We start from the raw sequence: 288,358 nt of genomic DNA, 5'->3' as shown, positions 1-288,358 counted from the left end.
CATTTCATGTTCTTTAATTTTTCGAGACATGCCTTGCCAATCTTTTATACCATTAGCCCAAGCTTGCTGATTGGATGACAGTTTTCTATCTCCAAAGAGCCAACAAAGTTTGCAGTATGCACTGCCCATTTTTAAAGCGTAACCATTACAAATTAATGGGGTAACCCAATAAACGTCACAAGACCTGGGTACAATGCAGTAATGAAACAAGTGGTCTGTGACTGTTTTAGAGAAGAATAAATTATAATGTATCATGTGTGTGTAGCTTAAATAAGTCAAACACTGGTAAAAAATACCTAAATTAATGCAACAACATACCCTGCTGTCTAAGATAGCATTGTTCCAAACGTACAGTCAATATAAAACACAAAAGCGCCAAAGAATTGTTTAAGTTCAGTATATTTAATTTCATATACTTGAAACAAATCAAAATTAATTTGACAAAAGGAAGGTACAAAGGTTGCTCAAAGGAGGGGAGAAGAATGGGTGTGCTCGTGATGGGTAGGGAAAAGTGAATAGTCACAAATATTCAGAGTTTATACATTTTTACGGCTTTTGCAATGGACTGGTAAAGAGACCAGTACAGAAAGGCCTGTCCCAAACAAATAATTTATAAAAAAAAATATATATATTTTTGTAAATGCATAAATGCAACATCAAGTGAAGGGGATGGGATGTGATACAGGCCGTTAGTGGGTGGGGTGCGTCGACGTTTCGTCTTGGCTTGTGCATAAAGGGTGACTTCAACCTCCGCTGCGAGTCTTCTTCAGAACGAAGGGGGGCGGGGGGCAACCTAGAGGTGAAAAGATCAACTGTGCGTTACTAGGCGCCTACTAATGGTCTCGAGAAAGAATTAAGTGACGATATAGTACTGACCGAATCCTGGTGCCACACAGGCATCTCAGGTACAACCTTGGAGTACCTAATGGCTCTGTCAGGGTTTTCTGTGGAAAACCAAATCTAAAATTAGTATGCATATATATCTGCAATGTGGCGCAAGGTATGTGGTTACTCTAATTATGCACTCACACAAAAGTAGTGAGCTGAAATCCACTCATGAGGGCCCACCTTGTGAAGTCCTCACCGGTATTTAAAACCGTAAATTAATTATGACATGGTCATCAGACAACTTAATTAATCTGTCAAGACCTGCAAGTTAAGGGGATAGAACAAAAATTAAAAAAGGTTAAAAGCTGCCAAAGTAAAGCGTGCCATAACCACAGTCCTGGAGTCTTATCTCCAGTCCTATTTACCTTGTAATAGTACTTTGTGGAAAAGCACCTGTTTTTATTATCTCTTGGGAAGGGTCCTTTAGGCTTGCATGGGCCACTTCTAATGACAAACCTTCACAACTCTGTATCATTCCAAGGTTTATCTTGAAAGTTCCCTCTATCACTCAGGTACAAATCCTTGCAAAACTGACTATTGCTTGATTCCAGTTCTTCTAAATGTAATTTCACATCCTCACTCATAATCACCTCACTTTCTTCTTCATAGTTTTGCGATACTGGGGAAACAAGTTGCACATTTATAGTTTCTTCACTATATTGAGCCGCTGGTAGCAGTGGTGACACATCTGGTGTGCTTACAATTTCTGCACTTCCTTCACTCTGTAATAGCAGACTCAGAGATTCATTTGGTGATGGTGTATTCTAAGGTTCTGAGCTTCCTTCAGTCACTGGTAGGGGTGTAGGCCTAGCTGGTGTACTTGCAATTCCTCCCACTCCTGTAATCGATGGAGGCACTGCTGACACAACTTTTTTACTTTTGCATTTTACATTTACTGTAGTTATTGTTGCCTGCAGTGCTGGCACAATTGGTGTTTCAATGCTAAAAGGTACATCTATTGATTGATCAGAGCACCGTCATCTTTGGTCATGTGGTGGGACCGATTGTGATTAAAACAATGCTGTTCTGTCTCCTTTTGATGATGCAGCTGCATCGCTTTTTGGTAATGATGCATGAGATGATGATGCACCATGATCAGCTGGACACCTAAACATAGAGTCAATTTTGATGAATTTGCCTTTAAACTGCTCTTGTTTTGATTTAATTTGCCTCTTTTGAGCACTGTTTAAATACTTTCGTGGCTGTTTACTCATTTCATTGAGTAAAATGTTATTGTAGAAAGTCAATGTGGTGGTAGAGTGCACAACTATGAAGGTACCAGTAAGAATATTTTTGTGCACACCACAAAGATTGTAATTGTGGGTTTTGTTCTACCACTACCGCCTAGAAGGAAGGAAAATACAAAGCATTATTATTAAACACTACAGTCGCTTAAACATATTATACCAACTATTAATGAAGGTACTCAAGGGAAAGATACTTGAAGGAAATAGCAGGAGGGATGGAATTAAGGAGCTAATCACTCAACAGTTGGAGGAGGACGATAAGAGTAAAGAATGCAGGAGTTGAAGGTATAGATGCAAGAAGGCTTGAACTAAATGGACAGCTGCAAGGAGGCAGGAGCCAAAGGGAGAGAGCCAAGAAGACAGGAGATGAGGGGATGGAGCTGTCTTGAATGTATTGTATTGTTACATTTATAGAGGGCTTACTACCCCTATGTGGAGCACTGAAGTGCTTGCGCTTGCCTAAATGAGTAGCAAGCTGCACTATGTGTAGGGTGTGTAGTTGGAAGGGTGTTGTATTTGTTTTGATGGTATGTGGGAAGGGTTTCCATGTTGTGTATGAGGACCACTGACTAGGGTGCGTGCAGCTTATTGGGCAATGGGATGCAACGCTTAGCAATCAGATAGATTAAGAGGTGTGAGAGATATGCACACTATTTTGGTTTTCATCTCTCTGCAGATCCATTTCTGGTATTTCCTTTGTTTGTAATACCACTTTGGTTGTTACTGCATCAAGTCCTCCATTCTGAGATACTGTGTCTACTGTTGAACGTTAATGGTCCTGAGCAGGCGGGCGCGTGGCTAGCTGCCTAAGATGGCGGTTGTGTTCTGGTGGATCTCCGGAGCCTTGGGGGGATTCAATTCTCCTGTACCGCTGCTCAAGGTCTCCCAACTACCGAGGTTATGAGCGCCTGTCCACTACAGCTCTCTGCATACTTAGAGCTCTTGCCGGACCCTTAAGACCGTGGTCCCACACAGTACGGAGGACGGGCCTGGTCGACGCTGTGATCGGGCGCTGACCTGGCGCTCCAGTGAAACGTAATCGGGCCAGCGTGCTGCGAGGTGTCATCCATTACATGCACGGAAGCCTCGGGAAAGGTGTGGTGGTGCGCCGGACCCTCGTTGCTGCTTCGATGTCCGTCGACCGGATCGGATCACGGAGGAGAGCGCCCTAGCCTCTGGGCTCCGGTGAGGCGAGGGCGGACTGGCGCGCTGTGCGGCAATACACGTGCGGTGCCCGGAGGCTGCCGCGCAATGCTGGGCTCGCGCCGCCATTGAGTTCAAGGCTGCGGTGCGGGCTGCATGTGGAGTGCCTGCAGGATCCCGCTGAGAGAAGACGAGGTGAGCACTGCGGCCGTGCGATGTCATGAACGGCCCGCAGTTGACTTGGTGCATCACCCTCCCCCCTGCCTCCAAGACTCGGGCGCGACTGTAACCCCAGCCGCCCTGGGATCCTGTGCAGCCTGAGTGGTGGGAGCAGGGAATCATCGGCGGTGAGGCGCGATTGGGACTCGTTGGTGCTCTCCTTCCCCTGCGGCTGTGGACCTTCCCCCCCCACCCTTAAGAACAACGCTCCGTCCAGGACTTTCTCCGGGCATTCAGCGGCCAATTTGACTCGCATTGGGCCCCACGCGTGTGCGACAGAGACACAGGCTCCACTTTACTGACGCTGTGCCTCACCATCAACGGGAGCGGCCCGGGTGGACTACAATATACTGTCAGGTGCAGCTCGCTGGCTCGCGGATACATAGCTGGCTGGCGCTGGTCGGCATGAAGCACATGCTTCCGCCTCCATAGTACCGAGGACAGTAGCTGGACCATGAGTTCCCTGGGGCCTGCACTGGTTTGCTGTGCTTTTTCCTTCAAGGTGAGATCCCCTGTGCAGGGCCCGATATTGGCTGTTCAGCAAGCAGGCGCTGCTACTGGTGTTTCTGTGTGACCTCCTCTGCCACCTGGTCCCGCTCCAGCGGTGTGAGCCCGGCCTGGACACACTTTTCCGGTTTCTAGGGGGGACAACTGGGCGAGCTCACGCATGTAGCCCCTAAAGCATATCTCACCAGCCCGCACGGCTACCTTTCTATAGTGGGTTCACAGAGGCACCTGGACTTTGCGAGAAGGAGTAGGCCTGTTGCCCCCTCCATCCTTCTAATCATTTACCCCAAGCAACTGGAGACCACTACTTTCCACAGCGGTCAGCACGCTGCATGGGCAGAGTTCGAGGGAAAACAATGGATGTCCACCAAGGTGCAGGTGTCCCCTCCACCACACTGGAGGGCTCCAGTCGGCCTCCTTCGCCAGGGAATGCATCTTCTGAACTTATCGCCAGTGCGCCTGACAAGTTGGATTTAATTTTGAAAGAAATCCGGGACTCCAGGGCGGCCGTCGAACTGCAAATCGGCACGCTTACCACGGGACTCACATTACTCAGGGCGGACCATGCGAAACTGGCCGATACCGTTAAGGAGCACGACCAAGCCCTCAAAGGCATGGATCCCCGAGTGACAGCAAACACCACAACCCTACAACATCTGCAGCAGCAAGTGACGGGCCTGCTGGATCAGGTGGAAGATGCAGAGGGCAGGAATAGATGCAATAACCTCCGCGTCATTGGCCTGCCGGAACGTAGTGAAGGCACAAAGGCAGCAGAATTTATGGAAGCCTGGTTCAGGGACCATATAGCACCAGAGAATCTGTCTCCTTACTTCTGTGTCGAACAAGCCCACCAAATACCAACTGGAGAACCCAAACCGGGCACACCACCTCGACCTCTGATAGTAAAAATTCTGAATTATAGGGACCGAGATCTCCTTCTACAAAAAGCAAGAGAAAAAGCGCTGATCCAGTATGAAAACCATCGCATCTCTCTTTACCCTGACTATACCATCATGGTCCAAAGACAGAGGTCGTCCTATCAAGCCGTGAAGAAGAAACTCCAAAAAGCACAGCTTAAATACGCCCTTCTATACCCAGCTAGACTGAAAGTCATATATGACAAGAAAACTCGCTTCTTCGAAAGCCCGGCGGACGCAGAGGAATGGCTTGAGGTCATGTGCATTGGGACAAACCAGGGCAGTCAATCAGTCTTCTCCTAGCAGGGATCCGGCAAACCGCAGAGACTGAGTCACCCCCGGACCCAGAAGACCACTCAGCCTAGGGGCGGCGCTGGACCATCACGTGAGCAACAGCGACTCGATCATGAGGGGACCCTTGCTGTTGCCGGGTCATTCCGAGAGGACTCCACACGGACTCAGAGGACAGCACCCTCAACTCGGACTCTGAACACAGTATTACTCTGTTTCTCATGATCACACCCCGAACAGCAGACAACCTCATTGATACTTGAAGCGGGATTTTGACACACGACGAGCATGACACAGCACAGGACCCCCTGTGACTTGAACTCTTGTGCAGAGGAGGTGATCCTCGACTCCCAGAGACCTTTATATCCTTTTCTATACATTGTCTACAAATACCATTGTTATGTTTTAACCCGTATGATTCTGTCTTGAGTTTAGATTGTCTGTAAAGGATGTGGTGGCGGACTGCTCCTATGTCTCTGCCAATTCTCTTTTTTTTTTTAACAATTTTTTTTATTTGTTTTCCAGATTTTTACATTACATCAGCCCCCCACCCCCCCCCTCTCCCTCCCCCGGAGAACAGGTATCTGGCATGTTTATTAACAAAAAACTTATTTATACATAAAAGACATGAAAAACATATCATATTTACAGTATATGACACATAAATATTAAATTTCCACAATCAAACTTCTTGTGTCCAAGCAATCAAAGGCGCCCAGATCTTCATACCCCTGTTCCTCTTATCCCTCCCTTTACTCTTATAAATGGCAACCTCTAGACTGCAAGTCGCCAGTAGCCGAGCTCTCCATTAAAAAAATGAAGGGGGTATTGGATCTATCCATGCTGAGGCGACGCACATCCTGAAGATGGCAATACCAACAAAGATCAGCCCCTGTATTTCACGAGATCGAGTGTTATTGGAGATGCCCAACAGCACTTCTACATTCGCAATGTTAACCTTACTGTGTAAAATACTTGAGAGAAAGTCGGAGATTTCAGATAGGACTTTGGCTAAAATGGGGCACGAGGCAAACATATGAGTTATATCTGCTGCTGGAAGAGCACACCGCGGACACGAAGTTCCATTCCCCATCCCCCATTTTGCCATTGTTTCAGGAGTGTAATAAAGTGAAAAAAACGTTTTAAAGAATTGTGCCTGAAGTTTCATAGACATTAGATGAGTGAGTGACATTTCATAGGCGTCACAGGAGATTTGAGAGGTTACTCCCAACCTGGTCTGCCATGCCAAATGTTTATGCATATCGTCGGGTAATAAAGCGTTTAGCCCTGCATATATCTCCCCAATTCTCGGAGTTTTAACTAATCTCAATTTGTCTATAATATTGCAAGGCTGAAATTTAATGCGGCCGCCCATTTTCCTTGATAAGAAGTCCCTCACCTGAAGAAATTTAAAGAAATCCCGATTTGTCAAGTAAAACTCTATTTTTAGTTCATCAAATGATTTTATTCCGCTACTAGAAAAAAAACACCCAAGTCGTTTAACCCCTAATTCAACCCATCTCTGTATATATATATCATGGAATATTTCTGGGAGATCCGCATTCTGAAATACGGGGTGTAGTATGAATATCGCCTAAACCAACTCGTTTTTTTGTGCTGCTCCATACTTTAAAAATGCTAGAGATAGTCTTAAATTTTATTTTTTGAAATAATCATCATTCATATGGCGCCACAGGCAGCCAATGCTGCCGTCACCCAGAATAAGTTCTTGCGGGCTGGGTGTATTGTGACCCATTGAATTCTCCATTAAGAGACTATTGCTATACTTTAGTACTGTAGCCCAGTAATATAATTTAAAATTCGGTAATGACCATCCCCCGCGTTCTCTAGGTAGAGTGATCCATCTACGTGCTCTACGTGATTTATTGTATCCCCAAACAAAATGTGAAGACATAGTGTCAATGTTTTTAAAAATTAATGGGGAAAATTCTAGGCAAATAGTTCGAAAAAATATAAAAATTTAGGAAAGAATAGCATTTTGACCGCATTGGTTCTTCCGCCAATAGTTAGATGTAAATTGTGCAGCCGAAATAGTTCTTTCTTGGTCTGGATTAATAGGGGCTGAATATTATCATCAACAATGTTTTCGATTTTAGCACTAATGCTTACCCCTAAATATATTGCTTTATCAACAATCCTCATATCGTTCATGTAAATTTTGTTATTTACAACTATCTGGGTTTCACTAGAGTTCAATTTGTAGCCGGAAATTCTACCAAAATCCCGTGCTTCTTTCTCTATATGTTTCATCGCTTCAATAGGATCACCTGTAACAATAGCAATGTCGTCTGCATAGCCCAGACATTTTGTTTCTAGATCTCGTATTTTAATAGGAGGGATTAAGGTATTAGTTTTTAGTCTTTGTATAAATACATCAATATAGATGGCAAACAGAAGGGGCGAACAAGGACATCCCTGTCTTGTACCCCTATAGATGGTAAAGCTGTCAGACAAGATCCCATTGATCAAAACACGGGCGGTGGGGTTTATGTAGAGTTGTTTTATTGCCTGTATATATTTTTCTCCGATCCCACAATTTGCAATGGCTGCCCACAGGTATTTCCAGGAGACCCTGTCGAAAGCTTTTTCTGCGTCCAACAGTATAAGCGACATAGGGTCTCCTGTCACTCCTGTGTAATCAAAAAGGGAGATAACTCTTTGTATGTGATCAGTTGTAGATCTCCCAGGAATGAAACCGTGTTGTTGTTCCGAAACAATTTTATGGATAATTGGTGCCAGTCGGGCTGCTAGGATTTTAGAATAGATTTTTGAGTCCCCATTGATCAAAGTGATCGGGCGATAAGAGCCCGTTTCTTTGACATCTTTGTTTTTCTTCGGGAACACAACTATTTTAGCGGATGACCAAGACTTCGGTGGATTCCCTCCCTGGAAGATATGTTGAAAAAGTAATGTTAAGATAATCCTTAATTGTGGAGCAAATTTAGTATAGCATTCAGTAGGAATTCCATCCATACCCGATGCTTTTCCCTTGGTTAAGCCCTTTATTGCCATTAATATTTCCTCCAAAGAAATTGGACTATCTCAAAATTCCCAGTCATCGGATCTCAAGCATTCGGGGGTTGACAGATCCAGATATGTTTTAGGGTCACCGCTATCATCATCTTCGTGGTATAGTTTCCTATAAAACTTCTGAAAAGCCATTCTTATTTCAGCGGGTTCAGATCTTAGACCCAGATCTGGAAATCTAATTTCTTTAATTAATGCAGATGAGATTTCTTTTCGAGTTCTAACAGCTAGTTGGTGCCCCACTGTCTCTGCCAATTCTCACTGTAATGCTGGGTTCCCGGCTGTAGATTACTCAGGAATACTTGAGCGGAACCACTGTCTCTGACTTGATTAGTTATACTCCCCCCTCTGGGTTCCGTAGAGCCGCCAGGACTGTAGCCTCAGTATGGACATGCATGTGACCGATGGCGGCGACCCCCCTCAGAGCGTATGCACCATTATTTGTTATATAATAGTTGCAGCTAGTTGTTGGGCCCAGCGTAGTTCGGGCGCGGAGCCATGTTTTGTTAATGTTATAGGGAAAGGGAACTCCTGGTCGATGTCAGCCTACCAGCTCCACCTAAATTGGAGCTCCATGCAGTCTAATGTGTTATGCCTAGAATCATTGCCACATTAGAGTCCTACAATCTACTAACGTGGAAGGTACGGGGGATGGGGGCTATACAGAAGAGGCACCGTATCCACTCCTATCTCCTTAGGCGCAAAGCACATATAGTTTTCCTGCAGGAGTCCCACTTAACGGAGTCAGAAGCACAGAAAATGTGCAAGAAGTGGCGAGGACAGGTCTACTCTACTAATTACTCTGCTTTTGCTAGAGGGACAACCAAATGGGTACGCCACGGGGTCCCATTTGTCGAACTAGAGCGCCGTGTAGATGATCAAGGGCGATACATTCTACTGAAGGGCACGCTTGATGGCACACTGGTGATTCTGGGCAGTATATACGCCCCTAACTTTGATCGGGACCACTTTCTCCATAGATTGGGTGCAGCACTAGCGGAGTGGGATGGTATCCCCTGGGTGTTTGGGGGGGGGATTGGAATGCAGTCTTGGACATGAATAAGGATAGCTCCCATCCCCCACTACACGGTACAAATGCCCGTAAACTAGGCGAAATATTTAATAACTGGTCGACTGGTTGGGTACTTTCAGATGTATGGAGATGTCTACACCCTACTCATAAGGAATATTTGTTTTACTCACCCGTACATAGCCTCCATACCAGAATTGATAAATTCCTCTGCTCCAATTCTGTTGTCACTTAGGTCTGCCATTCCACATATCTAGCGAAAACCCTCTCTGACCACAACCCCCTAGAGATTACACTCGCCTGGGGTAATGTGCCAACCCCAGGACCCACCTGGAAATTACACCCACAGTTACTAGAGGATGCTCCATTTCGAGCAGGACTTTCCACCACCATTACTAATTATCTAGCCGAAAATTGGAACATAGCCTCCTCCACCCTTAGAGAGTGGGACACGCTAAAGGTAGTGGTAAGGGGGTTGTCGATAGGACAGATAGTGGGAGCCCGACAGGAGACACATCAAAGCTTGCTCAGACTTGAACAACAAATATCTACACTAGAATAGGAGGCAGTGTCGGACCCAGACAAACAGGAGGCAATACATAATACGATTGATTATAGGGCTTATATGCAGCGTAAACACTCTGAGGCTGATAGAACTGGGACACTGCTTGTCCGCCTGGTGCGAGACAAGTCTGACCCACCGCTCATAACCCAAATCCGCGCGCCAGATGGGAGTATGGCCATACCCAACGAGAGATAAATGAAGCCTTTTTTGCACATCTTAGCACTTTCTATGCTACACCCTCGCTAAATATGAGCTCTTCCATCGCGAACTTTTTGCAGGATCTTACAATTACTGTACTCTCAGATGCAGTGCAAAAGAAAATTGATGGCCCTATCACCCAACAGGAAATTTGTGCTGCAATTAAAGGCCTGTATCGTAATAAGGCGCCTGGGCTCGACGGGCTACCTATCGAGTTCTATCATAATTATGCAGATGCTCTGGTCCTCACACTAGAGGCAGTATATAGGGCTGCCTTGGACGCCGGCCATCTACCACAATCCACCATGCAAGCATTGGTCACCTCGTTGCCAAAACCGGGACGAGATAGCCTTGATCTGTCCAATTATAGGCCCCTCTCATTGTTGGCGACCGAATATAAAATCCTGAGTAAGGTCCTTGCTAACTGCATACAACCCTACCTCACTACTCTCATACATAGTGATCAATGTGGGTTTCTGCCGAATAGTAGCACGTCCCTCAACACGAGACGATTACATTACATCATGAAGGCCACCCCGTGCACTTATCAGACTGCAGGGTGCTTGGCATTAGACCTTCGACAGGCCTTTAACTCCCTATCATGGGACTACATGTTTGCGGCACTATAACGATTCGGGCTTCCGAACACATACCTTAAATGGGTACGCCTACTGTATACTTCCCGCACTGCCCGAGCCCGTACGGGACGCTACAACTCAAACCAATATACCATACATTGAGGTATGCGGCAGGGATGTCCGCTATCTCCCCTATTATTTGTTCTCGCGCTAGAGCCTCTGGCGGTGGCACTCAGGCGGTCGGCAGACCGCTTGGGAATCCCCATAGATGGCACGACCCATCTTACTTCGATATATGCGGATGACATCCTATTCTATTTCCGTGATCTGACTGTCAATAATGCGCCCCTTCCCGCTATTTTTGCCACCTTTGAAGAGGTGTCGGGCCTTGCTATAAACCAGAGAAAATCTCTGGCCTATTTTTTCCTGGACATACCATACCCTGACGATCTACGATTTGGCATGTGCCCCTTGCCAGTAGCCCCCACCACGTTCAAATACTTAGGCATCCAAGTATATAGAACACGTCGGATCAACTCGACGGCAATTTAGGGAAGGCCATAACTGCCCTTAGAGCTAGTGTGGCTTTCTGGACCTCCCTGCCCCTATCGGTGATGGGACGTATCGCCATTTCGAAAATAGTGATGCTCCCTCGCCTGTTGTATTATTTTGTGAACTTACCTATTGTGGTCCCACAGTCTATTTTTAATACCCTGAATGCTATACTAGTGGAACTCATTTGGGGGGCAGGCCGGCGAAGAGTGAGCCTGCAGAAACTCCAATTGGAGTCTAATGTTGGAGGCCTGGGAGTCCCCGACTTCAGAGTATATTACTACGCAAGTCAGCTCCAATGGCTGTCTTATTGGACGGCTGGGAGAAATTTGCAAGAAATTGGCTACGCACCTAGAGACCTAGACCGAGGCACAATGCACTCCCTACTTCTGCCTAACATCAAAATCCCTGCGGACAGCCCTCCTGTGCTACGGACGGCACTGCAGTGCTGGAAGAAGGCGTTATTATATACTTCTAAAGTGACCCCATATTCGACAAACATCCCCCTGCCGGGTATCCCCACACCGCAGGGCAGGCTTACGAAGACCAGGATTCATGCCTGGATAGAGATGGGAGTAGAGGATGTCGGGGCTTTCTTTGGAGAGTGCAATCTACTTGACCACGACTGCTTTTTACAGGTTACAGGGGCATCACCACGTTTATATTTATTACTCACTACGGTATCCCATTACATCAGGAATACATGGGCCCCGCAACGTAGAGAACCTCCACAGCATCACTTGGTTCACCTCCTATATTATATGGGGAATGGGGGACACCTAGTTAGATGGATATATACGGGTATACGTGAACACGCCGCAATCCCACTCACATCCCTTAGAACAAAATGGTCTAAGGATACTAATACAGAAATCACGGATAAGGCGGGGAAGTGCATCCTTGAACACCCTAAAAGAGTATACCGTAACGCCAGACTAAAATTTACACAGGCAATGGTTCTCCATAGGTCATACCTCACCCCACAGAGGATCCACTGCATGTTCCCTGAGGCACACCACTGCTGCCCCCTTTGTAAAGGGGACAAGGCAGACTTCCTTCATATGCTATGGTCCTGACCTTGCCTCCAGGGCTACCGGAGAGGTGTCCGTCAGTCCCTAGGTGAGGTCACACATCTATCTGTCTCAGATGGTGCCCTGGATTGCCCTCTGGGCCTTCGTAAACGTACAAGTCCGCAGAAAGTACAACTAAGATTCTTAGATTTGGCCCTCATTCTGGCAATACAAGCCATTACCATGAAGTGGAAATCCCCCAGGTGCCCGACATTATCCAACTGGCAAGACGATATGATACAATGGGGGAAGGATGAAGGCATAGCCCTTTGGAGGGAGGAAGAGCAAGGGTTACGGAAACACCCCGTCTCTATGGCATGGGATATTATGTTACATGACTTCGAACTACTTGATTTATTACCCCCAATGTGTAACCCTACACCATGACTCACGCTGCGGCTTTGTGATCGCCTGCCTCGAATCTCCCAAACCCTGAGCTACCTACAACACTACATGGGTAATGTAGGTCCCCTAGCGATACTCTATAGCTCCCTTAGGCTACTATTAGAATTAGCATCCCCAGACCAGGAGTACGAGTTGGGTGGGATAGGGAGGGTGGGGGCATAGATGGGTTTGTTTGGTTAACTGGAAATATCTATATGCTCTAAGTTCATGATATTTATGCGACATTCCTTCACGATTATCATAAATCTTAGCTACTATTCGATAGTACATGAAGTTCATTTTCTGTCATGATATTGGAATACTGGACGGTGGATTCATGCACTATTACTGTTGAAACTGTATAAAAAACAAATGACCTTCTGTAATAATCTTTGCATTGGATGTGATGTCAAGGTCCTCAATAAAGTATGTTACAAAAAAAAATGGTCCTGAGCAGACATAGATTAAAGGGTAGGGAATAGTAGAGATATCTGCTGCAATGACCTTCGTTAAAAGCATCCCACATTTGATTGTCATTGCGAGGTGTTAAGAAGCGGTCGCTGGTCGTAGCATGTAGCTAGTTGGATCAGATCAGAATAGTCTCTGTGCTGCATAACACGTCTGCAGCAGGTGCAGCTGACTGCCCGTGAGTTTACTCAAGGTGAGGATGAATGATGAGTGTGTGAACGCTTTACTGCACGAGATGAGTGAGTTCAAGATGAGTCCATGAGTGATACCTTGAGGAGGTATATATATTTGTGGTGCAAATTCCCATTTACAACTTTGGGGCATATCAGCAAAGCGAGGCGATAAAATTATCGCCGCTTTAGCGTACGTTTTCGGACGAAAAGCTGTGATAATTTTATCGCCCTATAAGCATGGACACGCTAACGAGTGAATCCACGCCTTAGCGCCTGTTTACTGAACGCCCAGCTTTGCATCTCTAATGAGATGCAAAGTGGGCGTTCCTTCCCGAAATAACTGGAGAAATGTCACTAACCGCCATTTTTCCAATTATCAAGGGAATCGCTAAGAAGCATAGCGATAAGAAAAGTAGCACTAACCATGGTTATCGCTACTTTCCTTACGCCTGCTTTAATTCTGATTTAGCCATGTAATCCAATGGGAGGTGGATTACATGACTAAGACCACCCTGCCCTATCAGCAAGGTATCGCTGGTCACAGTGCGATTATTGCTGGATTTCCAGCGATAATCACACTGTTTTCCAGCTAACGCTTGCATTTCTATCTCTGTGGAGATAAACGTTGCTGATAGCACGCTATCTCCGCGATAGAAAGCAGCGATAGCCAGCGATAATTATCCTAGCGCTAAGTGCGCTTAGTGATAATTATCGCCGGCCCTTGCTGATATGCCCCCTAGTTAGTAAATAGGGATTTATGCCAAATACATGGCTGGATGCTTGTAATGCTTGAAATGGAAATATAAAAGTGTAAGTACTCTATGTGACTGGCACTTCACTGTTAAAAGTAGAGCACCAGTGCTGAGAAGTGCAGTCACTCTCCCATTAAAAGTAGTTCACCAGTGCTGAGAAATGCAGGTACTCTCCCATTAAAAGTAGTGTACCAGTGCTGAGAAGTGCAGGTACTCTCACACAGCCGCGGTCGGTAGTAGGAGTAACTGCAGGGCGGTGACGTGGGGAGGGTGAGGGGCAGGGTGGGGGGTAGTAAACTATGGATTATGGAGGTTTACAGGTAAGTTAACATATCAATTAATAAAACGAATTTCGTTGCGTGCACTGCATCCCCAAATGCGATGCAGTGCACGCAACAAAATTCGTTTTATTAATTTATATGTTAACTTACCTGTAAACCTCCGTAATCCATAGTTTACTACCCCCCACCCTGCCCCTCCCCCTCCCCACATCACCGCCCTGCAGTTACTCCTACTACCGACCGCGGCTGCTCTCACATTAAAAGTAGTGCACCAGTGCTGAGAAGTGCAGGTACTCTCCCTTTCAAATTTCTCAAGTGCAGACACTCAGTACCAGACAGCACCTGTCCATTTAAAGCACTGGTCGCATGGGATGACACATGAACTGCCATAGTGCACCCCCTTGATGTGAAGTCGTGCAAATCCTGTCTCCTAAAGAAATTTCTGGGTTTACAAACTGTAGAAAACAGATGAAGATGGCTCAGGCTTTTTAACAGAGAATAATTTCCCAAACTCTCTCCCTCTTTATTGCCTTGCAGGCAGGAGGAGTCAGGAGACACTTCGATGGAATTAGAAACTCTTTAACATCTCATCGAAAGTTAACATATGATAATGGGAAGTGGAGCAGAGAAGCACACAGTGTGATTCATGCTGGCCCTCTCAATCTCGAGAAGCAGTAGCTATTAGGAGGGTACCATGACAGGGGCAGCTCTGAAAACCCCAAATTACTGACATCTCCCAGCAGCTCTACGGAACTGAATGTCATCATTAATGCCAACTGCTGAGAAAAATGCCTGGAGTGCATTTGAAATTTAAGGAAGCCAGGCAGTGTTGTGTTCCTTCATTATCACCCACTTGACCTCAGGAATCCGGGACACTGCAGGGCTAACATTATTTATATTCTTAAACTCCCTGCAGGAGTGCACAAGTTCATGCAACACATTTTTCACAAGTTTTCTGGTAATGGAAATTACCACCTCCCATGCGATAAATACGTTTAAAAAAAATACACGCATTTGATTATAATTTAGGCTTTGCTACACTGCTCATCTTGTTATACCATTCTTGATGACATGAAGCGAGAATATTTGCTGTTTTGAAATTAGACAGTCTACCAAATAGTTAGTGCAATCAATACTGTGTGGTACTTCTGACTGCTACTAATTTCTCCAACATGTTAGAGTAGTTTAGTACACATTAAAATAAATGCCAGACTGCCCACTCCCCATGTCACACACCCACAAACCACAAGCTCGCATTTGAAAAAGATTTTGTGTGTTCAATCGACTCTGCATTCTGTGAATTTCAGGCAATTCAGAATTTGTGAACCTTTATTTACACAGAGCTGTGTGGATTACGTACATCTTTAGATGTAGTGTTTGTTTCTGCATCATGATGCTCTTTCACAAAGGTAATTTTTGACATTGAGGGAATGTGATGTGAGCACACTTGTAATACAAAGAGAAATTATGTACAGTGCCTGTAGCATTTCATATAACCTCAGAAACACTTATGCAGTGTTTAAACATTCTGTACCTTTGCTACAATCATAGCATCAGCCCTTAATGGATACAACAATCTCCCATCGAGTAATGGCAACTCAATAAGGGCAGCAGTCGTGACCTGGGAAAAGTAAAGGAGGACCTGGCAAGAAGCGAGCCCAAGGATACGGATCAATAAACATGATACGATGGCGGAAGAACCGCCACCGCCAGCCATGCGGGGCCGGTCCTTCCGCCATCGGAGCCCGATTTTCCCACCACCGAATTAGGATGGCAATGGGAATGCCAATCTGTCCACGGCTGACGAAAAGGCCACCCGCCACCGGTCCGTCAGAAGAAATCAGTCTGATTGCTTGGCGGACAGATAAGGGGGCATGAAATGATGGCGGTGCCTAGCAGGCACTGCCCGCCAGATTACAATGCTGGCGTCAGCCAGCCTTTCCATGGCGCTGGAACTGCCATGGAAAGGCTGGTGGAGGCTGGATTCGGGGGCTTGTTGCTCTGTGTTGGGGGAGGTGTTGCTGCACTGGGGGGGGTACCCATGGTACCCCTCTGCATTTCCTTGCACTGCGTGGCAGGCACCGCATGTTACACATTATGAGAAGATGACACAAAATATACAAAATATAGTTACTGCATCGCAAAAGCATGTAGAGGACAGGTAGAGTAGAGACATATATTATTTGTTCAAATAATATAGATGTGATTTTAATAATGAACATATATCATATTTATTAACATGTTAGAAATATGTAGAATGGTAAATGATGACGTTATGGAGTGTATCGTTTATCAAATTGGAATTCATATATGAGTGTGAAATTAATAAGACTACATTGAAACAATATGAAATAACTTATGAAAGTGACTTTTTATGTAATAACGTGTACTCTGAAAATGGCAAAAGAAAAGTATGTGTTGCACAATTATAATTAACTGTGCCTTCATGAAATTTCTCTAGAATGTATTTCACACACACACACACACACACACACACACACACACACACACACACACACACATATATATATATAAATATATATATGTGTGTGTGATTTAGATTATAGACAAAATTGTTTAGACAAAATATTAGCTATATGTACATGTGGGTATTTTCAAAAGTGTTATGAGTACCCTATACTTACATGTATTATTTTCAACCATATTGAAATGATTATTAATGCATCAATTATATATTTGAATATATATGCGTTAATTTTCTTTCAATGTATGATTCACAATTAATATGATATTGCCGTATATTAGCTTAAATTCATGTAGGCCTCATTCTTACAGTGAAATCATAGACTGGTATAACCAAAGTGTATGGGAACATTCCACAGTATTGCCAGTAGTATTGAATTAATAATTGTTTCCTTTGACGTCTCCTGTACTGTGCAGGACATTTGCTACAATCATTACTACAATTTAGAACAGCTGCCTGGGAAAGTGTCCTTTTGAACTTGCTATGCTTTTTCCTCAATGTGCCGTTGTTCAATGTGTCGCATGATCGCATAACACGTTGCGTAATCGATACACCTGTTTTTCCAGATTTTGTGTTTTCTTTACTGTCGCATCACATTCATCCCATACAAATTAACCAATGGACATAGTGGTCTGGGAAATATGAAGTGATGCCAGGAGGTGTTACCCCAGACCTGACTGAGTATAATTGCCTATCCTAAGGGAAACTGAAAAGGCTGGGTCTTCATCTTCATTTACGTCGTCCTTCTGAGGCTTCGTCTGCTTTTTTCCTTTTCCTTTTATAGATAGAAGCAAGAGAGGAGAATTTCCATTTGTGCTGTTGTAACATTCACTGTTACAGTGGTAGACAGGTCTCTGTCTTATTTGACTAAACCGGCTACTTGGAACTATGCCAAACTTTCCTGAATAAGCCTTTGTGAAAAGCTTATCTGGCTACCTCTCTATATTGATGCACACACTGTATGTGCCTGGGGGTCTTCCTCGGCTGAAGGAGACTGCACTTCTCTTATCTCCTTACCTTTCCTGAATCTCGAGCTTTGGTATTTCATTACATCAATTCAATTTGAATTCTAATCTGAATGCTAAATTTATTAAATGTAAATCGTTTCCATTTTAACTGAACTGATAAACCAAATTAACTACCTTGATCTGACTCTGCTATTGTGATGTATTTTCCATTTGTGAATGTACATTTATACTGTGTTGCCCTATGCCTAAACAGAAATGCAAGAATTAAGTTTCTGATCATCAAATTCTGATGCAATTATTCTTTATAGCTACAACGGAACTCCTGGTTTATATGATCCTTACCCGCCTACGTTTCTTTAGGAAATTTGGGTTTGCAGTGATCGTATTTTATATCTACAGAATTTGTCTGAGATTTATCTATAGGAGTTTAATTTCGAGTTTGTAGACACAGTTATCCTATTCCTGGTCCTCAGTGGGGTAACTGTCAATTCCCCGAATATCCAACCCCTCTCAGTACAGAGCAAGATCCATTTGAGGACCAAATGTTTGGAAAGTAAGAAAGGGCCCTGTAAATGCTACAGCACTGGCTAAAAAGACAAGACTTTGGTGCCGATTACGATCCTGGAAAAAATGTCCCCGTACGACTCGTATCCGGTCTTTTTACCGTACGAATCGTACAAGTGCCGTACAAACTGCCAAGTACGATTCGCATGGGAAAAAGTCCATACGAATCGCATTGGGAATTATTCCCCACACGTCCTCGGGTCGGAAAATGTGTCCGACACATCCTCGGACGATTTACCGTACAAATGTGAAAAGTGAAGTCCGACCGCGCAAGTACGATCCATCCCGTGCGTCCGATGTTATAACCGTATGGAAAAAACACTGTCCGCACCGAACTCCCATAGCAACCATGGAGACATGTGCCCGCATACGCGCCCAACACTCCCCCCAGCCCTCCTATGTACGAGTCGAATCCCCACCCGTGTATGTACACCCGTGTATGTACACCCGTGTATGTTCGAGACGTACCCCCACCCGTGTATGTACACCCCCGTACCCTCACACGCGTACGTATGGAGTGTACCCCCACCCCAACAGTGTATGTACGACCCGTACCCCCACCCCAACCGTGTAGGTACGACCCGTACCCTCACCCGCGTATGCATGGAGCGTACCCCCACCCCAACCGTGTATGTACGACCCGTACCCTCACCTGCGTATGTATGGAGCGTACCCCCACCCCAACAGTGTATGTACGACCCATACCCTCACCCGCGTATGTATGGAGCGTACCCCCACCCCAACAGTGTATGTACGACCCGTACCCCCACCCCAACCGTGTATGTACGACCCGTACCCCCACCCCAACCGTGTATGTACGACCCGTACCCTCACCCGCGTATGCATGGAGCGTACCCCCACCCCAACCGTGTATGTACGACCCGTACCCTCACCCGCGTATGCATGGAGCGTACCCCCACCCCAACCGTGTATGTACGACCCGTACCCTCACCCGCGTATGCATGGAGCGTACCCCCACCCCAACCGTGTATGTACAACCCGTACCCCCACCCCAACCGTGTATGTGCGACCCGTACCCTCACCCGCGTATGCATGGAGCATACCCCCACCCCAACCGTGTATGTACGACCCGTACCCTCACCCGCGTATGTATGGAGCGTACCCCCACCCCAACAGTGTATGTATGACCCGTACCCCCACCCCAACCGTGTATGTACGACCCGTACCCTCACCCGCGTATGCATGGAGTGTACCCCCACCCCAACAGTGTATGTATGAGCCGTACCCTCACCCGCATATGCATGGAGCGTACCCCCACCCCAACCGTGTATGTACGACCCGTACCCTCACTCGCGTACGTATGGAGCGTACCCCCACCCCAACAGTGTATGTACGACCCGTACCCCCACCCCAACCGTGTATGTACGACCCGTACCCTCACCCCAACCGTGTATGTACGACCCGTACCCTCACCCGCGTATGTATGGAGCGTACCCCCACCCCAACCGTGTATGTACGGACCGTACCCCCACCCCAACCGTGTATGTACGACCCGTACCCTCACCCGCGTATGTATGGAGCGTAACCCCACCCCAACCGTGTATGTACGGACTGTACCCCAACCCCAACCGTGTATGTACGACCCGTACCCTCACCCGCATACGTATGGAGCATACCCCCACCCCAACATTCTAAGTACGGGGCGCACCCCAGGCCCCAACACCAGCACCTTCACCCAACATCGCGCATGTACGAGTCGTACCAAGCCACACACAAGGACAGCACTGTACAACAAAATTCCCGAAGTACACACCGTACACACGCTAAAAATGCACGTACACAACCAGGACAAAGCAAAACAACACAAGAATACACTATTCGAATAGCACAAAGCCACAAAACATGTCCAACAAGCACAAATACAACACATTCACTGACCTGCAACTGCCAAAATCCCAAACAGAGGCCCAAAACACAACCACTCCTTATAACACACCCACCCAAAGTTCAAACACAGCCACACCCACCAATGGACCAATAAAAAGGGCCCACAGACACAAACCATGAGCCTGTGCAACAGACTCACTGCTGCCAGACCCCACAGACGACCTACAGCACCATACTTGAACCTTTACTACACCTTACACTTGCACACCTTCACACACACACCTTCACAAACACCCCCTCATCACATTCACACACACACCTGCACAACCACACCCACACACCCACAACCATCCACACCCACACCCCCCACAACCATCCACACCCACACCCCTCACCATGCCCACTAACAAGAATCCAAAGTTCAGTAGCCGAGAGTTGGAGGTCCTTGTCGACGAAATCCTCAGAGTCGAGCCACACCTCTTTGGAACATTGGTCAGACAGACCAGCATTTCCGAAAAAACAGCCATGTGGCAGAGGATTGTCGATTCTGTGAATGCTGTTGCGTCCACCAGAAGGACCAGGCATGAATGCCAAGCCAGGTGGTACGATCTGCGGAGGAGGGTCCGAGCCAAAATGACCGACGACCACAACCAGGCCAACATCACTGGAGGAGGCCCGCCCCGCAGACCCGTACAATACCATCCCTGGGAGGAGAGGGTGAAGGCCATACTGCCGGTGGTGGCAGTGGACGGATTAGAAGGACTCCGAGACCCGGGTGAGTACACAAAAAACTCACCTCACATGGGGGGAACGTCATCCACAACCAAACTCACAATCAGGAACGCAACCACCCCAAGCTATCGCATGACTCAACCACACTCCATGAACACGCACATGCCACTGGCGCCACCATGCCCCATGCACCCAGCTGGACAATGCAAAGTCACAGGCCACAGAAAACACCAACACAAGACACGGTAAGCCGGATGGCGGGAGTGTGTGCCCCAAAAATCACATAGTGCAACTCAGAAGCAGACAACAATGCCCTCTGCTCATATGGCCTAGGTCACAGCCAGACAAACAGTGTGTCCCCACACAGGAAAGACTTGCCAGCAAATGGCGGACGCCTTGCATTAAGACATGGGGGTGAAGGCACGTTTTTGCACATGACAGCAGCTAATGAACAGCCAACACTGTGAAAGAGTGGCAGCACACACCACCACAGCAGCAGCGCAGACACAGACACTACACCCAATGGGTGCCTGGAGATCAGAAACAAACTCACATCAACAAGCCAAGGGCCGTTCAAAGATCTGCAAAAAGTGTGTGCCTAGGAAGCTGGGCTGAGGTGACAGAGGGTGACACACAGAGGGAGGGAGAGGGGGAGAGAGAGGGAGGGAGACACAGGGAGACGGACAGAGGGAGGAGGCTGACACAGGGAGGGAGGGAGAGGGGGACAGAGAGGGAGTGAGAAAGGGACACACAGGGAGACCAATTCAGCCTTGGGGGGTGTGGGAATGTCTGCTCGTCAGCAGGTGGACTGCGTGCATGTAGACAAGGGTGGCCAGTGCCTGAATCCCCCTCTCTTCTCCATGGCAAAAAACTGTGCCATGTCTCAACCTGTGCACGAGCACAACGCCAGCTACCTGCATTATATAAGTGTGTGGAACAACTCCATGTGCCCACGTACAGTGCAACACGGAACGCGCAAATGCATGGCTTGCCACACCTGCTCACTCCACTGCTGACTGCAGTCACAATTGACGCAGCAAGTAAGACTGTGCCACACATAGGTAAAGTCTCAAAAGCTGTGGCCAAGGGACATACCCATGCACAAGTGCACTGTGAGTGGAATGCAAGACATATCCAAATTCCCAGAGGAAATGTGCCAACTTAGAAACGAATAAAACATGGATGTTGCATGGAACAAAATTAACATTGTCTCTCTCACACACAGGTCAACGTCGTGGATCACCCCCCAACACTGGGGGGGAAGACTCACAGGACCCGGCTCGGCGGGATGACGGACCCACCGGCAGTGACGACTCTCACCACTCTGTGGACGACCCCGACCAACCTGGCCCCTCTGGTGTCCAACCACCTGCAGCACCTGCGTCAGGTACAACTGGGCCAACCACCCCCCCACTCCTGCCACATCCCAGGAGACACCCAGGATCCCTGCCCCACCACCACAATGCAGCCAGGCTGACCAGGAGGGGCACGGTGTACCGGGCACCCGGGAGGAGGCAGGCGACAACGCCAATGCCACCCCTCAGGGGTCCCGGAGACCCGATGTGCCCACAAGGGCAGGCCAGGTGCAAGTGGGCAGGGGTGGTGGGAGTGGAGGACGGCGGAGGCGCGACCCTGACCAGTTGGCTGCGGAACCGGTATATTCCCATGTCAGAAACATCCTGGAAACATACCGGCAGGACACCACGGGCATGGCCCAGGTTGTGTCCATCCTCGAGGAGATCAAGACCCAGCAGGCCCTGCAACATGCGGAGCAACATGCCTGTCTACTGCGACACCAAGGGCGGATGGAGGACAGACAGGCTGAGCTCATGACGGTGTTCACGGGAATTCACCGTACACTCCGTCGGATGGCCGACAACATGGGCAACCCTCCCTGTGCCACCAGGCGTAGAACATCACCACCCACAGGGAGGGATCAGGAGGAGGAGGAGACATCCGACAGAGCATCCCAAACATCGTCACGGCCTGCTTCTGAGGGTTCCCGCAGGAGGGCGGGTCGTTCACGGAAAAGACCGTGAGGGTTGGCGCAACATCACCATCTCCCAGGACACCTGGCCTGGCACCTGGCCCACTGGACCAACAGCAGCACATCAGCAAAAGACATTCTCTGCCACATGGACTTGCTGGTCACTGTCTGACCAATGTTGACAAAGACTGTGGCATGGACTCTGAGGACTTCCAATGGCAAGGACACCAACTCCCCTAGTGAACTTTGGATTCCACACACCCGGAAAGCCCCTCATGTCATACCCCCCCCCACGTACCCCAACAAAAATAAAAAGTTACACGACAAAGAGATGATGCCTACATTTCGCATTATTACCTTACATGTGTCTTGTAAAGTCTAACCATGCCTGAGTTCTCATATGACTTCAACCATCCACACCCTGGGGCCTGAGTCTGGCACAGGACACACATGGGTCACAATGTATTAGGCAACACAGACATGGAGCACCATACACACCCGTGATGGGCCCAACCAGCTGAGGGGGTGGCCGCACAACCGTGCCGACAGACATATTGAGTACAGCGACAGCCATGCGCAGAGGTCAGGGATCATGTGGAGTGTCCTGGGGGGCACCCAGGTATGTGTGGACAGGTGGCAGAACCATGTCACAATACCCACACAGTCATGGACATCATGCACAATACACAGTCTAATCCCACACAAACAGCTAGCATCTTGCTACTCGACACATAGACACATAGCCACTATCACGGAAAACCATGCCAGACATGCCGTATGCACTGTGGCAACACACCAGCATTGACTGAGAATAGGCAGCTTGAAGGCATAGGGACACCTTTATTATTCATGTATTCGGGAATGCAGAGGCAACTCGGAGTACACATACACAGGTCATGTGGAGTAACATGTGGGTCCAACACTGGAACCCCCCTTCTGCAGCACAAATGCGTGATAGCCATGGAACTGGCACACAAGTGTCGGCTAACAGCTAAACACCCCCTGCAGCTCACGGAGAGGCTGCCATACACCATTGATCCTCTGATGTGGAAGTCCCACACCATGTCAAGCCAATGCAAACCGTATGTGTCCGAGGGCAGTGTTACACACATTGATGCCATCATCACAATCTACTATCCCATCACAGATGACTGTCAACAAGTCTGACCATCTATTCAGGTGTACCCAGCTACATGTCATGTGTCCCATGGTGATGCGACATGTCTGCAGAGGAACCAAACATCGACAGGGGCAGTGTGCACACATCGTAAACAACTGCCACACCCAATACACCCCTGATGCATCCCTTACCCTAAGGAGACTTCCAAACTTGTCCGTGCGTTTAACGCTGAGTCAGCACACGATGACGTGTCCATGAGGAATAGCAGTGCCACAACAATGCAACCAGCAGACGGCATGCGCAAGTACCTGGGGATGAGAGACACACAAGAAGTCAGCCACAAAAAGCACAGCCACTTGCATGTGCATGTACTCGACACATGTAAGGATGACAACATGCTAGGTCACAATTATGACTGGGGAAATACACTCATCACTGGCACCATCACTCCAGTGACACATCCACACACACCTCTGACTCACGTGGCATACATGCAGATGGACACACACATTGCAACACATGCCACACGGGGACCAATGCATGCACACTCAGACACTGGTACTCACCACTAAGCAAAGAAGTCGCGTATGAGCCGACTCCGAAAGTCCTCTTGTGGAACCACATCCTCCACATCACTAGCCCCATTGCCAAGCCCTTCGTCCTCCACGGGTGGATGGTCCTGATCATCTTGATCCAGGATGAGTGGCACAGCTTTCTCAACTGCCATGTTGTGCAGCATGCAGCAGAGAATGAAGATTTTGCAGACCTTCGCCGGGGCATACGGGAGGGCGCCGCCGGTCTTATGGAGGCATCTGAATCGGCTCTTCAGGAGGCCAAATGTCCTCTCTATCACTCGCCTTGTCCGGCCATGGGCGGTGTTGTAGCGGAGCTGGGCCGGCGTGCTGGGGTTGCGGAGAGGTGTGATCAGCCATGGCATGTTGGGATAGCCAGCGTCCCCTACATGGAAACCACATGGACATAAGTAGGACAGGAGAAGCGGTCGTGCTGGCAGTCTACGCAAAATACACTACAGACAGAGTGTACCCACCAACAACACATGCTCGTTCGTTGCGCAGCTGCGTCATCATTTCAGGCACCCTGCTACGCCTCATGATGTAGGCATCGTGTGCTGATCCTGGAAAACGAGCACAGACATGTGAAATCACCATGTTGGACAGACACACCACAAGGGCATTGATGGAGTGGTAGTGTTTGCGATTCCTGTACGCTACCTCCTGTGCCTGTGGTGGTACCAAAGCCACATGTGTCCCATCTATGGACCCAATGACATGGGGCATCCCTCCCAGGGCATAGAATCCACGCTTGACCCCAGTCAACAGTTCAGGAGTTGGGAAATGGATGAACTCATCCAGGTGAAGCAACATGGCCTCTAAGAAATCATGCAGCACACGGCTGAACATGCTCTGGGACATGCCACCAACATAAGCTATGGTATATTGAAAGGTACCCGTGGCAAGAAAATGTAGGGCTGCCATTACCTTCAGCTTGGGTGTCAGTGCCGTAGGATACCTGTGCAGCGGTTGCAGGTGTGGTGCCAGCCTTGTCGTCAACTCCTCAATCAACGGTTGGGGGAAGCGGTAGCAGCGTATACAGTCATTCTCCCGCATGTCATCCAAGTCCGGAATTGGTCGGGGAAGAGGTGGCGCTCTGCAGTAATTTGGAAGTGACAAGGAAGAGTGAGTGCACTACAACAACAATTTATTTGTACTGAGCACATGTTAATCTGTCAATACACATATGCTACATACGGAGTCAGGTATGTGCCACATGCCCTGGACACGTATGGCTGCCAGGTGACACTCCTACCAAGACCCAGCTGCACACGGAGATTGTGAACCTCCACATGCCATGGCATGGGATTAGCTGTGTCCCAGTGTAAGTGAACAGCCAGACGCAACACAGGAGTGACATACATCAACACATCAGCAGAAGTAGGATGTCGATTTCAGAGACAGGTAGCGGAACACTAGAGCCACAGGTCACAAGACATTACACTAGGACAGCCCACACACCTTGCCAATAAGGTGTACATGTAATGACTCACCACACATACATTGAGAGGATGCAGACATGTCCTTGTTACGCTACTCTGTGTCCCATGCATACATACGCACCTCACATCTGAATTCCACATGTGGCCTGGTGTGCGTAACAGTGTGCCATGTCCATCTACACACAGACACATGTTGGTTGCTGCAACAGCTGATGCTTTTGAGGGAACACCAACATCAAGCTAATGGGAACACACCACACATACATGACATAGACACATCGTGCACCGTGGGTGGTCACATGTCTGGTGTGGTAAACCCTGTAGCGGGCATCAGGGGACACTTGCGTGTGTTGTTGACTGTGCCATGCCAGTGACGCTCATCCCAAGTGTGCAGTACGACATGCACACATGTCAAAGGAGTCAAGGGCATGCCTGGCACATATTGCACCGTCACACATAACATCTGTACACATCTCATCATACAACTATTGCCTTCTCGACTCAGGAGTAATGTGCCACATCACAGCCTTTCACACCTGTGCCCCACACATGTAGTACTGCCCAGACAATGCCTTGATGTCCATCCATGGACAAGTATGTCAGCTCTATTCCTTCCTGTGTGCTGCCTGTCACCACTGTGATGTGTGAAAGGCACCGTACATTCGCTCAGAGGGCCTGTGTACGTTCCCTAACACTATGGGAGTGCTGCCGTATGCGTACCCATAGTGATAGTGAGCGTACGCACGCGTGTACGGTCCGTATCACTATGGGTACGCATACGCGAGCACACCCATAGTGATAGTGAGCGTACAGGCGTGTGTACGGTCCGTATCACTATGGGTGTGCTCGCGTATGCGTACCCTTAGTGATAGTGAGCGTACAGGCATGTGTACGGTCCGTATCACTATGGGTGTGCTCGCGTATGCGTACCCATAGTGATAGTGAGCGTACAGGCGTGTGCACGGTCCGTATCACTATGGGAGTGTTGCCGTATGCTACCCATAGTGATAGTGAGCGTACGCACGCGTGTACGGTCCGTATCACTATGGGTACGCATACGCGAGCACACCCATAGTGATAGTGAGCGTGTGTACGGTCCGTATCACTATGGGTGTGCTCGCGTATGCGTACCCATAGTGATAGTGAGCGTACAGGCGTGTGTACGGTCCGTATCACTATGGGTGTGCTCGCGTATGCGTACCCTTAGTGATAGTGAGCGTACAGGCATGTGTACGGTCCGTATCACTATGGGAGTGCTGCCGTATGCGTACCCATAGTGATAGTGAGCGTACGCACGCGTGTACGGTCCGTATCACTATGGGTACGCATACGCGAGCACACCCATAGTGATAGTGAGCGTACAGGCGTGTGTACGGTCCGTATCACTATGGGTGTGCTCGCGTATGCGTACCCTTAGTTTTAGTGAGCGTACAGGCATGTGTACGGTCCGTATCACTATGGGTGTGCTCGCGTATGCGTACCCATAGTGATAGTGAGCGTACAGGCGTGTGCACGGTCCGTATCACTATGGGAGTGTTGCCGTATGCTACCCATAGTGATAGTGAGCGTACGCACGCGTGTACGGTCCGTATCACTATGGGTACGCATACGCGAGCACACCCATAGTGATAGTGAGCGTGTGTACGGTCCGTATCACTATGGGTGTGCTCGCGTATGCGTACCCATAGTGATAGTAAGCGTACAGGCGTGTGTACGGTCCGTATCACTATGGGTGTGCTCGCGTATGCGTACCCATAGTGATAGTGAGCGTACGCACGCGTGTACGGTCCGTATCACTATGGGTATGCATACGCGAGCACACCCATAGTGATACGGACCATACACACGCCTGTACGCTCACTATCACTATGGGTACGCATATGCGCGCACACCCATAGTGATACGGACCGTACACACGCCTGTACGCTCACTATCACTATGGGTATGCATACGCGAGCACACCAATAGTGATACGGACCGTACACACGCCTGTACGCTCACTATCACTATGGGTGTGCCCGCGTATGCGTACCCATAGTGATACGGACCGTACACACGCCTGTACGGGCCGTTGCTATGCATTTGGGGTGCCCTAGGGCCCCGGAACGCACCGTACCTGTGTGTGAAACTCCAAATTACATAGGGGACACATGAGGGACAAGTATAAAGGCCTACATGCATGCTGGTTGTAATGGAGACCAAGTTTAAAGTATGAATTTTTTTCTGCAGGTGCACAGCAGAAGTCAGTTTGAATGAATCTACTTTGTTGCAACGTGGTTCTGGAGTTGACTTCATGCTCAAGAAAAAAAACAATAAAAACCCACTGACTGTGCTAGGTTTGAAGGGATTGGAGGAAGCATAGGATGCAAATGTGAGTGACCAATCACTCTGTACTCCTGTGCATGAAACAGGCGAGCAAGGCAGATATAAGGCAGCCAGGTCCCATGAGGGAGCACTTGCCTGCACATCTTTGGATTCTACGACCCAGCTGCTGCTCCTGATTCCCTGGAACCATGTCAAGGTCTGTGGAGAGGGCACAGCCTTTCACCCTGGAGGAGAACCTGGCATTGCTGGATGTGATCCTCCCACAGTACCCCCTGCTGTATGGGCGACCAGGGTATAAGGTGAGTGCAGAGTCTACTAGCACAGACTGTGTCCCTTTTTTGTGACTGTGACTTCTGGCATTGTGTCCAGGTGTGACACACATGCAATGTACTGTAGGGGTGGTCCCAGGGGGGGGAATGCCTGATGTCTCCCAGCCAGAGCATGCTGTGGTGCATGTCTGCCGTCCTCACTTGCATTGTGTTTACTGTGACAATTACTGCATGGTGCATGCCACATTCTGCCTGTCTTATCCTCCTGGGAATGTAGCCTCTACAGTCCTCATTTGATTATGTGGTCAGCCCAGTGTGACAGGTGACTGTACCCACAGATGTGTGTTAGTTCTGTGTACCTGTGCTGAGAGTGTCCACATGATGTGTTCGTACCCTGGACATGGGTGTGTGTGTAAGTCCCCTGTCATGTGGGTGGGTGCATATGTGGAGTGTAGCACCCGGGCTGCATGAGGGATGGATATACCCTGCCCATCTGATGTGAGCAGGGAGCAGTGCTGTGTGTCTGATGTGCAGAGCCAGCCCCACACCTGTGAGCCCCCCCGTCTAGTGGCACATGTGCAGAGTGAGGTTTGTCGCTGCATTTGGCAATGGCAGGTGAATGTCCTGTGCCTGTGTGTGTCTGTGTACTCTGCTGAGGTAGCGTCAGTGGCCTGTGGCATGTTACTGCTTAGAGGTGCTGCACATAATCCTGGTGTAGCTTGTGATGCACAGTGTGAGCCTGGATCATTGATTGTGTCGTTGCCCTCATTCCACCTGTGTACTTTCAATGGCACATACTGCTTTTGCCCTTCCCCAGAGGATCATGTCCCTATGACAAAGGTGCAATGCGTTGGATGCATACTATGCCTTGTTGTAAACAGCAAATTTGTTCTAATATGTGTCTCTGTGACATATGCCAGGTGTATTGATGTAGTGTCACTTGTTCATCCTCACAGGTAGGCGCCTCTGCCAAGAAGCAGATCTGGATGAACGCCGTCAGTGCCGTGAGGAGGACGGAGGGTCGCAAGCGGCGCCTGGCCCAGGTGAGAAAACGCTGGCAGGATATCCGGTGCTGGACGCGGAGGATCGCACGGGTCCTGCTGGGGGACTCACCTGAGACCCATAAGAACCGCGGGCGCCGCCATCTGACCCACATCCACAAGCGTGTGCTGGCGGTGGTCTTTCCAGACTTGGACAGGCGCTTACAGGAGAAGCAGCAGCAGGAAGGGGGTAGGTACATGTGTGTTTGTTGTGTGTCACCAGCATTTGTAAGTGCACAGTTGCATGGATACACTGCCAGGGTTTAAAGGTGCTGTGCAGATCCGGTTACCCACAGTATAGCGGTGCTCTCTTGCCTCCCTTCCCCTCCTTGCAATGTGTTCCCTGGTCTGTGTGTAGTCACTCCTTCACAAGGTTATCTAGGCTGGCAGTTTATCCACGTGAACAATGCCTGTAGCATCATGTGTGGGGATGGTGTGTAACAGGTTTTGGGACCTTGCCTGTGCCCTGTCCAGTTCAGTACTTGTGGGTTCCATGTCAGTTGGCACTGATGCTGAGTCCAGACATGGGAGTTAGTCTCTCAAGTGTCATGCCTTACAGCACGCATGTCCTATGTTGTGGCCTGTGACATGATGTGCATGAGTGTGCGATACGCATGGTGCAGGGATGGTGGCGTGTGTTGCAGTCATTCCCATTCAGGACCATGGAGTTGTGTGGCCACTACTGTCCCCTGGGGCATATTTTCCTAGGTGTCATGTGTGTCATCACAAAATGTGGACACTCTTAGTGTCTACAGCATAGGTTGTGCTCTGTGCCATTGTCCCCTGGCACCATGTATATTGACGTAAAATGTAGTACAAGTGTCCACTGTACAGCCTGACCTGATTTTCATTGTTCATACTCACGGTGGCCAGTGCCTGTGTGTCTTGTTACAATCATCTGATGATGACCATTTGTACATGATTATTTGGACAGGCGCACCTTGGGTATTTTGTGTCCAATCTTGCATTTATCCAGCCCATGTGTATTTCACCCAGACTAAGAGATGTAAGTGCTTCCTGTGTCTCAACAAATTGTCTCATGTAGGGGGTGGTTGGTGCAGGCAAAGCCTACATGTCAAAACCTGATATCTCCTTGCTAGGTCTGGCCAGTGTGTGATGTTTGTCTGGACATACACTCAATGTGCAGTGAGCCAGTCATGGTGGGCATGTTTTCAGTATTACCTATGCAGCATGTGCCTCAAGTTCATGGATATGGTCCCTTCTCAACCCTATTTTCGGCAACGCTGTGTGGTGCAGATGCAGTGCTGGATTGTCTCCAGAGCCTGGCTCCTCTGTCAAAATCCATTTCATGTAATTTGCTATTGTGTCATGCTCCCCATAGTTTTTCAGTGGCATGGTGGGTCAACCAACTGTGTGTTGCATGCCCTACATATGTACCTTGTTTTGTAGATGTTACTCATCTTTCTTTTCAGGCTATGCACTGTAACCTATGTAGATTGGACTCATGTGACATATGTATACAGGTGTATGATTAATTGCTGTCTCTTCACCTTGCCCACAGCATCGTCGGGGGACACGGAGGGAGACATCAGCACAGACGGAGCGGAGGGACCGAGCACCAGTGCCAGCGGTGACATCGTGGCTGGCACATCGAGTGGAACTGAGGCGGAGGAGAGTGAGGCCGAGGACCTGTCCAGTGCCACCACTGAATATGAAGCTGACGGGTCCGAGGATGAGCTCTCCGAGTGGGCGGAGGCTGCACCAGCAGCTGACAGCGGCACAACATCTCTCCCCGCCCCCTCCATTGCCATCAGCTGCCTCCCACTTGCTCGTGTCCCTTCCCAGCGTGCCCGGTCACCACATGTCTCCTTCCTGCCAGGCACCGCACCCCCTGCCCCTGTCTCCACTGCTGCCGCCAATGCCGAGTCTGTGGACATCCAGCGGCAGTTGCAGGTTGGTCAGGCTGCCATGCTTAATGTCCTCCATGGCCACAGCCAAGTGCTGAACAACATGGAGGCATACTTGGAGGGCATTTTCTCATCGCAGGCTGACCAACGCAACTTGCTGAGGTGCATTGACTCGACACTGACTGCAGCATTGGGTCTCCTGCAGCGCTTCGTCCAACCCCCTACCCCTGACCCATCCACACTTCCCACTCCCATGCCTGTCCCACGTACACCCAGAAGTCAGCATGCACCCACCACAACAGACACAGGCACCACACCAGCAGGGAAGGTCAAAATCACACCTCCTGGCACGCACACACAGGGTGAAGTAGGCACACCCACTGGGTCGGGGGGGCAAACGTAAGTCACGCAGCCAGAGTGGGAGTCCGCATTCCACCAAATCCACTCCCTCCAAATCCCCTCCCCTCAGCTCTCCTGGCCACATATCCAGCAAAGACTCCTTCATGGCCGCTCTGTCCCTGAGCCCCACAGTGACACCACCCCGCAAGCGGTCAAGGGAGTCCCCGGTCAGGGTGGTTGAGTCCCCCCCCTGTCCACACCCTCCCCCAGTGGCGCTGCGACCCATCCCTCTGACCCCCCCCCCTCTTTGGGGCCTGTGGTTCCTTCGGGTGCAGGGGAGTCGCTGGAGGACCTTGCTAAGGTGTGCAGCGCCATCCTGGCCTCTGTCTTTGGCCCTGCCCCACCCCCTGTGGTGGAGTCCTCCATCCCTGCACCCACGAAGCCTACCCTTCGCCCTCATGTCCCTGCGGTGCCTGGTCCTTCCCCCCCACATGAGGCCCCCCCCCTCTGGAAGACGAAGGAGTCTGACTGTGCAGGCAAGCTAGGGGACACGCGTCCCACTGTGTCCCCACCTGGATTTGAACTTTGGATTGCCCTATGGGCATTGTACATTTTGAACTTTCAAGGGACAAACAGTTTTTTGGATGCTGAATAAAGCAATTTCTTTTTCCTTAGTACACTACTGTCTGTCTGGTATTGCTGTTGGTGGACCTGCTCCATGATTTTGGGTGGTGATAATGTGTTGGGTGTGTGGGAATTGTAGTCTTGTGCTGGTCATAGGGTGGATCCTGGTATCTGTGTGCCATCACAAGCTATTGGCTACATAACTTTGTTCATGTAAGCAGTTACTGCATGGTGACATCGTCCCAAGGTGTGTTCCTTCCTCTGTGTAACCTGACATCTTCCCTGCAGGGTCTTTCCAATATGTGGTGCTGAGCTGTGTCTACATTGGCTGGGTGTGTGACGGACTCGTTAGACTTGGGCCATGCATGCTGAGCGATGTCTCCACCTGCATCATTTGTGGCGTCCTTGGTGGTCACTGTACTTGTGTATGTAGACTGTTGTCATGACTTCATGTGGACATGTTTTCTTTTCGGCGCTATGCATGTGTATACTCCCATCCTCACACACATGTGGTACATGTACTGCAGGATCTTTGTGCACCTGACTGACATTTGTGGGCATTGGATCTGGGGGTACTCCACCCTTTCCTTTGCAGGGGCACTGCTGGGAGTGTTAGGCACCCACCCCTTCTGTGTCTGGGCACTGCTGGGAGTGTTAGGCACCCACCCCTCCTGTGTCTGGGCACTGCTGGGAGGACTCTGCACACACCCCTCCTGTGTCTGGGCACTGCTGGGAGGACTCTGCACACACCCCTCCTGTGTCTGGGCACTGCTGGGAGGACTCTGCACCCACCCCTCCTGTGTCTGGGCACTGCTGGGAGGACTCTGCACACACCCCTCCTGTGTCTGGGCACTGCTGGGAGGACTCTGCACACACCCCTCCTGTGTCTGGGCACTGCTGTGAGTGTTAGGCACCCACCCCTCCTGTGTCTGGGCACTGCTGGGAGGACTCTGCACCCACCCCTCCTGTGTCTGGGCACTGCTGGGAGTGTTAGGCACCCACCCCTCCTGTGTCTGGGCACTGCTGGGAGGACTCTGCACCCACCCCTCCTGTGTCTGGGAACTGCTGGGAGTGTTAGGCACCCACCCCTCCTGTGTCTGGGCACTGGTGGGAGGACTCTGCACACACCCCTCCTGTGTCTGGGCACTGCTGGGAGTGTTAGGCACCCACCCCTCCTGTATCTGGGCACTGCTGGGAGGACTCTGCACCCACCCCTCCTGTGTCTGGGCACTGCTGGGAGGACTCTGCACACACCCCTCCTGTGTCTGGGCACTGCTGGGAGGACTCTGCACACACCCCTCCTGTGTCTGGGCACTGCTGGGAGTGTTAGGCACCCACCCCTCCTGTGTCTGGGCACTGCTGGGAGGACTCTGCACACACCCCTCCTGTGTCTGGGCACTGCTGGGAGGACTCTGCACACACCCCTCCTGTGTCTGGGCACTGCTGGGAGTGTTAGGCACCCACCCCTCCTGTGTCTGGGCACTGCTGGGAGGACTCTGCACACACCCCTCCTGTGTCTGGGCACTGCTGGGAGGACTCTGAACACACCCCTCTTATGACTGGGCACTGCTGGGAGGACTCTGCACCCAACCCTCCTATTTCAGGATATGTACGCTTAGAACATACATGGGTGTGGGTTCGCACCATGCATACGCGGGTGGGGGTACGGTCCGTACGTACACTGTTGGCATGGGTGGTACGCTCCATGCATACGCGGGTGAGGGTACGGGTCGTACATACAAGGTTGGGGTGGGGGTACGCTCCATGCATACGGGGTGGGGGTACGGTCCGTACGTACACTGTTGGCATGGGTGGTACGCTCCATACGTACGCGGGTGAGGGTACGGGTCGTACATACACGGTTGGGGTGGGGGTACGCTCCATGCATACGCGGGTGAGGGTACGGGTCGTACATACACCGTTGGGGAGGGGGTACGCTCCATGCATACGGGGTGGGGGTACGGTCCGTACATACACTGTTGGCATGGGTGGTACGCTCCATACGTACGTGGGTGAGGGTACGGGTCGTACATACACGGTTGGGGTGGGGGTACGCTCCATGCATACGGGGTGGGGGTACGGTCTGTACGTACACTGTTGGCATGGGTGGTACGCTCCATGCATACGCGGGTGAGGGTACGGGTCGTACATACAAGGTTGGGGTGGGGGTACGCTCCATACATACGCGGGTGAGGGTACGGGTCATACAAACACGGTTGGGGTGGGGGTACGCTCCATACATACGCGGGTGAGGGTACGGGTCATACATACACTGTTGGGGTGGGGGTGGGCTCCATACGTATGCGGGTGAGGGTACGGGTCATACATACACGGTTGGGGTGGGGGTACGCTCCATGCATACGCGGGTGAGGGTACGGGTCGTACATACACGGTTGGGGTGGGGGTACGCTCCATGCATACGGGGTGGGGGTACGGTCCGTACGTACACTGATGGCATGGGTGGTACGCTCCATGCATACGCGGGTGAGGGTACGGGTCGTACATACACGGTTGGGGTGGGGGTACGCTCCATGCATACGGGGTGGGGGTACGGTCCGTACGTACACTGTTGGCATGTGGCATGGGTGGTACGCTCCATACGTACGCGGGTGAGGGTACGGGTCGTACATACACGGTTGGGGTGGGGGTACGCTCCATGCATACGGGGTGGGGGTACGGTCCGTACGTACACTGTTGGCATGGGTGGTACGCTCCATGCATACGCGGGTGAGGGTATGGGTCGTACATACAAGGTTGGGGTGGGGGTACGCTCCATACATACGCGGGTGAGGGTACGGGTCGTACATACACGGTTGGGGTGGGGGTACGCTCCATACATATGCGGGTGAGGGTACGGGTCATACATACACTGTTGGGGTGGGGGTGGGCTCCATACGTACGCGGGTGAGGGTACGGGTCGTACATACACGGTTGGGGTGGGGGTATGCTCCATGCATACGCGGGTGAGGGTACGGGTCGTACATACACGGTTGGGGTGGGGGTACGCTCCATGCATACGGGGTGGGGGTACGGTCCGTACGTACACTGTTGGCATGGGGGTACGCTCCATACGTACGCGGGTGAGGGTACGGGTCGTACATACACGGTTGGGGTGGGGGTACGCTCCATGCATACACGGGTGAGGGTACGGGTCGTACATACACGGTTGGGGTGGGGGTACGCTCCATGCATACGGGGTGGGGGTACGCTCCATACATATGGGGTGGGGGTACGGTCCGTACGTACACTGTTGGCATGGGGGGTACGCTCCATACATACGCGGGTGAGGGTACGGGTCGTACATACATGGTTGGGGTGGGTGTACTCTCCAATCATACGCGGGTGAGGGTACGGGTCGTACATTCACGGTTGGGGTGGGGGTACGCTCCACGCATACGGGGGTGGGGGTACGGTCCATACATATCCGTACCCACGCTGTGGAATGCTTGTGCGGGCCGTACCCAGGCCTTTGCCACGTGGGTACAGCCGTCCCGCCATTGTTGGGATGACGTAGGTGTGGGCGTGGTATGACTCGTACCCACACTCTTAAGGCGTGGGTACGGGACGTACCTGTATTGTTGTGTTGCCGGTTCGCGTCGTCAACCACTTCCGTTGTGGCGGACGCTGGCTTTGCTGGACATGCCCCCACCCCCTCAGAGTGACCAGGGCCTGGGGGTCAGGTATGTCCAGGGCATGGGTGGGGGTTTTGTGGCCGGCCCCTGCTCCTGGCCCCCCCCCTTTCCCCCCTCCCTTTGTTGTTCTGACCTTCTGCGGCATCTGCGTCGTAACCTGTAGAGGAGGTCGACTGCTATGAGGGCCGGGATGACACGTAGGTTCGGGTCCATGTCTGTCCGTCGCGTGCAGGTACTCCTTGTTCGCGTCGTCCTGATTTCCCGGCAGTTTTTGGCTGCCGGAAAATATTCTCCGTGCGGGATGACGTCGGTGCGAATCGTACTTCCTGGTTCGTGAATGGCAGGCTGCGTGGGTCCCGACGTCACGTAGGCGCTTTCCCGGATCACATTTGTATGTTTATTTTCGTCGGTCGGGGTTTTGTACGATTCGTACGGAAATAGTATTTCCGTGCGAATCGTACTTCCATGTTTGTATATTGTTACGACCGGGTACGCGTCGGACGGAGAATATGCTCCGTCCGACGGTTCGTACCCGGTTTTTACAGGATCGTAATCGGCACCTTAATGTGACATCGAGGAACTTGGTATCTATGACAGAAATGGTTTCCTGATTTATTTTTAAAAATCAATATAAGAAAGTGGTCCTGATAACATTCAACTTTTGGTCATAAGCTTCAACGCTAGAAGATAAATATTTATGTCAAGTACCAGGGATGTGGAATTCCTATATCCCAATGCCGAGGACATATTGTTTGGGGTCCAGGACAAGAGGTTTTTATGTTTATTTTGTCCTTGAGACAAGTAGGCCCAACACCCTGCAACACAAACCCTTTGGTTACGCCCGAATACACTGCCACATTATGGAACTGGGAAGGGCATTGGCTGCAGTTAAGGTAATATTTGTGTTCATATGTCACTGCTATTCAAACTTGTATTTATGGTTCATTAATACAAAAATGCCTTTATTATTAGGGTGAGCGCTCTAATGAAATGTTGTAAGTTGAGACTGCACTGCTGACAGCAGTTCCAGTATAAAAATGGATACACACATTTGCTAAGTTTAACAATATAAGGCTATCTATAATGCTTCCAAGATGCTCTCTGATTAGATGTAAATATATGCAAAAGCTTGAAAGCAAGATTGATGATGCTTTCCGTTCAATATAAAATGTTCATAAAAAATGCAACTAGAAAAAAATGTTTTGCTAGTTTCAGGTACCATTTCCTTGAAGCATCATTTAGCAAAATGTGTTGATGCATGCTAGTATTTCCAAAATATATTCATATTGGAAAATCAGTGTAACCAGTTGCAACAAAATTATAGGAAACATGACAAAAACAAGCAGGTATGACTTTGGTGGGCAGCCTTTTGGTTATGTCAATGCATGCCTTGTTTTGACATGGGTTTTTGTAAAACGTTATTGTTGTGGGAGCGGCCAGGCCCTCATCATTATCATGGTTTGTATGCTTATTTTTGCTCGATTTACTTGGAATATTTTTTGCCTTATTCCTAGGACAAGGCTTGCATACATCTAACCTTTTCTCTGCAACAGGAGGAGGGGTCTGAATAATGGGTCTGCCGTGGGGATCTTTTGAGTTTTCTGTAGGTAGCTGACTACAGGGCAAATCTATGTACGATGAGGTCATATAAGAGCTAACCTCCAGCGCTTCCGTCATAATGATTGAAGTGTCTCTTTCCTGTGTGGGTATACCTAATGATGGTGTAATGGAGAGCCGCCTCTCTGTATTCTCAATAACATTTGCCACAACACCGATAGACTGCTGCAACATTCTATCTATTGCAGTCAGAGTAGGTAGTGGTTGAGAGTCTGTAGTCATTGACTTAGTGTATGATCGTGTGGCTGGGGCTTTGGTTTTAACTTTCTTTCCCCGCTTCATCATTTTTACAATTAGGGAACACTAGGAGTGAGGTGTAATAATACACCAGGGGATCTTGCACTGTCTAGTACTCAACTAAATGTTCTCACAAGAGACAGCTAATCTCTAATCAATCAATGGGTGACAATAAAGCAAGCTATACAGAACGGGTGGCTAGCATATACATATGTCAACTATAAATATAGTCAAAATAAATGTCAATATCAAAGATTCCGTACTTAGCCCAGAGTCAATTGCCAAGGGATGTGGCCCAGCCCAGCCTCGATCGGCCTCGGACGGCCACAGAGGATCCCGCCCTTGTCCCGGGCTTAGCCTGGCGCCGCCCGCGCGCGTCCCGCGACGCGGGAGGAGTGACGCTCCTTTATGCGCCTCCGGTCGCGTGTATGGCGCTAAGCACTCTGGGGGCTGTAGTCTCCGGCCGTTAGAGGTGGAAATGGCGGCAGGGAGACAGGCAGCAGGAGGCACCCAGGTACGGCGGCAGCAGCGTCTGTAACAGGTCTCCAAGCACAAGTCCACACCAGGTAGGCAGCGTTCTCTAGTTCAACGGGTTCCCGCTCTGCAGGAGGAGTGACGCTCCTTTATGCGCCTCCGGTCGCGTGTATGGCGCTAAGCACTCTGGGGGCTGTAGTCTCCGGCCGCTAGAGGTGGAAATGGCGGCAGGGAGACAGGCAGCAGGAGGCACCCAGGTACGGCGGCAGCAGCGTCTGTAACAGGTCTCCAAGCACAAGTCCCCACCAGGTAGGCAGCGTTCTCTAGTTCAAAGGGTTCCCGCTCTGCAGGAGGAGTGATGCTCCTTTATGCGCCTCCGGTCGCGTGTATGGCGCTAAGCACTCTGGGGGCTGTAGTCTCCGGCCGCTAGAGGTGGAAATGGCGGCAGGGAGACAGGCAGCAGGAGGCACCCAGGTACGGCGGCAGCAGCATCTGTAACAGGTCTCCAAGCACAAGTCCCCACCAGGTAGGCAGCGTTCTCTAGTTCAAAGGGTTCCCGCTCTGCAGGAGGAGTGACGCTCCTTTATGCGCCTCCGGTCGTGTGCATGGCGCTAAGCACTCTGGGGGCTGTAGTCTCCGGCCGCTAGAGGTGGAAATGGCGGCAGGGAGACAGGCAGCAGGAGGCACCCAGGTACGGCGGCAGCAGCGTCTGCAACAGGTCTCCAAGCACAAGTCCCCACCAGGTAGGCAGTGTTCTCTAGTTCAAAGGGTTCCCGCTCTGCAGGAGGAGTGACGCTCCTTTATGCGCCTCCGGTCGCGTGTATGGCGCTAAGCACTCTGGGGGCTGTAGTCTCCGGACGCTAGAGGTGGAAATGGCGGCAGGGAGACAGGCAACAGGAGGCACCCAGGTACGGCGGCAGCAGCGTCTGTAACAGGTCTCCAAGCACAAGTCCCCACCAGGTAGGCAGCGTTCTCTAGTTCAAAGGGTTCCCGCTCTGCAGGAGGAGTGACGCTCCTTTATGCGCCTCCGGTCGCGTGTATGGCGCTAAGCACTCTGGGGGCTGTAGTCTCCGGCCGCTAGAGGTGGAAATGGCGGCAGGGAGACAGGCAGCAGGAGGCACCCAGGTACGGCGGCAGCAGCGTCTGCAACAGGTCTCCAAGCACAAGTCCCCACCAGGTAGGCAGCGTTCTCTAGTTCAAAGGGTTCCCTCATCATTATAACAAACACTGGCAAAAGCAAAAATATTTCTGGTCTCAAAACCACACATCGCCACAGTAGTTCCTGGCGCTGAACAAAACTACCTTGCGTACCAATATGCTCCTGGTGAAAGACCAGAATGCTGTCACTCACAGTAAAACCAGCCAGTAGATAGAGAGATAGAATTTTAATAAAATAAATGCCATACCTAAATAGGGGCCCGATTCTTAAAGAAAGTCACAAAAGTGCATATATGGTATATGTCCTTGCAGTAGTTCAGATGTACAGCTTTCATTAATTCACAATGATTTACAGAAGTAGGTAAGAAAATTGTACTCCTAGAAAATATTTGTGAACTTCATTTTAAAATTAGCAAATAAGCATTTGTAGATTTCCTCATGCGAAAATCTGTTGTTCAGTAACAAGTTCACTTTCCCACCAACAACTTTTTTACCCAACACTGGAAGAAGTTTTACTTCTGCCCTTGTCAGGAGTAAAGTTCCAACCTTTCTCTATATGGGAAATATTAGACGCAAGCGGATGAAAACCCATAAATTATGAAAGTTAGTAGGTTTGCACAGACTCAAAAGGGCATTCCAACCATGGGGACCTATTTCTCACTGTTGCCTCCAGCCCCAGTATGTAGATCTGTGGAAAGGTGGCAAAATAAAGGCATTGCTAGCATTCGAACCATACTATGGTGTGAGCTGGGGCATAATCAGAGAGGCTATTATCTAAGCTCTTATATAATGAGATTACTGCCATAATGTGTTGTTGCACTACATGGCACCAAAGGGACAAGTGTATTTTGTTACAGGACAAGTAGTTTTATGAAGCAACATGTTCCATGGACAAGCAGACATTTTATTATATTCCACACCACTGAAGTATGTTTTATACTGGAAGGGTATCCTTCCAGTACAAGATACTATACCTAAACACCGTCCTAACTTTGTATGTCTGCTGTATATTAAGGTAAGCAGCCTTTACAACGCAACCGTTACAACGCATGCAGTAATATTGCCTGCCGTTGCAATGAAAAAGGTGTGCAGCAGTGGATAGAAGGTGTTGGATTTAACTCCCTTCCCTACTGTTGCACACACAAGTTGGAATAGAAAATTAATCTATTTCAACATCTAGCGCTCCCCGACAGAAAGTCAGGGTAAAGTTTGGTGTTGCAACGGCATGCGATATAATGGCATGCATTGTAAAGTCATTATCCGTATATTACTGTACACAGGCAAACCCAGAAAATGTTTGAGAAAAGAAAAAGTTTCTTACTCGTTACACCTTCCTCAAAGAGACATAATTTCTTTACACAAAAACTATATCAGCCAAGGGACACACCTTGGTGTAAGGTAACTTAACCCCTTCCATGCAGCGCCGATTCCCGCTCAGCGCTGACCGTTTCTTGCGCGGGCGTGGTCATGACGGAACGGTTCCGTCATGAGCACAGCTCAACCGACGCTCATGACGGAACCGTTCCGTCATGAGCACCGAAGGGGTTAAAGTAGTAGTTTACTATGAGAGATGTTTAGGTATATAAAGAGACTGGGGTGCAATCCTGTTGTTACTTGAGTATGAAATACCTTGAAAAAACAAGAGATACAATGCATTTGGCAAAACAGGAATATTTTGCTTAATTAAACAGAGTTGGCAGGGGAACAGTTATAGGTGCAGGGTCTGAGGACTGTCTCAATTTACAATCCGTCTGCGGCCTTCTTTCATACAGTTCCTCGAAGGTAATAAATAATTTCCAGTGATCCATGTATGGTGAGGAATGCAAGTTATCACCTTTGAAGTCATAAAGTAATTGTCTAATGGAAAGTACAGATGGGCCTCGACCTTGCAGAGACACAGTGGGTAACTTGTTCAGATATCCAGCATGGGGATGGCATGATCACTGTGTGCTGTGTCCTGATTCGCTATATGTTCCTTACTCATGTGGCATCTGACTTTATGGTGTTTTAGGAGCACGCATATCCCTCCGACCATGTGTGCTTTATTGAGGCCAATCTCCTTTAACTACTGCAGTGCCGCTGCACCGATCTGTGGGATTGATCTAGGGTTTCCTGTTTGTGCGTTTATCTGCCGACTACGTGCCACCCCAACCAGTGACCTAGGGCCCAGGTCTCAGAGCTTGCCTGACTTTGTATTTGTGAGTCAGGTTGATGTATAGTTCACAATGGGTAAATGTGTTCATAAGGGCATGATTTCATTCTCATAAATGAATGCATCGTTTTTCATATTAGCATCGACTTTTTCTATATTAACACTGTAGAGGTACACAAGATTTATCCAAGAGTAATTAGGGCTGTGTAACTGCCAATGATAAAGTGTCACTCATTGTGTCACAAAACAAAACATAGAAATGTCCAAAAAAAACATATCTCAAATGTGGAAATGTCATTCTTATGCGCAGGGGAGGCTTTGGCACTGGTGGAGCCCAGTGAGACAGTCCTTTTTGGCATTCCTCCCCAATGACCTCTTTCTCCACAAATTCCCTACCTACCACCTTCAAACAGTGCCCCTCATCTCTCCATAGCCTCTCTCTGATATGCATTTCATTTTTTTGTAGTTCACTCAGTTCTGTGGTCTGCATGGTAATCGTTCTTTGAAGCAGGCACATTAACGTCTACGCTACTTTATGATGAGTCAAAACGGCCACTAGATCAAACTCTGCTCTTTCTCCAGCAGGAACATTAATCACCAGAGTTACCTTGACATTTTTATTGGTGCCTGAAAACTGTAGGACACACAAGAAACTCTGCAGCCCATGGTTTTAACCCATAAGTTATTTTTAAACACTGCCCGAGGTCTGCGCCTGGTGCAGCGCACCACTCGCACCACCATGCATAGGCGAACTGAAAACTTGCCAACCCTGCTACCTAGATGCCTGTTTGCAGTGGCAAGGTGTACTGGGCATTTGTTTATATTTAGTATTTTTTTTAAAGGACCAAGAGCTGCCAGACGAAGATGAATTTCTGTATTGTTTTATGACTTCGTAATAATTAATCTGTAGCTTTAATACTCATATACAAGTGACTTAGAAAGCTGCCAAATACTTTTAAAGTGATTTTTCATAGGGAAAAATACCAGATTTTACCTATTTTCACCTCTTTTTTGCATTCGCATTCATCTAAAAATACATACCAGGCTAGTAAAATACCAGCAAGTTAGCAACGCTACGTACACGTAAAAATCGTGCAAATATAAATAAGCTTCATACCTCAGTTACTTAATCACTGAAACAGGTTTCCGTGCAAATATGTTGTGGTGCAGTTGCTACTCTATAACATTGTGGAAGGGGGTAAGCTGTGGGGATTTCCATATTGATTTGGACGCCGCAGTTACCCTCAGCATCTTTGTTTAGAAGAAATCTTTAATGGTTACACAGACTTTTAATTTTTCGGATGGCATACGAGCATAAGTGCATAAGGGTAAAACCAACAATAAGTATTTCTAATTGTACCTAACAATGTTCAACAAAGTATCACAGTGCGTTTTTGAAAGTATGCATATGACAATATCTCCCCGAGCTACTCTAAGCATATATCAAGACTTCTGCAAACATTTGTAAACCTACTCTAGAAGAGGAAAGCTTATGGACCTGATTTAAAGTAATGTAGTAAATGGGCACCACAATAGCACTCTTAGGGGCATATTCTCAAGGAGCCATCGCCGAGTTAACAGCACTTTATCGCAGCCAAAGTTGCGATAAATTTATCTCACCATTCACAAGCTGGTGTTAACAGCCCATAACACCAGTTTACCCGCGATAGCAGCCGCAAAAAACATCGCCACAGGTGACCTCAGCAACTATCGCCAATGAGATGCAGAGTAGGCGTTCCTGTGCCAAAAGCCGCGACAACACCACTACGCAACATTCTCAACGACCAGCCAGATCGGCGAAAAGACCACGAAACATACGATAAGCAGCAGGAAATTAACACCTGCTCTGACCTGGTGTAAAGTCGGACGGCAGCCTGCACCACAAAAGGTAGCCCAACCCAGACCCACACCTGAAGAACAACAGATGCCATGGAGCCACTGAACATGAGGGCCGGACACCCAAGAGGGCCCCAACACCCACCGCCACCACCCCCAGCACCACCCCCACCCGGAAAAACACTGACAAACAAAGACAGCGACCCTCCGAAAATGCTCCAACATCACAGACTCAACACCAGATAATGTCATTGCCCACTACATGCTCAAAGGGACAACCCTCCTATGCATCCGGACCACCATTGCCCACAGGCTGATGGTACCAATACAGCAGACAACCAACATCCCACCCCAGACAAAGCTGCTGGCCGTGCTGCACGTGTTGGCCTCTGGTACCCTCCAACCAACATCCGCTTCAGACAGAGGAGTCACACAACCAGGCCAATCCAAGTCCCTCACAACGGTCATGGATGACAGCATCAGCTTGGTACCCCACTATCTATACTTCCCACACACTGCGCAGGAACAGCCGGAGACCAAGCAAGGCGTGTACGCTACAGCTGGCTTCCCGCACGTGTCAGGGGGCAATTGACTGCACACATGTCCTACTAGTGGCCCCTGGCAACACTGCACACAATAAGCGCAACAGAAAGCGCACCTATCCCACCAATGTGCATGCAATAGAGGACCATCAGGGAATCTCCGCCAACGCCGCCGCCAACCACCCAGGCAGTATGCATGATTCCTACACCTTCCGACAGTCCATCATCAACCTGCGCCACCAGAATTGCACCCACAGAAATGCACTGCTCATTGGCCAATACCAAATGCACACACCACACACCTCAGCTCCACAATCATGCAACACACAACACAGGAAATGCACATGTCACAAGCTCACATACAACATGCACACCCACCAGACACGACAGCACAACTCACTGTGGGAACCTTGGCCAGCCATGTACATTAGCCATCAATGGCATGGCACCTTGGCCACACAATAGCAGAATGTCGGAAGAGGTGGGGACCATGCATGTGCGAAGGAGGCAAGTGACTGATGAATGTGAATGTGCACAATGCCAAGTGTGGCGTGGATGTGCTGGCCAGACTGCAGTATGCAGACCACACACATATCCATGTTGACACACACCGCTGGTGTTTGGAGTGTAGTGGACAGTGGACGCAACCATGTCATCCCAGCCAGTGGGGAAGATCGCGAAAATGTAGCTTGTTACGTCCCCCCCATAAGCGTGAATAGAGTGGGCTGGCAGAGTGTACGCCATGCCACCGTAGGGGTGTGAATAAAAGGCACGTAAGTCTGGCCGTGGTCCTCTTCCGGAATGCCCAACATCTCTGCCAGGGCGGCGCCTCTCACCCCGCCATGAGGCCGACGCCATGAGCGGTGTTGCTAGCAATCCTGTGTGCCTGCTGCACCCTGGGATGCTGGTCCCCGAACCAGTCCTGCCTGCCCCTGCGCACCCAGGCCTCAATGCCCACCTGCCAACAACGTTGTGTGTTGAAGAGGGCCCACCACGTGCCGGTGCAATCTCCAAGCCCGAGGCCTGCGACCTTGGCAGCCTCCTCAGACCATCACAGCCTCCGCAACACAGGCCCGCAGTACTCCTTTCTCGTTGACGTACTCCACCGGCATGCACAGCGGACAAGTAGGTCACACATTTGGAACTGAGTCTTGATTTCACAATGGCAGAGCACATTAATTATGGCTGAGTGTATGTCACTATATACCCTTCGATGTGGTGCCACCAGGTCTTAGTAGTGCATCACAGCCGCAAGATTCTGTGGGCCCACACGGAATACTGCTCTCGGCCTACACTGCGCTTGAGTAGGTCACAGAATTGGAACGGAACATCGATTATTCAAAGGCAGAGTACGTATCATTGCACGCAGGGAGAGGTATAAGAGGATGACACGTTGCATTGAAGATGAAAAAAGGATCATCTTTACGGAGGTGATCGAACACTACCGACAACTGCCCTGGTGTCACTAACCTACGACACGTGGCTGTGGCCCACTGCTGACCGCTGCCTCCAGCCTACACTGTGGTCCAGTAGGTCACAGAGTCTTGATGTGGCAATGCCGGAGTTCATATCAGTGTACCAGCACCATTGCAGACTGCATCCCCTCTCAGCCCCGGTGCTACTAAGTTGGTTCCCCGACATTCATGGACACTCTCTGGTCGTACATTGGTGGTGTCTGAGTCTATGGACTAGGGGCTAGTTTTCATCCTCATGCAGCTGATACCGAATTGGTGGTGGCAACGAGACTGCCACTTTCTACTCCACCATTTGCTGCTTCCGGATAGCTTCTGCCCTCTGCATCATGCCCTGGAGGACACCTTCCACTGTCCCCCACAACCCTCCGCCGCATTCACCTTCGACAACGATGAGGACCCGCTCAGTCTGCGTGGCCCTACCTCAGTGGACCGCAAGTCACTATCCCGTGGCGGTGTGCCTGTGCCGGCCGCTGTGCATCCGGGGCCACTAACTCTGTGCAGCTCAAGTCAGGGACCCTGTCTGAATTAATATTGGATGACCTCTGAGACGTGGTCTTGGGGTGTTCGACGCCATGTGCATGTAGCCCTGCGCTCTCCACTGTCTCCGGCCTCAACTTTGGACCACCAGGGTTCACACATCAAATCGAGGCTTGACCTACCCAGAACAGTGGTACTGGCAGACTAACGGAGTTGCTCAGACCTCTTCGTGGATGCCATCGTCTGCCTGATCCCCTGCTCAGCACTCCAGGTGCTACTGACTCAGCGCACCGCAACCCATGGACCGTTGCTGATTGAGCTTTGTGCTGTGGAGAGGTTGCGCAGCAATGTCACCTCAGGCAGTGTGGGAGACCTGGGACTTTGATGAGGAAGTTGATGCACGTCTAACACACCCCACTGCATCTGCATCAGGAATATCCCGAATAGACACAATCTTAGTCATTTTCATCACATGAGCGAGCTCAGCTCTAGTGCCCCAACCTCAGTGCACTGCAACTCACGGACACTTCTGTTTGTATGTTTGGTGACCTCTGTACTTGCTACGGCTCCCACCATGTTGCTCAGCAGGTATTTTCTGTTTTCATTGCACTGGGGTCCACTGTTCAAGTTGTTGCCAGCACCAAGCACTCCGTGCGGGCTGGCTTATATCACCCCACACACATCCAGCACAGGCGTCACTGTACATGTGGCCCTGCCAATAAAGGGGCCGGGCACACGTGCCCGTAGCCAGTTCAAAATAATATCTGCGTGTGTCTTTGTGGTCTTGTTATATGCATGAGGGCCTTGGGCCCTAAGGCATTACATTGTGCTATGTACAGAGGACGCAGACATGTCACCGCAGGGAGTGGGTTAGAGCTTGGACATGTAGCTTTGTCGTAACTCACTCAATTCGTATGGGGAGTCAACTGGGCCGTCATACACAGAGCCAAAGTGGGTGTGTGACTGATATTTGCGTGCCCCTGTACGTGGTTCTCTACTGGGAATGTGCATCTGCATGTGTCTCTATGGCAGTGTGGGTCTCCTTTATGGGGTGTAGTGGGTCCCTGAAGGGTAATAGACACCCACGTATGTGATCTAGTTCGCCTTCCATGGGTTCGGACCACACCCGCTCCTGTTCGGCCACCTCCTTTTGGCGTTCTGACACCTGGCATTGGGGTGCCATGTGTGGGTCGGTGAAGTGTTGTGAGGCAGCCGTGCTTGTGGGTGCTTCATGCTGTGTGGTCTGTTGCAGGGGCTGGGTTCTCCTCTAAGTAGCTTGGCTGTCCTGGTGGTGGGTTGCATGGGATGTCCATGGGCTGTTGTAGGGCGTTGGTGTCGAAGGTGTGGTGGTCCTCTCCGGCATGGTGGTCTTCTGTTCTCTGCTGGAGGTGTTGTGTGTCCCTCTGCAATGTGAAGTGGAGATGTTGACATTGTGTTGACATGTATGTTGGCGCATTGTTCTTGTTTACATGCAGACTGTATGACATTGTATTTTGTGACTGTTTTGGAGGTGCAGGGTTTAGATGCAGGACAGTGTACATTTGGACTACATGATGGATGTGAGGTTGTACGCGTACATTTACATTTCACAGTTTTCAGCTCTGTCAGATCTAGTAGGCCTGTTTCTGCGCGTGTGCGGAGCCAGTTGTGTCCTCTGTTCTGCAGTGTCGGGGTTGCACATTGTACCACATTGTCGTCAATGTGGATGTGCTGTTATTGCTATGTGTGTGTGCTGCAGTGTGCCACGGGTATGAGGGACATGATCCAGGGTCATTACGGGTGTGCAGTGTGCTACACATCATTGTGCATGTGTGCCATTGTGCCCATCTCCCCCCGTCCCCCCGTCCCCCCAGTCCCTGGTCTTTACTCACCCTGTTGATGTTGTGTCAGGTCCTCCCGAGCTGTGTCCGCACTCCCGATTCCTTGCACCGTCTCCACACTGTTGACTGTGGCCTCCATTTCCTCCAGCTCCTCCTGTGGCACAGGACTCCCACCGTCTGTCGCCGTTGCTGCCTTCCTGTTGGCAGCGGCTTTGTGCCTGGTTTAGATTTTCACATCATGCCAGCACCTCTTGGCCTCCTCCATTGGCCTCCTCGACACACCGACTGCATTTCCGGTGGTCTAATTGTGGGTCAGTTGATGGTAGAGTTCTGTCACCTCCGTGACGCTGATCTAGTTTTGCTGCGGACTGCACCCTGTCTTCCCCTCCCTCTTCTCCCTGGCCTTCCCTGACCCCGTTTTACCTTGCTGGTGGTCTGTGGGGGTTGTGGGGTTTGCTTTGGCCTCTGCGCTTGGTCAGGGTGCAACCATGTTGCTACGGACTTTGGATTTTTTCTGGTGTGTTCTTTTTGTAGCTTTTATAGTGCATTTTCCTACCAGACAAGTGGGATTTGCAGGCCTGTCGCTGGCATTCGCAACTTTTTTTATCGCGATTGGCCTCATCGCAGCTTTTCTTGCATTCGTGTTTTGCATTTTTACGGCGTTGCGTTGATTTTAACATGCCCATTTGGCGCGTTGTCTGGTGACTATCGCATGGTACTGCCGTGTTGTGACTACTTAGTTGACACGGCGTAATTTTCCCGTGATAGACTGCGTTGTTGAGAGTTGCGTTATGTTACTTCTGCGATGCTTATCACACGTTCTTGAGACTATGCCCCTTATAAATAGGGAGAGAGATTCAGGCATGTCAACATTTGGAAACAGGAAAAAGGGATATTTTTAAACAATCTAAGAAATGTATTTTCCCCAATGAATTACATTGAAGAGTAAGCATTTTTAGAGGGAGACAGCTATAATACAGTGGCTTTGGCTTAACAAATTCGAAGTCTCCAGTCTGAATCAAGTGTGTTTTCCTATATGCAGATGTACTCCTTTTGGAATCTCACAGGCACAGAATTTGAGAACTAATACTGGGAATGACAACCTGATACTGGGAATGTCATAATGTGTCTTGTTTCCCATGCTCCATCAAAACACAGAAACCCTGGCCATTTACCAAGGTAGGGAATAGGAGGCAATGGGGTCTTCAGGGTGAGCCTGCCTCCAGCCACACATAAAGCACTAGAAAGTCACCCAAGAAATGACCATATGTACTAACACATATTCCCATGGACAGAGAATGGACAAAACCCTTTGATACATGAGGCCCTAAATCTTTATTTATTCCTCTATGAGTGAATTTCCATCTCAATCCTATCTATAGAGACGCAATAAAATGGGAAGGGATGTCCTCACACACCACCAGGTGTCATCCTTCATCATATGACTCACCTCCCTCTTCAAAAACCCGGTCTGATGAAGAGCTGGCCTGTACTTTACAGTAAAGGAGAAACTTTTACCTACTGAAGCTGTGATTTGAATATATAAAAACTAACGTGATACATAAAAACTACGTTTTAATTTGAAAGAGATATCACTTGGTATTAAAAACCAGCATGGAAGCTTGGGGAACCAGTAGCCAATCCCCACCTTAGACCGTCAACATGTTTCTGCCTCCTGGTTCACAAGAGTCCGTGGCATTCGTTAGGATGGAACACTGGATCATATTGAAGCATACAATCCTGTTAGTGCCACTTTTAAGTTGGGCTGACTTTTGTTTTTTTGCACTTTCCTCGGTCCCCAGGTATCCTACCTGTGGATCATTGTGCCCCATGGAGGAAGGACTCAGGAAACCCTGTAGTCACACATTCTCCAAGGTGAGTCCCTCGTGAATCACCTAACACTGCTCACTCCGGGGCCGATTCACAGAACTAACTTAAGACAAAATCCTAAACGTACTACTTTTGGTATTCACAGAAGGCATTTAGTAGTAGTAAAGTTAGGATTTTGTCTTAAGTTTGACTTAAGACAAACTTAAGACAGACTTAAGACACACTTAAGACAGACTTAAGACAGACTTAAGACAAACTTAAGACAAACTTAAGACAGACTTAAGACAGACTTAAGACAGACTTAAGACAGACTTAAGACAAACTTAAGACAATACCCTAACTTAAGTCTGTCTTATGTCTGTCTTAAGTCTGTCTTAAGTCTGTCTTAAGTTTGACTTAAGTTTGTCTTAAGTCTGTCTTAAGTCTGTCTTAAGTCTGCTTTAAGTTTGTCTTAAGTCAAACTTAACACGAAATCCTAACTTTACTACTACTAAATGCCTTCTCTGAATACCAAAAGTAGTATGTTTAGGATTTTGTCTTAAGTTAGTTCTGTGAATCGGGCCCTAGATTTTCCCATCGGCAGGGAATAAAAAAAACTATTTCACTTGCGACTTCCTAGTGCTTGACGTTTACTATGCTCCCATTTCCCCAATGTTTAATTGTGCCTGGCATACAGTCAAACCATGGGAAACTTTTACGCACTTGTGGTGAAGAATTGCACTGTAGTAGTAACATTTGCTACTCAAGAAGGATGATTTATTGGTGCAAAGTCCTGTGTACAAATGTTAGAATATGGGGCTTTACATGAAAAACCATGGATGATAAAATGAAAATGTCCACGTCTCACACATGGGACCCCACCCATTGATGCAAGATAACACAAAGCACTGCATAACACCACTTTGCGTTACTTTTAGGCATCTTCCCAGTACAAATAAAATTTTGTGCTTGAAAGTAAATAACAAGTAAGCACTTTGTTTTGGCTTGCATCACTTATAGCAACTTTGCATCGGCAGAAAGTGTTGATAAATCTGGTCTGTCATGTCTTAAGCAAGCACTTTAAGAAGTGTTCCTGTACACCAAAACAACACTGAGGGTCTCCTAAAGGTGGCTGAAAGGAAATGCTCATTTATCTTCATGTGCTTCATTTGGCCCTTTTGCTGTGCCTTACTGGCATAGGGATCAAAGATGCCATAGGCTGGAGTGTTCAATAACCCCTGACTTGCCTAAAAGTATAAATTGAAATCTCGTTGGTGGTAACAGCTGCATGCACCAAAACTCCAAAGTATGTGCAATTCATTGAAAACTTTTGGGTCAGAAATAACTTTGGTAAGATTTTGGGGCATGTTTGCAAGGGGATATCGCCACCAGGGGTCACTTTTAGTGACGTTCTGGTGGCAATATTCCCTTCTCCTTATTTACAAAGCAGCGTTAAGCCACTTAATGTAGTTTAACGCAGCCTTTTAAATAAGGCCCCTTTTCACGCTTCACTTAGTGTGAAAGGGGCATAAAATGGGTGTTGTAGTGGGTGTTCTGCCGCAAAACCCATTGATTTTTGACACTGCCCCATATTTACAAGGATGGGGTAGCGCAAAAAACTGAGGCCATGTGAAACTGGGTCTTAGGATGGCGATACGAGGAGAAATTATTAATTTCTCCTTGTATTTTGCTCTTTCTATGTGTGCTACATTCTGCTCCTGGCAGAGAAACAGCAAATCACCTTTGTTGTTTATGTACAGGAAGGTATTCCTTCCTGCACAAAAACAATCATCCCTACAATGCAGACACCCTTGCATCAGGGTGCAAGATGCCTGCACTGGCTCTAGCCAGCGCTAGGGGAGATGGAGGGGTGTGCCATGTTTTTGTAAATACAGCGCATCCCTGTGTCACCAATTTGAAGTAACACTGCACTCCGACATTTTATTGTAAATATCCCCCTGAGTCTCTAGAAATTAATTTTTTGAGAGGTTAAGATTATTAATTTCATTTAATCATCCAATCAGGGAAATGAGCGCTCCCTTGTCTGGGAGCAACATTTACATAATAATTACATTGCTCAGAATCTCCCTACCAGAGGAATTCAAGACAGGAAGGCCCTCAGTTTGATAATCAGCACAGACAGTAACACTACTGCTATCAGGGGTACACAGTCACCCGGGCAAACCATTCACCAACCCTAAGCGGCATATTTCTGAAAAAGTAATGCAGCGCAGCAATGCACCTTGATGCTCTGCGTTTCAGTAAAAGGGCAGAAATGCACCATGTTCATTCCAATACACCTAGTTTCTGTCCTTTCCCAAGCACTGGTGCACAATGCGCTGCCTAGCACCAATGCAGGCACCCTTGCACCATGGCACAAGGGTACCACGTTGCATGCAGGATTGTTTTTGTCAAGCAAGGAAGGGGCATCCACCTGCACAAAAGAATTCCCGGAGACATTTTCCTCTATCTATGTGTGCGGCAGAGTGCAGCACACATAGATCAGAAGCGGGATCAGAGCAGAATGCAGCACACATAGAAAGAGGAAGTAACAAGGAGAAATGCAAATATTTCTCCACGTTACGCCTCATTGGGAAAGTGTACCATTTTGGTGCATTCCCAGGTCTGCCAGTGATAGCAAACCTGAGAATGTGTCAAAATCCATGGCAGTTGCGTGGGAACACCCACACACTGCCCATTGAATGCCTTCCTGAGGCGGAGTAACGAAACGCAGCAATTTGCACTGCGTTGCGCTACTCCTGATTTATCTGGCCACTCAGGGCCACACAAAGTGACCTTGTGTGGCTTGATCAATTGCATTTTGGGTTTGCATTGTGCATGTACCATGTTGTGTGGTGCAAACGTGACACAAACCCCTTCAAAAATATGTCCCTCAGTGTTTAGCTACTTGTAACTTCTCTGACAAGCAACCTTTACTTTGGTGAGGGCGGGGTTGGAATAAAGGAGAAAGTGTTCCTCGCAGGAGTAAAGGCATATCCCAATTTGTAATGTGGATTAAGTGCAAAGTGTAAACCTGGCTTTATTTCTGAGGCCTTGGGGAATGTCGCACTGTAGGACAAGCAATGTTAGGCCTGCTTGCGGAAAGGCAAATAATTATACAATTAAATCTTATTGGCTTGGAAATTGCATAGTTACAATGCGTTTCTTCTTTGATAAGATGGCACACTAAGTCTAGTGAGCAACGTGACAGTTTCAAATGAATAACTTAATACCTCCAAATCAGTTGTCCTACAGCTATGCTTCAGAAGGAAGCGGCAAGTCTTAGAGTTTTGCTGCTTCCAACCTAGACGCACCCCCTTTCCAGAGCCACAGCTGGGTGGGGTATTGTTAAACACACTGATTTCGAGGTAGGTGTGAAGCTAACTCCAATGGTGCACCTCCACTGGTTAATTTGTGAAAAAATAAGTGCAGAGGCTCTCATAAGGAGGCAGCTTATGCCTTGCCCATTGTTCTTATTAGCGCCGCCTATAGCAGAACTAACTATGAACCATGAAACCCTACAAGTGGGGAAAGGAGATGGCTAACAGCCAGAGTTGCCGACTTTGGAGCTGAGGACCAGGTTCTAGTCTCGGCATAAGCTCAACAATCTGTGATTCTAGGCAAATCACTTAATCTCCCCGTGCCTACAAAAAATGAATGTGTCCTTATGGTGCTCATGAAAAGCACTCCAATTCCTTTGGGACGAGTTCGCACTATAAGCGCCGGTGTTGACGATTAAATGCCGTTTCCAAGCACCGGAAACAACTGACTCAAATTAAGCACTGTGCACTTCTCTCTCTCGGTGCCAATGAAGCACAGGCGAGGGAGAAGGCATGTACAATGTCTCCTAGCACTGAGTATCATCTCACAATATGAGATTCGGTTGCATTAGAGACACAAACATAGGAAGCTGCTGCTGCAGTGCAATTCAATCAATTGAGAAACTTGTAATGCGTTACTACTTACCCGTAAGGGTCTCAAGGCTCAGGGGGCTGCTGATCTGTCGCAGGCACTGTGGTTCAGTCGAAGAGACAGGTCATGAGGTCCTTCCTGGATTAAAGCAGTGACTGTGATTGCCTTAAGTGGAAAGGCAGGGATCCAGGTCTTTGCAACTAAAGAGTGAAAGATGGATCCTAACAAGGTGTCAGCAAAGATGGATCCTAACAAGGTGTCAGCAAAGATGGATCCCAACAAGGTGTCAGCAAAGATGGATCCTAACAAGGTGTCAGCAAAGACAAGTACTGGTGCACTTACTGGTGTTTCTGATCAGGAGAAACCACTGACTGTGTCTAGTTTATAGTTTTAAGCAATGAATAATGAAGCTGAAATGCAGCTCTGGCAGAACCTCCTCTCAAGTGGCAAAAGAAAGTTCAAGATGATGAAGATGATCATGATGGGTGAGCTAGAGCAAAGGAGGTTCAGGGAGCACATATTCCAGAATTATTGACACACATAAGGGAAATGCAGTGTTTTCAAACTAAGGAACTGGTCCAGGATGATTTATGTTCCCAGTATAATGCTCCCAAGGACCTTCTAATAGATGATGTAATAGCAAATATGATTTTAAAAGAATGGAAGGACATTGACAAATTGACTTTTCCTCGTTTTCCTTTTAAAAGATACACATTGGAAGGTTATGTGGAGAAAGTTGCACAAGTGCCAAGGGAGACTACTATTCTAGTCAGTGTGTCTTTGACATTTTTCTAAGCCTCAGAAAAGACATCTCTTCATGGTGCCATAGACAAGACTGTGGAAGGTTCATTAAAGAGAGGGTATGCAGCATCTAGCATTGCTCTATATGATTTATGCGTGCTATGCCACAAAGACACTGTTTAAAGGCTTTCAGATATTTGATCGTCTCCAAAAGGGGAAAGGTCCCACAGAGATTATTGCAAACATGGATTATTAATCGCAGTTCCTTTCAGAGTTTTCCTTTGATTTCCTGTGATCGTCAGTGGTATCGGCAGGGAGTTTCAGTAGCTGGGAAAAATCTATTAAGGCTCAAAGTGTGGACATTAAATCCTGTGCAAGCATCTCTTGTGCATCACCTTGTATTTTGGGGAGATAAGTGGTTGTCTTCCCCAACTAGATGACTTGGTCAAGAGGACAACAGCAGATAAAAAGATTTGCCAACCCTTTAGACCTAAGAATGCTAGAATGTATTGTGTTAAAAACACAAATTTCAAGTGTTCTTGGAAAGTAGATGACCATTTCAAGGTGGGCTCATAGTTGGTTAGCTGCAGAACAATCCTGAGCACAACAGTTACAGCAGCAGCAGCAACCTCTGAAGCAATGACAATCACTGCAATATGGTTGGATGGTGGATAAAAGACTATTTCACCCAGTGGCAAAAGATAACTTCGCACAATTCTGTGCTCCCAATCGTGAAACAGGGCTACATGATAGAGTTTGTTCAGCCTCCATCAGAATAATTATTGGTTTAGATTCTAGTGCCAAGATCAGATTTGAAGAGCAATCAAATTTAATACTCAAGCACTATTTCAGAAGGGAGTAATAATGCCAGTTCCGAAGTTTCAACAGTCGCAGAGATTGTATTCAATCCTCTTTTTAGTTCCCAAAGCAGGAGAACAATTTAAACCTGTCAACAGAAAAATCTAAAAAATATCATTCAAAATGGTGACGTTGGTGACGTGTACAACTATTTCCCTATTTGCATCTCTGGCTCATTCAACTTCCTTTTGAAAGGCCAAAGTCAATGTGGAGTTTGTGTGTGACTGTGTAGTCTCCCTAGGATTGCTAATAAATACTGAAAAATCGCCACTCATTCCTTTCCAAAAGAATTTCATAGATCTCTTCTCAACACCCAGATAGCACAAGTTTTCCTGTCAGAGTCAAGAAGGTTGAACATGCAATCTCAACTACTGCAAGTTACACCATGTTAGAATGCCACTGCTCAGTAATGGTTGAGGATTCAGATGTTAATGACAGCATTCAGAGCAATGGTATCCTTGTCCTGCATTTTCCAGGTTGCTGGTTCCCAGCATCTCAGAAATGCTACAGCAGGATTCCAATAGCCTGAGAAATAGTCTCAGAACGTCAATGGTGGTTCCAGATAATTTACAGAAAGGGCTTTCCATGATAGACTGCCTTCCAGTAGTCCTCACAGCAGATGCTAGAGAGTGATTATGGGGTTTGACATTAAGCAATCAGGAAGTTCATTCAAGTTGGTCCCAGTCAAAAAAGCAGCAGTGTTCCAATTGGAGAGATCTAGAAGCAATTTGAAAAGTGCTGCATAGTTTTTTTAGTGCAGTGGCCAAGAAGGTGAAGAACCAGAACCTTTTGGGTCTGGCGGCGCAGGGCACGCCCAAGTCTCCTGAGTTCTCCTGCTTAGCTACACAGAGACACGGGACACTCTGTCGGCGTTAGAAGATCAGATTTATTTAGCTGCAGCCAGTACAGTTATCCTAGAAGTACACAAAGTAGGTTCTCAGGAGACTGCCACTTCACTCTGTGGTGCATCAGGTTAAATACCATACAATGTTATAATCATTAATAAAAGGTACTCCCAGAGCATACAAGAAGGAGCCAATAAGGAAAGTTGGAAAACAAGGTAGAACCAATAAGAAAGGTTTGAAAACAGAAGTGTCGGATAACTCGGGAAGACCTCTCCTCCAACTATGTTTGTCACCCCTCCCTCAAGCTAATTGATTAACAGATTCATAACTAACTTGCAGGTGGCGAGATACGTTTGTGTGTGTGGGAGGACAGTTGTGAAACGAGAGAATGCTAGCAGGAGACAGTGAAGGCCAGTCGATAAGATAAGATCAGGAAAGAATAGTGTGAGCCAACAGATAGTTGAGATGCGGATTAGAAAAGCCAGACAGGGATTAGTGCACTCGGCTAGTTCTAACACCAGCTTTGCAAATAGAGGCCGAAGGTGTATTTCGACACCAGGCTACAGAAAAGGCAGAAATAGACTTTGTTCACCGTGCTGCCTGAGTGATGGCAACACAAAATGGAGGCGGGCCACAAAATGGCGGGTCGATTCGATCGTGATCGAAAATCGAAGTTCCTCAGACCCTCCTTTTGCCAGAACTCAGGCAAGGATAGACTCATGCTAATCTGAGTCCACGTCAATAGCCATGAGGTCATCGAGCTGTTGCTGTAACATCATTCGGATGTTCTTGGTTACTTGTGGTTTGGGTTTTGGGATGCACATAGTGGCACAGAGATCACAGATAGCGGGACCACAGTGTATACAAAGGCAACAGGAGAAAATAATGGTCAAGATTATACCAAGAAACGTCAATGCTTTCCAACCCCATTTAGACAGTAGTCCCCAAAACCATTCCGTTAGAGACCAACCTCCTTCGTCCTGATGAATAGACTCAGAAATTACGTGCAACTTGGAAATAGCTTGGTATACTGTTGGAGCGTCATTAGGTATGAAAATACAGCAACTTGATCCGATCAATGTGCATACTCCACCACGGTCGGCAAGAACAAACTCTAAGGCAACTCGATTTTGTAATGTCATAAGACGATCAGCCTGTAGTTCTGCCGTGATGTTACTCAAGTCTCCTACAGTGATGTCTATCGTTGTCGCTACGACACGGACCAATTGCCTTATATTTCTGCTGTTAGCCATTGGACCCCAGAAGGGAAGAAATCCCTTAAGGAAATCTCCTCCCTCTTGTCCCGCGGTGTCCTTTGAGTCGATAATCCCTCTACCGTATCTGGTTCGGTGACAACTTGCGGAGGCGGTGTAAGTAGGGGGAAGAAGGAAGGCTATGTAACAAGTACCAGAGAAACCCTTGGGTAACCAGGTATAAGCTCTATTATAGCAGATGAAATAGGTGCCTTGAGACGGAACTAGAGGAGGCGAGTTCTGAGAGGAATAAACATACGTGTAGGAGCAGTTATTCCTTGGTGTAGTGTCAGGAGAGTGATCATTTATCTGTAAGCAGAAGTTACCCTGATGTGGTATGGTCCAAATCGGCGAGGACTTTCCTTTTTTAACTTTATCACTAAGACTGGACATATATTGGGTGACATTCCAGTTAGTGTATGCCTTTCTTTCATCAATGGCGATTTTACTATTTTCCATGATTTTAGCCATAACTACCATACCTTTAATCAAAGAACTATGACTAAAATCCGGATAATTGATATGTGAACTAACAGATCGTCTGAACTTGCTTTGATAAGCATTAGAGAAAATGACGAAGTAAGCCCAAGCAGAACCCTCATAAGAAAAAGGGAGAACTAGATATGGCATTCCTTTCTCTGTGGTGTGTGGCATAAGTCCACACACCCAACAATCAGTTGTATTAATCACTAATTGGTGCTGATGTAATAGTTGGATAAAGGAATTGTTATAATACTCAGTTCTTCTAACAAGTTCATGTGAAGGAAGAGTATGGAAGAGGTGTGGAGAGACAGTAGAAGAAGGCAATGAGGAAGAAGGGGAGACATTTTTTGGTTTCAAAGCATAAATTATCCAACTAACAAACGCCAAAATAATACACAATAATATAGTAACACATAAAGTTATGCTGAATAGACTGTACATTATTTTACAGGATGCTTTCTTCATTTCATCTTTTTTTTCTTTATTACCTAGTGTAGTTTCCATCTTACTAAAGGATGCTCACGGCAATCTTCCTCAATCACTTAAGTCACGATGTACCACCGTCCTATGACATTGAAGATCCTGCAGGCCTATTGCCACTTACTCAGGTCGTGACTCAGACTCCTACCGTGACCCTGCAACCGGGATAGAATACTACACAAGAGAAAAGAGTTTAAATGTTCTTTGATCTAGGTCTTAAGTAATAACGTTCTTTCCCTGGAACATTCTGGTCTTGGAACAATGTTCGTGGTTCAGTCGTATCCAAGCGACGATGCGATGGAATTGCTTCCTGTAAAATGTCGTTGTCCTCTTTCTCAGACAGTGTCCCACTCAGGTGTGCATCGCTGAAGGGTACAAATCGTGGAACCTTTTCGTTTTCACCGTCCCCAACACCTCTGCGTACCCATTGATCGTAGAGCAAAGGCAAAGGCACTTTCTTACAATGCACACCGTGAATCCAATTCTTCTTCCCTTCGACCTTAACTGCTGTCCTCGTGGTCAACAAGACCATCCGGGGCTCTCGCCATCTGGGTTCCAAATTGCTGGACCTCTGGAAATTCTTCACGCAGACCCAGTCACCTGGACGGATGGAGTGACCTGGATCTGTGGAAGCCTCCGGCATAGTACTCTGAACCTGTTGATGAAGAACACGCAATTTAGTCGTAAGGTCATGCAGATAGTCAATTAACATTGGATATGGCAAGTCTGAGTATTTCTTACGGCGAGGGATTCCCCATACGTTAGCTGGACGGCCAAACACCACTTCGTATGGGCTAATTCTTAAACGAGAGTGTACGGCAGTTCTGGTGGATAGCAGAGCTAATGGCAAAGCATCGGGCCAATTGAGCCCTGTACTTGCTTGAACCTTTGCTAACTTCAATTTCAAGGTTCCATTGTAGCATTCTACTAAACCTGCTGACTGTGGATGATTTGCCGCATGGAACTTTTGTTTGATGCCAAGACCTGCACAAACTTTCTGCATAACTTGGCCAACAAATTCGCTCCCATTGTCACTCCAGACAATGCTCGGCAAACCAAACCTAGGGAAGAATTCTTTCAGAAGGATTTTAGCTGTGGATAGGGCTGTATTATCCTTTATAGGGTATGCTTCTATCCATCTTGAAAAGGTGCATACTACCACCAGAACATATTTGAGGTTGTTGCATCATTCCATATGAATATAATCGATTTGCAACACCTCAAATGGATATGTCGGAGGAGCAAAGTGACCTGCCGGAGTTGGGGTTCCCTTTACCGGGTTGTACATTAAACAAATAAGACAGTGCTTCACTACATTGTCTGCACATTTTGGGATACCCTCATTTTGCCATACTGGGGCCAGAAGCTTACAGATGCCTTTTGCACTTAAGTGGGCTGGACCATGTGCCATAGTAACCACTGGGAGGACATAGGCATCTGGTAACAGCCAACGTTGATGTTCGGATAATTCCACCCAACAACCCATCTCATCTAACATTCCCGTGCTTTCTTTCCACTTGCTCATTTCCCTCTCTGAAGCCTCTTTCTGAATCACTTTCACGCTTTCTATTGTATTCTCATACATTCCTCTTTCTTTAACCAAACTCGCAGGTCCTGCCACATACATTCGACTTGTTGAATCTCTCGCTGTTCTCTTTGCTATTTCGTCTGCAAACGCATTTCCTCGACCAACATCAAACGTAATCTTTTTGTGTGCACTACACTTCACGATCGCTATTTGAGTGGGTAAGACAAGGGGGTCGAGGAGATCAGTTACTAACTGACCATGTTGGATTTTGGTGCCATGTGAGGTGAGGAAACCCCTCTCCCTCCAGAGTCGCCCAAAGTTGAACGCCACACCGAAAGCATATTGGCTGTCAGTGTACACGTTCACTCTCTTCCCTTTTGACAATACACAGGCTCTTGTTAAAGCTATCAGTTCTGCTGCTTGTGCTGAATTATGTCTAATACGTGCAGTTTCCACAATTGTGTGCAAAGTAGTCACAGCATAGGCTGAAACTGTATCTCCATTAGGCATTTTAAAACAAGAACCGTCTACCCATAGAGTTCCATCCGGATTCTCTAGCGGTGTGTCTCTCAAGTCAATTCTTCCTTTTGTCTCTTCCTCAGTACGGAAGAAACAGTCATGCTGGTCCTGTACACTTTCCTCATTTGGAAGGGGCAACAAAGTAGCTGGATTTAGGGTATTGCATCGTTTGATGTGTATGTGACTAGCCAACAGCGTCAGCTCGTATGCCGTTAAATGTGCACTCGTAAGATGCTGCGTTTTAGTTCTGTTTAGTAAGGTATCCACTGCATGTGGCACCATGACAATAAGAGTGTTATCCAACACTATTCCAGCAGTCGGATAGAAATTGCTGCTGCTGCTGTAGCTTTGAGACAACTAGGCAATGCTTTAGCTACAGGATCTAACGTAGCCGAAAAATAGGCACATGGCCGCTGTTTCTCTCCAAATTGCTGTGTTAGAACTGACAATGCACAACCTTCTCTCTCATGAACATAGAGCATAAAAGGCTTAGTGTAATCGGGTGTACCCAATACAGGAGCAGAACACAGAGTGGTTTGCAAGTCAGCGAAACTCTTTTGGCACTCATCAGTCCATGGAAGGGGCTGAGGCGTATCCTTTAAAGTGAGTGCCAACAAAGGTTTAGCAATCAGAGAGAAGTTGGGGATCCAGTGTCTACAATAAGAAGTGATACCCAGAAAGGCACGTACTTCCCTCTGTGTGGATGGTACAGACATTCGTACAATCGCCTGAATTCGTTCTGGTGTCAATTGTCGTCCCTCCTTTGATAGGAGATGACCCAAATAGGTAACCTCTCGACAGACATATTGTAATTTGGAAGGTGAAACCTTGTGTTTTAGTTTAAACAAATGGTGTAACAATGCAACAGTGACATTTTTACAAATCTCTTCTGAATCAGGAGCTACCAACAGGTCGTCCATATACTGGATGAGAGCAGCACCTAACGACAAATAAAAGGTATCAAGATGACATTTTAGAGCTTGGCTGTAAATAGAAGGACTTTCACAATAGCCTTGGGGTGCGCGCTTAAATCGGAAGCTTCGGCCTCCAAGAGAAAAGCCAAAAATATCCCTACTCTCTTCTGCAATGGGGATGCTAAAGAAGGCATTCTTCAGATCAATAACAGAGAACCAGGTCGCTGTGGAAGGTATCATTGTCAACAGAGCAGTGATATCTGGAACAACAGGAAATTGTGGAACAACAATTTTGTTTACCTCCCGCAGATCAATTACAAAACGGTACACAGGAGGCTGAGAAGGATCGGTGCGTTTGAGAACAGGAAGAATAGGACTATTGCATGTATTACCTCTTGTTTCTTCAACCACATCCTTCCGAATCAAGTCATGAATTATTTCCAAAAGCGCTTTCTCACCTTCCGCAGAAATTCTATATTGTGGGATGTGCGGTAATTTAACATTAGGCTTGAGAGTGACAACATAAGGCGGAATCTCAAGACAACGCACATCATTCGGACCCGTGGCCCAAAGCGCTGTTGGAAGAGAAAGTAATTCAGGTGGAAATTGATCTTTGGACAAATACATTGGGGAGACCAATTTCTGTCCCAAAGTAAGATGTACACCAGAAGGAGAACAATATATCGTAACATGCATTCTTTTCAATAGATCTAGACCCAACAGATTCTCACCGCAACCATTCGTTAACAGAAGTGGAGCTTCTAAATCATAGGGACCAACTGAAATGGGCAAAGGACAAGAAATTGGATTGCGGACAGGGGCGCCAGAAAATCCTACGGAAACATTCGTTAAGCCAGACAAAGGTGCCCCAGGGAGTTTAGAATGAATGATAGAACTTCTCATCGCCCCAGTATCTAAGAGAAATGGCTCTGAAACACCCATCGTAGTGACGTTAACATAAGGTCCATTCTGATCTACTGGGATTGGCACAACTCCCTTACTTTGTCCATGGCTGTCCTAGTTGGCATGAAGACTCTCATTTCCATTTTCAACATAACAATCTTCATTATAATATTGCGTAGACCTAACATTCTGCTGATCAAAACAGTTCACAGAATTGGGAGAAGGAAGGGCACGCTGTTCTTGAGTCAACACACCTCGACCTCTACCTCTGTTCGCTGATTGGAGGCCAGCACGACCTCGTGGAGCAGATAACGCTCCATTGCGCTGCAATAAAACCGGACAACTATTCTTAAAGTGACCTTCCTCTCTACAATAGGCACATTGATTAGGACCTAACAAAGGTCGCGGAATGTATGGCTCAGGTTTCTGATAAAACCTCTGAAACTGCGGAGGCTGTTGAAGCTGAGGCTGTACATAGCGTGGAGGATAGGCTTGTTGCAAAAGAACCTTCGTTTTTAATTCTTTCGTCTTTTTCTCTTGCTTTTCTTTTTCTTCTTTATCTCTATTCTCATAATATTGCGCAGAAGCCAATATCTGGGCCGAAGAAGAAACAGCCCATGAACTTTCAGAATCTTTAAATTTGTGTGACAGCTCGGGAAGCAAATTGAATACAAATTTGTCCACAAATAATCGCTGTCCACCCTCTGTAGCCATGTCTTGACCACTGTGATCAATAAAGGTCTCTTCAAAACGAGTGAAGAAATCAGAAACACTTTCATCTTTCTTTTGCTTGCATGCTGCTAATTTATCCCAATTAACTCTCAGTGCAGGCATCATAGTTTTCATTAACGTAATGATCCTACCAGGGAGTTCCGAAATCAGAATGTCAGGCTTTGCGCCACCCACTTGGTCTCTATCTGTGTCAGTTATAACATACCAAGTAGCACCTAGTTCCTGCGCATGATCCTCTCTTCGAATTTTAGCCCATATTGTCTGTGGGACTACATTTCCCATTAGCATATCAATATCTGCTAGATTCATGATGCAGGCGTCAACTGTCTGCGTTAGTTCTTTATAATAACCTGCAGGGTTCTTACGGGGATCCGGTAGAGTTTGCTTAAGGGCCAAAACTTCAGATTTTTCCAAGGGACATGTACCCATATACGCTGGAAATGAGCAGGAATAAGTGGATTAGCACCTGCTGCCGCAACCTCTTCTTTCCATATGGGAGGAACCTCTCTCATAGGATAATTTTTCGACGTCAGTTTAACCGACAGATCGGAATCAGGGAAAATTTGAGAAAACAGTAAGGATCTATAAGAGATAGGCGTCCTTATAGCTTCCTCAACCTTAGAACCCACAATAAGACCTTTTTCAAAATCAATCTGAACATTTAACAGATCTTGTGGGATCGGTCTCAAACTCACATCTTCCCATTCTTTAATGAGAGTGTCGCACATTACATTGAAAGCATATCTTTGCGTAGGCGCATTCCATTGCAAAAAGGTAGGCATAATATCAAGCACACTGTATTGTGGACCCTTCTTAATCCATTTTCGTGCCAAAGAGTCTAACTTCTCTCGTTCCTCAAAATCTGGGAACTGACTACGAGACTGTCTTCGAGCAAAAGCCGGAGACACACTTAAAGCTCCAAAGAAAGGAGATAGAATACCTGTGACAGTGTCTGTGAGACGCTTACGCACAGACGGAGAATGAGACATAAGAATTTGGGATAAAGTATTAGGGAAACTGACAGAGGAAAAATCGATAGTTGCAGGAGGAGCTGAAGGCAAAGGAGATCTAGGATCAGGAGATGAGGGTAAAGAAGTTGTGACTAACGGTGAAACCGGCAAAGGCGGTAATACTGGAGGAGGCAAATGCAGAGGAGCCGGAACAGGCGGAAGTACCACTGGCGGCTGAACAGGCTGTAACGGCTGAGGTACATTGACATTTTGCACATAAGGCGGAGGCAATCTTAATAAATGGGACATTAGGGGATCTTCTTCTATATCTTTCTTATTATCAGAAGGAGAAACAGGCAACACCGGATAGCATTTATCTATCGCCATACGATGCTGTCTTTCTGAAATCTCAGTCGCATTATCAATTTCATCGTCTTTGAACTGTTGGGCAGCCTGTATAATCGTCATACCCTGTGCCTTCCTAACTCGTTTTGCTTGTTTAATTTCTTTCTGTTTGGCTTCCTTTCGCCAAAGGCGGAAAGAGTCAAACATTGCCGGCCGGGCTTTTCTCTTAAATAAAACTGCTTCTAAATTATCTAATACATCAGGATCAAAGCTACCATTTTCTGGCCATTTTAGAACACCATCTTTCTTCGTGTATCGGGTCCATGTCTCGTTAAAGGCAATGGGGCCGATACCATGTTTTGAATAGAGCTCATATGTGGGAGTTCCGACTGAAGGAATCGGACAAGAGTCCTCAAGTCGGGAATCCCTATTACAACCAAGACAACAAATTCTTCCAAACTTAGTCAGACCAGGCATCTCACGATATTTCCTGTCTGTTCACAAACTTCAAGGGAGTAAAACTCAGTTTACGCAGCACAAATGCACTTACCCTCGGTTTTGGCTGTTGCAACGGTCAAAGACTAAGGTCTACAAATACTAAGATAACAAAGGACAAAAATTGTGGGCGCGACCCACGAAGATACTTAACTAAGGACGTCTTCTCCCACCAACAGCGGCCCGTCTATCGTCTCGCCTTACCATACATCATCAAAGGAAGGGCCAAAGCAGGGCGGCAGTCAGGGCAGCGGTCGTCAGTAGCCGTCAGGAAGGAGTAACCACGCTGCAAAAGACCTTCGGACCACTTTCGACATACAGGGGTCACTTAATGTGGTTCGCAAACCCTCCGGAATTTTCTTGCGGGGTTCCTCACGACCTTCAGGCAGAACCGGTACCACTGAAGCCACCCCACGTTGGGCGCCAGCTGAAGAACCAGAACCTTTTGGGTCTGGCGGCGCAGGGCACGCCCAAGTCTCCTGAGTTCTCCTGCTTAGCTACACAGAGACACGGGACACTCTGTCGGCGTTAGAAGATCAGATTTATTTAGCTGCAGCCAGTACAGTTATCCTAGAAGTACACAAAGTAGGTTCTCAGGAGACTGCCACTTCACTCTGTGGCGCATCAGGTTAAATACCATACAATGTTATAATCATTAATAAAAGGTACTCCCAGAGCATACAAGAAGGAGCCAATAAGGAAAGTTGGAAAACAAGGTAGAACCAATAAGAAAGGTTTGAAAACAGAAGTGTCGGATTACTCGGGAAGACCTCTCCTCCAACTATGTTTGTCACCCCTCCCTCAAGCTAATTGATTAACAGATTCATAACTAACTTGCAGGTGGCGAGATACGTTTGTGTGTGTGGGAGGACAGTTGTGAAACAAGAGAATGCTAGCAGGAGACAGTGAAGGCCAGTCGATAAGATAAGGTCAGGAAAGAATAGTGTGAGCCAACAGATAGTTGAGACGCGGATTAGAAAAGCCAGACAGGGATTAGTGTACTCGGCTAGTTCTAACACCAGCTTTGCAAATAGAGGCCGAAGGTGTATTTCGATACCAGGCTACAGAAAAGGCAGAAATAGACTTTGTTCGCCGTGCTGCCTGAGTGATGGCAACACAAAATGGCGGCGGGCCACAAAATGGCGGGTCGATTCGATCGTGATCAAAAATCGAAGTTCCTCAAAAGCAATGCTAATAAAAGTAGGGAACCAATTGGCAAAATCTTTGCTAAACAGGCAAGGAGGTAGCAGATGTCAATCCCTAAAATGACTAGCTAAAGTGATTTTGATTGGTGATAATAATAATAATAATAACCTTGAATTTGTAAAGCGCACAGCTGCCTCCGAAGTGGTTTCCCGGCGCTGGGGGCCCTTGGGAAGATTAAGCGAGGTATTGCCCAGAGTCACATGGTGCTGGTCTGACCTGCCGCCGGAGCCTGGGATCGAACTGTGAACCCTGTGGTCTGGAGTCAGGCACCCTGGCCGCTGCGCCACACCTCTTCCAATAGAATGATAGGAAAGCCTGCTATTGATAAATGCGATGTATATTAGGGGCTGAGACAATTATCAAGCTGACTGAAACTGCAGGAATATTCCCATCATCGGTAAGTTTTCATCTCAGCCAGCAAACCTTTTAGTTGCTAGTGGATCATTTCAGTCCACAAAAGCTTGGACCACTTTGCATCCCATTCCAATGTGCTCCTACCTCAGTTTTGTACTGAGACATGGTGCAAGGAAGTATGCATTCGCAGTACCATGGCCACGGGGCCTTCTGTGTGCATGTCCACTGTTCCCCTCCACACCCCACCCCAAGGGTGCTCAAAGCATTAAAAGAGAAGAGGTGGTGGAGATTATAATAGCCTCTTTCTTGCCTATGGTTTCTCCAATTAGCAATCATTTTAGGGTGCCCTTCTAACTGTCTTCTCTGAAATCCCCAATCCTGTCAATCCATCAATTCCATCAGCTAAAACTGGGAAGGTTGAGCTGTAACAGTTAGGTTGCTCTAAGCAGGTATCTTTTGCCATCCAAACTTCTAGAAAGGAGTCTATTTTGTGAGTGTATGCTAAGCCCTGCAAGTATTTTCAGTTATGGTGGACAAGAAATGGTTCAGATCCAACTGCAGGAGACTCTTTAAAAATCGAAGCGTTCATAAGGGAAGAGTACATGAAGGGTCTAGCCTCTTCTACTCTGACATCCCAATGGGCAGCTCTGAAATCTTTAATACAGGTGAGAGGCGGTCTTTCAGAGATGCTCCCATTGACAGCGACCCTCGTGAAGAGTTTTAGACTAAGGAAGTCAGTGGTTCCTCACCCTGTCATTCATGGGACCTGTCCATAGTCTTAGAAAGGTTACAGAAAGAACTTATTTAGCCTCCAGATCAATGACAGATATTTTGGGTTACGATTAAGGTGATTTTTTAATGGTGATAACTTCTCAGAAAGAGACTCAGAGAATTGAGCTCTTTATTAATTTCATATCCCTATGTGAAGTTCTTCCCAGATAGAGAAGACCTGAGACCAGACCAAAAATGTAAACCAAAGTGAAGTCACGTTTTTACTAAAGGAAACAATTCTACCAGTTGTTTACCCTCTGTCAAAAAGTGACATCGACTATGGACTTTGGGAAAGCATTATTTATTTATTTAAAAAGGACATAACTTTTCAGAATATCACAAAACAACAACAAAGTCATTGTTTAATTAAAATATCTCAGTTTATAGCAGTGTATAATTGTGCCCTGGTGCCTATGAGCTTTGGTACATCCTAAAGAGTATTCACTGTGACGAGGATGACTGATGTTGGGGTAATGAACCTATTACTTACTAGTAATCTTCATTATGCTAGTTCTCCTTGTCAAGGTATCAATACCTCCCTACCAAAGTTGTTTAACACATGCAACTATATTATATCAGCTTGGATACAATCAGGACATTAGGAGGGTTATTTTGAGGTACTGATGTACATATTCATAAAAATAAAAGGAAAAGTGGGTAGCTGACTCTGTCTAGAAGCGGAGACAGAGGACCTCAAGAGTAATTACTGAGAAGAGTAGGACTAGCCTAAGGGTAATGAAGATTACCAGAAAGTAACAGGTTAATTTCCAATTTCTGAGACCAAGAAGCACCAGTGCCCTTTCCTAGATCAAACGTGTGCAGTAGAGTTGTGAAAAGTACCTTCCTGAGCTGTCCCCTGAGGCCTAGCCTAGCAAATAAGCGTCATGCTGTGAAATCTTGCCTTTTTGCTTTGAAGCAAACCTTGCTATGAGGCTATGTGGTTTGGGAGTTGTGCAACCCAGGAAAACAGACATCCGTCAGTCACCAAATTGTTTTGTTAGATGTGGTTACCCAGCATTTGCAAATACAGCACCATCTTAAAATTGTGAACAGCAACAACTAAAACCACTTCATTAGAAACAACTATCCAAATGGATGAAGGATTTCAAAGTTAAAACACCCCTCCATTGAACTAGTGTAGAAAATACTTTTATTTGATTTCTTTAAAATCATAAATGGGTGGAACAAACCACCATAATATTTAAGACATCAAAGCCATTAATCATGTTAAAAAGCATTAGAAAGAAAAGAAGGAAAACACATGGGGATTTGTTTATATAAAGGAGAACAAACTTCTAGATAAATAGATTAAAACTACACGGACTTGCTTGCTTCTCCAGGATATAATAAACTGCAAGTGCTGAGAGAATATGAGCAACACAATTAAAAATGAGTAAGCAAAGCAATTCCGTGTTGTCAAGTTCAGTTCGGCAGTTGCTTTTGTCTAGTTATTTTGCTACTATGTTCCAAAGTTGTATTGCCTTGAAGGACAGTTGAACTGAGGAGCCTCTGAGACATTTTATGACAGCCTCTCTGCAGGTCCTTATTTGTTCTCTCCTCAGTGTTTCCCGAAGGAGGGTTTTCCGGGTGTCTTGTAGCGCAGGACAAATACATAGAAGATGTAGTAGTGACTCATCTCCTTGTTTGCAGAGGCGGCATTCCTTTGTCGTCCACGTCCATTTCCATTTTGGAGTGAGATCTTTCGAGGGGAATGATCCCAGCCTTAGTAGGGTCAAGTTCCACTTTTTTTGATATGAGAAATGTTCTGACAAATATGGTTGGGGATTCAGCGTTTTGTAAGATTGCATCTCGGCCCATGCATGAGGTTTCTGGGTCAGGGTGGCTTTGTCTATTAACAATGAGTGTTGCTTGATGGCTTTGTGCGCTGCATTTTTTTAACCCAGAGTAGGTTGTTATTGTGAGCCAAGCCCCGTCTAGCTCTAGTGCAGAAAGCGATTCTTTTAAGACTGGGAATACGGATTTGCTTTGTTATCCAACTCAATGGTACTCATTTTTTCGACCTCAGAAAGATGAGAAGCTAAGCAGACCTGCCGGGACTTGAACCTGTGACCATAAGGTCACAGGTAGGCCCCTACAGTGAGTGCATTAGACCACTAAGCCAACAGACATGACTGATTTACCAGAGATGTTTTAGTCACAATAGTAGAAACGAGACTGTGCTAAAACCCAACTTATCTGCGGATTCCCACAAAGGAAACCTTTATTTTTTATATTAATAATTATATTAATAATAACAATGATAATAATAATCATAAAAATAGGGTTAGAACTGCCAGCCTTAGGATGGACTTCCGCAAACTTTTGGCGAACACTAATCCCCTGAAGCATGCGCCGACAGGGGAGACGAAGAAGTGAATACGCCTCAGTGGATGTGCACAATGTCCCAGGAGAAGAGGGAACTTCAAACGAAAATAAGGAGAACAACCGGCGTGAGCCTCAAGGATGATCACTAAATTGAAGCAGGAAATAGATGAAGTCGATTGAAACGAAGTCCTCCGTGAAAAATAAAAAGGAGCACAGAAGCAATGAAGGTAGGCTGGCTAAACAGGGGTGAGGAACCGTGGCTGTCCCCTGCACAGCATCTAGTAGCCCAGTCGTCGCCAAAAATGTTATAATAAGTCCAGGAAACAAAGTTAAGTGGGTTTATTTCAACATATGGGGGCATATTAACAAGGGCTTTATCTCTGCTTTTTTGGCTTTAAAAGCCAAAAAAGCAGAGATAAAACTAGCACCCTATCAACAACAGGGTGCTAACATGCAAATTTGTATGTTAGCACCCTTTAACTCTACGCTTCCCCTTGCATCTCTAATGAGATGCAAAGGGGGCGTTCCAGAGTAAAATAATAGGAGAAATGTCGCTAAGCGACATTTCTCCTATTATTAAGAATATCGCTAACCCTGTTAGAGACAAAAAAAGCAGCGCTAACCACGGTTAACGCTGCTTTTTTACATCTGGTATTTTTCTGACTTAGCCATGATATCCCATGGAAGGTGGATATCATGGCTAAGTTTGTCTGTCCCTATCAACAAGCTAACGTGAGATTATCGCTGGGTTTCCAGCGATAATCTCACGTTAGCCACTTAGCGTGAGGATTTTTCTCGCTATTGAGATAAGCGTTGCTAATAGCACGCTATCTCAGCGATAAAAATCAACGCTAGCCGGCGATAATTATCCTAGCGCTAAGTGCGCTTAGCGATAATTATCGCCGGTTGTTGTTGATATGCCCCATGGTTCCTCCAACTGCCATGCCTAACGCTCCTCAGGCAGTATGCCAACATTCTAAGGTGCACTCCTGCTGGGAGTGGAACATACCAAAAGGGGAGAACTATATTACACGTAGGAAGAGAATATATTTTAAGTATAGCATTTAACAAGAAATAATGAAAGGTTTAAACAGAGTGTATTTTGTGCAGAGTATATAACATGAACTGGGGAAAGGTTATAACAAACACACTCACCCTTTGTCAAACTAGGTGAAGGACTGACAACATATATCATCATCATCCTAGACAATGCCATAATAAATCTTGCTTTTCAGCGACCTTGAAACTACTTTATACAACTAGATCAGAATGAATTTCGAATATTTGAAAGCTAATTTAAATTTAGTTAATAGACAAAAACAAATCTCGGGGCTGAAATTCAGATAAAAATTACATTTATTTTTAAGGGAAACATATTTAGCTGCACCCAGAGGCGCATATATAGAGCTGCTTTACATGCCAGGCAGACATTCAGGAAGTGAGGTCAGCAGATAGTTGTAACGTGCTAGGCAGACATTCAGGAAGTGAAGTCAGCAGATTGTTATAGCAGAGCAGACGCGTGGTTCTTTGCTTTCCACATAGCTGGTTCGATGGAAAAGATCACAGTTCACAGACAGCGTCATGTTGTGCAGAATGGGTTCAGGCGTCACACTCGTATTTTTATGCTGCAGAAGGTCAGCGCGCTGTCAAAACACAAGGGTATACTGTCGGGACGTGTCTCCGTTATTTGCAGGTGCGTAGGAAAGCAGGAAGCATAAAGCCCAGCCTTGACTGGGTCACACGATTCACCAGCCAAACAGGTGCAGATCACTGCTGGAACAATACATTATTGGGAGTCTGGAGCAGACCACCAAAAATGGAGAGTTTGTGAATTGTTCTTGCAGCAGAGCAGCACAACACTGATCGCGTCAAGAAGAAGTAGCTCAAACAACAAAGCAATGGAAGGAACGCTTAAATTAATTTTCACCAGTTATCATCTTTTAAATTCATAATCCATCCGATCTTTTTTACCCAATGTGCCACTCAAGACAGACCAGCCAGAAAATCACTTGTAAGCCTGCCTTCAGACTTCATGTTTACCTCTGCTCTTGCAGACAGGTAGTTCAATGCTTCCGCAGATAAAAATAAAGCCTAAGGTTCTGTAAAGACTCCAGGCATGCATTTAGAACTAATGGTGTAATCCAATGACATAAGGCTGAATTTCTCATTGGTTGAGTTCAGCTGAATATAAGGGGGCAGATTTATGTTTCCTGGCGCATCCCTGCAAATCAGCAGGGATGCGCCAGGAAAGATGCGTCACGCAAGTTTACCCTTGCGACACCACAGATGCGCCGCATTTACAATGCTGTATAAATGCAAATGGTCCCAGAACATACGTAAAATTGAAAAAAGGTAAACAAAATAACTGTTGCAACGAATAAGGCAGAACCAAAGTGTTATTTAATCACACTTGGAACAAGCACATAAATGCATTTGAAAAAATCACACTATTTATAAAGGTGCAGGGTGCCACGGGGAAGGGGAAGGAGTGACGAGTTAGGTAGGGTAGTAGGATAAGTGACATATAAGTGTTCATAACAATAATACAAATCAATTGCTGGGCACGTTGCTGTCGTGCCGATTAGTCAGGATTAGAGTCATTCATTGACAAAATTGAATGTTTAACCGAACAACCATATACAAGTGATAGTCCACAGTGCTCAACGCACTATTGAATGTATTGGCATGGTGGGATGTCGACGTTTCGACCCCTCTTCCAAGGTAGGTTGATTAAATCCTTACAGGTGGGGTCTTCCTCAGGACAAAGAGGATGGTTGAAAGGGGAAGGTGGGCACCAGTTAAAGGAACGAACATCTAATCAGTGTCAGCTTAACAGCAGGGCAAAAAGGCTCCAAAGACGGGTGGGAGTGAAAAACACGTGTATTGCTTGAAACAAAAGGGAGGAATTGATTACTCCATCGAAGCACACCGTCGCGTAGATCGGTATGTTGAGTGAAAATGAATCACTGGAAAAACAGCCTCTGACCGCCGCGCATCGTGGCGCAAGGATAAACAGATGCGTGACGCATCTGATGGCGTAAGGGCGGCGCGTTGCTGGAGTCGTGTCGCAAGCACGACGCAACTCCAGCAATGTTTAGGGGCGGGCCATACCTAACATGCTGCATCATGCCTTACGCCTGCTTCAAGCAGGCGCAAGGTTTTGACGCAGCAGCGTCGGAAAAGTGACTGAGTGAAATCTTGTAGATTTCACTGCGTCACTTTTCCGAGGCTTTTTCCGATGGAACGCCCAACCTGCATACATTAAACCTGACGCAGGTTTAATGTCGCGCAGGGCTTTACACCGTGACGCATCTCCATTGATGCGTCACGATGTAAATAGGGCGCAACGTGGCGCAGGGTTTACGCCGCCGCTGCGTCACAAAAGTGATGCAAGGCGGCGTAAAAGTGGCGCAAATCTAACATAAATCTGCCCCAAAGTCTTTACAATAAGTAACCACACACACTCTAGATTGTGCTCTGTTACCCAGATCTGTTAGGAAGAAGTCATTTCCCAGTCATTGTTTTTAGACTGTTCCCCATGTCCGAATCTCTGTACTCGGGTGGAATCTTTGCACTTGCAGTGGAATCTCCACAATGAGAGTTCTTCCCATGTGTTCGGAAGTTATGAGGTGCGATAATTATCATATGTTCTGAATTTTACTGAAAAAATGAGGCATAAAATGTGGATTTTGGTGGTTACAGAATTAAATCCGCATGTACTGTGTTTACTAGGCATTTTTAAATTTACTAGGCACTGTTAATATACGTTCAGTGAATGCTGGTTTCTTCATCCCCGGTAACTGCTGGCTGGGAAAAAATCAGCACAACTCATCATTTCAATATGTAGCATAATAGGAGTTACCGTTAAGGTTATTACCTAGACAGAATCAGAATCAGAATCAAAATACGTTTATTGTTCAGTTAATTAAAACCACAACCATTTATACATAGCAACATTAAAACAAATATCCATACAAAAACTGTTTCCTTTTTTTGTTCTCTAAAAGGGAAAACTTTTTCTTATCATAAAATTTACACTTCTTCCTGTATGATTTAAACAAAGCATTTGATAACTACCTGGACAGTGTTGTACTGGCATGAAAAGTATTTTAATGTCATGGCCGGTACAAAAAGAATATCACCTAAAGCTTGTATTTTTCCTTCTAACCGTATATACTTATATGAGCAAATAAGCAGAAAGCACCTTAAAATGTCTTCTAGAGCTGCCTTAATGATAGTTGAAGTAAACAAAGACCGTAAACCAATACTAAAAAAGAATACAGTATCAAGTCTGAGCCTTTGCTCAATCTTAAAACATAAAGAAATGGCCAGTATTTGTCTCTGGGAAAGGTGGCAACCTGAATCACCGCACATTTATCCGGAGGACCCGTAAAGAAGCCGAAGATGGAATTGAGATATTTAGTTCTCATTGGTTCATCAGTCACAGAGTTCAAGTCCAGTTGTTAGCCTGTCACCAGTCTGCTTTTTATGATATTTGACTTGATCAATGAAGTCCTTTTTATTGTGTAGGGTGTTAGTGATCAGAACATTCAGGGAGCAACTGCAGTTGGAGCTTTGAGTTTTACACATACATGAAGGAGAGGGGGAGCAATGTCTTTGGACTTAAGCATCTTGTGATAGTGTATGGAGCTTTCTATAATTCTGGTCTCTAACCTTGATTGATGTGATGACACTGATAATACCATCACATCACAATGGGATGGGATGTGTGGATGGGCAGAGAAATTAACAGAAAGTACAATACTTGGCATGGATTCATGCGTTTGGCTGTAGTTCACTTGGTTTAGCCGTGTGCCCAGTGAAGTGCTCTTTGCATGATCTGCTTGGTTGACATGCAGACCACATGATGAAGGATTTGTCTGACATCTGGCGAATGTTGGAAGCTTGTGGAAATGTGTAAGTGATGGAGTTCCCGTGCACTTGCATAGAGCAGTGTATTTGTACTTTATTGGAATTGAAGGGTGAGACATAATGAGAAGCTCTAGTTGGGTGATGGAAGGCAGGTTGAAGTTTACATTCCACGAGCTGGGCATTGTTAGGGCATGGTTGGTTGCATGGTTGTTTGCAGCCAGCTAAGCTCACTTGTGGAACGGCTGGCGGTATTGACTGGGATTCTACATGTTGCAATGAGCACCAACACAGCTTGGAGCGTGGCAGTCTATGCATAAAAGGAACAAGCATTTGCAATGCAATAGGTCTCGCATTTATGCGAGTTTAAGCTATTGGCATTGTAAATGACAATGCCTTTTGTTTGTTTTAAAAAACTAAATATAAATAAAAGGCATTGTCATTTACATTGCCAATAGCTCAAACTCGCGTACATTCGAGACCTATTTTATTGCAAATGCTTGTGCCCTAAGCAGGCTGGTAATGCAGAGAGACATGCCCTGCAGGTCCAAGCAAATGCAAGACCTTTTGCATTGCAAATGCTTGTTTTGGAATTTTCTCGTTTTTGTTGCTTTCTCTGTAAACTGATGCCGTGACTTGGTACTCTTTACTTTTGGCCCTTATTTCAACCCTGCAAAGGTAGTGGCATGGGCCCTCTTACACCTGTGTCAGGGATAGAGAGAGCACAAAGTACTCTACTACTGCGGAGTCTGTCACACAGGGTAGTAACTGCAGAGAAACAGTGCAAAGGAAAGTAACAGGGTGAGACAGTGAGGGAGATATGATGGAGGAATAGAAGGAGATGAAGACAGAGAGGGGGAGAGGTGCGCCAGGTGGTAATGGGAAATGATGGGTGGGATAAAGGAGAGAGTGGGCATAACAAAATGCAGGGTGTGCGAGACAGGAAGGTTGAGGACAAAGAGAAGGGCTGAGTGAGACGTGGGTGCAACAGTAAGAGATGGGAAGGGGATACACATCTGGGAGGGAGGGAAGATGAGGTGCAGGAATGTTAAGAGATTAAAGAAACGTTGATGGAGAAACAGGAGAAGAGCGAGAACGGTAGAAGGGGAGGGGTCGAGGGAGACAGAAGGACCATAGAGAGGGGAGATGAGGGAGACGTGATTCATTCAACGTGACAGGGTTTTCGGTCATGAATATGTTTTACTTTGTCAGTTAATTGGCTCAGGCAAAACATATGAAAACGTCACCAGGGAAGGAAAAATAGACAGAGAGAATTACTTATTAATATAATTCTCTGTGCCTATTTTTCCTTTCCTGGTGACGTTTTCATATTTTTCCTCCTGAACCAATTAACTAAGTAGGTAAAATACATCAAATAACAGATGAATGACTGTAGAATGGGGAAGTTACTGGTAGATTAATGCTCTTGACATGCTTTGCAAAGTTTTTATGTTGGGAGCAATTGTCTCCTAAAAGCCCGGACGGCCCCTTTGAAAAGAATCCTCTGAAGCCATCTGCTTAGTGTCATGAAAGCGCACTTCGTCAGTGAACTACCCGATGACTCTGCATGCATGGGGCAGGGAGCAAATGAAAACAGGCATTGGCCGTGAAAGTGACACGACCGCGCGAATAACCAGCCGAGGTGACAAGTGCTGGGCGAGAAGGGAGGGGGGAATGCCAGCATCAAAGGAGCCTGAAGCTGACGAAAAGGGAGGGGGAGAAGGGAGGAGGGAGTGCGAGCAGCAGCTGTGCACGTGCACGCCATCGTGCACTCAAGCTTTAGGCCTGCCAAATCATGTGGGTAGCACTTTTGAAAGCCCACTTACAAAATGTCTCAAAGAGACAGCTTGCGCTGTCTCAGCGAGACCTAACAATGAACTGAACATAATGTGGGACTGTAAAACTGTGATTGCAGTGTGGAGCCACGTTAAATGAAGGAATCGAACGAGGTGGCGGGTGTTGAGCAGATCATATGGAGACATGCATAAGAGGAATGATACACTGTTGCTTCAGAGTTGCAAGCAGTGGTGGGGTTTTGGTGGAGTGTGCTAAGATATGTTCTTGGCAAAGAAGCTGGGACACGATTCTGTTCTTTCCATGTTTCTGATTTTATGTTAGCTTTTTTTATTTTGACTTATTGCTGCACTTTGTTATTTTTTTCTTAACTTTGCTCTGTATTTATTTTACTTGACTCAGTTGAGGGTTGTCTTATTGAGACCATTTTAGCGAGGGTGGCTGCACATACAGGTTGTTCCATGGAAAGGATGGATGAAATTACTCTAAGAGAAAGGGAGAGAAGGTTTCAGCCATGAAGAAAGAGGTGTTGCTTCTGCACAACCTCAGATTTAAAGCAAGGAGGGTGTAATGAAAACCTCTCTTTAGTAAGGTAGTTGGAACTGGTAAATAAGGAATAAGGGATGTTTTCGAGGCAGCAATGAGAATTTCGGGAAGTTATTGAGAGAGAGTAAATGTTGTATTCGAGAGGGCATAGATATCTTCCAGAGTGTGGAGTGTAAAATGAAATGTTTTATTTAATAAAGAGCCTTTAAGAATTGTATCTCTTACATGCCAATTCAAGAGCTTTACCCATCTCTTTAATTGAGACCAGCTATGTACTGTACCAATAATCCAAGGGTTCAAGAAAGTTTTATAAAAAACAATTTGGAAGAAGCCAGAGCAGAAGCCCAATTCATTCGACATAAAGTGGAGTGGGTGAAAAAATTAAAGTACCAACAGATAGGGAGGGTGCAAATGTGTCAAAGGGATGCAGTGAGAAGTGTGATTGAAAGATAGAATTCAAATATATCAAAAAGTCAAGGGGAACATATGAAAGTGTCAAAAAATGTTCTTGAATATAAATGCAGAGTAAAAAAATGTAGGTGCCCTAGTGGTAGTCATATCTCAAGTAGCACAGTGTGTGGTTTGAGATGTGTGCTATACCACAGGTGCAAGCAATCAGGGTATTTTGCCATAAGGAGCAAGTATGGGAGCCATGTGGTACTTGTTGAAGACAAGAGTGTAGGTAATATGGTTTTGGTTTTGTGGGTATGTGATAAAGAAGAGGTGCCAATGTTGGGATTTATTATTGAAGTAAATGGGATTAGTGTGGGGTGATGGCGAATTCTGGATCACCTTCTCGCACTGTTCCCCCAAACAAATATACTTGGAAGTTTTGCGAGATAGACAGACTAATCTGGTGAAGTCTGATGTAAACCCGCAGCATTATGAACCCCTGTTGATTTATGTGGTATATATGATTGTAGCACAAATAGTATTCAAGGATAGTGGGAAAGATTTATGCAACAGGAAAATGTTTATCACTCTGGAGTGGTGGTATCAAAATGGGTTGAATAATTTGGACTGTAATACACTGTAACTGACAGTGGCTACTGAAGATAAGGTGAGGGGAGAATGGCTGTGACATAATTAAGAAATTGTGGAAGTTTGTCAATTGAAATTGGGTGATGCAGAGAGATTCTTCCTCAAAACTATTTTCAGGGAGGCAACCAAAACAGTTACACATTAGAAGTAGCTGCACTGTTTACACTATAGATTCAGCTGATACCAAACCTTATGGGGACACCATTGGAGAGGGAGCTGGAGAAATTGGATAGGAAAGAGTTTGTAGAGCCAGGAGAATCCTCATAAATTTAGCACCAGTGATAATTACTCAAAAGGTACAGAGGACAGAAAGAATCTACTCCAGCATTTTGCTGGACAAATAGGTTGAAATTTCTCTGGAAAAAATGCTTGCAGTATTTATGTGTGCATTGAAATATGAGATCTGCTTTAACATATAGGGCTCACTCAGACTACGACGTAAGACTTTAAGCCTATCTAGTTAAATTAGAAAAGGGTCCAGATTGCACTTTGCTTCTATACAAAATTGGGAAATGAAAGCCAAATTGGGCACCCTGTAAAGAGCTGTTCTATGTTACTCTTTCAAGACAGCTTCTAATTATGTGCTACAATAAGTATGTAAACTCTGATTTGAAACAAAATTGTAATTGATTTCTCCAATAAGCGCACTGGCACTGGTGTCTCATTCTGTTCATCTCCTAAAATCTTCCTAAAGCCTAACTTGGTGTTTCTTCTGAGATGGTCTTCAGGCTCTGGGAGTGCGCTATATCGACTAAGGCATCCGAGTCTCCAGAATCGTCTGTGCAACAGGCACCATGCTGTTGAATGATGGTACACAATGTCCCAAGTCCAGCACTGTTGGCCTCAGCTTTGAACTGGAAATATAAGGAAGTGCTTGCAGTTATGATGGCTGTTTATCTCTCTACACCGGAGTACGCGGAGAGTGGATCCTCCAATCATGTTAGAGCTTGATCGGGTGGTCTGCAGTGGCAACTGGCATGTAATTTGAGTGGTGAGGTGGACAAAATACGGGTGATATTGAAATAAATGTTAAAAAGTGCCACTTACCTTTCTCACTTGCCGTGTGACATTCTCCTCCCTCGGGTGTCTTTTCTCCTCAAAACTCCGTACCCAGGAAACTGCACTAGCCAATCCTGGCGCTGCTCTCAGCATGAGAAAAGTGTCAGGATTGGAGGGAGTGGCCTCTCTCAGGGCTCTTAAGAACACTGGAGGCCTTTGCTCCCTCTAACCCAGCTGTCTAAGACAGCTAGGTTAGAAAAGTTTAAAATGCACATGTCTGACTGGCTGTCACAAGACTGACGGCCAAAGGGACATGCGCACTTTAAAAATAAGAGCACAACACTCTGATGCCACTCAGAAGCAATCGCCCCACACTGACACTCTATTCAGGATGGGTTGCTGAAAGATAAAATGTCAATAAAAATAAACTTTATTACCATTTTATTTTTTAGCTGCACTGAGGCATTTATTTATGGGGCGATGCTCCTCCGCACTCACGGAGAAGCCGCTTCTGGTGCTCTGTAAAGTCCTTCTCCCCCATAACTAGAGAGGAGTTTGGCTAGTCCATTGAAGCGGACACACTTCTGCATGGCCCCTTGACTCTCACTGCTGACCTCAGCCACTGTGGCTTCTGCTATCTTCATCATCACCACACCAGTTCCTGCAGACAGGATATCTACTCATTCTGCACTCTGTTCACTGAGGATATGAGTCAGAGGGAGCTTTCTCTTCACCGTTTGCACCTTTATCAATAAGTTTTGGCATTCTGAATAAAAGTATGGCTCTGCCCTGAAACGCAAGTAAACATTAGCTCACATGGAAGCAGCCTCTTTCAAAATCATGAATAAGCACTCATCAGTGAACATGAGAAAGCTTGAGCCTCCACCACCAGCAGCATTTTTCTTTTAACTGCTGTCCTTCCTACTGGCAGTGACAAGATCTGGCAAATCACAGATAATAATATGTGGTATTGTAAGTGATAGTTTATAACTATGGATGTACACTCTCTATTTAACCAGCAAGGGATTCTCTTTCACCAGTCCCCAAAAATTAGTTTTTTCACGTGATCTAGCTGCCATTTAGCTGGTTTTTCTTTGCTTATCATCACCTAGCTCTTTGTATACACTCTTTATTTTATATTTGGCAGGCATCTTGAACTTGAAGCTTGTACCCTTTTTTTAGTCATTATTTACATTTAACCATGTATTACTTAATCTTCTCTGGCCCTTTCCTCATTAAACTTATTTTTATTGTGTGTGTGTGTATTAGCTTATTACCAAGTTTATAACTGGATCTTCTACTGTTCAGATAAAGTGGACCTCAGGTGTTTTAATTTTTAATTTACTTGCACAAAGGATTGCTCCTTTTGTGATCATCCACTTTATGTTGTTTTGTCTCCCTTCAATCATCTGCAAATCTTATATCTCTTATGAGCAAAACCAAAATGTACCACCAAAGTCTTCACTTTCTCATTGCATCTCTTCTCACCTCTAATATGTCTCCAGTAAATGCTCAAATCCAATTAATCTCACCCCCATCAAGTGATGCATAAGTATGACATGTCATCAAGCTGTGGTCACAGACATATGCTAGGTTTCCAAATGCACATCACAACAACATAGCCAATCTCATTAATGCACATAACCTACACCATCTAAGCATTACAGGACCTTGGTTAAACATGCATTCACAGTTGTTTATAGACTCACTTGCACAGCAGAGTAACTCGGATTTAGTAGAATCCTAATTTCTAAAACAAGGGGGAGGTATTGCCATTTTTAAAAACTCACAAAAGCGCTAAACCATCCCCAAAGCCTCCCTCATCGCCTCTGATTGCCTCAAACTCACCATTTCTCTACCTGCTTTCGACACAACAAAAAAGCATATAATTTCTCACTTACCTATAGTTAAAACGTACTTCCTTGACCCGCTCATGATATACCTTACTCTGACCTCAATGCTCTCTTCCAAGACATATTTCAGGGATACTGCAGTATTGTCTGGGGTCACCAGGTCCAAAACCTGCCGGACCTTACATAGCCTCCTCAGAATTCAGGACCTACACCGATTTCCCTCAATCCAAATCTACATTAAAGGTCATATTTTCAGTCTCATCACTGCTAAGTATTGAATGATATGGCGTCTGAAAGCTATTGCCTTACTTCAACACAGCCTCAAAATACACTGCTCCTAGCAAAGAGAGGAAAGGAGCTCACATTTTGAGAATCATTCACGTTTTGTCCTCCGCCTCTGCCCCATATGAATCCGCACTTACTGGTTGAATAGCAAAGCCTGGCAATCCATGAATACATTCCAGAAAGAGAAGTATTCACACCTGCCTTTTGCTCTTTGATAGTAGTGGATGGGCTAAAGAGCGCACAAAACCTGATCTTATCCCCTCTGCACAGCGCCAAAAAGAACCACCACATCTTGATCGACTTTGTGAAACTTCATCATATGTCCTAATCCCAGCAGCCCAACTCCAGTTTCTGCAGAACATTTCACCTGAGGAAACGTCCGGAAGATTCAGAAGCACTGTTGTAACCATTGGAAAGTGTTGGGAGGGCAAATAACCCTCACATGACCACAACAATGCAGAAAGAGCGCGGAAGAGAAAGCACCGACGCATGTGTAAACCGATGCAATTATATTAGGTGAGACGTGATGCTGTGTAACATGACCTAAGTTTCTATGTTTAAATAAACAGAGTTTTAAAAAAAAACAAAAAAACAATGCAGAAAGAAGCTAAGGGGACACAGCCTTTTGGTGCCACTGCGGCCCTGTGTCAAGCAGCAACAACACTCCCCACCCCCAACATAAACTAAAAGGTTTTCCTGTTATGGAACCCAATGGCCAAGCAATTATCTCTTTTTTGCATCACGCCTATGGTCCTGAAACAGGCCCAAATGTTGACCCTGTGGCAGATTGACTTCCTTACGGTACATACTCAGCAGCTACGTCTGACTACTCATGATCATAGTCTTTGTCCTGTGGCTTACAGCGACTGTGTATCTCATCAAAAGACATTCCAACAAAATATTATGTAACAAATATTGATGTTCATGAATATTGGCAAAAATGTTGTGATGTCAAACATATCATGGGACAGAACATAGGAGGTAAGAATATTATGTTTTTTAGGTATTTAATATCGATTTGTTATTATAGTTGTGTATAATATTGTTCTCTTTTATACAGTTTTATAAAATATTGTTTTTTAAATAAGTTTAATGACTATTAATTATTTTAGTATTATACATTATTGGTATTATAATATTTGTGTCTAATGTATTTTAGTATAGTTTGTAATATTTTATGTGAAATGTATTTTTTAATTTATTTGAAAACATTTTATTTAGTAGTAGGTTGTTGGGTTTGTAGTGGATTAGGGTGGAGATTTTAAAAACAATGTAAATTATTGATTATAATGTATATTTTTGAATGAGAATTTTCTTTGTAAGTGATTGAAGAAAGATATTGATTGATGTAAGTGTATTAATTGATTAATTCTTATTATACCTATTTGTTGATTTTTAAATTAGTGTTAATTGGTTGATCACTTTATCAGTTTCTAAATTGTTTTAATTAATTCTATATTTATTACTTGTTGTAATTTTGTTTTATTTCAAGATACAGTAAATTAATTGTTTATTTCTGTAAATTTGTTTATTACTTTTAATGGTTTGTTGTTCTTATTTAGAGTCGTAGGAAGGGAGGTGTTTAATGTAAAATATTTTCAATATTTTTTAATTGTAATGTTTTATTTGTAATATAATTGCTTTCTGTTTAAATCTTATTTAATTCGTTTTTGATATTTAATTGATACATGTATTCATTTAAATATGTTTTAAGTTTATTTCCTCTATACCTAAATGTTTTATTTAACACATTAAGGAGTGGGAATAGTGAATCTGGATCCTCCAAAGTCCAACACTTACCCAATTGTTGCTTAACTTGGAGTGAAAAGAGTAAATCTGACCCCTCCAGAGTCCATCACTTGCCATACAGATGCTCAGATATGGGTGGGAACAGAAAATATGACCATTCCAAAGTCCAACACTTTCCCTACATTTGCTTACGCTGGATGTGAAATAGTAAATCTGACCCCTCTAAAGTTTAACAATGTACCTACTATCGCTTATGTTTGAGTGGGAAAAGTAAATTTGGCCCTTCCAAAATCTAAACATTTTCCCCACTGTTGCTCAGATTGGAGTGGGAATGGTTAGTCCGATCTCTCCAGAGTCCCACATTGTCTACTGTTACTCAGATGGGAGTGGAAGAAATAAAATATACGTCTTTTAGCCTGATTTTGTTTATTTGATTTGTTAAAGAGGTTTAATATGTAAAATATATTGTAATTTTAAATGTTAGTTTAATTTAAGCTATTTCTTCTTATTTTTTAATAATTTTCAATTTTGTATGTTGTTATTGCATACATTTAAAAACAGTTTAATACCTAAATATTACTAAATGTTGATACTATTTTGATCATTTATGTTTAAATAATAATTTATTATTTAAATATTATGTTTATCTTTTACATATATTTCCCAGTATATAGTTTTAATTTGTCTTTTTTGTACATTATATTTTTTTTATGGTTTATATCAGACATATTTTTTTAACGTAGTATTAATTTTAAAGTTAATATGTGTTGAAAGTTAACAAAGTGCATAATTGTTTACATTTTTTATACTTACCAATTATGTGACAATATTGTGCTTGTTCTTCTACATTTTGTTGTCTTTATTTTTTACTTTAGATATAAAGAGGTGCTTTTATTGTAGTGTTGCATCGCCATTGTGCCACGCAACAGGCGCAAGGGTAACGCAACACTAAAGTTAGATTTATCAAGCCGTGCCAATGCCATCTTGCATGGCCCAGAGTGGCTTGATAATTTTAGAGTACCATAACACTATGCAAATTGCTGCGTTGCGTTACTCTGCCCCAGGAAGGCGTTCCTTGGGTGGAGCGTGTAAGTAAATGGAAGAAATGCGCCGTATTATATTAAATACAGTGCATTCCTACTATTTCCCTTTCATGCAGCTACGTGAAAGTTTGATCAACTTGCCCCAAAGTATATTAACTTGGGGGCTTATTTACAAGCCCCTTGCGCAGTCGGTGCGTCACTTATAGTGACTCACTGGCAGTGCATTTTACTGCTCCATATTTACAAGCAGGCTGGCTTTTCCTGTCCTTGTAAATATGGCCCCTTTACACGCAGCACTTTGCATGAAGGGGCATTCCATGGGTGTTGCTGTGGGTGTTCCCACCAACACCCATGGAACATGACACATTTCCAGATTTACGAAAAATCATAAGCCTGGAAATGCGTCTGAATGCTACGCCTTCCCAGGGGTGGTGTAGGGAGGCGCTACGAGGAGAAATGTATTCAGTTCTCGTCGTTTTATTCCTCTTTCTATGCGTGCTGCATTCTGCAGCACACATAGAATGAGGAAATCACCTCTGGTGATTGTTTATCTACAGTAAGGTATCCCTTCTTGCACATAAACAATCATTAAAAAATGAAGTTTTGCAAGTTCTATGTGTGCAAATGCAGCACACATAAAAGTTGACAAACGCCACTTCAGATTGTTTATGTGCAGGAAGGGAACCCTTCCTGCACATAAACAATCATCCCCGTGATGCAGGCATCCTTGCACCATGGTGAAAGGGTGCATGCGTCGGCGTATGGCACCTCATTGTGCGCCAGCACGGGGAAGAGCACAGGAATGCAAAATATTATTGTAAATATGTTGCATCCCTGTGCTTTGAAAGTGCCACAGCGTGGTGCAGCCAAAGGGCTTGTGGTGTCGCGCTGCGGCACCTTCTTGTAAATGAGGCCCTTGATGTTTGTATTCTCGATATTACGTATATCCACTACAAGAAGGAGTCCTGTGTAGCAAGGTATAACATGAGATCTTGGTCCCAACAGGGATGGTTCAAGTCCCACACATTTTCTTTTTTCATCACATGGTATATCTGGAACCTTTCACCAGCAACTGGGATTTCAAAATAGTGCTTCAATGCTCTGATCTTCAGGCAAAAATATTTTTACAAGATGGTATACTTGGCTATTGAGAACTATAAAAAAAACTTTACTGTTTTCACTAGCATGCAGACTGGTAACTCCAAGTCTCTGACTCTTTAGGGGAAATCATTCTGTACACCCAGCGGAATGCCTGTGCTACCCTGCTCACCGTCAGCCCACCTTTCTATTCTACAATATTTCTTTATTTCATATGAATTCCTGCATTATTCCACAGGTTATTTTCAGGGGTGCCTCCTCCATTGGAGCGGAGGAGTGTCGCACAACTTAAAATCCTCCCCCTCCCCAAAGCCTCAGAGATGAAAAATAAAATGGTCATTTATTACCATTTTATTTTTTATCTCCTGTCCCGAGCTGAGTGTCAGGATGGGTGCCGGGTCGCTGCTGATTGACAGCAACAGGGAGGAGGGTGGGCTGTCTAATGCACTGTTTAAACAATGCATGTCTTTTTGGCCAGCCGTCTTGCGACAGCCAGCCACATTTGCACACATTAAACCTTTCAACCCAGCTGTCTTAAGACAGTTGGGTTGTGTGTCAGTGCAGGCCTGCAGAGTGCTGTGGAGCACCGAGTGAAGCAGCTCCCACCAATCAGGGTGCTGCTTACATGCTGCATGTGAGAAGCGACAGGTTTGGGCAAGGGAGTTCCAGCATCCGGTTACAGTGAAGAAGTCGGAGAGAGGATGTTGCTGTAGGTACGTTTTATTTTTATAATTTTTTTAATAATATTTTGCACATGCACGCATGCCCCTGCCCTGTTGATGCCAGCCTCCACAGGTTATTTTTATTTGCAGGAACATAAAAGGTGGACTCGCTTTGCTGACGCTGTCCGTAGAAAGGTATAATTTGTCATTTCTTGATTCATCTGCAGAGTGAGGTTATGATGCTAGGTATAGTCGTGTCACTTTCAAAAGTAGATGGGTTTAAATTCTTGGAATCTCTAGAGATCAGAAACACTTTTGTATGCATATATACACTGGCGAGATATCATCATATTTTTCAATCACACAGTCCAACAGACTACATACATTCAGATAGTGATAGTTCTTCAACAGAACTACTCACGTCTCCAAGACTTATTTTATGAGAAGTATTTATCCTCATCTGAATTGTAGATAAGGGTACTTTCAGTATTTTAATATGTTTCTAGAGGAATAGTATGGTGATGGCCCAGCGGAATAAATGTTTAAAAGATTTCTTGGTAAGATTTTGGGTTCCAGAGCAAGTTGCCCAGACCCCAGTTAGGGGCGTAGATTCAGGGGGGTGTTTGGGGTGTTACACTCCACCTAATAAATGTATTTAGGGATAAATAGTTGGGTGCAGGTTCTTTCAGTCGGGTATGGTGAGGTGTCTGTCAGATTTCACCAGGAATTTTTACACACACAGACAAAAACGTACACACACATTCGCGCTCTCTCTCTCTCTCTCGCTCTCTGTCTCACTGTGTTTGGAAAGACTTCAAAATGTTGGTTATTTCACAAAATAATGTGCTTTCTCTCACTGAGGGGCATATTATCAAGCACGGTGTTAAAATTTATCGCTGCTTTGGCGGCAGAAAACTGCTGCTAAAGAGGCGATAATGGGCTTGATAATATGCCGCAGAGCATTCCAATAGAAGCCCATGTTGACACCAGAAGATGGGCTTCCATGGGAATCATGATCATATTATCAAGCCCATTATCGCCGCTTTAGCGGCAGTTTTCTGCCGCTAAAGCGGCGATAATTTTAACGCCATTTCTTGATAATATGCCCCTTAGTACCCCTACCAATCCACAGTCCTCTCCCTTTAAGCTGCTCCTTAAACTTGTGTGTCCTGCTTGCCCTATCATGTATTATAACATTATAGGCCAGCCTGCTTGTTGGGAAACTCTGAAGCTCACACCCCGCAGTCTTACTGACCAAGCTACACCCTTAACCTCAGGCAGTGCTTAATTTAAGCCAGTGCTTTCCAGTGCTCAGCACCAGCTCTTACTCATCAACACCAGCTCTTTTCATGAGCACCAGCTAAGGATACATTTATTTATGGTAGGCATGGGGAGATTAAGTGATTTGCCCAGAATCACAGGATGTTCAGCCAGCGCTAAGACTCAAACCTGGTTCCTTAGTGCCGAAGCTGCCCACTCTGGCCATTATGCCACATCCTATCCCCACTTTCACGGTTAGTAGTTGGTTCAGTTTTAGGCAGCGCTAACAGGAGAAATGGGCTGGTGTAAACTGCCTTCTGACGAGAGCCCCGGCACTATTATTTTTGTTTTTTACAAATTTACCACTGACCTCATGTATGCACCTACACAAGTGCTGACATACAATATGGGTACATTTCCTCAATACCAGTCACATGAGTACTCAATTTCTTCTATTGGAACATATATTGATAAGTTAAATGAAAAGATGGATACTGATATTTCCCTTACAAGTCCTACACTTTCCATGTAGCAGGACCAGGACCTAGTTGCCCTAAAGTAATGCTTTTCAGGTGCAAATCTGCCTACTCTTACACAAAGGTAGACAAACGTATTTGGGGAAACAAGACTAAAAAGGCAAGCGCTTCTCTTAAATTGATAGATGATAATTCATTCAATTTGTTAGAAAAAATATATTCAGTGTCTTAAGTGCCTTCCAGTAATCTCATACTAGTTAGCATCAATTTGGTGTCATTTAACCCCTTCAGCGCGGCGGGAATTCCCCCGCGGTGCTGAAGGGTTCGAGCGCGGGCGGGGCCATGACGGAACGGTTCCGTCATGAGCACAGCGCAACCGATGCTCATGACGGAACCGTTCCGTCATGGGCATGGAAGGGGTTAATAGAAAGCATCGACACCATAGGGATGTCTCTCTTTTCAGATGGGCTTTTCAAGCACTGAAACCACAGATAGTGCTTTTGTGCCTTATTATGACTACGGCGGTCCATAGGATCATCGTAATCACGGTGGCGGTCCTACGACCGTCGCACTATGGGACCGCTCACAGTACTACAACTGTGGCAGTTAACCCGTCACAAGACTGCCGCTCCGCAGAGATCAAGGATCCCACTGGGCTGGCGATCTTTACCTGGGAAGAATATACTGGCGGTGCCGTTGCCAGCCTGCCGAGCATATTTTGAGTTGACTCGCCGCCACCCTTTTCATGGTGGTGTGACCACCATGAAAAGGGTGGGGGAGAAGCAACAAAGGGGGCCCTAACAATGCCTCCTGCTGCTCCAGGGCCTGCGGGTGCAATCAGGGGAGCACATGTTGTGCCCCCAACATGTGCCCCCCTTTATTTATGCGCTCCAGTTCCTGCACAGTGCGGCATGCACCACATGGTACATACCACATCATGCAGGAACTTGCAGACGGCACTGTTACTGCGGCGGTCTGCACTGAATGCTCTCCAATGAGCCTTACAGACCGCCGCCATTGCAGCGCCACAGTCCCACCGCCCGCAACGGTGTGCGGTGTGGAAATGGCTTTAGCGGTTCTCCCGTGGGGTACTGGGAGTACCGCCAAAGTCGCAATAAGGTCCTTTGCCTCTTTCTAATGATGCACTGGTCTCCCCTATGGTTTGTTCAAAAACTAATTTTCCGAAGGTGCAAATCTTGGCGGATAGGATACTCCATCACAAACGTGACGGATATCCTGTCCGCCGTCTTACAAGTGCCATAGGATATAATGCATGTGTAATATGGAGGACGAGGTATCCATCACGTTTGAAGAGACGTATCCTATCCGTCAAAATCTTTATTTTTTTTCATTTTTTAAAAATTATTTTCATAGCCTCAGACATAAATACATCACATCGAGAAGAAAAGAGAATTCAGAAATAAACTATCAATAATCGTTTGCAGAGTATATAGGAGCATTAAAAAATAAAACAGCCCTATTGTAAATGTATCCAATTACAAGCACCTTAATAGTAATAAAAAACAATAGTTGATTATATAGGGAGAATAATAAAGAAAATACATTAAATCCTTAATCCCATTGAAGACTAGACCATATCCTTTTGAATTTTAACCAAGACCGAGGGCCTCTAACTTTAGCTAATGCTATCTCCATTTCGTAAATCTCCCTTAGCAAGACCCAAAATTCATTAATGTTTGGACTTGTACTTTGAATCCAAGAGCGGGCAATACATAGACAAGCACAGGCCGAAATAATAGAAGCAAAGGGTTTCGTAAGACAGCCCAACTCTCAAAATATTCCCAGTACCAACTCTTTCCCAGAAACCAGTTGTCATAGCCAACCCAAGTTACAAGAGCAAGTTTTATATTGGACCAGAATTCCTTCAACATTGGACACGTAATAAACATGTGGTTTAAATCTGCAGCATATTATTGACATTTCGGGCAGTATGATTTAATGGCAGTTAGATTGTTAACCCATTTAGAAATTCGTTCTGGAGTATAGTAAAGCATAAATATAGTTCTGTATTGCAGAAGTTTAAGATTGACGGATGTTACTGCTGAATCTATAGTTTTCAGGGATTCCTGTATCTCCTCTTTAGATATATTACAGTTGAAAATCCAGCTTAATTTAGCCGCTATTTGTATACTATCATCACTGACCACTTCTATAAGTTTCTTATAGGTTTTGCTTATAATTCCTTGTCCAGTAGTACCGAAAAATACAGACAAAATCTCAGAAGGGCTAATCAGCTCTAAAAGTCCCCGACCGCGAATAAAACCATCCCTTACTTGTAAGTATTTATAAAAATGAATTTGTAACAAACCAAATTCTTCTTTCAAAGATTAAAAAGATCATCATATAAATGACCCAACCTTGTCACACCCTTACATTGCCATTCCTTCCCAGCATGGTCATGGAATATATTACAACAAACAAATGATGGACGGAATGCTGACAATGCAGACATTCTCCCCCAGTCAAGAGATCTGGGTTAAATCCATCGTTCTTTTGCCCACTACTCCACCCCAGTTCAGACATGGCCATATGCAGATCAGTCTTGACCCTGTGCCTCATGGGAACAGTCCAGCCCAAACTGCCAAGCCATGTCTTCCCTGGACCGGAATCAAGCATCCTAGGACCGGTTTCTGGCTGTCAGCCGTCATCAGCCAGGATAGCTTGACTCCAGTGGCGTAGTGAGCACGGGACCCACGTCTGGGCATACCCATCCCACTTAGGGCGAAAAGCGTTACAACAAACAATTGATGGACGGAATGCTGACAATGCAGACATTCTCCCCCAGTCAAGAGATCTGGGTTAAATCCATCGTTCTTTTGCCCACTATCGCCCTAAGTGGGATGGGTATTCCCAGACGTGGGACCCGTGCTCACTACGCCACTGGAGTCAAGCTATCCTGGCTGATGACGGCTGATAGCCAGAAACCGGTCCTAGGATGCTTGATTCCGGTCCAGGGAAGACATGGCTTGGCAGTTCGGGCTGGACTGTTCCCATGAGGCACAGGGTCAAGACTGATTTGCATATGGCCATGTCTAAACTGGGGTGGCGTAGTGGGCAAAAGAACGATGGATTTAACCCAGATCTCTTGACTGGGGGAGAATGTCTGCATTGTCAGCATTCCGTCCATCATTTGTTTGTTGTAACGCATTGAATATATTAGGCAGCAAGGGATTCCCCCATAATGCAGTATACACATGCAAGTCGGGTAATGCATATGCCCAAAATTTCATGCCATATATTAGTAATATCCCTGAGTACCTTGAATTGTACCCGCTTGTAGTAGTTAGGGTCAGATGCTTTGTACAATAGAAACCCAGTACTGAGTCCACAAGCCAATAGGTATGAGAGCCAGCTAGCATTAATTTCATGTCCTCTAAGTGAGCTCTGTATTCGCCCAGTAAATGCAGCCCAGAAATACAATTTAAAATCTGGAAGTTTGAAACCACCTTGCTTATACGATAATTTTATGTATCGGATAGCTCTCTTGGCACGCCGGTATCCCCAGATACAGCTGCCGACAGCGCTATCAATATGTTTAAAAAAGGTCGCTGGTACCTTCAATGGGATTGTACGAAAAAAATACAAAAACTTCGGGAGAACGTTCATTTTAACAACGTTACATCTCCCATATATACTAAGAGGTAGCCGGTGTCAGCATCACAATTTTGCCACCACTTTCGTCAACAGTGGTTCATAATTTAATGCAATAATATCGTTGACTTGGCTACTGAAACAGACTCCCAGATAAATTGCCGTCCTTGTAACCCCTAGGGCTGCCCGAGGCATTTCAAGTTGAAAACTCAATATCGTCTGTGTCTTATTCAGATTTAATTTATAGCCGGAGAAAGAACCAAATCGCTGTGCTTCATGGGTTATCGCAGCCAGAGCATTATCTGGCTTTGTGGAAAAAAAAGAAATATCGTCCACGTACGCTGTTAGTTTTAGATCGTCCCATTTAAAGTAACTGGAAGAATATCAACATTAGACAGTAAGTGCTTAATAAAAGGCACAATATAAATAGCAAACAATAAAGGGGATAGCGGGCAACCCTGCTGCGTACCCCTTTGAACTGAAAAAAAAGATGAGGAATGACCGTTAAGTTTGATTGCAGCTGTTGGGCTCCTATACAGCTTCTGTACTGCTGAGATGAACGTTTGACCAAGACCTATTGAAGACATTTTTGCCAATAAAGCTCCCCAAGTCAATCGGTCATAGGCCTTCTTGGCATCCAGCATCAACATCCCCAACTGCAGACCCGATTAACCCGAGACATCAAATGCAGCAATCGCCGTGTTGATATGTGCGGCAGTGTCTCTTCCGGGGACAAAACCGTGTTGCTGCTCCGAGACTAATAAATGTATAACCGGGGCCAATCGTGAAGCAAGAATTTTAGAAAAGAGTTTAGCGTCAGCATTGATCAATGCTATAGGCCGGTAAGAGCTCATATCGTCTATAGGTTTCCCCTTTTTAGGGAAAAAAACAATATTGGTTGCATTACATAACTCAAGGAAGATGGGGATCAGTATGGTTTTAAAAGTCTTAAGAAGTTCGAGCAGAATCTTATCCTCGCCGACTGCCTTGCCAACAGGCGAAGCATTAATTGCTTCCTCAACTTCCCTCACACCAACATCTTTTTGCAGAGGCTCAGAGAGCAAAGAATCCAAAACTGGCATTGCACACTCCTGTATATAATCTGAGGCAATTGGTTGGTTAAAGCAGGCCGAATCACCGTATAGGTCAGCTTAGAATAGCCTAAATTATTCTACTATGTCCGTAGACCTAGTATAAACCAAACCGTCCACACCTTTAATTGATTTAACATGTGATTTAGCCCTTTGATCTGCAATTTGGTTAGCCAACAGTCGGGCCACCCTTTCGCCATATTCATATTGTTTAGCTCTGTACTTATTTATTTTTTTGCAAATCTGTTTTTATTGGTTTTGAATTTTGGTGTAGAAATACATTGTACGGCAGCATGCTTTACACACAGTAAGGCATATACTTATACAGGTTGGTAGATCTTGCCGGCAGCCAAGAGGAGACAACCTGATGTCTGGTTGCGCGCCAACCTCCACCCACTTGGGAGCCAGCCACTTTACCCTTAGCAGTTCCGGTGTCTTCACTTGAGGAGGGGCCATCGCCACCACCCACCAGCCATTGAGCCGTACATGGAAACTAATCTCGCCTACACAACTGAGGCATCAATAAAGACAGAAAAGTTACATGCAATAAAAAAAGAAGAACCCATAACAGAGGCAGCGTGAACAGTGATTCGCATGGTGTGCTCCTTCCCCCTTCCCACCCCGACCCCCCCCCCGAACTCCAGGATCGCCCCTCCCAGCCCCCACGAGTGCAATTATCCCCAAGTGTTCCCAGACGCCCCATCCGTGGGCCAGTGATAGTGGGGGCTATGTTATCTCGTCAGCGAGTCTGCCAGCACTGCGCCGCCGCTTGCGCCATCGGCATCCTGTCTGGCCTCCCCTATGCAGCCCGTGGTACCTTCCCCTTCCAAGCGCCGAAACTCAGCAAGCAACTGCTCCCAGCGGTCCGCCATGGGCTCCCTCCGCAGCCCCAGGGTATCCTCTCTTCGGATGGCCGTCCTCTCCGCCCTGGCCCATGCCTGGAACGATGAACTCCAGGCCCGTGTGTGTGGTGGGTCGTGCGCCTTCCATCTCCTGGTGATGAGGCGCTTCGCCACTACAAGCCCCAGATCTAGGAATCGGGACGCTACCTTGTCTTTGGGCGATCTGGTAAATTGGTGTAAGATGTGTTCAGTCCAGTCGAAGGGGATGCTGCGACCCACACTCCCCTGTAGCTGCCCACTGGCCGCCCTCCAATAGGTGTGCAGCGCAGGGCAGCTCCACAGCATGTGTAGAAACCCCGCCCCTAGCTCTCGGCACCGAGGGTAGAGCGCGTCGGCGCGGTGGAAGTACCTATTAATCAGCTCAGGTGTGAGGTAGGCCCTGTGGACTATGAACAGCTGGATTTGACGGAACCGCATATTGTGGGGGATTCGCACTGGGCTTTTGAGGACCCTCTCCCACTCTTTGTCCGCCAGCGGCCTCCCCAGGTCCAGCTCCCACTTGCCTCGGAGTGGGCCCAGATCAACCGCCGTGTGCTCCCGCAACGAGGCGGCGAACCAGCGGACCAGGTGCCCGCCCCTTCCCATGACATGCAGGTATTGCATGGTTAGGTGTTGGCCAGGCTCTGTAGCCATGCTCCCCCATTTGGCGGTCAAGCTCGCCAGTAGTGAGCGGTGCGTGAGGAATCCGCCGGGTGGGAGCCCGTCCTCCGACACCAAGGTCTCGTACGGTATCAGCTCACCATCCCTGTATAGGTCCCCCAGCGTGTGCACGTCCGCCGCCCACCAGCCCGTCAGCACGGGGGCCGCAAGTACCCCCCCACCTCCAGGAGAGCCCTCTAGGGGTATTGCCGGCGCATATGGCAATACTGTGCGTGTGAGGTACAAGGCCCTCCTGAAGCACCTGTGCGCCACAGCCAGGAGGAGCGGCAGCGGTCCCGCAACTGCAGCCAAGGGGTGAAAAAGACCGGTCACACGTTCCAGCGAGTAGGGGGCTGCCACCGTGGCTGTGTCATCCCTGCCCCTGTCGGCCAACCAGCGGGCAATCCATTGCAGCTGGGCCGCCAGGTAGTAGTGCTCAAAGCAGGGCGCCGCCAGACCACCCCTGTCCGTCGGGAGGAAAAGCTTTGCGAGCGCTAACCTGTGCCTGGCAGTGCCCCAGACAAAATCCCGCAGCATCCTGTTGAGCCTACCAAAAAAGGCGGGGGGGACGTACAGTGGTAGATTGACAAAGTAGTACAGTAGGCGAGGGAGCATGACCATTTTGGCAAGCGCCATCCTGCCCGTGGTTGTCAGCGGGAGCGTGCTCCAAAAGGCCACCTGCGACCTGAGCGCCGTGACCGTCCTCCCCAGGTTGCCATCGAACAAGTCGGTTGGGCAGCGGTAAATGTGTATCCCCAGGTATCGAAAGGTGCCGCCCCTCCATTGAACCGGCGTGCCATTCAGGCTGTAACCCGGGTCCGCAGTCCCTTCGCTAAAAGCGTACAGACAAGATTTACCCGCGTTCACGCGGAGCCCCGAAACAGTGGCAAAGGACCGCAATAACGGGGCCAGCTGCTCCGGCATACTACCTACATCTTTAACGTACACTAACAGGTCGTCCGCGTAAAGCGACACCTGATGAACCGCGTCTCCCAGTGGTATACCATCTCCCAGGGTCGTCCGCACAGCCTCCGCCAGGGGTTCCATCGCCAGGGCGAACAGCAACGGAGACAAGGGACATCCCTGCCGGGTGCCCCGGCCCACCGGAACCGCCTCCGAGACATGGGGGCCCAACCGAACACGGACCGTGGGATTCCTGTAGAGTAGGTCAACCATCCGGAGGAAGTCCCCATCCAACCCGTACTGCTGCAACACCGTGGACAGATAGCCCCACTCCAAGCAATCAAACGCCTTCTCCAGGTCTAGGAGGAGGCACCCCGCTCTGGGCCATCTGTGCACTGCCTCACCGGCCACCCTAAAGTATCTTCTAAGATTTAGCGACGTGGACCTCGCAGGGACAAACCCGTTCTGGTCAGAGTGCACCAGGTGCGGGACCACTGGCGCCAATCGGTCCGCTAGGGCCTTCGCCAGTATTTTGTAGTCAACGTTGAGCCTCGCCAAGGGACGGTAGGAGCCCAGGGCTGTGGGGTCGCGGTCCGGCTTAGGCAGGGAGACCAGGAATGCCTCCCGCATGGAGGGTGGGAGCGACCCTTCCTCCAGCGCTTTGTTATATAGCTCGCGCAGCAGCGGCACCAGGATCTTGCGGTATGCCTTATAGTACTCCGCGGGCAATCCGTCCGGCCCCAGAGTTTTGCCCGTCGCCATCGATTGGATCGCCTCCCCAATTTCCTCTAGAGAAAGGGGGCCACTGAGTGCCGCGTTTTGCTCCCTGGTGGCCGCGGGCAGGTGAATGGAAGCAAGGAACTCCCCAAGAAGGTGCCGGGAGCCCGTCCCCTGAGCCGCGTACAAGGCCTACGAAGGCCCTATGTATTTCACGCTGCGTGTGTACCATCACTCCGTCCTCCCTACGGATTGCTCCGATCGGGGTCCTGCGATCCTCCTGTCGGATTAGCCAGGCCAACAGGCGGCCCGCCCTATCTGCCCTGGCATGCGTTCTGGCGGTGTGCGCCGCATAATTGTGGCAGCGGAGCTGCTCCAGGAGCTCCGCGTGCTGCCCGCGGAGATCCTCCAGGCTGCGTGAGTGCCTGCCCCCCCCTTCTCCTTCCCTCTCGTATTGCAGGAGGTCGTTTTCGAGGCGCGCCAGGGAGTCCGAGAGGGCCCGTCGTATGTTCCACTGGGTCCCCAGGCAGTGCCCCCGAATGGCCACCTTATGGGCGTCCCACTCTACCAAGGCACTGCTCGCCGTCCCCTCGTTGGCGTCAAAGTAGGCTAGGATGGCCGTACCAAGGGAGGAACGGAACTCCGGGTCCTCCAGTGCGCTCGGTTGAAGTCGCCAGGTGGGCACCGGTGAGCGGTCCGCCACCCAGCCAATCCGAAGCCATAAGGGGTTGTGGTCGGAATGCGTCCGCCCCAGATATTCCGACTGTTCAATAAGCGCGAGCAATGATCGGGACCCCACTATCCTGTCCAGCCGTACATGTAGGTCGTGGACCGCCGAGTAATAAGAATATAGCCGATCCGTCGGGTGAAGTGTGCGCCACAAGTCCTGCAGCGACCAGTGCGGGAGCCAGTCTCCCAGCGCCCGGGCGTTAGATTCCACCACCGTGGCACGGAGGGGAGGGAAGGATCTGTCCAACTGGACGTCCAGTACCATATTAAAGTCCCCTCCCAGCATCCAGGGAAGCCCAGCATAAGGATGTAGAAGCTGCGTCAATCTCGCCAGAAAGGAGGCCTGTTCCACGTTGGGCGCATACAGCGAGCCCAGCAACAGCTCTTGGCCGTTCAGCTTCCCCCGCACTAAGGTGTACCTTCCCTCCCGATCCACCACCACCTCTTTGCAATCGAAAGGAACGCCTGCTCGCACCCAGATCAGCGTGCCCCGCGCGTGTGCCGAGTAAACGGTGCCGTACTTGTTTAGCTCTGTACTTATGATAATTATTTGCAACTTTATTCCTCAACCTTCTCTTTAGTTTAGCTCTTAACTCAACAACCTGTTGATAGATCAACTGCTCACCCGTGTCCTTTACGACAATAGCTGTAGCATGCTGATGCTCCAAATCTAGACGAAGCTTTTGTTCCTGCTCCAGCTGGCGAAAGCCCTGCCAATTTTGTTTAATGATATATTGTAACGTAGCCCCTCTAACATATGCTTTTAGACAATCCCACACTATTGCAATTGGCGCCGAGCCCCAATTATTATCTATATACTCCTCAAGTACCGTTCGCATAAACTCCAAATATTCCAAATTACTGAGGAGGTGTCTAGGAAAAGTAAATTCCCTAATTGGTTTCTGAGCGCTTGACTGCAACTGCACTGTTAACATGACCGGATTGTGATCAGATGTAATTCTAGGGCATACTGCCACAAATGCATTTTCCAAAATAGTATTATTGGCAAATATCATATCGATCCTTGAATAATGTTTATGTGGTGATGAATAAAAAGTATAACCTGGTACATTTGGAAATAACCTCCTCCAAGAATGTTCCAACTGTTGCAAGTAGAGAAGTTCTAAGCTAGCAGCCCTCATCTTACACATTCTAGCATGGGCAGTAATATTAGTAGTATCAATCTTTCTGCCAAGAATACAAATAAAATCCCCCATCACGATCATTTCGCCAGGCCACTCCAACAACTCAGAACTCGAATGAAATATAACATTCGGACAATCAATATTCGGGTCATATACCATACATATTGTAACCTTCCGCCCATAGATCATTATTTGGGAGATTGCCCATCCCCCTTTGGAGTCGGCAAGTGATCGAAGGACAACTGCCCGACATCTCCTAGATTTTAATAAGGCCACCCCTCAAATAGAAATTGTTTGCGACGTGCATACGATAATATCGTATCCCAGTTGTTTTAACAGAGCTCTATTCTTAAATGCAATATGCGTTTCTGCAAGCCCTAATACATGAGGCATAAATACACGCAGCTCTTCCGTTACTAGACATCGCTTTCCAGCTTGATTGAGTCCCGCTACATTCCAGCACATACATTTAAATTCCGACATTAGGTAGTACTTGTAAACCCGGTCCAATCATCAGTACCCTAATTACGTGCCCATCTCTCCAGTGCTCTGTCCAAGTGAAGTTAACTAAATTGTGGCTTTTTATACCCCCTCCCAAGACTCCCTCTCTTTCCCTCCCTTCCCCCACCCCAGTACCTACGAAAAGGAATCGCCCCCTTCCTTGCAGTCCCAGAATGACAGCATAGCGAAGACGCCCTCTCTCTACCCCCCCACTGACCCCGTGACCCACACCATACCCCAGCCTCCCAATATATCTCTTGTACCTGTGAGGAAAAAAGCAACAAATTAAAGAATAATTTTCAAGTCTCAAATCAAAACAAAGCTTTTTTCATAAGCGCAACCTCTCTTACAGTACAATAATTGCTGCATTAGACTTGAATTCATTCCTTGCCGATTGCTTTCCATCTTGACAAAGCTTGTTTATTATCCTGTTCGTTAAAGAAAACATGTTGTCGACCATCCTTTATGATCTTAAGATGAGCCGGCTCCTGCAGAAACACTTGTGAGCACACAGTTTTAAGAGGCTCCATTAATTGGCGGAAATTCCACTGTTTATCCATTGTTACCTTACATAGGTCAGAGCGCACAAAGATAGACATTGCATCCACCTTAACTGGTGCCGATGGACGTGTCTTGAGATATATAGCTTGGCGTAATAGAAAATTACCCAAAAACACAAGGATTGGTCGAGTAAAATTAGATTTGGACTGATTACCATGGGTAGTTGACAGTGACAATGGCAGTCTATGTGCCCATTGAACTTGAGTGTCCATATCCCAGTCTGCTAGGTCCGGAAAGGCTTTTTGAGGAGACTAACAATAAAAGACCGCGGGTCGTTGCCTTCCCTTCCTTCTGGGATACCAAAAATCCGTAAGTTCTGGCCCCTCTGGTGATTTTCAAGATCTTCAATCTTGGATTGCATTAACCTCATTTGGGAATCCTGTGCTTTTACAAGATTAACTGTGTACGTGTTAGATTCTTCCACTGCAGCCACTCGTTGTTGTAGGTCAATGACTTCAGATGAGAGCTGGCCGACCTTAGATGTTACCTCCATCAAAGCTTGCTTAATTTCGCTGCTATCAACTTTAGCCTGTTAGTAATATTCCTGAGCTTCTGCTCTCTGAGTGCTCAGTGCTTGCATAATACTAGACAATGAGGGCTCTTCTCCCTTCAGTTCCCGACGATTAGCAAAAGCACCTGGTTCCAACAAAATTGATGATAGCACTGCGGGGCTTGAGGCTGGGGAAAAGACTGAAGATGTTGACGATGCACAAATAGCAGCGGATAAAAACTTCTCTGGAGCATACGCTAATGCCTGCTGCTCAGTGTCCACTCCAGCTCCCTCTGGTATTTCGGTAGGGGTAATTGCCGTACCGCTAGCATTTGATAACCTCAGGATAATATTTTTCACCTCGCCTTTTGAAGATACCCATTTGCGCAGCGGACAGACCCCTGAACCAGCCTTGGCAGTGGTGGCTGAGGCCTCCTTTAGGCGCACCATTGGATCAGTCACTTGTGGCTTTACTCCCCGGCCGCGGCCTTTACCGCCTTTAGACGTCTTAACAACTTTAAGCTTTTGATTTTTAGGCATTTCCCCCCACCGTGGGTGATTGTTCTCTGAGCCCTGCGCTGGACTGAGCCACTCCATGTCCAAAGCAGTTGAAGTTCGAGCTGGCCCAACACCCCCAACAATATCAACTGCGATATTAACAGGATTATAAACTAGTTGTTCCGCAAAATCCCCTCCTTTACTACAAGCTCCATTACTAGTGGCACCATTCCCTTCCCCAAGACTCTTGCCTGTTAGCTCAGCAGTAGTCTCGGTGAAATTGGTGAGGTCTTCGGACATTGATCCAGTAGGGCCAGTAAGACCAGCAGCTGTAGCAATTTTAGTTAAACTAACCGTCAATTTTTCTATTTGACTATCACTTGTACCTTCAGGACCATCTTTCTCTGCTAGAGTTTCCAATATTGTATCGTTGGCCAGGCTGATCACTACTGGTTCAGTTGTCTTACCAGCTTCTTGGGAATTAACGGTAGCAGTCGCAGGAGATACATTCTTAATGTTGTCCATATTAGCTGAGCCAGCCTCACCACCCCTACCATCCTGTACTGCAGCGTTTAGTACTTCGGTCATCACAAGACCTGGAATGGAGTTCTCAGACCCACATGACCGAAGTAATTCAGTTTCCCTCTCAGATTGGAACAACTTCAAAATAGGTTTCCTGAGCTATGATCCGGACCCAGCCTCCGCTCTAGACCCAGTGGTAATATCGCCATCAGTCAGGGGGGTACATGCAGGCAAGTTTGGCAGGTTTAAATTATTGCAATTTTAGAAGACTAAAGTAGCACTCCCACACAATATATGGGTAAAATACCCAACTGATACAAGTTGTCAGTTCTTAATCAGATCACATATGCCTGTCCTGATGTCAAGAGAGATAGAGTTAATTCCTTCAAATGATTAAGCTGTCACATGATAAATCCAGGACCCTTGGAGTAATAGTTGTTTTTCATCATTTCTTTATTGATGCAGGATAGTAAGTTCCAAATACACGGACCAGCCGACACGTGTTTCGTCTTACAAAAGACTTTTTCAAGGCTGGAAAAAGTAAATACAAAAACTGAATGCAACCATTTCTTGTACAAAATCTTAAAATAGGTTAAACAAATCACTATACAAGAAATCATAACTAAGTGTTCACCCAGATAGGTGATAGTCCGAGAAAGGAGACGTGGGTAAGAAAAGAACCAAACTTCCCAAAATCAATTGTTTGGTGTTAGAATCCAGCAGAGGATGAAAAAAACTTAAGTCGCGAAGCGTAGATACCCTACTAGAGACACCCAAAGCCTATGGTTCTAGTGGGTCAATAATGACAAGACGAAAATTAAAAGTGATAGACGTATGTCTTAAACAATCAGAAGTTCAAAAATCAGAGATTGGAAAGATTGATGTATCAACCCATCAATAAATTCAATGCGGTAGTTGATAACGTATCCAGTATTGTAGTTCATAAACACGAATTCCCATGTAAAACCATCCTGTGTGTGGTCACACCATCTAAAAGATGGACAAAGCAATAGATAAAAGCTAAACATTCTTAGTAAAGGATCATATGTTATGGCTCAATTATGCATAAACACAGTGATGTCACAACATAAGTACACCTAACTGTGCGAAACGAACATAGGCATTTCTAATATTATGTAGCAATGTATCCTCCATAAATAACCAACAAACATGGTAATTTGCTACGTATACAAAGCTTCCTATAGGATCAGAAGAAGACGGATTTAATTTGTAGACCAATGGTACCGGTGGAAATGGCGGTATAATTGACCCATTCTGAAAAATCATATAACCAAATACACCCTGAAAAACTGTATAAAATTAACTGTCTACTAGTGAAAAGTACGTACAAACTCAACTATGTATTTCTCCAATATAATGAACATATGAACAAAGTGCTAATACCTAGATAAGAATGTCCTCCCAACCTAGAATAAACAACTCGAACGAGAACAAGTCATCCCGCATAGGGAATAATAAACATACCCAATAGAAATATGTGCGCTGTCTTATCTCCAAGTTCAATAATGAATAAAAAGTCAACAAATAGTATCTTCCAATGTGCTGCTTGATATAAGTGACGTGCTGACTCCTTGATAAGAGTGCACTCACTGCCTAGGATCAAACACAAATGGATAAGAAACAAGGTCATCCCGTAACGTATTAAGTTAACGGAAAAACATTATCATTAGGTATGGACACATAGTCAAAACTTCTTACTTGTTACCGCCGGTCGAGAGATCTGACAACCTTCCGCCCCGTTCAACTACTCGGCGAACGCCAAAAAGTACATCCGTTAAAAGGATAGATTGCCAGTATCACGTGATCTACCACGTGTAATTACGTTCCACAAAGCCAGGTTTAAAGAAGAAAAGAGGACTGCATAAAATCATCGCCGCCATATTGGAGTGATGAGTACTACCAGTGCGTTATATGCTAAAGACGCACTGCAAGAACAAGTAGCAAATCACAGTTTAATATAAGTGCGTAACGATACGCGAATAATGTAAATTGTGTAATATTATTGTATTAGGGTCAATTTCGCAAATAAAATCCACACGAAAGATGAATTTGTGACCTATTATGGTTAAATGAAAAATAAAATGAATCGAGCCAATAAAACATGGCCACATCCCACACCGGTTAACCACGTGTTAAATGGTTAATCATAATCAAATGTAGGAGCCGTCAGAATAAAAGAGACATATTATGGGAATCAGCTTAATCGAATTAATATAGGCTCAAGCGCATATGTAGCATATGAACCAATTGCATAAATCATCAATACTCGATAAAATACCGGAGTGTTTATAGAATGAAATACAAAAGGAAGAAAAAACAAAGGTAGTGTTTCGTCTTACAAAAGACTTCAGGATAATATTTTTCACCTCGCCTTTTGAAGATACCCATTTGCGCAGCGGACAGACCCCTGAACCAGCCTTGGCAGTGGTGGCTGAGGTCTCCTTTAGTCGCACCATTGGATCAGTCACTTGTGGCTTTACTCCCCGGCCGCGGCCTTTACCGCCTTTAGACGTCTTAACAACTTTAAGCTTTTGATTTTTAGGCATTTCCCCCCACCGTGGGTGATTGTTCTCTGAGCCCTGCGCTGGACTGAGCCACTCCATGTCCAAAGCAGTTGGAGTTCGAGCTGGCCCAACACCCCCAACAATATCAACTGTGATATTAACAGGATTATAAACTAGTTGTTCCGCAAAATCCCCTCCTTTACTAAAAGCTCCATTACTAGTGGCACCATTCCCTTCCCCAAGACTCTTGCCTGTTAGCTCAGCAGTAGTCTCGGTGAAATTGGTGAGGTCTTCTGACATTGATCCAGTAGGGCCAGTAAGACCAGCAGCTGTAGCAATTTTAGTTAAACTAACCGTCAATTTTTCTATTTGACTATCACTTGTACCTTCAGGACCATCTTTCTCTGCTAGAGTTTCCAATATTGTATCGTTGGCCAGGCTGATCACTACTGGTTCAGTTGTCTTACCAGCTTCTTGGGAATTAACGGTAGCAGTCGCAGGAGATACATTCTTAATGTTGTCCATATTAGCTGAGCCAGCCTCACCACCCCTACCATCCTGTACTGCAGCGTTTAGTACTTCGGTCATCACAAGACCTGGAATGGAGTTCTCAGACCCACATGACCGAAGTAATTCAGTTTCCCTCTCAGATTGGAGAAACTTCAAAACAGGTTTCCTGAGCTATGATCCGGACCCAGCCTCCGCTCTAGACCCGGTGGTAATATCGCCATCAGTCAGGGGGGTACATGCAGGCAAGTTTGGCAGGTTTGGTTCACCTGTTGACAGATTAATGGCGCTGCTCCCTGCGACCTTATCCTTATCTGACCTGCCCGTAGTTAGCTTGCTATACTTGCAGAAGCTGGGGCTTCATTGCGCCGTCCTTTAGCAGTGCGTGGTGGGACCATTTGAAACCCCGATTCTCCCTCTAAGAGCACAGCTGAACGTTGCCTGTCTCTGCGGGTCCGAGTGAAACACTCGGCGAGTGCTCGTGGCGCCTGTTGCGTCTGAAGTGCCTGTAGCGGAGCTGACTGAATAATCCAGCGCGCCGCACGGCTCACATAAACCTTTTCCTTTGCTGTAGAAATAAGGCACATTAGTTTGTTTAGGCAGGTGCGTGTTCGAACAAGTCCCTTATTGCAGCCCGGCCCTTAACCTAGCGAGCGCAATACATTGCCAGGAGGCGGGAGGCAGTCGGGTCGTCGGTAGTGGTTCACTGGAGGTTCAGCGGGAGAAGCACTGAGAAGCGTCCTCGAGCGCGCAGCTTCAATCCGCCATCTTCCTTTATCCTATCCGTCAAAATCTAAATCACTTCCTAAGTCACTGTATTATTTCATTTACACTTACAAGCTGTTGTTTGAAGGTTGTTTAACTTTTGAATCTTTGGGATTGTTTGCTTGTCTTGCTAAAACCTCTGTTTATTATCAGTGAGACCCCCCCCCCCCATATACATATCATTGTCTGTTTGGCAATGAACCTGCATTACCTAGTACTGTTTCATATACTAACCCATTAGTCCAAGAACGTCTGTGTACGGGGGTAGTAATAAACTCTCCATGCAGTTTTACAGCACCTGAGAGTCTTTGAATTTGCCCCTTGGTACCTCAATCCACAGCACATTTCTGTTTTATGAAACGGTTCTTACTTGGTTAATTTCCTAAGCCACATGCTGTTGGTCCTAAATCCTGGAATTTTATATTTAGTCACAGCATTATCATGAATTCGATGTTGCGTTTTCACCTTTTTCTCACCAATACACAAAAGGCCTGGTTAAAAGTGCCTGAAGTAATAGTCAGAATGTATTGCATCCAATAAAATACGAAACCTTGGGGTTCAGCATTTAGGGGATGTGATTAATCGCACCTATTCCAACTTCTTTTGGGAATACCATGCAGATTTTGGTGCCTACCTCACAACAGATCCGCTTGTCCCAGTAAATTCCAGGCCTTTTTCCCCTGTTGAATGCTGGGAGGTTTGACTTTCCGAAATCAGACAACGGGTGCAAACTTTAACACACCCAGTACTTATCGGGTGCAGTAAACATCGCACCACTCATCCCTGTGAGCGCAGCAGGAGTCACAATTTTATGTACTAGTTGTACTAAGGCTGCATGCCTCTACTCTGATAAAGTGGCCTACCCATAAATTAAGCATTTTGCACATTAATAACTTGGCAACTCTGTTATCAAGCTATCTTACCCATTATGTCCTTATTACCCAGTGCTTAATTTGAGCCGGAGGTTTCCGATGCTCGGCACTGGAACTTAATAGTCAGCAACGGCGCCTGTGACAGCCTGCCACAAGGTGGCGCAGTCGACCTAATTTACAGATGACCACAACAACAGTTCATTACTAATGCTATATTCATTAAAAATTAGTATTAGCTGCCGCCCAAGCCATTCTTATAGCTTTGGGTGCCTGAAATTAAGAAATGCCCCGAATTGTCACACTTGTGGGAGTGTGATGGTTAGTTGTTGTGTTGTTACTATCATTGGCTGCATAGCAGGGCAATGTGTGGTGGAAGCTGCAGTGGCCTCCTGGTCACAGCCCTGGCACTGTGCAGATTGTTTATCCATCTGAAATTATTGGTGTCTTTTTAACAATTTTTTCTGTATTCAACACAATAGGCCAAGCCTTTTCTTCGGACTCTGGGCTCCTCCTGTCATTGAAGGGTGCACTGGTGGCCTGTCTAATTGGGCCGGCTGCATCACTTCCTCCCTGTTCACTGGCCTGAAACCCATTTTCATCATTCAAGAAAGTGGTTTATATTTCTTCTTGCTCTATGAACAATGACATCATCTTTTTGAGGACCATTGTTGGCTAATGGTAGTCTGCTCACTTGGTGTGCCTGGGTGCAGTTTCTGATAGCAACCTATGATTTAGTCGATTTTTGCAAACATCCACTTGCAGGAGCAAAAACCCTCTTCACATCCCTTCAATGTGCCCTTTCTTTCTTCTTTCATTTGCCACTTGAGCGTACCACTTGCTTCATGTTTATCATTTATCACTTCTGACGTCACTGGTGGTCCAGAGGGAGGAATGTGGTGCCTTCATGTTGGCATCCCTGTTGTTCATCTCCTCTTTGACCTCTTGCTTTGGTCCTGCTCAACCTGAGCTCTCTGCGATCTTCAAAAGAACAATGGGCTCTCCATTGAGGTTGCCCCACTCTGTCCTGGGAAACATCCGGAACAATGACTCCGAAACAACGATTTCCGAGTCACGCAAGCCAAACAACGACTTGCCCGAACAATGCATGTGCGTGGTTAAGGCTAAGTCGGTCTAGTATTCGGGATGGGCGGAGCGAGAGGAGCGAAGGACAGGAACAGGACAGGTAAACGGGATTCAGGGTAGTTTTAGGGGGTTGGGGTTCAGGGTAGTTTTTAGGGGGTGAGGGGTTCAGGGTACTTTTTAGGGAGGGTGGGTATGGGACAGTTTTTAGGGGGTGGTAGGGTTTGGGGTAATTTTAAGGGGTTTGGGTTCGTTTTTAGGGGGTACGGGGTAGTTTTAAAGAGGTGGGAGGAGTTCAGGTTAGTTTTTAGGGGGTGGGAGGGATTCGGGTTAGCTTTTAGGTGGTGGGAGGGGTATGGGATAGTTTTTGGGGGGTGGGGTTTGGGGTAGTTTTAAGGGATTTGGGTTAGTTTTTAGGGGGTGGGGGTACAGGATAGTTTTTAGGAGTGGGAGGCGTTTGAGTTACTTTTTAGCGGGTGAGAGGGATTCCGTTTACCATGAATTCCTTTACCACGAAAATTCATGGTAAGGGAATGCATGGTAACAAGCATTGTGGCTAAGACGCAGTCTTTGTAGAGACCGCATTGTTAAGGTAGTCGTTGTTGAAGAACTCGTTGTTCCAAAATACAACCCTCTGCCCATCGCAACACCTCCTTTGCCACGTTCATTTGTTCTTCACTTGGTAACCTCTGCTGTGCCTCACAATGTTTCATTGCTTTTATAATTTATTTTTCAACGTCTGCCTCACAGTGTGTTCTTCCAACCACCATTTCTTTCTTCATCATAATTCACCCACTCCCTCGGATGAAGTGGGCATTGCAAGTCACTGTGGAGTTCCATGATCCTGTTATGGAACCTGGCCTCTCTCTTGTTCCTCTAAATAGTCACAGAACTCTGGAATGCAGTGCTTAATTTGAGCTGGGGGTTTCCGGTGCTCAGCATCGGCACTTAATTGTCAACACTGCCACTTATGATAGTCTTCTACATGGTGGCGGTCTTTGCCTAATTTAGACGAGACGAGCACAACAACAGTTGTTTGTTAATTCAATATACCTTAAATTACTAATACCTGCCTCCCAATCCATTCTTATAGCTTTGAGGTCCTGGAATAGTCTGATTTGTCAGCTTGAAGGAGTGTGATTGTTAATTGTTGTGTTGGTTGTTTCATTGACAGAGTTAGCAGAGGCAATGAGTGGTGCAAGCTGCAGTGGCCCCCACACTTATTTTTTCACAATCTAAGCACTGCTGGAATGACTTGCAAAATCCTATTTATGTATAGCATGGGAAACAATATTGCATATATAAATAACCGATTATTATATAAAATCCTTTGTGTCAGTGACAATAAGAATAACGGGTAAAATTGGAAACACACAGAAATCGCTTGAGCACTAGTCCTAAGTGCAGTTCATGCAGCTAAATTGACAAGGCACACCCTGGCTTGTCAAGCTTTTAGCATATTTGCAAACAGTCCTGTCTTCAGATGCTGGCTGAGTCACAGAAAAAACAAACAGCTGAACTGCCACAGGAAGCAAAACATAATCTTCAAATCAAGTTGTACTCGACTCTGCCCGAAGGTTAGTAAAAAAAGAAGACACAAAACAGTAAATCCATTCAAAATCCTAACAGGAACCTTTTTTTTTTTTTTACTAAATATTTCTCTTCCATAGGATAAACTGTCTCAAAACTTTTGTTTGCTCTCTCTTTTTAAGCCAGTTTGAAGTGTATGAATTTCTTCAGCTACATATTTACCCGTTTTCAAACATTACTTAAAAGAAATCTCTAAACGTTTATGATGAGTGAAAATGTATTTTCTGTGCAGTAAGGCAGGCTCTCGCCCCAGGGGCATCAGATGACGAATACTTCCGCACACTTTGAGATAGACTCGCCAAAGTACAGATTCTTCTTAAACGGATTTAATTGCGCATCTGTGAATCATTGTGAACTCATTGGCTAAAGTAAAATCTGTTTTTTTTTTTGCAACTCAAGTATTGTGGTGCAACATGCCAGCCGTGGACCCTGATGCACTGAAAGATCATAGGGGCATATGTACAAGCCCCTATCACCACCATTACGTCACTTTTATCGACGTTGTGGTGCCGATAGGGGCTGCGCCTTTTTACAAGGCAGCGTTAAGCCACGTTAAGTGGCTTAACGCTGCCTAGTAAATAAGGCCACCTTTCTTGCTATGGTTAGCGTGAAAGGGGTGGGCAGTGGGTGTTGCGGTGAGCGTTCACCGCAACACCCATTGTTTTTTTTTTAAAACGTTATTGCGATTGTTTAAAATCATAAAAGTACAGTCTTAAAAACACAATTTCCATGATAAAATACATATTCCAGTCAATTTGGGAGTACAAAAATACCAAATAGATAATAATCAAAATAACAATGTGGTTTTACAATATTCTAACCATGTTTGACACCAAGATATCAATAAGTCATTTCGCTAGTTAGTTTCCTGCGAATTAACCACATTGAAAACAAAAACTTGGTAACTGAAACCACAATAAGTGAGTTGGTATCACTTCTCAATATCCTGAAAAAATCAAGATAGCTCCTAATGCCCAAATTTAAACATAACTGGATGATCCATTTTTTCCGAATACCGGCATAAGCCGGACAAAAGAGCACAACATGAATCATGGTTTCCTGTTCAATCGAACAACCGGGGCATACACGATGTAGTCCGCCCGCCCATCGATCGGTGAATGAATATAGGGGAAGGGTTCCGTATCTGAACTGTACATATAACTTCTTTGCTAAAGTTGGCTGAATAACATCAAGTTCAGATACAAAAGCGTAATGTGGCTTAAAGTCAAAAAAAGCATCAGTCAGGCTTGATGGTTTGGCCAAGCTGTAAGCTTTCATTAAATAATAATCTTTGAGTATTGTGGCAAGAGATTTCTTGGTAATGCCTAGAGTTGAATCCTCTGGGTTAACCCAGAGGTGTGCCAGACCAATCTGATTGAATGTCTGCCTAACGTACTGGAGCCAGGGGATCTTGTCGGCTCCTAGTGTACCCAAGATTACTTTCAGTTCATCTCTATAGCATGCCAACTCGGTGGTACTCCAGATCCTCCTCCAATACATCAATGGCCTTGATGCAGCAACCTCTGAAATGGGGCGAATATTTAAATCCAACCTCAATGGTATAAGCGGTATATTATTTGGAAGGGTTAGGATTTTCCTGATGAAATTATTTTCAGTACTGACCATATCTTTTGTAGAAGTATGGCCCCATAATTCTGCCCCATAAAGTGTCGAGGACCTGGATTGCACAGTATAAATTTCGAGAGGGGCACTTATAATTTTTTAACTGCATTTTTTATGGACTTTAAGGATGCCCCCTATAGCCTGGATAAGTTTTAACTTTGCCTTAAGCTTTTGAGGAGCCCATCCCATTTTATCATTCAAGGTCAAACCTAGATACTCAAAGGTAGAAACTCGATCCAAGGGGATACCTTGGATAATTGGAAGATTTTACATTAAAGGCCATATATTTTGTTTTGTCTATGTTGACCACCAGATTCCTTTTATTGCAGAAGTTGGTAAACTGGTTCAACACTCGCTGCATGCCCATCGGCGATTTTGACAACAGCAGGATGTGGTCTGCAAACATAAGTGCAGGATATCTTCGAGAAGCCAATTTAGGGGCATCAATATCTGTAGTTGCCAGAAGTTCATCAATGAGCCCGTTGAGAAAGAGCGAAAACAAAGTTGGAGCAAGGACACAGCCCTGACGGACAACCTTCTCTACTGGAAAGGGGCCGGTCAGATGACCATGTTTTCCATAACGAACTCTGGCATATGTCCCTTCGTGGAGAATCTTCAGTTGATAGCATAGATATGGTGGAACCCCCATGGATAACAATAGATTCCAAAGCTGATTACGGTCCACCATATCAAATGCAGATTTCAAATCCACGAAGGTCAAGTATAGGCTACCCCCCTCCAATGTAACGTGTTTCCAGTAAAGGATCTGGAGCCTAAATAATTGGTCCATAGTTGATATTTTGGACCTAAATCCCGCTTGAAGTGGGGTTAAGATGTTATTCTCCTCGATCCAGTTCTGCAACCGTTGCAGGAGAAGTCACGAGTAGATTTTCTGGCTCACGTCAATAAGGCTTATAGGCCGGTAATTACCTGGATCAAGGGGGGATCCCTTTTTAAAAATAGGGATTATTTCCACACCCGTCCAGGTAGATGGAACCGGTAAGCCTTGCAGAATAGCATTAAAAAAAATTAGGAAATAAGGTGCCCAAACTGGCCGTTCATCTCTATAGAAGTCCCCAGGGATCCTATCTAACCCAGGGGCCTTATTTAATTGTAGATTATCCTGTGCCAAATCCACTTCCTTTATCGTCCAAGGAGGGGCATCCCAGGATGGGTCCAAGGTCATTAAGATAGCGGGGGGATCGTCTCTCCTAGTTGTATTAATGGAGTAAAGTTTTTTAAAATGCGATGCCCATGCATCTTCGGAAACATTGGGGTCAATCGTGGTTTTACCCTCCGATTTCCCCGTGTGAACAAGGTTCCAAAAGGACCTTGAATCTTTTGCCATAAGGGCTGTTCTGATAGCAACCCATCTTCCCTCTTCCCACTCAGTTTTGGCACTGAGGATTATCTTCCTATAGGCCCGCCTTGCTTCCAGAATATGTGGCCGATTGCCTGCCTTAATGGCCTGTAGTAGTTCACATTTAGCTACCCTACAGCCCTTTGTAAACCAGGGATTTGTTTTCCCCTGCTTCTTTGGGTTTGCTGAACCTATTTTATAGAAAAAGCCAGACAGTATTTCAACAAGGTCCTTATGAATTTTGGCCAAGTCCATGGTTCCACCGGCCACAGAGTTATTAACTTCCATCGTAAACACCCTTTCAAGGAGAGAATATTTTGGTACATACTGGCAATAACTGAATCAGACTGTTTTACAGTAAGCCAGCGTATCCGCTTCCCCCCTTGTATGACTCTTGTATTCCCAACTGGAAGAATTTCTTTATCTGACCCTCCATTCAACAATTGAAAATTCAGGTCTACTATCAAGGGATCATGGTCACTCTCTGTGCGCCTAATTATTTTAAAATCCATCACTTTGGGCCACAAATCTAGGCTAACCAAAAGGTAATCTATCACAGATTCGTGTCCCATTCCCCTATATGTTGGCTGCCCCGGCATATCCCCGCTAAAGCGACCATTGCACGCTCTCAAAGAGAATGAGTAGGTGAGAGAAGTGAGTTGAAGGACCTGGGGAGTCCAGCTATATACATGCTGGTGGGTGGAATAGATCTGGCCTCATCTTCCTCGTATGTAATTGAGGTTTCTCCACTCAGGGGCTCGAAATGGCAATTGAAGTCACCTCCAATCATCAAGACGACATCATCTGGGAGAGATTCCAGAAGGGATGACAAGGACTCGAGAGTGGATGAAGTACCACCCCGACAAGTAGAACGCGAATAGATGTTGATAAGCTCAATCTTAGGGGTCCTCCTGTGGGACATAAGAATACATATTATGTCTCTACTATTGGTTTCTACTCTTTTAATCTTAAAGCCAAGGTATGTGCCCACCCAGACACACAAACCCCCCGAGGGTCTGCCTATTGGACCTTTTAGGGCTGGTTCCATAAATGTAGTATACCCCAGTCTATGTATGGGTTCCACTGACCACGTTTCCTGCAATAGGCAGATCCCATAGAGATCAATGAAGGAACACCACTCTGGGTTGTCAATATTGGAAGCCACACCCGCGATATTCCAACTAAGGATTTTAAGAGTTCTATCAAAATAGAACAGATCGTTTGCGGGGTTAGTCTGAGTGGGTAGAATATCAATAACTACCGGTAGATTATTGGGTATATCCTCCCGAACTAAATATTGTTTTCTACGCTGCCCCCTATGAACCAGGAAAAACCTGGTCTAAAGTTGGCGAAACGAGGAGAAATGCATTATTTCTCCTAGTTTTTGCTTTTTCCATGTGTGCTGGCTTGTGCAGCACACATGGAAAAAGCAAAATGCCATGGATTGTTTATGTACAGGAAGGACACCCTCCTACACATAAACAATCCTCCCCTGCACGCAGACACCCTTGCACTATGGTGAATGGGTGCCTGCGTTGGCGCTACACTGCTAAGTGTAGCGCCAGCCCAGGGGTAAATGCAAGGCTGCACCATATCCTTGTAAATATGGTGCAGCCTTGCATTTCAGAAGTGGCGGAGAGAGGTGTTAAGCCATGATGGCTAATGCCTCTCTCCGCCACTTCCTTGTACATATCCCCCATAGATTCATCCCAGTGGTGTAGCTGAGGGGGGGGCCATCCTGCCCGTGGTTGTCAGCGGGAGCGTGCTCCAAAAGGCCACCTGCGACCTGAGCGCCGTGACCGTCCTCCCCAGGTTGCCATCGAACAAGTCGGTTGGGCAGCGGTAAATGTGTATCCCCAGGTATCGAAAGGTGCCGCCCCTCCATTGAACCGGCGTGCCATTCAGGCTGTAACCCGGGTCCGCAGTCCCTTCGCTAAAAGCGTACAGACAAGATTTACCCGCGTTCACGCGGAGCCCCGAAACAGTGGCAAAGGACCGCAATAACGGGGCCAGCTGCTCCGGCATACTACCTACATCTTTAACGTACACTAACAGGTCGTCCGCGTAAAGCGACACCTGATGAACCGCGTCTCCCAGTGGTATACCATCTCCCAGGGTCGTCCGCACAGCCTCCGCCAGGGGTTCCATCGCCAGGGCGAACAGCAACGGAGACAAGGGACATCCCTGCCGGGTGCCCCGGCCCACCGGAACCGCCTCCGAGACATGGGGGCCCAACCGAACACGGACCGTGGGATTCCTGTAGAGTAGGTCAACCATCCGGAGGAAGTCCCCATCCAACCCGTACTGCTGCAACACCGTGGACAGATAGCCCCACTCCAAGCAATCAAACGCCTTCTCCAGGTCTAGGAGGAGGCACCCCGCTCTGGGCCATCTGTGCACTGCCTCACCGGCCACCCTAAAGTATCTTCTAAGATTTAGCGACGTGGACCTCGCAGGGACAAACCCGTTCTGGTCAGAGTGCACCAGGTGCGGGACCACTGGCGCCAATCGGTCCGCTAGGGCCTTCGCCAGTATTTTGTAGTCAACGTTGAGCCTCGCCAAGGGACGGTAGGAGCCCAGGGCTGTGGGGTCGCGGTCCGGCTTAGGCAGGGAGACCAGGAATGCCTCCCGCATGGAGGGTGGGAGCGACCCTTCCTCCAGCGCTTTGTTATATAGCTCGCGCAGCAGCGGCACCAGGATCTTGCGGTATGCCTTATAGTACTCCGCGGGCAATCCGTCCGGCCCCAGAGTTTTGCCCGTCGCCATCGATTGGATCGCCTCCCCAATTTCCTCTAGAGAAAGGGGGCCACTGAGTGCCGCGTTTTGCTCCCTGGTGGCCGCGGGCAGGTGAATGGAAGCAAGGAACTCCCCAAGAAGGTGCCGGGAGCCCGTCCCCTGAGCCGCGTACAAGGCCTACGAAGGCCCTATGTATTTCACGCTGCGTGTGTACCATCACTCCGTCCTCCCTACGGATTGCTCCGATCGGGGTCCTGCGATCCTCCTGTCGGATTAGCCAGGCCAACAGGCGGCCCGCCCTATCTGCCCTGGCATGCGTTCTGGCGGTGTGCGCCGCATAATTGTGGCAGCGGAGCTGCTCCAGGAGCTCCGCGTGCTGCCCGCGGAGATCCTCCAGGCTGCGTGAGTGCCTGCCCCCCCCTTCTCCTTCCCTCTCGTATTGCAGGAGGTCGTTTTCGAGGCGCGCCAGGGAGTCCGAGAGGGCCCGTCGTATGTTCCACTGGGTCCCCAGGCAGTGCCCCCGAATGGCCACCTTTTGGGCGTCCCACTCTACCAAGGCACTGCTCGCCGTCCCCTCGTTGGCGTCAAAGTAGGCTAGGATGGCCGTACCAAGGGAGGAACGGAACTCCGGGTCCTCCAGTGCGCTCGGTTGAAGTCGCCAGGTGGGCACCGGTGAGCGGTCCGCCACCCAGCCAATCCGAAGCCATAAGGGGTTGTGGTCGGAATGCGTCCGCCCCAGATATTCCGACTGTTCAATAAGCGCGAGCAATGATCAGGACCCCACTATCCTGTCCAGCCGTACATGTAGGTCGTGGACCGCCGAGTAATAAGAATATAGCCGATCCGTCGGGTGAAGTGTGCGCCACAAGTCCTGCAGCGACCAGTGCGGGAGCCAGTCTCCCAGCGCCCGGGCGTTAGATTCCACCACCGTGGCACGGAGGGGAGGGAAGGATCTGTCCAACTGGACGTCCAGTACCATATTAAAGTCCCCTCCCAGCATCCAGGGAAGCCCAGCATAAGGATGTAGAAGCTGCGTCAATCTCGCCAGAAAGGAGGCCTGTTCCACGTTGGGCGCATACAGCGAGCCCAGCAACAGCTCTTGGCCGTTCAGCTTCCCCCGCACTAAGGTGTACCTTCCCTCCCGATCCACCACCACCTCTTTGCAATCGAAAGGAACGCCTGCTCGCACCCAGATCAGCGTGCCCCGCGCGTGTGCCGAGTAAACGGTGCCGTACTTGTTTAGCTCTGTACTTATGATAATTATTTGCAACTTTATTCCTCAACCTTCTCTTTAGTTTAGCTCTTAACTCAACAACCTGTTGATAGATCAACTGCTCACCCGTGTCCTTTACGACAATAGCTGTAGCATGCTGATGCTCCAAATCTAGACGAAGCTTTTGTTCCTGCTCCAGCTGGCGAAAGCCCTGCCAATTTTGTTTAATGATATATTGTAACGTAGCCCCTCTAACATATGCTTTTAGACAATCCCACACTATTGCAATTGGCGCCGAGCCCCAATTATTATCTATATACTCCTCAAGTACCGTTCGCATAAACTCCAAATATTCCAAATTACTGAGGAGGTGTCTAGGAAAAGTAAATTCCCTAATTGGTTTCTGAGCGCTTGACTGCAACTGCACTGTTAACATGACCGGATTGTGATCAGATGTAATTCTAGGGCATACTGCCACAAATGCATTTTCCAAAATAGTATTATTGGCAAATATCATATCGATCCTTGAATAATGTTTATGTGGTGATGAATAAAAAGTATAACCTGGTACATTTGGAAATAACCTCCTCCAAGAATGTTCCAACTGTTGCAAGTAGAGAAGTTCTAAGCTAGCAGCCCTCATCTTACACATTCTAGCATGGGCAGTAATATTAGTAGTATCAATCTTTCTGCCAAGAATACAAATAAAATCCCCCATCACGATCATTTCGCCAGGCCACTCCAACAACTCAGAACTCGAATGAAATATAACATTCGGACAATCAATATTCGGGTCATATACCATACATATTGTAACCTTCCGCCCATAGATCATTATTTGGGAGATTGCCCATCCCCCTTTGGAGTCGGCAAGTGATCGAAGGACAACTGCCCGACATCTCCTAGATTTTAATAAGGCCACCCCTCAAATAGAAATTGTTTGCGACGTGCATACGATAATATCGTATCCCAGTTGTTTTAACAGAGCTCTATTCTTAAATGCAATATGCGTTTCTGCAAGCCCTAATACATGAGGCATAAATACACGCAGCTCTTCCGTTACTAGACATCGCTTTCCAGCTTGATTGAGTCCCGCTACATTCCAGCACATACATTTAAATTCCGACATTAGGTAGTACTTGTAAACCCGGTCCAATCATCAGTACCCTAATTACGTGCCCATCTCTCCAGTGCTCTGTCCAAGTGAAGTTAACTAAATTGTGGCTTTTTATACCCCCTCCCAAGACTCCCTCTCTTTCCCTCCCTTCCCCCACCCCAGTACCTACGAAAAGGAATCGCCCCCTTCCTTGCAGTCCCAGAATGACAGCATAGCGAAGACGCCCTCTCTCTACCCCCCCACTGACCCCGTGACCCACACCATACCCCAGCCTCCCAATATATCTCTTGTACCTGTGAGGAAAAAAGCAACAAATTAAAGAATAATTTTCAAGTCTCAAATCAAAACAAAGCTTTTTTCATAAGCGCAACCTCTCTTACAGTACAATAATTGCTGCATTAGACTTGAATTCATTCCTTGCCGATTGCTTTCCATCTTGACAAAGCTTGTTTATTATCCTGTTCGTTAAAGAAAACATGTTGTCGACCATCCTTTATGATCTTAAGATGAGCCGGCTCCTGCAGAAACACTTGTGAGCACACAGTTTTAAGAGGCTCCATTAATTGGCGGAAATTCCACTGTTTATCCATTGTTACCTTACATAGGTCAGAGCGCACAAAGATAGACATTGCATCCACCTTAACTGGTGCCGATGGACGTGTCTTGAGATATATAGCTTGGCGTAATAGAAAATTACCCAAAAACACAAGGATTGGTCGAGTAAAATTAGATTTGGACTGATTACCATGGGTAGTTGACAGTGACAATGGCAGTCTATGTGCCCATTGAACTTGAGTGTCCATATCCCAGTCTGCTAGGTCCGGAAAGGCTTTTTGAGGAGACTAACAATAAAAGACCGCGGGTCGTTGCCTTCCCTTCCTTCTGGGATACCAAAAATCCGTAAGTTCTGGCCCCTCTGGTGATTTTCAAGATCTTCAATCTTGGATTGCATTAACCTCATTTGGGAATCCTGTGCTTTTACAAGATTAACTGTGTACGTGTTAGATTCTTCCACTGCAGCCACTCGTTGTTGTAGGTCAATGACTTCAGATGAGAGCTGGCCGACCTTAGATGTTACCTCCATCAAAGCTTGCTTAATTTCGCTGCTATCAACTTTAGCCTGTTAGTAATATTCCTGAGCTTCTGCTCTCTGAGTGCTCAGTGCTTGCATAATACTAGACAATGAGGGCTCTTCTCCCTTCAGTTCCCGACGATTAGCAAAAGCACCTGGTTCCAACAAAATTGATGATAGCACTGCGGGGCTTGAGGCTGGGGAAAAGACTGAAGATGTTGACGATGCACAAATAGCAGCGGATAAAAACTTCTCTGGAGCATACGCTAATGCCTGCTGCTCAGTGTCCACTCCAGCTCCCTCTGGTATTTCGGTAGGGGTAATTGCCGTACCGCTAGCATTTGATAACCTCAGGATAATATTTTTCACCTCGCCTTTTGAAGATACCCATTTGCGCAGCGGACAGACCCCTGAACCAGCCTTGGCAGTGGTGGCTGAGGCCTCCTTTAGGCGCACCATTGGATCAGTCACTTGTGGCTTTACTCCCCGGCCGCGGCCTTTACCGCCTTTAGACGTCTTAACAACTTTAAGCTTTTGATTTTTAGGCATTTCCCCCCACCGTGGGTGATTGTTCTCTGAGCCCTGCGCTGGACTGAGCCACTCCATGTCCAAAGCAGTTGAAGTTCGAGCTGGCCCAACACCCCCAACAATATCAACTGCGATATTAACAGGATTATAAACTAGTTGTTCCGCAAAATCCCCTCCTTTACTACAAGCTCCATTACTAGTGGCACCATTCCCTTCCCCAAGACTCTTGCCTGTTAGCTCAGCAGTAGTCTCGGTGAAATTGGTGAGGTCTTCGGACATTGATCCAGTAGGGCCAGTAAGACCAGCAGCTGTAGCAATTTTAGTTAAACTAACCGTCAATTTTTCTATTTGACTATCACTTGTACCTTCAGGACCATCTTTCTCTGCTAGAGTTTCCAATATTGTATCGTTGGCCAGGCTGATCACTACTGGTTCAGTTGTCTTACCAGCTTCTTGGGAATTAACGGTAGCAGTCGCAGGAGATACATTCTTAATGTTGTCCATATTAGCTGAGCCAGCCTCACCACCCCTACCATCCTGTACTGCAGCGTTTAGTACTTCGGTCATCACAAGACCTGGAATGGAGTTCTCAGACCCACATGACCGAAGTAATTCAGTTTCCCTCTCAGATTGGAACAACTTCAAAATAGGTTTCCTGAGCTATGATCCGGACCCAGCCTCCGCTCTAGACCCAGTGGTAATATCGCCATCAGTCAGGGGGGTACATGCAGGCAAGTTTGGCAGGTTTAAATTATTGCAATTTTAGAAGACTAAAGTAGCACTCCCACACAATATATGGGTAAAATACCCAACTGATACAAGTTGTCAGTTCTTAATCAGATCACATATGCCTGTCCTGATGTCAAGAGAGATAGAGTTAATTCCTTCAAATGATTAAGCTGTCACATGATAAATCCAGGACCCTTGGAGTAATAGTTGTTTTTCATCATTTCTTTATTGATGCAGGATAGTAAGTTCCAAATACACGGACCAGCCGACACGTGTTTCGTCTTACAAAAGACTTTTTCAAGGCTGGAAAAAGTAAATACAAAAACTGAATGCAACCATTTCTTGTACAAAATCTTAAAATAGGTTAAACAAATCACTATACAAGAAATCATAACTAAGTGTTCACCCAGATAGGTGATAGTCCGAGAAAGGAGACGTGGGTAAGAAAAGAACCAAACTTCCCAAAATCAATTGTTTGGTGTTAGAATCCAGCAGAGGATGAAAAAAACTTAAGTCGCGAAGCGTAGATACCCTACTAGAGACACCCAAAGCCTATGGTTCTAGTGGGTCAATAATGACAAGACGAAAATTAAAAGTGATAGACGTATGTCTTAAACAATCAGAAGTTCAAAAATCAGAGATTGGAAAGATTGATGTATCAACCCATCAATAAATTCAATGCGGTAGTTGATAACGTATCCAGTATTGTAGTTCATAAACACGAATTCCCATGTAAAACCATCCTGTGTGTGGTCACACCATCTAAAAGATGGACAAAGCAATAGATAAAAGCTAAACATTCTTAGTAAAGGATCATATGTTATGGCTCAATTATGCATAAACACAGTGATGTCACAACATAAGTACACCTAACTGTGCGAAACGAACATAGGCATTTCTAATATTATGTAGCAATGTATCCTCCATAAATAACCAACAAACATGGTAATTTGCTACGTATACAAAGCTTCCTATAGGATCAGAAGAAGACGGATTTAATTTGTAGACCAATGGTACCGGTGGAAATGGCGGTATAATTGACCCATTCTGAATAATCATATAACCAAATACACCCTGAAAAACTGTATAAAATTAACTGTCTACTAGTGAAAAGTACGTACAAACTCAACTATGTATTTCTCCAATATAATGAACATATGAACAAAGTGCTAATACCTAGATAAGAATGTCCTCCCAACCTAGAATAAACAACTCGAACGAGAACAAGTCATCCCGCATAGGGAATAATAAACATACCCAATAGAAATATGTGCGCTGTCTTATCTCCAAGTTCAATAATGAATAAAAAGTCAACAAATAGTATCTTCCAATGTGCTGCTTGATATAAGTGACGTGCTGACTCCTTGATAAGAGTGCACTCACTGCCTAGGATCAAACACAAATGGATAAGAAACAAGGTCATCCCGTAACGTATTAAGTTAACGGAAAAACATTATCATTAGGTATGGACACATAGTCAAAACTTCTTACTTGTTACCGCCGGTCGAGAGATCTGACAACCTTCCGCCCCGTTCAACTACTCGGCGAACGCCAAAAAGTACATCCGTTAAAAGGATAGATTGCCAGTATCACGTGATCTACCACGTGTAATTACGTTCCACAAAGCCAGGTTTAAAGAAGAAAAGAGGACTGCATAAAATCATCGCCGCCATATTGGAGTGATGAGTACTACCAGTGCGTTATATGCTAAAGACGCACTGCAAGAACAAGTAGCAAATCACAGTTTAATATAAGTGCGTAACGATACGCGAATAATGTAAATTGTGTAATATTATTGTATTAGGGTCAATTTCGCAAATAAAATCCACACGAAAGATGAATTTGTGACCTATTATGGTTAAATGAAAAATAAAATGAATCGAGCCAATAAAACATGGCCACATCCCACACCGGTTAACCACGTGTTAAATGGTTAATCATAATCAAATGTAGGAGCCGTCAGAATAAAAGAGACATATTATGGGAATCAGCTTAATCGAATTAATATAGGCTCAAGCGCATATGTAGCATATGAACCAATTGCATAAATCATCAATACTCGATAAAATACCGGAGTGTTTATAGAATGAAATACAAAAGGAAGAAAAAACAAAGGTAGTGTTTCGTCTTACAAAAGACTTCAGGATAATATTTTTCACCTCGCCTTTTGAAGATACCCATTTGCGCAGCGGACAGACCCCTGAACCAGCCTTGGCAGTGGTGGCTGAGGTCTCCTTTAGTCGCACCATTGGATCAGTCACTTGTGGCTTTACTCCCCGGCCGCGGCCTTTACCGCCTTTAGACGTCTTAACAACTTTAAGCTTTTGATTTTTAGGCATTTCCCCCCACCGTGGGTGATTGTTCTCTGAGCCCTGCGCTGGACTGAGCCACTCCATGTCCAAAGCAGTTGGAGTTCGAGCTGGCCCAACACCCCCAACAATATCAACTGTGATATTAACAGGATTATAAACTAGTTGTTCCGCAAAATCCCCTCCTTTACTAAAAGCTCCATTACTAGTGGCACCATTCCCTTCCCCAAGACTCTTGCCTGTTAGCTCAGCAGTAGTCTCGGTGAAATTGGTGAGGTCTTCTGACATTGATCCAGTAGGGCCAGTAAGACCAGCAGCTGTAGCAATTTTAGTTAAACTAACCGTCAATTTTTCTATTTGACTATCACTTGTACCTTCAGGACCATCTTTCTCTGCTAGAGTTTCCAATATTGTATCGTTGGCCAGGCTGATCACTACTGGTTCAGTTGTCTTACCAGCTTCTTGGGAATTAACGGTAGCAGTCGCAGGAGATACATTCTTAATGTTGTCCATATTAGCTGAGCCAGCCTCACCACCCCTACCATCCTGTACTGCAGCGTTTAGTACTTCGGTCATCACAAGACCTGGAATGGAGTTCTCAGACCCACATGACCGAAGTAATTCAGTTTCCCTCTCAGATTGGAGAAACTTCAAAACAGGTTTCCTGAGCTATGATCCGGACCCAGCCTCCGCTCTAGACCCGGTGGTAATATCGCCATCAGTCAGGGGGGTACATGCAGGCAAGTTTGGCAGGTTTGGTTCACCTGTTGACAGATTAATGGCGCTGCTCCCTGCGACCTTATCCTTATCTGACCTGCCCGTAGTTAGCTTGCTATACTTGCAGAAGCTGGGGCTTCATTGCGCCGTCCTTTAGCAGTGCGTGGTGGGACCATTTGAAACCCCGATTCTCCCTCTAAGAGCACAGCTGAACGTTGCCTGTCTCTGCGGGTCCGAGTGAAACACTCGGCGAGTGCTCGTGGCGCCTGTTGCGTCTGAAGTGCCTGTAGCGGAGCTGACTGAATAATCCAGCGCGCCGCACGGCTCACATAAACCTTTTCCTTTGCTGTAGAAATAAGGCACATTAGTTTGTTTAGGCAGGTGCGTGTTCGAACAAGTCCCTTATTGCAGCCCGGCCCTTAACCTAGCGAGCGCAATACATTGCCAGGAGGCGGGAGGCAGTCGGGTCGTCGGTAGTGGTTCACTGGAGGTTCAGCGGGAGAAGCACTGAGAAGCGTCCTCGAGCGCGCAGCTTCAATCCGCCATCTTCCTTTATCCTATCCGTCAAAATCTAAATCACTTCCTAAGTCACTGTATTATTTCATTTACACTTACAAGCTGTTGTTTGAAGGTTGTTTAACTTTTGAATCTTTGGGATTGTTTGCTTGTCTTGCTAAAACCTCTGTTTATTATCAGTGAGACCCCCCCCCCCATATACATATCATTGTCTGTTTGGCAATGAACCTGCATTACCTAGTACTGTTTCATATACTAACCCATTAGTCCAAGAACGTCTGTGTACGGGGGTAGTAATAAACTCTCCATGCAGTTTTACAGCACCTGAGAGTCTTTGAATTTGCCCCTTGGTACCTCAATCCACAGCACATTTCTGTTTTATGAAACGGTTCTTACTTGGTTAATTTCCTAAGCCACATGCTGTTGGTCCTAAATCCTGGAATTTTATATTTAGTCACAGCATTATCATGAATTCGATGTTGCGTTTTCACCTTTTTCTCACCAATACACAAAAGGCCTGGTTAAAAGTGCCTGAAGTAATAGTCAGAATGTATTGCATCCAATAAAATACGAAACCTTGGGGTTCAGCATTTAGGGGATGTGATTAATCGCACCTATTCCAACTTCTTTTGGGAATACCATGCAGATTTTGGTGCCTACCTCACAACAGATCCGCTTGTCCCAGTAAATTCCAGGCCTTTTTCCCCTGTTGAATGCTGGGAGGTTTGACTTTCCGAAATCAGACAACGGGTGCAAACTTTAACACACCCAGTACTTATCGGGTGCAGTAAACATCGCACCACTCATCCCTGTGAGCGCAGCAGGAGTCACAATTTTATGTACTAGTTGTACTAAGGCTGCATGCCTCTACTCTGATAAAGTGGCCTACCCATAAATTAAGCATTTTGCACATTAATAACTTGGCAACTCTGTTATCAAGCTATCTTACCCATTATGTCCTTATTACCCAGTGCTTAATTTGAGCCGGAGGTTTCCGATGCTCGGCACTGGAACTTAATAGTCAGCAACGGCGCCTGTGACAGCCTGCCACAAGGTGGCGCAGTCGACCTAATTTACAGATGACCACAACAACAGTTCATTACTAATGCTATATTCATTAAAAATTAGTATTAGCTGCCGCCCAAGCCATTCTTATAGCTTTGGGTGCCTGAAATTAAGAAATGCCCCGAATTGTCACACTTGTGGGAGTGTGATGGTTAGTTGTTGTGTTGTTACTATCATTGGCTGCATAGCAGGGCAATGTGTGGTGGAAGCTGCAGTGGCCTCCTGGTCACAGCCCTGGCACTGTGCAGATTGTTTATCCATCTGAAATTATTGGTGTCTTTTTAACAATTTTTTCTGTATTCAACACAATAGGCCAAGCCTTTTCTTCGGACTCTGGGCTCCTCCTGTCATTGAAGGGTGCACTGGTGGCCTGTCTAATTGGGCCGGCTGCATCACTTCCTCCCTGTTCACTGGCCTGAAACCCATTTTCATCATTCAAGAAAGTGGTTTATATTTCTTCTTGCTCTATGAACAATGACATCATCTTTTTGAGGACCATTGTTGGCTAATGGTAGTCTGCTCACTTGGTGTGCCTGGGTGCAGTTTCTGATAGCAACCTATGATTTAGTCGATTTTTGCAAACATCCACTTGCAGGAGCAAAAACCCTCTTCACATCCCTTCAATGTGCCCTTTCTTTCTTCTTTCATTTGCCACTTGAGCGTACCACTTGCTTCATGTTTATCATTTATCACTTCTGACGTCACTGGTGGTCCAGAGGGAGGAATGTGGTGCCTTCATGTTGGCATCCCTGTTGTTCATCTCCTCTTTGACCTCTTGCTTTGGTCCTGCTCAACCTGAGCTCTCTGCGATCTTCAAAAGAACAATGGGCTCTCCATTGAGGTTGCCCCACTCTGTCCTGGGAAACATCCGGAACAATGACTCCGAAACAACGATTTCCGAGTCACGCAAGCCAAACAACGACTTGCCCGAACAATGCATGTGCGTGGTTAAGGCTAAGTCGGTCTAGTATTCGGGATGGGCGGAGCGAGAGGAGCGAAGGACAGGAACAGGACAGGTAAACGGGATTCAGGGTAGTTTTAGGGGGTTGGGGTTCAGGGTAGTTTTTAGGGGGTGAGGGGTTCAGGGTACTTTTTAGGGAGGGTGGGTATGGGACAGTTTTTAGGGGGTGGTAGGGTTTGGGGTAATTTTAAGGGGTTTGGGTTCGTTTTTAGGGGGTACGGGGTAGTTTTAAAGAGGTGGGAGGAGTTCAGGTTAGTTTTTAGGGGGTGGGAGGGATTCGGGTTAGCTTTTAGGTGGTGGGAGGGGTATGGGATAGTTTTTGGGGGGTGGGGTTTGGGGTAGTTTTAAGGGATTTGGGTTAGTTTTTAGGGGGTGGGGGTACAGGATAGTTTTTAGGAGTGGGAGGCGTTTGAGTTACTTTTTAGCGGGTGAGAGGGATTCCGTTTACCATGAATTCCTTTACCACGAAAATTCATGGTAAGGGAATGCATGGTAACAAGCATTGTGGCTAAGACGCAGTCTTTGTAGAGACCGCATTGTTAAGGTAGTCGTTGTTGAAGAACTCGTTGTTCCAAAATACAACCCTCTGCCCATCGCAACACCTCCTTTGCCACGTTCATTTGTTCTTCACTTGGTAACCTCTGCTGTGCCTCACAATGTTTCATTGCTTTTATAATTTATTTTTCAACGTCTGCCTCACAGTGTGTTCTTCCAACCACCATTTCTTTCTTCATCATAATTCACCCACTCCCTCGGATGAAGTGGGCATTGCAAGTCACTGTGGAGTTCCATGATCCTGTTATGGAACCTGGCCTCTCTCTTGTTCCTCTAAATAGTCACAGAACTCTGGAATGCAGTGCTTAATTTGAGCTGGGGGTTTCCGGTGCTCAGCATCGGCACTTAATTGTCAACACTGCCACTTATGATAGTCTTCTACATGGTGGCGGTCTTTGCCTAATTTAGACGAGACGAGCACAACAACAGTTGTTTGTTAATTCAATATACCTTAAATTACTAATACCTGCCTCCCAATCCATTCTTATAGCTTTGAGGTCCTGGAATAGTCTGATTTGTCAGCTTGAAGGAGTGTGATTGTTAATTGTTGTGTTGGTTGTTTCATTGACAGAGTTAGCAGAGGCAATGAGTGGTGCAAGCTGCAGTGGCCCCCACACTTATTTTTTCACAATCTAAGCACTGCTGGAATGACTTGCAAAATCCTATTTATGTATAGCATGGGAAACAATATTGCATATATAAATAACCGATTATTATATAAAATCCTTTGTGTCAGTGACAATAAGAATAACGGGTAAAATTGGAAACACACAGAAATCGCTTGAGCACTAGTCCTAAGTGCAGTTCATGCAGCTAAATTGACAAGGCACACCCTGGCTTGTCAAGCTTTTAGCATATTTGCAAACAGTCCTGTCTTCAGATGCTGGCTGAGTCACAGAAAAAACAAACAGCTGAACTGCCACAGGAAGCAAAACATAATCTTCAAATCAAGTTGTACTCGACTCTGCCCGAAGGTTAGTAAAAAAAGAAGACACAAAACAGTAAATCCATTCAAAATCCTAACAGGAACCTTTTTTTTTTTTTTACTAAATATTTCTCTTCCATAGGATAAACTGTCTCAAAACTTTTGTTTGCTCTCTCTTTTTAAGCCAGTTTGAAGTGTATGAATTTCTTCAGCTACATATTTACCCGTTTTCAAACATTACTTAAAAGAAATCTCTAAACGTTTATGATGAGTGAAAATGTATTTTCTGTGCAGTAAGGCAGGCTCTCGCCCCAGGGGCATCAGATGACGAATACTTCCGCACACTTTGAGATAGACTCGCCAAAGTACAGATTCTTCTTAAACGGATTTAATTGCGCATCTGTGAATCATTGTGAACTCATTGGCTAAAGTAAAATCTGTTTTTTTTTTTGCAACTCAAGTATTGTGGTGCAACATGCCAGCCGTGGACCCTGATGCACTGAAAGATCATAGGGGCATATGTACAAGCCCCTATCACCACCATTACGTCACTTTTATCGACGTTGTGGTGCCGATAGGGGCTGCGCCTTTTTACAAGGCAGCGTTAAGCCACGTTAAGTGGCTTAACGCTGCCTAGTAAATAAGGCCACCTTTCTTGCTATGGTTAGCGTGAAAGGGGTGGGCAGTGGGTGTTGCGGTGAGCGTTCACCGCAACACCCATTGTTTTTTTTTTAAAACGTTATTGCGATTGTTTAAAATCATAAAAGTACAGTCTTAAAAACACAATTTCCATGATAAAATACATATTCCAGTCAATTTGGGAGTACAAAAATACCAAATAGATAATAATCAAAATAACAATGTGGTTTTACAATATTCTAACCATGTTTGACACCAAGATATCAATAAGTCATTTCGCTAGTTAGTTTCCTGCGAATTAACCACATTGAAAACAAAAACTTGGTAACTGAAACCACAATAAGTGAGTTGGTATCACTTCTCAATATCCTGAAAAAATCAAGATAGCTCCTAATGCCCAAATTTAAACATAACTGGATGATCCATTTTTTCCGAATACCGGCATAAGCCGGACAAAAGAGCACAACATGAATCATGGTTTCCTGTTCAATCGAACAACCGGGGCATACACGATGTAGTCCGCCCGCCCATCGATCGGTGAATGAATATAGGGGAAGGGTTCCGTATCTGAACTGTACATATAACTTCTTTGCTAAAGTTGGCTGAATAACATCAAGTTCAGATACAAAAGCGTAATGTGGCTTAAAGTCAAAAAAAGCATCAGTCAGGCTTGATGGTTTGGCCAAGCTGTAAGCTTTCATTAAATAATAATCTTTGAGTATTGTGGCAAGAGATTTCTTGGTAATGCCTAGAGTTGAATCCTCTGGGTTAACCCAGAGGTGTGCCAGACCAATCTGATTGAATGTCTGCCTAACGTACTGGAGCCAGGGGATCTTGTCGGCTCCTAGTGTACCCAAGATTACTTTCAGTTCATCTCTATAGCATGCCAACTCGGTGGTACTCCAGATCCTCCTCCAATACATCAATGGCCTTGATGCAGCAACCTCTGAAATGGGGCGAATATTTAAATCCAACCTCAATGGTATAAGCGGTATATTATTTGGAAGGGTTAGGATTTTCCTGATGAAATTATTTTCAGTACTGACCATATCTTTTGTAGAAGTATGGCCCCATAATTCTGCCCCATAAAGTGTCGAGGACCTGGATTGCACAGTATAAATTTCGAGAGGGGCACTTATAATTTTTTAACTGCATTTTTTATGGACTTTAAGGATGCCCCCTATAGCCTGGATAAGTTTTAACTTTGCCTTAAGCTTTTGAGGAGCCCATCCCATTTTATCATTCAAGGTCAAACCTAGATACTCAAAGGTAGAAACTCGATCCAAGGGGATACCTTGGATAATTGGAAGATTTTACATTAAAGGCCATATATTTTGTTTTGTCTATGTTGACCACCAGATTCCTTTTATTGCAGAAGTTGGTAAACTGGTTCAACACTCGCTGCATGCCCATCGGCGATTTTGACAACAGCAGGATGTGGTCTGCAAACATAAGTGCAGGATATCTTCGAGAAGCCAATTTAGGGGCATCAATATCTGTAGTTGCCAGAAGTTCATCAATGAGCCCGTTGAGAAAGAGCGAAAACAAAGTTGGAGCAAGGACACAGCCCTGACGGACAACCTTCTCTACTGGAAAGGGGCCGGTCAGATGACCATGTTTTCCATAACGAACTCTGGCATATGTCCCTTCGTGGAGAATCTTCAGTTGATAGCATAGATATGGTGGAACCCCCATGGATAACAATAGATTCCAAAGCTGATTACGGTCCACCATATCAAATGCAGATTTCAAATCCACGAAGGTCAAGTATAGGCTACCCCCCTCCAATGTAACGTGTTTCCAGTAAAGGATCTGGAGCCTAAATAATTGGTCCATAGTTGATATTTTGGACCTAAATCCCGCTTGAAGTGGGGTTAAGATGTTATTCTCCTCGATCCAGTTCTGCAACCGTTGCAGGAGAAGTCACGAGTAGATTTTCTGGCTCACGTCAATAAGGCTTATAGGCCGGTAATTACCTGGATCAAGGGGGGATCCCTTTTTAAAAATAGGGATTATTTCCACACCCGTCCAGGTAGATGGAACCGGTAAGCCTTGCAGAATAGCATTAAAAAAAATTAGGAAATAAGGTGCCCAAACTGGCCGTTCATCTCTATAGAAGTCCCCAGGGATCCTATCTAACCCAGGGGCCTTATTTAATTGTAGATTATCCTGTGCCAAATCCACTTCCTTTATCGTCCAAGGAGGGGCATCCCAGGATGGGTCCAAGGTCATTAAGATAGCGGGGGGATCGTCTCTCCTAGTTGTATTAATGGAGTAAAGTTTTTTAAAATGCGATGCCCATGCATCTTCGGAAACATTGGGGTCAATCGTGGTTTTACCCTCCGATTTCCCCGTGTGAACAAGGTTCCAAAAGGACCTTGAATCTTTTGCCATAAGGGCTGTTCTGATAGCAACCCATCTTCCCTCTTCCCACTCAGTTTTGGCACTGAGGATTATCTTCCTATAGGCCCGCCTTGCTTCCAGAATATGTGGCCGATTGCCTGCCTTAATGGCCTGTAGTAGTTCACATTTAGCTACCCTACAGCCCTTTGTAAACCAGGGATTTGTTTTCCCCTGCTTCTTTGGGTTTGCTGAACCTATTTTATAGAAAAAGCCAGACAGTATTTCAACAAGGTCCTTATGAATTTTGGCCAAGTCCATGGTTCCACCGGCCACAGAGTTATTAACTTCCATCGTAAACACCCTTTCAAGGAGAGAATATTTTGGTACATACTGGCAATAACTGAATCAGACTGTTTTACAGTAAGCCAGCGTATCCGCTTCCCCCCTTGTATGACTCTTGTATTCCCAACTGGAAGAATTTCTTTATCTGACCCTCCATTCAACAATTGAAAATTCAGGTCTACTATCAAGGGATCATGGTCACTCTCTGTGCGCCTAATTATTTTAAAATCCATCACTTTGGGCCACAAATCTAGGCTAACCAAAAGGTAATCTATCACAGATTCGTGTCCCATTCCCCTATATGTTGGCTGCCCCGGCATATCCCCGCTAAAGCGACCATTGCACGCTCTCAAAGAGAATGAGTAGGTGAGAGAAGTGAGTTGAAGGACCTGGGGAGTCCAGCTATATACATGCTGGTGGGTGGAATAGATCTGGCCTCATCTTCCTCGTATGTAATTGAGGTTTCTCCACTCAGGGGCTCGAAATGGCAATTGAAGTCACCTCCAATCATCAAGACGACATCATCTGGGAGAGATTCCAGAAGGGATGACAAGGACTCGAGAGTGGATGAAGTACCACCCCGACAAGTAGAACGCGAATAGATGTTGATAAGCTCAATCTTAGGGGTCCTCCTGTGGGACATAAGAATACATATTATGTCTCTACTATTGGTTTCTACTCTTTTAATCTTAAAGCCAAGGTATGTGCCCACCCAGACACACAAACCCCCCGAGGGTCTGCCTATTGGACCTTTTAGGGCTGGTTCCATAAATGTAGTATACCCCAGTCTATGTATGGGTTCCACTGACCACGTTTCCTGCAATAGGCAGATCCCATAGAGATCAATGAAGGAACACCACTCTGGGTTGTCAATATTGGAAGCCACACCCGCGATATTCCAACTAAGGATTTTAAGAGTTCTATCAAAATAGAACAGATCGTTTGCGGGGTTAGTCTGAGTGGGTAGAATATCAATAACTACCGGTAGATTATTGGGTATATCCTCCCGAACTAAATATTGTTTTCTACGCTGCCCCCTATGAACCAGGAAAAACCTGGTCTAAAGTTGGCGAAACGAGGAGAAATGCATTATTTCTCCTAGTTTTTGCTTTTTCCATGTGTGCTGGCTTGTGCAGCACACATGGAAAAAGCAAAATGCCATGGATTGTTTATGTACAGGAAGGACACCCTCCTACACATAAACAATCCTCCCCTGCACGCAGACACCCTTGCACTATGGTGAATGGGTGCCTGCGTTGGCGCTACACTGCTAAGTGTAGCGCCAGCCCAGGGGTAAATGCAAGGCTGCACCATATCCTTGTAAATATGGTGCAGCCTTGCATTTCAGAAGTGGCGGAGAGAGGTGTTAAGCCATGATGGCTAATGCCTCTCTCCGCCACTTCCTTGTACATATCCCCCATAGATTCATCCCAGTGGTGTAGCTGAGGGGGGGGACGGTTCACCCCGGGCGGCACTTTTTTGTGGGCTGCAGCGAGAGCGAGGTTAGCGTTCTTTTTTTTTCTTGCACTCTCCCTCATCTATCACTACCCACCCCCAGCTCATCCTCGTCTGTCGCCAGCACCACCCCCGCTGTTACCTGCACTGGGCAGCAAAATCAGGTATCACCCCATGTGACAAAATCTCTAGATACGCCACTGCCTCACCCCCTAGAATTAAATCTAAAAATTTTACAGAACCAATTGTCAATCCAATGTATTTGATTTTGATTGCTGTTTAACTGAGAGGGTTGTTTAGTATAACCCAGAGAACATGCTGTGGAGCCTTGAGCATGTAGGGTGTGAGACAACATGTGCCAGGGGGAAAGTGTGGTTTAATGGCCAGGTGGCAAAAAATGCAGGATGGGGAGGATCTTAAACATAGACACTATTACAATTGCTATCATTTCCTGGAGCTCATGGTCTGCTTGAACGTGCCCTAACTGTCCTGCAATTGTGTGCATTAATAGGCAATCAGCAAGAGATGTATTAAAATATGCTGGGCTCTCATGAGCCAGACCTGTGAACAAATTACTGGGGATGTTCCTGATGCTTTTTCCTTCTCCAGTGTTCACATTTCCTTGTACTCCTTTTAATTGGTTAAGTTCTTGCCAAAACGCCGTTTAGTATAAGAGATGAAGTCGTTACCGTTCCACTTTAAATGGGAAAATATGAATCACTCTTGTTCTGCTTGTATCAAGCAAGAAGTAATGATTCTTCCCCCGCATTCTTTTTTTGCACATTTTAAGTCTCTTTCTCTTGCCAAGAATCAAACTCTTTTCTTCATTTTCCCTGCTTACCTCCTGATACCAACTCATTTATCCAAACCTCTCTCATCAAAAGATTGAAGTGTTACCAACCACAGACTGCTCTTACATGTTCACTCCACCTTGTCCCATGGGAAAATTACCTACCTCCTGGCTGTTGTAGTAATAGGGATTTGTGAGGGCTACCATCCAGCCCAAAAAACCAAGCATTTGCAATGCAATTGGTCTCCCCTTAGAGACCTTTTAAGTATTTAGATATTCAGCACATTATTGTGGGTACAGCAGCATTTACTGTTCTACTGTACATGAAGCAGTGAAAGAGTGCAGTACCACAGGTTGTTACTAGGTGTCCCTTGGGACGTCTTTTGACCTCATATGGTTCAGCACTCTGAAACATGGGTAGGGCAAGGATATGGTGCAGTGGTGATAGCTGCCGACTGGGGAGCTCGGGTTCCCTGTTCCAGTCTGGTATCACCTCAACATGCTGTGATTCTGGGCTGATTCTTAAATTCCCCCGAGTGCCTGGATAGCTGAGCTAGATAAAAATTAAAGCTACTAATTTAAAATAGCGATAAGAAACCAATGCAGCGGTCTTGGAGGTGGGGGCAGGCAAGCAGTGTTGTGAGGGTGTAGTACCACTATCACTAGGTATCCCTTCTGACCACTTTTGGCCACATAAGGTACTGCACCCTGCAACATGGATAGGGAAAGGATATGGTGCAGCGAAGAGAGCTGCTGACTGGGGAGCTGAGGATCCGTGTTAGAGTCTGGGGTCGGGCCAACATCCTGTGATAATGGGCTGATCCTTTAATTTCCCCCGAGTGCCTGGATACCTGCTATGTAAATGAAAACTACTAATTTAAAATAAAGCTAAGAAATCAATGCTGCGATCTCGGAGGTGGGGGCAGGCAAGCAGTGTTGTGAGGGTGCAGTACCACAGACTGGCTGTCACTAGGTGTCCTTGAGATCTCTTTTGGCCACAGAAGATACTCCACCCTGCAACATGGATAGGGAAAGGATATGGCATAGCGGTGAGGGCTGCCAACTCTGGAGCTGGGGATCCATGTTCGAGTCTAATGTCTGCTCAACATCCCATGATTATGAGCTGATCCTTAAATTTCCCCTGTGTGCCTCGATAGCTGTGCTATATAAATGAAAGCTACTAATTAAAAAAACGCTAAGAAATCAATGCAGCGACCTTGGAGGTAGGGGTGGACAAGCAGTGTTGTGCGAGGCGGCCATTGTTAAAGCTGAAGCTTAAAAGAAACCATACAGAGATACCATGTAGACGCCGGCCATGGGGAGGGGAGAAGCTTCTTTAAAAGCTAAAGCGTGGCGCCCATGATCGTGCGCTATGTAGAGCCAGGAAAACACATGGACTCTGCTTTGTTGAAGCGAGAGAGTGTGTTGTGCCTGCAACAGCAGCTAGGAGAAAGTCATTAACAAAATAGTTGTCACAAACTATAAATAACACATACTAAGTAACAACCCATGTAACAGGGGCAGTCCTTATGGGAGGATACAACAGGAGAAGAGGAGGTACTAAGGAGGGACTACTAGACAAATTTACCAATGAAAACAAACCATTTCGAAAAGACATTCAAAGGAGTCAATAAAATACAGGGGTGGAAAATGGGCAGAGCATAAAGCCTATATTCTGAATACAACATGTCTCGAAGAGACAACGCAACTGCTGCCTAGGCGAGACCGTAAAATAAACGAAAGGTAAAAAAGAAAATAAAGAAAGGGAAAACACAGTATTAGCAGTAAACTTTGCAGCTACCCAATGATTATGCTTGTCCTTTATCACAAATTAAAATGCTCTTGCAGTCCAACCATGGAAACTTTGTGGGCCCGATTCACAGAATTCATCTGAGATGAAAGTCTAACTTTACGACTTTCGGAATTCACAAAGGGCATTTACGAGTAGTAAAGTTTGACTTTTGGTCTATGTTTAGACCAAAAGTCTAACTTAGACCAAAAGTATAACTTGGACCAAAAGTCTAAATTTTCTACTACTAAAGTTAGATTTTTGGTCTAAGTTAGACTTTTGGTCTAAACTTAGACCAAAAGTCTAACTTTAGTAGTAGTAAAGTTAGACTTTTGGTCTAAGTTAGACTTTTGGTCTAAACTTAGATCAAAAGTTTAACTTTACTATTCGTAAATGCCCTTTGTGAATACCGAAAGTTGTAAAGTCAGACTCTCGTCTCAGATTACTCCTGTGAATCTGGCCCTGTGTTCCTAGAGTCCGAAAGGGAAATCAACAAGTATCTGCCACTAAGCTCAGCACAATCATTCTTTACATTTTGAAAAGCACCCAAAGGTTAGTCTTTTCAAAAAGCTCAAATTCAAGATTCTCATTAACATGTAAAGTCCATAAACTTTTAATTTCACAAATTAAGTCAAAGAGCTATCTGCCCAAAACAATAATACATTTCTTGCAATGTTACCCAATGTTCATGTTATTTGTATTAGCTGCAATCTTTAAACCTGGCCACTTTAAGGTTAACTTCTAAACCAGTGGTTCTTAACCTGTGGTCTGGGGATGCCTCGGTGTCTGTGAAGCCTACTCAGGGGGTCTGCGGCTTCTTAGAAAATTAAATAATATTAACAGATTAATAGAGTGTATATAAATGAAGAAGCAAAATGTAAAATTTAGTATTTTGAAATGTTCTTTGAATGTTAAGGAGTTTGAAATTGAAGGCTAGAGACTAAGGGCCTGATTCACAACGGGCCTCTGGACGTGTGGCGGAGGCACAACAGTCTTGGGGGAGCCTTTGCACTTGGGGCGGAATCTCCACAGTAAGATTTCTCATTGCAGAGATTCTGCCCTGAGTGCGGAGACTCCCCCACACATCCGGAGGCACTTTCTGAATCAGGCCCTCAATTTGTATCCTCATATTGATTCATGGGAGCAGTGCAAGTGCCTCCAACAGAATATATATTTATATGTATTTTATATATAGCACAAACTCGACCCAAAGGTATTTGAGCGCCTTACATGAGCACCAGTTACATTACAAAGGACACATTCATTTTTTTGGGGTAAGCGCAGGGAAATTAAGTGATTTGCCAACAATCACAGGATGGTGAGCCGCCACCGAGACTCAAACCTGGTTCCCCAGCTCCAAAGTCAGCATCTCTGGCCATTACGCCACATAGTACGGAGGATAAGTGATCTCAATTGAATTTAGAAAAGCTCTATCCTTCATATTAAAATGTGATTTTTATATATTTGTGAACTAAATAAAATATTTGCTCGTTCATGTATTTGTTTGATGATGCTTGTTTCTATATTTTGTGTGTATATTTTTTGTGGTTCAAATCATGCAAAATGCTTAGACTAGGGTCAACAGCTTAGAGTAATGACTCATTGGGGTCCCAGGATTCCCATTAATGATTTAGTAGGGGTTCCTGGTTTCCATTAATAATTAATTGAGGGCCCACAGAAAGCAAAAGGTTGAGAACCAGTGTTCTAAACTACAAATCTGTCAGAGGCCACAGGCACACTGAAACCAGTGCTATCAGTGATACCCCATTAGTAATTTCTTCTACCATTCAATGCATTGGCTAAAATATACTGCGCAAACGTGCAAACACTTACACACTTTATTGACTGGCTTCTCCCTGTAATCACACAGAAATCAAAATGATACAAATCCACTCACCTTTTTGCACGGATAAGATATACTTGTATGTGCAAGAAAAGTGATCTGCAGAAATGATAGTATCCTCTTTTGCAGGATCAGCAGACATTTCTGCCCCTCAAAACCTCATACTCTTGTTAACATTCTACCAGTTTTGCTCATTGCTCTTTGGGATACATTTCCAAATGGTTGGCAATTTTCCAGCGACTTGTAGGGAAAAACACTGGAAAATATGAAAGTTTATGGTATTTACAATTATATTCAAGTTGTTTTCTACCATGTAATGCTTTTCCTTCAAAGAGCAGCGTTAAGCACCTTTTTGCGTATTAACATAATGGTGCACAACTGTATTTAATGGAGGTTCTGGAAAAGGTTTTTTCCATGGGAAATATAGGCCATATTATCAAGGATGGAGTTAAAATTATCGCCGCTTTAGCGGCAGGAAACTGCCGGCGATAATGGGCTTGATAACATGCCCTTGTGAATTCCCATAGAAGCCCAGGTTCTGGGGTGAACATGGGCTTCTATGGGAATTCACAAGGGCATATTATCAAGCCCATTATTGCCGCTTTAGCGGCAGTTTCCTGCCGCTAAAGCGGCGATAATTTTAACTCCGTCCTTGATAATATGGCCTATATTTCCCATGGAAAAAACCTTTTCCAGAACCTCGATTAATGTTTTTCCCTGGATAAAGTAATGGTAAAAAATGTGCTGTTGCTCATGTCCCGCATCTGTGCTGCTGCTGTCCACCACGTAGGCAGGCAACTGGAGTGTGCTTAGTGGAACATGAGTACAACTGGCAATCTAGGATTTTCAAACTTTCTCAGGCATATTCTAACTGGATTCTTTGAATCCTCCCAAAATGCATAAAAGTATACAAATAAATCTAGAATACATAGATTCATTAATGGTTTTAAAGATGTGCCTCGCTGTTCCAAACTATACTCTTTAAACACCATGGGGCATATTTACAAGCCCCTAACACCACTGGATCATCACTGTTTCTGGCTCTCCTGTGGCGTTGCTCCAGACCAAAACTCTAAGTTTAGACCAAAAGTCTAATTTTACTACTTTTCAGTATTCATTAATGTAAATTACGATTAGTATCTTTACGACTGTGGAGGTTCTGCTCTCGGGATGGAGGTTCCGCTATCGGGCGGAATATCCGCACCCGCCGCCCCAAGTGTGGAGATTCTGCCTTTGTGAATTGGGCCCTGAGATTATTCCTCTTTTACTGTACTCAGTGGATGTATCAAAAAGTGCAGAGTCATTAAAGTGCATGAATAATGCACTCATTATGGTAATGCAGCTACGTCTAGTGGAATCAAAAGACTCATTTTCAATCAGTGCTTTGGGAGATCACTCTCATTTTGGAAGTACTCAAATCTAATAAGTCTGTGAAAGTGACCTGCTCAGTCTGATTTGTATAGTTCTGCAACCAAATTAGCCTCTTTCTTTGTTTTGTTTCAATTAGGCGGCATAGACCATGTTACATTAACTATAACATCTGATAAAGTCCAGCCACAATCTAACAACATGAATCATGATTTACACTCTTATTCCTATACTCATCTGTATATTAAAATCTCCTGTTATTTCAGTCCATAAATAGATTCATTACTTTCACATTACCCCAAACTCAACTGCACTTTTTGGTACTTAGTAAAGCGTTAATCTATTTTTCAGATTTACATATACTACAAGTGTGCTCGAAACGCGTTGGGCATCAGATTTTGAATTGAAGGGGTTTCAGATGCTGCTGCACTGCTGTTCACCATTAAAGGCTGTGAAACTTCCCCGCGAGTGGCGTCTCCTTAAGGGCAACCTGTTGTGTGGATTTAGTGCAGCTCGCTCAGTCGCGGAGGCGCCCCGCTGCCAGCATGCGGATCCGATGTTTGGTAACCACCAAGCACGAAGGAGCGGAGAAGGCCACATGGTGGGACTGTATAATTCCCACCAGAGTCAACAACGGGGACTCGGTCGGATTTATAGAAACCGACAGAGGTGAGTGACTCTGTGGACGGTTGAGTGGGATTACAATTATGAAGTCTAGAGCCCTCTGACCATCAACCAATGAGGATTCACAAGATTGGTCAAGTATTGTGGCTTTAGTAATGGAAAACTTTATTTAAGTATTTTTGCACTTTTGTTAGCAGAGTGACTTCGGTCCACAGGTCCTGAAGAAAGCCCAGAACTTAACTGTCACTATGGCTGAAACATGTTGACCTAATTAGAACAAGGGTGTATACATGTAACCCTTCTTTTCACTTGCTTTTTAACTACTACCACTTTTTGGGAGGAAGAATAAAGTTGTTGCCCCTGAGTAGGTAGTTTTTAATCACTGTTTAATTTTTGCACTCTATCCCTCCTTACCTTCTTGGAGTTGGTAGATCCAACACGTGCTTTGCACTCCAGCTCCTTCCCCTAGGAGTTAAGTCGTAGCCCACATGGGGTACCTTGCGGTCCCCATGTGTTGGAGGAACACAATGATGAAGCATGTCACCCTCGGGTGAGTGAGGGTTTTCGTCCATAATTAGGTTGTGCCCAATTCTTTAATCTTTTAATTTGTGCTACCCTATACATGGTGTGATTGATGATTATTTGGTAGAAGTATTTGGTAGCATTATTCTACCTCTGACCCTCTTGTGTGGGATACACAGGACTGTATAATTGACAGATGCGGCAGTGCTTGTACCCCCTCAAACCCACTTGGGGAACAGTACAGGGTACTTGAGGCAAATCGGCACCGACCTGGAATGAACATTCAAGGAACCATCGAGACCAGAATGCCTCTGGACATATGCCCACTAGGGAGCGGGACTCTCTTTCAGTTAAATGAGCCGTTGAATATTGCCGATTTGATCACTCACCTTTTAGCCCGTGAACAAGAGCACAGGTGTGCTCGAAACGCGTTGGGCATCAGATTTTGAATTGAAGGGGTTTCAGATTCTGCTGCACTGCTGTCCACCATTAAAGGCTGTGAAACTTCCCCACGAGTGGTGTCTCCTTAAGGGCAACCTAATGTGTGGATACTACAGGGCATATGTTAAAAGAATTGGCATAGGGCAGCAGGGCCAGGTTTAACGTTGGTGGCGCCCGGTGCAACAATCACTTTTGGCACCCCCATGACCGCCTCCTCGGATTCTTTCACTGCCACTGGACAGAAGTGCCCCATATATCTCCAATTATAAGATATTGCTAAACAGAGCACCCCCCCACCTGATGTCAGCGCCCCATCCACAGGTCAGCGCCCAGTGCGGCCACACAGATGGCACTGCCCTAAAGCCGGCCATGTAGGGCAGCACCGTAAGTCATTTTGCGACGCTGCCTAACGCCAATTCAAAAGGACATAACTGCACCTTATTTGCAAGATGCAGTGCATTCCTGTCTTTTCAGCAGGTGCAGAATTACAGCCATGCGCCAACGCAGGCACCCTTGCACCATGGTGCCAGGGTGTCTGTGTTGTTGGCATGAGTGTTTGATTGATTTCCTCTTTCTATATGTGCTGCAGAATGTGTGGAATGAGGAAAAAAACAGGATAGATTTAAACATTTCTCCTAGTTACGCCTGTTCTGGGGGGGTGTAAGCTTTTGCCGCTGCCCCAGATTCACGTGATATTGTAAATCTGGGGCAGTGTCAAAATCCATGGGTGTAGCGAGGGAACACCTACAGAAATACCCATGGCACGCCTCCCTGCCACAATGTAAGGCAATGCAGAGACTTCTGCTTCGTGGTCTTACACCTTATCTACAAGGCCATGAAAAGCCACACAGGGTGGCTTTGCGTGACCTTGTAGATATGGGCCTCCACTATGCGCCACCGGAGCATCACAAAAGTTGATGCTGCAGTGGTGTAAGGGGCTTGTAAATATGCCCCTAAGTATCTCTTGGATTCATGTAGCAACATCTGGTTGAACAAAATCCTCCCATTATCGAGCCAGTTCTAGCTGTTTTAATAAAACTGTCATTTATTTCCTTATTTAAAGAAGCTTCTGAGCTCATAGGAACACAAAATTCCAGAGAGATTTAATTGAAGACAGTGATTAGTACCCAGTCTGCATCCTGAGCCCAATATCGGGGACAGATTGTTCCTGACATTTTTACCCATTTGACAGATTGTCTTGGCCTAATATATAATTCAAATAGGTTGTCCTAAATCCTTACTTTGGCCATATTAGCAACAGACTTGTTCATAGCGATTGATAAAAAAACTGTCTCTTGGCTAATTCTGAGTCAACATTTGAAAGTTGGCCTATAAATATCTGTTAGTACAGTACAATTGTCCATCTGGGTTTTTCTACCAATATAGAACATATTTCTGGCAAGTAGTTCAGTTCTAGCTCTGCTCGGATAGTGTTTAATGATTCATTGATCTGTAGATATCCAAAGAACTCTTAACATGGGTTACTGAATTCCTCCTCAATTTCTAAAAGCATTTTAAGGGAACTATTTGTGAATAACTGATACAGGAATCATTCCCCTATATGAATTAAGTGATCATCGCATCAATATTTCTAGAACAAAAGATGAAGGCAAATAAACAGTTAAGGCTCGAAACAGATACAATAGCTTGGGTAGCAGAATCATTTTAATCAAATTAGCACAGTCTAATAAGAAGGATAGTGGCAATCTTTCACACTTACTGAGAAGTTTAGGAATTTCTTTAAATATCAGCAAAAGGTCCTATTTGAGTGTAAGGCAGACTCTTTAGTACTTCAGTTGGGACACTGCATAGCGTTGATGCAGTGGCATTTGACCTGCACTTAAAAGCTAAGGGGCTAAGGGCCATATGTATCAATGTCAGGTTTTGCGATTCTCAAATGGGGAATTTTTGAGAATCGCTATTTGAGAATCGCAAAACGCAATGTATGTAGAATTTGCAATACATTTTGAGAATCCTACATATTTCTTAATTGCGAATCGCAAATTGCGATTCACAATTAAGGAATACCTCCCCATTCATTCCTATGGGCCTAGAGGCCCATAGGAATGAATGGGAAGACATTCTCAATTTGCGATTCCCAATTAGAGAATCGCAAATTGAGAATGCAATTTCAAGTGTGCCAGGGTGTCAAAAGGACACCCTGTTGCACCCCTGAAATGAGCATGGGTGCACATGTGGCGCACATACATGCCCTAAGGGCATGTGTGTGCGCCACATGCCAATTTGAAAAATGCAAAAATGTGCATTTTTGAAAGAAATCGCAAATTACCACCAACCTGTAGTTGGTGGTAATTTGCGATTCCTTATGCCATATTCACACAACTTGGGTGCTTCATACATTGCATTTAAGGAATCTCAATTTGCAATTCCTTAAATGCATTTACAAAATAAGGAATCGCAAATTTTGCAATTCCTTAATTTGCAAGACAGTTGTGCTTTCATTCATAGCACTAGGCCAAATTGCGATCGCAAATGCTGAAATTCTGCGAATTTCAGCGTATGCGATCGCATTTCGCCTTGATACATATGGCCCTTAGTCACTAACATTTTGTAGTACGTTTATAAGTACTATAATAGTACTACTGATGTGTAAGAAAGCGGATCATTATTGTAATGGGCCACTGCCTACCTCAAGGAATAATGGCACTTTCTTTTCAGGGTGAACCCTCAAAGTCACTAAATTAACCTTAGCTCTACCCTCTTGTATGTATGGCACAGAACAGACAGGCTTAATTTAGGGCAATGTTTAAAATATTCATGCATTACCAAAAGAGTCATAAAGTAAAAACACCATGCAATAGAAACCCTAAACCGAAATAGAAAATAGAGATGACACCCACGGACAAAAACCCAATAAGGAAATCTAGAGATATGAATGTGCAAAGTTTTAAGTAAAAATATTACCAAAAAGCACAAAGAGCAAATGATAGTCAATGGGAGCAGTAGACAATTTGAGGCAGACTGCGATGGAGCCCTAGTCGGATACAATACATGGATTGGTCTCGATGAATAGAACTGACCCCAAAACGTTCAAAAGGGTCCCACTTCAGAAGGGACTTTGTCACTGTTTTGAAGAAAGCCATGAAAGGTCCTCTAAGTTCCAATACGGAATGGGACTTAGGGGCATATGTATCAAACTCCCCTTTAGCGAATCCTAATTTGAGAGATTTTGCGATTCGCAAAATCAGATTCGCTAAACGGGATGTATAAAATAAATCGCTAATCATTTGCGATTCCTTAAAAATCGCAAATAATTCGCAGAATCCCATATTGCGATTTCTTAATAGCGAAATTCGCTAAATAAGAAATCGCAAAAACGGGAATCTGCAAGCCTGGTGCAGGCTGATGACATCACAAACAGGAAACTGTAGTGATTGCCTGCACCTGCTCACCTGAGCCACACCCAGAGGCTGCTTGTGGAGTGTGAGGAGGCTTTCCTGGAGACAGCAACCAGCAATGGATCCCAAACAAAACCAGCAGGGCAAAGATGCAGAAAAAAGAAAGAGAAAACACAAGTTTTCAGAAAAGGAGCAGGAGGTCCTCATTGAGGAGATGGTCTGCAGCCATGAGCTCCTGTTTGGGAAGAAGGCACTCAAAGTCCCAGAGGCCAGGAAGAGGAAAATCTGGCTGGAAATACAGAGCAAGGTGAATGCTGTTGGAGTCACCACACGCACCATCGAGGAGCTGCGCAAGCGGTGGTATGATATGCGCCAGAGGTTCAAGGAGAGGGTGGCAGCCAGACTCAAGGATGCCAATCAGACTAGAGGAGGACCATCCACTGCAGAGCAGCCAACTCCCCATGAGGAGCTCGTGGAGTCTACCCTCCTGCCTGAGAGCGTTGGTGGTTTGGCGGCAATAGACAGCTCCGACCCCTCATCCAGCAGACAAGGTAAGATGCATGCCAAATCACCCTGCACTCCTCCCCATCCCTTGCACACTCCCCCAAATGCGCATAGTAAACTCCCAACATGCCAATCCAGCCCAGGTCTTACAGCACACCCAGCAATGCATCATGGGACTCGTAGTACTGTGTCTGACTGTGTGTCCATGACACCATCACAATTAAATGCAACATATGCGTTTTGTGGATCATTGAATAGAAATGTGTCAGAGGTTAGCCGTCAAAGAATTGTAACTTTATTGAGTGCCACATGCAGACAGTAACACAAACTCATGTAGTCCCCTTTACATCCACAGCACACGGCATGCCACAAGAAGACAGCGCTGAGGGAGAGGAGCCTGCAGACCCTGCGGACTCCAGCGATGAGACAGAGCAGCAGCCAATTCAGCGCAGGAAGCGCGCACATGTGCCCCCACTGCCTCCATTTGAGGACGAAGTCCCAGCAACAGGCGATGACACCGACAGGAGAGAGGGGAGTCAGGGTGTGACAGACATGCCCCGTCATGACGCACCAACACCAAGGCAAAGGGAACAGGCCATTTCCAGGTCAAGGCCCAGGAGCAGCACTGCAACAGAAGGAGAGGGCACCGTGTTCTCCGGCTTGGAACAGTGCATGCTGCAGGAACAGCGCCTGCAAAGCAAGGCAATGCGGTCAATAAATCGCCAGCTAGGCCGGACAATCGCAACATGGTAGCGGCAATACAAGAGCTCTGTGCCACTTTGAGGGACACCCAAGCTGCCAATGACAGGGCTGGACGACGTGCCAATGCACGGCTACACAATTATACAAAGGCAGTCAACCGCCTCTGCACCACCACCAGCGCACTCACACGCAGAAGCGTAACCATGCAGGTGGACATGGCACATTGCTGCCAGGACATAGCACGAGGGCTGGCGCAGGTGACCACTGCTGTGGAACAGCTGCAGACAGCCAATGCTGGTGGCAGCGCACTAATGGCCTCTGCTGAGAGTGAGGACACATCGAGTCGCAGCAGCATCACTCCAACCTTGCCAGGTGAAAGACGCCGCAGTGGCAGACAGGTAGCAGGCCAAGGGCGCACCATGGGGGGCACTCACCCTGGATGGCACCGACGGAGGTGATCATCTGCGGGGACACTGACTGCAACACGGGTGCATTAACCCGCAAAAGGCTGTTTGCCCTATTTCTTGTGCCTTCTCTGCACTGTGTGTACAACATGTGCTGGGGACAATTACAATTTCTTTCATGTGAAGTGTGATTAAACACTTGACACATCACCAGGCTTTGTAGTCTCATTTCCTCAATACTCACCTAAAAGTAGTTTCGTGTGATCTCAGTCCGTCTCTGGCGTCCAGCAGCTGCCCCAACTCCTGGTGCTGGTCTGGCAGGGGGAGCAGGGCGCTCGTCATCCGATGTGTCTGTATCGGTCACATCAATTGTGGTGCCTTTCCTCATTGCCATGTTATGTAGCATTGCACAGCTTGCCACGATTTTACAGCAGGTCTCAGGGCTGTATTGCAGTGCGCCTCCACTTTTATGCAGGCACCTGAAGCGGCTCTTCAGGATTCCGAAGGTTCGCTCAATGACACAGCGTGTAGATCTGTGTGCCCTGTTGTAGCTCCTCTCACTTGCATTTGCAGGATCCAGGTATGGGGTCAGGATGAAGTCGCGCACTGCATAGGCACTGTCACCTGCATGGAAAAAAACACAATAGGTGAGTCAATGTCCCCCCCCTCAAGTGATGTAGTGGATGTATTGATGTGTGCAATGTATTTACCGAGCAGGTACCCCTCCCCAAACTCTCCAGCACTCAGACGTCTGTGTATTCCACTGTGTCGGAAGATGAAGGAGTCATGTGTACTGCCGGGGTATTTGGCTACGATGTCTGTGATGTGATACTTAGCGTTGCACACAATCTGTATGTTGAGGGAATGGTAGCATTTCCGATTCCTGTAGACATATTCAGTTTCTGCTGGGGGTGTGATGGCCACATGGGTCCCGTCAATGCAGCCAATGACGTGGGGGAAACGTGCAATCTGGTAGAAGTCCAGTATCGTTTGCTGTAATGCCTGTTGGGTGGTGGGGAAGTAAATGTGATGTGAGAGCCTCAGTAGCATTGCATCTAGGAAGGCATGGAAGAAGCGCGAAAGTGCACTCTGTGACACCCCACCAACCTCCGCTATGACCCGTTGAAAACTCCCTGACGCCAGGAGGTGCAGGGAGCACAGGACCTGCACATGTGTGGGAATTGTTTGTGTCCTGCGAGTAGGGTGCTCCAAGTGGGGTTTCAGCTCCTCAATCAGGTCCATTATGGTCTGTGGGTGCAGTCTGTACTTGTCATAGATCTCCTCTTCAGTGTTCTGGAACAGGGTGATGCGCAGCCTGAAGATACGTTCCTGTCTCATTCTCCTGTGTGCAAGGGCCCGAATACGCAGCCTCCTGGCTATCACGTACTTTGCAGCCATTGTGGGTGTGTTTGTTGCATTGTGGGCTGGTTTTTGTACCTTGCACCAGTTTACCACCTGCAAGCAATTGGTGTTAATAGCGATTTCTTAATTAGCGAATTTCGTAAATTCGCAGTTTGCGATTTTTTCATACATGTCTTTGCGATTTCTTAGCTAGCGATTTCTTGTTAGCGATATTCGCAACGCTAAGGAATCGCAAATTAGGTATTCGCTAGGAAATTCGCTGTTTTCTTGTTTCGCAGCCTAAGAAATCGCTAATTTAGCGATTTCTTACTTTTCAATTTAGAAGTGTGTCATACATATGAAATAGCGAAAAATCAGTCGCAAACGCTGTTTTTTGCGATTCGCAGCGTTTGCGACTAATTTTTCCTTTCATACATATGCCCCTTAGTCTTTTTTTCAAAGGTGCTAGGAGTCTTGACCAGGAAAAGGCTGAAATTCAATACAAAGCTGCGAAACTCATAGTTGGGTACTTTTTCTGGCTGGTCCCACTGAGGCCCTAGACCTCTAGAGGAAAACTTTTAAAACATTTCAAAATGTTCATCTAGGGCCCAAACGACCACAGGAGTATTTTTCTACGGTACCCAGGACACCAGGGGAGGCACTTAGAAACTGTGATGGTGTGAGGCAGAGGCCAAGAGCAAATTTCAGGCCAGGTCCTGTTTCCCCTTGTCATGCCACTCAACTGACTCTTGTCCACGGAGACAATGCTGGACCTCCTGCCCCTCCTAGAGTGGCATCTGATTAGGAAATTGTAATTGTAAATCAACTGCTGTCCCAGGAGAGAAGGGGGGTTGGGACAAAATTACAAACAAAGAAACTTGCATGTCTTCGAGCTCAGCTATGTCTTTTTGGAGTCATACGTACGTCTCTTCTCAGTTCTGGAGAGCGTTGATGTGATATGTGCGTAATGTACTGCATGGTGAGCTGTACTGCAAATACAAGTAGAGAGGTTATTCAACAAATGAGTAGTCATGAAATATTCCCTCTGGTCTTTGAAATTTGTACTAACAGTCACTTACAAAATAATTAATCTATTGCTGCATAGATTTCCAATACACAACTATTACCTTGATGTACCGGCACTCCTGGCAGTAGTTATATCGTATTTTCACATTACACACTATGTACACCTTGTGTGTTCAACACTAGGCACAAGGTGCCCAAGAGTGCACTTTTGTGTTCACAGATTACAGCACAATAAAGGATGACACATAGGAATGTCACTGAGCACTAATACCAAGGCCTTGGTATGCACATTAAATAATATCCCCAATGTCTTAACCCCTTCGGTGCTCATGACGGAATGGTTCCGTCATGACCCACGGTTGAGCTGTGCTCATGACGGAACCATTCCGTCATGACCACGCCCGCACAAGATTCCGTCAGCACAGCGGCGGAATCTGCGCAGCATCGAAGGGGTTAATGTTCAAGAGTTGTCCTCTTTTCTGATTTTCAGCATCATAAAAACAAGTCTTTGGTTGAAACGCTTTGTGTTAGTGCACTGACTTCAAGGATGGTACTTAACCATGTTTTCTCCTTTTAGGTTCGGTGTTGCAGGGATGGTGTTCGATGTGTCGCTGTATTTGCAGGGGAGAAGATGTCCACAGTGTCAGAGATTCGCGGGAGAGACGCAATGCAGAGAACCGAGTGGTAGAGACGTTCAGGTGAGTAGGATTGCTGGAGGAACCATCCTCTTCAATAAGTGGGCAAGCCCAGCACTGCCTCGTGGTTAGAGTGCAGTATAAATACCATTCTGAAATCCTGATTAGTTAGCCCAGATATCCCCATAGTAATGTACCTATGAGCGAGCCCAAATATCCCCATAGTCATGTCCCTAATAGTGAGCACAAATATACCCAAAGTCATTATGAGTACGCCCAAATATGTCAATAGTCATGATGAGTGAGCCTGAAGGCTCTAGGGGATGTTACTGCTTGTATTTTGGTGTTTCATGACTCGGTGGCCTAGGGCCCCTGGAGATAATTACCATGCCAAGAACGTTGTCAAACCTTCGGGCAATGAGTCCAATGGACAGCCAGGAAGACATTGAGCCCCCCACACACAAGTTACAGGAGGAGTGAGAACACAAGGAGGTCAGTGTCATGACACCTCTGGTTAGCTGGGAAATTCAGGGAAAAGGCCTTTTACAGCTTGTTGTCTCCCTGCAGCCGCACAAGAGTTCAGCCAACTGACCATCAGAGTCAATTTCATTGTCGTGGATACAAGGAGGAGGAAGTGCAGTCCTTCTGGGCTCCGATCAGGCCAAGGACACAAGCCCAGAAAGTGGTTTAAGGATGGTTTCTGGTGATGCCACAGTTATGCTTGCCACCAGCTAGTGTGTGTGAGTGACTCCTGGGCACCACCTAGCCAATGGATTGAAAGTTCCTAGTGGTGATCCCGCCCACGTTTTCAGCAATACCTGTTTGCTCTACAACAGACAATCCCACAGTGCCCCTCACTCTTAAAGTCCAGACTGGGAACCCTTCCCCCTTGCGCAGAGCCAGTGTGCTACGCAGAGGTGTGGCCAGGTAAACCATTTCCCATCCTCTGTGGTCACTTAAAACTAGTTCTGGAGTAGCTTTCCTCCTACTGGGTTTGATGCAAGCCTGACTTTGGGGACATCAGCTGGGGCCTTTCCAGGTGTCTCCTAACATTCACTTGTGACAGTGAAGCCCCCTTTGAAGTTAGTTAAGTAACTGGGTCCATCATATCTGGTCTTTCTACAGTGGGAAGAAAACACACCAAGGCCATTGTCTCTGCTCTGGGAGCAGGTATTGCAGCTGATTCAGGCCAACCAAAGGCTGAGCAGTAGCTGGAGATCTAATGCAAATTAGACTTCAGCAGGTTCGGACAGGGTAAAGATTAATTCTTAAAAGCTACATTTCCAAAATGTTACATAAAAATCTAATTTCACCATTAGATTGTATTTTTATTAAATATGAAAATAATTCTCATGAATGGAGTTTGTAGCTGGTGCAGGTCACAAGATATAGACTAAAATGTATAATCTGTAGGTTGACTTTTTGCAAGTGCCATGTGCAGCCTGAATAGTGACTATGTCATCACCGAGGGAACATGTAATTTCTAATGCCACACATATTCCACTCTCAAATATTATGTACCCTGCCTTGTGAGCAGCAAGGTGAGCTTAGGGGTGACCTAATTTTTAAAATCAAGTATTTCTACCAGTCAAAAGGGTGACTTTGACAGGTCTGTGCAGCAGGTTCAAGCTGATGCTGTTAGGTTACAAAGGGCAGGCTTGAAGCCATGTTTTCACTGCCACTGGAGTGCGTGGCACTGTAGGCGCTACAGTCCTCAGGTCACTTTAAACTTTCTGGCCATGGCACATTTCCTTTTCCATATATTAGGGACTTATATAGGCAAGTTAAATAAGTCAGTTAGGGTAGACTAATTTAACCATGTTAAGAGGGGAAGCACAGACACTTTACTTCTGCTTAGCAAGGATAAAGAGCACAGATTGCTAAGGCCAGTAAAAACTGTGTCCAGATAAAGGTGAACAAACTGGGGTGACCACACAGAAAAGGCAGGTTTCCTTCATCACCTATTACAAAATGTTATTCCCAAACTTACATGCAGAATTCTCCACTTCTGTGTCTCCTGTTTTATAGGTGTAGAAATCTCCGCCCGATTGCGCAGATCTCTGTACAAGGATGCCAGTGTTGTAGTAGTAAATGTGGGAGGGACAGATGGACTTTTTAGAAAATGGACAATACTCACTACTAAATGGAAGCGGTTTAAGGAGTGGTAAATGTGGTTAAGGAAGGGTTAAAGACAGGTCCAAGGAGGGACAAATACCCACCCTCAAAAGGGTAGGCCCTTTGGTATTCACAAACTGCACTTCTTTAGTTACCACAGGCAAAAAGGTCCCAAAACAGTTGGAAATGTACTTTAACTTGAACATAGAGGAAGTCCAGCAGCACACTCTCTCATAGAAAATAATGGAGGCATACAATAGAACTACACAGGAAATAATGTTTAAAAAAATTCTTTCAGTTCAACTTTTTAAAAATGTATATATACATTTTATGTAGTCTTAAAAAATAATATGCATGAATACAAAATATTGTTTTCAACTATAAAATATTTTATGATGTTTACTAATAAAAAATACATGTAAATAAGTGTAGTTTTATTTTATAAACAATAATTATATTAATTTATATGAACCATAAGCATACATTTTAGAAATTTTAAGCCATCCAAAATACAAACATTATAGTTTAGGTGTTTTTTTCTTTAATAACTCTAAAAAAAAAACATTCAATATATTAATTACATTTTTAATTCAAGGGGTTTGGCTTGGCTCCAACAAAAATGGCTGCAACATAGAGGAGCTCCTGTGAACTTACTGCATAAGACCCAACATCCGTCGTGATGTCTCCTACTACCGGAGCCACAACTGGTATTTAAGGCAGAGGGAAAGAGTTGCAGCCCCAGACGAACGTAAATCAGAGCCCCTTTCCACGAGAAACTGATGCCCAGACGGAGGCGGTGGGAGGTCAGGGGGCCCACCGGCATGGAACAGACTAAGCGTTAGAGCTGTGGACACCTGAAGGGGCCGTCCAGTGATGAGCAGCCGGCAACAGAAAGCCTCGGGAGAGGTGGCGACTGGGACGCCTCCGGTGTGTGGTGATCCGGGGATGCCAACTCAGCCCTGAAGTGGGTATCGAGTCCGCCGGCCTCCTGGAGGGGACTTGGACGAGATAGAGGCCGAGGGCACGGCCGAGCAGGCAGATTGGCTTGCCTCCAAAGGAGATCTAGAGGACATAGTGCACGCCACACTCGTGATGCAGGAGGGTATGCAGCCTAGTACCGCCGGGGCCTGCCTGGTCATGGTCAGACCCCACAGCAGTAAGGGAGAGAATTTTCAGATGGGGATGCTGAGACTCACCTTGGGCTACCAAATTGAATAGCAGAGGTGTGCTGAGGCTGGGGCGGGGTGCACACTAGAGGATAGAGCTACTGCGAATGCCTGGAGGTCCTGAGAGGGTCTTGCAGCCTGTGATGATCAGGTGAACTCTACTGAAGCTATCTGCAGTGCGTCCCAGCCACAGGATAGCAGGAGGCCGAGCCTAGTTCCCGTGACGTGAGTGGCCTCACACCGATTGCGCCCTCACAGGAGCACTTGGAGAACTATAGTTGAGGTACGAATGGTGACACATAGGGGAAAGCAGTCCTGCCCACCCCATCCTCCCACCACTTCTTTTCCCGAGGGTTAAAGGCTGCAGGGGCCCTGCTCTCATCTAAGTGAGGAGCTAGGAGTCCAGCTGGGTTGGAGGAGTGATTCGGCATGACCGGTACCCCGGCTCCGTGATCAGAGACGATTGGATGCCTGTACGCCTAGACAGAATGGAGTGGCCTGGAGGCACTGCCATTCCCTCGTTTGGCTGCCACCTCCCACTTTCCCCCTCTGTCTCCTGGAGGACTCATGGAGCTGCTTACGGCCCAGATCAAGGGCGCAGATAGACTGCCATTGATGTTAGTGTGACAGCAGCTTACAGTAGTGGGAGGTGCAGTGATACCCCTCATACATCCTAGACACCCCGGATAAAAGCAGCGAGGCCCGAGGTGAATCGTTAGAGGCAGATCTATTGTGGTATCCTGGTGCCTGATGGAAGAGAGATAAGGGCACCCACAGTTGCGGGTGAATTGTGTGCTAAGTGGTTGCTCGCAAAAGGACACTTGGCAAGGGAGCCGTGCAAGTAGACCTCGGAGAGACCTGACGCTATAGAGATAGAGGTGAAGCCCAAACCAAAAACACGGATAAATATGCAGTTCCCAGGCAGCATCTGGAGGTTATGGGACAGCCAGGAGACCTGACAAGGTGAGAACGACAGAGACTCACATGCATGATCTCCAGACCTCTTCTAAGTCTCTGGAGGACCAAGTAAACACATTGATGAAACAACAGAAGTTGTTAGCCGTGAGAATTGAGGTGCTGGAGAGAGCGCAGGCCCAAAGCGTGGACTTGTTTGTGGAGGACTTGATAACTGCCCATCTTCATCCCAAACGCCTCTCAAATTTCTTCTCAGTGGAATGGGCACATAGGGCACCAGTCCTGCAGCTAAGGCCCGGGACCACACCGCACACTATAATAGCCAGGAAGTTCAATCATAGGGACCGAGATGCAATCCTGCAGGCAGCCCGCATACAAGGAGACCTGAAGTACGAAAACGCCACAATCCGTTTCTTTCCAGACTTCACTTTACAAGTCCAGAAGCAACTGAGGAGCTTCGATGAAGTGAAGAAGGTGCTCCAAGAAAAAGAGTTGAAATATATGATGCTCTTCCCTGCCAAAACTGCGAGTTCTTGCTGAGGGGAAATCCTGGTTTTTCCAATCACCTGCAGAGGTCTGGGATTGGCTACATGGATGGCGCACGCAGGAATGTTGAAGACAGAAGGGCCGGAAGAGGACCTAACCCCGTAACAGCCAAGATGGGGGTTCCCCGAGTAGCGACGACTGCCGGCGACACAAAGAGCCAGATCCAGAAGTAACCTAGACCTGAAACTTATGAGGGAGCGCAGCAGGTGAGAACTGGGGATCCAGAAACCTGAGGGCCTGAACACATGGATGCCGAGTGGCATGACTCTCATTGACAGCTGGGGCTGTTATTCTGGGCGAGGGGGGGAGGAAGGTTTAACTTTCAAACATTCGGTACCAGATGGATGGACTGAGCCCTCCTGGACTCTTCTTCTTTCTCCCATCCGGTGACTTGAGGGAAAGCTTGATGGCCCCCCTGAGGCATGGTTATGTAGCCCTGGAGCTCTCGTCAACCTCAGAGGGTCGGCAGGCAGTAAAGGCTCGCAGGTGGATAGGTTGGAGTGGCCAACTCACTAACATGTTTAAGTTACACTTGAGAGCGACAAGCGTTCTGCAGATTGCAGTGGTGGGCAGGTCTAGTCCTACGGTGCAAGGTAGCAGGGAGGGGGGAGTTTGGGGGAAAGTTCAGTTTAGTGTAGTAGCATTAGCAGCTGCCAGGAACTCAGCGAAACAATGGATACTACATTGGCTAGGTTGGGGAGACATCAGGGAGCAGTGACATAGTCTACAATGGTGACAACATTTAGACCACGAAATGATGAGGATATGTAGCCAATCAGAACTTAAAATTATGTCCTGGAACGTCAACGGGCTGGGGTTCAACATTAAGCGCACATTGGTACTGCAATACATAAAACTGCAAAAGCCCGACTTAGGGGCCCATTAGGATGGTGGGTGGATTGCCCCCGCCGTGCCGGCGGTAGTCACCGCTGGCCCGGCGGGGGCGATCCGCCCTCCATCCTTGCATGATTGACCCCCCGCCATATAAGTATGGCTGGGGGGTCCGCGGCGGACGGGAAGACCATCCGCTGCTTTTACGCTGGCCGACTCATCGACCGGGCGGAAAAAGTCCATAATATGGTGGCGGTGTCTGCAAGACACCGCCATCCATATTATCATGCAGGCGGTGACGTGCCTTTCCGTGGCAGAGTTGCTGCCATGGAAAGACTCGCGGTCTTTGCTGTTGGGGGCCCTTAGCGGGCCCCAGGGTGTTGGGGGGTAAGGGGTGCACATGGGGGGGTACCTATGGTACCTCCTACATTGGCATGGACAAGGTGGCAGGCACCGCACGGTGCCTGTCACCTTGTGCATGCCAATGCACAACGTGTATTCACAGCATTGTGGCGGGCGGTACTGTGAGCACAACCGCCACAATTTTGTGAATGGGGAATGCCACCACCACGGTGGCATCTTAATGGCCACATCGGGACTGCCGCACCTCTGGCGGACGGTCCCGTTCACCGTTACGCCCGCCATCGTAATAGGCCGCTTAGTATTCATGCAGGAAACCCACCTAAAGGAACAAAAGTGTAGGACCTAGACAGATGGGGAAACATCCTATTAACACATGTGGGTTACACCTCCGGGTCACGGGGTACGGGTATCCTACTCCGGTCTGCAACAACATACACCCCAGGCCGGACCTGGAGAGATCCTTTGGGTAGATATGTATTCCAAACGGGCAGGTAGGAGGGACACGTTCTAAACCTGGGTCTGTCTACACCCCACTCGGGATGGAGGGAGACACCCTCTCCTCCATTGTGGCGGCACTCTTGGACTTCCCGTTGGGCTCCCTAATCCTGGGGGGAGACATGAACGATGCAATGTTCATGATGCAAGATAGATGGCCAGAAAGAGGGGAGATCAGGAGTCGAACTCCCCTCAAAACCTTCTTGGAATCTTTGGGATTGGCTGACTGATGGAGGTCCCAATATAAGATGGAATGTCAATACACACACCTATCAGCTCAACAGGGTAGTCTCTCCCAAATCGATTATATGTTCACTCACTGTGACGGTATAGGCCATTGCCATAACAATCAGCATCTAGCGCAAGGCATTTCAGACCACTCCTCAGTGGTTACCTGGTTCACAGGACCGGTGGTGGATAATGTCCTACCACCATGAATAGCAGCATAGTACCTGAAAGATAGGAAAATCCGGGGCTAGGTAGTGGAGGGTACTGAACACTACTTTCAAAATAAGGTGGGGTTGGTAGCTTCGCACTGCACCTTTTGGGAGGCCTATAAGGCGGTGGCATGGGGTAAAGAAAAGGGAAGACATGGCACAATGTCAGAATTTGGAAAGACGGATTACATCTCTAGAAGCTGAGATATTGAATGGAGGGAATCAGGGGTGGACTTGGTAGGCCGCCTACGCCTACGCCTTCAACAGCAAAAATTGAAGGACATTGCAGAAAATACTGCAAGGGCTCATGCCCTAGCGGTGCAAAGGAGACTTTATGGTGTAGGCGATAAGGCTACCAAACTTATCGCCTGGCTGGACAAGCGAGATTGAGGCAGGAACTGGGTGAGTGAACTTCATGACCCCGAGGGGAGAAAAGAATCACTGACAGAATATCGAGAGTCAGAATATCAACCTACAGAAATTTCGACGCCAGAATATCGCAGTCAAGAATATCGACATCCTATCTACATTATGGTAAGTACAAAAATAGCGGAAAAAAATATCGATGTCAAAAATATAATTGTTAAAAATATTATTTTTTTTAAGTTACAAAAATTATGTTAAATAAAGTAAATATTACATCTAAATAAAATAAACATAGTTAAAAATATTTTTAAATGTTTAAAAATTATAAGTAATGTACATATAGGGGCCGATTCCAATCCTGGGAAAAGGCTGTACGAATGGTTGTACGGAGCGTTTTCTCCGTACGACTCGTACCCGGTAAACTGTCCGTACAACCTAGGAAGTACGATTCGTACAGAAAGCCTATTTCCGTACGTTTCGTACAAAAGACCGTACGGGTAAAAAAAAACAACGATTCTGATCCGGAACAGCTTGTACGCGACGTCCGGACGCATTCAAGCAGCGGTTTCCAGCCCAGCAAGTATGATTCGTCCCTACGTCACTCCGTACGGCTCTTTTTTTACGGGAGCCAAACACAGGCGGAAAAGCAGAGTCCGACGCGAACCGCTATGCAAAGAAGCCCCGGTAAGTGACGTACACGCCATGAACCCCATCGTACGTGTCATCCCGGTCCTCCTAGCCTACGACCCGACACACACACCGCAGAAGGTGAGAACAACACCCAGGGGCCAGGGGGGGGTGAGGGGCAGGAAACATACCCCATACCCAAAGCAAAACCTATAATATGGAGCCCATACATTACCACCAGGGTCTGGTCACTTGGAGGGGAGTGGCCAGCAACCCTTGCGTACCGCAACAACGGAAGTGGACATGTATGGTGCGTTGAACACGTACCCCTACGGCACCAGTAGAACAGTCATACGGACCGTACACACGCAATGAATGCGTGGGTACGGTGCGTTCCACACGTACCCCTACGGCACCAGTAGAACAGTCATACGGACCATACACACGCAATGAATGCGTGGGTACGGTGCGTTCCACACGTACCCCTACAGCACCAGTAGAACAGTCATACGGACCGTACACACCCAATGAGTGCGTGGGTACGGTGCTTTTCACACGTACCACTACGGCACCAGTGCATTTGGGATACGAGGCGTACTCACGCCAGGAATGTGGGCTTACGGACTGGCCCTGCATGTTACCTTCATATTGGTGTGTGTGTAGGTCTAGGCCAGCAGTGTACTGCTCCAAGGGTGTGGGTGGGTGCAGAGGATTCCCAGCAGTGGCCACACATATAGGGGTGGGTGCAGATTAATACCAGCAGTGGACAGAGACATGGGGGTGGGTGCAGAGGACTCCCAGCAGTGGACAGAGACATGGGGGTGGGTGCAGAAGACTTCCAGCAGTGGCCTGCAATATGAGATGTGTGTGCAGATGAATACCAGCAGTGTCCAGACATATGGGGGTGGGTGCACAGGACTCCCAGCAGTGGCCTGCAATATGGTGTGTGCAGATGAATACCAGCAGCATCCAGACATATGGGCGTGGGTGCAGAGGACTCCCAGCAGTGGACAGAGACATGGGGGTGTGTGCAGATGAATACCAGCAGTGTCCAGACATATGGGGGTGGGTGCACAGGACTCCCAGCAGTGGACAGAGACATGGGGGTGGGTGCAGACGACTCCCAGCAGTGGACAGAGACATGGGGGTGGGTGCAGAGGACTCCCAGCAGTGGACAGAGACATGGGGGTGGGTGCAAAGGACTCCCAGCAGTGGACAGAGACATGGGGGTGGCTGCAGAGGACTCCCAGCAGTGGCCTGCAATATGAGGTGTGTGTGCAGATGAATACCAGCAGTGTCCATACATATGGGGGTGGGTGCACAGGACTCCCAGCAGTGGACAGAGACATGGGGGTGGGTGCAGACGACTCCCAGCAGTGGACAGAGACATGGGGGTGGGTGCAGAGGACTCACAGCAGTGGACAGAGACATGGGGGTAGGCGCAGAGGGCTCCCAGCAGTGGACAGAGACATGGGGGTGGGTGCAAAGGACTCCCAGCAGTGGCCTGCAATATGAGGTGTGTGTGCAGATGAATACCAGCAGTGTCCAGACATATGGGGGTGGGTGCACAGGACTCCCAGCAGTGGCCTGCAATATGGTGTGTGCAGATGAATACCAGCAGCATCCAGACATATGGGCGTGGGTGCAGAGGACTCCCAGCAGTGGACAGAGACATGGGGGTGTGTGCAGATGAATACCAGCAGTGTCCAGACATATGGGGGTGGGTGCACAGGACTCCCAGCAGTGGACAGAGACATGGGGGTGGGTGCAGACGACTCCCAGCAGTGGACAGAGACATGGGGGTGGGTGCAGAGGACTCCCAGCAGTGGACAGAGACATGGGGGTGGGTGCAAAGGACTCCCAGCAGTGGACAGAGACATGGGGGTGGCTGCAGAGGACTCCCAGCAGTGGCCTGCAATATGAGGTGTGTGTGCAGATGAATACCAGCAGTGTCCATACATATGGGGGTGGGTGCACAGGACTCCCAGCAGTGGACAGAGACATGGGGGTGGGTGCAGACGACTCCCAGCAGTGGACAGAGACATGGGGGTGGGTGCAGAGGACTCACAGCAGTGGACAGAGACATGGGGTAGGCGCAGAGGGCTCCCAGCAGTGGACAGAGACATGGGGGTGGGTGCAAAGGACTCCCAGCAGTGGCCTGCAATATGAGGTGTGTGTGCAGATGAATACCAGCAGTGTCCAGACATATGGGGGTGGGTGCACAGGACTCCCAGCAGTGGCCTGCAATATGGTGTGTGCAGATGAATACCAGCAGCATCCAGACATATGGGCGTGGGTGCAGAGGACTCCCAGCAGTGGACAGAGACATGGGGGTGTGTGCAGATGAATACCAGCAGTGTCCAGACATATGGGGGTGGGTGCACAGGACTCCCAGCAGTGGACAGAGACATGGGGGTGGGTGCAGACGACTCCCAGCAGTGGACAGAGACATGGGGGTGGGTGCAGAGGACTCCCAGCAGTGGACAGAGACATGGGGGTGGGTGCAAAGGACTCCCAGCAGTGGACAGAGACATGGGGGTGGCTGCAGAGGACTCCCAGCAGTGGCCTGCAATATGAGGTGTGTGTGCAGATGAATACCAGCAGTGTCCATACATATGGGGGTGGGTGCACAGGACTCCCAGCAGTGGACAGAGACATGGGGGTGGGTGCAGACGACTCCCAGCAGTGGACAGAGACATGGGGGTGGGTGCAGAGGACTCACAGCAGTGGACAGAGACATGGGGGTAGGCGCAGAGGGCTCCCAGCAGTGGACAGACACATGGGGGTGGGTGCAAAGGACTCCCAGCAGTGGCCTGCAATATGAGGTGTGTGTGCAGATGAATGCCAGCAATGTCCAGACATATGGGGGTGGGTGCATAGGACTCCCGGCAGTGGACAGAGACATATGGGTGGGTGTAGACGACTCCCAGCAGTGGATAGAGATATGGGGGGGGGGGTGTACATCATTATCAGATGACCACACCTACATGGTGGTATGGACGCATCCCGAACTTTGGACTATGATAATAGTGCTATAACAACACATCACTGACAGCAGTGTCCCACTCCCAGCAGGATGGATGTATTTCACACACTGCATGACACACCACATGTGGGTGTGAGGACATAAAACACATGCATACCCACCCATGGCGGATGCAGCACAATACACACCCTGATATCATGCCACAAGACTGTATAGTCATGTAACTGCCTACAAAACTAAGATAGCCGAAGGGAACACACACTGTCACACACATCCCAGGACTGATAGGAATGTCCAGGTGCTGGTCCAGCCACCAAGATGTTGTCTCTCATGGAAGGAATAGGGTGGAATTCCCCTAGATACAATGCCCACAATTGTCAGTCAGGTGCCCAAATACCCTGCATAACAAGTACCATTTGTGTGGTAGGCCGTGATTACACACATGCATAGTGCTGAAAAGGGGGAATTTGTCCATGAAGACATTTCGACATACTCAAAACACAAGTACAGTGACTAGCAAGGATGGCACAGACGATTCAGCAGGAGACATCGGTGAGCAGGCATGGCCATTTTTGAAGGGATCCGTCACAAACAAAGGAAATGTTGACACAGGTAGCACAACAATAGTGCAACTGTTTGCAGGGAAGATGTCAGGTGCCACAGAGGAAGGAACACTCCTTGGGACAATGTCTCTAAATAAAATTAACACACACTACCAATGATTCTTTGCAGAGCCATTGTGATGGCACACAGATACCATGGTCCACCTCATGACCATCATACAAAAACATTTCTCTGAACCCTAACACATTACCAGAACACCAACTCCAGGAGCCTCAGCACCAACATCAAGTACCTGAAATGCAATAGTGTTGAAAGTACAAATAAAGGCTTTATTCAGCACTAAAAAAAAGCAACGAAAAATAGACTATGTACAGAGGCCAATGGCCAGTCCGTATTTCAAGTCCAAGGGGGGACGTAGGGGAGCGCGTCTACCCCTAGCTTGCCTGCACAAAGGAACCTCAAGGGTTGTCGACCGGGGGAGGGCATCATCTGTGGCAGTACCGGGCACCGCAGGGACAGGAGGGGGAAGGGTAGGTGTTGCAGGTGCAGGGGGGATGTCTCCACCACAGGCGGCGGGGCAGCGCCGAAGGTGGAGGTGAGCTTGGCGCTGCACACCGCTGCCAGTGCCTCCATCCGAACCCCTGCACCTGAGGATTGCCCAGGGTCAACAGAGGGTGTGGTGGGTGAGGGATGGGGTGCAGCGCTCTTGGGGGAGGGGGTCGACCTGGTGGGGGACTCAACTCCCGTGCCCGGGGACTTCCTCACCCGCTTGTGGGGTGGTCGCTCAGTGGGGGCGAGGTCCAGCTCACCCATAAAGATATTCTTTGGTGAGAGTTTGGCAGGGGAGCCAAGGGGAGTGGTTTTGGAGGAACAGGGTTGTGAGGACTGCGGACTGCGACTGTGGCTGCGTGTATGTCGTCTGTCCCCAGACCCTGTGGGTGTGCCTACATCCCCCTGAGTGTGCATGCCAGGAGGTGTGCGCTTTGCCTTACTTGGGGTTGTGCTGGCTGTGTCTGGTGGGGTGCGTGCCCGTGACTGTCTGTGTGTGCGTTGGACAGGCATGGGAGAGGGAAGTGTGGATTGGTCTGGGGTAGGGGGGGACAGAGCGCTGCAGGAGACTAACTGCTGCCATCAGGGAAGAGTCCATGGAGCGCAGAATCCTGCGTTGGTCAGACATCGTTGCTGACATGCCCTCCATGAACGACACCATCTGTGTGAGCAGTTTAGTGTGTCCATGGAGGACATTCAGCACTGATGCCTGCCCAATCTGCAACTGCCGCAGTATGTCCACAGACTCTTCACTGAGGGCAGCAGGGGTGACAGGGGCAGGGGGTGCGGTGCCTGGGCCGAAGGAGACATGGTGGGCCTCTGCACGCACAGAAGGGACGGGAGCAACTGAGAGGGCGGAGATGGTAACGGAGGAGGCGGGGACAGATGTAGGGATGCTGCCAGGTGGTGTTGCAGCCTCCGCCTCCCCCAGGAGGTCAGCGTCGGACCCGTCGGCGTCATAGCTGGTATCGTATCCCGACAGGTCCTCTGACTGACTCCCCTCGCCCTCCGTGCCACTGGCTCCTCCTGACTCTACAGCACTGGTGGCACTGTCGCTGGGTCCCTCCTCCAGGTCCGTGCAGGTGTCTCCCTCCGTTGCGGATGATGATGCTGTGGGCAAGGAGAAGAAACCGAAATGCATCAGTCACTTGTATACATCTGACACATGAGCACAAAAACAATTGGTCACAGTGCATATCAGGCAATGTATCATGAGTAACAGCTAGATTACTCCGCACATATGTAAGCCCTGTACTGCCCAGTTGGTAGACCCACTATGCCACTTGGACACAAGGACAAAAATAACACACCAGGCCACTACTTGAATGAGAAATACACTGAGAAGCTAGTGTCTGTGAACCGGTGAGCACAGCAATACAATGAAGTCATGCCACCTCTTGTTTACCCTGAAAGAAACAGTAGTGGTGCACCCAACGTAAACTGACACACCTCAATACTCAAGGTCTCACCACACTCAGAGACCTGTAAGTACTTTGGAACACAAAACGAAAAAATGTTGGTACCTTGGGACTCACAATACTTTACACAATCGACATGTTTGGAATGTGCCAATTCGCCATTTCGTGAAAAGAACACTCATGTGCCTGCATGACATATGTCTCACAAGGCAGTGCACACAAAACTACATTTACACTGTCATTGAAGAAGCTGGCACCTTTTCTAAGAAGCCACTGTTAGAAATGAATGGTGTTGCAGAAAGTACATATACATGGGCCCACGGAGGTCTGGATGTCTTGAGACCCTGTTAGTTTGTATCACCAACAACAAAGGAGTCTCACAAAATCAAGACCACTGTGGGAACATGCATATGGAGAATCTGCAACACCATTTAATTCTAACAGTGGCTTCTTTGCAAAGGTGCCAGCGTGTTCCATGAAAGTGGAAATGTCGTTTGGTGTGCACTTCCTTGGGAGGCATCTTTCATGCAGGCACATCAGTGTTCTCAACACAAATCATCAAATTACCACATTTAAAACATGAAGAACTGTTGACAAGTGCTGTGAGTGGCAAGGTACAACTTTTTTAGAGTAACAACTTGAATTATGTCAGTTGTCACATGGCCATCCGTCACCTGATTACACAGTTGGCTACACATATGACCTACTGCCTGTCATCTGGAGTGGCACCAATGACCACACTCAGGACAATGCATAAGCTACTGTGCCTGCAATTGGGTTGTTAAAAAGCAGAGCTGTACTGTGGAGACACCCTCATGGCAAGCCAGAATGTCCACACAGATGTCAGCATACAAAGTCCAAACTGCGTTGCATCTGAACCACACACAGGTGCCAAAAATGTATGAGCAGGAATCATGTTTTTGAAAAAATGACACAGGCTGCAAAGCACGAACATTAAGCACTGGCCAGCATCACAGAGGCACTGCACGATGATTCTGTGTACAGCCAATTCTCACACACAGGTCAGACCTGGCAAGGAAAAATCAGGGGTGTCCATGTAGGCCTCTCCCGCACAACCACCCATACCTGGGTCAATGTGATTGATACAGATCAAGAAGTAACACCTCTTATTCAGGGTAACAAAAACTGTGCAGCAAAAATTGCTAGATATACACAACATCACCTCCTGGGGCTGGCAACACATATTTGTGACAAACAACCAGCAACAGATTTTTGTGAATAGCCACACAGGCACTGCCCAGTGTGAGTATGCACAAGCAAAATGGTGTATCCCTGTCCAGTGGACACATGTAGCACACACTTACAAAATACAAACTAGGCCAGGGAACAATGCCACAGAGGCAGACCTATGCTGAACCCACAGAGAATGTGCACAGTGTTGGATAACACACATGATTAGGAGGCCAGGGTGTCCCAGGGGACTGTAGTGGTCACACTAATCCGTGTTCCTGGAATGAGCTGACTGTACCATGAGCAACCGTCATGGCACTATGTATATCTCGCACTCATGCACATCATGTCTGAGGCCACAACATTGGTCATGCATGCTGCAAGGGTGTTCATTTGAAACCTCACACTCCTATGTTGAGAATTATCATCAGTGCCAACAAATATGGACCCCCAACATAGTGAACAGGTCATGGCACAGGCAAGGTACCAACACAAGTCACAGACCACCCTCCCACATGATGCAGAAAGCAATGTGCACTTAGATTTACTGGAACCTTAGATGACCATGTGCAAATGTGATTACACACAGACCAGGGGTCACATGTCAAGGGGGGGAAGAGATGAAAAGAGCACCAGGTGACATTGGGGAACAGTAAATGCACTGCACATATAAACTCTGGGAGTGTATCCAGGCTACAGAGCACTTCCAAAAGATGGTGACACATAACACAACAAACAGCCATGTACCTACCCCCTCGTTGCTGCAGTCTCTCCTGTAACTGCCTATCGAGGTCAGGGAATACCACCGCCAGGACACGGCTCATGTGGGGGTTCAGGCATCGGCGCCTGCTGTGGGGGCGAGGAGTGTCGATTCCCAGCTGGACCCGGGCGATCCGCCGGGTCCAGCACCGGATGTCCTGCCATCTTTTGTGGACCTGGGGCAGGCTCCGACTACGCTCCCCCGCAGATCTCACGGCCCTGATGATGTCCCTCCAGATCTCCCCCTTCTCGTAGGCAGTTACCTGTCAGGATGACAAAGTGACACAACATCAATACACCTGCTCCATGTCCCAGAGACACACATTTGAACATCTTTAAAATGTTGAACAGGGCATAGGATGCTGACAGGAATTGCATCATTCACAATAAGAAATTGGCCTGTGTGCAAGCCCCAATGCACTACATGGCATTGAAAGTCAACAGGTGGCATGAGGGGTGCGACACACTCACTGATCAAGGCACACACTGTGCAGCACATGCAACAGCAGGCTGATGGCCAGCACGTGTCAAGCAGTCACATGTCCCACTCCACTGACGCACCCTCAGCAGACTAGACAGACACACCCAGGTAAGGATCATTCACCTGTCAGTCACAACAGCGGATACAACCCTCACTCTGCACATGTGCCACTTGCCAGTGGGGTGTCACAGGTGTCGTGCCAGCTCTGCAAGTCAGACACACAGCACGGCTTACTTGTCACATCAGATGGGTAGATCTGTTTGCCTCCTCTATGCAGCTGTGGTGCAACACTTCACATAGACATGACAAGGAACATTCACACACATCAATGTCCATCAATGGACACTCTCACCACAGGTCCACTCAACTCATACACATCTGTGGGTACAGTCACCTGTCACACCGGGGGGACCACTGAATCACCTCAGGACAATAGGGAAAAAAGCTACCAAGGATTTGCCAGGCGGAATGTGTCATGCACTATGCAGTGAATGTCACAGTAAGCACAATGCAAGTGAGGAGTGCACACAGGAACTACCTCATGCTCTGCATGAGAGACATAAGCATGCCCCCCACTCCACAGTACGTGACATGGTCCAGAGGAAGCAGAGACAGCAGCAGTGTGGTCGAATGGAAAGTTGTGCAGGCAAGTGCCCTCTCATGGGTTCTGGCTGCCTTATATCTGTCTTGCTAAGGGGCATTCATTTTGAGGAGTACATAGTGATTGGTCAGACACATTTGCATCGTACGTTTACTCCAATCCCTTTAAACATACACCTATGACACGCATTCGCATCGTTCAAATTTTGAGCATCATGTCAAGTCAACAACTACTTTGCAACATTGTATTTTGTGGCCAACTGACTGTTCCAGGACACCTGATGGACACATTTCAACTGAAAACTCAGTATCCATGACAACCAGCATGCATTTAGGGCCTAATACTTGTCCCTTATGTGTCCCCTATGTAATTTTGAAATCCACACACAGGTACGGCACAAGTTTCACACGTACCCCTACGGCACAAGTACAATGGTGAAACGAAGCATACACACACGATGATTGCGGGTGTACAGTGCGTTTCACACGTACCCCTACGGCACAAGTACAATGGTGAGATGAAGCCTACACACGCGATGATTGCGGGTGTACGGTGCGTTTCACACGTACCCCTATGGCACAAGTACAATGGTGAAACGAAGCGTACACATGCGATGATTGCGGGTGTACGGTGTGTTTCACACGTACCCCTACGGCACAAGTACAATGGTGAAACGAAGCATACACACGCGATGATTGCGGGTGTACGGTGCGTTTCACACGTACCCCTCTGGCCCAAGTACAATGGTGAAACGAAGCGTACACACGCGATGATTGCGGGTGTACGGTGCGTTTCACACGTACCCCTACGGCACAAGTACAATGGTGAAACGAAGCGTACACACGCGATGATTGCGGGTGTACGGTGCGTTTCACACGTACCCCTACAGCACAAGTACAATAGTAAAATGAAGCGTACACACGCGATGATTGTGGTTGTACGGTGCGTTTCACACGTACCCCTACGGCACAAGTACAGTAGTGAAACGAAACGTACACACACAATGATTGCGGGTGTACGGTGCGTTTCACACGCTTTCCATGGGAATACATGCGTACACATGCCAGGAATGGAGGGCTACGAGTCGCACAAGGATGTCCATCAAGTACTTGCCATTGCATACTTTCATGTGCAGGCCCTAGGTGTGTCAGCCAGTGATATTGCACATGTCATCTCATCTAGTTGCACAATTGATGTGTGATGACCTGTGTACACATGTCATGTGTGATGGGGCACTATGTGGCACACATCACCTTGCCACTTGCCACATATGTGTCTGTAGTCCAACTGTGTCATGCACAGCAGCAGTGGGATGGCACAGTCATCACCACCCGCACCTGTCTCCTGATGCCAGGGACAGGGACACTCTCTCAACTGACATGTCACGATCAGTTTGCCCCTATGTGACTATGTCAGGTGTGTGTCATGTGTTCCCATGAGCTTGCTGTTAGTGTTCCGTCAACTGTATCTGCTGTTGGTGCATCCAACATGGGTCTGTGTGGAGATGGGCATGGCACACATCTACGCACACCATGCCACATGTGGATTCCCATGGCTGTAGGGTCTGTGTGCATCGGACATCATATTTTCCCAGGCATACATGTCTGCGTCGTCTCAATGGCTGTGTTTAATTGTTGTCACGTGTACCTGTGCGTGTGCCTTGCAGTCAACTGTCTGGATGAGATGACATCCTTACAATGCAGCTATGTGGATGTGTGTCACTCCGGTGATATCTCTGGCTGTTCACTCAAACTTGACCCCAGCTCATTTCAGGGCCTGTCATGTAGACTTGACAATCAACAGGTGTATCTGGCTTTTCGTAGGAGTGCCAGCAAGGTGGCATATGTGTCCTGGATGTATTGCACACACCAGACTCCATAGTTACCTGATGTGTAGTAGCAGTTTAGCATGTGCTATGTTCATTGACATTGATGTTGGCAGGCTCTCAATCTTCATGATTCCTAACAATGTCTTGCAGGGCACCGCCTGTCCCAAGAACAATGCCAGACTTGACTGCCATGAGGGAACATGCCTGCATCCAACATTACAGATTCACTCAACAGTTGATTGAGGACTTGACCGACAGGCTGGCACCACACCTCCAACCGCGACACAAGTATCCTACTGCGCTGACCCCAAAGATGAAAGTGATGGCAGCCCTACATTTTTTTGCCACAGGTATGTTTCAATTGACCATAGCTGATGTTGGTGGGATGTCACAGACAATGTTCAGCCGTGTCCTGCGTGATGTTTTGGCAGCCATGTTAGAGCACCTTGATGAATTCATCAAATTTCCTACTCCTGAGGAGTTGACAAATGTAAAGGGTGATTTCTATGCCCTGGGAGGGATGCCCCATGTCATTGGGTCCATTGATGGGACACATGTGGCTTTGGTACCACCACAGGCACAGGAGCAAGCCTATCGCAACCGTAAACATTACCACTCAATAAATGCCCTTGTGGTGTGTCTTGCTAACATGCTGATTTCCCATGTCTGTGCACGTTTTCCAGGATCAGCACACGATGCCTACATCATGAGGCGTAGCAGGGTGCCACAAATGATGCTGCGGCTGCACAACGAATGAGCATGTCTTGTTGGTGGGTATACTCTGTTGGTCCTGTGTGTTGCGGTATCTTTGGCTCTTACGGCATCTCCTGACCCACTTATTTACATGATGTTTCCATGTAGGGGACTCTGGATATCCCAACATGCCATGGCCACTGACACCTCTCCGCAACCCAAGAACAGCTGCAGATCACAGGTACAACAATGCACACGGGCAGACCAGGCGAGTGATTGAGAGGACGTTTGGCCTCCTGAAGAGCCGATTCCGGTGCCTTGACAAGACAGGCGGGTCCCTCCCATATGCACCGGAGAGGTATGCAAAATCTTCATTGTGTGCTGCATGCTGCACAACGTTACCATTGAGAAGGCGGTGCCACTCATCCTTGATCCTGATGAGGAGCAACACCCACCCGTGGAGGATCCAGGGCTTGGTCACAAGGCAAGTGATGAGGAGGAGGAGGATGATATCCGGAGTCAGCTCTTACGCAACTTCTTCTCATAATGGTGAGTCACTGGGTATGAGTGTGCAAGCTTGTAGCATTGAGTGGCATATGTTGCAATGTGTGTGTCCAGCTGACTGAATGCAAAGTGACTTTGATGTGTGTACTGATGTGTCACTCGAGGGATGATGTCATGCCACACAGTTTTGCGGAGAGACTTTCTTTGAAATTTGCATGTGTCCAACATTTTTCATGTTTCGTAACTGACCATGTGTGCGGCGAGATTTGTTTTAGGTGACTACTTATTGCGTGTCTGTCATTCCCAGGTTTTTGCGCCTGTTGTCTGCTCGTGTCATCGTTGTCCTCCTGCTATTCCTCATGAGGATTGCAACGTGTGCTGAATCAGCGTTCCATGCACGGACATGTGGAAATGTCAGTTTGGGTAAGGATTGCAGCAAGGCTTTTTGGTGGTGGTACGGTTTGGGAATGTGTGGGGACTGCTTCTGTTCATGTTGTGGTACCATGCATACATGTCTTCTCACCATGGAGCATATAACATGTAGCATCACTCCCATGACATGATAGTCACCCTTCTTGACAGTCATCTGTAGTGGAGTGTGGAGTCTGATGAAGGCATCAATGTGCGTAAACCTTGCCTCTGAAACATTGCTGATGCTACAGGTGGACATAGTGTGGGACATCACAACAACTGGCTCTATGGCGATTTGCAGCATCTCCGTGTGCAGCAGGATGTGTTTGGCTCATCCCCTTGACTTGTGTGCCAGTTCATTGGGATTTACAACATCCGTGTTGTGAAGGGGGGGTCCAGCGTATGTCCCACATGTTCTGTCAACTGACCTGTGAGTCTGTTCGTATGGATGCATTTCCCTTTGTGTGAGTTTGTGCAATAAAGGTGTTCTGCACAATCCAAAGTGCCTCATCTCTGTCACTGCAGATCTCTTGCCAGTTTGCATGCGTCATCTATGGCATAATTGTCAAAGATTGAGCATATGAGTGTATGTGTACTTCGGCAACATGCATGCATTTCTCCATGGCTAATAATCTCTATTGTGCATGAAGTACCTGGTTGTGTATGTATTTGTGCAGGTTGCTCCCCACAACGGGACGTCAACGCCTGCTGACGGTGTGTCTCCTGTGCGCAGCTCCGTATTTTGTTGCCTGATCCTGTGGCCGTCATTTTTGTTGATTCTTCATACATTTTCTCGGAGGGACCCATGAGTAACCTGACACTCCTTCCTTTACACACACCTGTTGCACTGTGCCTTTCTGACCTCCTTGTCTTTGTGTGCTACTTTTTGCCTAGTTTCTCACCCCTTCCGCCTGCTGCTGCCTCACCTCCGGCACCGCCCCCCGAGTGCCCTGATTCAGCAACCCACACGCCTACAAAATGCTCTTCCCTTCCCCCTCCACCCATTCTAAATGCAGCCAGCAGCTTGTTTGTGCCACTGTTGCACCAACGCTGTGCCAAAGGCAGGACCGTCTGCGCCTGCAACGTGCACAGTGCATGACCCTCTGGTCCTTGCATGACCCACGTCACACAACAGGCTCATGCTACAGCCACCCTCCAAGCAATGTCCTCCAGACAATCAACCGCCTGCTATCAGGCAACCCCTAAGCGCACACATGACACCTTTGCATGCTGAGTGTGCAACTCCAACTGCCTACACAGCGCTGCCCCGCCTACCAGACCCTGTCAGAACAACCAGGTCATGTGCCTCCTACTCCACACCCGCTCCGTCCACAAGCACGCCATTGGACTCTGTTACCTCCTCAACACAACGGCCCCACACATCACCTCCATGACATTAACCTGGTCAAAAGCATCCTCAGCACACAACTTCTTCATTGCCATCTAAGACGGATACAAGATCACCTGCAGGGACGGCAACAACAATCTCGGAGGATGAATTGCAATTTATTCCCAAGTACACCCTCAGAGTCACAAATCCGGTTTTGCTCCAACCACCTGGCAACCCTCAGAGTAACACTCATCTACAGATCTCCAGGCCTACATCCACAATTCCGCAAAGCCATCAACACGTACATCTGCACGCACGCCCTCACCTCCACAGGCTACATGTGGCTGGGCGCCAGTAACTTCTTGCTGGAGGAGAACCACACCACCATCCAACATTGGTCCATCAACATTTGCATCCACGTCTCCGACAAGTAACACACTGCCCCACACCCCGCTACCGATCCCCCAAAGATGCTTGATGTAAGTCACCACAGACAAGCTGTGTGGGACACTCGAACCAACACCACTGCCACACCCTGCAACCTCACACACTGGATAAGCAACTGATCCAACAATCTTGCCACATTGACGGACTTTCCTGTGAAGCACAACAACAGTTAAGCCACCTGGGACAAGGCAGACCTACTGGACTCATACAGATCGAGCCGGACTCTTGTGCAAACCTTGCAACACAAAGTACCTTCATTTACCTTACAGCCCTGGAAAACACCACACACAGCCATCACCATATCCTCAGCAAGGACAAGTGGAGATCCTTCAGATAGGGCCGAGGCACCAAAACACACGACATCCAGGAGCTCATCAGCAATGTGAGTGAACTGACAGCAGATCTCCATCCTAAAGACACCCCACCCTTGCAAGACAGATCACACCTCTTGCAACTTTCTACCACTGCAAGCTCATGGCCATACAGGACAGCCTTGGCACACAGAGGCAGACAGCACTATTATCCGTGTGACAAACCCCCCTCAGGTTCTGGACTCCAGTCAGCAATAAATACGCCACTTGGCTCATGTGCACCATCCACTCTGGCTCTCCATCAGGCCCCTTCCCACACAACATCTCAACCATTCCCGATACTTGAAGCCCACGTCCAGGGCATCCTGAATGTCTCATTTGAGTTTGCCACATTCTATAGGAGCTGGAGGCATGCAGAGACCCAGGCCCTTCTTCAACAACGGGTGGCAGTACCGCAGGATCTCCTGGAACATCACCCTGCTTCCCTACACAGCAAATGTCATCAGGAAGACACTCAATGAGCGACTGACAAACTTCCTCCGCGCAAACAGCTCCAGGAAACCAGCACCAGAAAAACTTCCACAGTAATCACACCACTGCAACCGTCATCATTGCCACCACCAACAACAACTTAGCCCTACTCAACAATGGTGAGACCACCCCCCTTGACCTCTCAATGGCATTCTACACCATGTGCTACCACACTGTCAGCTAACACATCTCCAACACTGGTATCCAGAGGAGGGCCCAGGATTAAATCACCAAGTAGCTCACCAGCAAGGCCCAGGTTGTCGGCCTCCACCCTGCAGCATGTAGTACACTGGGGTCATGTGGCCCATGCCCCAGGGCTAATCTCTCAGCGTGACGATCTTCAATGTCTCCATGACCCCCCTCTCCACCATCACATGCGCACACAACCTCATCATCATCTCGTATGCCATTGACACCCAGCTGCTCTTCAACCTCACCAAAGACCCAGCCATTGCCAGATCCAACCTTCAAGAAGGCATGAGATCCGTTGACGAATGGCTGACCATCAGCCACCTGAGGCTGGACTTGGACAGGACTGAGGTCATCATCTGAGGATTGTCCCCTTATGGCTGGGTCAACTCTCTGTGTCCCACCGGCCTCGGCACCGCACCAGCAACCAGTGACCACGCACGCAAGCTGGTGTTCATCATGGACTCATCGCTCACAATTACCATGCAACTCAACACCATCTGTACCTCATGCTGCAACACCCTCCGCATGCTGCAAATGATCCACAGATAGATCCACTCCAAGGCAAGACAGACCGTCCCCCAGGTCCACGACACCAGCCGGGTCAACTACAGCAACGCCCTCTACGGAGGAACAACAGCAAAACTGCAGGAGAAGTCCAGGGTGCATCCGCACACCTCATCTTCAACATCCCCCTGCTGCAGGATCACCTTCAGACTCCTGAACCACACTCAGGAGGCAGTCCACAACCCCAGACCCAAAACCGACCTTGGACGTCTGTCATCCAACACCCCGTTGGCCCAACTCCGTGCAGCCCACCTTGCCCTGGCCACCATTCATCACATCAACAGAACAACTGCATGCAGGAGATAGTTCTCCCACCTCGCAAAACAGACCTGGGACTCCCTCCCCGGGCACCTCAACATGACCCATGACCTCTACACCTTTATGATACTCTGGCAAATTGGTCTGTCTGAGCAGTATTTCAAGCCCCCCCTCAGCAGCTTGAGGCCATCACGGGTGAGGATTGGGCTCCATGTCTGTATTTGGTGATACATTGTGACCCATGTGTGTCCTCAACCGGACTCAGATCCAAGTGTATGGATGGCTGGAGTTAGTTCCACACTCAGGCATACTTTGACATATCCCCACACGTATGTTGTGGACTCATGCTAAATGACTGCAACATCAAATTACAATTATACATTTTTTTATTATAGGTCTGCGGTGTGATTTGTGCACAGAAAAAGGTGCAATACAGGGACCATAGAATCCAAAGTTCACAGGGGGTGATGGGATCCTTGGCATTTGAAGTCATCAGAGTCCAGGCCACAGTGTTTGGCATCATTGGTCAGACTGCGATCAGCAAGTCCATGTGGCAGATGATGTCAGTCAATGAGGTGATGCTGTCGCACATGGAGGCCAGGTGCCACGCCAGGTGACCTGGGAGATGTGGATGGTCCGCTGCCTCTCACGGTCTTTTCCGTGGACGACCCACCTTCCTCCGGGGACCCTCAGATGCAGGCCTTGACGATGCTTGGGACGCTCCGTCAGACGAATCCTCCTCCTCCTCCTCCCTCCCTCCCTGTGGCTGGTGGTGGTCTTCGCCTGGTGGCACAGGGAGGGTTGCCCATGTTGTCAACGGAGTGAATGGCTTATGTGTCTTTGCACCGCCAGGAGCTCAGCCAGTCTTGCCTCCATCCATCCTTGGTGTTCTGGTTGACTGGCGTGTTGCTCGGCCTGCTGGTTCTTCATCTCTGTGAGAGTCACCACTACCTGGCTGAACTCCCTGGTGTCAGGCCGGTATGCGTCCATGATGCTGTCTATGTGTGACATACCGGTCCCTTCAGCTGGCTGGTCAGGTTCTTGCCTCCGCCTGCCTCCACTGCCACCACCCCTGCCCACATGAGCCTGGGCTGCCGTTGTGGGCACATCGGGTCTACGGGACCCCTGAGGGATGGCAGTGGCAGTGTTGTCTGCCTCCTCCTGGGTGCCCGGCGCACCTTGTCCCTCCTGGTCAGACTGGCTCAGGTGTTCACTGCGGGCAAGTCTCCTCGGTGTCTCCTGGGATGTGGCAGGAATGGGGGTGGTGGTTGGCACAGATGTTCCTGAACCAGGTGCTGCAGGGGTGTTGGACTTGGCCCTTCTGGCGGGTTCACCCCCAAAACTTTTTGCATGTGTCCTAGCCTTTCCCTATGTCGTGTAAGTGGTTTTAGGCCTCTAGGCGCTTTAACACTGTGTCCCAGTGTAAAGTGTGTGCGCTCTGTGTTACATTTAGTGAGACTGACCTGCCCTCCCATAGGAATGCATGGGGAATGTGTGTGTCCATGGTAGTTCCTGATGCGTGGGGAGTGCAGTTTGGTATGTGCGAACTCGTGAGATTGAATGCTGCGCGATGATGTGTGCGGCGTTACTGTGTCTAGTGTAGAAGTGCCACTTCTAGAAGCTGGCATGTCTGTGTAATAAATGTGAAGTGACTGTCTGGCTTGTGATTGGCTGGTGTGCCTGGCTCCAGGAGTCAGGATGGGTCTGCCCCGGTGGTGAATAGGGAGATTTACATCCAGATGGGTGGGAGGAGTACACCTGGGACCTGAATAGGGCTGGGCTTTCCCTCCACAATGCTGGCTCCACCCCCTGTGGTGCGTCTGATGTCTCTGGCCTGTCCTGTGAATAGGGAGAGGGCCTGAGCAAAACAAAGTGCTCAGGAACCAGTTGCATCTGGTTCGCCCCTTCCCTGCACCTTGGTGACAAAGAGGATCTACGTATAAATGTGGGGTCTGTGACCCCAGTGTTGGGTTGTGCTGACTTTGAGGGACCTGCTGCCAGGAGGAACTGCCGCAGGACCCAGCTGCTGCTTCCTGAGGGTCCCTGCGTGCTGGCCTACCTGGCTGTGCTTTGTTGGGGCTCCCCAGCACCAGGGACCCCTTTAGTTTTGCCTCTTGGGAGACACTGCTGGAGCTGTAGTTCCTAGCGCCTCGTGAGCGCTTTTCTTTTTGCTCCCAGGAGAGAGGAGCCTGTTTTCCCTGCAGCACTGTGCGGCGAGAGGGTTCCTGAAGGGAACTCCGACCTGAGGGATTCCCCCATGCCTTAGACGGAGCGGGTGCCCACCCCGCGTTTATGCACTTTAAACGGGAGCCTACCCCGCTACTGAATTTTTTTTATAGAAGGCGGGAGCCTACCCCGCTACTGAATTTATTTCATAGAAGGCGGGAGCCAACCCCGCAATTGCCGATACCTTTGAAACGGGTGCCCACCCCGCATTGCTGCCTGGAAATCACCACCGCAGCCCGGGATCCAGAGAAGGTACTGCCACGGCTACAGGAAGTCAGGCGGGACTGCCTGGTTGGGGGCGGGCTACCATGAAGCTGTGCGGGCCGCCCAATCACAGTGCGGCCTAGGAGAAGGCAGCCCGGAAGAAGAGTCCAGGCAGGAGCCCACCCCGCACTGGACGGTGCCCAAGGAAGCCTGCGAGTAAGCGGGGCTCCCGTGTGGAAAAGGAGAGCCCCGCAGCCACAGAGGAAGTTGGAGCACTGTGTGCTCCCTTAGAGCTGCCCCCATCGCCTGACAGGAGAGCCCCGACGGCAAAGAGAAAGATCGGAGGGGAGCAGAGAGCATCCCACCACGACCGGAGCAGCACGTCAAAGTCCTGGTGAGTGGGGGCTGAAGGGGTCCTGCGAGCAGCCCGGGATGTACGGAGCCTTGAAGGCTCCTCGCTGAAGTCCAACCGTCCTGCCCACGCCGCAGGAGAAGTACTGCCGCCGCCTTCACAACTAGGAACCCCCCCCTCTAAGAGCCGGTGCGTTGAGACGGCTGGGGGAGGAGGATATGTACTTTGCTAGTGCCGACCTCGGCACCGTAAGTGCAGTGGTGCTGAGTGGTCCCGCCAGGGAGCGGGCCACTCCAACGACAGGGCCTAATTGATTCTAGAGCCCAGAGAGGCTCCAACGTTTAAGGGGGCATTATTATTCTAGAGCCCAGAGAGGCTCCAACGTTTAAGGGGGCATTATTATTCTAGAGCCCAGAGAGGCTCCAACGTTTAAGGGGGCATTATTATTTTAGAGCCCAGAGGGCCTCCACCGAAAGGGGCATTTTTAGTCTAGAGCCCAGAGAGGCTCCAACGTTTGGGGGACATGTTTATTGCCAGAGCCTGTGCGTGGCTCCATCGAGGGCCATAATTGTCCTAGGCCGGCCCAGAGGGGCCCATGCTTTATTTGAGCATTTCAGGAGCCAGTGCGCTCCATGGGGGGCATGAATATTTACAGAGCCCCGTGTGGCTCCAACGCGCTGCATATTTGTTCTAAAGGCACAGTGGTGCCAGGCCTTATCTGATTCACAGCTGCCCAGCACTTAGTGGGCAGCTGCAACGTTTAGGTGCCCCTGTGCGCTGTTGCTTACGCTGCTATGGCAGCCCAGTCCTGACATTTTGGACAAAGGGCGTTTGAGCCCCTGAGAGGCCAAGTTGGCCTGGGGACAGTTTCTCTGTGTTGTGCCCTCACCTAGGGTACATGGTTGTTTCTACATGTGTACGTTTGCGCAATGTGCATTGCCTTTATGCTTATTCCTATTTCTATGCTTAGGAGATTGTTTTCCTAGTATAGGTTATGCTAATGAGTTCATGGTTCCCTGCGTGATATATGCCTAAGGTGTTTAGGATTGTGTAGGGTGTACTTACCTTTTACCAGGGGTTACTGGTTGTGCGCTACATTTATTATTTGTTCTACATTTACTATTGGTGATTTGTGCTAATTCTGACAGCGGTCCATGTGGCCCTGTCTTGTGTAAATAGTCCCCTGTAAATTCTGCCCAGTGCCAGTGGGCACAGTGTAAATTGTGTGAATATTATCTAATGTGTTTTGGTATAATACAAAGGCTATTTTTATATATAACCTTGTGTGGAGTTTCTTTTGTGGTGGGCCTAGGGTGTTGTTGCTGTGTGCGCGCGCAAACGCTTTACACATTGCCTCCGGGATAAGCCTGACTGCTCGTGCCAGGCTACCAAGGGGGTGAGCAGGGGTTATCTTTGGCGTGTAACTCCCCAGCCCTGACTTAGAGTGGTGGTTTCTGCCTGGCTATGGCGCAAGCCTTAGCCAACCAGAAATCCCATTTCTAACAAGGGGCTTGGACACCAGAGGGTCCAGGTCGGTCGGGGTCATCCGCGGAGTGTTGAGAGGCGTCGCTGCCGGTGGGATCAGGTTCCTCCCGAGCCTGGGACTGTGATTGTTCACCCCCATTGTTGGGGGGGAGAATCATCACGTTGCCCTGTGTGTGAGAGACAGACAATGTTAATGCTGTTTCATGCAACATCCATGTTTCATACACATTCAAGTTGGCAATATTCCTCCAGGTAGTTGTATGTGCCTAGCATTCTCCTCAATGTTCACTTGTGGATGGGTATGTTGCGGGGGACAGATTGATATGTTCTCCTGAGTCTTTGACATGTAGATTTTTGGCTTGGATGCTTCTTCGGCTATGTATTGTTGTTGTTGTGTTACATGTCCATTGTGACAGTGGGTATATCCATTGCCTGTCCCGGGGGTGTCTGCTTGTGTAAGGGGTGTGTGTGACAGGGCCTGCTGGTGGGTGTAGTGTGATTTGGCACTGGTGCTCCCAGGTGATGTAGCTGGCCCCCATGGAGCATGCTGCCATGACAGTGAGTGTGAGTTCCTGTCCTAGATATCTGACCTTGTTGTCTTGGTGTTTGTGTTTGCACTGGTCACAGGAGGGCCTTGTGCTGCCTACACACGGGCCAAGTGTCAGCTATCTTGTCAGTACTGTCCCAATCCCTGTGCATTGCGCATGGTGCATGGGTATGTACCCTGGCCATATGGGATGAGGGCAATTGTGTCTGATTTGGAGTTCAACAATGCGTTTAGTGACACCCACCCTCCCAGCATACGGGACATCCATTCTTGGGTTGGTGCTTTGTGTAGCATGGGACATAGCATGGCCTTGCTTTCTCAATGGGGCATACACATGTTATTGGCATTAGAGTTGTTTTTGACTGTGGTTCTGGCAGGTGAGGGCTTGGGGGTAGTTGCGTGCATTTTGTGTAGTTGGGGTGTGGATGCCATTACCCCCATGTTACGTAAGTTGTTTGTGTACTCACCAGGCTCTGGAAGTCCTTGAAGTCCATGTACTCCCACCGGCAGAAGCAGGGCCATCACCTTCTCCTCCCAGGGATAGAAATGTACTGGTCTGCGGGGCCCACCCCCTCCAGTGATGTTGCTCTGGGCGTAGTCGTCATTCATTTTTCGCTAGACCGCCCTTCGCAGATCATACCACCTGGCACCTGGCTTGGCATTCAGTCCTGGTCCTTCTGCAACAGCATTCACCCTATCGACGATCCTCTGCCACAGGCGTGATTTTTTGGCTATGCTGGTCTGTCTGACCAATGTTCCAAACAGCTGTGGCTCGACTCTGATGAATTCATTGACAAGGATCTCCAGCTCCTCCCTTGTGAACTTTGGATTCTTGTCTGTGGGCATGGTGTGGGGTGAGGGTGTGGATGGTTGTGGGTGTGTGGGTGTGAATGTGAAGTTGTGGGTCTGAATGTGAAGAGGGTATGTGTGAAGGAGGTTGTGTGAAGGTGTATATGTTAAGGTGGATGGGTGCAGCTGTTGGTGTGTGCTCTCTAGCTGCAGTGAGTCTGTTGCAAAGGCTCATGGTTTGTGTGTGTGGGCCCTTGTTATTGGTCCATTTGTGGGTGGGTCTCAGTTTGAATTTTTGGTGGGTGTGTTATATGGGGTGGTTGTGAGTTTGCCCCTCTGTTTGCCTGTTTGGATGGGGCCAGGTCAGTAATTTCCATGTTTTGTGCACTGTAGACGTATTTTGTGGTGGTGTGCGAGTCGAATAGACCCTCCTTGTGCTGTTTTACATTGCCTATGCACGGTGTGTACATACGCAATGTTGTTGTGAGGTGCGTACATACACGATGTTGGGGTACACACCGTACATACGCGATGATGTTGTTGTGAGGTGCGTACATACGTGATGCTGTTGTTGTGGGGTGCGTACATACGCGATGTTGGGGTACGCACCGTACATATGCGATGATGTTGTTGTGAGGTGCGTACATACGCGATGTTGGGGTACGCACCGTACATACGCGATGATGTTGTTGTGAGGTGCGTACATACGTGATGATGTTGTTGTGGGGTGCGTACATACGCGATGTTGGGGTACGCACCGTACATACGCGATGATGTTGTTGTGAGGTGTGTACATACGTGATGATGTTGTTGTGGGGTGCGTACATACGCGATGTTGGGGTACGCACCGTACATACGCGATGATGTTGTTCTGGGGTGCGTACATACACGATGTTGGGGTATGCACCGTACATACGCGATGATGTTGTGATGTTGGGGTACGTACCGTACATACGCGATGATGTTGTTGTGAGGTGCGTACATATGCATGGGGGGCCTGTACGACTCGCACCCCGGGAACTACTTTTCCCGGGATACGAGTCGTACAAAGTTTGCTTTGTAGCGGGTAAAGTTATTCCCCGTGTACAGGACGAATCCTAAATCGGAAAGCCGGTCCGGGTCGTACTTGTACGGTCGGACTGTATTTTTAGGCTTCGTACGGAAAAGTGTCCGGGTCTGTCTCGTACAACTTTTCCCGATCGAATTCGTACGGATCGGGGCGATCAGTATGTATTTTTCCCGTACGAATCGTACTTCACGGGTGGGACGGGACTTGTACGAATCGTACGGAAAAAATTACGGATGCAAGTCGTACGGAAAAAAAAAATACAGGATCGGAATCGGCCCCATAATGTAAAAATAAATTCAACATATACATATCATATATAATATATATACTTACTTATTAATATTTTTTTATAATTATTTTAATAACTCATAAATTGTTTAAAAATATCTTATAAATTATAAATACATCTATACACATAAAACAATAATATAAATAAAAATTAAATAAATATGTATAACAAATTAAAAGAATGTAAAGAAAAATTGACTCTTTTTAAAATTAATTATATACTACATTAGCTAAAATAATACAAAAAATATTAGATAGCGGAGGGAATAAAATTACTATTCCAACTCCAAACAGTGCAACAGTAGGTAAAGTGTTGGATAGCGTAGGGATAAAAATTACTATTCCAACTCCAAACGGTGGAACAATAGGGAAAGTACTGGATAGCGTAGGGGTAAAAATTACTATTCCCACTCCAGTGAGTGCAACAGTAGGGAAAGTTTTGGATAGCGTAAGGGTAAAAATTACTATTCCCACTCCAGTGAGTGCAACAGTAGGGAAAGTGTTGGATGGCATAGGGGTAAAAATTACTATTCACACTCCAGTGAGTGCAACAATTGGGAAAGTGTTGGATAGCGTAATAGTTAAAATTACTAATCCACTCCAGAGAGCGCAACAGTAGGGAAAGTGTTGGAAAGTGTAGGGATTAACATTATTATTCCCACTCCAGTGAGTGCAACAGTAGGGAAAGTATTGGATAGAGGAGGGGTAAAAATTACTATTCCAACTCCAGAGAGTGGAACAGTAGAGAAAATGTTGGATAGCATAGGGGTAAAAATTACTATTCCCACTCCAGTGAGTGCTACAGTAGGGAAAGTGTTGGATAGCGTAAGGTTTAAAATTACTATTCCCACTCCAGAGAGTGCAACAGTAGAGAAAGTGTTGGATAGCGTAGGGGTAAAAATTACTATTCCCACTCCAGAGAGTGCAACAGTAGGGAAAGTTTTGGATAGCGTAAGGGTAAAAATTACTATTTCTACTCCAGAGAGTGCAACAGTAGGGAAAGTGTTGGATAGCGTAGGGGTAAAAATTACTATTCACACTCCAGTGAGTGCAACAGTAGGGAAAGTGTTGGATAGCGTAATAGTTAAAATTACTATTCCCACTCCAGAGAGTGCAACAGTAGGGAAAGTATTGGATAGAGTAGGGGTTAAAATTATTATTCCTACTCCAGTGAGTGCAACAGTAGGTAAATTATTGGAAAGAGGAGGGGTAAAAATTACTATTCCAACTCCAGAGAGTGGAACAGTAGAGAAAGTGTTGGATAGCCTAGGGGTAAAAATTACTATTTCCACTCCAGTGAGTGCTACAGTAGGGAAAGTGTTGGATAGCGTAAGGGTTAAAATTAGTATTCCCACTCCAGTTAGTGCAACAGTAGGGAAAGTGTTGGATAACGTAGGGGTTAAAATTACTATTCCCACGCCAGTGAGGGCAACAGTAGGGGAAAGTGTTGATTGCGTAGGGGTAAAAATTACTATTCCCACTCCAGTGTGTGCAACTTTAGGGAAAGTGTTGGATAGCATGAGGGTTAAAATTACTATTTCCACTCCAGAGAGTGCAACAGTAGAGAAAGTGTTAGATAGCTGAAAAGTTAAAATTACTATTCCCACTCCAGTGAGTGCAACAGTAGGAAAAGTGTTGGATAGCGTAAGGGTTAAAATTACTATTCCCACTCCAGAGAGTGCAACAGTAGAGAAAGTGTTGGATAGAGTAGGGGTAAAAATTACTGTTCCCACTCCAGAAAGTATTACTGTAGGGAGAGTGTTGGATAGCAGGAGGTTTAAATTAAAATACTTATTAATTATGTTTTTGTTTTAAATTAAGTAAAGTATTAATAATTAATTACCCATAAAAAAAACTATAAAAAATAATTACTAAACTAACAATAAATTACTTCCCACCCCATTCCCCTATAAACACACAATATGCTCATAAAATAATTTAGCACAATTAATAAAATATATCAATTAATCAAATATTAAAAAATAATTGCCAGAAGTTAATAATTAACAATGTTCTTAAATAAATACCAATAAATGTAAAATAATAATTACTTAATTTTAATAAACTACTTACCACCCTATACCCCTATAAACACACAACCCGCTCCATAAAAATATTTGCACAATTAATATAATTATCAATTAATCAATTAATAAAAATTAATTACCAATAAATAATATTTTAAAATAAATTAATTATAAATACCATTCAATAAAAAAAAAAGAATCACTTCATTGTAATGAAATAACTTCCAACACTATTCCCCTATAAACCCACAACCCGCTCTGTAGAAACATTCACACAATTAATAAAATTAGCAATTAATCAATTAATAATTAATTACCAATTAGTAATTAATCAAAAATAAATTAACAATAACAATAAATAACAAATAATAATAAATTAATTATAAAAAATTACTTTCCACCCTATTCCCCTATAAACCCACAACCCATTCCATAAAAATATTTACACTATTAATATAATTATCTATTAATCAATGAATAATAATTACCAATTAATAATTATTTAAAAATAAATTAAGTATCAATACCAATAAATAAAAAATATTAATTACTTAATTATAATTAAATTACTTCCCACCCGATTCCACCATAAACCCACAACCCGCTACAGAACTAAAATGCTAAATTTAATGTAAGATAATTAAGAATTTCCCCAAAAAATATTTATGAATTTACTATAATTAAATTACTTTCCACCCTATTCCCCTATAAACCCACAACACGCTACAATACTAAATAACGAAATTAACTTTAAAAAAAAATTCATAACGGCTAAACATTTAATACATATATTTTAAAATAAAGAAAAATCATAACAAAAAATGTTAAACACATACATATAAAATACATAACACTAATATAAATGTTGATATTATTGACATCTATATTATTGCAAATGATATTACTTACTTCGATATTAATAAAAACTGTATTACTTACCTTAAGGTCGATATTCTGGTCACCGATATTCTTGCTGTCGATATTCTGTTCCTCCGATATTTAAAACTCGATAAAAATGTAGGTCGATATAAAAAAGTTGATATTTTGACTGCGCACCGGGGGAAAATACACCGGAAGTAGGGAAATAGCCAAAACATTTGCAGCTTATTATGAAAGCATACGTGCATCTAAGTCCTGTAGATCTGGGGCAGACCCGCAGAGCTACTGGCGACCGTGACACTGCAAGTCCTCTTGGAGGAAGATAGGGAAAGTTTAGAGGGAAAGTTTAGAGGGAGACTGTAGCGTAAATTGAGGGGGGACTCAGGGGTTTGCAGTCGGGCAACTCAGTGGGACCAAATGGCCTCCCCTTAAATGTTCAAATGCTTAACTCACAAGATCGCATCACACTTCCTCAATATGTACCTGGTTGGAAGAGAAGCTGGGACTCTCCCAGAGGACCGGAGGACGGCCATAATAGTGCTAATCCCAAAGAAGGCTTGCAATGGCCTGTTGCTCTTATCTCCCAATATCTCTTCTTAACATGGAATCAAGTATTGGCTAAGGTTTTGGCGAATCAACTGTCAGGGGTCATAACGCCAGTGATACATCCTGACCAATCCCGCTTCATGCCGAGACAGAGTACCCATTTCAACCTGCGATGCCTGTACGGGGTAATGTACATGACAGCGAGATATGGGGCGGAGGAGGCAGAAGTGGTTTCTTTATATGTGAGAATGGCTTTCCATAGTGTCGAATGGGAATATATTTTTACGGTCTGTTGTTGGATCTGCCTGCTTTATGCTGCACCGCTGGCAAGAGTATGGGTGAATGGTATTAACTCGCGAGTTCTCAAGTTGTACAGGGGGATGCTACAAGGTTGCCCTCTGTCGCCTATGTTTTTCTCCCTGGCCCTAGAGCCCCTGGCAGCCTAGGTACGGTGGCACCCCTTAAATCAGGGAATTGTTGGCGGAGGGGAGTGGGAGGAATGGATTTCCCTCTATGTGGATGATATCCTCCTCTTACTGACAAGGACCCGCTTCTCAATTCTGCTGATGCTCCACATTTTGGACCTTTTCAGGAGCTATTCGGGCTACCAAATTCACTGGGATAAGTCCTTGATCTTCCTGCTCTCAAGAGGAGGGTTGGTCCTTCCGCACTGTTGCCTGGCCCCTGCGGAGAATAGGGGGTTCCGTTACTTGGGGATTCACGGAACCAGAAGTGAAGCAGACTTACTACAGCACAACCTATTCCCCCAAATAGATTGCTTTCAGGCGAATGCGACCCACTGGCATGCACTATCCATTTCCTTAATGGGGAGGGCCGTGCTCATTAAAATGAAGACCCTCCTACGCATGCTGTATATACTCCAAAACACCCACGATAAACTCCCTGATATTTTCTTTTGCAAAGTCAAAATTACATTATGGACACTACTTTGGGATGAGGTCCAGCGTCAGATCACTAGTGAAACTACAGCGCTGGGTCTTTCATGGAGTCCTAGTGGTTCCAGACCTCCAAGCCTACTACTGGGCAGCCCAGTTGATGGTGGTGAGTGGTCCAGCCATGTTTGGTGAGAGAGATGAGCCGGCCTACAGGATGGACCATTTGCCATGGTCAATAGGGGGTACCCAGCTCTTGTTTATGGGAGGGCGAAGAAAGAAATGCTCCAGTTTCACACACAGATGGTTGTGCAGGTTTGGACGGCGGCCAATCAACATCTGGGGTGGAAGGATACATTGACAGCGGAAACAATACTATGGGACAGTGATAGCCTAGGGGAAGTGAAGAGACTGTGAATCCACACTAAGGGGCCGATTCTGATTCCGGCCGCAAAACTAACCGACCGACACGGATCCGGACCGAACACCGACCGACACGGACCAGCGCCGTACGACTTGTGCAGTACGATGCAACGCGTGTGAATTACAACCGACACATACGGAATACAAGCCGTACGACCGAGCCGTAGGGAAAATAGTGATCTGGCCGTAAAACCGACGTGAATATCACCGACCGACACGAACCCGGAACGAAGCTGACTGACCCGTACCCGCGACGTACGATTTGCGCAGTACGATGCAATGCGTGCAAAACCAGACCGACTCGCACGGAGAACAAGCCGCACGACCGACACGCACAGACAACCCGGCACACAAGCAATAGCGACCGCCGCAAACGACGCGTACCAAACACAGAAGACAGGCAGCGTGAACGAGGCGGAGAAGCCCGCACGAGACAACAGCAGCATCCGTTTCCGCCACATGAACGTCTCCTTCATGCCTACAAAACACAAAGGAAAAAAGACAAAAAGACAAAAAAAGGACCAAACAAGCAATGACAAAGCCAATAAATACAAACTAAAAAACATGTGACAAAGACACACCCACCACTCCAACTATATAAAGGACTACAATCACTACCATCATCCCTTGCAAACAGGAGACACAGCCAGCAGCAAACACCAGTACACAGCAATCACAGACACACTCACAACTCACCCATCACACAACTCACACACCATCAGCACCTACTAAAGCACACACACGTACACCCCGCAAAACAAACACCAACCCACCATCACTTGCACCCTCACACACACATCCCTCACCACCACCACCCATCACCATGCCTCCAAAGAAGAATCCAAAGTTCACAGATAGTGAGTTAGAAGTGCTGTTAGACGAGATCATCAGAGTAGAGACACATTTGTTTGGTACATTGGTCCAAAGGACACCCATCTCAAAGAAAACCAAGATGTGGTGCGAGGATTGTGGACAAGGTGAACGCCCAAGCACCAGCAAGGCGCACAAAGGACGACATCCAGAACAAGTGGTATGACGTGCGCAGGGGGCTCATGAAACTCATCGAAAAAATCACGCCCTGAGTCAGTGCACCGGCGGTGGCCCTCCTGCCAAACCAGTCTACTTCAGGACCTGGGAGGAGAAGGTGCGGGACATCCTACCACCAGAGAGCGTCCATGGCCTAACAGACATCCCAGAGCCTGGTGAGTACACAAACAACATACCCAAGATTGTGTGGCGAGGGGACAGTGAAACCATGCACCGCAAGCAAAGCTACACTAACCAATAGATAATCAGCCCAAGATGTGTATGCCAGTCACACAAACACAATACCTGCCATCTCATAGTGACTGGGAAATGTGTCATGACATGCACCAACCTACAAATAAATAGAGCAAGCCAGTGGCACTAAGCCAAATACACCCTGCCAGACAGTTTGACACCACAAACACACCACCTCACAGTGCAGCTGACTGTCAGGAAGGAATAGTGGGGATGCAGGTGAAGTGAGTGTAGCCAAAAGCATGATGGGGCCTGTAGTCACAGATAATGCTCCCCCTCCTCATTGGCCCATCAAGACCTCTCAGAAACATGCCCACATCACAGGGAGTGGAAAATGACTGACAACAAGGCTGACACTGGGTCCTGCTGTAGGGAGCACAAGGCCCTGCTCGGGGTTGTGTGCAAATCAGAAGCAGGACACCACTGGCTGACATCCTGAAAGACAATGGAAGTACGTTTCATGATGGGAAGGAGGACTGACAGCCCTGCATACTTATCAGCATGGGGAGACAACCCCCCCCCCCTCAACACAAACTCCACACAACTCACCGGGTACAATGCATTGACACACACCTCATTGAAATATCATCAAAAGATACCCCGTACTGGGTGCAGCTGTGTGAAGCCCAGGGGCTCACTTGGGACTTGTAGCCAAACAAACACCAGGATTTCACAGTCAGCCATCTTGCCATTGCTGTCACACCCCCACACAGGGTAGCAGAGTCAAGAGGGAGGAAATATGGGCATGCTGGGAAGGGGGTGTAGCCAAGAGTATAATGGGAGTCGCAGTCACAAACAACCTACACCCACCCACATGGCCCAGAAAGACCAAACTGAACCATACTCGCCTCACAGGGAGTGGGAAGGGACTGACAAGATGTCTGACACTGGGCTCTGTTGTGGGGAGCACAAGGCCATGCTGGGAAATGGCCAACAACAAACATCAGGACTTCACAGTCAGCCATCTTGCCATTGCTGTCACACCCCCTCACAGGGAAGCATAGTCAAGAGGGAGGAAGTATGGGCATGCTGGGAAGGGGGGTGTAGCCAAGAGTATGATGGGAGTCGCAGTCACAGACAACCTACACCCACCCACATGGCCCAGAAAGACCAAACTGAACCATACTCGCCTCACAGGGAGTGGGAAAGGACTGACAAGATGTCTGACACTGGGCTCTGTTGGGAGCACAATGCCATGCTGGGAAATGACCAACAACAAACATCAGGACTTCACAGTCAGCCATCTTGCCATTGCTGTCACACCCCCACACAGGGTAGCAGAGTCAAGAGGGAGGAAGTATGGGCATGCTGGGAAGGGGGGTGTAGCCAGAGTATGATGGGAGTCGCAGTCACAGACAACCTACACCCACCCACATGGCCCAGAAAGATCAAACTGAATCATACTCACCTCACAGGGATTGGGAAGGGACTGACAAGATGTCTGACACTGGGCTCTGTTGTGGGGAGCACAAGGCCATTCTGGGAAATGGCCAACAACAATATCAAACTCTGTCCGTGACAAGCTGGGAAAAAGCAGTGTACAGGCAGGCATCTGTTTGAAAAGTAGAAAATGTCATGTTTGTGAACCAACGATGCATGTAGAAACATAAATCACATTGTGTATCTCTTCCAAACACAGGTGGTGCTGGGCACCCAGCACCAAATGATGAGGAAACCCAGTCCCAGACTCTGGTGGACACTGAGCTCTCTGGTCTGACTCTCTCACTGTCCTCTTCGGATGACGACGACCAACCTGGCCCCTCCAGTGTGAGCCATCATGCAGCAGCATCAACATCTGCCCCCCTCTCCCCACACCTCCAGCATCTGGACACCGACAGGGCACCCCTGCCAACATGGACAGACAGACCAAGAACAATCAACACCCACAGCACAGGGACACAGGACCCCCCGGAAGCTATAGCCAACACCACCAGCAACACCACCCAAGGGGTCCCAGTGTCACCTGTGTATGCCGCCGCTGGTCCTGCCCGTGTGGAGAGGGGTGCTGGGAGGGGTGGGAGGCACAGGGCGCACCTTGCAGAGGGGTCTGGGCTGCATGATGACCCCCACCTGGCATGCATCTTAGATGCGTACCAGGACAGCACCGGAGGATTTGGCCAGATAGTGGGGATCCTCAAGGACATGCAACACGAGCAGGTCGCCCACCATGCCCGCATGGAGGCCAAGTGGGATGACATCACTCCGGTGCATCGGGACATACTACAGTGCCTCCGCCTGATCAACACCATCCTGTCCACACCCCCCTGTGTGCCCACAACATCTGTTGCAACACCATCTGCCAGCGCCACAGGGAGGGAGGAGGACTCTGGCGGAGAGTCCCCTGCACCTGAGGATCCCCCCCCCCCCCTGGAAGAAGAGGGGTCATCCGAAGAAGGACATGTGAGAGGCAGATGTCCCAGCACCTCCCCCAGGACCTCTAAACCTGTTCTGGACAATGTTCTTCTGTGCGCAACCCTTTCACCACGTCCAATCGCACACAACTCGCCCACATGACATGGAGGGTTCATGTTGGGCCAATGTATCAGATGGCTGTGGACTTTACTCTGGACATTTTATCTACCAGCACTTCCAACTCCAATGTGAACTTTGGATTCCCAAAAAACTGTACAGCACCCACCATCCTGTGTACTTCCCTCACACATGTTTGTAAATAAACTCACCAGTACACCATACTTGCCTCTGTTGTGATTCCAACTTGTCATGTTCAGGGAGATGTTGATCTGCTACACAACACAGTGCATGCCAAATATTGCAACAATGTGACCAACGTAATGTGAGTCATGGGGATGTGACACATGGGAGGGAGACACACCACTATGGCAACACAAAACATACTCACCATGGCCATGTTACTCATCCCACACAATGATGTTGACCTGAAACACATTGGCATGCACAGACACAACACCAATCTCAGTCAGTGATAACAAGTCAACAGGTGAGGTAAGCAGATGTCACTCAGATGTGGGAAGACAGACAACGCACATAACAAAGCGTAGAACAGGTTCATTACACATCAGCAACACGTTTATTCCACACTAGTTGCACAGTAATTCTACGTAACAGTGGACACACGCTCCCCATGTGTTGGAGAATGGAAGTCCATGGATGTGTGGTACATCAGTTGATGGGAATTGTCAACTTCCACACTGGTGTTGGCTTCTGGGTGTTGGGGGTCAGTGTTGTCCACACAACAGGCAAAGTACCCTGGGAAGGCCAGACAAGATACAGTCAAAAGCACAGAAGAACAGGAGAGAAATGCAATACACATGCACAAAACATGTTGCAAGACACCTACACAAACACTAGTTAGCAGTACTACCCTATTGTGGAGTACACACCACCTGGATGGACACATCACAGCACGCATCCAGTCAAGTGGCACACAGACACACTCATACAGCAACAGAGCTGGCACAACACATTCCAGGCTACCTCCATACATTCACATAACAACCCTGGAAACTCACATTCAGGTGAAGTTCTTGATGAGCTGGGAGCGGACGTCACCATCATCTTCATCATCACTGGCATCTTGGCCCAGGCCGGGATCCTCCACAGGTGCCGGACGTTGGTCGTCATCATCGTCATCCTGGATGAGAGGCACCTCCTTCCGCACCACCATGTTGTGTAGCATGCAGCAGACAAGGATTATTTTGCACACCTTTGCAGGCTCATATGGGAGGGCCCCTCCGGTCTTGTCCAGGGAGCGAAAGTGGCTTTTCAGGTGGCCGAATGTCCGCTCAATCACCCTCCTGCTCCGACCATGTGCCTCATTATAGCGCAGCTCGGCTGGTGTCACAGGGTTCCTGAGGGGTGTCAGCAACCACGGCATGTTGGGGTATCCGGAGTCACCTACACACACAAAAATGAACAAGTAGCTGAGTTTTGTCGGAGTGCGGAATACAACATTGATAAACACACACAATGAGAAACAGTCAGTACACACCGACAAGCCAGGCATGCTGAGCTGGCATCTGTGACATCAGCGTTGCAATGCGACTACTCCTCATAGGCATCGTGCGCAGAACCAGGGAACCGTGCACACACGTGTGATCGACATGTCAGCAAGACAGACCACCAGAGCATTGATCAAATGGTAGTGCTTCCTGTTCCGGTATGCCTGCTCATGTGCCTGTGGTGGTATCAGGGCAACATGTGTCCCATCAATAGATCCGATGACGTTCGGCATCCTCCCCAGTGTATAAAAGGCATCCTTTATTTCAGGGAGTTCAGCTGGGCAAGGGAACTTGATATACAGGTCGAGGAATTGCAACATCCCCTCCAAGACATCGCGTAGCACCCGACTAAACATTGTTTGCGATATCCCACCAGCAGTAGCCACAGTGTACTGGAAGGTACCAGTAGAAAAGAAGTGCAGGGCTGCCATCACCTTCACCTCTGGGGTCAGTGCTGTAGGGTATATCCGGCCAGGTAGCAGATGTGGCGCCAACTGCTCTGCCAACTCCGCAATCGGTGGCCTGGTGAAGCGGTACCGTCAGATGCAGTCGCGTTCCTGCATGGTTGCAAGGCCTGGGAACGAACGATGGACAGCTGGTGCCCTGCAGTACAGAGATGCACAAAGGAAGATTGTCAGTTCATCCACCCATGTGGCCATGACCACGATCACTATCACATGCTAGTTCATGACATTACACAATGTACTGAGGTGTGTGCTGTTGGTCATGGACACATATGTCACCTACAAGACCACCACCTCACATCTCAATTCCACATGTCCACATGAGTCCCATGTAGTGCAATGGTCAATCATCTGGCTGTGTCACCCAACCCATGTGCTGCTGCAACGTTCCAAGAACACACCACAGTGACAATTGAGGCCTCATGTCTCCCAGGCATCACAGATCTTTGCCATGCAGAAACCCAGGCTCCCTGTATTGCCACATCAACACAGCAATGGACATGGCGTAGCACGAACACACTACAAGGCAAGCGTAAGTCCCACAGGTGGTGGCCACTGTTGTTCCTGCCGGCCCTACATGTACGTCTCTTAGACTCACACCCCATCAAGGTTGATGCATATACCACATGGATGTGGAGACTGTCACCCATTGGGAACATTTGATCAGACACATCTGAGACACAACATGCACACAGACTGTGGGTGCACATCAGTATTGTGGCTACAGGTCTCACTGTGACGTCACCCCCAAGACTCAGGGTGTATGTGACCTGTCCTAAACATATCCAACCTGACACTGTGGCCGTGACTCATGCCCATTACTGTCCAATTGCACATCACAGTGGTAATGTGCACAACACACAAAGGATTCTGCCCCCATGTACACGTGCACAGCCTGGGAGTGGCTGCACAAAGTGCCAGACCAAAAAACAGCTGTGGCCCCCTCAAACACCCAGGGAATGCAGCCTCACATGCCATGGGACACTGTGTGGCCAATGCTATAGTGTGGCAGGTGTGTGCAGGTGTCCATGGCCAGCATATGTGTGTTGCATCCGTCTAATAGTCACACTAATGAGGTCCGACGTGGGTGACAATGCGTACGCATTGCACGGGTCATGACCGAGCCGTGCATACGCCTTGTCATTGAATCCAATGAGGTCTGACGCGGGTGACAATGCGTACGCATTGCAGGGTTCATGACCGAGCTGTGCGTACGCCTTGTCATTGAATCCAATGAGGTCCGACGCGGGTGACAATGCATACGCATTGCACGGGTCATGTCCGAGCCGTGCGTACGCTTTGTCATTGAATGCAATGAGGACAGACGCGGGTGACAATGCGTACGCATTGCACGGGTCATGTCCGAGCCGTGCGTACGCTTTGTCATTGAATGCAATGAGGACCGACGCGGGTGACAATGCGTACGCATTGCACGGGTCATGTCCGAGCCGTGCGTACGCTTTGTCATTGAATGCAATGAGGTCCAACGTGGGTGACTATCATGCATACGCGTTGGACAGGCATGGTCTGAGAAGGCGTACACCTTGGCCATTGAATCGTATGGAGACGGGTGCATGTGTATATTCAAAATACGCGTTGTACAGTCAGTTGAATGAGCCGGCCGCACCCATTGGCTCCGGACTGTCATGGAGACGGATGCGGATTCAAAACTTGTACGAGTTGTGCACTGGAAATTCAGTTGGATGCCTACAACAATGTTGCAATTTCAAGTGTTCCATGAAGGTGAAGATTTGAACGATGTGGAAGGCGTGTACGAGTCGTACTTTTAAATGGATTGGCCAGATTCATAGAATGCAACCGTGTTGGACCTATCACTTGGGACACATGGCACAGAGTTTGCCTCTGCAGCACAGATATAAGGCTGGCTGGCCCCCAGGGAGCTCACTTGCCAGCACTACATGCTACTGGACCACATCCCTGCTGTCACTGCTGCTGTCTATGCATCCTCTGGCTCCTGCTATGGCACGTACTCTGGAGAGGGCCCCAGCCTTCACTGAGGAGGAGAACTAGGCCCTGCTGGATGGTCTCCTTCCAGAGTACAGAAAGCTCTATGGGAAACCAGGGGAGCAGGTGAGTGTGCAGTCCACTGACTTCCTAAATATGCATGTTGTCTAACTAGCAGTACTAGCAGTGTGTACACTAGTGGCATGCATTCTCACTGACTACTTTCATCCCCCAAAGTGTGTAGGTACATGTAATGAATAATTTTCCTGCTGCAAAAGTGCATTATTGCAAGCTTAAACTATCCAGGCATTGTTAACATGTCAGACATGCAGGTGATTTTTCCTTCCCCATGGTTGCACTACCTGTGTAATATTTTACCCTTTGTGATGATGACATGTATATTCAAATGTGTGCTGCACAAATCTGGGGCATGTGTGTTAATGTACTTTTCACTTTGTCCTCCTCACAGGTTGATGCCCACCAGAAGCAGGAGATCTGGCTGACCATCGCCCAGGCTGTTCGTTCTGTGGGGGTCTACTAGCGCCGGATCCGCAACTGCCAGAAGAGGTGGCAGGACCTTCGGGGCTGGACCCGGAGGATAGCTAGAGTACAGCTGAAGCTGTCACCTTCACGCAGGAGGGGTGGACACCAGACCCTGACTCCCCACTTGCTCCATATCCTGGCGGTGGTCTTCCCGGACCTGGATAGGCAGCTGAAGGCCAGACAGCAGCAGGAAGGGGGTGACTCCATGTCTGTGTACTATGTCTGACCTGCAAATAGCAGTCTTTTGTCCTGGTCACACTTCCACATTACGTAGGTCTTATAGTCCAAAACTCATGTCCCTCAATTGTGTGATGCACCCTCCTCATCTATTCCACAGGTGTGGCCCCTCCAGTCTGTTGCTTGTGTCACTAGGGCACTGTGTCCCTGCAGTCAGCTATGCTTCAGGTACCGGTCAGCATCAGTTCCCGTGAATCTGTTGTGTGTTTCATGGGTGGGTCAATTGTTTACACAATGCCTGAGATCTGACATGTGATCTGTGTGTGCCCTTGAGATGTGTACCAATTGCTGGTCTGACTCGCAACATGTGTCTGGGGTATTCCAAACAAACCCATGCAGCAGGGGACTCCAATTTTCGGGCCACAGGAGTATGTATATCAAGTATGTCACACTTGCTTAGCCACCTGACTACTGTCCATGGCCAAACACTGTTTCACGTAGTCCTGGCCAGTCATGCCCCCTCAAGGGCATTTAGAAACACTCTGTAATCCTACTCCTGTGTATGAAATTGCAGGTTGTGCTTAGTGACATGTGCCCTCAGGTGTCTGCCTCAGTGTCATTAGGGTGTGGCTTGTTGTTACGTACAACTGGGGTGTCCATGATTCAGAGGGTCAGCATGACATCTGCGATGTGACTGTGAGAGACAAGACCTGTGTGACATATAGGTGTGTGATCATCTGACAGAGCACAATGGTGTATGTAACTGTGTCCTTCATGCAGCTGGGTTACATGCATGGCAGACTGTGATGTGTTAATGTACAGGGATTTGTGTTTGCTGAGACTCATATGTATGATTTGCATGATGTGGGGTCTTCTGGGTCCTGGATATGTTGTTTGCATGGGATGGGCAAGTGCGCCGGTCATCTGCAGAGTTCGCTTTACCCCTGAGCTAGGATTGTGAGTCAGTGCATATTGTTATTGTCTGGATGCCCTGCCCCTGTGACAGGAGACAGTGTTGACTGACTTTCAGGGCACCCCAGTGCCATGGCATTTAACTTGCTATGAGTGAGCCTGCATTGTGTTCAAGTGTGCACCATGCACCCCATTGTGGCATTGCCCATCAGGACATGAGTACATCATAGTATGTGTTGCTGGTATGCATCCCAAGCATGAGAAATGAGTCTCTGCCCATCCCTTCATCCGGACACCTTTACTGAGTCAGTAGCAAGAGATGTGCTGTGTGTATAGTGACATACTCCTACATGTTCACTTGCATGTACAACTAATGTGTGGGTGGTGCATGTTGGCACATTGGGTGGTTGGCATCCAACATGCAATGGACATATGTGTGAAAGTCAAGGAGGGATATGTGTGCCATGGTTGATGTTGAGAATAACAATTGTCTTATCCTAAACAGTGTTGGCACTTTGAGCTGTGTTCGGCTGATGATGCCAGGGCTTGCCCTGTGATGTGATGAACTCACTGTGGTGTGTGCAGTCGGTGCAGGTGACTGATGTTGTTCTCTTACTTCCTATTCCTATCCAGATACATCCACAGGAGGGGACAGCTCCACGGACGAGGAGGAGCCACAGAGCCTTACAGGGACAGAAGGAGAGGAGTCGGGTGGACCCAGTGGCACGGAGGGCGAGTGGAGCCACACAGAGGAGTCGTCAGCACCATCACCCCCAGCTGAGGGCCACAGCAGCTCTGAGGATGACTCCCCTGTGGAGGCGGGTGTCAGCAGCCACCGAACACCAGCTAGTGTGGCTGTCTCCGCCTCCGCCACCGCTACCACCACCCTTCTCCCATCGGCTCCCATCCCAGAGGTCCCTGTGGGCTCCCGTGTTCGAGAGCATGTCTCCTTTGTGCCAGGCACCACACCCCCTGCCCCTGTGTCCCCTGCTGCCCTGTGAGGAGTCTGTGGACTTACTTAGACAGATCCATGTAGGGCAGACGTCGATGCTGAACGTCCTCCATGCACACACAGGTCTGTTGACACAACTGGTGTCATTCATGGAGGGCATTTCCTCTGGCAGTCCCGCACCCCTCCTACCCCTGCACTACCCATGATTCCTAGCACCCTATCTGTCCCAAGCACAGAAACCCCCAAACCAAGGTCTAGACGTGCACACAAGCAAGCGCAGGGGACTAATTCAACACTCACAGGAGCTGGTTTGCAGACACACACACAGTCATCCACAACCACTCCGCAGTCCTCCGAGACCTCTCCCTCCCAGCCCCCTTCCGTTGCCTCACCTGCAACCCCATCACCCCAGAAGCTCTTCCTCTGTGACCTTGGCCTCTTCCCCACTGACACTGCAGATCCTGATTACAAGTGGAAGAGGAAGTCTCCACACACAGAAGGGGGTGCCCCTCACACCCGGACACCCTCCCCCAGGCACAGTCAGACAGAGACCCCCACCCGCAAGTCCCCCCGGCGTCAGAAGAGCAAGACCCCCCCCGCCACCATGCAGTTTCAAGGCAAAGTCTCCATCCTCCATCCCCCAGGCCACCACTCCAGAGGTTCCCCGCCACTCCCTGCCCCGGGTTCCCCCACCCACAGATACACCATCCCCAAAATTCTAAGGCCATCCCCCCCAGAACTTGCTCCTCCACACCTGGTCAGTTAGTGCCACTGATGTGGGGACCGTGTCCCCGCCCGCCCTGCCGACCTCACCTGTCCCCCATTCTGCTCCCATGGATGTAGGCACTGCTTTGGAGTCCACGACCACCCCGTCTGACTTGGGCACTGCAGTGGTGAGCAAATCCACTCCATCTGACCTGCCCACTGGAGTTGTGCCGTCACCCCCACCATCTGACTTGTGCCCCACAGTTGTGACAGCACCCACCACTTCAGTCAGCTCCACTGCAGTTGCAAGTGTCTCGCCTGCATCCCCCACCTCTTCACTGCCTCCTTCTGCTGTGCCCTGATCCTGTCCCTGCGGTGCCTGGCCTGCCCCCATGTATGCCCCTCCGAGGGGATGACCCCGGTCCTTAGCAGTGCAGGCAAGCAAGGTGTGACAGTTGTCACTCTACTTCACTCCTTGGCATTTGGACATGGACTGTCCATTGGCCTTTTATTTGCACAGACGTTTAACTTTTAAAATGCTGAATAAAGCTTTTTTCTTCCTCCCTGGGAACTAGATTTTGCTGTACATTATGTTGATGATGTTTAACATGCCCTTGCACCTGTGATGCCTTGTTTACAATGTTGAATTCTGATGTGTTGCTGTGAGGTACTCCCTGTGGTCCATGAGATATGTATCCTATTCTGGTGGGTATCCATGTCATCCTTTGCAGCTACCTGGGTGTGTCAGGATCAACTATTTGTGGACATCTCTCTGTGAGCATTTCATTTGCATGGTCACATCTGTGGCTTGCACCCCTGCACATATGATGTGCTTCCCATTGTCCAATTTGTCACTTCCACATACTTTGTGCTTATCAACACTGGACCTACAGGTGTGGGCATCATTGTCATCGGAGCAACTGGGTCCTCTGTGCAACTTGCTAGACATATGTTTTGGTTATGTGCAGATGACTTAGGGGAGACTCACGTACCCAGGCTGTTGTGACCAGAGCCTTCATTGTGTGGTAACTGATGGCTGACTGACCAAGTGTTCTGCAGACATGAGTGGGACTTGCGGTGAATATGTTTGGCACAGCTGGGCTCCCACAGGAGTTGGGTCCCCTCAAGTAACTGTGTTGTTCAGTGACATGGCCTGGGCCCATGGTGTGTGTTGTATGGGCATGTGTGTGTGTCCACATCCCTGTTCATACACAGTGTTCCCTTGATATGTTCCTGTTGTTGATGCTTGCTGAGTGGTACTGGGTTCATCCCATTACTTTTCCAATGGGCTACCAGATGTGTGGGTGCATGACACACTACTGTTAATTGGTGTATCATCATTGGTATTTGTCAGTTCTTAGTGGTGATGATGTTGTTGTCAGACACAGATGGGACACAGTCAGGGTTCCTCAAGGCACCTGTTTATTTGCTAAATCATGTAGTTGTCCCTAGGTGGTAGTTTTCAGTGATTGAGACATTTTTATGTGTGTGTGACTGCTTCCACTTGTCGGGTTCATGGCTGCGATGCTTGCAGGTGTCAGCATGTGTGCCTTGTGGTTCTCCTTGGCATCTGCATTGTCCTGGGACTGTGGCAGGTATTCTGAAGGTTACGTGAACTTTGAGATCATGGCCATGTACCGCATACTGTGCAGTATGTCTGTCATTCCCCAGGGTTGTGAACTGTCCTTGTGTGATGTGTCTGTGCCCCTTCGTTCCTCCCAACATTCCTCTGTTTGTCATGGGTGCATGTGCAATGTCACCTGTCCATGTGAGATTCACAGATACACATTGTTGCAGTTCAGGGTGTGTGGTGTTGAGGGTGGACTGATGTGAATGTTTGCATGGGTGGTCCCCTAGATCCCGTTTGTCCATGAATGAGGTGCCATGCTGAGTGATTTGTGTTTGTGTATGTGTGAGGTATGTTTGTGGCACAGGACACATGTCTGGGTTTCCCAGTTTGGACGACATCTGCCTTTGCCATCACAGTGGAGGTGTCATGCATGCTTGTGTCACCCCAATGTCTGTTCCCTGGGGGTAGTGGTGTTGTGTGTCAGTCTCTTGCTGTGTTAGTTGGTGTTCATTCCAGCTTGTGTCACATGTGTCTGATTGCCCACTGAGGGTGTCCCAATGATGGTTTACTTTTGAATGGCACTGTGTCCACATCTGTGTCACTGTGGTTCAGCCCCCCTCATGTGTTGTGTAGTAGCCTGGGGATACTGTGACACACACACACACATGCTGTGTCAGATGTGCAGTGTGAGTTTGCCTGTTTGTGTTTGTTCATCTGCACCAGTTACATTGGCATTGCTGTTGTGGGCCTTTGTCTGGATGCTGTTTCTGTGATTTTGCATGCTGTCCCTGTGAGTCATATCACATCATTGTGCCCATTCATCCTGGTTGTTAGGTGCCATTGCTGGCATGGAATGTGAGTTTAGGATCTGACACCTACAGTCTACACATGTTGTTTTGATTGGTGTGTCTATTTTCGAGATGTGTGCATTCTTGGTGATGGTCACTTCTGCTGGTGTGTCATTGTACGCTGTATGCATTGTTAGCCCCCATGTGTGGTGCTTGTCTGCACATGGCCGAGAGTGTGTTATGTTTTCACAGCACTGTTAGCCTCACCACATCTCTGTGTGTATGGGACACAACCACTAGTTTGCGCCAGAAGTGTTTGATGTGTTGGGAGCAGGGATCATACATGTTGTTTGTTATTTGCAGCTTTGACCATGATGACACTTACCTTTTGGTCACTGTGATGAGGGGGGTTTAGTCCCCATCACCACAATGCTCAACAGCTGCTGCATTTTGGAAGCCCCACTTAACTTGATGAGGAATGACGGGAGGCTCTTCAGAGCCCCTGGGAGGTAGGCATAGAAGCCCGATTTCGCTTGGTGCAACTCCGAGTGTTACATAGGTCATACTTCTCTAGATCCAGATTACACCAGATGGGTCGCTGTGAATCGGCCACATGTGCCGGGGGATGTGGTAGCATAGTTACCTTCCACCATACGGTCTGGGACTGTCCATTAATCCAACGCTTGCTGCTTGGTTGGCGAATCATAACTTAGCTGGACTCTGGGGAGCGTTGAGGAACTTCGATTTCCGATCGCGATCGAATCGACCCGCCATTTTGTGCTCCGCCGCCATTTTGTGTTGCCATCACTCAGGCAGCACGGCGAACAAAGTCTATTCTGCTTTCTCTGCAGCTTCGTGTTCAAATAGCCCTTCTGCCTCTATTTACAAAGCTGGTGTTAGGACTGGCCGAGTACACTAATCCCTGTCTGGTTTTCCTAATCCCCGTCTCAACTATCTGTTGGTTCACACTATTCTTTTCTGACTTTATCTTATCGTCTGGCCTTCACTGTCCTCTGCTAGCATTCTCTCGTTTCACAGCTGTCCTCCAACACACACAAACGTATCTCGCCACCTGCAAGTTTGTTACGAATCTGTTAATGAATTAGTTTGAGGGAGGGGTGACAAACACAGTTGGAGGAGAGGTTTCTTCGAGTCATCTGACACTTTTGTTTTCAAATCTCTCCTATTGGTCCTGTCCTGTTTTCCAACTTTCCTTATTGGCTCTTTCTTGTATGCTCTGGGTGTCTACTTGGTTAATGTATATGTCACTTATATGGTATATAAGGTTGTGCGCCACAGAGTGAAGTGGCAGTCTCCTGAGAACCTACCTTGTGTACTTCTGGGATAACTGTACTAGCTGCAGCTAATAAATCTGATCTTCTAACGCCTAACAGAGTGTCCCGTGTCTCTGTGTAACTGAGCAGGAGAACCCAGGAGATTAAGGCATACCCTGCGCCGCCAGGCCCAAAAGGTTCTGGTTCTTCAACTGGCGCCCAACGTGGGGCGGTTTCAGTGGTACCGGTTCTGCCTGAAGGTCGGGAGGAACCCCGCAAGAAAATTCCGGAGGATTCGCGAGCCACATTAAGCGACCCCTGTATGTCAAAAGTGGTCCGAAGGTCTTTTGCAGCGCGGTTACTCCTTCCTGACGGCTACTAACGACCGCTGCCCTGACTGCCGCCCTGCCTTGGCCCTTCCTTTGATGATGTATGGTAAGGCGAGACGATAGACGGGCCTCTGTTGGTGTGAGAAGATGTCCTTAGTTAAGTATCTTCATGGGTCGCGCCCACAATTTTTGTCCTTTGTTTTTTTCTTAGCATTTGTAGTCCTTAGATTCGACTATTGCAATAGCCGAAGCCGAGGGTAAGTGCATTTGTGCTGCGTAAACTGAGTTTTACTCCCTTGAAGTTTGTGAACAGTCAGGTGAAATCACGAGATGCCTGGAAAATTTTGTTGCTTTGGTTGTAATAGGGATTCCCGACTTGAGGACTCTTGTCCGATTCCTTCGGTTGGAACTCCCACATATGAGCTCTATTCGAAACATGGTATTGGCCCCATTGCCTTTAACGAGGCATGGACCCGATACACGAAGAAAGATGGTGTTCTAAAATGGCCAGAAAATGGTAGCTTTGATCCCGATGTGCTAGATAATTTGGAAGCAGCCCTATTCAAAAGAAAAGCCTGGCCGGCAATGTTTGAATCTTTCTGCCTTTGGCGTAAGGAAGCCTATCAGAAAGAAATTAAGCAAGCAAAACGAGATAGGATAACACAGGGTATGACAATTATACAGGCTGCTCAACAATTCAAAGATGATGAAATTGATAATGCGACTGAAATTTCAGAGAGACAGCATCGCATGGCGATAGATAAATGCTATCCAGTGCTGCCTGTTTCCCCTTCTGAAAACAAGAAAGATATAGAAGAAGATCCCCTAATGTCCCATTTATTGAGGTTGCCTCCGCCCTATGCACAATGTGCTAATGCATCCCAATTGTTACAGCCTGTTCAGCCGCCAGCGGTACCTCCGCCTGTTCCGGCTCTTCCGCATTTGCCTCCTCCAGCATTACCGCCTCTGCCAGTGTTACCATTAACTTCAACTTCTTTGCCCTCATCTCCTGATCTTAGCTCTCCTTTGCCTTCTGCTCCCCATGCAATTATAGGTTCTCCTCCTGTCAGTTCTCCTAATACTTTGTCTCCAATTCTTATGTCTAATTCTCCGTCTGTGCGTAAGCGTCTCACAGACACTGTCACTGGTATTCTATCTCCTTTCTTTGGAGCTTTAAATGTGTCTCCGGCTTTTGCTCGAAGACAGTCTCGTAGTCAATTCCCAGATTTTGAAGAACAAGAAAGGTTAGACTCTCTCGCACGTAAATGGATCAAGAAGGGTCCTCAATACAGTGTGTCCGATATTATGCCTACTTTCTCACAATGGAATGCGCCTACGCAAAGATATGTTTTTAATGTAATGTGCGATACTCTCATTAAAGAATGGGAAGATGTGAATTCGAGTCCGATCCCACAAGATCTGTTAGATGTTCAGACTGATTTTGATAAAGGACTTGTTGTGGGTTCCAAGGTTGAAAAAGCTGTAAGGACACTTATTTCTTATACATCCTTATTGTTCTCTCAGGCTTTCCTTGATTCTGATCCGTCGGTTAGGTTGACAATGAAAAACTATTCCATGAGAGAGGTTCCTCCAGTATGGAAGGAAGAGGTTGCAGCAGTAGGTGCTAATCCAGCTATTCCTGCTCATTTTCAACGTATATGGGTACATGTTCCATGGAAACGATCTGAAGTTTTGGCCCTTAAGCAGACTCTACCAGATCCTCGTAAGAACCCTGCAGGTTATTACAAAGAATTATCGCAGACAGTAGATGCTTGCATCATGAATTTGGCAGATATCGATATGTTGATGGGAAATGTAGTCCCACCGACAATATGGGCTAAGATTCGTAAGGAGAATCACGCACAGGAATTAGGTGCTACTTGGGATGTTACAACTACCACAGATAGAGACCAAGTGGGTGGTGCAAAGCCTGAAGCTTTGATTTCAGAACTCCCTGGTAGGATTATTACATTAATGAAAACGATGATGCCTGCATTGAGAGTTAACTGGGATAAACTAGCAGCATGCAAACAAAAGTAAGATGAAAGTGTCTCTGATTTCTTCACTCGTTTCGAGGAGACATTTATCGATCACAGTGGTCAAGATATGGCTACAGAGGGTGGACAGCGATTATTTGTGGACAAATTCGTATTTAATTTGCTTCCCGAGCTGTCACACAAATTGAAAGACTTTGAAAGTTCATGGGCTGTTTCTTCCTCTGCCCAGATATTAGCTACTGCACAATATTATGAAAACAGAGATAAAGAAGAGAAGGAAAAGCAAGAGAAAAAGACGAAAGAATTAAAAACGAAGGTTCTCTTGCAACAAGCCTATCCTCCTCGCTATGTTCAGCCTCAGTTTCAACAGCCTCCGCAGTCTCAGAGGTTGTATCAAAAACCTGAATCATACATCCCGCAACCTTTGTTAGGACCTAATCAATGTGCCTATTGTAGAGAAGAAGGTCATTTTAAGAATAGTTGTCCGGTTTTATTGCAGCGCAATGGAGCATTATCTGCTCCACGAGGTCGTGCTGGCCTCCAGTCAGCAAACAGAGGTAGAGGTTGAGGTGTGTTGACTCAAGAACAGCGTGCCCTTCCTTCTCCCAATTCTGTGAACTATTTTGATCAGCAAAATGTTAGCTCTACGCAATATTATAATGAAGATTGTTATGTTGAAAACGGAAATGAGAGTCTTCATGCCAACTAGGACAGCAATGGACAAAGTAAGGGAGTTGTGTCGATTCCAGTAGATCAGAATGGACCTTATGTTAGCGTCACTACAATGGGTGTTTTAGAGCCATTTCTTCTAGATACTGGGGCGATGAGAAGTTCTATCATTCATTCTAAACTCCCTGGGGCACCTTTGTCTGGCTTAACGAATGTTTCTGTAGGATTTTCTGGCGCCCCTGTTCGTAACCCAGTTTCTTGCCCTTTGCCTATTTCAATTGGCCCTTATGATTTGGAAGCTCCACTTCTCTTGACGAATGGTTGCGGTGAGAATCTGTTGGGTTTAGACCTACTGAAAAGAATGCATGCTACGATATATTGTTCTCCTTCTGGTGTACATCTTACTTTAGGACAGAAACTGATTTCTCCAATGTATTTGTCCAAAGATCAGTTTCCACCTGAATTGCTTTCTCTTCCGGCAACGCTTTGGGCCACGGGTCCGAACGATGTGGGTTGGCTTGAGATTCCACCTTATGTTGTCACTCTTAAGCCCAATGTTGAATTACCGCGTATCCCGCAGTATAGAATTTCTACTGAAGGTGAAAAAGCGCTTTTGGAAATCATTCATGACTTGATTCAGAAGGGTGTGGTTGAAGAAACAAGAGGTAACATATGCAATAGTCCTATTTTTCCTGTTCTTAAACGCACTGATCCTTCTCAGCCACCTGTAGATCGTTTTGTGATTGATCTCCGGGAGGTAAACAAAATTGTTGTGCCGCAGTTTCCCGTAGTATCGGATATCACTGCTTTGTTGACAATGATACCTTCTACAGCTACCTGGTTTTCTGTTATCGATCTAAAGAATGCCTTCTTTTGTATTCCCATTGCAGAAGAGAGTAGGGACATTTTTGGCTTCTCTCTTGGAGGCCGAAGCTTCCGGTTTAAGCGTGCACCTCAAGGCTATTGTGAAAGCCCCTCTATTTACAGCCAAGCTTTAAAATGTCACCTTGATACTTTCCATTTGCCGTCTGGTGCTGCCCTTATCCAATACATGGATGACTTGTTAATCGCCGTTGATTCAGAAGATATTTGCAAAAATGTCACTGTTGCATTGTTACGCCATCTGTTTAATCTGAATCATAAGGTTTCACCTTCCAAATTACAATATGTCTGTCGAGAGGTTACTTACTTGGGTCATCTCCTATCAAAGGAGGGACGACGATTAACGCCAGAATGAATTCAGGCGATTATGCAAATGACTGTGCTATCCACACAAAGGGAGGTATGTGCCTTTCTGGGTATCACCTCTTATTGTAGGCAGTGGATCCCTAACTTCTCTCTAATAGCCAAACCCTTGTTGGCCCTCACTTTAAAAGATACGCCTCGGCCCCTTCCATGGACTGATGAGTGCCAAACGAGTTTTACCGACTTACGTACTGCTCTGTGTTCCGCCCCTGTATTGGGTACTCCTGATTACAGTAAGCCTTTTACGCTCTATGTTCACGAGAGAGAAGGTTGTGCGTTGTCAGTTTTAACACAGCGATTTGGAGACAAACAGCGACCATGCGCATATTTTTCGGCTACGTTCGACCCAGTAGCTAAAGCATTGCCCAGTTGCCTCAAAGCGACAGCAGCAGCAGCAATTTCTATTCGACAGTCTGCTGGAGTGGTGTTGCATAACACTCTCATTGTCATGGTACCACATGCAGTGGATACCTTACTAAATAGAACGAAACGCAGCATCTTACGAGTGCTTGTCTGACTGGATACGAGCTGACGCTGTTGGCTAGTCACGTACACATCAAACGATATAATACCCTAAATCCAGCCACTCTGTTGCCCCTTCCAGATGAGAAAAGTGTTGAGGAGCAACATGATTGTTTCTTTCGTACTGAGGAAGAGACAAAAGGAAGAATTGACTTGAAAGACACACCGCTAGAGAATCCGGATGGAACTCTATGGGTAGACGGTTCTTGTTTTAAAATGCCTAATGGGGATACAGGGGATACAGTTTCAGCCTATGCTGTAACTACTTTGCATACAGTTGTGGAAACAGCACGTATTAGGCATAATTCAGCTCAAGCAGCAGAATTGATAGCTTTAACGAGAGCATGTGTACTTTCAAAAGGGAAGAGAGTGAACGTGTACACCGACAGCCAATATGCCTTCGGTGTAGCGTTGAACTTTGGGCGTCTTTGGAAGGAAAGGGGATTTCTCACTTCACATGGCACCAAAATACAACATGGTCAGTTAGTGACTGATCTCCTTGAATCACTTGCCTTACCCACCCAAATAGCGATTGTGAAGTGTAGTGCACACAAAAAAATTACAGATGACGTTGGTCGAGGAAATGTATTTGCAGACGAAGTAGCGAAAAAGACAGCGAGAGATGCAACAAGTCGAATGTATGTGGCGGGTCCTGCAAATTGGGTTAGAGAGAGAGGAATGTATAAGGATACAGTGGAAAGTGTACGAGCAATTCAGAAAGAGGCTACAGAGAAAGAGTTGAGCAAGTGGAGAGAAAGTACGGGAATGTTAGAGGAGATGGGTTGTTGGGTGGAATTATCTGAACACCAACGTTGGCTGTTACCAGATGCCTATGTGCTCCCAGTGGTTACTATGGCGCATGGTCCAGCCCACTTAAGTGCAAAAGGTATATGCAAACTTCTGGCTCCAGTGTGGCAAAATGAACAAATCCCAAAATGTGCAGACAATATAGTGAAACATTGTATTGTTTGTTTGATGTACAACCCGGGAAAGGGAACCCCAACTCTAGCGGGTCACGTTGCTCCTCCAACATATCCATTTGAGGTGTTGCAGATCGATTATAAATAATCAAAGGAGGAGGGATCACTAGTTACTGGCACCAGGGTTCAGGTGGTTGTCTCTGGTATAGGTAAAAAACCCTCAATCACGTCAAGAGTATGTTGGGGCGGTATATCTTGATTCTCCGCCGTTAAATACGTGATAGCATCATCATTGGGTTGATTCCATGCATCCTCCACCCGGAGGGAACCACTGAGTTTTCCAGCAGTGATCAGGGAAAAAAATGGTAAAATAAAAAAGTGAGGGGTGCTCAAGTGAGTGATAAAAAGGAGTTGTTCCTCATGCTACCTATAAAAAACTTTATTCTGATAGGTGCTGGGGAGACGTTAAAAAGAGATAAAGTTGCAGGTAGGATGAGTAATGGACCCTCTGCAACTTTAAACGTTGCAGAGGGTCCATTACTCATCCTACCTGCAACTTTATCTCTTTTTAACGTCTCCCCAGCACCTATCAGAATAAAGTTTTTTATAGGTAGCATGAGGAACAACTCCTTTTTATCACTCACTTGAGCACCCCTCACTTTTTTATTTTACCATTTTTTTCCCTGATCACTGCTGGAAAACTCAGTGGTTCCCTCCGGGTGGAGGATGCATGGAATCAACCCAATGATGATGCTATCACGTATTTAACGGCGGAGAATCAAGATATACCGCCCCAACATACTCTTGACGTGATTGAGGGTTTTTTACCTATACCAGAGACAACCACCTGAACCCTGGTGCCAGTAACTAGTGATCCCTCCTCCTTTGATTATTTATGACTAGCCGGAAGACGGTCGGATCACAGCTTCTCTTTCCCTACTCTGATTGTATCATCGCAGATCGATTATATTCATATGGAGCGATGCAACAACCTCAAATATGTTCTGGTGGTAGCATGTGCCTTTTCAAGATGGATAGAAGCATACCCTCTAAAAGACAACACAGCTTTATCCACAGCTAAAGTTCTACTGAAATAATTTTTCCCCAGGTTTGGTTTGCCGCGCATTATCTGGAGTGACAATGGGAACGAATTTGTTGGCCAAGTCATGCAAAAAGTTTGTGCGGGTCTTGGTATCAAGCAAAAGTTCCATGCGACAAACCATCCACAATCAGTGGGTTTAGTGGAATGCTACAACGGTACATTGAAGTTAAAACTAGCAAAGGTTCAGGCTAGTACAGGACTCAATTGGCCTGATGCTTTGCCATTGGCTCTACTGTCCACCAGAACTGCAGTACACTCTTGTTTGGGACTTAGCCCTTACGAAGTGGTTTTTGGACGCCCGGCTAACGTATGGGGAGTCCCTCGCCCTAAGAAATATGTTGATTGAGTACTTGCATGATCTTACGACTAAATTGCGTGTTCTCCATCAACAGGTTCAGAGTGCTTTACCAGAGGCTTCCACAGACCCAGGTCATTCCATCCGACCAGGTGACTGCGTCTGCACCAAGAATTCCCAAAGAACGAGAAATTTGGAGCCCAGATGGAGGGAGCCTCGGTTGGTTTTATTGACCACGAGAACAGAAGTTAAAGTCGAAGGAAAGAAAAATTGGATTCACGGCGTGCATTGTAAGAAAGTGCCTTTGCCTTTACCCTACGATCAATGGGTGCGCAGGGGCATTGGTGACTCTGAGAGTGAGAAGGTTCCATGATTCGTACCCTTTAGTGATGCACGCCTGAATGGGACACTGTCTGAGAAAGAGGACAACGACATTCTACAGGAAGCAATATCATTACATCGTCGCTTAGATACGACCAATCCACGAACATTGTTTCAGCATCAAAGCACACCTGGAAAAGAACGATACAATCTGAGACCTAGACAAAAGAACACTTAAGATTTTTTTTCCTCTCTTGTGTAGTGTTCTGTCCCGGTTGCAGGGTCACGGTAGGAGTCTTGATTGTGGCCTGAGTAGTGGCCATAGGCCTGCAGGACTTGCAGTGTCATAGGACGGCAGATAATCATAATTGAGTGATCGAGGAAGATTGCCGTGAGCATCCATTAGAAAGATGGAAACTACACTAGGCAAAAGAGAGAGAAAGAATGAAATAAAAAAGAATCCTGTAAATTCATGTACAGTCGTTTTAATATAACCTTATGTGTCGTTATACTATTGTGTATTGCTCTGGCGTTTATAGGTTGGATTGTTTATGCAAAAAGTTGTCTCTCCTTCTTCCTCTTCGTCTTCTTCTACTGTCTCTCTACATCTCTTTCATACCCTTCCTCAACATGAACTCATTAGAAGAACTGCTTTGACTCCTGTTTCCTTCGCTCCACGCCTGTTTGTGACCTGCACACTGAGGAGGGCGGGACTGCGAGGACCAGCTTCCCCAGCGCCCGGAGCACCATCGGAGCAGCTGGGTCCTCTTCCCAGCCACTCCCCTTGACCAGCGCAGCAAAGCAGCGACTCGCGGCCCCCGCTTCGCGGGAGCAGCTCGATGATATAAATTGCTGCTGACATTTGGATCTTGTGTGCTTTGACTCCTGTTTCCTTCGCTCCACGCCTGTTTGTGACCTGCACACTGAGGAGGGCGGGACTGCGAGGACCAGCTTCCCCAGCGCCCGGAGCACCATCGGCGCAGCTGGGTCCTCTTCCCAGCCACTTCCCTTGACCAGCGCAGCAAAGCAGCGACTCGCGGCCCCCGCTTCGCGGGAGCCGCTCGATGATATAAATTGCTGCTGACATTTGGATCTTGTGTGCTTTGACTCCTGTTTCCTTCGCTCCACGCCTGTTTGTGACCTGCACACTGAGGAGGGTGGGACTGCGAGGACCAGCTTCCCCAGCGCACGGAGCACCATCGGCGCAGCTGGGTCCTCTTCCCAGCCACTCCCCTTGACCAGCGCAGCAAAGCAGCGACTCGCGGCCCCCGCTTCGCGGGGGCCGCTCGATGATATAAATTGCTGCTGACATTTGGATCTTGTGTGCTTTGACTCCTGTTTCCTTCGCTCCACGCCTGTTTGTGACCTGCACACTGAGGAGGGCGGGACTGCGAGGACCAGCTTCCCCAGCGCCCGGAGCACCATCGGCGCAGCTGGGTCCTCTTCTCAGCCACTCCCCTTGACCAGCGCAGCAAAGCAGCGACTCGCGGCCCCCGCTTCACGGGAGCCGCTCGATGATATAAATTGCTGCTGACATTTGGATCTTGTGTGCTTTGACTCCTATTTCCTTCGCTCCACGCCTGTTTGTGACCTGCACACTGAGGAGGGCGGGACTGCGAGGACCAGCTTCCCCAGCGCCCGGAGCACCATTGGCGCAGCTGGGTCCTCTTCCCAGCCACTCCCCTTGACCAGCGCAGCAAAGCAGCGACTCGCGGCCCCCGCTTCGCGGGAGCCGCTCGATGATATAAATTGCTGCTGACATTTGGATCTTGTGTGCTTTGACTCCTGTTTCCTTCGCTCCACGCCTGTTTGTGACCTACACACTGAGGAGGGCGGGACTGCGAGGACCAGCTTCCCCAGCGCACGGAGCACCATCGGCGCAGCTGGGTCCTCTTCCCAGCCACTCCCCTTGACCAGCGCAGCAAAGCAGCGACTCGCGGCCCCCGCTTCGCGGGAGCCGCTCGATGATATAAATTGCTGCTGACATTTGGATCTTGTGTGCTTTGACTCCGGTTTCCTTTGCTCCACGCCTGTTTGTGACCTGCACACTGAGGAGGGCGGGACTGCGAGGACCAGCTTCCCCAGCGCCCGGAGCACCATCGGCGCAGCTGGGTCCTCTTCCCAGCCACTCCCCTTAGTTACCTTGTTTTACGAATACCGCAGCAACATTCGCGCTAGCGGAACGCGCGCGGAACGAAGAGCGGAGCGAAGACCGGGCAAAGAGCGGGCCGTTTGAGGCCGTTCGAGGACGGCCGAGGCAAGGCCAAAGTCTTACTTTATCACAAATTCCAGTACTTAGTATCGGAAGATTTATATGAGAATATCGGCCAGAGAAACTAGAAGCAGATCCACCCGGGCTGTAGGAGCGGCTAAAGGTACTTTAGACACTTACTTTGCTAAAGCTGGCTCACTAATAATCGATGAAATATCCATTCTTGAAAGGCGAATATCCCAAGAGATTGACTGGGTTAGAAGATCTTCATTGGGTCCCCTTGCACTTGCTACCACGCCTGAACAAACTGGTGCCCCTAAAATGGTAGATTCTGGGGGGACAAATGTTACTCCTGAATTAGCCGACCTGCGCAGTCCTACTTCAAATACTATTGATTGCGAGATGTCCGCTATTACGGAGCTAAGCATTTTACCTCTCCCTTGCGCCAGGCCGCCATCACTTCCCTCGAATGTTACTCAAACCCTCCCTATTGGTGATGCAATTACCGAGTGCCCCATTTCTAATCTAGATCCATCACGGAGGACGAGGGAAGGAGCAATTCCCAAAAGGAAAATTACAAAAAAAGCTGGCTCAATTGGAGGATGCAAGGTGAATGCTCTCAAACGCAATTCTAAGAATGAGTTGACTCACAAGACTTCCAAAACCAAGACACCGAGCCAATCCGGGAAAAATAGGTTATCACCCGCTCCAAATACGTCTGAGCTATCCCCCAGCCCTAACTGTCCAGCAGGGAACGAGCCAACCACTCTCTTGGACATTCGAGTCCTCCTAAGGGAAATTCTTAATCCCTTGAAGGATCGCATTTCCAAGATAGAATCACTCCTATTGAAAATTCACACGGGTCTTTTATGCCCAGTGGAGGGGAAGGAGATATCTAGTGCTAAGACTAGCAAGGAGAGGGAGAATAAATCCGAGCCCCCCTCCAAAAAAGGCCCATTTCCATCTCAGCCCATTTTAATACAAGAATCCTCTGTACGTGCATCAGAGAATCCATCATTATCTAATCCAACCTGTGTAAATATAATTCGCCAAGAAGTCTCGGTCGCACCTCCCGCAGAGGCGCCAATGATGGATCCTCAGCAAAAGACAGTTAACCTTCCACCCCAGGCCATCCCTTATGTGGTGATTCTGGCAGGTATTCCTGAATTAATCCCTCCAGCCAGAGAACCAGTGGGTGCACTAAAAAACAAGATTATTCACTGGCTGTCCATTAATAGACCCCTGCCCGAGGGCACACATAGTGAGGTCCTTATGGTGAGAAGAGTCCCCTGGGTAGGCACCACTAGGAAGTCTATCCAGGGTGACTGTGTTGTGATCAACTTCAGGGACCCTGCCACTGTCAAGTACATCTGTAGCTGGCACCGGAATATGCACGGGTTGCCCATTCAAACCCTCCCCCTGTCTTTTTTCTACCCCTTGGTGGGGCACGAGGGGGAGGGAGAGGGATGGGAACTCGTGCCTAGTAGTAGGGATCGGAGGTGGAGACCCAATGTAAATAAAATTTACCCTAACCCTAGAATTATGGCGGATAATTATTTTCCCACATATAACAGGTTTAGTCACCTAGATAGGGTGGACTGACTGGGTAGGCAAAGCCTAGGTGAGGCTTTGGACCGTAAAAGGCCCTCATTATATGATGTACAGTTAGATAGTTCTCTACAGAACAACGGACCCCAGCAGACACAAACCAACTTGGAATCCTGTGTGGTGGCTCCCACTCTATCTAATGGTGCAGTATTGGGGAGCCTAGCACAGGATGAACCGTCTGCTAATTTGAAGATCCATCCTATGGCTACTGTACAGACATCTCCTAACCCTGTGAGGACCTTAGCCCCCCTTCTAAATATTCTATCTTGGAATGTGGCGGGCTTGTCTAATAAACTAAACTGCCCGGCTTGGAACATTTTCATAGAGAATAAGAATATATGTCTGTTCCAAGAAACCTGGATGAGGGAAGATCTTACCCGCACTGGCTTCGCCGTTTTCTCTAAGAATGCTAAATGGAGTGGCAAAGGCCGCCCTTCTGGCGGTCTTGCAATCTGGATAGCCTCAGAATTAGGCTGTAGGGCTGCCCCTTTGCTAGTAAATTCAGAGGATATTCTGGCTGTATTATTGGAGTGGCCAGGTTCGTACCGCCTCTTGGTAATAAATGTCTACTCGAGGCCAGTTAGTATCTCGAAAGAATCTTGCACTATTGATGAGCTCGATCTCGCCCTTAACACAATTCCTGAGGGCACCCCTTATATAATAGGTGGAGATCTGAATTGTCATTTCGAGCCACTCATGGGTCCATTGGATGGCTTGACCAAGGAGGAGGATCTTGCCTGGTCCATACCACCCTCCCAGCTACCGGCCCCAAGAGTGTGGTCCCCTCTGGCGGTGCAAATCACATCTCTTACTCTTAAACACGGACTCAGGGCCTGTAATGGAAGGTTACCATCAGATATTCCTCCAAAATGCACCTTCCATAGAGAGGGCAAAACATCAAGTCTTGATTATATTTTGGTCCCACTGGCCCTGTGGTCACAATTAAGTGATTTTTGCATACTGCCAAGAGAAGATAGTGACCATCATGCTTTGGAGCTTGAGCTATACTGCTCCGGTCTGGAACCTAGGGAAAAGAATAGGGAGCCTCCTGATGTGGGGCTATCTCTCTCAAATAATAGACGCAGAATAAAATGGGAGAACTTAGTAGTCAAACAAGGGCTGTTACCTAAGCTATATGCCCTACTTACTCCCTTGTTAGAAAAGGCCCAAGTCCTAAACACCCAACCTAACATGCTGGGATTATTTACTAAATTGGGCCAGCTGCATGCAGATCTTATTACATCTATATCAGGAATTCTAACCAGCAAACCCAAAAAGGACTGTGGGTTTACTCCTGGTCCCTCCTGGTATAATTCTGCATGTAGGAAGGCTAAAAGCGATCTTCTCTCTACAATTAAGACAGGACAAGGCCGGATAGAAATCAGTGAACGAAGACTGGCATACAAATCCCTAATCAGGAATGCAAAACTTGAATGGGAACATGAAAAATGGGAGAAACTAACGAAATTCTTGGCATGCAGAGATTCACGAAAATTCTGGCGTTGTGTAAACACAGGCTCAGAGGAGTTGGTCTCTGCGGTTGAACCTAACATCTCAGCCAAGACCTGGCAGGACCATTTCCAGTCCCTATATATGTCACCTGAGGGGACTGGAGCGGATCCTGTCCAGGTAGAAACAGACATACCATCGGGTTTGTCTCTCTTTTTCACTCAAAGAAGTTAAAATAGCTATCATGGGTCTGGCGTCAGGAAAGGCACCGGGTTTGGATGGCCTGCCGGGAGACCTATTCAAACAGGAACCCGAAGTCTGGGCACCCTATTTTATGCTTTTATTTAATTCTATCCTAAAGGGCATGGAGCTGCCGACACTTGGCTGGGCGCAGAGATTGTCCCAATTTTCAAAAAGGGATCGCCTCTGCTCCCAGCCAATTACAGACCAATCAGTCTTATTGATGTCTCCCAAAAATTATTTGGCAGACTCATCCTTATCCACTTACAAGACTGGATCGAGGAATCGAACATTATGAGCACATACCAGGCTGGCTTTAGAAGAAAAGTCTCTACCATTGACCAGATTTTTCGTTTAAATTGCATTCACTGGAAGACCGTTTTAATAGAGGGCGGCACTCTATATACGATTTTTGTTGATCTACGCGCCGCGTTTGATTTAGTGCCTAGGGATAAATTGTGGGTCGTCTTGGATGATCTTGGTGTCCCAAATGATATATTAGGTATTTTAAGAAGATTGCACTTGGGGAATTTCGCTAGGGTGAGGTTCGGAAGGGGGGGCACCCTTACTGATCGTTTCCCCGTTGACAGGGGGGTTAGACAGGGTTGTGTGCTGGCACCGACTCTTTTCTGCCTTTTTGTCAACGGGGTGATCAGCCATTTGAATGCACTGGAAAATATTGATGCTCCCAGGCTTGGAGGCATGGGGGTACCTGCTATTCTTTTTGCAGATGATACCCTGTTGCTCCCCAAGTCCCCTATGGGCATCCAACGGATCCTCGATGGATTCGCAAACTTCTGCGCGATTCGGGGGTTGGAGATCAATGCTTCCAAAACCAAGTATATGATCTTCAACCCCCCCTGAAAATACGCGCCAATCCTACTCTTGGGCCCTCTAGGCTGGAGAGGGTCTTTACATTTGAGTACCTAGGGATAACATTAAATGAGTCTATGACCCGGGATTCGCATCGCACCAGGGCGAGACTTAAATTAACTCAAATGACAGGAGGATTGGCAAGGATGTCCCGTGGACTGTCTTATCAGCCGTTTTCCCCTCGCTTACAAATTTATAGAATGCAGGCAAAAGGGGCAGTGACCTATGGAGCTGAATTATGGGGGCATTCTGCCACCCAGACCATGCAGGTCACTGAGAATAATTTTATCAGGCAATTAACAGGCCTTCCGCCTAGTACCCCACTCTTACCACTGAGATTGGATTTAGGCCTTAGACCAATTACAGAAGAATTGGGCCTTAAACCCCTATTGTATTGGCGAAAATTATGGTCGGTACCAGAATTGTCTAATTATAGATCTGAGCTCCAGGAAATCATGAGACTATGTAATCCTGCACGGTTCCCCTGGCTCAGATATATTAAACAAACATGTGAGGCAATAGGCAGACAGAATCTATGGTCTGATCCAGAAAATACCTGCCCTAGAACTTCACGACAGTCCCTATCAAAATCCTACTATGAATATCATTTGTGCACTCACATCAATAACACAGAGGAGAGGTCCCTAACGGGTAAATTCTTGGGGACAAAAGACTCATATCTCCAGGAGCTTGTATACGACAATATTGGCCCCCCGCTTACTAGGAAGCTTTTTATGCAATGGCGGTATGGCACCCTTCCTCTCAAAGTGCACACTGCTCGCTGGACAAGTTCTGAGACTTCATTACAATGTCCAGCCTGCGCCTACTCAAGGGAGTGTGACTTGCACATAATATTCTTTTGTCCAGCATACAGAAGAGCAAGAAACTACTGGCTCATTCCAATACTTAAAAACCTGGGTTTTAGGCGCTATCTTCCCGCTTATAGGATTCTGAAAAGAGATTTGTCGGCCCCAATTGTATTTGCAGTTGCAAAATTTTTAACATCAATGTGGCACAGCCGTAATCAATGCATTAAGTCATCATCAAACGAATGATTGTTTTATATTCTGGTCAACTGATTGCAAATTACAAATGTATTTTATCTTCATGAGTTGTTTTATGTTGCAACCCTTTTATGGTCCGTGAGACCGAAATAAAGAATGAAACTGAGAAGAACTGAATACTACAACAATTCCTTTGTCCAGTTGTTACACCAACACCAGTTAGTGGTCAATACGACTGACTGTTGGGTGTGTGGACTTATGCCACATACCACAGAGAAAGGAATGCCATATTTGGTTCTCCCGTTCTCCTATGAGGGTTCCGCTTGGGCTTATTTTGTCATTTTCTCCAATGCCTACCAAAGTAAGTTCAAACGCTCCATTAGTTCACATATTGGTGGTCCAGATTTTAGTCATAGCTCATTAATTAAGGGAATGGTAGCTATGGCTAAAATCATGGAAAATAGTAAGATTTCCGTGGATAAAAGAAAAGCGTATACAAACTGGAACGTCACCCATTATGTCACTAGCCTTAGTGATAAGGTCAAACAAAGAAAATCTCCACCAATTTGGACGATTCCTCATCAGGGAAATTTCTGTCTGCAAATTAATGATCGCTCTTCTGACACCATACAAAGAAATAACTGTTCCCACACGTACGTTTATTCCTCTCAGAACTCGCCTCCTCTAGTGCCACCTCAGGGCACATATTTTATCTGCCACAATAGAGCTTACACATGGTTACCAATGGGTTTTTCTGGTACCTGCTATATAGCTTTCCTTCTTCCCCCTACATACACCGCTTCTGCAAACTATCATCGAAACAGATATGGCAGGGGGATTATTGATTCGAAAGACACAGCAGGACAAGAGGGAGGAGATTTCCTCAAAGGATTTCTTCCTTTTTGGGGTCCAATGGCCAACAGCAGAAATATAAGGCAACTGGTCCGTGTCGTAGAGACCACAATAGACATCACTGTAGGAGCCTTAAGTAATATCACGGCAGAACTACAGGTGGACCGTCTTATGACCTTACAAAATCGTGTTGCCTTAGATTTTGTTCTTGCAGATCGTGGTGGAGTGTGCAAATTGATCGGGTCAAGTTGCTGTATTTTCATACCTAATGACGCTCCGACGGTATACCAAGCTATCTCCAAGTTGCACATAATCTCTGAGTCGATTCACCAGGACGAAGGAGATTGGTCCTTTTCGGAGTGGTTTTGGGGACTACTGTCCAAATGGGGTTGGAAAGCATTGACATTTCTTGGAATAATTTGACCATTATTTTCTCCTGTTGCCTTTGTATGCACTGTGGTCCCACCATCTGTGACCTATGTGCTACTATGTGCATCCCTAAACCCAAATCGCCAAGAACAGAAAACATAAGAATGATGTTACAGCAACAGCTCGATGACCTCATGGCTATCGACATTGACTCAGATTAACATGAGTCTATCTTGCCTGAGTTTTGGCAAAAGGAGGGTCTGAGGAACTTCGATTTCTGATCGCGATCAAATCGACCCGCCATTTTGTGCTCCGCCGCCATTTTGTGTTGCCATCACTCAGGCAGCACGGCGAACAAAGTCTATTCTGCTTTTTCTGCAGCTTCGTGTTAAAATAGCCCTTCTGCCTCTATTTACAAAGCTGGTGTTAGGACTGGCTGAGTACACTAATCCCTGTCTGGTTTTTCTAATCCCCGTCTCAACTATCTGTTGGTTCACACTATTCTTTTCTGACTTTATCTTATCGTCTGGCCTTCACTGTCCTCTGCTAGCATTCTCTCGTTTCACAACTGTCCTCCAACACACACAAACGTATCTCGCCACCTGCAAGTTTGTTACGAATCTGTTAATGAATTAGTTTGAGGGAGGGAAGACAAACACAGTTGGAGGAGAGGTTTCTTCGAGTCATCTGACACTTTTGTTTTCAAATCTCTCCTATTGGTCCTGTCCTGTTTTCCAACTTTCCTTATTGGCTCTTTCTTGTATGCTCTGGGTGTCTACTTGGTTAATGTATATGTTACTTATATGGTATATAAGGTTGTGCGCCACAGAGTGAAGTGGCAGTTTCCTGAGAACCTACCTTGTGCACTTCTGGGATAACTGTACTAGCTGCAGCTAATAAATCTGATCTTCTAACGCCTAACAGAGTGTCCCGTGTCTCTGTGTAACTGAGCAGGAGAACCCAGGAGATTAAGGCGTACCCTGCGCCGCCAGGCCCAAAAGGTCCTGGTTCTTCAACGTGTAAACCCCCAATGGTCAAGGAATGGTTAGAGGATCTTGACTGGTGTCAACTGGCAGAACGTGAAGTATACCAATCTCGAGGATGCCCCTCTAAATTTGAAAAGATCTGGGGATCATGGACAAAATATTGGGAGGCTTACGATAAGGCTGAGTGGGAGGGGGCGAGGGTACAAGATAATTTCATCCCGAACGTAGGCTGAGGAGAACGCTTTCTACAGCACATGTTGCAGCACACGAGGGTGGGATTCTGGGAGGTACGTTATTGATTAATAATGTTCAGGCCCCCTGTGAGCCGTCCATTGTGCTTATATCTGTTGTTGAATTGTATCTCGTTGACTCCAAATAACTGCTTAATAAAAAAATATTTTAAAATATATCTATTTTATTCGAAATTAAGGTGAGTGTTGTAACATTTTTATTTTTTATTCTACTTTTAAACACATATATAAAATTCATTTGCATAAATATTTATCATTAAAATATTGTTGCTATTTTTTTGAAGCTTTATAAACTTTTTTAATTTGCCATAGGGAGATCTCTGCCCCAGTTCACTTACATCACTGTCATGAGAGGTGTCTAGTCAGAATAAGTTATGTTTAAATATTCTGAGCCAAGGTAGAATATTGTCATTCCCTGTGATCAAGTTATCCATCTTCAAGTATATCTTATGTGCTATTGTATAAATGTGTTATTTGAGTATTATCAGACAATACTGAAATCATTTTGAATTATTGATCATTGCGTGTTAGCATCTCTGAGTGACATCATACATTTAATCAAGTATTGTTCACCCACTAAAGCAATGCCGGACCATCACCAAGGTGATAACAGGAATAATCATTTGTGTTGGTGGATCCTTCGAAGGCTGTGGGGTCGATTACGATGGCAAAAGGGACCGCCCGCAATAGGTGCGGCGGTTCTGCAATACCAATTACGATGCGCCCGCCACATTGGCGGGCGCATCCCATACTTTAAGCAGCACCCGCCGCAATGTAAAAATACATGTTGTGCATTTGAATGTACAACGTGTGCCTGCCACCTTGTACATGCAGACCCCCACCCACCCGGGGGTCACAACAGGCCCCCGAAGGCATTCTCCACCTGTCTTTTTGCGGCGGGATCTCCGCCAAAAAAAAACAGGCATCGTAATGCCCACGGCGGTGCCTGCACGGCACCGCTGTCATTGCCCCATTGTACCGTGTCCCGCAAGGCGGACGGAAAAGGACTGCCTTGCGGGACCATGGTGGACAGTCTTTCCGTCCGCTGCGGTACCATTCCCATTTCCACCGCCATCCTAATTTGGCGGTGGGAATATTCAGGTTGATGGCGGGCGGATGGCCACTGCCGGGGCGGTGGTCATCACCGCCGGGCCGGCAGTGGCGATCCGCCCGCCATCGTAATCGGCCCCTTAGAGATGTCCGCAGGCAGCTGAATATCACTAAATGCGGTGGGTGTTGGTCCAGCGCCAGTGTGGCGGAGAAAATGCCAGACACTGGGCAGCCTGCCAACTTTAAAATCAGGCCATGCATTTCTATTATTTGAATACACGGAGGGCATTCACACATGTCTCTGTTCCTCCAAAAAATTGCTGGATTAGCTGACAGAATTTTTTATTTTGGAGCAAGGGAGGAACCTCACAGTCTGTTTAACATACAGAATTGACGAATACCCAACGAGAAAGGCAGCCACATCTATTTTAGAAGTCCTGGGATCATTTTTTCAGTTGACGTCAAGGTGGAACAGCGTGCAGCCAACATGTGAAAAGAGAAAGGCAAAGCGACTGCAGCAGAAGGCCCAAGGTTGTTGGTAGCAAGGGAGGTCGAGAAGAAAGGCCGGCCCGGCTGAGCGCGGTGATGGAGATGGTCTAAGCAGAGAGGAGCGGGGGACAGATGGAGAGCTCGTGAATCATAGCACGGCCCTGCGAAGGCACTCCGGGGTAAAATCAAACCGCAGATGACTAATGTTTAGAGAAAGAAGGAAGCAACAAGGCAGAGAGGGAAGCAGCGGTGCAAAAGGGCACGCTGCTCTGGGAGGCTCAGGGGCTCCTCAGAACCGGAAATGATGCATTCTCCTGACAGACTGCGAGACTTCTGACTGAGAAGAAGAGAAACACGGCAGAAGTTTTTAATATGGTGAGGTGGAAGCCTTCCAAACTTTTAGATAAATGTAGGATAGTCGAAAGCTTCTTCAAATGTTAAAGTGAGGGTTTACATATTTAGCCTGTAGAGACTGTCATCTTTCTCAGAGGTGATGCCTTGGCCTGTGCGCCTTTGCAACGGCAATTGTTTTACACCACATAGGGTCAGATGTATGAAACTATCTTGCGTTGGCAAACGGTGCGAATCGCAATATTCGGCTGTTTGTGAATGCAAAATTGCCTCTCCTTATGTATGAAAGGCTTTGTATTAGCAATTGAGGTAATCGCATTTTTTAGCAATTACCTAAATTGCAAATGCAAATAGGTAATCGTAATTTGCGAATCCCTTATGCGCATGAAAGAAGCCTTTCCTAAATGCAAATTGTACATTTAGGAAACGCTAATTACCATCAATTTCAAGTTATTGGTAACCATGTACAAACTTTGAAAAACGCACAAAACGGCATTTTTCAAAGTGCCATGCAGCGCACACATGTCCATAGGTCATGTGTTTGTGCTTTTCATGTACACAGTTTTTTTGAGAGGTGCTTTAGGGGGGGCTTAGGCCCCAGGGCACCCTTGGCTTTGCCTTAGCTACTTTGCGATTACCAATTAGGTCATCGCAAATTAGCTAATGCAAAACCGTTCTCACCTATGGGCCTCCCGACCCATAGGAACAAATGGAGTAATATTTCCTAATAGTGATTCACTATTTACTGAATTGCTATTAGGTAATATTAAGGGATCGCAAAAACATTGGTGATTCCTACATACAAACCATTTTGCGAATACCAAATAGCGATTCAGTAAAAATTGCTATTTGAGAATCGCTAAATGCTTTTTTGACACATCTGGTCCATAGTTCTTTGTATAAATAAAATTGGCCACAAGCTTTATGTAATAAAAACAAAAATCATCACTGTTTAATATGTCACACATAGCAGAGTGCTGAGCATTGATGTATAATTCACAGGGCACAGAACAAACATTGGGAAAGCCAATAGGCTTCACCTATGGGAGAGCTATTGAATTTATCAATTTCTTCTGGCCATATTGTGTAGCCGCGCGGCTGCTGTGCAGAATGGCTGAAAGTCAGAAAAAAAAGAACTATGATGCGTTCATCTCTGCCTGCGAGGGGCAGTGATCTGTTTTTTTTAGCATGGGATTAATTTCTGCCTTCACAAATAGAAAAGTGTAATACGTATGAGGTGAGGCTCACCGTTTCATCCCCGCATGAAGACAGCACCAGAAAGGTCATGCAGGGCAGGGAGTACAGTGTTGTTTGCATCTTTGTAGCATCTTGATTATTGGTGGGCGTAAATTGTGTAATTCCGCATAGCTTAGTAACACGGAATGACCTGAAAATGTCATGCGATTTCCCTTGAATTCTGCATTTAACGCTATTTCTTACCACAAAATGCCCCACTGACTCTTAAAATGGATGCAAGGATGAATTTTACTATAAGAAATAGTGCTAAATGCAACAGAACACAAATTTTGAGCATGAGCGGCTCCTCGCGCTTGCTAAATGTGCTCTTGGGGTAGGATTTTCCCCCAACCTAGTACCGGCATTTAGCACTAATTTCTTGCAGCAAAATGCACTATTACACCCAAAATGGACGTAAGGATGCATTTTGAACTAAGAAACAGCACTAAATGCAGCAGGACACGAACAGCGAGCATGAGCAGCCGCTTGTCCTCCCTAAATATGCTCTTCCATTAGGATGTTTTGCTCCAAATTACTCCTAATTATACAAGCAGGAATAGTCACATAATTATCAGTAATAGTGCATCCAAGAGTAACGTGGAATTATCAAAATTACTCGGATTACACAAAATCTGAATTCTGCTCAGGCCTAATCTTGACACCCATTGGGTGAATTTTGGGTGTTTTTTTCTGCTGAGACAGTAGTGGGCAAGCAACGAAGAGAGAGGGTTTAGGGGGTGGATGGGGTAAGCAACAAAGGGGGAGGGTCAGAATAGACAAGCAACAAGGACAAGCAGTAAGGCAGGAGTATTGTGGGTAACAGGGCAAGCAACAATGTGGGAGGGGGAGCGTGAAGGGGGGAAGGCAATGCAAGTAAAAGTAAAAAAAATGCCTCCAAATGCAGTGAGCAGTGTAAGGGTACTGGGAAAGGTAAGAAACACTTAAGCCATGCTCCAGGGTAGAGACAAACACACGAAGAGTAAGTAAAGCTGAAACTTGCTGGCCAGAGAAAAGCAAGGAAGTGTGCGATGATGAAGCCAACCTGCTAAGCATGGGCACTCCTAATAAAGCAAGTGTTTACCAAGTGACAGCGCATGCGCTGTCTCAAGCGATGCCTAAAGTATAGGGTTTTGAGGGAGAGGGAAAACTATGAAACAGGTGAAGATGCCTTCCAAACATACTTAGGGCTTACAATAACTAACAGTGCACTCAACAAATGTGTGTCCTGCCTGAGGTGAAACAGCATTTACCCTTAGCCTTTGCCACGCAGGAACTTTACAGTACAGTCTTCACTATGCAGGTGTTTTTTTTTAAATAACATAATTTTTCTGATAAGCAAAACAATTATTTTAGGGTTTAGGGAGGGTAAGAGTGAAAAGGAGGTAAGAGTGACTTCTGGGGTGAGTAGAGATAAAGGAAGTGAGGGCGACTTGAGGGGATGTGCAGTGGTTAGAGGTAAATGGAGATGGGGTGACTTGAGGGTTGAGGGTTGAGGCATGGGCAGAGGTAAAGGGAGGTGAGTGTGACTTGAGGGCTGAGGAGTGGATAGAGGGAAAGGGATGTGAGTGTGACTCGAATGTTGAGGGTTGGGTAGCAGTAAAGGGATGTGAGTGCAACAGAGAGTTCAGGGGTGGGTAGAGGTTACCAGAGGTCAGGGTGACTTGAGGGCTCAGTGATGGGTAGAGTTAAAGGAGGTGCAGTTGACTGGAGGGTTCAGGGGTGGGTAAAGGTAAAGGAAGGAGAGAGTGATTTGAGGGTTCTAGGAAGCTGATTCTTTATATGATATATCAAAATGAGATGAATTGTGTAAAGAGTCTAAAGGTTCCCTCATGATTGGACAGCGGGCTTGTTATGGCAATCTCAAAGTGCTCTGCTAGGGAGTATTGTGGTCAAGCAGCCTTAGGCATATCACAAAGGAGTGCAAAACATCTGAAAATACACACAATTGTTAATAAATGATACACACGACTCAAGAAGGAGATCCACACCAGTCTATAAAAATATCAAGTATCTTTAAATATGTTTAGGCATCAGAATAAAATTGTGCAGGTAAGTACATTTCAAATACAAATAATTTTCAGTTCAAAACCTCGACACTGCAATTTTTGAGTCCTGCAATGTTACCCAATGAGAGGGAAATCATATGCGGTTTATCGGTTCTTGTCAGCAACTCAAAGGACCCTTCTCCAGGAGTTAAGGTGAGTGGTGGGCAAGGTTCAAGGCAGCTCCAGCAGAACACCACCAGCAGCACTAGGGCGGCCTGGTCCAGAGGTGCAAATCAGCATCGGGTGGCCAATGTTATCCAATGAGGAACGGTCGCGATAGAAAGAGGCTGTAGGAGGGGACTTTGTGACCACTCTTTTGAAATGAACTAGTGGCTTCAGGTCTTGTGATGTTGGGGGACGTGGGGACACCTTTGGTCCTCTTCTCCTCTGGATGGGGCTTCCGGGTTCAGATGGTCTTTAGGGTGTCAGGTTTCTCCATCCGGCAACCCTTGCGGATGAGCGGGCCTACCAACAGAGGCTGCAGGTGACGTTGGGGAGTTCACGAGTAGTCATTCCACAGTGGACTCTGTACCTTACGGACTTGAGGACCACGCTGAAACCATTGCCCCACTTTAACACGGGCTGGTAGGCTCGGTGCAGAGGTGCTTGGCGGCATTGGGTTTTGGTGGGGCCTGAGTCCTCTCAGTCTTTCTTTGCTGTCTGCAGGATCCAGAGGACAGTTCTGCTTCTCCTCTGGTGTTCTTGGTTCCTGAGTGAAGGCTGGGAGGTCTCCCAGGCTTTGGGGACTCAGCAGCTACAGGACAAGTCAGCTTTTGGTGCAGTAGGCAAAGTCAGGAGGCAGGCCGACAGGGTTAGTGTCAATTCAGTTACTGGGTCTTCTGTTTCTGCTGTGCGACTCTTCTCGACTGCCTTCTTTCTTCAGAACATCAGTATCTGATCCTCTGGTGCCAGGGACTTCCCTCATTACTGAATTTAGGGGCATTAGGGGAGTGTAGGGTAGTAACCAATGGACTACTGACCCTTGAGGTCACTACTCCCCCTATAGGACCACTTTCTGTGGGAAGCTGTCATAATACTGTCCCAGAATTCCTAAGTATGCCATAACAAAGATAGCTACTTCTGGAAAATCGTGTCCACCTCAGTTTAGCCTACCTTAGGGGTGGTACAAGCATCGGGGTGGCACGCCTACCTGACTACCTCATTTTACCACCTGTCCCTGTGCCAAAGGGGGCTCTGGGCAAGGGTGTTGGCTTCTCCTCCTGTGAGGGGAAGCCAGATTTGCATTTCAAAGGTGGCAGCTCTTTGAAATGAGCAGGCCATCCTGTGGAAGGGGGTGTTAAACCAGCGGCAGACGCCATAAGCAGAGTGGTGGGGTCGATGGGGGTCGCACAGAAGGCGTCATGCGGGGGGGTAGAAATACAATATTAAAAGAAAGAAACGTGCCTTTTGCTGCCACCTGCTTCCAGTGTCGCGTTTCATCGGATGTATGATGATACAACGCGTACCATCACAACGCGGTATGTTACATCGCGGTCTTGACAACGCAAGTCATTACATCGACTTGCGTTGGAGGGCGCTGGATTTAGGAATAGTGTGAATTACTATTCCAACTCCAGTCTACGTACAGTAGGGAAGGTGTTGGAATAGTAATTCACACTATTCCTTAGTCTAGAGCGCCCTCCAGTGCAAGTCGGTGTAACGACTTGCGTTGTCAAAACCACGATGTAACCATACCGCGTTGTAATGGTTGCGTGGTAAAGGATGTTTCCCGTTTCATCGTGCCGCCTCTCCTCTTCCGGCCTAGTCCAAACATCCCCTGGGACAGACTCCCTGTCTGAGAGGGCAGGACAGACGCCCTGCTCAGACTAGGGAGTCTGGGAGAAAACCTAACTGCACATGTGTGTTTTGGTCGGCCTGAGATGGCCAGCCAAACACACATGATCACTTAGGGAGTGGAGTGCACTAGCACTCATCCTCCCCTCTCCCATGACGCGGCCCCGGCCTTTCAAATATCGCTGGCTAAGAGCCGGCAAATGTAAAATAAAATGATGCAAGAACATCATTTTATTTTACAGGTACTGGCTCTGAGCCAGGCAGTGGGGCGACACTCCTCCGCCATTGCGGAGGAGCTACTACTCTGGTACACCCTCTTCCTAAACAGGCTTTTGTTCTGAGTCTGCTGAGAGCCGAGACTCTCCCCCTATGAAGGCAGAACAGTGTCTCGGTGGCAGGCTGGCAGAAACCAGTCTGGGAGCACACCAGTCGGTTTTTAGGTGGCACCTCTAAGGTGCCCTCTGGGTGCATGTATTGATAAAGCCATCACTGGAATCAGTATGGCTTTATCAATATGAGATGTTTGATACCAAACATCCCTATTTTCAGTGAGGCCATCGCACAGGAGTACCATTAACTAGGGACTTACAGAGCTGGTAAAGGTTTTGCCACTTTGGGGGAAACAGTTTTACAGTTTTGGGAGAAAGCTCTGGCACTGGGGGACTGGCTAGCAGGAACCCAGTGCACTTCCAGTCGAAATTGCATCAGTTACCAGGCAAAAAGTGGGAGTGACCATGTCAAAAGGGGCTACTTTCCTACAAGGGTTCAGGGCAGATGAGAATTAAAGGGATGTGAGTGTGATGTGACGGTTAAGGGGTGCATAGGAGTAAAGGGAGGTGAGGGTAATTTGAGTGTTTAAGTGGGGGTAGAGGTAAAGGGAGATGAGGGTGACTTGACTGTCTAGGGATGGGTAGAGGTAAAGGGAGGTGGGGGTAACTTGAGTGTTCAGCAGTGGGCAGAAGTGAAGGGAGGTGAGGGTGACTTGATTGGGGAGTATGTTATGGTATGGCCTGCAATTGTACTGAGTAGTATGGTATGGTATGGTCTATTAAGGAAGTACAAGACTTACGTGTGCTATTATCTTTAGATGAGAGTGTACGTTCTGCTCCTACCATGTTAGATATGTTGTCTGATTTAGACATAACCTCCAAACTGAACATAGACAGTGACTTAAAACCTAAATCTACTTTTCTACCGATGTTACCACCAAAGAACTTAGGGGCATATTTACAAGCTGGCGATAAAAAATAAATGGTATCGCCTAATTAGCAAGGCCACGCTAACGCGTGAAAACTTGCTTTAGCGTCAGGATTCCTAACGCCCAGCTTTGCATCTCTAATGAGATGCAAAGTGGGCGTTCCTGACCTAACATGACAGGAGAAATGTCGCTAAGCGACATTTCGCCTATCACCGAGCCCCACGCTATGAAGCATAGCGTCAGGAAAAGTAGCGATAACTCCTGTTATCGCTACTTTCCTTACGCCTGCTTCAGGACTGACTTAGCCATGATATCCTATGGAAGGTGGATATCATGGCTAAGTTTGTGAGTCCCTATCAGCCAGCTAACGCCACACTACGTGAGATTATCGCTGGGTTTCCAGCGATAATCGCACGTTAGGCAGTTAGCGTGAGGATTTTTAGCGCTGAGGAGATAAGCGTTGCTAATAGCACGCTATCTCAGCGATAAAAATCCACGTTACCCGGTGATAATTATCCTCACGCTAAGAGCGCTGAGCTATAATTATCGCCGGTTGTTGCTGATATGCCCCTTAATAGATTCCTTCCACAAGGCAGTCACACATGATCTGTATGATCTTGAAGACAAGTATCTGCAGAAACATAAACAATTTAAGGACAATCTAACAAAAGAAGAACGCTTAGCACTAGCCACACTCTCCAACATACCTGACATTGTTATCAAGTAGTCGGATAAGGGGGGTAACATGGTGATAATGCAAAACACAGACTACAACAAATAAATAGAGAGACAACTAGCAGATGAACATGCTTACATCAGACTTTCTTGCAATCCATTACACAAAGTCACCAAAAACATTGAGACCCGACTAACATATTGGCGGGAACAATGTCTGATTATGGATATTGAATTCAAATATGTGTTCAATTCCTCACCTAAGGCCCCCAGTATGTACATACTACCAGAGATACACAAGGGGGGGTTTACCCCCTGGAAGACTGATCATTTCAGGTATAGGCTCACCAACAGAACACATCTTGGAATACATTGATGTATTGTTACAACCTTTGGTTCAAAACCTACCGTCCTATATACTGGACACCAAGAACCTTTTACACAAACTAGAGGACATTGAATGAGTGCAGGAATTCAAGTTTGTTACATTAGACGTCAGCTCGCTGTAGTCTTGCATTCCTTTTGACAAAGACATGTTACCTCTTGAAGCCTCTTTTTCGAGTAGGGATGCCACATTATATGAATAAACCATGATGATTCTAGATTTGACTCTTTTAGTATTAGAAAACAACATCTTCATAAATAATGGCAACTGGTTCTGACAAGCATCTGGTGTTGCCTTGGGCTCAAAACGTTCGCCATCATATTCCAACTTATACATGGGAGTCTTTGAAAGACAACATGTGTGGACAGCATGTCCGCCTGACAGTACACAACACATCATGTAGTGGACAAGTTGTATTGATATCTTTAGCATAAGGATGTCATGCCTTGTGGTCCGTGGCAGCCCTCCTGAGCCTGCCCGCTGCCTCCTGCGCAAGCCCCGCCTTCCGATTCCTGTCAGCTGGTGGAGGCGGCACTTGAGGTCTTCATAGGGAGAGGTCCGCAAGGGAAATGTTCTTTGCGTTCCATGACGGACTCCGCCAGGCCTCCCATATATTCCCCCACTTGTCCACTCACTTACCTGCATTTTTCTGATTCCACGCCGGGGAGGAGTGACGTTCTTGCGTTCCTCTATGGGCATCCTTGTGGTTTCTTCTGTTTGCGGGTTGCCGAGTATTCTGGGGCTTGGAAATATAAAGATAATGTTTTAGAACCACATCTTACTCACATTATTTTGATAGTTTGACCCTGCACCTTTTTTGCCACATTTTTTCCATTCTATATTCTCCTGAGTAGGAAAATGAGCTTTTTTTTTTCCAAGTTTAGGCGAAATGGATAATTTTTTCATGGGTCTATTGATCTCCGAAGGTGGATCCTATTAAGGCTGGTATGTTTCATATTCATCATTGGTTGTGGTTAAAACTCCTGCAGTCCTTGTGAATAATAAGTGTGTGTTTATTTTTTAGATACCTTGTGTGTGTTCTATGCTCTAGTTGTGTAATATCCTCTATATATGACTAACGGAGCTTTCAATAGGTAGAATATCAAAGTAGTCAAAATATCTATACAACAGGCTACTAGTACAATAGGAACATACTCACGTTTGTGTCTTTTCCATTAGGAGCCTTGGTGATACCCCATCGGACGATCCAGTGGATTCAACCCATTTCTCCCATTCCTTGTTTTGTCTCCCCTTTTTCCCCACCTTCCCTCTTTTGCTTTGACCTTGTTGGGCGAAGGAGGTGGGTGAGGGAAGTTCGGACCCAGCATCTGTTCCGTCTATTTCGCCGCTGCAGAAAACCCAGATGAGCCTCACAGAACACAAAGCCCAAGTTTTATCATTCTGCCCAGGCGTGATGGAGGAACGTCAGATAACATTAGCTGATGTGGCACATATTATAGGGAATCCACAAAAAGAACCCCAAGCTTTGACACTTAGAGTAGATGCCCTACAACACACCTCCCAAGTCTCTCCACCACCTGACCAGGAGTCTGGAACCCATGGTACCTTTTTCACATCACACTCACCTTCTTCTGGTAGTGTGTCTCCTGTATATCATCTTACAACCCCCCTCCTCTATACCTTTAGCGCCCTCAGAAAGATTCCTAGGTGACTCAGCTAAATTTGCCACGTTTATTAACCAGTGGCAATTGCACTTTATGTGCAAAGCTTCTTGCTTTCCCTTCGAGCAATCTAAAGTAGCGTTTGTCTTGTCTTATTTGGTTGGTACATCAGCTACATGGTCAATCCCTTTAGTGGATAGAAATGATCCCTTATGGATGATTATAGGGCATTCAAGGAGGAGTTACGACATCTGTTTGACAGACATTCATTTATGCAGTCAGTTGACACTGAACTCTAAAATCTTAAGCAAGGATCGAAGGATCTCATGATGTATATTTTGTGAGTTAACAGGCTAGCTGCTGAAGCTGGATGGCCTGAAGCCAAACGCAGTGCTCTCTTTTACAAAGGTCTAAGAGACGACTTGAAAGACATGCTAGCTCAAGTTGTAGACCCTCCAGAATCTTGTGATGCGCTAATTGATTTAGTAATTAAATTAGATCACCATTTGCATGAATGGAAACGTGAGAAGGGACTAATTGAAACCAAGTTCCCTACCTTTAGAGAAAAGAAGCCAGAGTCCGACAAACCTGTTGAGGACCCTGAACCTATGCAGATAGACAGTATTAAAGGACCCTTCAGTAATGAAGAGAGGCAGAGACGAAGGAACAATAAACTATGCCTGTACTGCGGTAAATCTGGACACTTCTTGAGAGACTGCCACATCAAACCTAAACGATGTACGGAGTTCAGAAACTGACCAACCTGAGCAAGGTGGAGACAGATTGCTCGGGTGAGACAGGTTTAATGGTCTCCCAACTTTTAGGTCATGTTCAGAAACCCTACCCCATGCACCATTTTTTCTTTATAGCTCGGCTGAGCTGGAGCAATGATACTGTAGAAGTACAAATCATGCTTGACTCAGATGCCACTGAGAACTTTATAGATTTCACATGGGTGGAGAGTATGAAAATCCCTATGGAACCAAAAAAGACAGTGGAAGTCGTCAAGACTATTGACGGGAGTCAAATGAAATCTGGGCCTGTCACTCATTTCACCAACAAATTGGGTTTCCACATACATGACAAACATTTTGAAACCATCCAATCTGATGTCATTTCTTCGCCTCAATTTCATGCAATAGTAGGTCTCCCTTTGTTGATGAGCCATGACCCTGATATCAACTGGAGAGACCATTACATGGCTTTCACCTCCAATTATTGTAAGAATCATTGTCTAGAAAGCAACGCCCCATTACAGCACATAGCCGGAATTACTGATTCCAGTTTACCAGTATTACCTGACTGTTATGATTCCTTAAGAGAGGCGTTCGATAAAGAAAAAGCCTCTGCCTTGTCACCCCATCGTCCATATGACTGCCGCATTACCCTGATTCCTGCAGCAAAGATTCCGTGCTGTCGCATATATGCTTTGACAGAAAAAGAAAATATTTATTTGAGAGAATATTTGGACGACATGTTATGGAAGGGATTCGTTCAGCCCTTTAGATCCGCTGCATCGTCTCCTCTTTTCTATAACCAAAAGAGAAGGGGGTCTTCGGTGTGGCATAGACTACAGAGCCCTTAACTCTGTGACAATAAAGAATAGATACCCACTGCCTCTGATTCAATCCTTACTCGATCAAGAAAAACAGGCCACCGTTTTCACCAAGCTTAATTTAAGAGGAGCCTATCATTTGGTTAGAGTAAAAGAGGGAGATGAATGGAAAACTGTTTTCCGTATGAAGTTCAGGCTTTATGAGTGTCTGGTGATGCCCTTTGGGCTGCGTAATGCCCCTGCAGCATTCCAGTTTTTTATTGACGATGTACTAAGGGAGACATTGGATGTTAACACTATTGCCTATATAGATGACATTCTAATCTATTCTTTGTCAACTGAAGAGCACATTGGTCATGTGAAGAGCGTGTTAACACGCCTTAAAGATAACAATCTCTATGTGAAACTATATAAATGCAAGTTTCACGTTTCTGAAGTCACCTTTTTAGGTTTTGTGTTGTCAGCAAAAGGAGTGACCATGGATCCTCAAAAAGTTGCTGCCATCCCAAAGTGGCCATCTCCTTGCTCTGTAAGAAAAGTACAGAGTTTTTTGGGCTTCACTAATTTTTATAGACAATTCATAAAAGGGGTTTGCATGTTTAGCTTCTCCTATCCCCAAACTTCTTTAAAAAGGGATACCTTTTGTGTGGACACCAGCTGCTGAAGACGCCTTTTCCTGCCTAAAGAACTCCTTTATCACTGCCCCTGTTTTGAACCATCCTGATTCCTCCAAACCATTCATAGTAGAAGCAGACGCATCTGAACTGACTGTTGGAGGAGTTTTATCCCAGAGAGACAGACAAACAGGTCACCCAGTAGCCTTCTATTCCAATAAGCTCTCAGCATCTGAATTTAACTATTCAATGGGAGACAAGGAATTATTGGGAATAAAAAAGAGCATTTGAAGAATGGCGCCAGTACTTATTAATACCCTTGAACATGGTTACTGTTATCACAGATCACAGAAATCGACAGTTTTTGAAGGCAGCTAGAGCCTTATCCATGAGGCAGCTTGAATATTAGAAACTTGAAAATTGGCATACCACTCCCTGTGTGGACGATTTAAATAAAAGTTAAACTAAAAGAGATGGTTAAAACATTGGATTACTTGGAGTATTAAGGTGAACTTGGAATAAAACATTGCCAGAAAGGCGCTTTAGCTGTGCGATTGGTGGGGGCGTAAATGACGCCCCAGTTCATGTTGGATTGTTCACTTTTGTGCCAATTGGGCATGGCACATAACCGATCTGCACGCACTTTGAAATATAATGGACAAATCTGGATGAAGCATCAAAGAAAATGGTGTGCATCCTACCTTCAATGATGATTCTAGATAAAGATGCCCTTTATTTGGATAGCACCCGCAGTTTAAAATTAAAGGAGAAAGAAGATAACAGTGATAATGCAGCAGAATCCACACTTACGACGAGAGATCGTGGTTCGTCATACAAGCCAGTGTCGAGTTCAAAATGAGATGAAATGAACTTTAACCTTCGTTGTTACTTGATGGCAAACTGTCGAACATTGATAATTACTGTTTACAACAGCAAAGTGATTTGGAAGTCTGAATACGATTCTTTACAAATGAAGTGCATGATGGGAAATGTAGTGTGCAGATGAGCTAGCAATTTGCATACCAGCACAGATTGCTTATGAGAGCGGGAACAATTCTGAATAATCAAACAATTGGGAGGATGAAGGGAGGGAGGATACAATTGATATAGGGGCGGGAGAATGAGGAACAATTATCCTTGAAACAGGAGATGAGGTCGGAAGCTTTTAACGTTTGAGACAGGTATGAATAAAGCTTGCTGATGTCGGCATTTAAAATTACAAAGAAAATGAAATGGTTTTGTAGCAAATCTAAGGAGAATGTAATACAAAGAGAACGATAGGTTTAAGGGCACACATACGACCTGGAAAGGAACGGGCAGTTGTGATGAGTGGGGTGATTTGGAAGGGTTGTAGGGGATGAAAGCAATAGGAGAGAGTGTACAGGAGTGTTGAATATGTAGTAGGTTTGACGTTTGATAGAGAATTTGAGTAGATGAATGGGGAAAGGGAGGTTGGATATGGTAGAGTAAGTAATGAGAGAGACTGTATGGGTGTATGGTTGGCAGACTAAAAGAACCGTTTTTGTAGTGTTTGGTCAGGTGAAAGGCATCTGAGAGATTAGGGAGTATGCTGAGTGGGATGTTTAAGGGGGGAGAGAATGTTCATCAAGAGTAAGAAGTGAAGGATAATTGTTTCAACGAATGAGAAGGAGGACAAGAAAGGATTTGGTGTAGGAATTGACTAGATGGGTTAATGGTTGGTTATTACTAGTTTCGCTGGTTGGAGGGGGAGATGTGGGGGTATATGTGTTAATTGTGTGGTAACGCTGCACTCTGATAAATAGATGCTTTTGGAAGTGTTTATACTGCAAGATGACAAATCATGATGTAAACAGCAATGATTTTGAATTTTTATTCTATTTCTGTCATTTGTAGTGACCCCTGACGAAGGGCACCAGTTGCCCGAAATGCATTGGGCTTTTAATTAAACACTGTCTTCGACGAATTTGCGTCATTCGTATTCTTGAAAAAGAGGCCCGGAGGGCACAGCTTGAATATTAGAAACTTGAAAATTGGCATACCACTCCGTGTGTGGATGATTTAAACAAAAGTTAAACTAAAAGAGATGGTTAAAACATTGGATTACTTGGAGTATTAAGGTGAACTTGGAATAAAACATTGCCAGAAAGGCGCTTTAGCTGTGCGATTGGTGGGGGCGTAAATGACGCCCCAGTTCATGTTGGATTGTTCACTTTTGTGCCAATTGGGCATGGCACATAACCGATCTGCACGCACTTTGAAATATAATCGACAAATCTGGATGAAGCATCAAAGAAAATGGTGTGTATCCTACCTTCAATGATGATTGCAGTTATGATGGACCCATTATTTCAGGAATTTTTACTTTATCATACAATTCCAGGCGGGCACCAAACATGGCAAAGAAGACGCCCTATCCAGATATACGGTTACAACCTGTCTGAAGACCTGATTACACATGACCAACCCTTCATCTTAAGTCCTGACCGTATCTTGGGAGGTACCTTTTCAGAAGAAATATTTCTGAAGGAAGTACGTCAGGCACAGGAAATTGAAGAAATCAAAGACCTTGAAACCAAACATAAAGGAGTGAGAATACAGAACCTACTGTACATTCAAGGAGGCTTAGTCCTCCCTACTAAGGCTTTACAGCTACAAGCCCATGAATGGTGTCATTTACATGTATTAGCAGGACACCCAGGTCATACGAAAACTCTTGCCCTACTCAAAAGATACTTCTGGTTGCCTTCTATGAATCAGGACACTTATTTGTATGTTCAACAATGTTATGTCTATGCTCAAAGCAAGAGTTCCCACCAGGTCCGGGCAGGGCTTTTAACACCTAGGCCCACACATCCTACACCATGGCATTGCATCTCTATGGATTTTATTGTAGAACTTCCACCTACTAACCAAGGGCATACGGTTATATTTGTAGTTGTTGACATGTTATCAAAAATGTCCCACTTCATACCTTTGAAAGACTTACCTGATTCTAAAGAACTTACATTAAGTTTTTCTTCAACACGTGGTCTTCCTTCTGTTATTCTGTCAGATAGAGACCCCCAAGTTGTGTCTAAATTCTGGAAAGGTTTGAACGCCTTGCTACAGATAGATGTAAGACTCTCTTCTGCTCATCACCCCCAAACAGATGGCCAAACGGAAAGGGTCAACTTGTGCATTGAACAATACCTAAGATGTCAATTACTGCAGGTAGATAGAGATTGGGACACTTTTCTTTGGACCACAGAGTTTGCCTATAACAATTGTGATCATACCTCCATAGGGGTATCCCACTTTTTTTGGATTACTGTTTTCACCCTCGTTGTGGCCTCATATCTCCGCAGGTTCCCACTACTACTCCTGCTGCTGTAGACCTTACTACTCAACTCCAAGATATCCATGTTGAGGCCAAACGGAATTTGGAGGAGGCCTAAAGTAGCTATGAGGATGAGGCTGATCCCCATAGGAGACTAACTCCAAATTATGCAGTTGGTGACAAAGTTTGGTTATCTACTAGGAACATTAAGGTCAAGGGGACAAGCAAATTTAAACCTTGCTTTATTGGTTCCTATGCTATTTCTAAAGTAGTAAACCCTGTTGCTATGAAGCTCAATCTGCCTGACTCCTTGTGAATTCATCCTGTGTTTCATGTGTGTTTGCAGAAGCCTGTGGCCCCTGGTACTGTCGTCCCTGCTCAGCCTCCCCCTGTTCTGGTTGACAATGAACCTGAGTATGAAGTGGCCTATATTGTGGACTCTCGAAAAGTATGATGTAGGCTCCAGTAGTTGATTCACTGGAAGAGTTACAGGCCTGACAAACGGTCTTGGGAACATGCATCTAATGTTCATGCTCCGCGCTTAGTGTGGTTGTTTCATAGGCGCTATCCCAATAAGCCGGAACCTGTTTGGGGGAGGTTTAGGGGGCGTGTACTGTCATGCCTCGCGGTCCGTTGCAGCCCTCCTGAGCCCAACCGCTGCCTCCTGCGCTAGCCGCGTCTGCCGACTCCCAGGTGGGGTCCACAAGGAAAACGCACTTCGCGTTCCAATATGGACCCCGCCAGGCCTCCTGTATATTCCCCCACTTGTCTGCTCACTTACCTGCATTTTTCTGATTCCACACCGGAGAGGAGTGACGTTCTTGCGTTCCTCTCTGGGCTTCCTTGTGGTACCTTCTGTTTCTGGGTTGCCGAGTATTCTTCCGGGGGTTAGAGTATCCTCGGAGCTCCATCGTCGGCTTGCAACATTGTTTCTCTTCGGTATTGCGGCACAGCTTTACTTTTGTTTCCTGGTATTCTGTTACTGTGAAAGGGAAATAAATTATTTAAAGAACCATAGTTTTGGGTGCCTGTAAGATACGCTGTTCTTTAGTATCCTGTATCACTTTTATACTTATCTTATTGCTTTGCTCCCTCGTTTGTGGATTAGTGTGTTCTCAGTTCGGTACTTGCTTCATTTTCATGATTGCTTCACGTCTCTTCCTGCCAAAATATAAAGAGACAGTTTTAGAACCACGTCTTACTCACATTATTTTCATAGTTTGACCCTGCACCTTTTTTGACTTATTTTTTTGATATATTCTCCTGACTAGGGAAATTAGTTTTTTTTTGTTTTTTTCGTAGTTCAGGCAAATGGATGATTGTTTCATGGGTCTATTGATCTCCGAAGGTGGTTTCTATTAAGGTTGGTATGTTTCATATTTATCATTGATTGTAGTTAAAACTCCTGCAGTCCTTATGAATAATAAGTGTGTGTTTATGTTTTAGATACTTTGTGTGGGTTCTACGCTCTAGGTGTGTAATATCCTCTACATTTGACTAGCGGAGCTTTCAACAGGTAGAATATCAGAGTAGTCAAAATATCTATACAACAGGCTATTAGAATAATAGGAACATACTCACGTTTGTGTCTTTTCCATTAGGCGCCTTGGTGATACCCCATCGGACAATCCAGTGGATTAAACCCCTTAACCCTTTCCTTGTTTTGTCTCTTCTTCTTCCCCATCTTCCCTCTTTTGCTTCGACCTTGGTGGGCAAAGGAGGTGGGTGAGGGAAGTTGGGACCTAGCATCTGTTCCTTCCATTTCGCCCCTGCAGAAAACCCAGGTGAGCCTCACAATGGACTGGCAACAATGCACAGTTGGAGACATTTATTACATACTTGAATGACAATACATCCAATTTACGGTTTACACATCAGGTAAACAACAAGGAGACTGACTTCTTGAATGTAGTACTATACATAGACGGCAAGAAAACTGGTTCACGTCTGTTCAGAAAACCACCAGCTTGTAACTCTTTCTTACATGGCAGTAGTTCACACCACAACACACGGATTCCTCTGGGAAAAATGACATGACAGAGACATAATTGCAATTATGATAAGATCTTTCTGCAGGAATTGAAATTACTTAAAGATTACACAGAGGGGATACTTTGACAAATCCTTGCTTCATGCTAGAAGCAAGATTATGACAAAAAATACACTCTATTTTAAGAGATAAGGAAACAGCAAACAAAGGAAACAAACACTGACACTGATCACTAGCTACAGTACACAAAGCCATGAAATTAACAAGGTGCTCAACAAACATTGGCATCTTTTAACACTGGATCATGGTAAATTCTTTGCTAAACCCCAATATTATACACAGGAGGGGCACCACTTTGTGGAACATTCTGTGTCCCTGTTTCATTCCACCCATCACACATGGGGGAACATGGCTACTTGAAAGACCTAAAGGTTTTTACAAGTGCATGCAATGCAATGTCTGCCAATTTGCTGCTGACAAGACCAAGAGTTTTCCATACAACACATTTAGATAACATTACATACAACAATTAATGAATTGGAACACTAAATTCGTAGCGTACTGCATTGCATGCCAATACGGGGGCAGCACCATCAGACCACTAAAGGAACTCATGCAGGAACACAAAAGAGGCATTAAAAACAATCATCCCAAATATCTGCTGGCAACACACTACAACCTAGCTCACGCGTCATCGGAATTATTAACATCAAGTTCCACTGAATAACCCATGTGAAATGTATTCCTAGCAGTGGGGACAGGACACTTATACTTAGAAGACTGGGCCTAAACATTGACAGGGAACTGTATGTGTTCCTCAATGATTAATAATGTTCTGCTAATTCTACAAACTTTATGCTGTGTTCTTCTAAATACGCTGGAATCATCACTCTGTAATGTTTATTTGGATCTTGTTGCAATGAGAAGACTGTCACGGATATGAAATTTCCAACTTGTAGTCAGTTTCTTTTGTCACTTTGTGCATGACCTTTATCCCCTTCAGGAGTCTACTCACCATGTAATCCATTTACAGGGACCGACAGATCCATTTGTATGTATTTTATATGTATGCATAAATTTGAAATATACTTACGTGTCTACTAGAAACACGATAACATTAATTTCTCTCAAAGATTAAGATGGATGGATACTAACATGTATTTGTCTTATCTTCTCTTTTCACTCTATACTCTTCCATTATTTACCAAATGAATATCATCTATCTCACCTTGGTTTTTTTGACCATTTTTTCTTCCACATGAAGTAGGTATCTTTTATTCCGACTTCGATCGAGTAACTACGACATTACATCGGAAACCCCCTTTTAACTTAATATTCTGATTAGTTTATGTCAACACAGTAACGTGTCTCTCTGATACCCTTAAGGCTGCAACATATGACACATTGTTTTGCTTTTACCTAGGAGATACATATATCATGCTGGCGTATTCTTCCACACCCCTTTCTTCTCTTTCATGTCACATCGCGATATTTACTATGCCAATATAGACGATGTCTTATGGAGGTACAGCGTACAATACAGATATCCTTAATAACTTCTGATATCCATTCCACTTATTAACAACTATAAAATGACTCATTACGCTATAATGTCTCATTCTCTATATGGCTGCCATTTTTTAAACTACGATTTCAGGGACTCTGCTTCAGATAGTCCCTTTTCTCTTTTCAATACAGTTAGGTACAACTTGTTCTAACAAATTTAAGGCGTGCATACAGCCATAGTCTTAATTAACCTTTGATTTTTCTGAAGATCACTATTTATTTTCTCCTTCTTACTCACACCACTAGATGTCACATGTACAACTGAAACCACAACTTTATATTTCTTCACTGCCTTTCCGTCTCTTTCACTCGGGTAGTGGATCCACTCTATAACTTTGCATTGCACTGTGAACCTAATTACATGATTTATTTTGTGTCTTGCTCGTTCTTTTTTCTTCTTTCCACTTCTTACTTCATATTTTTTTTTTTGTCTCTTTTTTCCTTTTTCTCTACTTTGTTCAATTAAATTCATTATTCTAATCTGTTATCTATTCTTGTAAACTTCTTACAGCCTTGAAATAGTTACAGTGTGACGAAACACGTTTTGGCTGTTTCTGAAGAAAATACAGTTGTAACCTTTGACTGTACTGAAGCCTACAACTTTCCATACCAATAATAAACTATGTTTTTGGAATGACAAGTCCTTAATGTCTGGACCTCATATTAATTTTCAACACTGTTAGAGTGCTTTGGTTATCTGAAATAATGTTTATGTACATTCTGTGTCTTTTAGATCCAGTGTGTAAATCACACCTTGGGTAGTAGGGTGTTCATAACCTGATAGCACCATATCTTCATACTATTAGTAGTGTTTTATACTGTACCCATGAAAAACACTGTTCTTCCTTTTATATGAAGTGCGAATTACGAAACCACTACTACCCCCTGTTTTTAGTGGTTGGTATAGTATGGTATTGTCTCTCATTTTATAGCCTTGTATGGTACCGGCTGTTATTGTATGGTATGGCCTGTTATTGTATAGTGCGGTATATTTATGGCATGATATGGTATGGACTGTCATTGTATTGTATGGTATCCTATGGCCTGGTAGTGTATAGAATGGTATGGCATTTTGTGTTATGGTATGGTTTGAATTTTTATAATATGGTATGTTAAGGTCTGTTTCTCTATGGTATTGTATGGTGTGGTATGTTATGACCTGTTATTGTATGGTATATTATAGTATGAGTAAGGTATGGTGTGTTATTGAGGCATACAACCTATGGACTGCTTGTTATATGGTTTAGACAAGATTAGCTGGAGAAAAACTGTTACTGGAAAGTGAAGTTTTGAATAATCTGTAAGGCAAACAACGAGCAAAGGGAGCGAAACCAAAAAGCAAATTCTAAGAGGCGTAATAACAGATAAATAAAGAAATAGATCAGTGTAGGAGCGTGTAAAAAGAACATATAAACATTAGACACTCACAAAATATTAGTACCACAATCAGAGCGCAAGCAGCGTAGAAGAACAGAAATCAGTCAGCAAATAACCTAACGTTATGGAGTTTGCTTCATGTTACCCTCTTTGCTTAAACAGCAAGATTATTTTCTATTTTTATAGGGGAAGCAATGCGCCTGCTCAATACTGGCAGGGTGTAGCCCCAACTCTTTTTATGGAAAGCCGCCGATAGAAGCCATAAGCCAAAAATGCCAATGCCACTCTTCACAGCCAACGCATTCAGGAGGTGCTATAGAGGCACCCATAGAGGCACCCCCTGCCAACTTCACATCTCTGTCGCAATCATCTGTACCACTTCCCCCCTTCACCATCTTAACCTCGAGCACCAAAAACTCAACCTTTACCAACTGAACCACCACCAACTCAACCACCCGCAACACAAGCATAGTCTCCATTATCCCACCACCAGCATTGCGTAGGTGGAGTAGTAGGAGAAACCTCCAGAAATAACTTTGGATGTGTGAAGAAATAGCAACTCTGTCCCTAACACAGTCAATGTAGCCATTTTTGAGAAATACAAATCTGTACCCTTTTTTATATCAAACCTTCATCTAAATTTCATCTGTGTTGAATGTTTGATGTTGCATTTACCTCATAAGAAACTGTTATGCCTATTCTGGTCTTTGTTTACCTTCAAAGTGTAATGAATTCTGATATTGAAATCATTGTCCTAATCTCCAAAATGAGTATACAGTTTGAGTTGTAAGCATTTTAATTTAATAACATTGAGTTTTAATGCAAAGGGCAAATGCTAACATGAAGGCAGGTGGAATAAGTCAATATGCAAAGTTGAAAACTGAAAGTCCAAAGTCAAAAAATTGTCCATAAAATGCGTACACTGTCAAAAATTATAATCAAGTCATGTTCCCAAGCCAGAGGGACTGTCCGAATCATGTTCCAGGCTTGGTGAAATGTCTCTCGTGATCCTCGCTCTCTGTTTTCACTCCTCACTGATGGTGGAAAGTGATTGTGACCGCTTTGCAGTGGTGGGTCTTCTTTCTTGCCCTAGACCTGTTGTGATGAACTTTGGCCATCCGAGTCCGCTTAAAAGGAATGTAAAAAAGAGAATTTTGAATTGTTGGTTTTGCTAATGCAGAGCAGCAATGGTTTAATTGAAAGGGATATTTTACCCCTAATTAAAAGAGCTGGCATTGTACATTGTTCAACAAACATGTAGAAATCCAATGACTTGTTTCAAATATGGGTGCCCTACTGAATAGGTAGAAATATTTTCTAAAAATATATTTTTAATGAGTCAGGAGAAAGGGTTGTGGTAAAAGCTTATCTCTTTGCTAATACGGTGCTTAAAGTAAACGAAAATAGTTTACAACATCTTCTACACATTGGCTATCTGGAATTAGAGTATATGTGTCCAAGGCAACAAAGCATCCTGAAGGACATGTGTTACTGTTGATTTTTGCGTAATATATTTGTGAAAAAATGAATGAATTGTATGAATATAATGGGTAAAAAAATGTATGTTGTTTAAGATCCTCATAAAGCTGATGGTACCTTTGGGCGACCACCTCACTAATTATGTTCATTTCCTTATCAGTGAATGCGGGATCCTTCTCATTACATCCCTCAGCCATGTTGGGAGTTGGTTAGATTATGGCAAGGAGCAGCAGGATGGGGGAGGACCATGTTGTGATGACAAGAGGATGGCTCAGAATGGCCACAAAATGGCCATCTTCCACCTCCTGTATGAAATTTCCTCTCTGCTTCAGTGGGTAGACTCCGCATGTGGGAGGGAACCCCTGTATGCAAGATACAACAATCTGCATGTGGAGGAAATACCTCCGCATACAGGATGGAGACCCATGCTTGTAGGTAAAACACTGAACAGTTGATACAATTACAAACTATTAGCATGGATTGTTTGTGTACCAAATGCATGTGTGGTAAATATTATTTTTAGTATGTTGGACATAAAACATGAGCGTACTATGTGAGATTTTGTACCTGAGAGTTGTTGATGATAAGTGTTTGACTGTTATTGAAAATAAAGAGGCAAATTATTTTTCACTAAAGCATTGCATGTTAGTTCATGACAGTATGTGAAATAAACAGTTGTGTCAGGTTATTTGTGGCCATTGTGGTAATAGAGTAGTTGTTCACCATTCATCATTGGCAAGAGCCACAGAAATGCAGCAACCAAACAAAGAGCTCAAGAATAAAATGTTACCTAGCCGATCCTGCACTTGAATTTCCTGAACACTATTCTACACCCCACCCCAAGTACCTGGATATGGGTGCAAATCACGGTCAAGACATCTGAATCACGACTCGAGGATCTCGAAAGTGCGGTACTTGATGGCTCATATACATATGTGTACCCTGTTGTACCTTTGTTGAGGTAATGTGGTTGGACATGTGTAGGGTGTGAGGAGATGGGGAGAGTGCATACCCGGCATCACTTGCAACAAAGGTATTTGAAATTCTTATAAAGGGGCCTCTAGTCTACATTCAATTCTTCATACCTACAAAAATGCAGTGGATGTGGGGGTACTGTGTGTGTATTTTTCTGTAGGGCTTATTTAGAATGTTAGAGATTCCACTACCATATGCCTATGTAGCCCAGTGTGAGGTGTTGTTACTTGCCAATGAGCCACATGCCAACAAAATCCCCAGCAACCAAGTGACGTGCAAGAGGTGACTACTGGGAGATGTAGTGGCCGGGTGTGCTGCCAGTAAAGGAAGCATACACATCAGTGAAGTAGCCCCTTGCATCGCAGATAGCTTGCACACTGATTAAGTGACAGCGATGTCTGTTGTAGGAAAAGTTTGTTGTGTGGTAACGTGACTGAAATGCCCCCGTGGGTGCCGTCAATGTCATCTAGCACAGAAGAAAAGGGGCCAAAAGCAAAGAATTCCCTTGACACCCTTCCCTTTCCCCCAGTGACTTTGGCATGGCAATGTACTGATACACTGTTCTGTTGAGGCATCTACGTACGTGATGCAAGCATAGAGACCGGCTTGCTTGAGATATGCCAGCGTTGTAAGCGGTGACCCCTGGAAGGATCTAGAGGCCATTAAAAGGAGTGCATCCAGTAATTTGACGTAGGCAGGGATAGCCTGGGAGTGGGTTTTAAGGGAATCAAGGTCTTGCTCCCACTCTGCAACCATTTCAAAGATCATAACAGGTATGAATCCGTTTTTGGCAATGACAGCTTTCCTGGACACCCCAAGATCCTTACCTTGTAAACTCTCTTTCTCTACTTCTCCTCAATTCATTAATCTTCAAAACGCGGGGCAAATCAACAAACACATTCGCCGACATAGTGAAGGCAGAAAAAGTTGTTTGGCGTGTGAGTTCATTTCTTATGTGGTCATCCTGGCAGTGATTGGTTGGTGTTAAAATGTGTTTCAGCTGGAGATAGATGGTGAAGTTTAGACTAATCACCTTCTTTCATTTTTGTAAACCTTGTTTTATAATTCAACAGTATGCGTTTTTATGCGAAAAAAGAAATAAAACCGTTAACTTTGTTCTAAGATTTCTTGATAAAAATATTTTTTTTAAATGTAGGCTTGTTTTAAATTAAAATATATAGAAAGACTGAGTGATGAAAAATTATATTACACAGGATTTCATACACAGGTTCAGTAATAAGTGTCTTCAAAAAGGCAAAAAACCTTTACTTTGGAATATTTCTCTACTTATGGCCCGATCACAATGTCGCTAGGAAACTGTTCCGAACAAATCGGTTCCGGACTCGTTTCCTACCGAATGGGGTACTGCTAGCCTGGACGACCAATTACGATGCTTCCTAACATCATTCGGTCGGACTCCCATTGACTTCAATTGGAGCCTGTTTTCTGAACGAGAACACAGGCACCCATCGGAAAAAGGGGTGGTTGGGCAATACCTTGCAGCCTGTGGCAGGCACCCCATGGTGCCTGTCACATTGTGCATGGTTGGGCGGAGGGGACCTTGGGTACCCCCACGGGCCACATTCGGATGCCTCCAGGTGAAAGGGGGCCCACAATGGGTCCCCAAAGACCAATTCCGAATGCTGTTAAGTCTCGGGCAAACCGAGTTGAGACGGCTGTCCATATCTGTCAGCGTCATCCAGAAACCGTGCACATTAAGCCGAACTATTCAGCTCTGAAAGACTCGGATTGACCCAATGTCTTTCGGAACCGATTTGGACAGCCCACACGGTTTCTGGACATCGTAATCGGTCGTTGGGAAAACTGAACGATTCGGTAGGAAACAAGGGGTCCGAACCGGATTCTGCAATACCGAATTTTATCCGGAGCCCTTCCTAACGACATTGTAACTGGGCCCTTATTTGTTGGCTCCATTATTTTCTATGGGAGCATGCTGCAGTCCCAGTGGTTAACCATGTGAGATGCTATACTCACTCCAAAACTGTGCTTGTGTACACATACTACTGTTTATTGTCCTATTTGGCTGTTGTAACTTTAGAAGTGCACTTTATGAATAGCAATGACTGTACTCTTTTGTGTTGGGTCTTTGTTCATCCCTAAACTCCTCCCTATAGCCCTCCTATTTAACAGTAAGTGTTTCAGATTTTCCATCCAATCCACTTGTACCTCCCACATATACTACTGTAACGAATGCGTAAATGTGCTGAGATCTTGGTAGTTGGGGCAGGAATCTCCATACAGGAGAGATGGGGGAGGCAGAGACCTTCACATGGAGGTTTGCGAATAGCATTTGTTAGTATGTGAGTAGTACTATTATAGTACTAGTAAATACATTTTAAGACAAATCTTCTGTTTCTCACTGAGAAACGTGGTTGAGATATTATATTACTAGCCGTGCTATGTGAATTTGCGCCTGTATGCCTGTCCCCAGGAAGCAGACAGTGGTATGTTTGTTTTGTTTCTGATCCGTTTTTTGTCATTTTAGTTGTTTTGCTAAATTCAAGTCTCAGAGCCGGAGGCAGGGGATGAAATGGAATCTAGGAAGAAAATTGGATCTGACAACAACCTGGAGCTGAGAAAATATATTCTCTTTTGATGTTGGAATCATGCATACATTGATGTAACCATTTCCAGGCCTCAGGAATGCCCTAGTCTACGCCTTCAATTGCAGCTCTACATTTGATGAATTATGCAGTTGTGCACAATGTAATGCAATGCACTTCTGTGAATGTATTTTATTATGCTGTGCTCTCTGTTGTCTCTAACAGGGTGTACTAGAATGCTATTCTTAAAACTCAATCTTAAACTAGAAGTTTTAACTAACACTTTTTTATTCTGCTATTAACTGTAGTCTAGTTGAGACACTATTGCTTGTAGTGTGTTGAATTTTCTGGTACTGTGCAAGACTTTTGAAGTTTTGCACAAACTGACAGATGATCCTCCTTTCCTGGTCACCGTGCCACATCTCCTGCAAGTAGCGGCAATCCCAGAACCACAAGCTGGTGTCGCTTGGGCCCTCCACCTAAATGGTCCTTACCATTGAATGCAATTAACTAGTATGCATCACATAACGGTTCTGTGATATTGAACTTAGGGGCATATTATCAAGACAGGCGATAAAATTATCGCCGCTTTAGCGGCAGAAAACTGCAGCTAAAACGGCGATAATGGGCTTAATAATATGCTCCATGGAATTCCAATTGAAGCTCAGGTTAGATATGAAGGACATCTAACATGGGTTTCAATTGGAATTCCATAGAGCATATTATCAAGTCCATTATCGCCGCTTTAGCTGCTGTTTTCTGCCGCTAAAGCGGCGATAATTTTATCGCCTGTCTTGATAATATGCCCCTTAATCCTTATGAGATAACTCAGGTGTGACACTTGAGTTGAACTGGCCGAGAAAATAAGAACTCAGACGCTCCCTTCTTTGCTATACTGAATTCTGCTCCATGAGTCGATTAAAGCAACTATAGCAGTAGAGTGGGCGGGAGTGGGGAGGTGGGTTCTGGGTTGTTTTTACTGTACCAATTTTGGTTTGTATCATTTTGATCTGAATGGCAACAAAAATGTATACAAAAAAAACTAGTATGCATCACATATACATAGTGCCTAGAAGCATAGAAGCAGCCTCATAAATTATTTGCTGAGATTCAGGCTCTAAAAGTGAATAGATGGGACAAGCTAATTTAACAAAGTTTTCCTCCTGAGGATGTTACTAAGAAAACATGAACATCTATACCAATGAACACGGGCCTTTAAATGATGCACACTACCTTGAATGATGCACACTACCTTGCATCATTTAGCACAATTGGTACATATATAGTGCAGTGAGGGTTCACATCAAGACAGAACAAACTTTGAATACATCATTGGAAGTGTCCATTCTTGTATGTGCATGTTAATGCTTAGCATTATGACCAAATGTGCCTTGCACAAACATTGCAGTTGAATGGCTGTTGGAAGACACATAAGCAACTTTGCCCTAAAAAACACCCCCATTGACGTCCTAATGTATCCTCAATTTCTCTCAAGGTATTTTGAAATAAAAGCACCTTAAATCTTCTATCTCAGCTATGGATTTTTCCAGCAGTTTGCATTAGATGCTGCCAGTAAACTTTTGATATGTGAACAGACTATGTTTAATTTAAACAAATTCTCCGAGGTACTGAAAGCAGCCGCGGTCCGTGTAGGTAACAGCGGTGGTGCCAGGTAAAGGGGGATTTTGAGGGACGATGCTGAGGGAAAATAAAATATTTATTTAATTTCCCCTCTGCATCGTCCCTCGAAATTCCCCCTTACCCGGCCCCACCACCCCACCGCTGTTACCTGCACGGACCGCGGCTGACTGAAAGTAGTATCAGGCAAACTTTGCTTCTTAGATGGCATCACTGGAAGTAGCATTGCATGACATTTGACCCAGATGACATCACAGGAAGTTACAACATGTGATATTTGACATCACAGGATGTTGCTTCATGTGACATTTGATTCATGCTTCCACAGGAAGTGCTAAAGTAGAGCACTTTGAGTAGAAAAAAGACAGGTATATCCAGGTCTATGCCAGAACGTTGTGCACACCCGTAGCAGGGCAGCATTTTGTATAGTAAAAAGACAGTGCATTGATACTAAAGTCCTTATTACGATTGTGGCGATCCCATGGACTGCCATATCGGCGGTGGCAGTCTGAGCGCAGTGAGCTCGGCGGTCTGACCACCGTATTACGAGTTACACCGAGACTGCCAGCAGACCACCGACCGATGGGTTCGCCGTCAGGGAAAGGCAGGCACCATAGGGCGATACAGAGGACCTGCACCGCTGTACGTATTACAAGTTGCCTGTTCCAGGAGCGGAGCATGGTGGTCCAGCCATCAGCTTCAAGGTGGCAGTGACGAAGGATTTGGGGAGCCTACTCAGCCCTTACTTCTTCTTCCAGGCAGATTCCAATGTGAATCCCTTTCTCCAGGTCCCCCTTTCACAGCAGGATCTTCATCATGAGGATTACGACCCAGTGTGTGGCAGTCTCAGGTGAGTCTTTTTCTACGTACCATGTACTGATTATCAGGACTGCCCATATAAGGGCCGAACCCTGGTAATGGGTATATGGTATTGTCCCACATATATTATGCATATTTGTGCACCTGACACACCAGTAGTCAAAATGCACACACAGGCATTGATATATTTGGTAATAGTACTCACCACTACTGCAAAATCCCCGCTTCCACACCGCAGGCCCCAGGGTCAACTCGTAATACGACGGTCTTTAGACCGCCAGTGCCATGGGCTGCAGGCAGCGGAGGACGCGGTCAGTCCGCCAAACTCATAGTAAGGCCCTAAGTACAAAAAAACACTCATACAAACATTACCCATTCAGGACTGTAGGTGAATAGTCATTATCTTTCATACAACTGAAACTTTAACACATTAAAAGTAAAATGAGAATTCTGAAAATCAAACACAACTCTCAGGTCAAAAATATGGTTGCACTTTACTTATGTTTTCAAGCCGAAGTTTTCAACTGTAAATATGCTTAACTTGAATGTAAGGAAGATAGTAGCAATTCACAGTCAACAACACAAAGCTGCAGGTTAAAAAAAAATAGATATTTTACTTCTAATATAGGTAAGATATAGTGCGATTAAACAAGTGTTTGAATTGCCACATTTCCTCTGGCAAATCAAAATAGAGCCACCCTCCATAGACCGTACAGCATAGACTTTGATGTTGGATTATAATGGGAAAGAAATAGGATGCGTTTGTTACAGTTAAATTTTGTTGTGTAATTTGGATTTGGTCAGGGGTACCAAAGAGCAAAATATGGGTACCAATTGCTGCCTCTGGTAATCCCTGAGGTCAATGGTTTGACTGAGACCCTGTCAAAGTAAATGTATTTCTTATTCTGTATGGATTACCAAGAATTCAAGAAATACGCCACAACATCTATGATACTCATTGATTTTCCAGATTACTTCAATTCATATGAAATGGATTTATATAATCAACTAGGAGGAAAACTCTGCACATACATCTTCTTTCTTCAGGAAAATATTTTCCACGTGAATAAAAGCCTTCCTGTACAATCCTTTGAAACATCAAGAGCATTCCCTCTTCTTTTCCACCCTGAAAGAAAACTTAATTCTGCTTTAGATAGTAGCGAATGTAACTATCTGCAAGAGGAATAGTTACAAAAGTACGAGTTAGTGAGTGTTCACCTCTTTATGCAGAATTGACAACTCATAAATTCTTTCACTCTATTGTAAAGCACCGAGACACCTCTGGATAATGTCCGTGTTATATATAAAAGCGCATAAATAAATAAATGCCAAAAATTAATTTACTTATAGCAAAGCTGCAAATGAATAAATTCACTCATTCAGGATAGATGTATATCTTTAAAATGCACTTAAGAGGCAATTTAAGAAAATAACATTCCTCCTGTCCAGATTCTGTTAGTAAGCTGTGACATTTAGAGTAATAAAACACAGTTTCGGCACACCTAACGTGTGTGAATTACGTCACATCTGTATAGTTATAGGTTTTCCTTTTAGAAGTCATTTTTGGCAGGTGTGTTAGTTTAGTTGGTTTAAATGGAACATTCAAAGGAGACAAATCCCAGTTTGCACCAACTTGTAAATGTATATCCCAGGGCTTGATGCATTGTGATATCCCATCTTGAAGTGATATAACACCCCATTAAGTGGCAACTTCATATTTGGACCCAGTCACGGCCGGCACACGTTTAGAGCTGTGGAGTGACTCGAGGCAGCCATTTCTTTAGGTAGGGCCCCTTAGACAGCCTTTAGTATTGGTTTGGCTGTTTGACATGGAGTTGACTGCAAGCTCCATTCGCATTTTCAGAAAATGCCCATATTTTTGCAAATAGCACCTGAAAGTTGAGGGAAGCGCTTCAGTGTGTCAAAGGGAGTATTTTTCGACTTCTGGTAGTGGGGAACGCACCAGCGCATCGGTTTAAAGTCGATGGGCGCTACAACAGTAATCAAGTGTGACAGCTTCTGTCACATCAGCGGTGATAGGCACACCTGTGCCTGCTGTGGTGATAGGCTCACCAAACTGATATTTAGTGCATGCGCTACAACAGAATTCATTTGTGCCAGCTGCTGTCACATTGGTGGGATAGGCATACCTGTCCCTGCAGCAGTGATAGAGACACCAAGTTGATAATTAGTGCCTGCTGCAGTGATAGACACACCTCTGAACATAGGCACACCGCTGAACAATTGACAGACGCCTATTTTGTGCATACGAGGTACATGCAAAGAGCTCCTCTAAAGAGCTCTTTAAGATCCCTAAGGAGTTCACCAATCCTAGAGCTAACAATTCCTCCCTCCCACCTACGCAGGGGCTATGTGACAATTTAGCCAAGCATTTTGAACAGATTGACAAAATCTATAATTCCTTTGACTCGGAAGAGGCGGTTAGGGCAGTAATTCCGCCCCTGGAAGACCCTCCCCTTCCCAGTCTAGAGACGTTCTCAGCCATCACCTATGAGCAAGTTCTTTCTCTGCTGGCACACACTAAGTCAGGCTCTCCGTCAGATGTCGCCCTCCCTTACATTATGTCAGATCTGGCACCGGTCTTGTCTCACCCGATCATGGAAGTTTGTAACTTATCATTAGTTACATCCTCATTTCCTTCAAAATGGAAGAAGGCTCATATCAAGCCCCTGCTTAAGAAAGCATTAGCCGATCCAGCAGACTTACAAAACTATACACCCATCTCGCTTCTCCCATGCTGTTCAAAAATCATGGAAACCTTGATTGATCGACAACTCTCGGGCTATCTGGAATAAAACAACCTGCTCGACTCCTCACATTCAGTTTCCCGTGCTTGCTACAGCACTGAGTCTGCTTTGACTGAGGTTACAGACTCAATAAGGATGTTACTGGACGAGGGAACACCCACGATGTTGGTTCTTCTCGATCTGTCGGCAGCCTTTGACACCATCCCTCACAGAATCCTTTTGGATAAGCTGCAAGAGATTGGTGTCAGAGGCATGGCACTAAAATGGTTGTATAGTTTTCTGACCGACAGAACACAATGTGTACAATTGGACACATTTGTGTCACAGACCATGGTAGTGGATAAGGGGGTACCATAGGGTTCGATCATGAGTCACACCTTGTTCAATATCTATGTGTCTTTCCTGGCTCCGATTATTAGATCATACGGGTTTGATACAATCTCGTATGCGGACGACACCCAGGGAATAGTCCCCATAGGGGAAGGACCCCGTTTTGACCTGAGAAAAACTTAAGACCTGCATGTTAAAAATAGCCACATGGATGAGCAAGAACTTCCTACAGCTTAACTCCAATAAAACAGAGATTCTGTTGTTTGGGAAAGCAGAGGAGTTATGGACCTCTGAGTGGTGGCCTGTGGAACTTGGGAATGCCCCATAGCCAAAAAATGGGCGAAGAATCTGGGCATCGTAATTGATGACAGACTTTCTATGGAGGAGCATGTAAAAACTATATCGGGCAAGTGCTTTGGTATGATGCGCATGCTAAGAAAAATCTTCCCTTGGATTCTTCTTTCTACCAAAAAAGTCCTTATACAGGCGCTCCTAGTCAGTAGACTAGATTATGGAAACTCTCTACTGGTGGGGATTAGGGAAGACTTATTATCAAGGCTGCAAGTCATCCAAAATACAGCCACACAGCTTACCCTCAACAAACCCGCACAAACTCCCTCACTTCCCCTGTTGCGACAACCGCATTGGCTTCCTATCAGGAAAAGATCAGTCTTTAAACTCCTATGTCTAGTGTTTAAATCACTTCAGAGGTTGGGTCCAACATATCTATTAAAAAAACTAGAACCTTACATTCTGGTGCGCCAGTTGGGATCAAACATTCGAAAGCTGCTCTGCACTCCAAAATGGGCGGGCGTGCTTTTTCTCATCTAGCCCCAGCCCACTGGAACAGCTTGCCAGATGAGATCCGAGCGTGTTCCAATCAACGCAATTTAAGAAACGTCTTAAAACCTGGCTATTTTAATAAACACTCCTCAAGCATGTCGTCTGCTTCCCAGGCGCCGAGAGATCCCCTTGAGGATGATTCGTTGCACATTACAAATAATAATAATAATAACGTAGTCACACCTCTGAACAATTGACAGGCGGCTATTTTGTGCATATGAGGTATAAGCAAAGTAGTCCGCAGAAGGGCATGAACACGCTGCAGGAGTACTTGAAGCGTGGCATGGTGACAAGCACACCTTTGTATCTCTGAAGGAGGGTAAGAGAATTGGACAGATTGCTGTGGGGCTAAAAAAAACAACTTAAAGGAGTTTTTACTGGTCTGTTCTTTAATGGGCAATGTAGTAGGATAGCAATGGATTGCTGAGACCAAGGTTATAGTGAGTGATTAGTAACTAAAAAGGTAGTTCTGAGTGTGCAACAAATTACTGTGAGTACTCAGTCTATTTATATTTATAAAGAAAAACTATATAACGCAGAATGTAACCCCACCACTGTTTTTCTTGAGCAGCCTAGGGGAATCGTCTATAAAGTGGGACAAAAGTAAGAAAATATTTGGGCATCATGCAAGGGTGTGTGAAACTAATTTAGGTGCTGAGTGGAAATATTAATTGTTAATGCACTGTCTAGGTGGGGAGGGCCAGGAAGTTCTAGAAAACTTACCGGAGGTGAGTGTGGGACAACGAAGAAGGTTAAATGAGTTTGAAACATGGATTTTGAAACTTGACCTCAAGTCAGTACCATCATGGAATGGTACTATTTTGCTCTTCCAGAATAAGGCTGAGAAGAAACGGTTGAAGACTATATTATGAATCGTAAAAATCTTGCATCCACTTGCAAATTTGGGGGGTTCCCAGAGGAACAGATAAGGGATCAGTTTGTTTTAGGACACAGAGACGACAACATTAGAGAAGAATTGTGGCTTAAGAATGAGCCACCATTGGAGGAAGTGATCTTGTTAGTGAAAAGGGTGAAACACATGATTAAATGTGTATCCGAGTTGAAAGGTGCAAAAGTTGAATCAAATTCAGGGTCTAAAAAGAGTGAGGAATCTGTATGCAGCATAAAAATAATAATGTACCAATGGAGGCAACAAAAGAAGACCACATGAAATTTACAGGGGAACATATTTATGGTGGAAGGGGTGGTCACAGAGCGAATCAAAAAATATGTCCAGCTCTAGTTGTGGCTGTCATGGTTGTGGAATGAAAGGGCATTCAAAAATAATATTGGAATAAACAAAGAAAAAAACTGAATAAGGGTGTAAAAGAGATCACTCAGGTTATTGTATTTGAAATTAAAGTATCACGTCAAGAACATCATAGTGATCCTGAAAACAATTGATGGTGTTTAGGGGAAAATTAAATTTGACTCATGTTCCTACCTAACTATTATCTCTAGGGACAAGTATGTCCATTGGTTTCAAGTGAAAAAAAATTGCATGCCATGGATGTGAAACCTGGTGTATATGGGGGACATCGTAGAAGCATGTTAGGTTATTTCAATGAATGTACCAAAAAGAGGTGATGATTTTTTTGGCTGGCCACATCAACATCTATTAGTGTCACATTGAATCCAAATGCAGAACCTCAAGTATAAGTACGAAAAGTTAGGTCGAATTCTAGTGAGTTTGTGTCTGAATTTCCCTTGCTGTTTGAAGAGAAGTTGTGATGCTTGAAAGGCTACAAACACTGTATAATTTTTTTGTAAAGGTGCAATACCAACAGTGGATAAGGTAAGGAGGGTTCTGGTTGCCTTACAAGACAAAGTTGAACAAGAGTTGGAGAAATCAGTCTGCCAGAAAATAAAAACACCTCGAAAGCAACTAAGTGGTTGGGTTTGATTGCTGTTGCCAGGAAATCCAATGGAGACATTAGGATGTGTGTGGACCTAAGTGCACTTAACAGGGACGTAATATAGATGAAATAGTCTTTTCTTTGACAGGAGTAAAATTCTTCATGACACATATATCACGCAACCATACTATCAGGTGCAGTTGGTTGAGAGTTTGCAAGAGCTTACGGCATTTATAACTCCCATGGGTGCTTTCAAATTCTAAAGGATGCCTTTTGGACCTATATCAGCAGCTTCTTTTTTTCAGAGGGTTAGGGCATCAATACTCAAAGGGGTGAACGGTATCAAATGCTATCAAGATGAACTATTGATATTTGGCGGACTCTCTGTGAGCACAACTCAAAAGTAAGGATGGTGTAAAAAATTGATGGATGCAGGATTAACGCTAAAGAAAGACAAATGCTAATCTGCAGTGCAGGAATTTAATTATTTGGGACATTTGATCTCGGGAAGAGGTGTTGCACCAAAGAAAGAGTTAGTAGACACCATTTTGAAGTTAGTCACATTATGTACAAAAGAGGAGGCAGTTTAATTTCTTGGAATGGTGGAATATTATGGCAAATTTATAGAGAATTTGCCAGACAAGTCTAACAGCATGAGACTCTTGCTTGGAAAGAACAAGGAGTTCAAATGGTCCCTACAGTGTCAACATGATTTTGAGGTATTAAGAAATGATCTACAAAATACATCTAATTTGCATGCATTCATTCTTGGTGATGAAACTATTATGGTCACCGATGCTAGTTCGAAAGGATTTGGTGATGACATTAAAAGAAATAAGGGATGTTGAAGAGCAACTGATTCCATGTGCGTCTAGAAGCTTACGAGGGGCTGAGTTGAATTATTCAGAAAGTGGAGAGAGAGGCCTTGGCAATTTACTGGGCATTAAATACATTTCGTAATTTCATGTGGGGATCTTGTTTTAAAATATGTACTGATCACAAACCATTGAAAGAGATGTTTAAAAAGAAAGGCCTGGATTTTGTATCTTCCAGAATCAGGAGATGGGTTGTTGGATTACAAGATTTAAATGTTGTGATTGAATATGCAGCTGGAGTTTCAAATCTATCAGCGGATTGTCTATCTAGAGGTGAAGAAGAAAATGAGTTAGTTGAAGAAGTGCTGGAGGAACGTATAGGCGTGTGTGTTGTTACGTTAGGAATTGTATCAGAAGAGGAGTGAAAAGTTATAAAGATTGAAGGATGGTGAATTGATGGAGATCATGCATAAGATACAGTCTGGTAAAGTTCAGTTGAAAACCTTGCCTAAGCCATGGATGGTTATTTCTAACAAACTAGCAGTTGATAAGAGTATGTTGCTGAGATGGACAAAATTAATTCCCCTTATTAAGTTGAGCAATAAGTTGATAAATGAGGCTCATCAGGGTCATGTGGGAATTGTCAAAACAAAGGAGAGATTGAGAGCAAGTTTGTGGATACCAGGAATGGATTTAGGTAATGAACGAGTGGTCAGAGACTGTGTACGCCACACTTGGTGGTGATGATTGATTTATACTCCAGATGGGTGGATTCACTTGTGTAAAGGGGTAACTATGGGAAGTATAATCAAATTTTTGCAGTAGAAATTTAAGAGAGAAATCTTTCCTAAATCTAACTTCTGACAATATTCCTCAATTTTGTTCCAAACAAATGGAAGACTATCTAGAGTCATGTGGGATAAAGCTCAAAACGTGTTCTATTTATCATCCCATGGTGAAGGGAGCAATTTAAAAGGTTCAACTGGGTCATAAAAGTGAACATTCAGTTATCTAGAGTAAATTCTTTAGAGTGGAAGGATGAGTGGCATAAACATATAACGGCACACCATATGACACCTCATTCTAGTACTCAAAATCGCCATTTGAGTTGGTTATGAGAAGGTCAACTAACACCTTGTTATGTCCAGATTGGATGGATTGGAGTAAGGGTATCAACTACTGTGGGATTGGGGTGCACAGAGATCGTGAGAGGGATATGCAGGATAAGAATAAAAAACATTTTGATAAAAGAAAAAGTGCAAAGCACAGAGAGTTAAATTTTTTTTGTGTAAATATATTTATTGATTAACCTTGTACAATACTTCCGGAATACATCAATCAGGACCTTCCGCATACATAGCAGTACTCTAAGATACAATACTCCTTGTACACTCAAGCCTTTTCGTGGTCTATGGAATAGAGCCATTGTCGTCCCAGCACAGAGAGTTCAATGTAGGTGATTGGGTGCGAGAGAGGTCCCCCAGTGGGTTGTATGTCTTGGTCAAAATATACAAAACCCATGCAAGTGATATAAAGTTTTAAGAATGCTATCAGAGTGAAAGATGGAAGGATATGGAATTATCAATGTAGTTGTATTAAAATAAGGCTTGGATAAATATTAGAATTCCACGGAGGATGATAATCGAGTGTATGATGAAAAGGTTGGACATGATCTTAATGAGAATCAGATCAGTGAGTGCAGAAGAAGTGAACGCAAAAGTACTAGTCAGTCATATCTAGGATTAGATTCACAAGAAAAGAAAAGTATATTGTAAATATGCAAAAGTCTTGCATATCTAATAATTAGAAATGTTACATAGGTTATTACACCGGTATTCTGTAAAAGTCAACAATGTAAGGTTTTATTGTTTTATTTTAAGAGCTACCTTGTTGAAGGGAGGAGAAGTGTGATATCTAGCTACAAATGCTTCTATAGCTGGTTGCTGTGTGATGTCACATAGAACATGTAATGTAGATGTCACATGAAACATGGAATATGGAACACAACTTAAGTGCCAGTTGGTCAGCTGTCACTGGTACTTGAAGGATGAAGTGCTCAAATAAGGCATCACTTACCTTAACCCATACTGGTGGTAGTTCTGTGAACAGGAGAGCCTCTGATCATTCAGAGCGCATGATCAGTAACATTTCAATCTGCATACCCCTATGGTTTGTTTTGATTTTTGCAAAGACATTTTACCTTTGGTAATGTGTCAGATGCTGAAATGTTTGAGGAAAAGAAAATAACCCTCCCAACTTAGGGGCCGATTACGATGTCGATAGGAAAGCATTCCCACAGACTCGGGTTAGGAATGCTTTCCGAACGATTCATATTTGGGGAGTCCTACCGACCGATTACGATGTGCTCGGATGCTTACGGACTCAGTTCAGTCAGACTCGCATTGACTACAATGGGAGCCTGTGTCCCGAACGAGAACACAGGCTCCCATTGGAAAAAGGGGTGGGCAGGGAAAACCTTGCACCCTGTGGCGGGCACCCCATGGTGCCTGCCATATGGTGCATGATTGGGAAGAGGAGTCCCTTGGGTACACCCACGGGCCACATACGATCACCTTCGGGTGAAGGGGGTCCGCAACTAGCCATTTTGTCTCGGTCAAACAAATTCGGAACGGCTGTCTGAATCGATCATCGTACTCGCTTTTTCTGAAACCGTCTCCATTGGGCTGTACGATTCGGTTCCGGATGACTTGGGCTGCCTGAATCCCATTCAAACCGGCTTCTTTGCATCATACTCGATCGTCCGGAAAGGTGACCAATTTGGTGGGAAACAATGGTTCCAAATTGGATTCAACAATACCTAATCCCATCTGCTGCCCTTCCTAACGACATCAGAATCAGCCACTTAGTCTCTTTTCAGTTTGATGGCTTATTTAGCAAAAAGATGGGGTTCTTGAATGAAAACAACACTAAAAGGCTTGGTGTCCAGACAAGGGAATGTCTTTTTTAGTTTGATCAAATTAGAGAGACAGTTGATATTTAGAGATAGTATAGCAAGGGTTTTCGGTTTTCGTTATGTCTTTTGAGTTTTGAACCGGAAAGAGAGGTGCTGGATCGTGAAAAGTGACCTATAGTAATTGGAGTATCCTGGTATCTGAAGGGGTGGAAGCATCTGGGCAAAACACCTGATATGCCATCGCAGTGTGATGTATGTGTGTAATCCAAAGGGACGGTTTTGGAAAGTTTGGGAGAAATTAAGATTTGATGCACATACGATTAATCATTAGGGGCCATACTTATGACCTGCTTTGCGTCAATCTTGCACCATGTAACATGATGCAAGAGCAACGCAAACCTTAAGTCAGATTTATGAAGCCATGCAAAGCCACTTTGCGTGGCTTTGAGTGGCTCACAAAATCTGGAGTAAAGCAAAGCATCACAAATTGTCCCGTTGCGTCACTCTGCCCTGTGTAGGCATTCCATGGGCATTGCGTGGGTTTTCCCACACAGCTCCCATGGTGTTTGATGCATTCCCAGATGTACAAGACCTTGTAAACCAGAGATTGCACCAAAAAGATAGGCATAACGAAGAGAAATATCTTTATTTTTCCTCGTTACATCCTCTTTCCCCATAAAAAGTTGAAAATGCCTCTCAGGATTGTTTTTGTGCTGGAAAGTGTCCCTTCTGCCTTAAAAACAATCCTGCATGCAACGCAAGCACCCTTGCACCATGGTGCAAGGGTGCCTGCGTTGGCACTAGGCAGCCTATTGTGCACCGGCAGAGGGGAAAAAGGCAGGAATGTGCAGTATACCTTAAATATGGTGCTTTCCTGCCCTTTCCTAGTGATGCAGTGCAGCATAGCAAGGTGACTTGATGCGCTGCACTGCACCACTTTTTCAAAAATATGCCACTAAGTTCTTAGCGCAAGATAAAACAGTGTATGGGGAGAGATATGACTTCATCTGTGTTGAAACTATGTTCTTTTGTACTTGATGTAGTGTGGTGCGCTGTGCAATGGGCAACTCTTCCCAGCTTAATCATGTAGAAAAGAGGACCCTGTGATGGGAGGTCCCGAACCTGGTCACAGAAGACCTAAGAAGTGGGAGATGGGACTATACCAGTGATGTGCTGGAAGTTTCAGGAGTGCAAGGGATGTGTGGCATAGGAAGTATCCAATTTAGAATCCTCTATAGTGCAGGAAGCATTATAGTTAATCTGAATATTTAAAGTTTTTGGAAGCATGTCTATCGTTATCCACATTAATGCTGAAGCTAACTTGCCAAAGTGAAAATCTCAGTTCCATTACAGAGGGCACAATGCAAAGAATTTCATTTGTTTAATGTGTGGATCGTGAGACAAGTCTACTGATATATTAACCTTGGTTCCCTTGCTCTGAAACTAGCCTCTCTCTTTTACCACATGTATTATGTGTTTAGCCATTTAGTGTACAAGGAGATAGGCAATGAAGGGCCTTGGCAAATCTTTCTTGTATTGTTAACAAGATCACACTTTATATTTCTCTATGAAGTTGCAGGGGTAGAGTAAACATAGTTTCCAATAAGTCCCTCAGTGACTTAGCGAAAATTACAGCATATTACCCCATTCAACTTTCTTCAGTATGCCAAAGATGGGAATATTGTCCCTCCTACTTCTGTCCTTTAGTTTGATGACTTTCTTGTGAAGATACCATATGTCTTGGCCCCAATGAGGAGTAGTATGAATTTATGATTCTAATTTCTTCATCCATTTGTTTGCTTTATCCAAACATTTTTAATTAACATGTCGACCACCCTTATTAATGTTTGATGCTTTGTAATTGAGACAGCAGCATTTTCAAAGTGATCATCACCATTTTCTCTGATGGATTTAGGTGGACCCTTTGTTGACAAATCAGATTATCAGAGAAAAGCAATTCTCTAGAGGCTTTAGGACCTGAAATGAGTACCTAAAATAGCTCCTAATGGATTATCAGCTCCTATGTTCCTCCTGTGCCCTCAGGCTGTTTGGCCTATGTGGAGAGAATTCTGTGTTCTGAGTTTTACAAATTAAATGTGTGACCCTCATAAAGCACATAACTCTAGTAGGGGGTGATGATGTAGAATTTGGTACACAGCCAATGTGCAGTAATTGATGATAGAATCTGAACTTTGGCAAGTGTTTTTGATTCCTCATAAGACGTCCTGGGATGTAGAAGAGGCAATTCCTATATATTTTACCACAATATTGTCACCTGTATGCCACCTGAGACATCTTGTTATTTCAGTTTCATAGCATAAAGTCTAATACTTGTCATAGTAGGATCCATAAACACAGAACAGAGAAGTCGGACTCGTGAAACTAGATTGCTGTAATCTATTGAGGTCCCGGGGAAGATAACTAGGTGTCTAAAACTGCCCTCACACACAGCAAGCTGTGTCATGCTTCATCATAGGACTGCTGACATACCTCCGCGATCGCCAACGCTGGAGGTGGAGCAACAGGGAGGGGGAAGACAATACAACATATAAAGAAAGTACATAAATCGGGATCAAATATGTGAATATGGCATGCATGAGATGAACATGTACGTGAGCGTTATGAATTACATAAACAATCTTGAAAGGCAATTTGCTCTTTCTATGTGTGCTGCAGAATGTTTATCTTCTCCTTGCATTGCCCATCTAAGACCAGATCTGGTCTTGGGGGCAGATTCACAAAGGTAATCTGAGCCAAAAGTTTACGACTTTTGGTATTCACAGAAGTCACTTACGAATTTTGGTATTCACAAAAGTCATTTTTGGCTCGTATCTTCACGTCTGCACTTGGGCCAGAATTTCCGCACTCAGGCGGAATTTCCGCACCTGGACGGAAAATTCCGTGTTTGAGCTGGAATCTCCAAACCCGGGCCGGAATCTCCGCATCCCGCCTGAATGATTATTGTCTTCAATGCTAAACACCTGTGCAAGTGCTTAGCATCCCCCACCATGCTCCAGCTCAAACACTGCAGCCCAACAGTCAATCCTGGCTCTGCAGCACATATAAAATCATAGCTGACATACACATATCTTCCAACATGTCACTGAATGTGTTAGTTACTCTGCCCCTTGCCATTCAGTAGGAGGACAGTAAGGAGGAGGAGGAGGAGAGTAGAGAGGATATTCAGACAAAGGATTAACTTATTTGGGATGTCCAGCCAAGATGTCAGGGCCAGATACTGTTTCCATCCAGATGTCATCTTGGAGATGGTATGTGAGTAGGAGCAGGAACTTGACTCTGTGACCTGTCACTCCCATGCCATCCCAGCCTATCTCAAGATACTTTCTGCTCTCCATTTCTTCGCTAAGGGGTCATTCCAAAGGGTCTCCAGTGACTTTGTGGGAATCTCTCAGGCAAGCCAGTTGCGGTGCTTGCATCAGGTAATGAGCAGCATCAATACAAGAGCACACCTCCACATTTGAATGCCCCATATACTGGACAGGAGACAAAAGGCTGCTAGGGATTTCTATCTCATTTCCCGCTTCCCACGTGTGCTGCGTGCAATTGATTGTACCCATGTGACTCTGCAGCCACCCCACCGCATTGCACACATCTTCTGTAACAGACACCAATGGCATTCCATCAATGTGCAGGCTGTCTGTGATGTCAGTGGAGATTCATTGATGCACATGCAGTGTTTCCAGGCAGTAACCATGACAGCTTTGTTTTCCGCATGTCACCTCTTGCTCTGCGTATGGCTGCAGGAGTATTTGGCAACATGTGGCTACTGGGTAAGTACCAAGCACAAAACATGGGGGATATGTATAAATGAAATGTACAAATGCCATCTCACATTAACAACCATTGTACAATAAGAATCATCATGCCATACATGGCCTCAACAAACACTGCATGTACCAAAGTATAGATCATGTTCTGTAAAAATTTAAGAGAGAAATGTAACCTATTACCATATCTTCCCTCCTCAGGTGATGCTGGGTATGCAATCTCCCCTCAACAACTCACACCATACAGATGTGCAACCACTGTACCTAAGCGTAGGTACTATAGGGCACACAGACACACTTTAGCCATCATAGAGCGCACTTTTGGTCTTCTGAAGTCGCGATTCAGATGTCTTGACCATACAGGGGGTGTGCTGACATCAAGGGAGTACATACTCCCCTGAAGTAGTGTGCAAGATCATATTAGCCTGTTGTGTTTTGCACAACATAGCTTTAAGTCATGGCTTAGACATACCTCTTGTACCTCAGCTAGCTCTGAATCTGGGCAACCGGGCCATTGTACATAACAGAGATCAGGGTATGCAAGTCCGCGATCAGCTGGGCGACACTTTTTTCACCTGAGCAACCTGTTGTATTATGGACAAAATGTGGTTTGCAAACTGTTGTCAATGATGAAAGTTGGCTATTTACGACTCAGTGCAGGAATTCCATCCTGAGACTACTTTGCAAGCCACACTAAATGTATGTAAACCACAGCTGTTGACAGGAGTCAAAAGATCGGCCATGCATCAGGTCATGTGCAGATGTCAGCAATCGTTGTTAATGTCCCTAAGCAATCCATTGACTCAGATGACTAACTATTGCATTGTGGAGTATTTGCCCCCAACAGATTTGACCCCCCCACAACTGAGGGGCCCCCAACGTAAGTGATGATCTTGGTGAATCAGGCCCTATGTGTCTGGGATACACAGCACTGCTTCCCCCAAATTTACTGTAACATAACATTCAACTCTTGAGTTGAGCACAAATTATGGACTATGTGTACCATAATACAATGGAGCAATCTCTTCTAGGATGTGATGTTGTGCCTGGCCACCCCCAAGTCCCATGCCAAGCATTATTTAATGGACTTTTCTGCCTTTTCTTTCATGTATCTGATGTTCTCTTAATGTGCCATTTTAGGGGTCTCCGCTACAGAATAGGATGGCAGAGGATTTGATCTGTGATGGAGGATGACTAGAAAATGGCTGTCAGCAACTTCCTATGATGTATTTCCTGCCTACCACTTCCTGTACGTCAATTCCTGTATGAAAGGTTGGGTTCTGGTCCGTTTCCGGAACTTCCGGCACAAATGCATACTCCTCATTTGCAGAGTGAAGGCCTCGAATGCGGAGCTGACGCGCTGCTTACGAAGACTACGCTCCGAGGGAGTTTGATATCCTTGCCTCACTCTTAAGTGTTACCAAATTCTCGAAGTGGGTCCACATACACAAGTCTTATCAACAGAGGCTTGTATGTCATTTGTCCTGTCAAGGTAGCTGTAACAACTACCCTCAACTGTTCAGCAGACTACAGCACTACCTGATCAGTCTACGAAGCCAATATGTGGCACTGGATTGTCTGCCTATGTGAGGGAATATCAAAAGGTTAGACTCCCCACTTAGCAAAACTAATATCCCAGACTCTGTATGGATGTGTGCTCCCCAATCTGCATTTGTGTTGTCTCATACAATGCTACACAGCAGATCACATTTGTCAGAAAGTAAAAGTGCAGAGACTGCATATCACAGGCCCATTCCAATAGTATCCGGACTGGCTCTGATATCCTTTTGTAGACTGGGATTGGAAGCTGCCTATGTAGCAATGACAGGACACACAGATCACAAGAATACAGAAGCTGAGGGTTGGTCAGTACAGAAGTGTAAGCCATCAAAATTCAAGTGAGATGTCCATGTGCGAGTCTAATCCAGAGATCCTAATGAACATACACGTACTTTAGGCTCCAATTCACTTACATCTGTATAGTGTGATCAGAGGAGAACAGAGTTTGCCCTTGCCTCATGTAGTTATGTGTCTTTTTCTGACATGTACAACCACTACATTATGATTTGTTTTATATTTCAGTGGTCTCAGCTGGCCAAGAGGACTAGGACACAATTTGGAGCAGGACATCTTTGTTGCGCCAGTGTCGATGACCTCTCTCAATGACCGATGAAGAAGAGGATGAAGCGGGACCTTCTACATCAGCAGGCAGGGGAATTGCGCCCACCTGGACTGAGCAGGAAGACACCTCTGGTGCTACGGACTGGGTGGAGGCTGAGGACATTGAAGGGGGGAGAACTGGACACCTCTGGCCAGGGGGGAAGGAGATCGACTCTCCCCCGGACCATTCACTATTTTCTTTTGGCGAGGTGTACTCGGGGCAGGCCACAACACAACCTGGGCCTGCCATCAGCCCCACCCTAAATCCATCTGTGCCACTAGCTGCATCCCCTGCAACTAGTCCCCCTAAAAGTGGCTGCCAGGAGGACACCAACATCGGGTCTGAACCCGAGACACCACACCCTTATGTTCCACCCAAACCCCTCCTTGTGTTGTAACCACAGTAAGGGATGTGGGTATGTGAGGGTCAGCCAGACATGGCTTCTCGCATCATGCTGCAGATCTGCGCTGAGTTGCATCTGATGTGAGAGGAAAATGCAAGAGCCATGGCCACCCTCGCTGCCAGCGTCACTTCCTTGGGTGCAGCCATGTTGTCTGTCCTGGCCCAACATCCCTCCCACTCCACCCTCAATATTTCCCCCTGTACATTGCCCCACACTATTTCTCCCCATACTCCTCATGTATCCCAACCCTGTGTGGTGCCTGGTCCTGCACTGGCCAGCCACAAGCCCGCTTCGGATTCTGAGGATCTGGACATTGTAGAGATAGAGGATGATGAGAAGGACAGTTGACATTGTTTTGGAGACGTATTTACCTTGCCCCTTGTATATAGACTGGTTCCTCTGATGCTTCCTGGTGTATTTTATTTATGTTGCCCCCCTCAAAGTCCCCTACTCCTTTCTGTATAAAGAACATTATTTGTTTTTCTTTCTCCCTTCCAAACAGACTGTTTTTTTTTCTTCTCCCAAACATTTCATTTGCATAAACTTATATTTTGATTTATACTTTCCCTATCTTGTTTAACTTAATTGTGAATGTCTTGTTCAAAGTATGTACATATATCTTGTGAGTTGTTATTTGCTCTGCACATGATAGCTTGTTGCACTGATGCGGTTACACTCTTACATGTGTCACTTATACACATTCATCCTCACATCTCTACGACACCACAGGGTAAACATTGGCCCATCAGAACATAATACACAACTTAGTCTTGACTTGTGGGGAGATTTAGATTTTATTTACTCATATTCACGCTAGATGATATATTTGAGATGTGATCAAGGGGGATCGTGTTTGCGATTTCGCAAAGTTGGAATTGAGGATCGCTGTGAGTGAGTACGTTTGGGTTGTCGCCAAGGTGCAGGTTGGTATGGTGCATCTGCGTGTACATGGGGGAATTCATGGACAGGGGCTGATAGTGTCTGTACAGTTGGTGGGGGTGCATGGAGAGGGGGTGGTGGTGGATGTGCAGGTGGGGGGAGTGCCTGGACAGGGGGTGGTGTTGGATGTGCAGGTGGGGGGAGTGCCTGGACAGGGGTTGGTGGTGGATGTGCAGGTAGGGGGAGTGCCTGGACAGGGAGTGGTGTGAATGTGCAGGTGGGGGGAGTGCCTGAACAGGGGGTGGTGGTGGATGTGCAGGTGGGGGAGTGCCTGGACAGGGGGTGGTGGTGGATGTGCAGGTGGGGGGAGTGCCTGGACAGGGGGTAGTGGTGGGTGTGTACTCTTGGTGTGTTCCTGTGCAGTCTGTGGTACAGGTGTGTGAGTGTGATGTGCTGCAGGCAGATGTGATGGCTCCCCTCCCTGTGTTGACCTTGAAGGGAGACTTTTTATCTGTTTCAGCATGCCCTCCATCATCTTCATGGCCAAGGCATGGTGTCTTGCACTCTCTTCCCTTTGGATGGGTATAATGTCTTTCATTTTCTTGGAAATGTCTTGCCAAGATCTATCCATCCTGTCCAACACATGGGTCAGTCTTCCACCACCTGAGGGATTTGCCGCAAGTCCTGCAGATCCTCAGACATGTCTGACAGGACAGCCTCTATGGTACGAATGTCCTGCCTTGGATTTGCCTGCTGTTGGAAGATGTCCTCCTCCTACTGGCCACCATGGCCATCTGCTGGCCCTCTCTACAGGGTACGCCCATGGATGAGACTGCCAGGCCTACCAGCAAGGGGGAGGGTGGCAGGTGGTAGTCTGTGGACAGGAGATTGGTGTCCAGTGTATACCTGCACCACAACAGGATTGGTACCTCCTTCAGATGATGGAGAGAATGCCTGGGATGCACTGTATAGGGAGGAGTGTGTAGGGGAACCACCATGTCTGTCCTGGATGTGAGGGCTGTGAGGTAGTGATGTCTGTGTTGGGGTGTGTGTGAGCTGTGGCTCTATGCCGAGGACAGGCAATCTTGGTTTTTGGAGGCTGAGGCACTTTGCTGGGCGGAGGGTGTGTGGCTTTGCCAAATTTGGCCAATGTGATAAATGTTCTGGCCAGGGCATCTGAATCCTCATCCTCTGTGAGGATGGCCAGATAGTCTCCCTCATGCTCAAATTCAGCAGCCTCCTCAGGTACTTCATCCTCCTCCTCTTGCGCAGTGAATTCTCCCCTTCGATTGCCTGTCGCCCACCACTGGTGGAAGGTCCCTCCTCCTCATCATCATCATCACCTGGAAGACAGAGGTTGCAACAGGATAAGTAATTGACCTAGTATTAGATGTAATGGAACACAAGGGTTGGTTCTACTGTACTTTGCATCAACAGATGAAGCACATGAGACCTTGTTTGGGTACACCTACACGTGACAGCAGACACCACAGCACTGAGGTGTTGAATGGAGATGTACAATGCACGAACAAACTCACCAGCTCCAGCCACAGCTTTGTGTCCCTTTGCGATCCCCCTGATGTCAACTGCTGAACCTGTCTCCTCATAGGTGTAGCTGAGGAAGCGGTCCCCGATCCAGCAGCGGGAGAGGGATAGTGACACCATTCTCAATTTGCTGCATTACAAATTTACAAACAGGCACATGTGACACTCACATTTATGAAATGGAATGTATGTAACTTTGTAAACACCGATTGCAGATGCTTTGGTGGTTGATAAAAATATTCCAATGGCACTATATTAATGCCCTGAGTCATGATAAAATGATTTTCTGCTCTTCTCAAAATACTTTGAACTATGTGTGGAGTTGTAAGTGTTAGTACCACGCAATCACCTTGGAGAGTTTTACGGTCTCTGCCAATCCAGCTTACTCTTCTGGCCATTTTAAATTTGGCAAAGAGTACCACAGTTAGCCCTGTTTTTATACCCATCCAAAACAAGGTTTTGTTTCTCAAAGCCTCCCATGCTTCTAGTGCCTGAGGCGGTAGTCTAGGTACGTTTGCCCGGATTACCGTGTAAGGGGTGGCTGGTGGTGATAAGTCCAGACAAACCGTCTCTGACTGGATCCTATTTAACGGTAAGGACGTGTTGGGATGATTGTGGGTTGGCTGGGTAAGTATATGGGCCCATCCGTTTTTTCCTTTACCAAGGGTTAGCTGTGTTTATGTCAGATAAAGTAGAGTCATTATGGGCCTTGTAGGTTCAACTAGGGACTTTGGGCTTATCCTTATTTGACACTCTTTACAATAAGTACCTGCGGACTGTATCTCTTTTTGAGGGGCTAATTGAGTGGGTCGGCTATGTGTTATCTCATTACCAATAGGCTTTACTGGGTCAGCATTCTTACTTGATGGATTGTCATTATTATAATGCTTCAGGTTATCCGAGCACTTATTTAAGGTCTCTTCCATTAGGGCCGCTCTATCAGATAATCTGGTTAGGGCATCTCTTAGGAACTGATCTAAGTCGTCCATTTTATTGGCTAGCTTTCTGAGATCGCCCAGCGAGTTGTATGATTGATTATTGGCAAGAGTTCTTACCCTTGGGCCTGCCTCAGGGAAAGCTAATGTTTACCTCGTTTTAGCGATTTTTTTGCGTGTTTTTGAGTATGCCGGCCTAATATCTGTAGAGGCATCCTCGGATACTTTGGAAACAGTCTCCGGATTTCTAGCACGCTTCGGTGGTGGTTGGGCATCGTATTCCTGGTCACTGACAGATATATGGTCAGACACATTTTGGATGGAACCATTTAAGGATGGTTGGCCCTTCAAGACTTCGGGCAAACAGGCGAGGCCAACCTTTCCTGCTGTGGCCCTGTTACCCGGAATCAAGTCTGCCCCCAGATTTTCTGTGTTCAGAGTCTCTTCCACTTAAATAATCTGCTATTCAATTGCCCCCATAGCCTCTGTAAGATAGTTCACTAGTGTTAGGCGTGGTCCCCCTGTGGGCTTTGGCAGTATTGTCGCCTTGCTTTTTCCCATTTTGCAAGCCACCAGAAGAGGACCTTACTTTGTTGGTCTCAAGGCTCATGGGGCTCTCAGCGTCTGTTTGTCAATTCAGGGTCGTTAATAGCAGAGACCTTGTACTAGGTGTTATATGCTGAATTCCAGCCTATGGCTAGTGCACGACTTGGGGGACCAACAAGGCCTGATCTTGTTGATAAGAACGTACACCAATAACAGTTCTCTGAGTAAGTTGGGGGAAGACACAATAATGATTTTATATCAAAGATTAGTTTCTCGCCAGCAGTAGGAGGTAAGTTTGTAGTATGTCATGGCTGAGATTTTGACATGTTCTTGCGTAATAAACTCGCACAGTACCCTCCTCCACACAAAGGTCACAGTACCTATGTATAGTGAGCCAGGTTTATCTCCTTAGATTATAAGGTGCTGTACGGAGGGCAAAAACTTACTGTGACTGAGGAGACTACAGTCCAAGGAAAGAAGACCAAGCGGAGGGACCCAGCCCAGCCTCTTCTGGTCTATGATGGGCTAAGATGGGCCCGTCTTGGCCTGGTCTTTGCCCGTGCCGAGTCTGGGCACACCCTGCGCGTGTCCTGCACTGTGGGACGTCTTACAGTTATTTATGGCACTCCTGTGCCTTGCCAGCAGCATGGACCCCTCCTCACAGTGCCGGCAAGGGTCTGTAAACAATGCACAGCGTGCTATGATCTACTGCGCTGTGGGACAGCTTTCAATTATTTATGGGGCTCCGGCGCCTTGCGGGCAGTGTGACCCCTCCTCACAGGGTCGGCAAGGGTCCGTAAACAAAGTGCAGCATGCTATGGTCTCCCGCGCTGCGGGCGGCTTTCAGTTATTTATGGCGCTCCTGCGCCTTGTGATTAGTGTGACCCATCCTCACAGTGCCGGCAACGGTACGTAAACAAAGTACAGCGTGCTATGGTCTCCCGCGCTGCGGGATGGCTTTCAGTATTTATGGCGCTCCTGCGCCTTGCGGCCAGCGTGCCCTCTCCTCACAGGACCGGCAAGGGTCCGTAAACAAAGTGCAGCGTGCTATGGTCTCCCGTGCTGCGTACGACTTTCAGTTATTTATAGCACTCCTGCATCTTGCGAGCAGCGTGACCCCTCCAAACAGGGCAAGCAAGGGTCTGTAAACAAAGTGCAGCGTGCTATGGTCTCCCATGCTGCAGGATGGCTTTCAGTTCAGTTTGCCACTCAACATTCCAGCTGCCACATGTGATGCACTTAATTTCAGACACAAAAGATACGCACAAGCAGTGTGGGCCCTACCGTTGCAGAAGTGTCACGTACTAAATATCATCAGTGATCCCACTCTCAACTGTTATTGGCCCCACTGCCTAGATGCAACAACTATTAAATTTACACCACAACAATACAAAAAGGAAGGTCCACTATATTGTTTTGTTTATGGCCCAAAATCATGCCATCCAATGTTAACAAATATAACCAGCTGGGTTGACTGGACAATTCCATGTATTGAATAAACAACATAAGTTGGATACTGGATGCATTCTTAATACTCCTGACAATTGAATTTCACTTCGTGTTCATCATTGTTATATTTGTTAAAATTGGATTTCCAGATTTTGGTCTGGAAACAAAACAATGTAGTGGATGCTACTTTTTGACTTGTTGTGGCACTTGATTCCAGAGTTGAGTTCACAGTTCTGGGACTGATGATGGAATACATGTAATGTGCCCGAATCACAAAGGTGTACTGAGTCAAAATATCTTATTTTTCGACATTTGGAATTCACAAAGGGCATTTGCTAAACGTAAATGTCCTTTAGGAATACCAAAAGTCGTAAAGTTAGACTTTCATCTCCGGTTACCTTTGAGAATCGGGCCCTTTATGTCCCTCTGTTGTCTGCTGACAATGTATGCATTTTGTCCCTCTCCTGACCAGTTTAACTTACCAGTTTGTGAGGGTGGTATGCCTTGCTCTGGATAAAGTTGTTTCCTCCCAGCAGATGCAGGGACCTCTGCTACTGTGGTTGACTGTACTCTGGCTGAATGTGTCAATAGGGGAGAACAGATAAAATACACCAATTCAAAAATGTACACGTGCGACTTCTCCAAAATTTCCTCAGAGCTTCGACATGCTAACAGTATTGCTAAGTGCGGCCGCGGCCGGTGCAGGTAGGAGCAGTGGGGTGTTTTGGTGGCTGGAGGGGCATGGTGGGGCAGGGTGGGAAATAGACAGATGACGGAATAAGGAAAATCAATGTCTTAAAATAAGGATTCACTCACCTTGTGCTCAGTGATGCGGCAAGCACAGGTTAGTTGTTTTGTTTGTTAATTTTGTTTTATTTTCCCTATTACATTGTTTGCCGATGTTCCCCTGCACCGCCCCACCCCCGCTGGCATTCTTCACTGCCCTGGCTGCGTCTCGCTAAGTGGAAGGGGCACTTTGTCAATTGCTACTTAACAGTGTTAGGTATATACGGCAGCAGTACTGGGTCCATGTTTTTGATAGTGGGAATGGGATATGCCATTTCTAACTCAAAGGAGTCTGGGACTTGTGGTGCAACATACAGAAGGAGACACATGAGGCTCTGACTCACTATAATTTTATACATACTTTGGCCAACTTCCTTAATCACAATTGGGGTGCAACACAGTCATTTTATATACTTGTTCTTGTGATAACATTTACCTGGTACCACATTGCGGACATCACTCACAGGCAGCCCATGGAGCATGTGGGGTTGGAATGTATTGAGGACATCCTCCTCAAGTGTGGTGAGACGAAGGCGGGATTGTACACCAGGGAGAATTCTGGCCATCTCAATCCTAGCGTACTCCTTCACCTGCCTCTTTTCGTCCTGCCACTTCTTCTTGATGTCATAGACAGTGCGCACATCCTCCCCCAATGCTGTGACTGCAGTGGCTGAATGCTGCCATAGAGCTGCCTTCTGTGTGCCACTGGTGCAGTAAGTGGGAAAACCATGGAGCCATTTGTGGTGCCTCACAATGAACTCTAAGATCAAGGTGTTCTCCTCATCTGTGTAATTTTTCTTCCTCCTCTGGTGGTGCATTTTCCTGAAGTGGTGCACAGAGCAGGCAAGCAAGAACTCTGTGTGGAAAAACTGGTTCCTTGTTTGTGTGCTGCTTTTATATGGTTTGTGGTGCAGGTCTTGCAGGTGGTGTTCATTGACTTCATCTGACCCAAGCAGGGGTGATGGTAAGCACTTGCACAGGTGTTTAGCATTGGAGACAATGATCATCCCGCCTGAGCCTGGAGATTCCGGCCCGGGTGCAGAGATTCTGGCCCGATTGTGGAAATTCCGCCTGAGTGTGGACCAATGTTCCCTCTATTTTTTTCCCTCACTGTAAGGTCTCTGTGTGCTGCAGCCAAGGCTGTGTGCGCCAGTAACCCGACCGCGCGTGTGGTTGCAGCAACACATATCAGTGCAGATTGTGTGAGTATTCATGTTAATCGCAGTGCCAGTCATGTGCTGCAATTACCATGAATACTTTCTCAGAGGCACACAATATTCCCCGCACAGGGCCGGCCTTAGCGCTGGTGGCGCCCTGTGTGAGAACGTTTGTTGGCGCACCCCAATGACCACCCCGCCAGTGATTCCCTCACTATTATCCTTAAACAGTGCCCCTCAAGGTCTCCATTACAACTCTCTCTGACATGTATTTAATTTTGTTTTATAACGTCTCTCATATCAGTGTAGGGTGTACTTTCCATTGCACACATATTAAACAGAGACAATCTATCATTATTTTTTTTTTGCAAACAGATTTTATTTAGTTTTCTAACAATCACTATCACATTTATCAATACAACTTTAAATTCATTCGTCTAGTTCCTATTATGATATTGCAAAGAAACGCCCCACAGTGGTAAAACATTTATCAATGGCATCTAATAGCTTGGCTCCATCCGTTTACTACCAGGGCATCTATGGCTGACTTAACAACTCGATAATTACTCATTTGCTTAGCTGTAACTTCACGGTTCCTGTGTATCTATTCAAACTATCCCATTAGTCCCTTCATTATGCAGCCAGTACAATGGCAGAACACCACTTTTGTCCATGATCTCAGGTATAGTCTCAATGATCGACCCTACCATCAGAGGTCACGTTAAACATGCATTCGCTGCTTTTGCTAATGTTGCACTGTTGCAGTGAACACTTCCCAGCTGCTCAGCCATCCACTACTGCACTCTTCAGTTATCAGGACATGAGGGGGGGGAAGCACGCTCCCAACCCTAATTCATGCTGTGGCTAGGCCGTACCGCATGCCAGCTCCCCCGCAAGGCCTCCCAATGGCGAATCTCTGCCTCCACAAACAGTTTGCTCCTTACTGGGCTGCAAGGAGATGAAACAACAGCTGCCGTCTAATGTATCTGCACTACGGCGCACACCCAGGAGTTTCCGGTCTCAACTGGGTGCCACCTCCGACATAGGCCTCTCCGCTACTCGGCCGCGAGTGCAGTCCCCGTCTTCGCCTTGCTGTGACGGGTGTGAGGGGTCTACCAGGTCTTCCGCCAACACCTTTCAAAGTGCGGCGTCTCCGCTTCTGGCCCACTCCGCTGAGTATCATGGGAGATACTCTTGGCCCTCGGTTGCTCAGGGTCCAGTCAGAACGTCGAGGGCTAGCTGCTCCTCCCCTCGTCAGCCGCCATCTTATATTGCTCCGGGCCGCTCACTCTCAGCTATCCACATAAAATATAGATCTGTTCTTTGCAGCAGGCATATTAACCTGCTGTGCTACTTTAAGGCGAGTCAAAACTGCCACTAGACAAAACTCTATCTCAGTCTCTCTAGCAGGAACATTAATTACAAGAGGTATCATGACATTTTTATTGGTGCTTGAAAGCTGGAGGCACAAGGAACTATGCAGCAGGTGATTTTAAATTGTAAGTTGTTGCTAAACACTGCACCCCCCCTGAGGCCAGTGCCCCCCAAACAGGTCAGCACCCAGTGCCGCTGCACCGGTCGCTCCACCCTAAAGCTGGCCCCGATTCCCTCACTACCATCCTTTAACAGTGCGCCTCAAGTTTCCATCTCTCTCTCAGGTGCATTTAATTTGATGTACAGCACCATTGATACCAGTGTAGGTTGTCAGAGCACTTTACATCACATACATTAAACAGAGACAATCAATCATACATGTGTAAATCACTGTATAGACAATATTACATAAGACAAAGGACTACAAGGTGTAGGAGTCCCATGTCAACCATACTGATAGGCAGTATAGTTTAATAGTGGTTGGTCTGGAGAAACACAGACTCTGAATTTAGAACGCAACACCATGGTTGGGGGTTCTCTTTATTAACCAGAATGGATTTCTATCCAAATGAACCCTTTTTGCAACATTAGAATAATCAAAGACTGGGGCAAAAAACAATACTCTAATTTATACCTTGCAGTTTCCATTCAGCTATTAGATGACAGTTAATAGCTCACTGTTCTATAATAGGATTTCAACTTATAAACTGCAAGTAACAAAAAGATCTCTCTGACAAAAGCGGTAACCCACTGACCTATTTACATTATGTGCAGTTTGTGATCTGCATGGTACATGTTCTCTGCAGCAGGCACATTAACCCTCTACGCTCTCTTTCCATGAGTCAAAACTTCCACTTGACAAAACTTCATCTCTCTCTAGGAAGAACATTAATCACTAGAATTATCATGGCATTTTTATTGTTGCTGGAGGCCAGGAAGGAGGCAGCAAGTGCTTTTAGAAACATAATATATTTGCCCATAATCCTGTGAGCTTTCAATCCTGTAGATGACTCCTTGTGAAAATAAAAAAAATACAAGTCTTTCTCCTTAAACAAGTTTCATATGGGAATACTTCTCTGATTCCAGACATGTATTTTGATGACTTCTCAGACTAACCGGCTACACGAATTCTAAATTCCAACCATCTGCACAGCTGCAGCAACTATGGATCACAATTGCCTTAGCAAGGATGCTATGGACCACAAGGAACTTCAGGTGTTTACAGTGGCGGCCGCCGTTTAAAGTCTTGGGAGAGTCTTGTGACTCCTTAGAGATAAGCTGTTATATTTGTTTTCTGGGCTAATGTTGAAACGTGCTTCACTTTTCCTGACCTTAGTGTTCTTGAAAATCTAGCTTTCTGGCCAGTGCTTCATTTTACATTTTGGTGCTCTTAGTCTCTAAGATCTCTCTAAAGCGCCTATAAAATAAAGCAATATTTGTTTAGTTTTTTTTCACATTTTGAACCTTTTATTTCTTTACGTCTCTAGGCTGTACTTTGGAATAGAAAAATGTCCGAAAAAGACATTTCCAGCAAAAGTGTTGTTCGTTTGTGGATTCATTTCACGCAGGAACAAATAAAGGAAAGGAGGAAAGAGAGGGTGAGAAACTGTTTCTTGAAGTCACGGTTTCCAGTGAGTGAGAAGAAGCAAGACAGAAAGAGAGGCAGGATGAGTGAGAAAGAGAGGGGGACAGCTGTCAGCGGCAGAGCAGAGGTCGACACTGACCTTGTCTTCTCTGAGGAGGAAGGAAGAGACGTTGCCGTTCCTTCTCTGCCCGCCCGTCCGTCCCTGGACATGTGTTTAAATTAATAAAGTAGGGGAACGGAATCAATCAAATTAAAGAAGTAGGGGCACGCCGTGCCCTGCCAATCCCGCCCACTTCGACCACTGACTTTGCATTTCTTTAGTTAAAAGGGCGCGGATGCAGGCAGATTGTATGCCTTTGTTAAAGTAATCATGTTAAGTGCAGCGCGTGATGGGCGCTCCGATTAACATGAATACTTTCACAAAGGCATACAATCTGTCCTGCAGCCGTGCCCTTTCAACTAAAGAAATGCAGGAGGCACTTGCTGCTGGACTAACCTGCTGTTGTGCGCGCTTCAAATGCCACACTGCGCGCTCGAAGAGAGACTTGTGCGCGCGTGCCCAGGTGCGCAGCTTACTGGGAACAATGGTGTGGACGTAAAGATACGAGTCGGAAATGACTTTTGTGAATACCAAAAGTCGTAAAGTTTGACTTTTGGCTCAGATTACCTTTGCGAATCGGCCCCTTGGTTTTTGGCCTTGCCCCAGCCTTGTAAATTTGGGGCAGCGTCAAAAAGCAATGAGTGTTGCAGCAGCAAAAGCCCAATGATTGTTTATGTAAAGGAAGGTCCCCCATCCTGCACATAAACAATTATTTTTTTGAAATGCCCTTCTGCAACTTCTATGTGCTGCATTAAGCAGCACACATAGAAGTAAGTTACAAAACGGTATTTAAAGATTGTTTATCTGCAGGAAGGGGGACCTTCCTGTAGATAAACAATCTTCCCCTGAACGCAGACACCCTTGCACTATGATGCAAGGGTGCCTGCATTGGCGCTAGGCTGCTAAGTTTAGCCAGTGAAGGGGGAAACGTAGGGCTGCACCATATTCTTGTAAATATGGTGTAGCCCTGCGTTTCTGAAGTGGCGGAGTGAGGCGTTAACAATGAAATTTGACCCAGATCTCTGTACTGGGGTGAATGTATGACATTGTTCTGCATTCTGTCCATGAACTGTTGTTTTTGCATTTGTCACCACAAGTGGGACGGGTATGCCCAGACGTGGGTCTCGTGCTCTCCATGACACTGGATTCAAGCTATCCTGGCTGAAGGGGGGTGAAACCCCGAAACCGGTCCTTAGTTGCTTGTTTTCAGTCCAGGGAGGACCTGGCTTGGCAGTTCGGGCGGGACTGTTCCCATGAGGCACAGGGTCAAGACTGATTTGCATATGGCTGGGTTCAAACTGGAATTGCATGGTGAGCAAAAAAACGATGGATTTAGGCCCAGATCTCTGTACTAGGGTGAATATATGACATTGTTCTGCATTCTGTCCATCAACTGTTGTTTTTGCATTTAACGCTTCACTCCGCTTTGTAAATAAGGAGAAGGGGATATCGCCACCAGAACGTCACTGAAAGTGACGTTCTGAAGGCGATATCCCCTAGTAAATATGCCCCAATGTGTCACCCTTACTGTGTCCTGCTAATTGGTTCTCCGCGCCCCCTCAGGCCAACTTTTAGTGGAATACGCGTGCGCAATAGCAAATTTTCTCAAGACTGTTGTTTATGTTAATGAATACAAAATAATTTCGATGCTACTGTTAGAAGAACGAAAACAATGACCTGTTACCTACAAGGCCGCTATATGACGCTAATGTTTGGCCTTCAATGCTTTATTTGTTGAATACCAAAAGAGGAGGAAATGGTTAAGGCTTTGAACGGAAGCCCATTGTGTACATTTGTATACACTGCCCTCCCGTTCTCATGGCAGAGCTGGGCAGGAATAAGTACTTTTAGTAATCACGCAGGAAGCCACGTCACGTGACGCTTCCGGAAGCTGCGCCTGGTGACATTGATCAAAGGCAGAAGGACGTGGGAACCGGGAAGGAAGATTTAAGGGAAGCGAGTTCTTTGCCACGGAGGGCTAAAAATATATGTCCCAGGTGCTGTCCCCTCTATTTAAAGATGAAATAAGCAATGCTTAAGACGAAAATATTTCACTAGGTTTGCTCCAGGAGAGGGCAAGCTGCAATTAAGGAAAACATTGGCAGTTTCACTTATGGAGTTGAGGAAAGCTAGGGGCTGTATCCAATAAAGTGAGCACTCCAAGTCTTAATGCAAGGCATGGGGCCAGATCACACAATATTTTGGACTGGGCGCAATTACAAGTCTTTGGTGATTAATAAGTAAGCGTTGGCGGAATTTTAATTATGCCGGAGAAATCAAAGTAATTTCATTAATTCCATGCTACTCTTGAGATGTGAAATCACGCTCGTTCATGTAATTAAGTGTAATTTGGTATAAAAATCCTACCACAGGAGTGACAAATTAAGAGGGCGCAAGCGGCTGATGGCTGCTGCTGTCCAAGGACATCTTAAGGATTTTGAGGACCCTGGGCCAAATATATTTTGGGGGCCCCTGTTTGGAACAACTTTCAATTTAAAATCCAATTTCAGCTCTTTCCTCCCTTAGGCCAGGTCACTGACTGAACAGAGGAATATTGGCCCACATTCTAAATGTGTTTACATCTAATATCCAGGGAGAGTGAAATGTGTTTCTAATACTGTAAAACAGCAGGAGCTCATTGATATTATTGCAAATATTCTCTGTGACCCTCCCCCCTGTCTCTTATGTGAATTCCTGTTTTTCTCTAAAATAAACTTTTTTTTATGGATGTTGTATGAAAGATAAACACAACATCTCTGTGCAAAATGTCAGATCTCGAACCCCACACATACCCTACATTGAAAATAAATTAAAGGAAAAGAGTATTTAAAAAAAATAGAAAAATTATTCAAGGTCTTAAGCAAAAAAATAGAAACATTATTCAAGGTCTTAGGCAAAACCCTCAGCAGAACACAGCTGGCTCTAGTAGGGCACCCTCCTGAAAGGCGGGGCCCTGGGCCAGAGCCCACTTTGCCCATGCCTTAAAACGTCCTGCTGTCCAAGTTCTGTTGCATTTAACACTATTTTCTAAGCACAAACTACGTCCTGCGGTCCATTTTGGACACAAGGGTGCAAACAAATTGCGTCAAATGTGGGATTGCGCTCCTTGCATAATACCAAGTAAATTTGCGGTAATTCTGTATAATTATGCTAGAGGAAATTATGCGAGTTACACACACCCTTATAAATAAAGTACTGACTGGTGTGAACACCTTTTACCACTGCATCATAAAAACAGATTTGTGAAGGTGGCAAAGCATGATAAGAAAATTTGTGCATGTTTGTTGTTACATGTTGTTGTGGTGTTAATGTGCTCTTTTCTTTTTGTGCTACATTATTGCACTGTGCTATTGTTGAGTTACATTGTAGTGGTGACATTTTGACATTTCACTGCATTGCTCCCTAGTACATTTTTCTTCAGTTGCTATTTTACTTTGTGTTTTCTGAGTGAGACAGTACTGCGTAATTGCCCTGGCACTAGTTAACATTTATATAAATGGAATAGGAGAATTCAGTAGCGGCCGGCATTGTTCACGGGTGGGGGGGTGGCCGCGAGGGGTCGCCGGGGGATATGCTGGGGGTGTCGCGGGGGGAGATTAGGGGAAATAAAAAAAAAGTTAAACTTTCCTTTCTGCCCGGTCCCATGTCTTCTTGGCACCTGCTCTCCTGCCTCCGACAGGAACTGGAAGCAGGCAGCCAGGCTCCCTCCCCTAAGCCAATCACAATGCTGCAAGCTGCGTTGTGATTGGTCGGGACGCAGCCCACCCAGGAGCTAATGTGGTGGCCATGTTCTCCATGCAGGCTGCAATGCAGCCTGCATGGAGAAGGGCAGAGTGCGCATGACTGGTTTGGGCGGCCCGAGAGGGTTGACCAAAAAGTCTTTGCACACTCAGGAGTGGGCAAACCAATCCTCCCCTGCCCTGCTCAAAGAGCAGCCCCGCCTACCCGTCCGCCCGCAATGCACAAAGCAAACATAAAATGGTAATAACTTTTAGTCATTACCATTTTATGTTTTGGCTTTCTCGCACTTTGAGAAAACAGTGGGGCGACTCTCCTCCACCCTAGTGGGGGAGGCACTCCTGGAAGAATTCCTCACTAACCTCCGTCTTGATGTTCCTAAAGTGGAGGACAAACGTAAACCTATTCTGCTACTTGCAGATGACACTGTATTCCTTGCATGCTTCGAGTTATTCTGCGGCAACAGGAAGCTTACCACTAACACGGAGAAAAACACATTTGTGATTATCAAATCGAAGTTACCGTCAACTTTTAAAATCTATGGCAAACCACTCGAAAGAATACAAACTTGTGATTATTTGGTTAATGAATTGATGAGGACTTCAAGTGGTGAGAATATTTAGTAAAGTGCATACAACTCTGAGTCAGCAGGCTGGCTCAATATTAAGATTCTCAATTAAGGAGGAGGAGCCTAGCGCGTGATCAAGATGGCCGCGTGAGCTCAGAGCTCCCGAGACCCTCGCTCCCTCCGGCAGATATCCTGTGCAGCATCCTGTTTTTAACACCCGGAATATTGGAGGCGAGCCGTTGCTGAGGTGATAGCCGCTGTCCGGACTGAAATCGCTCACCGGAGGCCGAAGTTGTGCTACATGGAAGTTTGTGGCCTACTCCCCTGAAGATGCCCGGGGCTTGCGCTGGCACAGTGCCCGAGCACTAATTGAACAACAGCGGCCGTGCGAGGGGCGAGCCGTCGGGAGGACGGTGTCATCACTTTCGCTTTCGCTTTCGCTTTCCTGTCTCTATCGCGCCCTGGCCTGGGAGTGAGTTGCGCCAGTCACTTGTTGCATGGTCGTCTTCTCTGGATGGGCAAGGAGACTGTCTCCGCGGCAGATCACGATGTCGACCAAATCGGAAGCCGAAAAACAGAAGCCCAAGAGTACCAGGCGGGGAGGATACACCCAAACCAACAACATGGACCGCTATGCCCAGCAGAAGGGGTCACCGGGCGGATCGGGACGGGCACTGGAAGCCTTGAAAGACGGTTTGCCCCCCGCCACGGAACTAACCCTGCAGGATATCATGGGGGCCATCGAGGGGATGCAGTCCTCTATCGGGCAACAATTTGAGACCCTGGCACATAAAGTGGACACAATCTCGATTGACGTCAACTTGATTCGGGCAGACCTGGGGAAAACTAATGAGCGGGTTCAGTCCTTGGACCTTAAAACCTCTGGCCTCCTGGGCGATGTCTCTGACCTGCAGCTGGAAGTCCGTACCTTGAGGACCGCAAATGATCACTTTGCCCGACGGTTGGAGGAGTTCGAAGGCCGGGCACGGCGCAATAACGTGCGCATTATTGGGGTCCCGGAAAACTCGGAGGAACAGTCGGTGGACCTGTTCGTGGAGGACTTGGTGGTGAACCATCTGGCGCCCAAAGGCCTTAGTAAGTTCTTTACTGTTGAACGGGCCCACAGAGTCCCCGGTGGGAGGCCCAAGGTGGGGGCCCCTCCGAGACCGATTGTCGCTAGGATCTTTAATTACAGGGACCGGGACGCCATTCTACAAGCATAACGGGTGTCCGGCCCGATGACTTTTCAGAACACCACAGTGAGTTTTTATCCGGACTTTACCCAGATGGTGCAGAAGCAACGACAAGGCTTCCTGGCGGTCAAGAGAAGGCTAAGAGAGATGGGACTGAAGTACACCATGCTCTTCCCGGCCAGGTTGCGTGTGGTGTTCGAAGAGCGGACTTTCTTTTTTGAATCACCGGACATGGTCGGAGACTGGCTGGACACATTGCCCCAACGACGGACTAGCGGGGAGCATGCCGGTGGAGCAGAAGGTGGCGGTGATGAACAATGAGCGAGGACTTGGGTGCTAGATCTCCGGTTCCTCCGGGATGGTGGTAGTCCGGGGGGGTGCGGGGGTAGGAAGGGAGCTTTTTCCTCCTCTGGGGTTCTTTTTGTAGATTAGTCTTTGTATGGGGCGACAGGCACACTGCAAGTTTGGGGGCCTTTTTGAGCTTACGCAGGGGTGCAGGGTGGGGGGTGGATTGGGGTTGTTGAAGTGGTTGTTGTTGTTTTTTGTTTTGCAAGGCGTAGTGATGCAAGCTTTTGTAGCTCAAGTGCGGTTCTACGGGGGGGGTGGAGGTCTCCTTACATTTTGGGATGGAGGGTAGGGGCTTAAAGATACTCAGTTGGAATGTTAACGGCTTGGGGGATCGTATTAAGCGAGGGATTGTCCTGCAATTTTCTGAAGCGATGCTCCCCTGATATCGTCTTATTGCAAGAGACGCACTTGATAGGTAACACGTGCTACGCACTCAACAGGAAGGGCTACAAATGCACACTCTGGGTTTTCCTCGGGCTCTAGAGGGGCTGGAATACTTGTCAGGTCCTCGCTGCCGTTTGAGGTTGACTCCACTACTGTTGATGATAGGGGACGATTTGCGGCTGTGGCGGGGAGGTGGGAGGGTAGGACGCTGGTCCTGGTGTCGGTTTATGTCCCTCCTGCGCTGCAGCCTTCCACATTTGCGGACCTGGAGAGGGCTCTGTTGGATCTCCCAGAGGGAATGTTGGTGGTGGGTGGTGACTTCAATGCGGTTGGCTCCGGATTGCTTGACAGACACCCGCCAAGAAGCTCGGGGGGGGGCTCAGAAATGGCTTCCAGACTTTGTAGATACCCTTGGTCTGGTTGATTGTTGGAGACTGCTGCATCCCACACAGCGGCAGTACACTTTCCACTCCGGGGCGCATGGCAGTCTCTCTAGAATTGATTATGTGCTTACCTTGGCCGCGCACGCCTCCTTTGTGTCTGAGGCCAGGCACATGGCTCGGGGTATTTCTGATCATTCGCTGGTGTGGATCTGTATGGATGTTGGTAGAGGAGTGGGGGGCAGGGTGGCTCTGATTAACCCCTGGTATCTCCGGGACCCTAAGACTCGTAGTGCGGTGCTGAAGGCGGTCGATCGCTATTTCCAGGAAAATCTCGGCTCGGTCACGTTTGCGGTGTCTTTGTGGAAAGCGTTCAAAACTGTGCTGAGAGGAGAGGCCCTCTCCTTGATAGCGGCAGCCAAACGTCGGCGAGATGCGGAGGTCGCTCAGATCGAGGCGGAGATGGCGGCTCTAGAGTTGGCTTTGGAGGAGGAGGTCACGGCAGCGGCGCTGCATAAATTGAGCCTTAAGCAGTCGGAGTATAAGGCCCTGGTGACGGATGCGGCCAAAGCCCTGAGTAGGGAACAGCGGGGCCGACTGTACGACGTCGGGGACAAGGCCGGGAAATTAATAGCGTGGCTGGATAAAAAGGAGCGGGTCAATCGTGTGGTGCCAGACCTGGTAACAGAGGGTGGCGTTATTGTCACTGAGCCGGATGGCATAGTCCAGTGCTTCGCAGATTATTTAAGCACGGTCTATACCTCTGTGTCGGACAGGCCGGTGGAGGACTCGTGTGAACTTCTGCGCGATCTTGCTCTGCCTTGCCTCTCCGACATAGACAGGGAAGATCTAGATGGCGATATCACAGCTGACGAAGTCGCGGGTGCTATCCGTTCACTGCGCCCGGGCAAGGCCTCGGGCCCAAATGGCCTGCCAATTGAGTTCTACAAACTCCGGCCGGACAAGATCGCTCCACATCTGCGAGCTATGTTTGTGGAGGCGCGGGAGACGGGATGCCTTCCATTCGACCAACGCCTGGCGACAATTGTGGTCATACATAAAGATGGCAAGCCCAGGAACAAGTGCAGCTCATATAGGCCGATCTCGCTCCTTAATGCCGAGCCGAAGATCCTCGCTAAAATCCTGGCCAACCGTTTGATCAGGGTGATCGGGGACCTGATCCACCCTGACCAATCTGGTTTCATCCCGCACCGTAACACTGCGTTGAACCTTAGGCGCATCCACGGCGTGCTCGCAAGGGCGGGGACACTGCGGGAGCCGACCATTGTGGCAGCACTTGACGCCACAATGGCTTTTGACACGGTAGAGTGGGCATACCTGTGGGCTGCACTTGCAAAATTCGGCTTTGGACCTGGCTTTGTTGGCTGGGTGAGACTACTGTATGAAGGACCTCTGGCTAAAGTCGCGGTCAACGGTAGGGCGTCCCGTCCGTTTGAGCTGGGGAGGGGCACCAGGCAGGGCTGTCCCCTGTCGCCGTTGTTGTTTGCTCTCGCTCTTGAACCGCTGGCGGCCTGGATACGATGGCACCCAGATGTAAGGGGGATTCGATGGTCACCAGACCATGAGGACCGCATTTCCCTTTATGCCGATGATATTCTGCTCTACCTCACTTCACCCAGGAAGTCTCTCATAGTTGTTTGTGACATTTTGACTTCTTTTGGTAGGAACTCGGGTCTAACCATTAACTGGGGGAAGTCGTATCTGTATGCCCTGAGTGGGGACGTCCCTGTTCTCCCGCGGAATTGCTCGATCCAGATCGCCCGGGAGGGTTTCTTGTATCTGGGGATCTATATCTCCACCGATCCAACTGTACGATATGAGAGAAACCTGCTCCCTCCGGTGACACGCCTGCGGCGGGATGTGGCGGGCTGGCGGCGGCTGCCGCTTACCCTCCTTGGCCGTGCTGTGCTGTTCAAAATGATGTCTCTTCCCCGTTTTCTCTATGCCCTGCAGAATACCCAGGAGCTGGTTCCGGCCAGCTATTTTCGGGAGGTTGAGAGCCTCCAGCGCTCGTTGCTGTGGGATGGCCGTCCGCGCATAGCGATAGCAAAGCTAACCCTTCCGTGGTACGATGGGGGTATCGCGCTTCCTGACATCAGAAGATATTATTGGGCCTCTCAGTTGAGTGCGATCAATCACGGAGTCTACGGTCCGGCGCTGAGCCCCGGCTTCGCTATGGACCGGTGGTTGCTGCGCGGGGGTAATTACTTTAGAGCACTCTACTCCAGGTCAACGGATGGGTCCCTCACGGGGCCAACCAAGGTGGCGGTGCACGTGTGGAAGGCAGTTACGAACTCGTTGGGTTGGAAGGATAGGCTCACCCTCGCCACTCCACTGTTTGACTCCGATATGTTGGGGAAACTTTGGCACACAAAGGGATTCGAGAAATGGGATCTGATCGGCATATCCAGGGTGGGGGACCTGCTGGCTAAGGGGCGAGTTAAATCGTTCGACGAGCTACGGACGGAGTACGCACTGGAGGGTACGGAATATTTCCGGTACGCACAGGTACGCCATGCTCTGCGGTCCGTCCTCGTCGAGGGGGAGAAGGTGCCTGAGTCCTCTCCCTTGGAGGATCGGATCCTGGATGGCCATATGCCGGAGAGTACAATCTCCTTAATTTATAAGAAGCTCGTTAATGTCCGGACCGACCTCCTCCTAGGGGTGCGTGATCAGTGGACTAGGGACGGCCTTGAGCTGGATGATGAAGACTGGCAGTACGCCATCTCCTCTCCTAAGGAGGTCGCGATCCCCGCACGACTAAGGCTGGTCCAGCTTAAGATACTTCATAGAGTCTACGTCACTGGGCCCCGACTGATTCATATGGGTTTCTCCGAGGATGGTTTATGTAAGAGGGGCTGCGGGATGGTGGGCACCTTTCTACATATCATATGGGAATGTGGTGTGATTGCGGAGTTCTGGAAGCGAATTCATGTAGTGATGCAGGAGGTCACGGGTATTGCACTGCTGCCAGAGGCGCGGCGCTGTCTTTTGAATGTTTGGGGTCCTACTGATTATGACGCTGCGCAGACTCAATGGGTGGCCCTAGGAAATATGGTGGCGAAGCGAGATATAGCGCGATTGTGGGGCTCCCAGAGACCTCCCGCTCTGGATGCATGGATGGACAATATGGACTGGAGCATGTTTAGTGAGAAAACGGTGTATAGTGCCCGGGGGAGGCCTAAGAAATGGCATAAGATATGGGGATGATGGAACCAATATAGGGGTGATATATGTCTGCCCCCGGCCACTGAACCACTAGAGGAGCAACTTTCCCCCTAGCCTCACTTCCAACTTGGGATTTTCATGATGGAACTATGCTAGAATGTTAGCGCCTCTGCTTCTCCCTCATCCTCCCGACCGGTGGCTTTGACCTGATTTTGGGAATGGGGCCACGCCCCCCATCGGGAACTGGCACAAGTTTATTGTGTATACTGCCTTGCTTTCGTTATTCATTGTAGGTTGTTTAAAAAAACTGAACCTTTGTCTTTTTCCTGTACTAGAGCTGTGGACGCTTTCATGTGTTGCTTGATTAGCTGCCGAACCTCCGGGATGTCGGCTGAATAGCTGTGTTCCAGACTGATATAAATAAAGGTTTTTTAAAAAAAAAAAAAAGATTCTCAATTAAATGTGACAACTGATTAATTTAGCCAACCATAATTGCTTATACAACAAAAGCTCTTGCAGCAAGCATGCACTGCGCAAGAATTTGGGTCTACAAACAAGTGGCCACCCCACAAATAAGAGAATACCTTATTGCTGCGCATGTGACACCTAGACCCAGGAACCGCCACTGACAACACTAGGAGAGGACCATATAGCCATCCGCTCATTACTGGATTCGAGTTTGGATCAACCCAGCTCTCACCGCATTTCGAAGGCTCTACAGGATCATCGTAGAAGTCAAAAACACAACAGCTTACCTTGGTTCAGGCACGTAGAGTACACCCTTACAATAATTGGCTGTGTAGACCTATGGAATAAACCTGAGCAGATGAGCAAGGCCGCTTTACAAATCATAAAAAACAATATTAAGAAAGAGGCCAGGAAAAGCATTCTCTGGTACATTTTCTGATATTAAACCAGAGCCTTGTTATGAAACCTTTTTGGATATTTCCACCAGAGAAAAGATCCCTCTATCTCATGTTCAGAATGGGTACCCTGCAGGTACGGTCCTTCACCAAAACATGGTCCAGTGCCTCTGATAACAGGTCTGATCTTTGTTGTTGATCTCTAGAAATCTCTGAAACGGTCCGGTATGAGATCTCATTGAAATTGCAAAGGTATTACCTCCCCCTCTTGTTTCTAAAACACAATTTGTGCATTGTAGAGACGCACTCGCATTTTGCTACAAGAACTGACCGTAATGAAATCTACTAGGTAGTAGCATCATATATATATAGGCAGCGTGAAAAGCTACAAGAACCAGAAAAAGGCAGCCATAAAGGTCCACTGACAGTATACAAATTGTCGCTGCTCGTAATGTTGAAATTGTGTGTAGTTTCTTTATGTGGTCTGTATAAATGGCAGTTTTCTTAGGCCATGTCTGGCAAGCCTATCATACGGAAGAGTACAATATACTAGCGCAGCACTCTCATTATACAATACTGCACTTTTCTTAGCCTATTTGTCATGATATCGTACAAACAAATGGCAGATTTATAGCTAGAAAGAGCCAGTGTTACAAATTCCTAGTTTGAAGTGGAGAGGGTGTGAGAACAAAAAATGCCTGTCATTCACAAGGTCCCCTGATGACCAGAAGATTAAGGACCATATTTATGACAAAGTAATGGAATGCTGCACAGCAAGTCAACTTGCTGTGCTGCGTCATGTTACAGGGAAAGGCCAGGAAAGCGCCGCATTTAAAACAATACAACCCATTCCTGTCCTTGTCCCTGCCCTGGTGTTGTGTTTGCTGCCTAGCACCAATGCAGGCACCCTTGCACCATGGTGGAGGGATGCCTGTGTTGCAGACCTGATTGTTTTTGTGAGGGAAGGAACACGTTCCTGCAAAATCCTGAGAGGCAAATTCCTCCTTCTATGTGTGCCGCAGAATGCAGAACAGATATGAAGAGGAAGTAATGAGAAGAAATAAACATATTTCTCCTTGTTACGTCTCACCCGGGGAGGTGTATGTTTTTGGCGCATTCCAGGTTCTACCACTTCTGGCAAATCTGGGAATGCTCAAAAACAAAAACAGTTCAAACAGGGAGGATCCAAGGGACAAAAAATGTATCGACCTCTAAAGATTATATCCCCAAACAGACATAATGAATACCAAAAAATCCTAGGGTCTAATCATATGTCACTTGTATATATGAAATACAGATACTTCTTAATTAAGAATGTATTATACCAACAACAAAATTGTGTTCATAAGATCATATGGGGGCAGATCCTTTTAAAGGACGTAATCCCTCACTCACCAAAGGTGACATGCTTCATCATAGGGACTCTCCTCTCAAAGGCAACACCTAGTTCCTTTGAGGGCTACAACCCCCTCACTGTGAGGGAGGAGCTCAGGGATGTTTTTAAAGGAGTATGTAGGGTATCCTAAACCCACCTGTGATGAGTCTAACGTGTGAGTGAGGAATGCTTCAAAATCCATGGATGTTATGTGGGAACACCCATACAGTGCCCATGGAAACGCCTCTCTGGCGCAGAATAATGCATCGCAGCAATTCGCACTGCGTTGCATTATTTGAGATTTATGTAGCCACTCAGGGCCACGCAAGGTGGCCTTGCGTGGGTTCATAAATCTCATTTTTTATTTGTATTGCTCTTGCAGCACGTTCCGTGGTGCAAGAATGAAGCGAATGTACTCATAAATATGCCTCTAAGTTTGCACCCTGTTGCTGCATTTTTAGATTTTCACTCTTCTAATAAGATTTCAGTATTATTCTGCACGCACACTTTTCTGATCTAAATGCTTCGAGGGAATCCCATTTCAGGCCCAGCCTTATAAGCTGGACTCAAGCTCATAACAGCTAAACCATATAGAACATTACACTGTAAGACCTTTTATATAAATGACTAATGGATTTTAATAAAATAGTTTTACTGCATGCTCTGTACTTTAGTTGCTGTTTTTGAAATTATGTGTTTTAATATATTGGGACTTTTATCACTAATCGTTACAACACAATTGCTCAAAACAATAAACTTTGAGTTGAACTTACTTTGTTTTATCTTATTGTGTTGTGTTGTGTTCTTTTGTGGTCTGTAATAACTTAAGAGAGATAACAAGTGCCAATGCAGTTGCTTCAAAAAGCAGCACATTCCTTTAATATTTCAATGACGAACAACTATTTTCCACTGTTTAAAGTAATAAAATAATGGTGCTCTAGCTCATAAACCATACAATGCTCAAATCAGCCCGAAACTGTGGCAGGGATTGGTGTTAAATGTGCCCAACTAGGGCATGATCACAAAGAATATTTGACTAGTGTGAGTTCATGTATTTGGTGGTAAGGTAAGACAGTGCTTGCTTCATACATCTTATACCACTGTATTAAGAAAACATGATTCTGGAGGTGGTAATGTATGACAAGAACACTTTTTCATATTTGTTGTGTGGCATTTAGTTGTGGTGGCAATATATTCTGTTGCCTTTTGTGCTGCTGTGTATTAGTGCATATACAATGAAAACATTGTTCTCCGGGACTCATTTGAACCATTACATCCTGTGTTAGTTAAAGGTAATGGGAACAATCCTGTTCGTAACGTTCACAAAAGTCATTAGTCTACATTATTAGACAAAACAGTTTCTTACAAAACAATTTGTCTCTGTTCATCAGGGATGTTATTATTCAATAAAAGGTATAGGTGCAATATATACAGTGAAAAAAGTGTGGATCACGCACGTTTTTTTACATTGAATTAAATAGGATGGATTTTTTTTTTTTTTATTTGCCTGCCATTTTTTTCCAAGTGTCTTTGATTTTGTACTCTTTCTTTGTCATTTTGGGCTGTTACTGGAGCTTGCAGTCGTGGTTTCCTATTGCTGATCTCAGGTTCAGCTAAGACTATCTTAATCATATTTTAACCCGTTTGCTGCGTGCGTCAGCCAACGGCCATCGCAAGCACTACCTCCGTAGTGCTGAGCACGTCTGTTGGCCGACGCGGCCCCGCCCGCGCACGGAAACGCCCGCAGCGGATATTATGCCGCGGTTAACAGGTTAAAAGGGTTTAGTGGTAGTGGGGAGGTGTTCAGACTTAGGGCCTGATTTAGATCTTGGCAAATGGGATACTCAGTCACAACCCAGACGGATATCCCTTCCGCTGTATTACAAGTGCATCGTATCCTAATGCACTTATAATATGGCGGCCGGGATGTCTGTCACATTTGTAACGGAATATCCCATCTGCCAAGATTTAAACCAGGCCCTTAGTTTAGGTTAGTCTATGTGATTGGATGTTATTTTAGTATATTTATAGCACAGTATGTTATGCTGATTTGTATAGCACTCTAATGACCCAATAGGGTATCCAGGCACTTGGGCAAGGTATGTAGGTGTGTGGTCCAAAGGTGCTTATATGAAGAGCCAGGTCATCAGCTACTTGCGGAACTCAATAAGTGAGGCGGGGGCACTGATGTGTTGAGGGTCTTTGTTCCAAGTCTTGAGTGCGATGTATGAGTATGAGCGACTTCCAGTTTTGCTTTTGTGGGTGCACAGCATTTGTGCGAGTGAGAGTGAGGCGAAGCGTAGGTTTCTGGTGGGTTGGTGAAAGTGTATACGGCTGTTCAGGTGTTCTGGTCCTGTGTTGTGTAGGGCTTTGTATGTGTGCATGAGAAGTTTGCATTGACTATGCTTGTGAATGGGGAGCCAGAAAAGCTTCTTGAAGTGTGGTGTGATGTGTGTGCGGCGTGGGAGGTCGAGGTCTTGCGGCTGCGTTCTGGATGGTCTGGAGTTTGTGTAGCAGTTGTTTGGATATTCCGGCGTAGAGGGCGGTGTCATAGTCCAGCCTGCTAGTGATGGGTTCATCTGGAGTTCTGAGGCAACCATTTGAAGATCTTTAGCAGCATGCATAGGATGTGAAAGCAGGAGGTGCCCTCTGCATTGATTTGAGCCATGATGTTGAGCTTGTCATCTAGGATGAGCCCTAGATTTTTTGCGTCTGTGTTAGTTTACAGTAACGTGGAAGACCTGTTTGTAAAATGTCATTGTAATTGTGTTTTATATGTGTGTTATCTGTGTTTAACACTAAAGTTTGGGCTTTTTTTTTTTACTGTACTTTAGTTTTTACTAGGGTTTTAAGTGTTATATGTGATGGTTTATATGGTTTTACCGATAAAGGTTTTGATTTTCAGATGTCAGACTTTATTTTTGTTTCCATGGATTACTTGAATTGGATGTACCATTTTTTTCTGTTTTATTGTTGCATTTTTAGGCTCTTTTTTATTGATTTTATTTGGGATTGAATTTTTTTGAATTGTCATTTCAGCTACAACATCATACGTCTTTATTTATTTATTTATGTTATTGGATGGGCTTTGTTCATTCTGTTGATTTTATGATTATTTATTGTCTCTATATATGATATTATGATGGTGTTAGCATAGTTTATAGCTGGTCAAAAGTGTTTGTTTTGTCAAAATAATGTTGGTTGTTTTACATTGTATACTTACATATTTTTAAATGTTTATTTTAGTAAATTCTAATTATCAATCAGGATTTTTGTTTTTTTAAATTATTTTTTTATTGAGATTATTATTTTTAATTTGCTTTAATAATATTCATAAATACATATTAATAAAGTATCAGTGTTTGCATATTATCCAAGTTAAATGGTGTTGATATGCAGCTGAATCTAAATATGGTAGTCCTGGGTTGTTGGTAATGAGTCTTGCTTTAAATGATAGGAGTTCATGCATTTTTTCAGTTGTTTGGAGACCCTTGTGTTGAGTTGGGCTAGGGATTGTTCCAGTCTTAGCTCCTGAGGCTTATATTAATACACCCTTCTACTCTGTCTTTTCCAGCTGATTCAACTGATTCAGCATTGGAATTAGAACCCACTATCGCAGCATACGTCTATGGATTTTACGCACCATCAGATCACCCAGTTTCTTCTTCCGGTTTACTTGCAGGCTAAAGAAAGAAGGTGCAGGGGTCTATTCATCACCCATGTCGCTTGCACTGTTGAAAATACCAGAGCATTGTAGAATAAACTAGAACAGTGGAACCTCGTGGTAACGAATTCTAAAATGTAGAGTGAAAGCCTGTGCACTCTGGAATTGGTAGTTGATATGCTGTGGCTCAGGTGTATGGAATTGAGTAACCAAACTTATCTTGCATTAGACAAGGGGCTGTGGTGGCTTATATTTAGGAGTGTGTGGCTATCTATGGCGCAGCAGGTGCAGTGGCACCGGGAACAATAGGTCTTAAGGTACACTCACCCCTAACATTGCTCTATTTTACTATAAAGCCAGCACTCAGGTGGCCCTTGATCCTTGCTGGCACTAGGGCTCATGACATCCATACCACGCCACTTCTTATACTTTTATTATAATGTGACATTACAATCATTGTGAAGTCGTTGCTCTTGAGTTGGGGGGTATTGAAAAGACTTAAGGAGAATATTAGCATTCATGTCTCTACGAAAATCAGGATTTCTTATCCATAATGGGAGGGTGGTGGGTGGGGGGGATTTTTATATTCCTCCACCGCGGACAGACCATTGGTATACGTTCATCAGGTTGTTTAATTGAACTTAAACTGTGATTATCTAAAAGGGGAACTAGGTGTATGCAAAAGGCTTTGTGGGAAAGTCTGCATGACACCTGCATTGCTTTGGGCACTACCATAAGCCATTTATTTTTGTAAATGTTTCATTTCACTGCGTTTACACAATTTGTTGCAAACAAAAAAACCTGAAGCTTGTTAAGAAGAACTCTTTTGAACATAACTGTGCAATTTGCTTCCCTTGGTCTGTCCTTTGAAGAGCAAGTTTACAGACTACATTCTGTGGATACAACTGCAATGTTGCCAGAAGGCAAGCACAAATTAAATTTTGTTTCATTAGCGTTGTCCTTTCTCCCTTACATGCGTCTTAACTGAAGCATATTTTCGATCTTCACAGAAAGCGAACAGACAGAAGGTTATGTTAATTTTCCAGAACCACATACAAAACATCTCAAGCTGTACACTTTTTCCTTGGGGCGAAAACTACAAATTGTTGCATGACCTTAAGAAAGCAAATGCTTTCCGAGTTACAGAGCCTGGCGTTTTCAAGAATCTTGAGAGAATATACAGAGTTGGCCATTTTCCAGTGTTGCATGTGAGTATACAGCAGTTGTCCTCCAAGTAAAACTATTTCAAAGTAAAATTCAGGAAATAAAGTATTTGTAATGTTTCACCAGTAATCTTTCTTATTTCAAGTTTTTACTACACTATTAATTGAGGTGTAGGCTCATTGTAATGAAGCAATGGAGTCAAGAAGTATATAAAAATACTGGTTTATTTAAGTGCCATAAAAGGACCCACTGGTGCAAGAGCTAAAGCGTCCAGCTAAGGCAAACTCCAACTGCTTCTTTTGGCATTCAAACTAAAGCTCTTGCATCAGTGAATTTCAAATTATCCTCAACAGAGAAGTCAGCACTCTCTTCCACAGTAGACTCCAACTGACGTGCATTAGGAATAGTGATACCTACATCCTCAGTAAAATTTTGAGGAGAAACATCCCCAGAACAATATTCATCAAACCACACATCACCATCCACCGCCTTTTCAAAAAAACATTCTTGCCCCGGTTTGAGAAGTACAATAGAACTTTTGTTCCACCAACCCTTGTCCCTCAACAAAACAGCAGAATCAGTCACCCTTTCTACTCTGAAGGGAACAGTGAACTTAGATGAACCCTTGCGTGTCAATGTAGGTTTGATAATTCGTCCCCAGTTACCAACTTCCACACTCTTACTTTTGGTTTTGGGACAGATGTCATGATAAGACTTGCCACAAATATGAGAATTTGTTACATTCCTTCTAGCTTCGGCAACAGAAGATTCAAAAGTGTCCCCCTCAACATTCTTCCTAAAGAAAGGCATCAACAAAGACTTGACTTGTCTACCTCTCATCAAAAAATATGGAGACACTCCTGTGCATGCATTAGGGGTTATGTGATAACTCCAAACCTTTTCTTTTAAGAAATCAAAAACATCAAGATTGCTCTCCAAAGCAGCTTGGATCCCTTCTTTTATAAACCTGTTTGCCCTTTCAACTTGACCATTGGAACGGGGGCAATATAACGGTGTTCTCTCAGAACGCACACCAAATTTACTCACATTTTTTTGCATCTTACTAGAAATGAATTGCACCCCATTGTCTGACATAAGTGTACCAGATGCACCCTCAATTCTAAAGATATGTTCCAAAAATAATATAACCTCATCAGTGACAGGACGTCCACAAAGGTGTAATACAACCACTTGGAAAAGTTGTCAATAACAACATCAAAAACCTCTTCTCCCTGCCCAAACACTCATACGGACCTGAAAAATCAATAGAAACATTCTCCCAAGGTCCCATAGGAGCATCCTGAACAGACAAAGGTTCAGTAGAAACCTTCTAATGTTTGTCAGATTTAACACATACAGAACAGTTATCCACAAACCGCTCAACACAAGCATCCATACTTGGCCACCAGTAGTGAACTTTGAGCAATTTTTTTGTTCCAGACACTCCAGGGTGCCCAGAATGAGCTAACTGGATACGTTTATTTCTGACACCAACCGGTGGCACAAATAAATCATGCCTCAATAAAATGTTGTTTTCAATGCTGAGCTCATTGGCAACCTGTGCAAAACTTTGAAGAGGGGTTTCTAAATTCTTGCAAGACGGCCAACCATTGGCTACAAAGTGCTTAACTTCGGACAAAAAGATTTCAGCAGCTACAAAGTCATTCCAATATTTTACAGAAATGGCAGAATTACAAGAATTAATGGCATCTACCATATCCACGACACATTCATGCTGGTCAGTGACCTCACCCTCACATTCTTCAACCGGCGGAAGTCTGTATAAACAATCTGCAGTGAAATATTTCCCACCAGGAATGTGTTGAATCTCAAAATTAAACTCCTGCAATCTGGAAATGAGTCATACAAGCCTGGACAAAGCATTACCACTCTTATCACCATTCATCATGTAAACAAGCGGCTTGTGATCAGTAACTGGGACGAAAGGTCGCCCCCACAAGAAATGTTTTAGTTTTACTACTGCCCATAAACAGGCCAAGGCCTCTTTTTCAATGGTACTATAATGTTTCTCTGCACCTTGAATGCTCCTGGAAATGAAAGAAATAACTCTCTCCTTGCCATCCACCATCTGTGTAAGCACAGTACCTAGTCCGACAGCACTGGCATCAACAGCAACATAAGATTTGCCCTGAGGCTCAAATGTATTGAGACCAGGAGCTTTAGCTATACGTTTTTTGACATTATTAAAAGCTTCATCATGAATAGCAGTCCAAGTAAATGGAGACCCTTTTTTTAAAAGTAGTCTAAGAGGCTCTACAACAAGAGCATAGCCGTTAACAAACCTGGCATAATATTTGCCTAAACCTAGAAAAGAACGCAAGGAATCTTTATCCTGTGGTTTGTTAGCTTTCTCCAAGGTGTTAATGAGATATTCCTTGGGAAATATGCCATTAGGAGTGATCCTATGACCCAAATATTCAATCTCATCAACTAGAAATTTGCCTTTGTCCTTACTCACAGTCATCCCCTCACTTTCTAAAATCTTTTAAGACATTATCAAGAATGATGTTGTGTTGATCACAAGTCTCAGCAAAAATTAAAATGTCTTCCTGAAATGGCTGCATACCACTCAAACCCTGAAATAACCTCTCAATTGATTTATGAAATAAGCTGGCCGCTGAGGCCAGCCCGAACGGCATTCTTAAAAATCTGTAAAGACCGAATGGAGTGATAAATGCAGTTAGATCTTTTCAAGGTTCATCAAGAACCACTTGGTGGTAAGCCGACTTCAGATCAATAACTGGAAAAAATGCACCATGCACAGCGGCTAACAGTTCCTGAATTCTGGGCAAGGGGTAAGTATCTACCACAATGTTTTTGTTCAAAGACCTAAGATCCACACACAATCTCTAATCTAGATTTTTCTTAAGAGCAATAACTATAGCAGAAACCCACTCAGAACTATCGGTGGACTAAATGATGCCCTCACAACATAAAGCATCCAAATGAGACTTTAACTTTTGGCGTATACCTAGAGGAACCATTCGTACTTTGTGTTGTATAGGCACAGCCCCCTTTTTAAGTTTGATTTTGTGTGTGTAACCTTTTACTTGTCCAACTTCATCCAAAAAAACAGTTTGGTACTTATTTAGGATGGCATCCAGAGAAGACTTATCAACTGAGACACTCTTGACTTCAATGTCTCTTAATTGGATGGGACGATCTGAACCTGGGCATAAAATAACACCCAGCTTTCCCAAATCATACCATCCTACTATGTTTTTGCCATCAATAGCAAAATAAATCTTGGTAAACACTTTGCGTCGTTCAAGTTCTAGAGTATCTTCAAAGAAACCCAGCACACTAATATCAAAATTATCAAACGCCTTAGGATTAACATCAGTTTCCCTGAGTTTGACATCAACCAAATTATGCTTGAAGAAAGTATCAGACAAAATCATAATGGGCGAGCCTGAATCTGCCATGGCTTCAAAAGCCACCTTGCCAATGAGAACAATACCTAAAGGCGCCTTAAAAGGAACAGCAAGATTGTTCACAGAGTTATCAAACGATCATCATAAACAGTAAAAAGTAAATTTTGCAAATCATGCTCAACATTAGAAATATTATTCACATTAGTATTAGAAATTTTCTTTGGTGCTCTGCATACCGTCCAAAAGTGGCCAAATTTTCCAGACTTGACGCATTTTTTTTAAAAAAGTAGGGCAGTAAGGAAAATTCGCTAAATGCAACTTAGAGCCACATCTATAACAACTAAGCTTACTATCCCTGGCTGTTTTGACATTACTCCTACTGGATGATTGTAAAGCACAAACAGGAGAAGCAGCGCTTTTACTTGCTTCAGCTGTGATGGCTTTGGCAGATTGAATGGACCTTTAAATCCATTTAGCTAAATCCAAAACTTCAGCCAACGTAGGATTGCGACAGGCGAGAAGTCTTTCTTTTACTTTTTTGACTCACAATTAAAAACAAGCTGATTTCTAATACAGAAATCAACATTTGCCCCAAACTCACAATTCGCAGCCAATACTCTAAGTGCAGCAACATACTCTTCAATAGTCTCATCAGCCAGTTGCTTCCTTTTGCGAAAAGAATGTCTTTCAATCAACACATTAGATTCATCCTCAAATTGTTTTTCTAACCTTGCTACTTCTTCCTTGTAAACATTCCATCCATCTCCTTCACTGCTAGGTACAAGATTCCTGAAAGTTTCAATTGCTACTGTGCCAAGAAAACTAAATAAAATGGCTTTCTTCCTGTCAGGTGAAAATTTAGAGCCAGCAATAGCTACTATGTAGTTCTCAAATGTTTCAAACCATTTTTTCCATCGCAATTTTGGTTTCCCTGGAATTTGCAAGAAAATAGTAGGCTGATTGCAAATTTGAGAAGCAGCCATGTTAAAATGAAAAACAAATTAATCAGATAAAAGTAAAGATACAGCAAGTAATACTAAAAGCGCAATAATGCAATGCAGAATACAGTATGAAAGATGGCGCTTTTGAATAAACTAAAAACAGTATCAGAAATAAGTGTGCATATAACTGTAGAACATTTTTTTTTTAAAGTAAATTCCAAATATGCACGTGGAGAATTAAAAGAGCACACTGAATATGCAGATTTACTTCTTAAAAAGTGTGCATATCACTGTTGTAGAGAAATGAAAGTAATTCACAATAAAAGTGTGTGCATCACTGTGATGCACAAGAATAAAAGTAACCAATATGAAATAAATACCAATACAAACAAAGTCTTGAAGAACAGTGTGCGAATCACTGAATCCGCAAAGGGAAGTAAAATCCTCCTGAATACTGAAGCGATGCACACAGAACTGCCGTAGGCTTAGCGCTGAAGTAAACAGTACGTGTGTGAAAAGATTGTGGAAGGTAGAAGCAATATGGCCACCACGTAGCGTCAAAACGTGCCAAAACGTACACCTAAGATGGCCGCCACGTAGTGTCAAAACGTGCCAAAACGCCCTCCTAAGATGGCCGCTGCTGACATAAATTGCATTGAAGATGCATGCAGAACGTAGCATAGGATATCCTGGCAACAGCTGTCGTCAGGCAAGCAGAGACGGTAAACACCCAAAATATCGATTCCAAAATATCGACTGCCCAGAATATCGAAGTTAAAATATAGAGTGGACAGAAAATCGAAATTGGGGTACAAAATATCGATTACCAAAATATAGACCTTAAAAATATCGAATACCATAATATCGAATTTTAAAATATAGATTACCATAATATCGAGAAAGAAAATTGTGTTATGTATGGTAGT

Source organism: Triturus cristatus, chromosome 8, assembly GCF_964204655.1.
Source record: "Triturus cristatus chromosome 8, aTriCri1.1, whole genome shotgun sequence".
Lineage (NCBI taxonomy): Eukaryota > Metazoa > Chordata > Amphibia > Caudata > Salamandridae > Triturus > Triturus cristatus.
This window is presented reverse-complemented; position numbering follows the sequence as displayed.